Source organism: Podarcis gaigeae (assembly GCF_964106915.1).
Source record: "Podarcis gaigeae genome assembly, chromosome: 17".
In the NCBI taxonomy this organism is placed as follows: domain Eukaryota; kingdom Metazoa; phylum Chordata; class Lepidosauria; order Squamata; family Lacertidae; genus Podarcis; species Podarcis gaigeae.
Window position 1 is genome coordinate 15,279,563 of NC_139694.1, and position 245,464 is coordinate 15,525,026.

At 43.7% G+C, this 245,464-nt stretch overlaps 2 protein-coding genes across 18 annotated transcripts; both read left to right on the forward strand.

Moving 5' to 3' along the window:
- Window positions 1–723: 723 nt before the first annotated feature.
- On the forward strand, window positions 724–221,272 carry PALM2AKAP2 (PALM2 and AKAP2 fusion). Of its 17 annotated transcripts, XM_083718419.1 has the most exons (12): window positions 724–1,174; window positions 37,927–38,007; window positions 53,488–53,609; window positions 91,063–91,177; window positions 93,639–93,660; window positions 95,796–95,897; window positions 102,723–103,403; window positions 127,174–127,241; window positions 198,707–201,095; window positions 208,999–209,177; window positions 210,987–211,025; window positions 217,190–221,272. In XM_083718419.1, the coding sequence occupies exons 1-12, from the start codon at window positions 1,130–1,132 to the stop codon at window positions 217,280–217,282; spliced, it is 3,936 nt and encodes a 1,311-aa protein (XP_083574545.1). In that variant the 5' UTR covers window positions 724–1,129; the 3' UTR covers window positions 217,283–221,272. The 17 variants fall into 17 exon arrangements, with proteins under 17 accessions (XP_083574545.1, XP_083574554.1, XP_083574556.1 ...); XM_083718428.1 differs by lacking the exon at window positions 210,987–211,025; XM_083718430.1 differs by lacking the exon at window positions 102,723–103,403.
- Window positions 221,273–228,134: 6,862 nt separating this feature from the next.
- On the forward strand, window positions 228,135–238,637 carry SLC46A2 (solute carrier family 46 member 2). Its single transcript, XM_083719372.1, has 4 exons — window positions 228,135–229,395; window positions 233,195–233,278; window positions 234,596–234,752; window positions 237,756–238,637. Exons 1-4 carry the CDS (start codon window positions 228,354–228,356, stop codon window positions 237,811–237,813), a joined length of 1,341 nt encoding a protein of 446 aa, XP_083575498.1. The 5' UTR covers window positions 228,135–228,353; the 3' UTR covers window positions 237,814–238,637.
- The last annotated feature ends 6,827 nt before the right edge of the window (window positions 238,638–245,464 follow it).

Genomic DNA, 245,464 nt, shown 5'->3' on the forward strand with positions numbered 1-245,464 from the left:
GGGCAGCAGGAGGTTGTTTAACCCTTTCCCCTCTGATCGTTTTTCAACTCAAAGTTGCTCTCTCCAAGTTGATTTAAAAAAACAAAAAACCTGTAGCAGGAAAGAGATGAGTTCCCCATATTTCTCCCTGGATCCACAGGTAAGGGGGGAAATCAGCAAGTGGAGAGAGCAATTTTGAGCTGGGAAGGGGGGGGGACAGAAGAAGAAGGGGTTAAGCTGCCCAGATATATAGCCTACTGCAGGCTGTTTTGGTTTAAAAAATGAACAGAGGAAAGAATCACAGAACTCCACTTAAGCGTCAGTACATAGCAAGCAGCAGTTAGACACGGCATTCCTGCCTTTTTTCTCTCTTCCTTTCCAAATTCACCCATATTGTAACAGTTTAGAGAGATTCCAAATGGCTCAATAGCTCTTGAGTGGCAGAATGCCACGTTCTACTATTACTATTATTATTATTATTATAACTCCACCTTTCCCTCCACCTCCTCCCTGAATCTCCCTTGCAAAGCTGTGCTGTGTGCCATAGCTGGGCTGGCTTCCTCTCTCTCTCTCTCTCTCTCTCTCTCTCTCTCTCTCTCTCTCTCTCTCCCCTCCCTTGCCGTTTCATGCAGGTTCTGATTACTATGTACGCTGCTGATGTCAAGCCTCCTTGGGTTGACCCAGCACTCCAGAGGAGGAGCGAAGGCGCTGCGAAACGGCAAGAGCTCCCCCCCACCCCAGACACCAACAAAAAATTACAGCCATGCGAGCCATCCCCTTGGACTCAGCTGCTTTCAGAGCACATACATACATACTTGTGTGACAGCAACAGTGCATAGAAGCAGCAGCGACAGCAGCAATGAAATGCAGCTAGCAGCAGCCTTACAGCTGGGAGGCAAGAGGCAGGCAGGCACCAGTCTGGTCCCCGTGGTTGGAATTATCTTCCCCTGAGCCTGTCTGCAGTGTCTCTCCAGCTGTGCCTGCTTTTTTATATTATTATTATCATTGTTATTACGGCTAGGATCCTGCTCGGCGTTTCTTTCCAAATACTCTTGTGGCTTAACTCGGGCGTGCGACTCCCTGGGTGACTGCAGTGTCTTCTCCCCTCCTCCTCCCTCTCTCCTCTTCTGCTGCATCCTTCTCTCCCAGGATGGCGGAGGCTGAATTGCACAGGGAAAGGCTACAAGCTATTGCAGTAAGTCTGCTTCATTTTCCTTGGCTCTTTTGTCTGTGGATGGGGGAAAGAGAGAGAGAGATTGTGTGATGAGAGAGCAGAAGAAGAAGAAAAGGGTGCTCAGGATTCCAGCACATGCGTCGGACGCAAATGGCAAGCTTTAGATATGCAGGCTCTGGTGAAGTTGTGCTGAGTTCATCTTTCTTTCATTTGTTTACTCCATTGGTTTGTAGCAAACAGATGCCTTGACTTGTAGAGCATGATAGATCAGGTTCTGATAGATTTGTACGTCCCAGACACCGGCTTTCTTATCATGTATCATGGCATGCTTGAAACACCCGTGGAACAGCAGAGGAAAAGCAGGAGGGGGAAATACTATTCACTTCCAACACAAAAATATCAGTGCACTGTGGAAATGGTTGGCAGATGGCTTGGAATCGGAACAGTGGTCATTCAGGGGGGACTGGCTTATTTTATGTTCAAGACAGGTGCAGGGTGTTGTTGTTTTTTCTGGATCAAAGCCTGCAGCATTTTGGCTCAAACAAAAACTGTACCACTGCTGTAGTCATGGTCAGAATTTTTCAGCAAAGTCAAATATAAATCGTATTAATGGTCAGTTTTCAGTGCAACCATAGGCACGCCTCCCCAGAAGTAAGTCCCACTGAGTTCAGCTCCCTAGTGAGCATGTGTAGGATTGCAGACTAAATAGCTGGTCTTCTTGACTGTGAATTGTAGTCTCATCTGTTCAGCTTAATAGTTTTCATCAGATGTCTTAGGTCAAGTCAAGACATGCGCTTACGGGAGTTCCGATGGTTTGTTGCTTTTCGGTAGCAAAGACGCCTTTCACAACAGTCCTCACAACTATTTTTCAACATCCCAAAGGTCCCATAAGTGGGAACCCGACATGCCCACATGAGCTGTAAATGCTTCAGCACATTTCAAGATTCTGGAAAGCACATGCCCAGCACATGTCCTCCTGGCCAGAGGGAACCACAATATGGTGTGAACCAGGAAGTGATGGGTCACAATCTTAACATGTATTGGAACATTCCCAGGTCCATTTCCCATGATGAAAAAACAATTCTAATAGAAAATGCAGCCTTGTATATCTTCTCCACAAAAGCACCACTACGTGACTCACTTTTCATTCAGCCTCAAGTGCAAGTTTCTTCACTGACGTTAATGTGAATGGCCCTGTTTGTTTTCTACAAGCGATCATCTCTTGGGGAGGGGAAGAGTAATCAAAGGCGGAGAGTTTGGGCTTCCCTCTTCATTAAGGACCACAGTCCCTTTTTATGTGCCCCAAGAAACATCAGGCAAGAGCGGCGAAGGTCACTGAAAGGAGATGTGAGCCCACAGTGTGGTGAAATAGCCCCTGAAAGCATTGTTTTCTGCTTAGGCATTTAAAGTCTAAGTTGCACTGCATCACAGTGATTCCGATCTATTTCTGCAGAATCCCAGACAGTGAAATTAATAATCTGACTCTCAGTACAGTATTTTGAAACTGGACCGGCATTTTCATTTTTTTTTTAATGTCTTTGTCTTAAAATTATTCCTAGGGGAAAACTTTAACTTGAATCAAAATAATTGCAATACTCCCAGAGAGCCACACTGTTGTGCTTTCTGCTCATCGGCTATCCCTTCCTGACCTTGTGCTTGAGGTAGCCCATGAGCTTCATCCAACTAACAGTAGGGAGGCTTTCCTCTGCACTTTGTGGAGCTGATATGCTAAACGGAGCAAAGCTTCAGGCTCAGAAGGGCTTGGCTCCATACATGCAGACGTCTGTGTGTCTCAGGTCTGAAGTGAGAAGGCAGAAAATGACTCAGGCCCCTTGATTTTCAGGAACTCTGCCAGAGTGTTGCCAATGATCAACAGATGTTGTGTTTTACTTAGAGCTGCCCCCAGATGGATTCTATATTTCCTTTGTAGACATAGGAATGGCTTCTGCTCTCGTTACTCTGAGAAGCTGTTTTTCTTAGGTCAGTCAGTTAATCCACTAATGCATGCCTTTTAAATTTAAAAATCTGCAGGTCTACTATGCATTAAATCCTTTGAAATTCTTCCCGGAAAACATCAAAAAGGTTCCACTGGTTGGGGAACAACAACAAAAAAATGTCTGGTGATTTAAAGTGTTTAATATTTTAGCTTTTAAGAAGTAGGCAAGTGTGTGTGCTTTTTCCTTCTAAAACTCGACACCAAGTCTCCAAGCCTTATGCATAGGGAACTCACTGTGCTTTGAATTAACTTGTTCAATGTACTTTAATAAGGCACTAACAGGTCAGTCTTAAGGTTTGCTGTGAACAGATAAGCAAAGACCGAGGGCTCCTCCAGACAATCTGTTTATTGAACGTTCATCCTGATTTGCTTGCGCAAAGCTTATGCTTAGAGTCTATCTGGTCTTTATTGTGCATTTCTTCTGATTCATTTGTACAATGAGCATTCGTACATTTCCTTGCAAGGTGTTTACACATCTTCCTGCTAACCATTAATTCATTCCACCCTTTTGAGTGCATTTCCCCATTGCCCTTAAGAGCAAAAACTGTGCTTCCTTTTAAAAATTCATTTGATTTGCTAGAGTGGCAGAGCACTGTAGTCCATTTAATTGCACAAACCCAAATTTCTCAGTACACATTTGAATCCCTCCCACAAAATGCTCATAGGCTGGAGATGCCTCAGATGTCACAAGACAGAACCCTACTGGTTGGTGGTAGTTGTGGGTGGTTATTAGTGGGAATCAGTAGATGGGAAGCTGTCCTTTTGACTCTCCCTCCCCCCGGCACAATTCAGATCACGTTGCTCACGCTGAACTTATCTTGAAATGAATGGGATCCGAGGCCTAGTTCTGCCTGTAGTCCAGTTCAAATAGCTGTGAGCAGTGTCTTCTTAGAGAGGTGGTATGCAGTCATGTGACTGCCCCTTTTCTCATACACATAATATGGTCATTTCCCCATTCACAAATTGTGGGTGCTAAAGTTCAAGGGAAGGATCAACCATTCATGTATGTCACTTTTCCATAAGACAGTATCCAAGACAGGTCACATCATAGCAAGGGAATTAAGCATTAAAAATCATAGTACGAACAATTACACATAAATATGATATCAGTAAGGAAATACAAGAATATCAGCCACGCAACCAAACAATCCATTCAACTAGGTATGAAACCTTACAAATAAACTAACTTATTCCAAGCTTAAAGCCAAACAGAACAGAGTATAAAGCCAGATATGAAAATGCCCTAGACAGAGGGCCAACTAGCTCCACAAAAGCAGCATAAAACCATCCACGGTTAACCTACAAGTATTTGTTGGGAATCACCCCTCTCATTTGCTGCATCCTTACCTGCAATTCTCACCTGGGTCTGCTCTCTCAGTCCCTTCCTCATTTCTCACCTACGGAGATACTGTTCCTCTTCCATGCCCCATATTCACTCACATTTTCAACATCTGACTTTCAATGTCTCCCATGCACCCTTTCCAAAACCGTCTTCCAGGCAACAGGCTTCATGAAGCTTCAGGGCAGTGGGGAAGGGCAAGGCAGAGGCATGAGAGCCTGCAGAAGGTGGAGCTGTCCCTCATAGTCTCAAATCATCCAAGGCCTGATTGGGTTGGCGTTCTTTGACAAAGGCCATTGATGATCCATATTTAATTTATCTACCCTTCATTTCTATGCCTATTTATGCTGGCCCACAGTATGCAATTCGATTCTAATACAGTACAGTAGCTATGCACTTTCTTTCTAGCTTCCCCAGAAGCTCAGTGGTAGAGGATCTTGCCCAGGGTCAATTCTTAGTGTCTCCAGGTAGAGCTGGAAAAATCTCCAGCCTAAAACCCTAGAGCAGCCCTTCTCAACCTGTGGGTCCCAGATGTTGTTGAACTTCAACTCCCATCACCCCCAGCTAGCAAGGCCAGAGCTCAGGGATGATGGGAGTTGTAGTCCAACAACACCTGGGCACCCACAGGTTGAGAACCGCTGCCCTAGAGAGTCAGTATGGACAATATTGAGCTAATGGGACTAATGGCCTGACACAATACAGTATGAGGCAATTTATGAAGTTCCTAACAAGATTAGGAAAACCTCTATGGATTTTGCTGATGCCTTCTCAGTTCAATTACTGTGCATGCTGGTGTCCTTTCAAAGCAGGGGGGGGCAAAACAAGGGGTTTTTTCTCAGCCTGAACTCACCAGAACTCAGTTCCAGCACCTCTCAGGTGGGATCCAGCACTTCTCAGGTGGGCACCATAGTCATTCTAAGAGAATGAGGGAGGCATTCATGGTGAGTTCCGGCACTTCTTTGTCCTGGACCTCAGTGTCCGGGCTGAACAATGGAGGTGGAGACGCTCCAGTATACCTGAAGGAGCTTCTCTACCCCCATCATTCAGCCCAGACACTGAGGTCCAGCTCCAAGGGCCTTCTGGCAGTTCCCTCATTGCGAGAAGTGAGGTTACAGGGAACCAGGCAGAGGGCCTTCTCGGTAGTGGTGCCTGCCCTGTGGAATGCCATCACATCAGATGTCAAGGAAATAAACAACTATCAGACTTTTAGAAGACATCTAAAGGAAGCCCTGTTTAGGGAAGTTTTTAATGTTTTATGCTTTATTGTGTTTTTAATATTCTGTTGGGAGCCACCCAGAGCAGGGTATAAAATTATTATTATTATTATTATTGAAAAATGAGGTTAAACAAAAACACAACCATGAATGATGCAGTCTTATAGCCACTTATCTGGGTGTTAGCCCCATTAACCACATTTCCTAGTCTACTCAAAAACTTATATAGGCTTGTACTGGAAAACTTTACTGCCATCTTTGAAGCAGTAACTGCAACGGGGGGGGGGTGACATTCCCCTAGTTTTCAGGACACTCACAATGTATTCTCCAAATCTATTTCATCAAAAGTTAGGAAAGGGGGAAGGAAATCGCCCTGTAAATCGACTGAGCATCTTCATGCCCTCTGCCATTGCTTCTTTTGAGCAATGGGCATGGGCATTGTTTGGTCATTTCTCTTGTAGGGACCAAACTATATTTTGTGGTTGCCTGAGTGGAAGGAAGAATAATTCCTATGGCCTTTTAAACCCAAAGCAATATGGCTTCAGTCTGCTCAGAGGTTTGGAATGTTAGAAATCATCCCCCCAGGAGGTGGATTTCGTGTGCAGATGGCAAACTGATGGCAGGGTGGACAGGTTCAGCCCCATGGCTTTGCAATTTATGGATGGCTTGGTGACCCCGTGAGTAATGTGTATCAGCAGTCATATAAGGATATTCTGCACTGGGTCCTTTTTTGAAGGATTCTCACAGGAATCAGGGTAGAAGCTGGTGCAGCTCCTCCTCTGATCTTTCTCTGGTTTGCGTTCCACTTCCTTGGGTCCCGTCCCCCCCCCCCACAAACACACCTGGAATTATTAAAGAGGTATAAAGGTAAAGGGACCCCTGACCATTAGGTCCAGTTGCGGATGACTCTGGGGTTGTGGCACTCATCTCGCTTTATTGGCCGAGGGAGCCAGCGTACAGCTTCCGGGTCATGTGGCCAGCATGACTAAGCCGCTTCTGGCAAACCAGAGCAGCACACGGAAATGCCGTTTACCTTCCTGCCGGAGCAGTACCTATTTATCTACTTGCACTTTGATGTGCTTTTGAACTGCTAGGTTGGCAGGAGCAGGGACCGAGGAACGGGAGCTCACCCCATCGTGGGGATTCGAACCACCGTCCTTCTAATAGGCAAGCCCTAGGCTCTGTGGTTTAACCCACAGCGCCACCCGTGTCCCTTATTATAGAGGTATACACAGTGCTCTTTTTCGAGAAAAAGAGGTGCCAGAACTCACCATGAACCATGCACACTGCCTTACCCCTGTGATTGAGGGGGCCTGGGGCTGTGCGACGTCAGCATGCCATGCTTGCATGCTCCACGGTGTGCACACATGATGTTAGCACACCCTGCAGCATGTGTGCATGGCATAAGCTTGCCCCACAATGTACTCGGGGCATTGCACATGCCCCGCAACGTGCTGACATCACTCGCACACACTTTGGGGCATGCTGACATGTCATTTGGATTCCCCATGGCTTGCGCACATGACATGAGCATGCCTCACGGCATGCGCACATGGCTGCTGTGGAACTTTGGGTGGGGGGCGCAGCCCATTCATCAGTAATTGGGAGCCCTGCCACTCAGCTCTCTTGAAGTGGCATTGGTGCCCACCTGAGAGGTCCAGCTGGGGGGGAAGCCCTAAGTATGCATTTAGTGCAATGAGACTGGACAAACTTTTATTTTTCTACACTTGTGTCCAGCTCTTTTTGCAGAGCTTGCCTATGGTTCTCAGGTAGACCCCAGGCGATGCTCAAAACCAGACCCACTTAGCTTCAGACGTAGAACTCTTGTCACATGCCTTCAGACCAATCTTTGGGCTCTTTAAATTGTGTGTATTATGGTATTATGAATTAAATCGTTATAACAAAAGGGGGGAACCACTATGTAAAACCGCATAGAAAAGTTTTGTGCTCTACAGCGCCATCAGGTGTTGAATGTTTATAACACATTCAAAATGTTTTTTGACTAATGTAGCTGAGTCCCCAGAATGCTACTTTACCTGGCATACCTGCAAACCAAGGAATTATAAAGAGAGAGTAAGTTCCAAGGAGTTTTGGAGAACATATTTCTTATAAGCAGTAGAACTCCATCACCTAATGGCTTTTATTCTGTCGCTCAGTAGCTCCCATTGCACTGTGCTTGTAGTTGCTCCTATTCTATGTGTGCTGCAAACTCAGTTGCCTATAAGCTGCATACCTCAATTGCACAACACCTGAGTGAATTAATGCCTGGTGATGCGAGAGCGATCTTTGTGAATGAAAAGAGGGCCTGGCCCCGTGGGCCTCAAATCCAGATACCTCTTGGTATCCTTTACCAGGGTGGAGCCTTTCTGATGTGAAGCCACCAGTCTGACTATGGTGCCTTTACCCAATTGATCAGTTTTGGAGGAGCGAATAACTACTTCAGAGGTTGTTGTTGTTTAGTCATTTAGTGGTGACTGACTCTTCATGACCCCATGAACCAGAGCACGCCAGGTACTCCTGTCTTCCACTGCCTCCCACAGTTTGGTCAAACCCATGCTGGTAGCTTCGAGAACACTCTCCAACCATCTGGTCCTCTGTCGTCCCCTTCTCCTTGTGCCCTCCATCTTTCCCAACATCAGGGTCTTTTCCAGGGAGTCTTCTCTTCTCATGAGGTGTCCTTCCAGTGAGCACTCAGGGCTGATTTCCTTCAGAATGGATAGGTTTGATCTTCTTGCAGTCCATGGGACTCTCAAGAGTCTCCTCCAGCACCATAATTCAAAAGCATCAATTCTTTAGCGATCAGCCTTCTTTATGGTCCAACTCTCACTTCCATACATCACTACTGCAGCAAGATGCCTATATAATTAAGATCTTGGAGCGGAGAGTAAAAGCAAAATGTCCATATAATTTGCAGCTGAAATCAGCATTTTTGCAGCATTACTGCCACACACACCTTTTTTTTTTAAAGGACATTCAGATGATATAAACAAGAATGATTTCTGAACAGAAATAAGCCTGGACATGGGCAGAACATGGACTCCCAATACTGGAATCGCACTAACAGATTGATCATTAGAGGCTGTTGGTCAAAGGATGAGCTGCCTTTATTAAATCATCTGTCATGTTGCCGCGGTCAACAGAGACAGATGTTTAATATATGCAAGAGGTACCTTGCAAGACTGCCATGAATGTTTCAGCAGTAGTAGAGAGCATGCTCCGGATCAAGAGCTGTTAACTTATGTAGATTTATAGCCAGCCTCGCCACTGAAGACTTGGCAGAGGTAACAACAGATTAAAGATCTGTATAACATAAACTGGCCTTAAATTATTTAACAGACAAAGCACCACAATCCCCAACCCTCTGCTATCTCAGGGTCACATCATACATCAGCCTTTTTTGAGCAAGTTATTCTTAAAACATCTCCCTGAAAATGTAATGGGAATGAGACAAACACTGGAAGAAACTAACTTACAGGGACACTCAATACTACAGGTCAGGCATCAGATGACACATACAAAGACCATAGAAACCTAGAATTGTTGAGCTGGAAAGGACCCCAAGGGTCATCTAGTCCAACCCCCTGCAATGCAGGAATCTCAGCTAAAGGATCCAGGACAGATGGCCATCCAACCTCTGGTTGAAAACCGCCAATCAGGAGAGTCCACCACCTCTTGTGTGAGTCTGTTTCACAGTTGAACAGCAATTACTGACAAAAAGGTCTTCCTGATATTGAGTCGGAATCTCCTTTCTTGTAAGTTGAAGCCATTACAGTGGTACCTCAGGTTAAGAACTTAATTCGTTCTGGTGTTCCATTTTTAACCTGAAACTGTTTCTAACCTGAGGTAGCACTTTAGCTAATGAGGCCTCCCACTGCCACAGAGCCGCCGCTGCATGATTTCTGTTCTCATCCTGAAGTAAAGTTCATAACCCAAAGTACTATTTCTGGGTTAACGGAGTCTGTAACCTGAAGCGTCTGTAACTGGAAGCGTCTGTAACCCGAGGTACCACTGTAGTTCAGGTCCTAGCCAAGGCTTCCTCAACCTCGGCCCTCCAGATGTTTTTGGCCTACAACTCCCATGATCCCTAGTTAGCAGAACCAGTGGTCAGGGATGATGGGAATTGTAGTCTCAAAACATCTGGAGGGCCGAGCTTGAGGAAGGCTAGCCTGGAGACTGGGGAGCATATAACAAAGGTAAACAAACCAATCCTAACATTTCCTTAAAAGTATTTACTGCTGACACTAGACAATACATTTACCATATGATCATCTCTCTCTCTCTCTCTCTCTCTCTCTCTCTCTCTATATATATATATATATATGCATTAAATTACAGGAAAGTGCTTTACAAAAATGGGCACACCAGTCAAAACTATGTGCGAGAATGTGTTTATTCTGACATTAAAATTATGACATTTTTTGTCAGGATTTTCAAAAATATAGCAAATTGTGCAGAAATGCAATTGAATATGGGGGAAAATAGGAAGCTGGAGCATCAAAACTGAGTGGTTTGCCCATCCCTACCTCCAACTGTGAATAAATTGAAGCTAAGGTTCTTTTCATCCAGCAAAATCTTCTAGAATGACAAAACAATGTATTAAAGCCTGCCTCTTATTGCAGATCAGCTGCAGATCGCTCACCAATGTGTTTCCTATCACGAGTGCTTTGTTGCTGGAGTCTTAGCTATGTTTAAATCTATTGCTCTGCATAGTGAATTGCTGGAATACCAGCCTTTCCATTGCCAAGCCAAAAATATTTCGCCAGCTGACAATAAGACTTCCCTTGTCTTCTAGGAAAGGATAGCAGGTTCAATAACTGCACTGTTGCCTTTTGAGGAATCCTGTTCCACGGCAGTGCAGATCTTGTGTGTGACCTTGGGCAATCCACTGAGTTGCTTTGCAGTTTTAAAGTCCTCCTCTGTAAACCTTTGAAAATGAGTTCTTAACATCGCAGGGTAAAATGTCTTTGAGTATGGAAAGATGCTCAAATCTTATAGTAACACGAGCCATTAAGTAGCCATCTCCTCAGAGTCACAAAGCATCCATTGCTGCAGAACGAATAGCAATGTTTACTCCAGTATTTTCCAAATTCAGTTAAGCTGCCGGAGATTCTAAAAATTCAAAAACCAAATTATTTTAATAGTCATGATTTCAACAGCATTTGTAGGGTGCTCTACTGCCTTTGCAAAGTTCATAATTTCAAAGTAAGTAAGTATAAAGTAACTGTGCTTATCCCATGTCACAGTAGAAGGCTGTGGCAAAGGTGGCACATGAATTCAAGCCCAACCAAATATTAGCTGGAACTAGCACTATAACTGTACACCTTTAGAATAGTTCTGGGATGCCAGCATAGGCTGGATCTACACACAGAAAAAAATTAAGTCATAAATTAAATTGCTATAACCAAAAGGGGGGAAAACTCTACGTAAAATTGCATAGACAAAGTTTTGTACTCTATAGCACCATCTGTGACATGTTTATAATGCAGTTATAATTATATAATCGACTGAGTGTAGCTGAGTCCATCATCTAGATCAGGCATAGGCAAACTTGGCCCTCCAGATGTTCTGGGACTACAACTCCCATCATCCCTAGCTAACAGGACCAGTGGTCAGGGATGATAGGAGTTGTAGTCCCAAAACATCTGGAGGGCTGAGTTTGCCTATGCCTGGTTTACATCCTGTCAGTTCTACCCATGAGGACCACCTGCTTCTGCTGCCCTGGTCTGTTCCTTACCTGTAGGACTTGCACCAGAGATCAGCCAGGTCAGGCACTGGCCAAGGGTCTTGATGGCTCAGAAGGGGCCCCTCACCAGTGTGGCTGAGAAATTCATAGATCCTTGCGCTATGGCACTGAATTGTGAGTAAATTAAAGTAGCAGTTGGCAGCTGTAGATAAAAAGTGTGTTTGACTTCCATTCAAAAGCAGTATTGCCACTCACCCAACATAAAAATACAATGGGAGGGCAGTGAGGAGGAAAATTATAGCTGCCAACATGGCAGCAGTGTCAAAAGAAAAAGAAAAGTATAGCCACAGTGTGTGTGTGTGTGTGTGTGTGTGTGTGTGTGTGTGTTGTGTGTTGGAGGAGTGGCGATGCATTGACAACACTGTGTCGTAGGCCACCTGAAATGTAGTACCAGCCCATATATCTGCATCAGGCCTTCTGGGTTTTTCCTAGCCCATTCTAGCGCATCAAACTTGATCATCCCTTATCTGCCTGATTTTCCCATGACTCTTACCCTGGACTTTCCATGTTCTGCCTTCGTCCAATCAGATTCTGCTATGACTCTGCTTAATCTTGCTTTGGCCTGTCCTTGTCCAGTGTAGACCAGTGTTTTTTTAAAAAATAGTTAGCCATTCTAGCTAGCTAATGGCCTCTCTTTTCTTGTTGTAAATCTAGAAGTGTGAGATCCATTACTCCGAACAATTTCCTGCTTCTCATGTTTAATTTCTGACCCTATGTCATGGGCGAGTTTATTTTTGCTGTGTGATAATTTAGAATTTCCTTGTCTAAAACAAATAAAGGGCCTTTTGTGTTTGTGCTTTGAAGGAGTAGCTAATGTAATCTGTAAAAGCCTTCCTTTGAGGTCGACTGAGATTGGAACGCTAATATCCTTTCCGTTTTTGGCAAATGCCTTCACATGCTTTTAGATATATTTCTTTTAAATAGCTGATCAGATTGTGCAATGCCACTATGGCCCCAGATACTACAGTTCCATTTGCTGTGTGTGGCTTTTGTTAAGGGTCTGGCATTGATTTCTTCTCTTAGGGTTCCAGAATGTCATAGCAAAATGCACCCCAGTGTTCCGATTTGCAAAAAAGAAAACAAGCACACATGTATTCATGAAGACCTCACTCCTGTTTCAGGCAGGCAGGTGATACCAAACCAATTAAATCCTACCATGCCGGACACTTAGGTGGCGATGGGCAAAAAAGAAGAGAGAAAATGCAACACACACACAAAAAAGTCTAAAAGAGGGGACCTACCAGGTAAGAGCCACTGTGGCTCATCAGGCCTAACACTCCACCAAGTCTGTGCCATACGCATATGGCATATACAGTAGTACCTCGGGTTACATACGCTTCAGGTTACATACACTTCAGGTTACAGATTCCACTAACCCAGAAATAGTGCTTCAGGTTAAGAACTTTGCTTCAGGATAAGAACAGAAATCGTGCTCTGGCAGCGCGGCGGCAGCAGGAGGCCCCATTAGCTAAAGTGGTGCTTCAGGTTAAGAACAGTTTCAGGTTAAGAACGGACCTCCGGAACAAATTAAGTACTTAACCCAAGGTACCACTGTAGATACAAATTTAGAAATAATTGCTGTAATTTAAATAAAAATAGAAGACATCATACTGATAGGGAACAAAAATGCGACTAGGTGTTCTCTGCTGCCTGCTCGTTTTACTGTCCAGTGCTAACTGTTGACCAAAGCCCCAAGTGTGCCTTTTTATGGGTTTTTGTCTTTAAACAGGACTTGATCAGGTACCCCTTCAAATCGATGGCACCTTAAAACAGAGGAATGTCCTCTGACAGCTGCAGAGAAACATCCTCTGTGAAGTAGGACACACGGTCCTCCTACTTGACACTGAGGCAACAATTGTCAGGAGCGAGCTGCCAGTAAAACACATTGTGCAAGTTGGAGTTGACTTTTTTTTAGCAAAAACACAATCTGCACAGACTTGGTGGAGCGTCAGGCCTGATGAGCCACAGCAGCTCATACCTGGTAGGTATGGATCAGTTATTGAGACTGAAAGTCCTCACAGCCATCTCCTCTCCTGGGTTTTCCCCAAGCAATCAGAGCCTGAGCCTGTGTGAAGTTAACCACTCTTTTCATGCCTCTTCTGGTTCTGGGAGGGGAGCTTGTGCCACTTCACCAGCCTGACTCATCTCTGCCTCGGCCTCTTTCCTCCCCTGTTTTAGCTTCTGCTTCTAACTGTGGACTTCTCTCTGCCACAGACTCCCATCTCCCCAAGTCCTGTTACCTCTTCAGCTTCTGACACTTCCTCATCCCAGTCTTTTCCCTCTGACCCCTCATTGTTGTCCCACCACCAATTCAGGGGCTCTGACCCTTCATTCATTGGGGCTTCCTAAACTAGTTTCCAGGGGCATTTTCAGGGAGAAGCAGCGGACAGGGTGCAGTGTTTAATACCTTTTCCAACACTTGGCTTGTGCCTTCCATTTGGAGTTGGGGTTGTGAACTGGTGGACCTCCAGATATTGCTGGACTACAATTCCCATCCTTGACCATTTGACCATGCTGGCTGGGGTCCAACTTATTCTGGAGGGTCACAGGTTCTCTGATTGCAAGAGGATGACATTGCTCTTTTTAAAAAAAAAAAAACATTTCTGGTCTTGCCAAATCTTGTTAGGAGAGCTTTCCCAGCACAAATTGATTTTTGCTTGAAAGCTCATGCTGCAGCTCCTGGTGGCATTATAATAGTCAGTGTTCTGCAATCAAAATCAAATCAGAGCACATTTAAAGAATTTGGTGTAAGCTCTTAAGAACCATTGTGAGTCTGGGCTTTGCATACTTGGTATTCTTTGGGTACAATACTCTAGTAATCAGGTAATTTCTCCCTTCAGGGAAAAATGAGCACATGTACTTAGTCAGAGTGGGTGGTTATTTCAAGAGGCAATTCTGGCCACATTAAAAACCATTTCTGCAGTTAAAAGCTATAGAAAAATTTCAGAGCAGCTTGCATAACAGAGCGTACAAGGTAGTAATTCTCCCTTCTTCTCTGTAGATTTGTGTCTTCACTCCATGTCAATTTAGTTAGATATTAGATCAGTTGTTTTTATTACCTGTGCGAAACAATCAGACGAAAACTCTAATGGGGTTTAAAGATAGAGAATGCCACAACACATTTTACCATGTGGGTATCTATTGCTGAAAATGTAACTCAGGGCTGAGGAACTTTTCACCCTCCAGAAGTTGTTTGACTCTCCAATGCATGAGTGTTTTACATGTGAAGAAACAGAATGCTGGAATATGGATGTGATTTGCCAACACCGTAAGAGAAGAGGGGAAGGAGTGATCATAAACACAAGGCTCTTTCACACAAAGCTAAACCATAGTTTAGTGTTAATGTACAAATACAGCCATGATGTATGTTTGTATAGACTTGGCAAAACAACTTGGTTATTGGTAGCTAACATAGGGACCTCCAGATGTTGCTGGAACACAACTCCCATCATCCTCGACCATTGATTTTGCTGCCTGGGGCTGATGAGACCACCTAGGTTGGATTACTGCAATGTGTTATTCATAGGGCTGCCTCTGAAGACAGTTCGGAAGCTTTAGCTGGTGCATAATTTGGTGGCCAGGTTGCTCAACTGGGAAAAGACAGTATGACTATATCACACCGATCCTGGCCTGACTGCCAGTTCATTTCCAGACCCAATTCAAAGTGCTGGTTTTGACCTATTAAGCTTTCAATGGGGTGAAGGAAGGCGTTGTGACACCTGGGGCGGGTGTCATGACGTAGAGCGTATATGCAGCGTCGCTACATACAACGCATGCGCCACACGTAGTGACGCTGCACATGCGCTGTATAGCGGTTTGCCACCAGCACCACTCCAGCACTGTCTGGACAGTGCTGGGATCCCTCCATTGCCACTGCAGCTTCAAACGGAGGATGCTCCAAAGGCAGTGGCGGCACAATGGCTGCTTGCGCCGCCACGAGCCTCCGCGGGGTGACTTCTTGTCACCCCCGCAGGCATGGAATGCCCCCCGATTGCAACACCACTGTTCAGGACCGCAATACATCAAGGACTGACTCTCCCCATATATAAACTGTCCTGGACTCTGCATTCATCATCTGAGGCCCTTCTCCGTGTTATTCCTCTACGTGAGGTCTGGAGGCTGGCAGCACAAGAATGGGCCTTTTCTGTTAGTGGTTGTCCATTTGTGGAATGCTCTGACACCTTCATTATATATATATGGAGGGCCGTCTTAACCATAGGCGCCTGGGGTGTGGGGCACCTGGGCACCAGGTTCTCAGGGCCGTCACGCCTAGAGTCCGGGGCTCGAGAGTTGAAGTCCAGGGAAGATCCCATCCATAGATTGGGGCGCCACAGTGGGCTGCAGGTGGCTCTGCGCTGCGAGTTCGAGGGTGAGTGAGCCAGCGAGGCTCTGATGCTGCTGGCTGGCTCTGCCCTCCTGCGTGCCTGGGATTGGTGTAGGGCCATGGAGAGGCTCGCCCAGCGCACACTGCTTACACCACGAGGCACCCGGCTTCGCTCAATCACCAATGCTAACGTCTCGGGCTGGTTTCTTGCGCTGGGCTCTTTAAGTTTCCTGTTTTCTTTTCCTGAGCAGAGATGAGTGTGGTGTCAGCTCCCTAAAAATAGGTTGACAACTCTGGGCACCCTGGCACCGCATATGCCTAAGACAGCCCTGTATATATGTTTAAGCACCAGGCGAAAACATTCCTCTTCAACCAGGCCTTTGGCTGATTAATATCCAACAGCCTTTTAAATGTATATCTGGGAAGGGATCATTATTGTTTTGTTATTTTGGTTTAATTATTTACTTGTTTTTTATCTAGTATTTTATGCTGTGAACTGCCCTCTTTATGGTAATAAATAAATAAATGTAGATAGGTAGAGGTAAAGGACCCCTGCACGGTGAAGTCCAAAGGTGACTATGGGGTTGCACACTCATCTTGCTTTCAGCTTGAAGGAGCCGGTGTTTGTCCACAGACAGCTTTCCGGGTCATGTGGCCAGCATGACTAAACCACTTCTGGTGCAACAGAACACTGTGACAGAAACCAGAGTGCACTGAAACACCGTTTACCTTCCCACAGCAGCGATACCTGTTTATCTACTCGCACTGGCATGCTTTCGAACTGCTAGGTTGGCAGGAGCTGGGACAGAGCAACGGGAGCTTACCCCGTCGTGGGAATTCAAACCGCCAACCTTCTGATTGGCAAGCCCAAGAGGTTCAGTGCTTTAGACTACAGCGCCACCCTCATCCCTTAAATAGCTAGCGTCCAGCAATATTTGCGTGACACCACAAAAGCTATCCCTATATTACATGTTAGAGACACTATATGGATTACAACCAGACAGATACAAACAGGTGTCCGTATGCAAGGTGGAGCTATAGAGTCATAAAATACCTGCGTCATGCAGATCAGGTGTGTCTTAGCAAATTTGCTTCTCTTTTCCTCCTTGAGTAAGCTGACCTATTTCATCTCGAGGGCTTTTTATGAAACCTCTGGTGTAGGAAACCGGACACTTTAAAGGTTTCTATGAGCTGTGAAACTTCTGGAATCCAAATTCTTTACTCCTAGAAGGCTGTCTGTGCTTGGGCTTGACATTCTTGAAGTGTCAGGGCCCAAACAGCTTTATTCATTGGTCGCAGGAGATCCCAGCAGTCCACTTGGAATTGCATTGCCTCATAGTGGGTAGCGGTGACTTCCACTCTGTCTGGTGTTTTGACTTCTGGAGCCGAATGGCACAGCTGTAAAGCAGCTGTGTTTCATTTATGTTTGAGAACAAGGCCCTATTGTCTGTCTCAAATAGAATTTACCCCCCTCCCTTTCTCCCACGCTCCTCATTCATTCTTATCCACCCTGCTTTCCTATACATTTTTGGCTGCTCTCGGGAAAAGTAGCAACGGAGAGAGACGTTCGCACTACGAAGCCTGACATTCACATATTGTCAACATCTATCAGGAAGAAACTGCAGTCATGTCTGCATTTCTTTTGGCACAAGCCAGAAATACAATGAATTGGCTCAGAAACTGACATAATTGAGAGTGGAGTCCTTTCCGTATGTTTTCTGTACATAGAATGCATATGTGATTGGGGGGTGTAGTGGCAGGATCTGCCCCACACCCAGTTACTTATCATCAATGTGGAAGCAAATACATGTGCACTTGGATGCATGTATTATTGCATCAGTCACTGAAGTGCGCATGATCAGGGTTTGAAACTGTGCTCGGCCTGTGTGCATACAGCAAGACAGTGTGTTGACTGTGGTGAGGCCAAGCTATCAGGGATATGACTGAGGGGCCTGGAGCCAGCAAGCATGGTCCCAATCTACCCATCACATGAGGGCTATCAGGTGAGAGGGATCAAGTACCCAAATAAGGCTATTGTGCTATACAGTGGTACCTCGGGTTGCATACTATCAGGGGCTCAGGAGCAGAGGCACAGGAGAGGGAGGAAATGGAGAGCGAGGGGGAGGAATCCGAGGGGAGCGTAGGCGGTGACAGTGGTCAGAGGGATTCCATGAGCCTCTCCAGCGAATCGGAAGATTCACAGAAGGGAGCGTCGATGGCCAGGGCAAGGGGGGTGCCAAGGGGGAAACCCCAGAAGGAAGGGGCCAGCGGGGACTCCCAGAGCAGCAGTTGGAAATCAGGACCAGCTTCCCCACCAGAGCGCAGTGGGGGGGAGGAGTCCCAGGCATCGGGACCAGTGTTCTCACCACCAGCGAGAGGAGATGAGTCAGGATTGACCACGCCTCCATCGGAGAGCGGGGAAACGGTCAAGAGGAAAGTTACCGGCTGGGCGCGCGCGCCAAGTTCAAATGTACAGGCGAGCGGCACAGCAGGTAGCCCGGATAGGGAGCCAGGTCCTAAAGCCCGCCGGAAGGAGGGGCAAGACTCAGGGGGGTCAGCGTCAGAAGAGTCCAGAAAGGAGGAAACCCCAGGGGGCAGAAGGACCCAGAGGAGGAAAGAACAACGGAAGAGGTGGAGTAAGGCTAGAGTCTTAAACTGGTGTCTAGGAGGCGGAGACTCAGATGGAGCTTCGCCGGTCTAGGTTCTAAGACATAGAGTTGCACGCTGCGGTTTGGAAATGGAAACTAATCTTCAATAAAGACTTTTATACGTTATTACTGACTAGCGTTGGTCCTCTGTGAGCTGGGACCTAGAGGCAACTCTGACACATACGCTTCAGGTTGCATACGCTTCAGGTTACAGACTCTGTTAACGCAGAAATAGTACCTCAGGTTAAGAACTTTGTTTCAGGATGAGAACAGAAATCATGCTCTGGCGGCACGGCAGCAGCAGGAAGCCCCATTAGCTAAAGTGGTGCTTCAGGTTAAGAACAGTTTCAGGTTACGAAAGGAACTCCGGAATGAATTAAGTACTTAACCCGAGGTACCACTGTACTGTGAATGAAGTTCCTACTGCCTCACAGTGGCGGAGCTAGCTGCTTGGGCACCCGGAGCGGCGCACGTGCCGGGCACCCAGAGGGCGGGGTGACCTGCCCAGGGAGAGCAATCGGCGCAGCGTTTGGTATCCAGGGGGGCAATTGGCGCAGTGATCAGCGCCCAGGGGGGATTTTGTCAACCCCCTCAGAGATGACACTCAGGATGGGCCACCCCCACTCGCCCCCTTCCTACGCCCCTGCCGCCTCGCATCCCTGCCTTCAGCCATCATCTCACTAACTGACTTTAGGCAAGCCAATATCTCTCAGCGTCATATCTGCAATACACAGATGATAACACAGGGCTTTTCTGTACGTTGGTGAGATACTCTGATGGATAGCTGAGACAAATACTAAACAAGGCTTTGCAATGCATGTGTTATCAGAAGGGAGGCCCATTGAGTTCAGTGGAATTTACTTTCAGGAAAGTGAATTCAGCAGGCGTGGACTTGGTCTTTCAAATTTCAGCAGTGCCCTGTAGAAGGCCAAAATGAATGCAGTCATACCTTGGTTTTTGAACAACTGAGATCCCAAACATTTTGGCTCCTGAACACCGCAAACCCAGAAGTGACTGTTCCAGTTTGAGAACTACTTTTGGAAGCCAAACATCCGACAGGGCTTCCATGGCTTCCAATTGGCTGCAGGAGCTTCCTGCAGCCAATCGGAAGCCGCGCTTTGGTTTTCGAATGTTTTGGAAGTCGAACAGACTTCTAGAATGGATTCCATTAGACTTTCAAGGTACAGCTGTAACTTTGTTTTGTTTTTATAAGGTATTAAAAATGATCCCTAATTAATGCTTTTTCTCAATATACTGTTCTGGGGCTATGCGTTTGTGTGTGTTTTAAAATAATCTTGAATGGGCCTTGACCCTTGCAGTGTGCCTTCCTGCTGTGAGTCTTCACCTCCAAACTGTTGAAATGTGGTCCACTTCACACCTCCAGGTTCAGAAAGCCACTGGGCTGTGTTCTATTTTCTGCTGCCTCTGGTTGTCATAGGCACCTAACTTGCTTGCTTCCCCCTCCTGTCCATTTCTTTTTCCTTTTATTTTATCCTTGCCTCACTGAAAGATGAGCCAGCAATATAAATACAAGAGTAACAAACCACAAGGCTCTTTTAAAGGTAAAGGGACCCCTGACCATTAGGTCCAGTCGCGGCCGACTCTGGGATTGCGGAGCTCATCTCGCTTTATTGGCCAAGGGAGCCGTCGTACAGCTTCCGGGTCATGTGGCCAGAATGACTCTGGCAAACCAGAGCAGCACACGGAAATGCTGTTTACCTTCCCACCAGAGCGGTACCTATTTATCTACTTGCACTTTGACGTGCTTTTGAACTGCTAGGTTAGCAGGAACTGGGACAGAGCGACAGGAGCTCACCCCGTCACGGGGATGTGAACTGCCGACCTTCTGATTGGCAAGTCCTAGGCTCTGTGGTTCGACCTTAATTCATGGATTTAAAAAAAAAATATGCAGGTGGTTGGTCACCAGAGCGATATACCTCAGAAGTCCTCGATTCAGGAATAACCGATGTGATGATCTCCAGATTTTATTGAACTTTAACTCCCATCTCCCCCAGCTAGCATGGTCAGTGATCATGGATGGGGATGACTGAAAAAAATAATTTATGCAAATTCTCCTGGGTTAAGGTGTGGATTATTTGTCTCCAAGTATTGTTGTAAAAAGAGCCAGCTAGTTTAGGCCAATGGCCTGTCTAGTCTAACATCCTGTTCTTACAGTGGCACACACCCCCAATACAAAAAAATGTATCAAAATACATTAAAATGCATATCTTATAGTAAAATATATTTAGAAATGCATACATGGATATAAAGAGTACATTTAAATATAAGTTTGTGATAAAGCAGACACTAAATATTTAAATACAGTCATGCCTTGGATCTCGAACACCTTGGCTCCTGAACAAATCAGCTCCCGAACAATTGAAACCCAGAAATGAATGTTCCAGTTTTTGAACGATTTTCGGAAGCTGAACGTCTGGTGTGACTTCTGCAGCTTCCGATTAGCTGCAGGATGCTCCTGCAACCAACTGGAAGCTGCCCTTTGGTTTTCGAACAGTTCCTGAAGTCAAATGGACTCCCGGAACACATTCTGTTCGAGAACCAAGGTACCACTGTTCCTCTCTCAATATGAATTTTGTGCAGGTTTTTGTTTGTTTTTTGTTTTAAATCACAGATTGATGCAGAACTATGACAGATTAAAGAGCAGACATGCTCAAAGCATTTCCCATGTCTTTTGTATTGCCTCTCACACATATTTAATTGCAGGAGGGATAGCTTGGGTGTGGCGTATGAAGTGATACAACAGGAGATCCTCCCAGATGCTGAGCAGCATGATTTTTACTGCAGATAAAGTGTTTTATTATTTCTAAGCACGCGGCGATTTATCAGAGATGTCTTTATTATCTAGTTCTAGACTGTAGGTTCCTCAGAGCAGCCACCTGTTGCTTTTCTTTATGGTACTCTGTAAAGCACCTTTTAGAATAGGACATAAGAACAATGACAGATCCTCCAAGTGTCCCCTTTTTCCAGGGACACTCCTGGATTTACAGAAGCTGTCCCGGTTTCTGAATTGATCCTGGAATGTCCCGCTTTTCCTTAGAACATCCCTATTTTCATCAGAGAAATGTGGGAGGGTATGGAGTTATGCAATCCCTGAGCCAAGGACATAAGTAACTATACATTCTTCAGAAGACATCGGAAGGCAGCCCTGGATAGGGAAGCTTTCTAGTGTAACATTTTATTATGTTTTTATATATGTTGGAAGCTGTCCAGAGTGGCTGAAGCAACACAGTCAGATGGGTGGGGAGTAATAATAGTAATCATAATTTATTTCTTTATAGCCCGCCCATCTGGCTGGGTTTCCCCAGCCACTTTGGGTGGCTCCCAACAGAATATTAAAAACACGATAAAACATCAAACATTAAAAATTTTCCCTAAACAGGGCTGCCTTCAGATGCCTTCTAAAAGTCAGGTAGTTGTTTATTTCCTTGACATCTGATGGGAGGGCGTTCCACAGGGCAGGCGCCACTGTCTGGTTCCCTGTAACCTCACTTCTCGCAGTGAGGGAACCGCCTGAAGGCCCTTGGAGCTGGACCTCAGTATCCGGGCAGAACAACGGCAGTGGAGACACTCCTTCAGGTACACCGGGCCGAGTCTGTTTAGGGCTTTAAAGGTCAGCACCAACACTTTAAATTGTGCTTGTATTATGGACGTCCCTATTTTCATCAGAGAAATGTTGGAGGGTATGCAATAATTAAGTATTGACGTGAGAGATGGTTTTCTACTCTCTTTGTTGGGTGGCAAATAAGGCCTAGATAGCAGAAGCCGCACATGTGTGGATGGAGATAGGTGTCTACCTGGCTGCACCCCCCTTTTGCCACATCCACCATTGGTGTGTAAGTTCTGGAAAGTTGCCCCTGAGGGAACATGACCCTCAGGCTAAGGAAGGTTCCCCACACCTGACACAGCATGTCACCGGCTACACATGGCAAGAGTCCATAACTTTGTGCTGGTGCTCACAATGTCTCCCTTTACGTATGGTGTGAGTGAATCACTGTGGTAATGCTTGTAATAGCTGAGAGTCAAGAAAAATGGGTCACCGAAAGGCTCATTTATTTTTACTACATTCATTTCCACAACACTTTTCGTCTTAAGCAGATGTGTCAAGAGTTACTTCAAGGAAATGCAGCAGCGCTTCTGAGGCGGCAGTTGTTTACTGTTCAAGCTGCATGATGATGGCACTTCTTTTTTTCAGGTAATGACAGAGCCATCAGATTTTTAATTGGAATTGTATGGGAGAAGAGGTTTTCTTTTCTTTTAAAGAAAGAATTCTCTGCTAACCAGTTCTCTGTGTCCCCACCCCCGCCCCTTGAAAATGTGACAAGATGAAAATCTATTCAGTGGCTTTAAGCCATGTAAGCTTTAGTCACAGAGAACAAAGAGGCGTGTAATGCCTTTTTTATGTGGCACACTGGAATGTGACGCTGCAAACCCCCACATGGGCTTTATTATCAACTGCTTCCAGCCTAAGCACTGCAGAAGCGTCAGGTGGGGAAGGATGTAAGTTGGGGCCACAGCTTCTAAGGTGGAGTGGAAGCCCTGATGGGGCAGATGTAGGACCTGCTCTTTCCCAGTGAGTTCTGGGAATCCCAAAGTGGATGTAGTCTAGGGTGTGTCCTCCAATGTCCCTTGAAAGCCATGGAGTTTCCACTCCATCAGCACCCTGGATATTTCAGATCACATGAGGATAGGAAAACTAGTGTGGCTTGTGGGTTGTGACCTTTGCAAATTTCTTGAGGCCTCTCTTCCTACCCTATGACACCTCTGGTGTACTGCACCGGCAGCAGAGAAGCTCACACCTGTCAATTTCAGTTTCTCTCAGTTTCTCATTTCTCTAATCTTAGTTCAGTTCTGCACAGTTCGGTTCTCAGGAGATCTTAAAGTTCAGTTCCCTGCAGTTCTATTTCACTTCCTGAATTTTTGTAGGTCTTCATGAAAATTCACCGCAGATTTCCTACAAATTTCTCCAAATAAATAATTTTGTATTTTCAGTTTTGCCAAACATACACATTTTTCAAGCAAATTTTCCCTAATGCGTATTTTTGTTTTGAATAGTGGATGGATTTTATTTTTTTTCACACACTTCACCTTGTATATTCATACTTCTGCACAATACTTGGCTGGAGAACGGCATTACAAAATAAGGAGAAGTGCCAACTTCGATGGATGGCATGCTGGTGGCCTTATAACAAATAAGGTGAGGTCTGGTGTACCCTGCCGGGCAATACCAGCATGCAGGAGGCCTGAAGGAATGTCTAGAGCAGCCAGGAGGACAGAACTACCACCACCACCAGCTCACTTTGTCTGCTACAAAACTTCTTCGGCCAAAACAGAGGCTTCACAACACCTGCGAAGAGGTATGGGCATGGCAGACCTCTTGTGCACGCTTAAAGCAGATTGAGGAACCTCTTCTGTGTACCACATTCTGCTTTCGAATTTTGGCATGGTGGGATGGATTCATTTCCTGTTCGACCAAAACTTTTTGGAAGGTAGCCTAGCAAGTTCTTTCAGTTTACCAGATAAGCCCATTCATGAGGACGCATCTTACGTTCGCTTCAGGATATGAACGGGGCTCCGGAACGGATCCCGTTTGCATCCAGTGGTACCACTGTACGTTAAACATGGTGTGAATGTGGCCTGTGACAAAAGCTTGTAGGCAAACATGAAAGGGGTCTGGGGAAGGGGAAGAAAGTTAAGTAGCATCTGCAATACCCAATCTTGTACTTTGGCGTCATTTCTGTTTGTTTGCCTCCTCTTGCTGCTCACTCAATCCCTACCACTTGGGGAATTCTCTCATTAATGTGGTAATATCACAACAGAATGAGTGATAAGTGTCCCAACAGCTCAAAATCTGTTCCCAGTTTACTCAAACAGTCCATAAGACTTAGTTGAATGGATGGAATATAAATATATTAGTATCAGTGGGATTACTATGTCATATATATAGTTTCCCAAAGCATAGCAGAATCTTCCTTTTGTAAGTGTTAAATGAGCCCAGCCAGTCAAGCCCACTCAGCACTAAAATTGCTCTATCGTATATATCCATCAGAAAAGATTCACAACTTCTCTTTGACTCATAAAATCAGAGAGAGTTGTAGAGTTTTAAAGAACCACAAGTGTCATCTTAGTCCAGTCCTCTGCAATGCAGAAATCTTTTGCCCAATGTGGGGCTCGAACCCAGATTAAGAGTCTCATGCTGTCACATAATACAATTTTTAAAAAACCACAACTATCCAAAGACACATGTGTCCTTCATCTCTTTCTGTTCTCTAGTCTTAGGTCTCCTGTGTGCCTGTAATTTCTTATGACATGGTCTGGAAAGTCTCTAGGGATAATGTGGCAATGTGACATAAACAGGAAGGCTAGGGGGAGGCAGAAATCCAAAATGCCATCTAAGTTTCTAAGGTGATGCTGGTGCATTTAGGAACACAGGAAGCTGCCTTTATACGGAGTCCATCTAGTTCAGTGATGGCAGCAACACACCAGTTTTTCAGGACGAGGTCTCCCTTAGGCCTAGATGAAGAAGCTGGAGATTGAACGTGGGGCAATTTATATCCAGAGCATGTTGCCATTCTCTGCCTGCCTCCCCCCAAAAAGTATCTGCACAGAACAAGTGTATAAACACCCAGTACTGATTCCTGAACATTTTATTTCTGGTAAAAAGCATTCCAGCCTTCAACATAAACCTTCCCAAGCATTCTGCAGCTGCTGGAACCATTTCTTAAACAAACCTTTGTGACTGTCTTCTCTTTTGGCAGCTTGGGTGTTACTACTAGTCTGTGTAGGTGTTACTACTAGTCTGCAAGGCTGCTACTACAAGTCCGCCTACTTTTCTTCTGTGATACACTGAGACTCAAGAAACTGCACCTGCACAACCGTTTCCCTGCTTTCCTTCCTTCCCAGCCATTTGTTTCTCTGTGTCTCAATAGCTGCTATCCATTAAAACACAAGGAGCTGTAGCTTCATCCATTTAAAATTGTTGTAGCGTGAATTAAGCGAAATGTTGTTTAAAATGCTGTTGGTCGTACTGGTGACCCCCTGTGATATATATTTATGGAATGCCATCCCAGCTGATGTCAGACAGATAAACAGCTAGGTGATTTTTAAAAGATACCTGAAGGCAGCCCTGTTCAGGGAAGGTTTTAGTGTTTGATGTTGTACAGTGGTACCTCGGGTTACAGATGCTTCAGGTTACAGACTCTGCTAACCCAGAAATAGTACTTCGGGTTAAGAACTTTGCTTCAGGATGAGAACAGAAATCATGCTCTGGTGACGCAGCGGCAGCAGGAGGTCCCATTAGCTAAAGTGGTGCTTCAGGTTAAGAGCAGTTTCAGGTTAAGAACGGACCTCCGGAACAAATTAAGTACTTAACCAGAGGTACCACTGCCTTGTGTTTTTACTGTTTTTCATTGGAAGCCGCCCAGAGTGGCTGAGGCAACCCAGTCAGATGGGTGGCATATAAATAACTACTATTACTATTCTGTTTTAATAATAGTTACTGTTTTGTACTATTTGTTTGTTAATACAGTGGTGCCCCGCAAGACGAATGCCTCGCAAGACGAAAAACCCGCTAGACGAAAGGGTTTTCCGTTTTTTGAGGCGCTTCGCAAGACGAATTTCCCTATGGGCTTGCTTCGCAAGAAGAAAGCCTATAGGGAAATCTCCGGGGACCTCTTTTAAATGCTGGCGGTGGGGAGCAAAGCCTTCCCCCCCCCCTTCGGCCTTCAGAAGAGGTCCAGGAAGGCCGGCGGGGGGCCGAAAGGCTTTGCTCCCCACCGCCAGCATTTTAAAAGCAGTCCGGAATAGCAGGGAAGCGCTTCCCGCTATCCCGGACGGCTTTTGAAGGCAGGCGGCGGGGGGGGAGCAAAGACTTTCGCCCCCCACCGGCCTTCAGAAGAGGTCCAGGACCTCTTCTGAAGGCCGGCGGGGGGCAAAAGTCTTTGCTCCCCCCTGCCTGCCTTCCCGGGAGAGCGGAGAAATGCAGCGCCTTTCTCCGCTTTCCCGGACGGCTTTGCTCCCCACCGCCAGCATTTTAAAAGCAGTCCGGAATAGCAGGGAAGCGCTTCCCGCTATCCCGGACGGCTTTTGAAGGCAGGCGGCGGGGGGGGAGCAAAGACTTTCGCCCCCCACCGGCCTTCAGAAGAGGTCCTGGACCTCTTCTGAAGGCTGGTGGGGGGCGAAAGTCTTTGCTCCCCCCCCCCGCCTGCCTTCCCGGGGGCTTTAAAATCGCCCCGGGACAGCGGAGAAGTCCGCTGTCCGGGGCGATCTTAAAATGCTGGTGGGCGGCAGCGCTGCCGCTCGCCAGCATTTTAAAAAACCCCAGGACAGCGGAGAAGTCCTCTGCTGTCCCGGGGTTTTTTAAAATGCTGGGGGTGGGAAGAAAAGCCCTTGTCCCCCCCCCCAGCCTTCAGAAGAGGTCGGGGGACAGATTGTCCCCGGACCTGGACTGAAGGCGGTTTCCTTAGGAACGCATTGATTGATTTTCAATGCATTCCTATGGGAAACCGTGCTTCGCAAGACGAAAAACTCGCAAGACGAAAGAACTTGCGGAACGAATTAATTTCGTCTTGCGAGGCACCACTGTAGTTGCAAAAGCCTTTTTCTCTGAAGAAAAAACACACACACACACACACCAGCAATTCAGTAGGGGCAAATCCAGCCAAAGTTGTGCACATTTAGGTTGCAATACTATATACATTTACATTCATGGAATTTGATTCGGATTTTAATGAGAACCTTTTTGAAACAGCACGCGAACTGAAAATTCGTACTTCTCCAAGTTTTTGTGATCCATAGACTCTTAGAGTTGGAAGGGACCCAAAGTTCATCTAGTCCAACCAAATGATGTGTACAAAATGCAGATATTAGGGGAAGACTTGCCTGTTTGGATACAGATATGTGTATATTAGATGGTAAAAGGGAAAGGACCCCTGGACGGTTAAGTCCAGTCAAAGGCGACTATGGGGTTGCGGCGCTCATCTCGCTTTCAGGCCAAGGGAGCCAGCGTTTGTCCACAGACAGTTTTCCAGGAGAGATCTGCCCCCAAATGCTGATGAATTTTTGTCAGGATCAGGTAGCAGGGGATGGGGAAAGACTCATCTCCAAGACCCTGTGGAGCTATTGGCAATTACGGTAGAAGATATTGAGCTAAATGGATAAATAGTCTTACCTTGTGTAATGCAGATTTCTATGATCTTATGCTTCAAAAAGGTAGTTCAGTTGTTTTTCCAAACATATCACATAGTTATGAGATGAAACATTTTTTGGTACCTTTTTTAAAAGCAGTAACTTATATGCAGACGTGGGTTGTTGTTTTTTTAATGACTTAGAGAAGAGGAGGAGTGGCTTAATGATTAAGACAGTGACTTGTCAATCGATATTAAGCAAAGCCCTGCTCCATAGAGTGGAGAGTTAGCATGTGGGGCAGCCAATCAGTGCTGTGCAAATCTGTTATCCACTGCAAATCACAGGCTGTACCTCTGCCCAATTTGGGGTGAGTGGATTTCCACAGGGCTAACGCCGCATTCCTTTGCATTTCCTTTGAAATGATGGTGGCTAATTTTAAGCAGTGATTCAAGTTTGTTTTCTTTAATCTGTGTGAGACTTTCAAACGTTTGTCGTTGTTCGCCAAGAATCCACAGAAGCTCCCACATGGATTTCTTAGGAGACCTTTACTGATTTTGTTCTCTAAAAGAGCCAGTGAAACAAGGTTTTGGAAGGAAAATGTCATCCTGCAGCAATGCAGGTTCATTAAGTTTCATTGTTTTGGGAGCAAAGCCATGTTGTCTGTTTGTTTTTAAATGCAGGAGTGAGCTTTAATTAAGCAGCTCACATTTGGGTGTGCCAAGACATTTCACCAAGAATTTGCAATTAAGCATGTTGAGTGTTATTGGATCTTATGTTTCCAAGATGTAAGATAATGATCCAAAGGGCAAGAGTGGATTTAGCTTTCTTGCTCTGTATGGATGCCTCTGGTGTTATAGAAAAATGGGTGCCGTAATGGGAACTTTGTGGACAATATTACACATCATATGGAAGCAATCCCAGGCAGGAAACTGAAACCAATCTTGGCTGTCTGGTTTGTTTTACCCACCTGTATAATGCACATGTTTCAAAAGCCATTCTTGTCTCATTCTTTCATAATATTATTAGGTATACACCTAAAACATATATTAAATTTTTTCACTGGAGTGATTTTAGTAGCATAGATCAAAGTGTCTGAATGGTGTCTCACAGCTATCTGTCAGATTAAATGGTTGGTATGTATGTGAGAAAACATACCAAACATTGGTAAAAACTAGACTTCATGACACTTAAGCTGAAGTGGAATCAACTTCACTCAAGGATCTTTTTTGAAAGACCAGTCAGCAGAATCTCTTGATTTGCATAATATGGTCAAATTACTTCTCATTAAGAGAGACTGTCTTGGCACTTATGTTACATTTTTTTAATTCTGCTGGTCGTTTCAATGATTGCACTGTACCCATTGCTTGTCCTACTCAGAGGAGACATATTGAAATTAATGGCTTATTAATTTCAGTGGGTCTCCTCTGAGTAGGACTAACCCAATGATTTCTAGGAAGAATGGAAGCCCTTTTGAGACTATGTAAAGAGAATTATAATATAATGAATTTGTGAGCAGGATTTGAACTAGGAGCATCAGAAATAATACTGTATTGTGGATATTGTCTGAAAGAGTGAAGATAGGTTTCAGCAATAAGGTAGTATAAGAAAAACACCACAGAGAAAGGGATGGGAAGTCGATAAAGCAAAAGAAAAAATCATTATGTATTGGAATTTTATGTGAAATTTCTGGAAATATAATAATGCTTTTAAAAAAAAGATATAACCCAATGATTTTGGTTAGATTTGGCTGCATTTTTAGGGTTTTTTTGTTCTTACAAACAAAACACAAAAAGCAAAAGAATGGCTGGAGTGTGCTTACTGTAAAAATCAGTAAACCCAAGCCTCTTGGATTTGCCAATCAGAAGGTCAGTGGTTCAAATCCCCATGATGGGGTGAGCTCCCGTTGCTCTGTTCCAGCTCCTGCCAATCTAGCAGTTCAAAAGCACACCAGTGCAAGTAGATAAATAGGTATTGCTGTGGCAGGAAGGGAAATTGTGGTTTCATTCACTCGGGTTTCCATCATGGTGTTCCGTTATGCCAAAAGCAGTTTAGTCCTGCTGGCCACATGACCTCAAAAGCTGCCTGTGGACAAACACTGGCTCCCTCAGCCTGAAAGCGAGATGAGCACTGCAACCCCAGAGTCGCCTTTGACTGGACTTAACTGCCAAGGGGTCCTTTACCTTTTTATTATTGTTGTTGTAAAAATCCACATCCATTGTTTGGTCCACTTTTGCCTCTGAAAGGTTGTCCACAAGGGAGCAAGCCTCTCTTGCTGAAAAAGGTTTCCAACTCTATTGTAAGGACTGCTGAGAAAAGTATGTGTAATAACTTGGACATCTGAGACCTATTATATAAAAACAATCCTATACGAAGCTGCTCGGAAGCAAGCTCCATTAAACCCAATGGTGCTTACTTCCATGTAACCTTGTACCAGATTGCCCTGTTAATTACATTGGCATGAACTGCCTTGGGTCTTTCGTGATGGGAGAAATCTAAAAGCCATGGTAGCATAATACCCAGCTAAGATATTGCAAAATAGCAAGTAAGTTTTCAGATTCTCTTGAACTCGTCTTCAGGGTGGATGTCAAGCAAAATTATACAGGAAACTGAAAAAAAGCAAGGGCATGATGTTGGAAATCAAAAGTCTGCAGTTTGTAGCATTGCTAAGAGAGCGTGGGAGAGGCGCTGGGCAAAATTTAATTAGATCTAATCTCTGCTAGGTGCAAAACAGATTTCAGTTTGAAATAAGAGCTGTCGGGAGACAGTAGCAATAGATGCTGTTCTTGAAAACATAGAATTTAGCAGATACTTAGATCTGTCTCCTGGATATGTTAGTCTTACCTGTAAGGCAGGTAGCAGCAATAAAGTGCTCGCCTTTATATTATATTAACAAAGCTGGGGATTCATTCTTTTTTACGGTTTGGAAGATGAAAATCAGCATTAAAAGAAAGTAAAAACACTATTTTCTTTAAGTGGAAAATTCGAGGTGATGGCATTGTGAAGTAGAAGAGTTCTAATTCATTTGACTCTGTGGCAGAAAAATAAATTTTCATATTTACAGTCAATAGAATAAGCACAGCCTGCAGAAATAAAGATAGGAAGCGGCCACAGATATCTTGCAACCAGAGGAGGAGTGTCAAAGTTTCCCCCACCACTGCGCCCGCCTCCTGTGCTACGAAAGCCTCATCGTCTTCTCATTTTGACTCCCTCTGCCAGCATTGCAGCATCTATTGTGCTCTGTTTACAACTGTAGACGATGCTCAGAGGAGTCGCATTCTATAAGGAGCTCCCAGTACCAGGCTTCATTGTTGGCAAAGAGTGGCAGTCCTTCTTTTCCATCACAGTCGCTTACTCTATTACGAAACTAACAGGAAAGGCTCGAATGTACAGGAATGAAGTAGATGTAGTGAATAAGCGAAGCAATCATTTATTTATTTTTTTAAAAAAGCACAACCCCACAAACAGTGCAATTCTACGAATGCTTACTCAGAAGTAAGAGCCATTGATTTAATGGAGACTCCAGTCAGAGACTGGGACGCAGGTGGTGCTGTGGGTTAAACCACAGAGCCTAGGACTTGCCAATCAGAAGGTCGGTGGTTTGAATCCCTGCGACGGGTTGAGCTCCTGTTGCTCGGTCCCTGCTCCTGCCAACCTAGCAGTTCGAAAGCACGTCAAAGTGCAAGTAGATAAATAGGTATTGCTCCAGCGGGAAGGTAAATGGCGTTTCCGTGCGCTGCTCTGGTTCGCCAGAAGTGGCTTAGTCATGCTGGCCACATGACCCGGAAGCTGCACACTGGCTCCCTCAGCCAATAAAGTGAGATGAGCGCCGCAACCCCAGAGTCGGTCACGACTGGACTTAATGGTCAGGGGTCCCTTTACCTTTTACCAGTCAGAGACATGTTGTTGTTACTGGAATTCTGTGAGCTCCAAGAAAGTATCTATGGAATAAATATAGACTGTAGGACAACTGAGGCTCCATGATGGAGCATCTGCTTTGAATGCAGAAGGTTACAGGTTCAACCTTTGGCATCTCCAGTCAGGGCTGGGAGAGAACCAAGTCTGAAAACTCGGGGAGCTACTGGACCAGTGGTTTCACTCATTATAAGGCAGCGTCCTGGGCTTTCTATGTGTTGCACTCTTCAGGGATACACTTTTATGTTTAACTAAATGCATGGGGGGGGGGCTGCAAGGGACAAGCCTGCTAGCTCCAAATCCTGTTGCCATTCTCACATACCTTCTGACATCCCTCAGATGAAAATAGGGACATTTCTCACTCCCCATCTGTCAGGCTTGAGGAATTCTCCCCCCCCCATGGTTTCAAGAAGCAGGGAGGAAACAAGAAAGCTCTTATGATTTATTCAGTCATTACGGCAGAAGACAAAGAATCCAGTCCAATGTGGTGTAGTGGTTAAGAGCAGTGGACTCGTAATCTGGACTTGTAATCTGGTGAACCAGGTTTGATTCCCTCCTCCTCCACATGCAACTGCTGGGTGACCTTGGGCTAGTCACACTTCTTTGAAGTATCTCAGCCTCGCTCACCTCATAGAGTGTTTGTTGTGGGGGAGGAAGGGAAAAGGAGATTGTTAGCTGCTTTGAGACTCCTTGGGGTAGTGATAAAGTGGGATATCAGATCCAAACACTTCTTCTTCCTCCTCCTCCATGATGGAGTTGCTCACTGTGGCTTCTCTCCCTTCCCTCTCTCCCAACAGCATCTGACCCTACAGTGGCCCCCTGTGGTCAAATGCCTCTGTGTCCGCTGTTCTTGCACCCTTAACAAGCGTTGCATTCTAGGGGACAGTGGATCATCTATGCTGTCTAATGAAGTGTCCACTGGCTGCTGTGTCTCCCCCCACTGTTTCTTCTAACACCTCATAACTTGGCTGCTCGCCTGTCTCTGACTTGTTATCTCCCTCATAATTTGGCTGTAATTCAACACGGCCTGCCTCTTCCCTGTCAGCTACAGTAGAAGGGGGGGGAATCTCCTCCATTCCTCTTCATTCCAGTCCCCGACACCACCCAACTGATCTTTCTCAACACTCCCCTTTTCTTTTGGTCTCCTCCGCAGAGCATTTCCTATCAGAAGAAGGGCATGTGCCATCACCACCACATCAAGCGGACACCACACACACACACACACTCCACCATCCTGACAAAACACCGTTAATCCAAATTTTATGTTATCTTACTGTTTGGTAAATTAACAAAAATACACCAATAAATGGTTTTTAGAAAGGGGCAAGATTAGATGAAGGCAGGGGCATACGAAGTGGGGGGCGGAGGGGGCAGTCCGCCCAAGTGTCACTCTGGAGGGGGTGACAAGATGGCCCCTGCCTCCCCACACCTGTAGAGCGGCTGAAGGCGTATGGGCACTGCATCCGTATGGGCTGCCACACATGCGCAGTCCGTACAAGACACTACGCGCAAGCAGCAGCCCATATGGAGTGTGCATGTGCGTTACCTCGTACAGTTGCCACACATGGGCAGTCTGTACAGGATGCCGCACATGAGCACTCTGTACGGGATGCCCCGCTCTGGGTGCAAGATAGGGTTCCTCTACCACTGGATGCAGGTGCACAAAGCATTTTTTAAAAAAATCAATGCTCCTACTCCTTGTGCTCCCCTCAGCAACCCCTTTCTTCCCACGCAGTGGCCCTGCCCTCTGCCTGCCCCTCAGAGCCGATGCATCAGTTGGGGCTTGGTCTCTGCAGCAGCAGCCTCTCTTTCTCCTCGCCTGCTCTCCAGCAGCCACTATGAGCTGCCCAAGGGAGAAGCCCAGCAGTAGTGGCCATGGAGAGGCAATGGGATGCTCCCTCACAGCCCCAGCCATTGCTCAGGACAAGCGCCAGCTCATCTCCTCCCCAAGCTCAGCAGCGACAACACTGGTGGGGGGGGGGGGGAGGGACATTCTGGGATCAAATCAGAAGCTGGGGTGGCTTTTTGTAATTCTGGGACTGCCCCTGGGAAATCAGAACACTTGTAGGTTATGTTTCCATTGCCTTCCAGTTCATGGAGGATGACTGACTGAGCAGGGAGTCTTCTGTCCTTGTGGAGACTCACCACTTCAGGCAGCTGCCCTCCATGAATTGGAGGAGGATGTAGTCGCAGAGTTGGCACAGTCATCCCCCTCATATGATTAGTTAACCCTAAATACACATGTCTGAAGATGCTTAGGTGCTACTGTTTTTAAATAAAACATGGGTTGCTGCTTGTGCCTTTGATGAACGAACCACAATATGAACACAGGAAAATAAAATAAAATGGTGATTTCAAAAATGATGCTGATTATTATGATGAGACTTGAATAAGATGACTGAATGAGAAGTAGTTTCTCTGCGATTGTGTTATGGGTAGGGTCGATTTCTTCATAGCAATGGATGCTGGCATGTTCCTGATGTGGGGTTGTTGTTTTTCCAAAGCCAAAACCTGAGTCAGCAAGAAATTAAGAGAAAACCATTTGAATCTCCTGCTCTTAACCTGCATCTTTCCAATATACAAATAATAGCACGTTGTAAATATTTGTATTCGTGACACATTTGAGGAAATGTGTGTTTAAAAGGTAGAAGCTTTACTGAGCACACTTGACTGCAGTTATTGTTTGCACTTGTCAGCAAAATACCACATGCTGTAATTTTCCTTTGTTTGGGCTGTGTTCTGGTATTTATTTCATATTAGCACCAAACATAAATTCTTCCCTGTAGCCTGAGTATAAACTGTAATGTTGTGAAGCTTTCTTAAAAGGAAAGGATCTACAGTATTGTATATGCTTTGGAAAGGCCCAGTGTATGCTACAGATACTGAGAAGACCACAGCAGTGTAATAAATGTCCCTGGCTAAGGGATTCAGATGGCTATTTGCTGAGTGAGAGAACCTACATACATAGCCTCACCATCCAGCAAATGAATGAATAACTTTCTGTCCCTAGTATTCAGCCACATCACAGAACTGTTGCTGATATTGCTGCTGCTCTAGCCCAAGTCCCAGTATAATTCCCCTCCTGATCAAATCGGGCATCTCTGCATTCTACCAACAGCATAGACACAGCTGGAAGAAACACCAACACATAATTAAGTAGGAAGGGCTGAGCTGTGCACTCTGCATTTTCTGTTCCATTTGTCTATGTGTGTGTTTTTTCAGAAGCTTTCACTGCTTCCTATCATACCACTGGGTGCTAAGTGTTGAGATTTTTTACACTGTAGAACCCTACGAAATAATCCACATATAGCCAAGCCTTTTGGATCTTGCCTTCCTTTTCAAGGAGGGCTCCACTATGCTGAATGAAATCACTTCTGGAGAACGTCAGATGTGAGTCTGTTTGATGATGATTTAGTAAACTTGTTTATTATTGCATCTCCATAAACATATTTATTAATACCTATGCTTCATCTATACAGATACCATTTTCCACTTAGATAACACATTCATTTATATGCTTTCCGTCATTTTAATCCAAAAAAATGTGGATAGAAGAAAAATGACAACCGCATGCTGTTCTTTAAATGTTGTCCAAGAGTTTGAACAGTCAGTAAGTAAATTCATGTTGTATGGTTTCACTTACTCAGAGGTAGCTGGCCAAAAGGTTGTTTAAGACCAACCCTAGTATGTTGCATTCTTAAACAGAGTCACATGCTAAAGCGTAAGCCTCATTGAACTCACTGGGACTTTCTTCCCAGTGAGTTTTCTAGCACTCACTAGAAATATGTAATAGAATCTTAACCTCACATTTAACCCAACATTCAAGACACTATTTTTGTGGTGGTGTTGCTTAGTCTCTGTAAGTCACCTTGATTTTATTTTATTTTTGATGATGATGATGATGATTTCATCTATACTGCATTATATTGTTAAGAAAAAACCCTCAAAGCGGTTTATAACACATTAAACATAAAATAAAACAACCCAGAATAAAATATTACTGAAGAAAGTCAAATACAAATTGTACATTCAAAACAACAAAATTAACAGGGAGCTAAAATATTCTCTTAAAGATTTTTTTAAAATACATTATAAAGCAACTACAGAACACATTTAGCACAGCAATACATATTTATTAAACATTTCAAAAGAAACTGTTACTAAAGGAAGTTGAATATAAAATGCACATTTACAACAGCATGATTAACAAGAGAATAAAATATTATCCAACACAGAACTTATCTGCTGCTGTTGCTGCCCGTCTTGCCAATGGTGGTTCATAGTGAGTAGCATCTCAGACTCACAGACCTGGGTCTGCACTAAGACAGCCAGGATGGTCTCTGGCCTCTTAAGCAGCCTCAGCTTTTGTAGCTGGAGTCAGTCAGGACCTCACCCTCCCAGCCCAGTTGGAAGAAGGCCTGCAAGGCAGGGTGCAAGTCTTCCAGGAATCACAGCCAAAATTAATCCTAAAGTCCAGCCCAAAGCATGATCCTTTTGTTTATTCCATGTCAAATCTCAACAAGGGATGGCAAAATTCTGTTTTCCTTGCAGGCACTGGGGTGGGGGGCTTCAAACATGAACTTGAGTGCAAAGCACTCAAAAGTAGGGAGTCTTCATAATAAAGTTGATGCCATCTTTCAGTAAATATATTTCTGCCATGGAGCACAAACACAGCACCTAGGGCTGGGCAAAATTCCCCCCAGGTGATGCCCCCAGGTTTTAGTGGTTGGGGGGTGTTACATTTTTGCATGGAACTGGGCACACATTCTTTTCTTTTTGCAACTGTAAGGACTGCCAGCTTCCAAGGACAGATCTTGGTGTCTCAAATTTCAGCGGTGCCCTATGTGGGACGCTAAAATTTGGCACCCCTCTGCCTCTTGTGCTCCAGTTGGTGCATCCCTGGCGGTACAGTGGTACCTCTGGTTAAGAACTTAATTCGTTCTGGAGGTCCGTTCTTAACGTGAAACTGTTCTTAACCTGAGGTACCACTTTAGCTAATGGGGACGCCCTCTGCCGCTGCCATGCGATTTCTGTTCTCATCCTGAAGCAAAGTTCTTAACCTGAGGTACTATTTCTGGGTTAGCAGAGTCTGTAACCTGAAGCGTCTGTAACCCGAGGTACCACTGTATCCCCAAGAGTCCGCACCCAGTGCAACCGAACCAATCTCGCTACCCTAAGAAGAAGAAGAGGAGTTTGGATTTGATATCCCGCCTTTCACTCCCTTTAAGGAGTCTCAAAGCGGCTAACATTCTCCTTTCCCTTCCTCCCCCACAACAAACACTCTGTGAGGTGAGTGGGGCTGAGAGGCTTCAATGAAGTGTGACTAGCCCAAGGTCACCCAGCAGCTGCATGTGGAGGAGCGGAGACGCGAACCCGGTTCCCCAGATTACGAGACTTAACCACTACACCACACTGGCTCCCTCTGTAAATCTGCCTCTGTAGCTTTCTGACACCCGTTATTTCATTTTCCTCACAGCAATCTGGTTAAAGGCGTTGTGAGAAAAACAAAATGGCAGCCACCATGAAAACGGGACGTGGGGAAGGCTCCCCACACTGTAGCCCTTTTGAGGGAGGTTGCAGCCTTTTCCCCCCACAGAGCTACAATTCTCAGAGTGGTCTACCAGTCAAAAGGGAATTGTAGTTTGGGGTGTGGGTATATATATGAAAGAGTAGGGGCCTTCTAGCAACTTCCATTACCCTGAATAATCTACAGTTCCCATGATACTTTGGGTAGCCATGACTGCTCAAAGTGGCATGACACTTAAACGTATTGTGCGGATTGGGCCTAAATAAATAAACAAAATAAACCCTGTGAAAACTCGGGCCACCTGAATTCTGCAGGTTGTTTGCCAATTGGCCACACAGGACCATACTTGTAATCAAGGCTTGCCATCCCCCCTGTTTTGTTTGCTTTTTAATCTCTTACGTAAGCCTATACTTTGGCTGGCAGCTTCCTGGACACTTGTTTGCTCTCCTGGGGGGGTATCCTTTGCAGTGTTCAAGGTATATAAGGACACGCACGCATGCACATGCACACGCAACAGGGCTTGTGTCCCTTTAACTCGGTTGTTAGGTTGTGTACCCGCCGTTTCCCCCGGGGGACTCTGCTCTCGGTTGCTGCTCCCCTAGCTGAGTCTGAGAGACAGAGAGACGGAGACAGAGAGACAGAGAGGGGAGACAAATATCTTCTCTTCCTCAGCGAACAAGTAGCTAGTCCTTAGCTGACATGTTATTTCCCTGGAAGCCTGGCTGTTTTGTGAGGCAGGTGGAGACAGTGGCACAGATGTATCTGGTGGCTTCTGTTCTACAAAGGCTCTGCTTCTGTCTCTCTTTCTAAAAATATACATATAAATTTGTATCTGAAATTCCTTGCTGCTTCCAGCCTCTCTACCTCACTCTGACAGGCAATTTCTCTTCTGTTTTCCCCCCACCCACCCACCCTCTTTTGCCAAGGAAAAAAGGAAAAGGCAGACGGAAATAGAAAGGAAGAGGCAACAGCTCGAAGACCAAATACTTCAGCTGCAGCATTTCAAGGTAAGGGGCTGAGTTGTGGGGGGAGCCGCTGGGTTGACCAGAGCTGTTTTGTTATTAGGCATGCAGATCACACGTTGGAGAGCTGCAAAGAGCCTGTTCCGACATGAAGCAGCCTGCTCTGCCAGAGCTGTGTCTGTTCCAGCTAATCAGATCCTCCCCAGGTCTCTTTCTCAGTTACACAGCCCCATGTTTCTGAAAAGGATGGGGCAGAGCAGAGATTGGAAAGGTGTGGAATCTGGGGGGTGGGGGTGGGGGTGGGGAGCGGTGAGAGGAAGACATATGCTGCACGCAGCTTTATTGCCGCAAATTCTTTCTTCGTTTTATACCTCTGAAATGCAATGGATGTGGATTTGGGTGTGTTCGCTGCATTGCTTAAATGGTTTGCTTTACGGCTCCACAGATGCTCAGGGTTGTTTTTTTCTATCTCTTGATTACTATAGTATTTAGTCGTTACATTTTGTGCGTCTGTGTGTTTTCTTCTGTGTATCAAATTGTCTGATCTATTGATCTGAAATGGCACCATGCCATATAGACATAGAAGTCTAATCTGTGTCGACACCCAGAAATTAAGGGATTATGGATTGGAAACTTTGGGAGGTATATCCTGAAACGTGGATCAATTTCCCCACCTCACTTACCTGGGTCTCACCAGTCCAGATTTTTCCAAACATCAGATATACCTTGTGAAGGGATCATAGCTCAGGACAGAGCCCCTGCTTCCCTTGCAGAAGGACTAGGCATTCCCAAAGGATCGTTTTGGAGAAAGATCTCTGCTCAGAATACTGGAGAGTTGCTGCTGGAGTGTCTAACCTCATGCATGAGATCTCCCTGCCTTTACACACTCCAGTATGCTGAACACCTTTCTGTTGAAAGCAAACAGTGAGCTGGGAGTCTGGTGCTGTAAGGATGTTAAAAGCTTAGCAGGGTTGAGCTTGGTCAGTGACTGGATGGGATTTCCTGGGAATCTCCACACAAGTGGCTCTGAATTTCCCAAAGGGAGAATAGGATATGATTGTAAATAAATAAACAAATAGATGAATACACACAGAGAGAAAGAGACTTGTCCAAAGCTTACATGTGATGTGTCCTAATGTCCACTCAAATAGCTGGCAGCTGCAGGCATTCAGCACCTGCTAAGATTGAGACTAGCAATGCATTTTCCCCTCCAAGCAGTGATGTATTTTTATGCCGTAAATTCCACACATGTGTGTTTGTTGGGGAGCAGGAAGAAAGTTTCCATCCAGGGCACTGCTAAAGGAAGGAGGTTCCTACGTTGTGGATCAGGTCTATTTCATGGATAATTTTATTTGTAGGTCTGGAAATGAATGTGATTTCAATTCAGGCCCGTGTGGCACCTTTAAGACTAAGCAATTCAGGGTGCAATCCTGTACATAACAGTGAGCAAGACCTACGGAATTCGGTGGTGCTTACTTCTGAATAATATACAGTTTCTTTGGCATGAAGCCACACTAGAAATTGGGATAGCAGAGACCCCTCTGAACCAAGGTGAGACACTTAGATGCAGTGTTTAAGTGTCTGCTGTTTCTTTGAAAAGAAAGGTGATAGGAGGAGAACCAGAACAGGTGGGGGGCACACAACTTTTCTTCCAGCAGAGAAGCAATCGTGATGGCAGGGACTCCTTCTGAACCAAAGTACAGTGGTACCTTGGGTTACAGACGCTTCAGGTTACAGACGCTTCAGGTTACAGACTCTGCTAACCTAGAAACAGTACCTTGGGTTAAGAACTTTGCTTCAGGATAAGAACAGAAATCGTGCAGCGGCAGGCCCCATTAGCTAAAGTGGTACCTCAGGTTAAGAACATTTTCAGGTTAAGAACAGACCTCCAGAACGAATTAAGTTCTTAACCTGAGATACCACTGTAAGACACTTTTCTGTTTGGTTAAGCGCTAACTAATAAGTGTTTGCAAGGGAGGAGGACGGGAAGAAAATCACAACAACTTGGCGATGCCCCGTGAACTCCTAGCAGCCCCAACAGGTCTAGTGGGCGCCAGCCACTACTACCTATAAGGCAGGTCAGTATTGTTTTCATATTTCAGATTAGGGGCTCTGCCCTGCTTGCCCTGTTCACCAAGCCAACCTTCTCTCCTTGCCAACTCCCCACCCTTTGCAACTCATGCTGTGACAGTATCATGGCCAATGAGCTTAATATGAAGCATGATTATTGCTTCTTCCACCCCCTCATGACTTTTTCAACACCCCCTCATGACTTTTCCCCCCAATCACCTACAGCTTTTTCCTTCACAGAGCAGCTTGCTAAATTGCTCTGTGAAGCTCCTCTCCTCTCTCCCAGTGTGGTGTAGTGGTTAAGAGCGGTAGACTCGTAATCTGGTGAACCAGGTTTGTGTCTCCGTTCCTCCACATGCAGCTGCTGGGTGGCCTTGGGCCAGTCACACTTCTCTGAAGTCTCTCAGCCCCACTCACCTCACAGAGTGTTTGTTGTGGAGGAGGAAGGGAAAGGAGAATGTGAGCCACTTTGAGACTCCCTCTGGTAGTGATAAAGCAGGATATCAAATCCAAACTCCTCCTCCTCCTCCTCCTCTTCTTCTTCTTCTCCCCACCCTTGCAGGCACATTTAAGGGAGGGGTAGGCACTGCATCCAGTAGCTTGCTAAACTTCTGGGTGAAGGGCCCCCACCCCATTAAACAGTTCCTCATGCTACAGTTGGCATAGACACCTATTGGTGGCCACAGGAACTGCAGAGCGTGGCAACAGTCTACATAGTTATTTATATAGGAAGATATGGGCAAGGCAAGGGCTAACTTGACTGAAGCCACTTACCAGGTTCCCAGTAGATGCAATAATCAAACAAAAGGCTTCCTGAGCTATGGTTTAGTCTCTGCACTACAGTAAACCTAAGTCAAATTTCATGGCATAAACAAAACCTGGAATCTGTTGCAGTGCCAGAGTTTGGGTAATGCTGCACACTAACTTGTTTCCATACATTTGATGTGTCTGCAGGTCCCACTGAACTCTATGGGACTCTAAGCCTCACTGAACGCTATGGGACTTACTTCTGTGTAATACTGCATTGCAAATCTCCATCGGGCCATTCTGTATTTTACTGGATGCCTTTGTTGTTGCTCTCCCCCAACCCCACTTTTTTTTTTTAACTAAGCATAATGAATTTGTCTGGGTAATTGATTATAGCCTGAGCAAATACTCCATCAGTGTCACTACAGCCCTCCTGGTGGCATATATTGGCTGCTGTGCTATCAGGAAATAACATGATTGCATTTGCATGGTGCTACAGAGTTGCCATTTCACTCAGACCACTACGAGATCCAGGAAATATTTTTCTCCTCTTTCTTTTGAGCTTTTGTTTCATAAGGCAAAGGACAGTTTCCCACTATTTCTGCAGTCAAGGGTGACATTTCAGCAAATTTCAGAGGAGGAGGCAAAACCAGTAGCAAATGTGGTGCCCCCACTTATGGTGCTCATCAGAATTTGGACAACTAATGGCTGCCATTTTGCCCTCCCAGGATTCCTTAGGGTGAAAGCAGGAAGGATTTCCCTCACTCTGATTGGCTTCACAGTGATGCTCTGTGACAAAGTCTTACTGTGAAGCCAAACTGCAGGAAAAGCTATCTGCTCTCAGTCAGGGGAATTCTGGGAAATGGGAAAGTGGGAAACTGCCACCTGCCAAGACCCTGAAACAGGCAGCAGAAGTTATAATGAAAGTAAGCCAGATTCAGGAAACTATTTGCCCCACCTAAATACCCCAAGTTTTGAGTAAAAGTTCTTTCAACAGAATCTTTGCCTGGGAATAGATGAGAAATCCGTTCACAATCCAATGTGAAGTTGCCCAATTACTGATTTCCAAACCAATACATGCCCCAAAACACAGCTAGCTTTTGAAATCTGCACTTCTCCAAACAGTATAATGTCATTCTCCAACCCCCCAAAAAATACATACAAAGAAAGTTTATATTCGAATCAGTGTTCGAAATTCCCCATTTTGCTACTGGCATGGGTCCAATTGTGACCATACGGAGATTTCTGGGCTCCAGGTTGGCAACTGATATCTCCATCGAACCAGCTGAAAGGTGTTCATATTATGGTCCTCCACTACCACATGAATCATGGACCCCTTGCTGGGCATCTTAGTCCTCCATCATCACTTCAAAGAAAATAAGTGCAGGGATTACAGATCTATTTGACTGTGCTGCACCCTTTCCACAGGTCACCCAAATAGAACTCAGTTGAAAAACCTCTGCCTTAGTCCATTGTTAATACCATTTCCATTTCTACTGTGTGTTTCCTTCTCGCATGCTGGGACAAGTGAATTGTTGTAAGAGCAAGCTACAGTCAAGCAATGTAGTTGAGATCATAGGACTGTAGTGTTGGAAGCGACCTGAAGGCTCACCTAATCCAACCCCCATTTTGTTGTTGCGAGTGCAACCTAGGTTTAAGGTACTATTTGGTGCTTAGCTTATATATCTGTTCAGAAGTAAACCATACTGAGCTTAATAGGGCATACTTCCAGGTAAGTGTGCATTGCAATCTTCCACTCCTGAGTTGCCCATCACCCCTGCAACACATCATCCCTGATAATTGGCCATGCTGGCTGAAGTTGACATTCATAACATCTGTATGTATAGGATTGCACCAAGGGGACGCGGGTGGCGTTGTGGTCTAAACTGAGGTCCGCGGTTCGAATCCCTGTGACAGGGTGAGCTCCCATTGCTCTGTCCCAGCTCCTGCCAACCTAGCAGTTAGAAACGACGTCAAAGTACAAGTAGATGAATAGGTACTGCTGCGGTGGGAAGGTAAATGGTGTTTCCATGCGGTCTGGTTTCCATCATGGTGTTCCGTTGCGCCAGAAGCGGTTTAGTCAGGCTGGCCACATGACCCAGACTCAGCCTGAAAGCAAGATGAGCATCACAACCCCATAGTCGCCTTTGACTGGACTTAACCATCCAGGGGTCCTTTACCTTTTTACCTTTATAGGATTGCCCCAGTCTGAGTGCAGTGAACATTTTGAAAACATCATTTCCCCCTTTTTTTTAGTATTTCTCCATATAGATGTAGTTTTGTAATTGACGCTGTAGGGCAAACTCTGCTCCGGAGGGTCCTATGGCTATAATTTCTGGGTTGAATGAGGAGTGTTTATCCCTAAATTGTAGCAGTATTTCAGCAGCAGTTAATTTTGCACTGGGATGCTATTGCATATTTTTCATAGGTTTGATTAAATAAATCTGATACATTAATGAGGGTTTTGAATACTTGAGCGAGTGTTTGAGGGCAGATAGACAGCAGCAACTCAAAGCTTCTGTGCTGGGTTACCTGGAGTTCTGAACAGTTCACACTCACCTTCAATTGGATACATAGCAATTATCTTTTTATTGTTGTTCGGTTAGTTTTACTCCTCTTTACTCCTCTTAATTACCTACAAAAGGCTATGGTGTAAAGGAGCATCTCCAAGGTGATTTTGGTTATTTGAAGAGGATCCTAATAACACTGTGTTGGAAAATTTCTTATTGCTGTAGAGCGTTCTTAAATTAATGAGAAAAGAAATTGCATTTGAAAATTATCAAAAGCAAGAGGGGTTTTTAGAAAAATTGGCATGGGTGAAGCATACGGCACTTACCTTACTTTCTAAGCGGTTGAAGGATTTTGTGAGTGTTCGTTATTTCGTTCCACAAATAATTTATCTTATTTTTTGTATTCTGCAGCCTTTCTGGGTGCCCACACTTCCTGAAACCTTCTTATATCCTCAGCCGAGCTTTCCATTTAGCCCAGTAAGGCAATGTCATGGCCTGGATAGACTCAGAGGGGAACCGGCTGGGGAACCCCCAAGAAAAGAAGGTTCAGGGTTCAGGGATTGGTGGTGGGAAAACGATGAGAGGTCAGAAGGAGAAGAGGGAGAAGACTGGAAGGAGGAGGTGCTGGGAGCTGAAGAGATAACAGGGTTTAGTGAGCCAGGAGCGTCTGTGGCAGAGAGAAATCTAGAGGCAGAAGCTGAAGCAGAAGAGGAGGGAGGCCAAGAAGCAGAGATGAGTCCAACTGGTGAAGAGGCACAGGCATCTCCCACTCCTGCTGTGACAAACTCCCCTCCCTGCTTTTCTTCCAGAACCAGGAGAGGCGTGAAAAGGGCAGAGGAGAGGTTAGCGTCATAAAGGCACAGTCTCAGGTTGCTTGGAGGGAAACCCTGAAGTGGAAGGGACTTAGGCAACTGTGATGTGGCAGGGGCCTTCAGTCTCAGCAAGTGCTTCATGTGGGCAAGACCTGCCAGAGATGAATTGCTGAGCTTATTAGGACTGGCACTCCTATGCAGATCCTATTTTGCTTACAAAGAGTGAACTCCACTTGATCAGTGTGATTTACTGCTGGCTTACTCCTCTTATTGTGAAGTATTTTTCTTTTAAACAAGTCATTGTGGAATTATTTTTAATAGGTAAAAAGAAGGGCCTTTCTTAAAAACAAAACCATTGCACATATCAATTTCATAACCTCCACAGCTCCCTGCGTGACAGGTAAAGGCCAAAGAAAGACCTCATTGACTTTCTTAGATCAGGAAACACGGGCAGTCAGAGATGCTGCAAAGCACAGGAGAAATATTTAATAGAAAGAAAAAGGCACCCGCCTCACTCAACCACTTTGCAATGAACTCACTGGGCACTTGGTGAAATTATATATTCAGAAGTGCCCTGTGAATGAGGCTAAAAAATGGACCCCCTTATGTGGGGGAATAAAGCTTTCTAGAAATTAGAGGACAGGTTTTGTCATAGCACTATTTGCTAGAAAGGCTTAGAATTTTACTAGAAGTAGGATTAAATACTGTAAAGACATGGGCATTTACTGCACTTAATAATGCAGTTGCGAAAATACTTTATTGAGTAATGGATGCAATGAAAGGGAACAAACGTTTTAAGGGTTTTGTGTGTGACTGTTCTCAGCTATCTTATGAGTGGATGGAGGAGGAATCTCTCCTTTTTGGATTTCACAGAGGAGTCACCTAATTCGATAAGGACTGATTGCGCATTACCTAGATTGGATCAATGGTCTACTTCAGAATCCACAGCCGGACAGATTCCATTACGAAGTGATCAGGGGGTTTTGTGCTGCTTCCATTCAGGTGGTGGGTGGATATATTGTTTCTGAAGTTTTGAAAGGGAAAAATTGAGAGGGGGAACTAAGGCAGTGTGCCATCCTCACACCACCTCTTAACTTGTAATTACTTTTAAGTATGTGTATCTGGGCAGATTTTAAAAGATTTTTTCCCCATCTGCCTGGAAACTAAATGGGGAGGACTGAGTCATGTCACCTCTGAGAACTCAGGCGGACCAGATTTTAATGGGCCAGCCCCTCCCTAGTTGTGGCCACCATAAATGCTTCATCTTCATCTCACTAAGCTATAAATCAGATAAAGGAACTTGAGTAGGGTTATTAAAGATATTTGTACACAAACATAGGAGTAAAGGAAGTTGCAGGATGATTTGGATGCTGTTTTTTGCCATTTGACAAAAATGTGTGGTATTATTGTGTGTGTGTTTTATAGTTTTGGGTTTTTAAACTGTGAATGGTTCCCCTCCCCCTCCCCTTTCATCATTTTGCAATCTCATGGAGCTGCCTTGAATGACTTTTGGATGAGGAAAGCTGGATATAAGGGGCAGCAGTCACCAGGGGAGTCTTTAGCATACGCGCCGCTGGGGTGCAAAGATCCAGCCAGCACCCCCAAATCACTGAGTCTGACAAGCGCCGCCATTGTGAATGACAGGCACTGTCGCTGGCGCAGCACCTCTTTCATAAATGAGTATACAAAGTCAAAAGTCCTTTAGTGAAACAGTAGGTATACACTTGGGTAATACCTAGGTATATATGTATTTTGTTTTTCTAGCTTGATCAAAATTATTTATTATTTCATAACAGATAGATAGTTAAGAGCTTAGGCAGCTTCAGCAGCGGGTGCCGGGCGCCCCCCAGAATTCGGCGCCCAGGTGCCCTGCACCCCTTGCACCCTGGGTAAAGACAGCCTTGGCAGTCACCAAATGATTGGAAGTCACCAAATGACTCCATCATTGGAAGTCCTGTATATTCTATTTATCGTTACATTTATATCCCAGCATATCTCCAAAGAGCTTGGATGTTTACATGATCCTCCCCCTCAGCCGCTTCATCCAAAAGAGGTAGGTTAGGCTGAGAGCCAATAACTGGCCCCAGACCACCCACTGAGCTTTGTGGCTGAGCAGCGATTTGAACCTTGGCCTCCTGGGTCCCTGTCCAACACTCTAATCACTATACCACCCTGAGGGAAATGAATACATTATCTTTCTGTATCCCATCTCTCTCTTGTGCATAAAGTGGCACAGGTTGGAATACTTTACAGTACGTAGTGGAGATGGAAGCATCTGAATACAGGATTTACTGAATCTTGATTAATCTAAATAACATGAAAGTGAAGGTGTTCAAAATGAGCTAAGGGGAACAGGTTGTGTGTGTGTGTTGAGGTATTTATATAATTGGCCCCCCAAACGGCCCTGGAAATATCAGAAGCAGAGCTGAATCCGTCTCCTTGATGAGCTAAACTGTTTATCTGGTGCTTCTAATCTGTGCCTTTTGATTTCACCGGAGCATCATCCGTCTGTATCTGCTCATTACAGGGCACTCCAGTTCCCGTCAGTGATTCATTACTGACGCTTCCTGTCCTAGCACTAGCCGTGATAAGAAGCCTAGAATAAACTAGTGGCAAGAGACATCCACATCCCCAAAAATAGCTTGAGGTGCTCAGCCATCTCCTCCTCCCTGTTGACCTATTATGTGCTTTAAAAAGAATAGGAATGGCCCAGATGAGAGAGAGAGAGAGAGAGAGAGAGAGAGAGAGAGAGAGAGAGAGTTGTTAAGCAGTATAATTAGTAGAAGAGAATGGACAGTTGATTACCCAAGTTAGAAAAAGAATGCCAATGTGTGTATCAGGATTAGCCCACCCATGAGGCAAAGTGAGGCAGCTGCCTCAGGTGGCTGAATCCACAGGGGCAGGAGATTCCGGTGTAGGTCTTTAGTCTTCCCTTTTCCCTGATGTAGTTATTTACATACTCCTCCTTCCCTAGCAGGGAGGGAAGCAGTATTTTGTGGTTCACCTCAGGTGCAAAAATGTCTTGGGTTAGCCCTGGCGTGTGTATATAGCAGAATAGAACAGAAACTGGACATCTGCCTTGGCTGGCCTGACTTATCTCTCTGACTGCAGAAGAAGTAGTAGTAGTAGTAGTACTCTGTCCATCTGACTGGGTTGCCTCAGCCCCTCTGAGTGGCTTTCAGCATATCCAATAACATAATAAGACATTAAACTTTAAAAACCTCTCCATATAGGGCTGCCTTCAGATGTCTTCTAAAGGTAATACAGGCATCCCCCAACTCAGCCCTCCAGCTGTTTTGGGATTACAACTCCCATCATCCCTAGCTAACAGGACCAGTGGTCAGGCATGATGGGAACTGTAGCCCCAAAACAGCTGGAGGGCCGAGTTTGGGGATGCCTGCTGTAGTTACCTATCTCCTTGACATATAATGACAGGGTGTTCCACAGGGAGGGTGCCACTGTAATCTCACTTTTCACAGTGAGGGAACCACCAGAAGGTCCTCGGAGCTGGTCCTCAGTGCCCGGGCTGAATGATGAGGGTGGTGGCGCTCTTTCAGGTATACAGAGCTGAGGCCGTTTAGGGCTTTAAATGTCAGCACCAACACCTTAAATGGTGCTCAAAAACATACTGAGAGCCAATAAGACCTCAGCAGAGTGACTTCTAGTGATGGGCTGTAGGCTTGGTCTACAGTTGCTAATCTCCCTAGAGAAGTGAAGCAGCAACTGCTAATTGAATGAAAATTCACTGCAGTCGTTTAAAAGTGCCATTGGCCAATGCCTGAACAATCTTAATGCTCTGGTAGCAATAACTAACGATATGCCTATATATTGAATGAAGGTGATTTGAAAGCTCATCAGAGAGCAACAAGGCTGCATCTGTGCAAATACAGGCCAGACTACATTACCTTTAAATACAAACTCCTGATACATTGAAATAGATACCTTCTAATAAGCTGTCCAGGTCTGTGTTACAACATTTGTAACACAGTATGAAATCTGGTAGGTAGCTAACTTGCAATCTGCAATTTATGCAAGAGATGTGGATCAGGTTGTTTATGCAGGAATTTGCAAACAATGGGTTTTTATTACTTATTATTATTTATTAAATTTGAACACTGCCCTTCATCTGTAGATCTAAGGGCAGTTTAAATTTTCCAAGCATCTTTGGTTTCCTTTGCAGTCTCTGTAGAAATGAGTGATGTTTGCACCTAAGCAGCCTTTTTCCCCATTGTACTTTGAAATTTAGCTGGAAAGAAACCTGGGGTGATAGTATATGAGTTTATATGATATGTCTTTGTAAGATATCCCATTAGATGAGTGGTTCCCAAACTCCACCCCCCGGCAGCATAGACTACTTGCTGAGCTTCTTAATGGTTTTTCTGCCTATTGTAGCAATTTAACATGCTGTGCTAAATGTTGTCTGATTTTTAGTTGCATTTTTTACGGCTTCTTTTATATATTGTATTTTCCTGTCTTTGAATTCCATAGAGTTCATTGTACACCTCAGGGTTTCCTTGGCCTCAGTGTACAGAGAATGTAATGGTCCGATACATAGTCTTAAATAATTCCCACTCTTTTTGTAAACCAGTTAAAGGTAAAGGGTAAAGGGACCCCTGACCATTAGGTCCAGTCGTGGCCAATTCTGGGGTTGCGGCACTCATCTTGCTTTATTGGCCGAGGGAGCCAGCATGTGGCCAGCATGACTAAGCCGCTTCTGGCGAACCAGAGCAGCACACGGAAACGCCGTTTACTTTCCCGCCGGAGCGGTACCTATTTATCTACTTGCACTTCGATGTGCTTTTCAACTGCTAGGTTGGCAGGAGCAGGGACCGAGCAACGAGAGCTCACCCCATCACGGGGATTCAACCAGTAAACCAGTTAGAGATGGGTTTTAAAAAAATCAGTATATAAGTTTTTTGAAACTGTTTTTTGAAACTGTTACACAGTTTTAGAAATAATTTTAGAGGACAAATATATATATATGAATACCTTGCCTTAAGCATTTTGTTCACTGTTCCAAAAGAAAATAGTTTATAATTCAATGTTTTCAAGTTTTCCAGAAAGAAACAAAACAAAGCTTCACAAGGTAGAAAATGGGGGGGACCCAATTTTTTCCTGAATTTTTTGTAGTTCCCCCCCCCCCCCCTGAAACTTCATTTCTCTAGCTTGGGACCAGCACTGCTATTTAGTTTATTTAAATATTTCTAAACTACCCTCTCACGTAAAATATCTCAAGGTGGTAAGCAGACAAAAAACAGAGGATTACAATAGAAACACATCAAATTTTGTAAGATGGCTGAAAATGAGCAAGGATGGCTGAACCTCTATTGCCAAGGAGTTCCACAGCGAAGGCCTGCCACACTGTGTCAACCCTCAAGGGGATGTGGGACCATCGAAAATTGTTGCATCAGAAGGCCTTGCCGATTGAGGCAGTGCATGTAAAGAATCAGGAGGTCCTTAAAGTATGGTGGGGGCCAAGTTGTTTAGAGTTTTGTGAATTAACACAATAATTTTGAACCTGGCCCAGTCACATGTTGGTAACCAGAGCAGCTCTGGCAGAAGATACTGAGCAATCTTTTATTTATTAAGCCGATTGCTTGCTAACCGTCAGATAGAATTAGTTGGTATTGCATCACTGGGTAGTCTGGGCAGAACTAAAGGAATGTTCCTTGATGGCTGGGTATTCTCTGTCATGCCTCTGGAAAGGAACACCTTTAGCTAGAGCTCATGGAAAGGGCAGATAATTCTTTGGGATCCATTTTGCAATTTGAGCCGGGAACACAGAGAGCACCTTGAAGTTCAAGAGCCCCCTTTGCAAATTTGATTCAGGAACAATGGGTTTTACCTGCCTGTTGACAAGAACCGCTTGCTTCCATTATGCTCTCCTTATATCTTTGAAAATAAAACTAATATTGTTGGTCTCCACTGCTCCTCTCCAAAAGACACTACCCACAAAATTATCAGCATTAGAACTGGGGAGTGCACAGCTGTATTAATTAATTTTTGGCTAAGGTTTAGCAGCTTCAGAAATCAACGCCCAGCTTTCAGAAACTTTGCTCCATATTGGCTTATCTGCAACCACTTAACTGTACTTTTCCATGAACAAATACTGTATCTTTGAACATCTGGATTTGATAATCAACCTGTCATAAACCAGAATGATAGCATAAGCTGGTGCATTGAGATCTCCTTGAAAAAATACCTTTTTAAGGGAAAAAATACATTGTTGGTGGGGGAAATGAATTCTTAGAAAAGTTCAGGATAGAAATAGTTGAGTAGAAATCTATTTTTTTAAAGTTGTTTGTGTTGGAAGAGGAACCAAACAACTGCCATCATACCCTTTCCCCCCCAATCTTCACTTTTAAAATAAAAAGATGAGCCAAAACTATGGCTTTTTTTTTCAGGACTATAATAGCAAAATTCATTGACACCTGTGTCTCGGTCTGCATCCAGATCAGCTAGCCATTGTTTTCCCTAGAGAGTCAGGCCCATACAGTCGGTTGCTGATGCCCGGGAGATTATCACTGATAGAGCAGCTCATCACTTTATTGCTCTGCCAGGAGCTACTAACAGCCAATTTAGCTTCTCAGCAATGGTTCTGTTAGATACTCTGTAAACAACAGCAGCTGGTGGGTGGACCTGGCTGGAGACCAGTCCACAAGACACAACTTAACATCTCTTTGTCAACTGTGGAGGAAGGATGAACAAGAACCCTTCAGCATGACTTCATTCTTGTGCTGATTTGATCTTGTTTGAAAGGCTTCTCTAAGCAGGTAGATTCCTTCCGTCTATCTGCACAAGCTAGTTCTGCTCTTTCAGCATGGTCTGCTTTGGAAACTCTTGTTAGTGCCTTTTCAGATAATGGCTTGCCTTTAATACAAAGATGACCTGCCGTGAGCAGATAGCATCTTGCCCTTACTTAGGGATGGGGAAGAAAACCAGTTGAGTTTCATATTAATGCAAACCTTCAAAGTTGGCACTTTCCAGAACGATACACAAACAGAAACAAAGCTATCCTTCAACACTTGTGTTGCCAAATTTTGTGATACAGTTCTCCCATTTTAAAAATGCATATATTAGGGACATATGTGCTTCAAAGTAAGTGTGTGTGTGTGTGTGTGTGTGTGTGTGTTAAAATAACATAAATGCAATAAATTAGGGGGAATTGCTTGCAAAACGTGTACAGTGGTACCTCGGGTTAAGAACTTAATTCGTTCTGGAGGTCCGTTCATAACCTGAAACTGTTCTTAACCTGAAGCACCACTTTAGCTAATGGGGCCACCGCTGCACGATTTCTGTTCTCATCCTGAAGCAAAGTTCTTAACCCGAGGTAATATTTCTGGGTCAGCAGAGTCTGTAACCTAAAGCGTATGTAACCTGAAGCGTATGTAACCCAAGGTACCACTGTATATTGGGAGAAATACACACTAATATGCTGGCAAACAGTTGCAGAAATGTGGTGAACTGAATTTAGGACTGGAAGAATTAGAAGCCAGAATTGCCAATTTATTCATCCGTCTCCTCATTGAAGGACATGTGTTGCAGAAGAACAAAGTCATATTCACACATGACACATCTGTCCTGTTCATGTATAAAGAGAAGCTAACTTTGACAGTGAAACTCTACATGAATGAGGAGAGCTAGACATTGAACCTCTCCCTATTTTGCTTGGTCCTGCTCTCTCACATTAGGTTTCTTTCTCAGGTGCCATCCTGGGGGGGGGGGACACCGAGGGCCCCTCCAAAATTTTCAAGGAGGGGACTAGGCCTCCTCAGAATCCCACAGTGACGTGCACAAGCCATGTGGCATGTGTGTGACACGTCAGCCTGTCATGCGGCTCACTTTGGATACCTGATCCCATCCAGGCTGTGAGAAAAATATCTGCAGCAATGGCATATGGTGGGAGAGAAAGGGGAAAGTTTGTGTATCCTGACAGATGCACCTTTTGTTATTAAGAAACAAAATAGTGCAGAAGCCAAAACTATTCCCACTATGTAGCCAAACCGCAGCTTCCCTACCTCTCTTTGTCTATAATAATAATTTATTATTTATACTCTGCCTATCTGGCTGGATTTCCCCAGCCACTCTGGGCGGCTCCCAACAGAATATTAATACAGTGGAACCTTGGTTCTTGAACGGCTTAATTGACAAACAAATTGGTTCCCAAACGCCAAAAACACAGAAGTAAGTATTCCAGTTTTCGAACGTTTTTCAGAAGCTGACCGTCCGATGTGGTTGCCAACTATTGTTTCAAAGGCGCCTGCGCCTGCGCCAATCATAGCAGCGCCTTGATTTTCAAGAGCTGAACGGACTTCCAGAATGCATTAAGTTTGAGAACGAAGGTTCCACTGTAATAATAAAAAAGCGATAAAGCATCAAACATTAAAAACTTCCCTAAACAGGGCAGCCTTCAGATGTCTTCTAAAAATCATATAGTTGTTTATTTCCTTGACATCTGATGAGAGGGCGTTCCACAGGGAGGGTGCCACTACCGAGAAGGCCCTCTGCCTGGTTCCCTGTAGCTTCACTTCTCGCAATGAGGGAAACACCAGAAGGCCCTCAGAGCTGGTCCTCAGTGAACGGGCTGAATGATGGGGGTGGAGACGCTGTTTCAGGTATACTGCATCTACATTCCCACTCACCCCCAATCATTTGTGGAGGTCAGGAGAAGCCTCAGAACATCACACGACAAGGACCAAATGAACTATTTAAAAAGTAGTACAACATTGAATTCCACCCCAACGTAGAATTTAAATCCTTGTCCGATTTATTGCCACTTACAGCAGCAAATCAAAATTACTGCTAGTTAATAATTCAGTTGACCTGGGACGCGGGTGGTGCTGTGGGTTAAACCACAAAGCCTAGGACTTGCCAAGCAGAAGGTCGGCAGTTTGAATCCCCATGACAGGGTGAGCTCCTGTTGCTCGGTCCCTGCTCCTGCCAACCTAGCAGTTCGAAAGCATGTCAAAGTGCAAGTAGATAAAAAGGTACCACTCCGGCAGGAATTTAAAAGGCGTTTCCATGCGCTGCTCTGGTTCGCCAGAAGCGGCTTAGTCATGCTGGCCACATGACCCAGAAGCTATACGCCGGCTCCCTCAGCCAATAAAGCGAGATGAGCGCCACAACCCTAGAGTCAGTCATGGCTGGACCTAATGGTCTGGGTCCATTTACCCTTTAACAATTCAGTTACCTATTTACTACATAGAGTACATGTGACACCCAGGTTGAGATATGAACCAGTCCTTGAGGATGGATCCAGAATGTTCTGTGTGTGTAGTACTGAAAGTGCTAATCCGTGTTTTCAAGAGAGCTATCAAATATTTAAGAGGAGAAGTCTCTTAATATCTCACCGTGTGTGCTTTCCCCCCCATCATCTTCCACCCTAGTCAAAAGCACTCCGTGAAAAATGGTTGCTGCAAGGAATTCCTGCAGAAGAAGAAGAAGCCAGGAAGAGGCAGTCAGAAGAGGATGAGCTGAAGGTGAAAAACCTTGAAGGAAACATCCATAGGTAGGGGTCTTTTTTTTACATCTTTAGGTCCAAATCCTGCTTTCAAGCCATCAGGTTTTGTCTGCATGTAATGAAATACAGGGGCACAAAATTTATATTGCTGCTGATTCAATTACTTAAGCAATCAATCAAGGATTTAGCTGATTATTCAGAAGAGGGCAGTTTGAGGTGATGAATTTAATCAGCTATCTTGCAGGTTAAAGGTACTACTAGATATCTGACGCTACCTAGCTCTGGTGTGTTTGTTAACTGTAACAGGGGGCCCAAAAACAAAAGGTTGCATTTAATTGGGTTTTACTCAGTTGAAATTAATGAATGCAAGTTAGTCATGCCTATTAATTTCAGTGGGTCTACTCTGAATAGATCTTGCACTAGATAGCTAGGGGGTGTTGAGGTGGGCCCCCACCAGGGGCACAGGCTAAAAAATATGTCCATAAATATAAATATTGATTATTGCCTCATAAGAAATGGTTTCAAATAGAGGGTGAATTGAATGGGTGGAGTGGGACGGGGTTGGAAGAGAGGCAGAAAGAATAGCTAATTTATTCATGGCTGGGGGCACTATCTGGACCAGCTACAGCTCTGCTCTAGATACAAGGCAGAATATTTAAGATCTCCTAACCCTGTGTGTTCTAAGATTGTCAGATGACAGCTGGCAACAATATGGCAGGGCCTTTTTGGAGTTGGCACCCTAACTGTGGGATTCAGTTCCCAAGGTTTGCTCTTTGGTCATGAAAACTTTTTTGGTTGGACAGGTTTCTGTATGCCTTGTCTAATTTGGTGATTGTTAATACTGCTTTGTTGTTGTTGTTGTTCATCTTCCTTGGTGCTTTAAAGTTCTGGTGGTTTGTGTTCAGGGAAGTTTTTATTTCACTTCATGTGCATTTGTTGTTGCTGCTTTTCAAAATTTTGTTGCTGCTCATTTTTTAAAAAAGAAATGTTGATGTATAATAATCTAAATCAATTTGTATGTGGTACGAGGGAGAGGATGGCAGAAAAGTCAGGCCATGTAACTAGAAGTGTACTTTCAAACTGATTCAAGAGGTCAGCAATATTCAGATTAAAGGTAAAGGGAACCCTGACCATTAGGTCCAGTCATGACCAACTCTGGGGTTGCTGCGCTCTTCTCGCTTTATTGACCGAGGGAGCCGGCATACAGCTTCCGGGGCATGTGGCCAGCATGACTAAGCCGCTTCTGGTGAACCAGAGCAGCGCACGGAAACGCCGTTTACCTTCCCACTGGAGCAGTACCTATTTATCTACTTGCACTTTGACGTGCTTTCGAACTGCTAGGTTGGCAGGAGCAGGGACCAAGCAATGGGAGCTCACCCCGTCGTAGGGATTCGAACCGCCGACCTTCTGATCGGCAAGTCCTAGGCTCTGTGGTTTAACCCACAGCGCCACTTGCGTCCCAATATTCAGATTAAACCAACCTAAACAGGCCTTCCATCATTTGCGATCTGGAATCATGAAGCTTTAAATCAAGGCCAACAATCTCTGATCTACACATAGTAGAGGTTAGGAATGAGTGCCAATGTAAGTCAGAGCAAGCTCAAAAGGGGCTTTGCTGGCGTTGAGTAGGATCTGCCATATTTGACGGGTAGGAGATTGTCTTTTAAGCGCCCTCCCATCTCACCATTTAATAGTGGGAAGTTTCACAAGTGGTGTTAAGAATGCTCTTTGCATGTCAGGAAAGTAGGTGAGAAAGCAAAAGAGACCCATTTTCATATGTTCATTATTTCATTTTTAATCCATATATTTATATGATTTTATACAATGCCCAACTTCATATTATATAGGATCTTGATAAAAAAATACATAAAACTTATATCACTTTGCAATTGCACTGTTGTAGAAAACATTTTGATCTAATCTAAAGCAGCATGTCAAATGAGTGTTATGATCATGTGATGAATGTATATACTGTCCTAATAATGGATGAATAAACTCCAAGGTTGTGTAAATCTATCAAGTTTCTCCCTTCTTTCTTTTACTGTTTCTCTTTACTCTTGTAAGCTTGGTCATTTCTGTGGAGTGCTCATATATGTTTGCTTCTCGTACTATTAATACTGGGAACTGAATCTTTTCACAGTACCTTGGGTAGCATATTATTGTGGCTACAGTTATATGAAATATTGATTCTCTTTGCTGTATATATTGTTGTGTTAGTCAATGAAAAACAAAGCAAGTTCTAAATCTAGTTGCACTTTTATTATTTTCTCTACTATGCTCTCAATCTGATACTTTGTTATTTGCTTTGTCGCACAATTAATGTCCCCTGTTTTGTCTACCACCTCAAAAAGAAGCACAGGGTGTGGTGATTAAAGAATAGCGCCTGTCTTTGGAATGCTGTCCTTAGGGAGGCATGCCTGGTGCCAACTTGACTGTCATTTTGGTGCCAGGTAAAGTTTTTCTGCTCCCCTGGGCATGCAGGCAGCTTTAATGACATTGTTGTTACACTAAAACCTGGATTGAGTAACTGTGGGGGGGGGGGCTGTTTGTTTTGTTTTACAGTTGCTGCTATTGCGTATTGGATTAATGTGTTTTTGCCATGTTTTGCTGTATTTAGGGTTGCCATATTTCAAAAAGTGATCATCTGGATACAAAAGTTGTTGAGATTTTCTTTTGGCCAAGCTGTTGAGATTTGGGGGCGGGGAGGGGAGGGGGCATAGTTGTTGAGCTTTCTTCTTCTTCTTCTTCTTCTTCTTCTTCTTCTTCTTCTTCTTCTTCTTCTTCTTCTGTTTTGCAAAATCTCCATGAATTTTTTTTAGGTTGCCATACACCTGGCTTTTCCAAGAAATTCTACCAAGACAAATTCCAATGGAAATCCAAGACATATGGTAGCCCTATATTTCGAAAATTGATTTGCGGCTTTTATCATAATATATGCAATTAGATCAAATAAATCACAGATATGGAAGTAGCTTCTGACGTTTGACAATCATTTTCGTATTTGTTATGCATTTGGATTGCAGACATGTGGGATGAGAAAAGCCACTGCTAATACAAGCAGCACTTGTGAAATAGCCAATGTGCTGTGCTTAAGAATTTATCAGTCTTCGTTCTCTCATTTTCCCATTCCACATTATTCTGCCCTATTTGTTCCCAGCCTCATCTCTTTCACCGAGAAAATAAATACTTCACGGTTTTCAAACATTTCAAACCAAGACTGAAAACACCAGGGCTCCCTCTTCTTCTTCTTCTTCTTCTTCTTCTTCTTCTTCTTCTTCTTCTTCTTCTTCTCATTTCATGTTTCAATTGACATTTTCAAGGACAGCCTTCCCCTATACCAAGGATTGTCATTGTAATGATCACTCGTAGCCAACTAAGATTGTCTTCCATAAACACGGTTTTAACAATGAGTCCGTAAGTGACTGTGGAGGCCAATTCTGGATCCACACGTCCTTCCACAGTGGGGACATTGGTTTCTGAGCAGGAGTTGATCATGGTGTAGATTTGCCAAGCGTACCTTCCTCTTAGCATGTTTCTCCCTTGCATCCTGAGTTTGAGTGTCTTCAAAGCCCATGACATCTTTGGTAAAGGCTGTTCTCCAACTGGAGTGCTCGCAGGCCAGTGTTTCCCAGTTGTCAGCGTTTATACTACTTTTTTTTAGATTTGCCTTGAGACAGTCCTTAAACCTCTTTTGTTGACCACCAGCATTACGTTTCCCATTTTTAAGTTTGGAATAGACTGGTTGCTTTGGAAGACGATCATCAGGCATCCACACAACATGACCAGTCCAACGAAGTTGATGTTGAAGAATCATTGCTTCAACACTGGTGATCTTTGCTTCTTCCAGTACACTGATATTAGTTCGCCTGTCTTCCCAAGTGATGTGTAAAATTTTCAGTGACACCGTTGATGGAATCTTTTGAGGAGTTGGAGATGGCGTTTATAAGTGATCCATGTTTCACAAGCATATAGTAAGGTTGGTAGTATAATACAGTGGTACCTCAGGTTAAGTACTTAATTCGTTCCGGAGGTCCATTCTTAACCTGAAACTGTTCTTAACCTGAAGCACCACTTTAGCTAATGGGGCCTCATGCTGCTGCTGCGCCGCTGGAACACGATTTCTGTTCTCATCCTGAAGCAAAGTTCTTAACCCGAGGTAATATTTCTGGGTTAGTGGAGTCTGTAACCTGAAGCATATGTAACCCGAGGTACCACTGTAGTTTTGTAAACAAGCATTTTGGTTTCCCTGCGAATGTCCCAGTCCTCAAACACTCTGCACTTCAATTGGGAGACAGCCGAACTCGCAGAGCTCAGGCGATGCTGGATTTCGGCATCAGTGTTGGCCCTTGTGGAAAGATAAGTGCCTAGGTAGGAGAAGTGATTGACATTTTCCAACATTACAGCATTGAGTTAGATTTGTGGTGCTGCAGAGGGGCTATTTTGTACATGCTGATGCAGCACTTTGGTTTTTGGGATGTTGAGTGGGTTCTTCGCTGGTGCCTACAAGGCTCCTCCTCCCTCCCCAAATTAGGCATGAAAGGAGAAATTCTATTGTAGCCAGTAAAATTCAGTGTGTGGTGAGTTGCAGCAGCCACTAGCACCATACCCTTCTGTAATTTGTGGAAAGGTTCTCTGTTGCTCTGTCTGCAGTCATAAACACACACACACCTCCCAAAAAAAATTACTTTCAGGTAAATATAGAGGATAATTTATTCCAAATTACTTCATTGTCCTGTTAATTATTCCAATAGCATGTTTTAGTGTATACAGATGACCGGTGTGTTTGTTTGTCCTGCTTCCTGATAGATAGTTTAGAGAGTGAGTGACCTGCCTAGGCCAACCAGGTGAACTTTGGATTCTTAAAATTTGGAGTACAGAAGTCTAAGAAATACATGCCTGGATCATGGGGTTATTGCTGAACTCGGGATCCTAACAAGGCATCAGGTTGGCCGTAGCATTCCACCGTGGGGGTGAATGAGCCCTTATTTGGTACTTTTCACAAACTAGCCTGACCCCATGCTATGAAAAGCAGGGGCAGGGGCTCATTCTCCCTGAGTGTGCATAGTGCAAAAAAATAAAAAAGGAAACCAAAAAAACCCATCCGGGGTGGGCAGGCAGAGAGGACCTACAGAATACAATCAGCCTCATTCATAGCCAAGCAAGGGAAATCCACACTCTCTCTGTGATCTCATTGTTTCCATTATTCAATTGCTGCCACTTCTTATGGTGGTGAATTTGTTTCACTGCTGCTGCGTTCAACAGAACAGTAGGCCAAATGCAACTGGCTTTGTCACTGGAAATATTTGTTAAGTGAAGTACTTGGACATGTGTCCATTTGAACGTATTTCTTATCCAAAGTGGTCAAATCCCAGTGGGTTGACATTGCAGCCTGGGACCATGTCTAGTTAAGCAGCTGGAAGTTAAAATTGTGGGGAAACAGAGACCTGCTGTGGTGGGAACTTTGGGGATAAAATCACTCATCCCCATATGCTGAGTTGAATGTGATGATGATGAAGGAGGAGGAGGAGGAGGAGGAGGAGGGTCTGGAAACCAAGCCTTATGAGGAACGGTTCAAGGAGCTGTTTAGCCTTGAAAAGACAAGACAGAGATCAGATTAAAGAAGTCTTTAAAAATGATAAAAAGTTAGGATTCCAGGTGGAGAAATCGAAGTTGGAAACAGAATTGTTAGAACCAAAGACTAAGGTATTATCAAGAATGTATAACCCGCTGTTAAAATGGAATACACAAGACGAAATGGTTAAATCGGCTATGATAAAGTGGGCTCAGGACATTGGGCATAACATTATGTTTGAGGACTGGGAAAGGTTGTGGACCACTGGGCTGAACTTCACTGCATGTAATGCTCTGAAGGAAAATGTAATGAAAATGATATATAGATGGTACATGACCCCAGTTAAACTTGCCAAAATATACCATTTGTCTGATAATAAATGTTGGAAATGTAAAGAAAATGAAGGAACATTCTTTCACCTCTGGTGGACCTGCCCTAAAGTGAAGGCCTTCTGGGAAATGATATATAATGAGTTGAAAAAGGTATTTAAGTATACCTTCACTAAGAAACCAGAGGCCTTCCTTCTGGGTATTGTCGGCCAGAAGGTGCTAAAGAAGGACCGAACATTCTTTATGTATGCAACAACGGCAGCAAGGATACTCATCGCTAAGAGTTGGAAAACTCAAGATCTACCCACACTGGAAGAGTGGCAGATGCAGCTGATGGACTATATGCAACTGGCCGAGATGACTGGCAAAATCCGAGACCTGGGAGAAGAGAGGGTTGAAGAAGACTGGAAGAAATTTAAGATTTATTTACAAAAATATTGTAATTTGGTTGAATGTTAAGAAGGATGCTAGATCACAAATAATTGTCCACCACTGAATTAGATCTGAATTCGACGATAAGTGAGATTAAGGAAAATATAAATCTTTTGGAGAACTGCTAGATCCTATTTAAATGAGCGGATATAAGATTGTAAACAAGATGGTAATTTGCTTGGAAAAAAATTTTTTTAACGATGTAAGTGGGAGCGGGAGACGTGAGGGAGTCCAAAGAAGTGACGAAATTATGTTATGATATAAGTAATGTTGTTTATTATTTATGCATTTGTATTCAAAAATTTTAATAAATATTTATTTAAAAAAAAGAAAAGACAAGACAGAGAGGAGATATGATAACCATCTTCAAATATCTCAAGCATTGTCACATGGAAGAGGGAGGGAGGTTGTTTTCCCCTGCTCTGGGGCGTAGGACTTGAACCAATGTTACGAGAAAGGAGATTAAACATTAAGAAGAACTTTCTGACAGTAATAATCCCTTTTAATATCTTCCAGTCCTGCTGAGAAATCCTAGTGTGCATTGGATTGTTAGGTAAAGTTCCAAATATACATCTACACAGGAGTAACCCCCATTGTACTCCATGGAATTAATATCTGAGTAAACATGGTTAAAGACTGTACTGTTAAGGAAAAGGAAAATGTGGAAAGAAGCAATCAGGCTTAGAGAGACTTCTCTATGATTTTGGTCTTGGTCTTGTTTTTAGACAAAGAGAAACTTATGTGCCACCTAGTGGCTCAACAATGCCATAAATTTCACAGTCGGTATGTGCTTATTTAAACAAAGTAACATTGGTATATAGGGACGCGTGTGACGCTATGGGTTAATCCACAGAGCCTAGGATTTGCCGATCAGAAGGTTGGCGGTTCGAATCCCCGCGACGGGGTGAGCTCCCGTTGCTCGGTCCCTGCTCCTGCCAACCTAGCAGTTCAAAAGCACATCAAAGTGCAAGTAGATAAATAGGTACCGCTCCGGCGGGAAAGTAAACAGCGTTTCTGTGCGCTGCTCTGGTTCACCAGAAGCGGCTTAGTCATGCTGGCCACATGAACCGGAAGCTGTACGCCGGCTCCCTCGGTCAATAAAGCAAGTTGAGCGCCACAACCCCAGAGTCGGCCATGACTGGACCTAATGGTCAGGGGTCCCTTTACCTTTACCTAACATTGGTATATATAGTTACAAACAGTGGAGCAAAAAGAGGTGTAGCCTAAATGCAGCATCCAGAATGGGATGGGAGAAAGCCACTTGCTGCCACAGAAAACCACAGAAAAAGACATCAGTTTACATCCATAATCTCAGGAAATGTGTGGATGGCAGGGTTGGAAAAGGAGTAACAGCCCCTTGCATTGCCCGTTCACATGTGACAGCACATGAAGGGCACTTCTGTGTTCTAGTGAGGCTTACTCCTTTGCAATCTTAACATACTGTCCATGAAGCAAATACAACTGAATTATGTGGGACTAAGTCTAGTTCAGCCCATGTTTACGGGAGAAGGAAGCACAAAATTGAAGGTTAAGCCACCTTCTTACATAGCTTATGGCCTTCACCCCAATTTCAGCCTTTAAACACAACCACACAACCACAACTACCACTGTTTTTCCTCCAGTACACCCCCAAGGATTTTCTTTCAGTATGAAGAATGGAAAGGAAATGGAGAAGAATTTGCAAAAGCTTAAATGTAGAGAAGCAGCTTATTGCCAAAAAGGTGGCTTTTCTTGCAGCCTTTGCTAACTCAATGTTCTCCAGAGGTTGTGGACTACAGCTCCAATCAACCCCACCTATTAGGGCCCATGGTCAGAGATAATGGAAGATGGAATCCATATTAACTAGAGGACATCAAGTTAGTGAATGCTGCCTTTTATGGAGTAGTTTGGTGTTCCCTCAAACTCTTTGGTTTAGTTCTCACCAAAGGATAGCTGAAGCAGAGGAAATTTCCTCACAGTGCAGTTTGGAAACACAAGGGTTTTTGTTTTTTTGTTTACCCTGCTGTCTAAACTAGGTCCAAACTGATATTTGGGGCATCTCAAAAGTCTGAAATTTGGGCATCTGATTTAGCCATTGGCACTGAAATAACCCAGGCTCTTTCCAGTCCTGATTAGATGCATTTCTGACATTCGACTAATCCACCCAGATGACTGAAATGATTCTTACCAGACACAGAAAGTGCAATTGAAAATCTGTATATATCTGGAGTTTGTTGAGATCTCTCTTATCATCTTCCATTAATTATGCTTGAAACAGTGCTTTCAAAACAACCTCATTCTCTCATATTTAGCCATTATTTCCCCCTGTCAGGCTACACCAGGAGTTTCATACCTCCTTGGTGCAGTTAAATTATTGATTTGCTTTGATCGAGATGTACCGTATAGATGAAATGCCAACAATGTTACCTTGTAAAAATAAAAAATAAACTTTTACATATGCTAATTGAGGATTCAAACGCCGAAATTCATCTCCACCTTCAAATGATTCTGGAGATTGAAACAAGCAGTGCTTTTCTTGTTGATAAATGAGATGCCAGCTGGTTAACATTGGTTACCAAAAACTTTCTTTGGAGTTGAGCAGCATTAATGGGGTCTTGTTATTGTTCTTCTTGTTAAAATGCAATGTTATGCATACTGTGGAATTCAATGTGAGCAGCATATGTTTGTATATAGGAAAATGAGGTGCTCATATGGGTACTCATGTCTTGAAAAAGTGCCATGAGTGCCAGCACAAAATGGCTTCCATGGGTGGAAGAGGGAAAGGTGTGTCAGTTTGCATTTCTTAGTACAGAAAGTATTGATCTTTCCTATTCTAATTAGTTTGAGAGGGTTCTGGAAGGTTTCTTCTCTTTGTGAAATAAGGCTTTCTTTCTATGTGAAAGAAACAGGCAGAAGGTTCTTGTTTGGGTTATTTATTCTGGGAAGCTGAGTGCAGCTGGTTTAAACTGGCTCTGTTACCTTTCTGACAAAGTAATACTGACTATAATACAGTGGTACCTCGGGTTACATACGCTTCAGGTTACATATGCTTCAGGTTACAGACGCCGCTAACCCAGAAATAGTACCTCAGGTTAAGAACTTTGCTTCAGCATGAGAACAGAAATTGTGCTCCAGCAGCAGGGCAGCAGCAGGAAACCCTATTAGCTAAAGTTTCAGGTTAAGAACAGACCTCCAGAACGAATTAAGTACTTATCCTGAGGTACCACTGTAGTAAAACCAGGAGGAGCCTGGGTCTCCCTAACTCACTTTCTCTTTCTCTCTCTTTGTTCTAGTGTTCTGTTCTGTATGCTTATGGGTAAGGTTTAGACTTATGATAAGTTTGTAAGTTTTATTGTAAGTGCTGCAACTGGATTTTTTTATGGACTGTGCCAATCCTGATTGTATTGGATTTGTGACCAATATGCTCATTTGCCTTCAGTACCAGTAAAGCTCTGCTGGATTATGTACAATTGCCTTTCGTCTAATTTTTGGAAACTCTGCTATCGTGTTTAAGTTTTTTCCTCCTCCGGCGCTGGTGCGACAAGGGGACGGTACCCTCAGACCCTCCAAGTGTCCCTATTTTCCAGGGACAGTCCTGGATTTACAGAAGCTGCACCAGTTTCTGATTTTTCCCCGGGATGTCCTGCTTTCACTTAGGATGTTATTATTTTCACTGGAGAAATGTTGGAGGGTATTGAATAGGATGTTCCTATTTTCATCGGAGAAACGTATGTACTCTCTACCGGTGAGTACCATCACAAAAAAGCCCTGGAATTCATTGCCCTCACTGCTTACCAGGGACAACAGTGAGAATATTGTGAGAATCTGTATTTGTGGTGCCGTGGATGTGAAAACTTGTCACACACATGCTCTTGTGTTCTCTTCCAAAATTAGAAGGCTATTTTACTGGTTTTGTGCTGAGACCTCTTGGCTCAAAGTAAATTGGAAGCGGAGCTGGAATCTGAGTGTAACAGATACGAGCTGACACTCTCTGAAGCTGTGAATGGTATCTGATATGCTACTAAAAGCTTGCCAGTGTCTCTAGCAGTACGTGAGGCGGGGATTGGAGTATGTTGTGAATAGCTGGTTTAACTGCCCTCTTACCATAAGATCAATGATGGGCAGGCTGCCACAGAGTGGTTTTGGAATGGCATGTAAATGGGTAAACTGAGTTCTCTGGCTTCTCGCCCCGGAGCCCGTCAGCTCAGCAAAGCTTTAGGAGGCTCAGTGGGACAACTCTGGTATTGGCTTGTTGCAGCTGCTTTGCAAAATATTCTTCTAAAATTAGAGTGGACATTGCATTCCAGGTGTGGCAGCTTGTAAAGATGTGCTTGTGGATTATCACGCAGATCAACATACCAACTACTCCAGCCACCCAAATAGCATTGTTAGACCTAGGAATTAAATATGTGACAATTGCATGTTTTCATAACCTCCTTTTATGCTTTGACGGCTGTGTAGCAGGCTGTGTGTATGCTGTAACTTTATGCAGAATTCTGGGAACTGTAGTATATCATGGATGCTGAGAATTATGGTTCTGTAAGGGTAAACTACAGTTTCCAGGATTCTTGGGAGACGAGAGGTGTTTTAAATGTGTTACAAATGTTAATCATTCCTAACTATTGTTGTATTGTATAAAGGTAAAGGTAAAGGGACCCCTGACCATTAGGTCCAGTCGTGGCTGACTCTGGGGTTGCGGCACTCATCTCGCTTTATTGGCCGAGGAAGCTGGCGTACAGCTTCCGGGTCATGTGGCCAGCATGACTAAGCCGCTTCTAGCAAAACCAGAGCAGCGCATGGAAATGCCATTTACCTTCCCGCCGGAGCAGTACCTATTTATCTATTTGCACTTTGATGTGCTTTTGAACTGCTAAGTTGGCAGGAGCAGGGACCGAGCAACAGGAGCTCACCCCGTCACGGGGATTCAAACTGCTGACCTTCTGATCAGCAAGCCCTAGGATTTGTGGTTTAACCCACAGCGCCACCCGCGTCCCTCGTTTTAGCATATATCAATAAACAAGGATGTGATTAATACTGAATTTTCACTTTATCTGCTTGGGAATGTTACAGGATTTAGTTCTGTAATTAAGCAGGTCTTTCTTTAAGCACATTTTTAGTTCTTCCAAGTATGGCTTAACCAGCATTACATATGGCCTGCTATATATCAAAGCAAGAGAAATTAGGAGTAGAGATAACAGTGCTCCCCTCGTAGTTTGTTGCTTGCCTTAATGCTGTTGTAAGCACTCAAAAGCAAAGCCTATTGGCTTTCGTTGCTTAGCTTGTATTAGCAAAATGATACCTTCGCCATTAGGTAGCATGAACCTCATCATCCTTAAACAGGGTAAAGGATTGAATTATTGAGGCAGTGCAAAAATCCAAAGCCAGGAAATATACACAGACAGAAGGCATGTCCATCTCTGGTGTAAAATTAAAAGACTGCTGTATATCTGTTTCTCCCCTATGGAAAGAGCACATCCTCCGTAATGGATCAGTTTCTATGGCTACACAGTGGAGATCATTCCTGCCCAGCTGTGATACGCTGGACTTTGCTCGCTTCCCCCCCCCCCTCTCGTCCTGTTTCTGTATTTTGCAGTTTCTGTAAAATTCTTCAGGCGACACCTGTTAATCTGTGAGATTTCATATTAAAGATGGGCCAGAGTCCTGCCCTAAGTGGAATTCAAGCTCTCCCTGCCATGTGTATGCTCCTAGCCCATATTTAGAGACCTCCAAGTAGCCAAGAAGAACACTCTTTGCAGAGACATCAATGCATAGGAGAAGACTTTGCCAGGGTTGTTCTAGGCTATACTCCCAGAAGGCTAAACAGGTGGTGTTTGTTACTACCCATGCTTCAGCATGATAAATGCCCCTGGGCATGAGCAGGTGTCTGCAGGTCCCTGGAATCCATACTGAATGATGCAATCCACTCCAGACTTTCTGGAGCAGAGTGCATTGTTTCTGCTCATCTCTACAAGAACAGGATGGTAGACTACAGTAGATAAGCCACTGCACAGCAGAGCCGGTGTGGTGTAGTGGTTAAGAGTGGTGGACTCGTAATCTGGTGAACCGGGTTTGCTTCCCCGCTTCTCCACATGCAGCTACTGGGTGACCTTGGGCTAGTCACACTTCTCTGAAGTCTCTCAGCCCCACTCACCTCACAGAGTGTTTGTTGTGGGGGAGGAAGGGAAAGGAGAATGTTAGCCGCTTTGAGACTCCTTAGGGTAGTGATAAAGCAGGATATCAAATCCAAACTCCTCCTCCTCCTCCTCTTCTTATTACCTGTGTCTGGCACCTTCATTATGCACCTTTAGGTGACAGACAAAAACATTCCTCTTCAACTAGGCCTTTGGCTTATTAACATCTGATACCTTTTTAAATGTGTTAGGGGGTGTTATTAGTTTTTTTGTTTTTACTGTGTATTATGTGTTTTCTATCTTCTATTTATGTATTGTGAACCTCCCTGGGATCTACGGATGAAGGGCAGTACAGTGGAACCTCAGGTTACAGACGCTTCAGGTTACAGACTCCGCTAACACAGAAATAGTACCTCAGGTTAAGAACTTTGCTTCAGGATGAGAACAGAAATCGCGTGGCAGCAGCAGGAGGCCCCATTAGCTAAAGTGGTCCCTCAGGTTAAGAACAGTTTCAGGTTAAGAACGGACCTCCGGAACGAATTACGTTCTTAACCCGAAGTACCACTGTATACAAATTTTAATAATAATAATAATAATAATCTAAAATTCAAGCTTCAGTTCCCAGGATTCTGTTAAGGTGGTATAAGAGTACTTTAAATGTATGGTGTGGCTGTGACTAGGGCTGGACGATATATTGATATATCATCCAAAACTGGTTTGAAGTCCATATTGTGATATCAGTTTCATAATTTTTGACCTGTCAATATATTGTGAATCATGTGTGTTAGGACTGGGCAATATATTTGTCCAAAACTGGTGTGAAGTCCATATCATGGTATCAGTTTCATAATTTTTCATCTGGCAATATACTGAAAATCATGGTGGGTGGGTGGGTGTTATGCAAAAATCATAATGCGGGGGAAACCATGAAGCCAGCCAATGTCTCTACATAGCTACCATTAAGGGGCCAGGCACCCACAAATTTCGGTGCTGGGGCCATGCATGCTGCATGGCGGGGCCAAGTTGGCATTCCTCTATATTGCACGTTTAGCTGGTGATATATCATGATATTGAAAACCAGATCTCGCCCATAACTAGATGTGAGCAAAGATCTAAGTGGAAGAAGCATTCAGGATGGTCTGCAAACATTACTGCCTGAGGTGGCAAGGGGGTAGAGAGGTTATCTGACCAAGGCACACCTGACCAAGGCACACATGAACAAAGCATCATCTGCAGTTTTGGGACAGAGAAGGAGGAACAGGGGTATCCAACAAGATTGTGGTCAGGGGAGGCTCACTGGCTGCTGGTTGCATAGTGACACAGCATCGCCCGCCACTTGTTCCATCCCCTTGTTTTTCTGTTCCTTTTCTCCCGAGTATGAAACTCTTTCCCAGCACACCCTGAAGGTCATTCAGAAGGCACTAATTAACTCTGTCTGCCAGGCTGCATGTTCGCTGTTGCACATAAAACATTGGCGGTTGTTTTTTGCATGCAGCCTCCTCTGCTGCTGAAGCACAGGAATCAGCTTGACAGGCGCACAGCCATCAGTACACAGTCTATATCTTACACCCAGCAGACCAACTTGTTCCCATCATAGCTGCACCCCATCATAGCTTGATCCCATCATAGCTGTTGCGAATATTCACTTGTATTTATATTTATGCTTTGAATCCATTGCAAACTGACATACAAGAGATGCAGTGTGTTGTATATTAGCTGTGTGTATATATGTGTACTAGCTAGCTGCATGTATCTCACAAACTGGGTTCTGGTCTACAAAAGCTCACCTTTGGGAACTCGGCTAGTCTTTACAGCGCCCCAAGATTTCTTGTAGAATGTCTATAAAGACTAACAAATTATTATGGCATAAACTTTGGTTGATTAGAGTCTCAGTTACAGGACTGGGCAATATATTGATATATCATCCAAAACTGGTTTGAAGTCCATATCTTGATACCAGTTTCATAATTTTTGTCCTGGCAATATGTCACGAATCATGGTGGGTGGGTGGGTGGGTGGGTGCGCATGTGCAAAATGCAAAAATCACAATGCTTCTACATAACCCCATCCTTATTTCAAACATCGTGATATAGCGATACATAGCAATGTTTAGCTGGTGATATATCACAATGTTGAAACCAGATATTGTCCAGCCCTGCTTAGAGATAACCTCCTTATGAAATGGCAAGTCCTTGTACCTTGCAGTGCAATCCTGTGCATATCTACTCAGAAGCAAATCCCGTTGAGTTCAGTGGGCTTTACTCCAATGTAAAACCTAATAATTGCAGCCAGCTCTGTCTCCTACCATGGTTGGATTACCAGATCCTCCAGTGTCCGAATGTGCTCTCAGTGCCTGCAGTCCTCCAGTTAGATGCCCACTGCAGAAATGAGAATGCCTCACTGTATTGAAGGAGCTGTTGACATTCAGTTTTTAGGATGAAGTAATCTGTAAAATATGCCCAGATGAGCAATTGGATCAGATTTGGCTGGCAAGCTGTAAATTAAATGCCAACAGTTTGTCACAGAATCTCAGAGTGATTTAACAGTCAACCTCTCTTCTCAGAGAACTCTGGAGACCGTAGCTCTATGGGGAAAACAGGAGTCTGCTAACAGTTCTCAGCACCCTTTGTTGTTGTTGTTTAGTCGTTTAGTCATGTCCGACTCTTCGTGACCCCATGGACCAGGGCACTCCAGGCACTTCTGTCTTCCACTGCCTCCTGCAGTTTGGTCAATCTCATGCTGGTAGCTTTGAGAACACTCTCCAACCATCTCGTCCTTTGTCGTCCCCTTCTCCTTGTGCCCTCCATCTTTCCCAACCTCAGGGTCTTTTCCAGGGAGTCTTCTCTTCTCATGAGGTAGCCAAAGTATTGGAGCCTCAGCTTCACGATCTGTCCTTCCAGTGAACACTCAGGACTGATTGCCTTATGAATGGATAGGTTTGATCTTCTTGCAGTCCATGGGACTCTCAAGAGTCTCCTCCAGCACCATAGTTCAAAAGCATCAATTCTTTGGCGATCAGCCTTCTTTATGGTCCAGCTCTCACTTGCATACATCACTACTGGGAAAATATAAGCTAGATGCCAAATGGCTCCTTAAACCAGGGTTACATTTGCCAAAACGGAATGTCTAGTTTTGGGGCCAGACAGCTCGAAAGTCGTATTTTTCAATGTGACTTTTTGGTTCCTGAAATTCAATCTGATCGTGCAGATAAAATAACATGGATAGAATTCTTAAGGATGTGTTGTTAGTGTGTGAAAACAGGCAAGATCCAAGGATCCCCAGGCATGCACCTGCAGATGGTGGAGATGTCGGGCACAGTCCTGGTGTCTACATCTTCGCTTAGTTGCAAGTGGCCAATGTTGTTGTTGTTTAGTCATTTAGTTGTGTCTGACTCTTCGTGACCCAATGGACCAGAGCACATCAGGCACTCCTGTCTTCCACTGCCTCCCGCAGTTTGGTCAAACTCATGTTCGTAGCTTCGAGAACACAGTCCAACCATCTCATCCTCTGTCGTCCCCTTCTCCTTGTGCCCTCCATCTTTCCCAACATCAGGGTCTTTTCCAGGGAGTCTTCTCTTCTCATGAGGTGGCCAAAGTATTGGAGCCTCAGCTTCACGATCTGTCCTCCCAGTGAGCACTCAGGGCTGATTTCCTTAAGAATGGAGAGGTTGCAAGTGCTCAATAGCCAGGTATAAAATGCGGCTGGTGGATTTTGAATGCTGCACTGAAATTTTGAACTGTCATCCACTGGCAGCCAGCTTTCTCCAAATGCTAAACTACCATATCCCACAAATAGCCTCCTTAAGCTCCTTTTTCCTTTCAGTTTGATTGTGTTTGTTTCTTCCAAACACTGGAGACCAAACACCATGGAGGCTAAATCTGATGTGAAAGTCAGCCTGGCAAAATTGAGAATATGTATCTCTCTCTATGCCCCCTCCCCCCCAATTCTTCAGTTTCTCCACCCCCTTAGATCCCTGATTCAGCACACATTCCAGTTTTCCTTTGCAACAGCCAATTTGGCCACTGTCACCAGATCAAATATTGAAGTAGCTGAAATGCTAGTCTTGCATTTCCTGTGATGTTTAGCCATACGTATGCAGTGGTTTTAAACATGGCTCAGTTCCAAGTAATGATTATTATAAAAGCATTCTGGAATTTCTTTTTAATTTCTGAGTGTGCGTGTGTATGTGCACACATGTGCATATTCTCACAGATGTGCTGTTTAAAAAACAAAATACCGGCATTACATTTCTTTGGATCAACTTATTTTGGACCATTAATTTTAAATGCCTTTGATCTATATTCAAATTGTTTGTGCAATGGTGTTTCCTTCTGAGACATGTACTTGGCTTAAGGAAAGTCACTTTAGTAACTATTTTACTGTCCTGGCTTCATTGTAAATTACGCTGGCATTTAAACAGCTGTATAAATACATCTATAAATGGGAGAAGTACATATGACTTTTAAGGTCTCTCGTGGAAACTGTAAAACTCTCCAAATGAAAACCAACTGTGGGCAGATTTAAAGGCATTTCTGTTGTACTCCCTACCCTCACAACTGCATGCACACAATTTGGTATTGTAAGGAGCATATATTGAGACCTTGGGGAGGGGCAGGGCATTATATAAAATGATCAACAGTGAAGTGGAAGTGGAGAGTAGGGACGGAAGCAGTGGTGTAGCATGGGGGGACCAGGGGGGCCATGGCCCCAGGCACAAAATTCTGAGGGAGTGCAACACAGGCGCTAGCTTTCACAGGGATCCCTGCCCCGCCCTGGTGAAGGCAGCAGAGCTGCTCAGGCCCATGGTGAGTGGGCGCACACAGAGGAAGGCAGGCAAGGGGTGACCCCAGTGTGGCCCGGCCAAAGGCTGCGTTTGCTGGCCGGGCTTCCCCTTACACAGACAGGTAGGTGAAGCAGCATGGCCCTGCCTGTATGCGGCTTGCCTGCCCCGGGCACTGGCATCCTGCGCTACGCCACTGGATGGAAGGATCTGCCAATTTCAGTTCTCTGGTTCACATTTTCCCAATATTAAATGCAGCTTTCCACATTTCCGCAGCTATTTGTGGTTTTTGTTTAGTTAAAAAAATCATCCCAGAAATTCTTCACGATGAGTTTTCTTTTAAAAAAGAAAAGAAAAGAGCACAAACCTTTGCAGAAATATGGAGAACTATCCTTGAGACTGGACAAATGAGAATCTGAGAGAAACCAAAATGGAGAGATTCATTGATTCCTAGATGGAGCAAAGCTGAGCAGAATCAGCCCCCGTTTCACCCCCAGTGCAATTGGAGGAGTTTAAATTTGCCATCCCATCCAGTTTCCCACCTTAATATATATATTAGTAATTGCAGTACTGTATTGCTATTGTTTGATTTCTTGTTTAAGGGATTTCTCACCTGCCCTTAACCACAAGGTCCCAGGGTGCGTTACAACAATATAATCATACAATATTAAAATCCACAAAGCCAGTTTAAAATAAACCATGGTATGTACACCAGTCTCGCCAAAATCACTAATTATTAGCCTATTCTCCGTAATATTATTTGCTGCTTTTCACTTCCGTTCCTCTGTTATTGTATCATAGTCCAGCATTTTCCTTATATTCTTCTTTCCAATGTTTTAATTTTAATGAAACGATCTAAATTCATATTCTGTAATCATCTCTAGGGTGTGAGCCATATGACGCACACAAACAAAGGCCTTAGGAAGAGTACAGACAAAATGTATGGTGTTTTAGATGCGAAGGAAATTAATTTGCCAGACACATCGTCTGTCACGCAATAGTAGGTCAAAATTCATGCTTTGTTGGCTACTGTGCATGCAGTTGACTGCTTCGTATTGATAGTTAAACTAGGGGCTCTGCTGCCACAAGTTTTAGGGATGGCCACCAGCTTGGATAGCTTTAAAATAGGTAGATTTGTGGTCCATCAGGTTATCAGTGGTTGTCAGGCACAATAGCTATGTTCTGCTTTAACTGCCAGGTGCAAGGTACCTCTGAATGGCAATTGCTGGGAACCACAGATAGGGAGAGCACTGTTGCACTCGTGTCTTTGTTTGTGTGCCTGCCACAGGCATCTGGTTACAGGGAACCAGGGAGAGGGCCTTCTCAGTAGTGGCACCCGCCCTGTGGAATGCCCTCCCACCAGATGTCAAAGAGAAGAACAACTACCAGACTTTTAGAAGACATCTGAAGGCATCCCTGTTTAGGGAAGCTTTTAATGTTTAACAGACCACTGTATTTTAATACTTTGTTGGAAGCTGCCCAGAGTGGCTAGGGAAACCCAGCCAGATGGGCAGGGTATAAAATTATTATCGTTGTTGTTGTTGTTATTGCTGTGAGAAAAGGATGCTGGATTAGACAGACATTTGACCTGATCCCATACAGCTCTTCTTATATTCTCAGACCCTCCAAGTGTCCCTGTTTTCCAGGGACAGTCCCAGATTTACAGAAGCTGTCCCAGTTTCAGTTTTGATCCCAGAATGTCCCGCTTTTCCTTAGAATGTCCCTATTTTCATCAGAGAAATGTTGGAGGGTATGGAGTTATGCAACCCCTGGGCCAACGAGATAAGTGACTATACAACCTTTGGAAGACATCTGAAGGCAGCCCTGTATAGGGAAGCTTTTTTAATGTTTAATGTTTTATTATGTTTTCATATATGTTGGAAGCCACCCAGAGTGGCTGGGGCAACCCAGTCAGGTGGGTGGGGTATAAATAATAAAATTGTTGTTGTTAGAAAAATGTTGGCGGGTATGTTGAAAGGTATGTTTCTTCAATATCACCAGAACATAAGGAGAACTGGGAGGTGCAGCTGTTCCTGGAAGCCCCCAAACAAAGCATAAAGGCAACTGCTCTCCCTTGTTGCTTTTATGCCCCCCACTGGTATTTAAAGTTACATCTGCCTTCAAACATTTTACATGTCTTGGCTAACAGATCTAAGCCTCCCTATCTAGTCCAGCAAATATCACTGCAGCCTATGGCAGTGAACACCAAAACCAAATAAACACCATATGAGCATGTATGTTCTTGTGTTTGTTCTGAAGCTTGTGCCAATAAATTTCATGGGTAAGCCCCAAGATCTACTATTACAAGACCAAAATAAAAATCCACTTTAACTGCACAACTTGAATTTGTCAGCATGACATTGAATTCTGCCCCCCAAAATACCAATACCTAGAAGTGCCCATGTTCTGCCAACAAGCTGCAGCCTTTCAGAGCAGCCTAGACATTATTGAATATAAAAACCAGCCTGAATCCAGCTAAAATTAATTGAGACCCTAAAATTAATTAAGTCCCTTTGAAACCACAACCAACTTAATTCACCATTAACTTAAGTCCCATCACTTTCCATAGGACATAGTTGTGACAAACTGGACTTGGGTGATTTGCTTGAGTTACAGAACTATGCCCCCCCACCCCCCGAAATATAAAACTGTGCTTTCCATCTATTAGATATAGTCTCCTAATTTGGGAGAGGGCGAAGGACCTCCTTCATTTTTTATAGTACTTGCTATAATATTGGTGTCCACTAGATGCCCCCCTGCATTGTAGTAAAAATAAGCTTTTGCTTCAGAAATTAAAACTGAACTTATTTTCTGATCTTTTGTGACCTAATGCCATTTTCAACCAGTGTGCCATGGCACCCAGGCATAGCTGTCAACTTACAGATTTGAAAATAAGGGACCAGCAGCCTTGAAAATAAGGGACCAGCAGCCAAAATAAGGGACCTGCAGCCTCCCCTGTTCCAGGCACTCCAGTCTTCCTGTCCTCCTGCAGTCTGGTCAAACTCATGCTGGTAGCTTCGAAAACACTGTCCAACCAACTTTGTAACCAGAGGTTCAACTGAATAGAATCTGAATCACATGCACCACAAGGCCTATGCAGCCTCAACTTAAGATGGCTCCCCGGCCTGGCTTTGCACTGCAAAGTTTGCAGCAGCACGTGCAACAAAATGGCGTCCAGCATTCAAAAACCGCCTCAGCTTGCATTAACTAGCCACACACAAGGCATGCAAGCTCCACCCCCCAGTCGTTCTTAGACTTCTTATTGGGTGAGCAACACAGCCAAGCAACACAGTTGGAGCCTCCCTCCTCCCTGGCCGGCAGGGAGGGAGGGAGAGGAGCTGCTTCCTTTGAAATTTAAGGGACATCATTTAAGGGACATTTAAGAGACATCTATCAATAAGGGACAGCAGCGGGACATGGCGCTGGAATAAGGGACTGTCCCTTCAAATAAGGAACACTTGACAGCTATGCACCCAGGGGTGCCTTGAATGATGGTCAGGGGTGCTGCGGGCAACAACAACCCTTTCCTTCCCTCCCTCCTCTGATGCCCTCTTGTGTGTCTGCCTCCCCAAGACTTGCAGAGCTGTTTGTTGCAGCAGCCCTGACTACAAGCTCTGAAGGCAAATGGTGTCTCTGGGGCTGGCCAGGGGGTGCTTCCTAGGCCCCTGTGGGGCAGTGTGAGGAGGCACCTCTCTTTGGGGCTCAGAGACCAGGGACGGAAGCTGCAGCTGCCCAAAGGAGTCCCAAAGAGGGGAGAAGAGAGGAGGCTGAGGGAACACTCCACAAGTGAGGGTGTTTGAAAAAGGGCGAGAGGCTGCCAGCTCTGCAGGCAAGGGGTGACATAGCTGGGCTCCTGAGCCCCACAGGGGTGCTGCAGAAATAATGTAGCTAGTCAAAGGAGCCATGGACCCAAAAAGGCTGAAAACCTCTGGCCTAATGCATTGCCACAATTTTTGCAAGAACTGTTTCTTGTAGATATAGTTCAAGTATGTAAACAAGTCATCCATAGAGTACAAGATTTATATAATGAATGATGTAACAGACCTTTGTCTGATACCCCAAAGGGCTCATGCCAGGTTGGTACTGAGCTCCATGGACAAATATCTGACCTAATATGAGGCAGATGCCTAATTAATTTCCCCACTTGAACACAAATTTGGGGCGGGGGGTGGCAGGAAAACACCCAAATATCCATTACCAGCTTGTATATATGCAAATAGATGCCACAAAGCATTGTTGTTGTTGTTATCCCTTCATGTGCACCCCATGCCCTCCCTAAATATTCATTGGAGGGTTGGGGAAAACAGAACAGATTTTGGAGTCAGGGTTTTTTTTTAAAAAAAAATGTTTGTATAAGTGGTGTGTCTTTGTTTCTCAACTTGATCCTTTTACAGTGGTACCTCAGGTTAAGTACTTAATTCGTTCCGGAGGTCCGTACTTAACCTGAAACTGTTCTTAACCTGAAGCACCACTTTAGCTAATGGGGCCTCCTGCTGCCGCCACGCCGCCAGAGCCCGATTTCTGTTCTTATCCTGAAGCAAAGTTCTTAACCTGAAGCACTATTTCTGGGTTAGTGGAGTCTGTAACCTGAAGCGTATGTAACCCGAGGTACCACTGTACATGGTTTTGTATGGTGGTATTTTATGCATTTTATGCATTGTGGCTTGCGGTTGTTTTTATTGATCATAGTTTAGTATTGAATTATTGTAATTGTTGAGAGTGAATTTCTGTTTACAGTATGTAGCTGGTAGTGGACTGAATTGAGCATGGTGGGTCAGAAGCAAGACTCTCTTTTTTCGCAGCGGGAACTCACCAAAACTCAGTTCCAGCACCTCTCAGGTGGGCACCATTGTCAATAATAATAATAATAATAATAATAATAATAATAATAATAATAAATTTTATTTATACCCCGCCCTTCCCGGCCAGAGCTGGACTCAGGGCGGCTAACACCAGTAAAATTACAGTAGAAACATAATGGGGGGGGCAATTTAAAATACAGGTTAAAATGCAGCCTCATTTTAAAAGTAGCCCATAGATCAAAACCGTAAGGGGAGGGAAGACATAAGGGTCAGACTGAGTCCAAACCAAAGGACAGGCGGAACAGCTCTTTCTTGCAGGCCCTGCGGAAGGATGTCAAGTCCTGCAGGGCCCTGGTCTCTTGTGACAGAGCGTTCCATCAAGTTGAGGCCAGTACTGAAAAGGCCCTGTCCCTAGTTGAGACCAATCTAACTACCTTGAGACCTGGGACCTCCAAGGTGTTGTCATTTGTGGACCTTAAGGTCCTCCGTGGGGCATACCAGGTGAGGCGCTCCCGTAGGTACGTGGGTCCTAGGCAGCATAGGGCTTAGAGAACAAGGAAGGTGTTCATGGTGAGTTCTGGCACCTCTTTCTCTAGAAAAACAGCACCGGTCAGACCTGACCTGATACAGGCCTGACTTGGATGGTGTAAACATGAAAGGGGAGGGAATTAGTTTGCTTTTTGCCTTTTCTGCAAAGGCTCGGGGAAATCAAAATACTTTTGTGAGTTCAGTGCTGGGTTAGCAGCAGTGACGATGGTTGCTTGGAAATCTTTGGTGTTCCTTAAATTTACAGATCAATCTTTCTGATATCTGGAAATGACCGGTCAGGAGTTCTACACATGATCCAGCCGTAAACTATTTCATGCAAAATCCCTTTCAGGTCTCTGCCAAATGTCTGGGTTGCAGGTGTTGCTCTCGCCTTGATTTTTACCCCTCAGATTGAAACAGTCCAGATGGCTGGGATTTCCTTTTTCTTTTTCTTCTCCTACTCTTGGAACTTCCACACTGTTCTGAAGGCCCCTCAGGGTGAAGCAGTTCACCCGACTTGACTGAGACCCAACCCGTCCAGGCCGGAAGTCGTCAGCTGACTCTTACTGGAAATTCTGGGAAAGAAACCAGTGTGAAATCTCTTTGCTTCCCACAGCTCAGTCCTCTTGATTCCAGCATCCCATGAGGCAACAGGGGATTTTCTGCCGTTATCTGTGCGGTTGCTGTTTTGTTTTCCTAAATTGACGCTATGATGCTCTTAAGCATGCTGTCCCTACTTCTGGCTTGAAAGCCATTTGGAAATGAGACAGTTATGACTCAGCTTGAGTTAGCTTCATTTGATGTGAGCAAAGGATCAGAAAAGCTCCTCCAAAACCCTTATTTCCTGTCTTTGCAATCATTGATATGTACAGCTTCTGACTTGGATGGCTTTGGTAGTTAAGTACACTTTTCCTGGGCTGATACCCATTGGTCTAAGTCTGGCCCCCAGTGGCGTAGTGTGGTGGGCACAGAGGCGGTTGCCCTGGGTGCAAAATTGTTAGGTGCTGGCTCAATACAGTTGAACATTTCGGTTGCTGGGCTCTGTTAAAAACAGCTTCTTCATGCGAACCAGGAAGTGACCTCTCCAGACAAGGGAACGACTCTTCTTTTCTTATCTCTGTGGCTGCAATCTCCTGGGTGATGCGGACTCTGTTAGGCAGTTTGAAGTATACTCAGAGTCCTGTAGTGATTTCATGCTCTTTATTGCAGTTTGTAACACAGTGATTGAATTGCCCCCCAAACCTCAGGATTTTATATACATTATTTACACAATGAGTCCCGTCTGATTGGCTGATTCTGCTTCCCTCCTGGAGCCTGATTGGTCTTTTCCTGCAGGCCAACCAGTTGTTGCATTCTACGATGCTACCAGCCTAATAGGCTGATTAACTTCCTCCTGGAGCCTGATTGGTCTTTTTCTGCAAGCCAATCAGTTGTTGCATTCTAGGATCTTACTTGCCCATTGTTCTAGGATCCAAGCTTAGTACATAACACCGTTGAATGCGCATGCATATTCTGTCCGTTTCCCTTCCTCCCACCCAACCCCTCCATGCTGCCTCGGACACTGGCAACCCACGCTACGCCATTGCCTGACCCAGTGCAGACACGGCTTAATGTTGCCTGATTGTCCAGCTGTCATTAGCAGACCAGGCAACCTTTATGTATTTATGGTTACACCACCCTACAGCACCATAGTCACAGGGTGGTGTACCATAAAATAAAAAAGCAACACATAATAAAACCATTAAAACAAATTCCCATAAAATACCTATGTCATTAATACAGTGGCAGTGTCGTATTTAGAAATGACTTCACCCATCACACCTCGCCACCTCTAAAAGCCTGACAAAAAAGTGTGTCTTCACTTATCACAGAAATGAATACACTGTAGAAGCAAGGCATACAGCACAATGCCTTTTTTAAAAATCAGTATTTTATTATTGAAATCACCATCATGGAGAGTAAGGTCTAAAAGCAGGTTTTTGGCAAGGATTCATTTCCAGGAAGCCCCCAGCTTTATAATTAGCAAAATGTTTCATGTTTTACTGTTTTGTTGGAAGCTGCCCAGAGTGACTGGGGTAACCCAGACAGATGGGTGGCATATTATTGGTGGTGGTGGTTGTGGTGGTTTTATGTCAAGCATTGGTTAGCCTACACTTTCCAGTGTCTTTCCTCATACCTGAAGGAGCGTCTCCACCCCCATCATTCTGCCCTGACACTGAGGTCCAGCGCCGAGGGCCTTCTGGTGGTTCCCTCATTGCGAGAAGTGAGGTTACAAGGAACCAGGCAGAGGGCCTTCTTGGTAGTGGCACCCGCCCTGTGGAACGTCTTCCAACCAGATGTCAAAGAGAAAAACAACTACCTGACATTTAGAATACATCTGAAGGCAGCCCTGTTTAGGGAGGCTTTTAATGTATATTAATGTTTTGTTGGAAGCTGCCCAGAGTGGCTGGGGAAACCCAGCCAGATGGGCGGGGTATAAATTTATTATTATTATTATTATTATTATTATTATTATTATTATTATTATCTCTTTATTGCAAAAAAGTCCTGGCATATGATTGAATCCCATCCAGATTAAAGTAAACAGTCTGGAAGCACTCAGAAAGATAGAGCAGCTCATATTAAAATTCTGAACTTGGAGCTGCCTGCTTCTGCCCTTCAGCACTTTCTACTGATAAGGAGGCAAATTCCATTCATCTCTTGACAGCCAGCTTTCATTCTCATCTGTCTGAGAATAGGCAGGAGAAGGAACAAGTGTTGGCTGGCTGGCTTCTTCCATTCATTAATCACTGCCAGCCTCTCTTCCCAGAATCTGCCTCTTGTCCTGGGAAATGGCAGCCTAAAGCCACATGGAAAGAGAAGCCAAGAGCTTTTCAGTTTCACTTCCTCTGAAATAGCCCCTCAAATTCCCCTAACCGAAGGTAAGGGCGGCAACTCAAGAGGACTGACACATCACACTCATTTCAGAGGCATTTGTAAGAACAATGGCAGGAAACACTAAAGGGTGGAAACAGTAAATGGAGCACAGAGTCTGCGAATCGTGGAGCTTCCTGATTGGCTTGATTTACAAGGGACAAGAGCACTTGGAATAACCTTGGAATTGTTGTCCCACTGGAATGAAACAGCTTTTAATGAAAGCAGAAATTTTTACCACGTGAGAAATTGCGTTAGGAAAAGGTCGATGTCCAGAAACTCTAAGGAAAAATCAAGTTAGTGGAAGGGAAGCAGGATGCTGTTGTTGATTCTCTGGGCTGTTCTTTGGAAGGGATGGCTCCACAGAGATGCAAGAGGGAGAAAGACCCACCCTTGTCTTGAGTTCAACTTGGGTGGCTTCGAAAGAGGATTAGACAAATTTTGTGTGTGGATAAGCCTTTCAGTAGTTGCTAGCTAAGTGTTGTACCTCCACTGTTGGGTGCCAGTTTTTGGGAATCGCAGGTAAAAAGGGTGCTGATGTGCTCATATCCTGCTCTCAGGCTTCACATAGGCATCTGATTAGTCAATATGAGAACAGGATGCTAGTCTAGATGGGGCATTGGCCTGATCAGCAGATTCTTCTTGTGTTCTCATTTTTTTTAAAATCCAGCTGTGTGTTTTTGCTTCATATTGCAAGGTAAAGGTACCCCTGACCGTTAAGTCCAGTCGTGAACAACTCTGGGGTTGCGGTGCTCATCTCGCTTTATTGGCCGAGGGAGCCGGCGTACAGCTTCTGGGTCATGTGGCCAGCATGACTAAGCTGCTTCTGGCGAACCAGAGCAGTGCACAAAAACGCCGTTTACCTTCCCACCGGAGTGGTACCTATTTATCTACTTGCACCTGACGTGATTTTGAACTGCTAGGTTGGCAGGAGCAGGGACCGAGCAATGGGAGCTCACCCCACCGCGGGAATTCGAACCGCCGACCTTCCGATCGGCAAGCCCTGGGCTCTGTGGTTTAGACCACAGCACCACCCACGTCCTTTCGTGTTACTAGCTGGCCATTATTTTACTGGTCTGAGCGGTATAACTGCAGGGTATTGATCCTACCTTGGTTGTTCTCATGGGCCACCAGACTTCCAGCCCCTCCAAGCTTTCCGATTTTCCAGGGAGAATCCCAGATTTACAGAAGCCATTCTGGTTTCTGATTTGATCCTGGAATGTCCCACTTTTCCTTAGGTTGGAGGGTGTGGGCTTAATTCTTTTCAATGAGGCATCTTGAGCAATGGCCCCTGAAGTACAAATCAACAGGCAATGCTATGCTCGCAGGTACAGCGCACCATTGTCTGTATTCAGCTATTCCAAACAATGGATGTATTTTAGAAAGAATAATATTTACATCCCAACTATTTACTTCCTTAAAATAGGAAATGAACCTGCTCTTGGGGATAGGGTTGTCTTGGAGGACAGAAAAACCACTCATTACACTGAGAGGCAGGTTACAAAAAAAAACCACAAATGAGTACTTTGGAAATGCCATTGGGTAGAAAAGAGGCTTCCGGATTTTGTTAGGTGAATTGTTCCATCTGCATTTTTAAATGAACAGGCTTGAATCTCACTCCATAGAAAAGAATGGGAAAAGAATCCAGCTACCCTCTCTTAATTTTGTGATACACTGCAGTTGTTAGCTAGAAAAAAAGTACCAGAAATGTACAAAATGTGTTTTGTGATAAAATGCTTACAAAAAACCAAATGTTTGCATGCTTTTAAAATAAAAATGCAGAACAATGCAGAAACGGAAGTGAACCGACTTACAAATGCACACATCTAAATGGGCATTGACCGAAAACAGACTCAATCCTTCATCCTCAGAAGTTAGATTATCACATGTGGCTGAGACATGGGATGGCAGGAGGCTTTTCTTTCTTTTTTCCCCTGGACAGAAAAGGCATTTGCACATACAAATGAACTGAAATGGATGGATTTGATCTGGAAGAGGTTTGAGGTGTAAGAAAATGGCAGAATACAGTGGTACCTCTGGTTGCGAACGGGATCCGTTCCGGAGGCCTGTTTGCAACTTGAAAAGAACGCAACCCATGTCTGCGCATGCACGGGTCGCAATTCGCCGCTTCTGTTAATGCGCATGACGTCATTTTGCGCATCTGCGCATGCATGAGTGGCGAAACCCAGAAGTAACCCTTTCCGGTACTTCCGGGTCGCCGCAGGATGCAATCTGAAAACGCACAACCTGAAGCAAACGTAACATGAGGTATGACTGTATGTTAAGAAGCATGTTAGAGAGGATGGAATTACAGTGGTACCTCTAGTTGCGTTCACCTCTGGTTACGTATCCTTCGGGATATGTACACGGCAAACCCGGAAGTATTTTCCCGGGTTTCACCGCACATGCAGAAGCACTAAACCACGCCGCGCGCATGCGCAGAAGCAGCACCTCCCGTTGCGAATTCCTCAGGATGCAGCCGAACCTCCGGAACGGATCCCATTCGCAACCGGAAGCACCACTGTAGATAAGATGGAACCTCAATAATGCAATTGTATGCAATTTGGGTTATAAACATTGATGTTGGGGGAGCAAGAAGTCACTAGTTTTGTTGATTTGGAGTATAATTGTGGAGTAACAAATATAACTTTCAATATGGAAAAAGAATAAAATATTACTTTTATAAAAATAGAAGGCATTAATGCAAAGCACCATTTTTGTTTTGTTTTTGAAAAAAGAAACATTTATATTTATACCCCACCATTGTTCCGTCAAGGGAGTCTCCCATACAAGCACTGGTCAGCTCCTGACTTGCTTAGCTGCATCATGTCCCCTCAGGCCAGTATAACTGTTTATACAGTTTATCCTCAGGAACAGTTGGCCCTACTGAACTTTCTCCTCTACATAATGCAATATGGTCCCCTACTGATATTTTCCCCTTGGGACTTGAGAGTGCATTTTTAAGTGGTGGCTGATGCATTACTTCCTGGTGACTGTGCTTGTGTGACTATAACTATGCAACAAAAGTCAGCTAGGTTTCTATCACAGATGAATTGAACTTAAAAGTCATTCACCATGGGAAAGTGCTGAGAAAACCCTTCAACACTTTGAGGGTGCTGTTAACAAGATACATTTTAAACTCGAGAATGCAATGTTTTCGTGGGAGATACACAGATGTCGATAAGTTTGGTCACATGTGTTGATGTTCTTCTCAAGAGACTGAATAGTTATCAAAGGAATGACTATCAAGGCATGAGTTCGCATGGACTAAAGCCATCTTAAACAAGGAGCAGGGCCTGTTTGCACCATTCTTTCTCTCAAGATAAGATTGCTGAATTAATGGGTCTTCGTTCTGGAGACTTTCCAGGCTGCCTTTCTGATTGTCAACATTTACTAATAAATGATGCAATCGGAATTGAATTTCAGTCATTTGAATTGTGACTAAATCAAAGCAGAATGCTGTTCCCGATGGCCTAGGAAAATAACACCATTCTGAGCAACATAATATTGAGTGATGCACATCCCCAATATTGCCACCATGGATTGAGAATTTCCAGCACATGTGGAAGCCATCAATTATATTGTTGAAGTAAGCAGTGGTTCGTTCCCCCCATTCCTGCCAGACCCTCGACCTTATGCTATTATTTCCTTCATCCACCAGTTTAAACTAGCAATATAGTTTTGTTTGGGATTAACTGGGCCTAAATTTCTCTGGATGGAATTATTTCTGATAATGGAGGATATTTGGTGAAAATGTTGCATCCCAATTTTTTTGCTCACAATAGGATGGAGCATTCAGCTCTAAGAGAGAGAAAAGGAGACAGAAAGGATATTGAAAGCATCTTGGAGTGTGAAGGATCAGAAGCAGAGGTATCAGCAGAGGAGTGCCTGCTTGCTCATTCTACACTCTGCTTCTTTATTGCTGACCTAAAAATTAGTTAGTAGCGCTGACTCAAATTTTGCAGGGTAGACAGAGGAAGGAGGACTGAAATCCCCCAGAACAGTTTTGGTTGTAGGGGTGTGAAATTCACAGGAGCTGAAACTTACCCCCACTCCTGGAACATATCATAAGGTCCCCACCGTATTATACCTACAAGCCTTAGTCAAAGTGATGCTGTATCACCATGGAGCTTCACTCCCAGTGCTTTGGGAAAGTTTAGCACTCTTGGTTAGAGTCTTCTGCCAGTTCATCAAAAAAAGAGACCACTGATGGGCATCTTTCTAAATCATCTTCTGGCAAAAGGAAGCTGGCCAGAGGTGAGAAGAGATGGAAGCAAAGACCAGCTCTTTTCTTTTTATTGTGCATGTGCATTGTACAGCATGCAACTACCCACAAGGGCCCTGCTTCTGCTCTTGCAGAAAGGAATACCCCTTCCCCCATGCTTTTGGAATCAAATCAGTGCAATGTAAAAGCAGCAGCGACACAGCTGGGTGCATCTAAAGGATCGGCAGTGAGAGGCAATCTGTCAAGAGTGAGCTTTTCATACATTTTCTCTTGGAAAGAAAGAAAGAAAGAAAGAAAGAAAGAAAGAAAGAAAGAAAGAAAGAAAGAGGACCTCTTTTTCTTAGGATCACCTAATCTGGTGCAATGCTCATTTAAAGTAACATCTGGAGTTTTCTTTCAGCATGAACTGCAACGAAGAGCTGGTACATTTTTAATATTCTTCCAAGCACTGCAATTTTTTGCACAACATTTTTTTTCCTATCCAGTGTTATTTTGCTTTGTTACTTTGGAGTTCATTGGTTGGCTTCTGCAATTTAATATGAAGTGTATGATTTGGGATTGCCACCCCATCAAAAGAGAGAGAGAGAGAGAGAGAGAGAGAGAGAGAGAGGGAGGGAGGGAGGGAGGGAGAATAAATTGAAAGACAGTAACTGAAATTGATAGAACTTGACTTTCAGGTAAAAAACAGAGAATCGCAATGAAGGTGTTAGAATCAAAGGCAAACTAAATTGTGAAAACTGGGTGTGTGTTTTTTTAAAAATCACATTCCATTTCAAAACCTACATTTAGCAAATACATTAGGATCTTTCTGGTTTAAATATTTGTTAAGGGAAAATGAAAATGAAATAATAGGCAGGTATATATTGCAGATGTGTATCTGATTTAATAGTCATTTCCTCTCACAGGGAAATCCTGGGAAATGCAGTTCCTGGACAGGAGCTAATGGGAAATTCTCAGCAACTTCACCCGACGATGATCCCCAAGGTTCTCTGGGGGAAACCATTGCAGGAAAAGTTTAATACAGTGGATATAACTGTTGTACAAGTAAACTAGTCAGAAGATTAATTTATAACACCAGAGAACGAAGAATTCAGTTTTTTTCTGAGCTCACTGGCTTATTCACAATGCTTCAAGGAATCCTTTGATGGTCAGCGTGATGAGTTCCTTTGTTATTTTTTATTTTCCAAACTTTTTTTTTTAATGCTTACAGGTCTCTGTTCCTTTCGTGCTACAGGTCATCTTGGTTCACTGAAGGCAGTCATCCTGCTCTAATGAGCTATTGCTTATGTCCGGAAGCAACGCTAAAGGCTTTGCATCTTGCGTTCTCTCCATGTCAAAGGGCACCCAGCTTTTGCTAGTGTTTCTTTGTGAAGTATGGAAGGCGCTGACTCTTTTTACTTATTTCTTCCCTGCTGTACTTCCAAGATAACAGCAGTAGAGACTGAGGGAGTGAAAAGGAAAAGAATATAACCTTACAGATGCCTTCAAAGTTGTAGCCATTCAGTTTCCATATGAATTTGACTTCAAACTTTCTCCAGGATTTCTTCTTTAACGTGATTTCAGTGTAGGATCCCAACAATATTGGAACTATTCCCCCGCCCGACTCCTTATAGTTCATGTATTGCATCTGAAATATGTACCTGAGGGACACACTAAATGTGAAGTTTTGAGATTCATTATTAAACTCCTGGGCTTGTACCAACAAAGTCATTGTGCAAGCTGAATGACTTCTGCTTATGGCGCAGAACCTCCATTGTCCCATCCCCCACCCCCCACAATCTGCTCTGGAAGTTTCCCCTGTGAAAGATTTTGCAGTCAAATCTAGCAGTGCATATTCTCGCTAGTTAGCATGAGAAGGGGTTAAGACCATAGAGCTGTATTGCTGATAGACAGACTCAGATCATAGAAATGTAATTGATAGAGAAGGCTCTGTGTGATGTCATTTCCCCTCGTCTCCTGGGAGGGAAGCAGCAAAGAAATAGTTCCTGCTTCTCTCTCTCTCTCTCTCTCTCTCTCTCTCTCTCTCTCTCTCTCTTTGGGTACATGCCTGAGACTGTTTTTGCTGTAAATGCAGGATTTTACCTGCATATATTTTTACCACTGTTGCCGCTAAGGATGAATGCTTGACTGTTTTAAACTTACTTTTCAGCCTGTAGCCTGTTTCTTTGATAAACGGGGTATCAAAAAAAGAGAATTCAACCAGTGACTAATTCCTATGCTTTCAATTAAACTGCTTAAGATGGGATTTAAACTCTGCTCAGCCACAAGCTCTTAAATGTAAGCTGATCCATTTGTCTCAACCCACACATGTGGGTCTGCAGATGGATAAAATATAGTTAAGTAAGCGTAATAAAAACCCATCACCCTCAACCTTCTAGAATAGATTTGAGGCACATGAGGAGAGGAGCAGAAGGGCAAATTTCAATGGTCAAGCAGAAGTCATCCTGCTCATACATGGACTTTGTTGGCTTCACACACCCTCTTCTTTTATAAAAAGGGAAAGGCAGGCTTGAAGGCTATACATTTGATGGCAGCTATGGCACAGGAGAGGGATGCGGGTGGCGCTGTGGTCTAAACCACAGAGCCTAGGGCTTGCCAATCAGAAGGTCAGCATTTCGAATCCCCGCAACAGGGTGAGCTCCTGTTGCTCAGTCCCTGCTCCTGCCAACCTAGCAGTTCAAAAGCACGTCAAAGTGCAAGTAGATAAATAGGTACCACTCCGGCGGGAAGGTAAACAGCGTTTCCGTGCGCTGCTCTGGTTCGCCAGAAGCAGCTTAGTCATGCTGGCCACATGACCCGGAAGCTGTACGCCGGCTCCCCCAGTCAATAAAGCGAGATGAGCGCCGCAACCCCAGAGTCGGCCACGACTGGACCTAATGGTCAGGAGTCTCTTTACCTTTATGGCACAGGAGGTGGAGGAGGTACCCTTTTCCCCGTGGTCTCTCTGTGATCAGAACTGAACCTGTTCTAAAAAATTGAGAGGAAATGGTTAAGCCCCCTCTACGTCCAGTGTTATTATTCAAATATGTGGTCCATGCATGCCTGCATTGTCCATTAAAAAACAAACAAACTCCAGGAGAATGGTCATAGATTTCCCAGCATCACTTGCAATTTTGTGCTAAGATGTTGTCAGGGCCATATCTATAGTGTGTGTGCATAGAATGCATGTATCGGGTCCCGATATTGTGCTTCCCATAAGCATCTGGTTGGCCACTGTGTGAACATGATGCTGGATTAGATGGGTCACTGGTCTGATCCAGGAGACTCTCCTTACGTTCCTGCCCCCTGCCCCTTGTTGTGGAACTGGAGTTGGCTGCTTCTCTCTGTTGATGGCAAACCTGGTTTTGCTGCTACAGATAATGGTGCAAGTCTAAATTTGTGTCCAGCAAAGCGGTGCTAGTCCAGGAAGCAGAACGTGATGCATTGCGCCAGCCACTCAATACGTTTCCTTAGCACAGCATGCTATTAGCCACTGTGGCTATGCTCCCTTTCCACTACATTGCGCAGTATTCTGGATGTCAGTTGCTGAAAATTGCAGGCGGGGAAAGTGATGTTGCGCTCAGCTTGTGAGCTTGCCATAGGCATCTGGTTGGCCACTGTCAGAACAGAACATTAGACCAGAGGAGCCTTTCGCCTGACCCAGCAGGGCTCTTCCTATGTTCTGTGCCTTCTGTCCTAATTTCAAACGCTTTAACTCAATAGACACCTACCTAATCCTGCTGATGAGGGCTGCCCCTGTTGTCGTGCATTAGAAACGAGCTCCATAATTCTGACTATGTTTTGTTGCAAATGCAGAATTCCTATTTTTGAAAAGGCTGCCTTCTATTACGCATTCCTGGCATATACTGAAGGCGGGTGATGCAAATTCTTTAAAATTATTTCCATGTCCTGCTGCTACTTGCTCTATTTATAGTGCACGAAATGCCAGGTCTACAACATATTAAAAGAAAAATCAGGGTCCCCCACCTCCTACACTGTAAAAGTACAGCAGATGCAAGTTAGTACCGGAAATGGGTAATTTAGTTAGTTATAACCAGTGCTTTTTTCTGGAGGTACACAAAGGTGCACAGTACCAGCACCTCACACACACACCCAATGTTAAAAGTGTGGCACTTACTGTAACAACTTAAAGGTGAGTACTGCTAGCTTTTTTTTTCTTTAAAAAAATCACTGGTTATAACTGTCCATAGATATATGCATTCATATTTACTTTCAAAAATATTAATGATTTTAACACAGGGTGAATATAAGCCAGCAATGGTTCGTGATGGTCTCCAGCTCTCAGAACTACTAATATCACCACCAAGAACAGATAGCAGTTCAAGTGCAATGTGGCTGCAAACCTTGGTTTAGCAATTACAATTCCGTTTTAATGAGGGTAGCAAAAAAACAATCTGTGTTAATAAGATTAATGAAATTTGAAAGCCAGCGATAGCCCTAAGGCTCATCAATTCCCAGAGTTGTCCTCCACACTGAACAGGCCTCCCACTTCTTTATCAAAACTAATTTCCCTAAATGGTATTAAAAAGGAGGATGGTCTGGAGCCCATTTTTTTTAAAGATTGCATCCGTTTACTAAGAGAAAAGGGAAGAACTCCCAGGCTTTGGGATCGTAGAATGCAGTTTTGTTATGCTGAGATAGGTTAGGGGCTAAGAGACCAAGTTTCTGAGGGGAAGGTCCTGAACCTTATCTTTGCCAGTGGCAACAAATTTCTGACATACCTAAACTGGTCCTGTGGAAATGGAAAAGACAGGGAAAGTTCCGAGTTATATTTTCTCTCAGACAACTACAAAAGTAGATAACAAAGCAATCCTGGCTTTGAAGACAAAAGCAGGAGCCTTAAGCCAGAGAGGCTAAGCTGGATGACATGAGAAAGCAAAGCATGGAAGCCACAGTTGCTTAAAGGGTCTTGGGGAGATAGAATCCATCTAAGAGGATTTATGTCAATTCCAAACCAAGGAATATTCTAAGAAGGGTTACTCCATGGACAAATGCTGTCCAGTATATATAAAGTCCTTACATTCTTCATCTGCCAAAGGGATAAGGCTAGAGTCCTGGTTCTTCGACTAAGTGCTAATTCAACAGTATTACGAGCCATCAAAAACACTTTTGTGCGATGGTACTCTTCACAGGAGCCATCACTTTTGAAAGAACTGTGGTGTGAATGATACAGAAGAAAAAGGTTGCAGACTCAGAGGAGGAGGAGGTATCAGAAGCTGAAGAGGTAACAGGGTTTGGTGAGCAGGAAGGGGCTGTGGCAAAGAGCAGTCCAGAATCGGAGGCAGAAGAAGAGGCTGGGCCAGAGAGAGAGAGATGAGGCAGGCTGCTGAAGAAGCCAGGGGGATTCCCCCTCCTGCTGTGACCTGCTCCTCTCCCCACTGGTCTCCCAGAACCTGGAGAGGTATGAAGAGGGTGGAGCAAAGACAGACAAGGCATCAGTGTCTCAGATTGCTTGGGAAGGACCCGGGGGGAGGAGGAGACTTAGGGAGTTGTGGGGAGGCAAAGACCTTCATTCCTTGCAACAGCCTCCTTGGGCCAAGATCTGCTGGGAAGAGTCGCTGTGCTCGCCAGGCCTGGCCTCCTGTGCTGTTTGTTTCTTTGAATAACACTGTGTGAGTTGTTGCTGGTCCACTCCTGACACCTGTACTGATATCAGGGTAGCTGGAAATTGTAATCTAGCAACATATGGAGTTGCCAGAGTTTCCTTATCCTTGCTTTAAAGCTCCCTGGAGCTTGGGAGCTGGGTACTTGAAAGACCACCTGTTCCCATACCAACCTGTCTATGTGCTGAGATCATCAGTGAAGGCTCTTCTCTGTGTGGCATGATCAACTGAAGTATGGTGGGAGGTGATCAGGGGAGGAATCTTTTCAGCGGTGACACCTTGCATATGGAGTTTGCCTCCCAGAAAGGCTTTTCAACACCGGGCAAAAGTTTTCTTCTCCTCCCAGTATGGTTGAGCTTTAAACTGTTTTAATGGCTGCTTTCCAGTGTAATTTGATTTTGCAATATGGGTTTTGTTGTCTTGTATCTGATCCCGGACCACCCTGGAAACTGTTTGGCTGAAGGATAGCAAAGGTATAAATCTATTTCACATGCTGCCCATTGCTCTGTTCCTCACTCGGGTACTCTCCAAGTCTTAATCAGTCTCTGAGCTCAGTCTTGGGTTGTTTGGCCTGATTGCTACTCATGTTTGAGATTTGGGCTTGCAATGCACTCAAGAGACAAGAACAAGGAAATGGCTTCCTTGTCAGGTGTCATGGGCATGGTGGACCAGAGAGTGCTTAAGAAGGACAGAACTTTTTTTATGTACGCTACTACAGCAGCAAGGATCCTGATTGCAAAACATTGGAAGACACAAGATTTACCCACACTGGAGGAATGGCACACGCAGTTGATGGACTACATGGAACTGGCCGAAATGACTGGCAGAATCCGAGACTTGGGAGAAGAAACAATTGAGGAGGACTGGAAAAAATTTAAAGACTATTTGGAAAAATATTATAAGTTGTATGAATGTTAAAAAACGCACCTTTTAGGAAATTCTAGCTTCAGTAATGTTAAATTAAAGAAATGGAAATTAAGGTACAAGAAGTCAGAGATAGAATAATGAAACAACTTTATTGTGTTAAAATGAAAACGTACATGATTTGGGTCATAATATATTTGAAATTGGGTAACATGATAAAATGGAAGATACAATAAGTATTGAAACAAGTTAACAAATTGCAGATGTTATGTATCACAGAGAATGCAGGGTCGGGAGGACGCGGGGAAGTCCAGTAGATTTGGAAAAAAGAACAAGAAAATTTGTAACTTTCTTTTTCTACCTTTATAATATGCTCTTTATTCTTTTTTCTGTATTTCATAAAACTAATAAAAAATATTATTAAAAAAAAGGAAATGGCTTCCTTGTCAGGTGTCTGGTGACAATTACAAGACAGGAGAGGAGGAAGGAAGGATCTGTACAGTACAATGTTTTTAAAGGCTGTATTCCAAGTACAAACAAAAGGTATGTCTACTGTGCAAGGGCCAATTACTGCTGAGGTTGTTTATGGTAGTGCATTGCAAGGTTGTGCTTATTTTACAAGTTAAGTTAGGTTTCTAAGACATTCATTGTACATAGCACAAGGAAATTGCTGTTGATTACTGTTTCCTCCGCAGAAGTTCACAAAAGAAGATAACAAACATCAATTTTATCAATCGTGGGTAGTGGGTTATACTGCATTTCATCACTTTTCCTGACACTTCTACAAGAAACCTTTTAACCTGGCACCTCTTGGGGTAAAGAAAGAACTCAACAGTTATGATATTGCTCCAAAACCTGCATTCAGATCCTCACTCAGCCAATGAAGCTCACAGGGTGACCTAATTTATGTTGCAGGGTTGTTTGGGGAATGAAATGAGGAGCAGGAGAGACCTCCTCAAAAGAAAGTAGAATAGACATGCAATAATCAATCAATCAATCAATTGTTAACTATAATATCGAATGCTGGCTTGCATGTCTGTGACCCGTGTTGCGTTAATCAGGTGCCAGTCATTATATTTAGGAATTGGTCATTAAGAAACCAAATGATGTACAAGACTGTGTAAATTAACATTTTTTCAGGAGGCAAGCTGACCCCTGACTGATTCATCTAACCCTTTTTTTAAATTAGCCTTGATGGAGAACTTTTCACAAAAGGTTGTAAGATGTATGTGGGCAAAAGGGAACATCCAAAGAAACTGTTTTTCAGCTAGGAAGCCAAACAAAGAGCATAAGATGAGATGTTTTCCCCAGACAACTAAAACGTTATTTGATATATTTTCCAGGTTAGAACAAGAAATAGGAAAACTAGAAAGTGAAGAATCCCAAATATCTGCCAAAGAGAAAATCATCTTAGAGAAACTAAAGGAAACGGAGAGATCCTTTGAGGACTTGCAAAAGGTAAAAGCATTTTTTTAAAATTAAAAAACAACAACCTGATCATCTACAAATAAAGTATGAGATGTTGAAGCGAGAGGTTTTTCTTTTGAAAAAATTATGGGCCTTTCCACGCTTGCCACTTATAGTAGTTTGTGGGTTTTATTTGGATTTTTTGCATGCTGCTATTTGATGTTGGAATCATTCAGCTAGTATTCTGGAATAGGGTACTCAAAAACCTGCTTTTCCTTCTACAAAAATTGATTTATGTGAAAGATCCGGATTCTCAAATATTTCATGTGTGTGGAATGCGTACAAGCATCATCCTGCTTTCTGTGTGGAGGGAAGTAGGTGGGCGTGATTTGGAAGACATTGGTTTCATGGCACTTTCTTCTGACCTGTGCATGCTGCCAGCCTGTTTGCAAGCTCGGCTCAGATGAGAGATGCAACTTATAGAGACGTTGGCATTGAGGCAAAGTACTCCCTGTGACAGGAGTAACTGCAAACAAAATGTCACCGCAATAACCAGGTTGTGAGTCAAGTTCCCGCTCGCCGCTTTGTGATGAAATAAGACACATAGACACAAGCATTTTAGGTTAACGGGCTAAAAAAAGCCACAACTTTATTGGTTACAGAATGTGAGTGGTATTAGCTTAGGCACTGGATCCAAACAGACTATACAGTGGTACCTCAGGTTAAGTACTTAATTCGTTCCGGAGGTCCGTACTTAACCTGAAACTGTTCTTAACCTAAAGCACCACTTAAGCTAATGGGGCCTCCAGCTGCCGCCGTGATGCCGGTGCATGATTTCTGTTCTCAGCCTGAAGCAAAGTTCTTAACACAAGGTAATATTTCTGGGTTAGCGGAGTCTGTAACCTGAAGCATATGTAACCTGAAGCGTATGTAACCTGAGGTACCACTGTACTTGACTCCTGCCTGCTCTGCAGGGAGTCATGCAAGGGTTAACAACCTGTAGGGGGAGCCTATTGATGCAAATCAACTGGAAGCTTTCCCTTAGAGTATGGTTACCATATTTTTTTCAATGAATCCAGGGACACCTTTTTGTTGTTGTTGTTTTTGAAACTGGGTAGCAACAGGGAGTCAGTAGTGGGGATGGTGAGGCAAAAGACCCTGGGCCCAAGCACACATGCATATTGTATAAAGGTGCAAAGCCCTTCTTTCGCACCCTGTGAAACATAAATATGCAGAGTTTTTTAAAAAACTAGGCAACGGCGCACCGTGCTCCTGTGGCTCCCAAGCCTTCCCCAATCCCCTTCCCCCTTTGTTTTCACAGATCAGGGGAGGCTCGGGAGTCACAGGCAGGCAGTCGTTGCCCAGGAGGGGCCAGCCTGGTAGTGCAGTTGGCTCTGGCTGGTTTCAGGAACTGCTCACTGCCGTGGTGCAGGAAAAATGGCGGGCGGCACAGCAGTGAGCAACGAGCACCTTCTGAAGCCAGCCAGAGCCAACTGCACTAACAGGCTGGCTCCGGGCTGCTGGGGCTGCCGCTGCCACATTTCCCGGGGACAGATTTGCAAATCTGGGGACGTCTGATAACCCTACCCTAGAGTCATCCGAGGGTCGTGCCATGGCCCTAGCCACCACCTGGGCATCGGACAAGAACCACGACCACCGGATTCCTTTAACAGAATACCCTTCAACCTCCCCTCTGACACACAACGCATTTTCCAATGCCTAACCTCCAAACCTTACAAAGTTGTGACGATTTGCTACAAGGTAAGCGAAAAACCAAGTGGCTGGTGCCAATCTGCCAAGTGGAAAAAATTCCTACCAGGCCTCTTGGACAACCAAGGCAACCAATTAAGGTCCATAGTAAGATCGGGTACAGAAGCAAAACCTAGAGGGAGGGAGGGTGATCCGAGGAAGCCGGAACAACAAGACAGCGCTCATCTGCCAGCAGCCATTTTTAAACAGCTAAACCATGCCCCACCCCCTGCCAGTCGGATTGGCTAGCTAGGGTGTGTGACGCAGGCACAGGACTCCAGTGACGCAGGGGCCTGGCCACACCCCCCCCCCCCCGCGCGAGCGTGGGGAGCGATTCCTGCTCACAACACCTCCCCTCGGGGAAGAGGAGAGGCTTTCAATAACCATATATCAGGTGGACACAGAGTTCCTCTTCTAATCACTTATACTCTCACAAGATCAGTATTCCAGAATACTAGGTGTTAAATACCCCGCCCGCCCGCGCCCCCCCCCAAAAAAAAAGTTGTGGAAGGGCTTTTCCAATGCACATGCTATGAATGCTTATATTTACTGGCTGGATGAACATGAGTATAGATTATGGGTATGACTAATAACTGCAGAAAGCTCTGTCAAATAGCAAAAATGATGCTGCCCTACTTTATAGGACTGTTGTAAGCATTATTGATGTAATGTATACCAAGCATTCTTGAACATGTAAGAGTTTTATATAAATGCATATAACGTGAAGAAAAAATGACTAATTCCAATATTTTTCATTTTTCAGAGCTTCTCACGCCAAGATGGAGGTAAATGTTTGTCGGTACTTATAACAAGTTACACTGTTTTTGCTCTGCATCCGATAATGTTCTGCGTAGTTGTTCTGGTGTAGAAGTGATTGGCAAAGCAATCTCAAGCCTCTGAATCTGTAATGACTAGCATTCTGTAATAGATCACCTACAAAATGTTTGCTTTAAAAAGCCTTGCAAGAGTAGCTTCTGAATCATGACTGCCTTATTTTCTAGGTCTTAGTGGGTTTCCAGTGCTTATGTGATACACATTAAAGTAAAGGTAAAGGTACCCCTGCCCGTAGGGGCCAGTCTTGCCAGACTCTGGGGTTGTGCGCCCATCTCACTCAAGAGGCCAGGGGCCAGCGCTGTCCGAAGACACTTCCGGGTCACGTGGCCAGTGTGACATCGCTGCTCTGGCGAGCCAGAGCTGCACACGGAAACGCCGTTTACCTTCCCGCTAGAAAGCGGTCCCTATTTATCTACTTGCACCCGAGGGTGCTTTCGAACTGCTAGGTTGGCAGGCGCTGGGACTGAGCAACGGGAGCGCACCCCGCCGCGGGGATTCGAACCGCCGACCTTTCGATCGGCAAGCCCTAGGCGCTGAGGCATTTACCCACAGCGCCACCCGCGTCCCAATGTGATACACATTACCCTGTAGTAAAGTGTAAGATCACAGACTTTGGGTTTCCAAAGAGATTCTGGAACTCAGCCGTGAGTCATGACTTGAACATTTATTGGCGAGGTTCCCTCAGAATTAACTGCAAAAAAGGGGGCATTTTCCTGCCAAAGTAATCTTGTAAAACACACAACAGCTTGTTCCACACATTTGCTCAGTGATGGCAGACAATGGTGTTGCCATAAATAATGGCTTTGTGTCTGTTTGTGGGAGCAGTTTGTAAGGCACAACACACAAAGGTCTGCTTCTTAGGTCTTTTAGATTAGTATGTGGAAGCATGATTTTAAAACAGAAACATAAACCAGCCAGGTACAGTTTAGTTTATGCTCATCATTAGTTTATGCTAAAAGCCAGGCTGACTGGCTTATAAATCAACTTAAAGAAACTGGGGTTTTTTTGGGGGGGGGGCTATACAGAGCTGCAGAAAAGATCTAGGACACCACATGGCCCATTACACAAAATAAAGACTTTAAATGGTGTGCTGTATTATTATATTTTAGCTTCCTGTTTATTAGTGAGGTGTGTGTTTTGTGACTGGCCTCCTTAGAATAAGATGAAAGTCAACCAAAAGGTTTCCAGGTTACCACTTCAGAGAGAGAGAGAGAGAGAGAGAGAGAGAGAGAGAGTTAGAGTTGAGGGATGTATCTCGAGCCCTTCAGTAGCCATCATGGGATGGTTTACAACATTTCAAAACATGACCAAACAATTTTTGCAATGAGCATATAAATTCAAGTTGGATGGAGGGAATCAGAATGCAAAGAGCCTTCATCTGAAATCAGGCTAGATTTAAGCTTGTTGGTGTCTCTGGTATCTGCTCTCTATTTCATCATGGATGTTGGCTTATTTTTTGATGTATGTTCTGTATTATTTTATTAATGCTATTGTTACAAGTTTGTCATAGCTAGAACAATAAACTTATGAACTTGTTAAATTAAAACTTTAGTTACAGAATGGTTGCAGTAAATACTTTGCAATACCACCCACCCACACACGCACACACATTTTAGCTGTAGAAACAAATTAAACACCCACTAGCTTATGAACACAAAACCATAACTAAACAATGTGTTTAATTACATTGGGAAAGATACGAACTCACACTAGCAATAAAAGCTGACAGTTGTAAAATTGATTACCCCTGTTGTGTAATGGTGATTGCTTTTTTAAAATTTTATTTCATGTTCAGGGGTCACTGACCTGCTAAAATCGAGAACCTCCTGACACATGATTATGTGCACGTACAACTAGAAAAGTTTTAGTCATCTGGTCTTTCTCTCTCCAACATCAGCTAGTCTATTGAATGGCAGTCAAAGCAGGGTGACTCTGCATTTTGCTTGCTTTGATGCAATTATCTGTCACAAAGCTTCTGATGTCTATTGTTTGGGGCGATAAGTTAGGAACTCTGCTGCCTAAGCGGTGAAGCCTCTGGGGTCCATATGGCTGTACCTAACTGTATTTCCTGTTCCCTGACAACCAGATGCAGTAAATTACATTTACTCCCAGCTCCCCGAACTCACAACCCTCTATTCACGAACAACAGAGCTGGTTCCCGGGAAAGACGGAACAAGCAGGGTAACTGGTAAGTCTCAGCAGAGCATGGTTTATTCTTTCAGCCAATGTGGCAGACATTATCTTTTCAAAAACATAGTCGATTCCCTGGGACTAATGCCCAGCTATACTTGAAACAGGAGGAAACAGCTCATGACTTAGCAAGTAACCAGTAAGCAAGCTAAATATGTGTTTTTCTATGTTATATCTATTTTTTAAAAAAAAAAATCAAGGGTGATTAAACGTTAACCGAGATATTGTAAGAAGCGAGTTATTTCTCAAATGTAAATATGCAGTCGGAGGGGGATATATTTGAGGGTCTGGCCTTTTAAAAACTTACACAGCAAGGACATTTATGTTTGTGAGCAAAAAAATGAATAAATAGCATCAACCCAATTCTGGAAGTAATTGGTGGTAGACTGCAAATGCAACGCAGCAAACATGAGATATGGTTAGAATTCATGGACCATTTACACAAGTCAGTGCTTAAAGACACAAGTCAGGGCACATTTGCACCATAACTTTAAAACACATTTAAAGTGCATGGCTTCACCCAAAGAGTACTGGGAACTGTGGTTTGTTGAGCATGCTGGGAACTGTATTTTTTAGTTAGGTGTGAGCTGCAGAGGAAGGCAACACTCCTTAAATGAAGGGTGTAGATGTAACCCAAGTACAGAATGCAGCCTATCCTCTGTTTCACTGAAACTCTGTGTCTTGCATGTAAAAAGAAGCACCAGCATTACATAGAGCCTCTCTTTAAAAACACATCTGGACTGGAGAGGATGGTTTTCTGATTTCTAAACAGACAGCATTCTAGCTTCTCCTATTTTCCACACGTAGACAAAAATACAGCCTCGTGAGGGAAACTGACACTTGTTTTCTGATTAGGATTCTAAGCAAGATGTTGAGTCCAAATGTTTGGGGTTGTTTTTTGTTTTTAGTTCACTATACATTGCAAATGTGCGTGTGGGAAATTGCTTGAAAAAATTAAGAAACCTATAAACACCTATTTTAAGAGATGGAATCCAGGTGGGACTTCATTCTCATGAAGCACTTAAGCCGATCATTATTCTTTCACTGCTCATCTGTCTACTAAAGCCCCATTCTCTGGGACTTCTACGACACCAACGGGAGAGATTAGTAATATTCCAAAACGATGCAGTGTAACTGAAGGGGTCCAGGGGAAAGATATTAATAGAGGTGGTCTTCAAATGTAGCTGTCACATCAACACAATGCAGATTAATGGATGGAGTCAAATAAATGGACCTGATTCTTTACAAGTATGCATTCTTCCATATAAAAGCAACACAGCGAGTCTCTATTGGAGTTTCTTCATGCAACCTTTTTGTTTTCAGGTAGGTGGTAGGGGCAGTGGACGAAAGGGCCTGAGTGCTGCTTATGGGCATGGTGTCTCTATTTGAAATTATCTGAAATGTGAGGTGAATTGGGTTTAAAAAGGAGACCCAACACCTCTTGCTTATAACCCTTCCTCCACACAACCCGCTTAGATCATCTGTTTACAAAGAATATAGTAGGAAATAGGAGAAAACTCTGAAATGGCTGAATATGAGTGAAACACAAGTCATTTTAAAAAGGACGAGAGCAGAGCTCAGAGCTGATTAGGGTTGGGGGGAGGATGCAACATTCTAAAGCAAAGGGATCACATCTGTATATAATTTTACTTTTGCATGATCAAATCCCAGAGCTGCATACGGACCCCGCAAGCTTCAGATAACACAATGTATGTATGTATGTATGTATGTAAAACAATGTTGCTATTGTTCGAGTGTGCTGCAATCTTACAAAATCACATTGACTCAAGTCCACATTTAATGGCATGAGGAGGATTTTTTATTTAAAAAATGTTTGAAGATATTTAATCTGAGAGTGAGAGGAAATTTCATCACATGAAAGACCTTTGGAATATTTAAATTGCAGCTGTAAGAATTGTACACTAGGAAGTAAGTTCAGTTGAGCTCAGTGGGTCTTGTTCCTTTCTGCAGTAAGCATGTCTGCGATGGGATGCAAGGTTTGCACCATTTTGTTGTGTTGACGGAATCAGCAAAATGTTGCCCCTAGTAGTGTTCTGTGCTCTGGGGCAGAGAAGCAATGAGTGAAAAACCAGCCTTCTCTTCTGAGAACCAGATGTTGGCGTTGAACAACAAGGGAGCATCTGTCTTCATTATACACAACTTCTCAGATTTCCTGGGTCGTCTGACTTCCCACAGTTGGAGTCAGTGTACTAGATTCAGTGCAGACCTATTACCTGAACCAGCAAAAGAGTTTCTATGCATAGGTACAAACTGCAATACAGGGATGGACAGTTGCTGGCCTGCAAGCTGGATCTAGTTCTTGAAACAGCCTCATCTACACCCTTGTGCAAATTAATTGAAACAAAGCATGTTTTCTATCTTACTCGTAATCCTGTACCCAAAACAAACACAAAAAGTCCGTTGATCATTATGGTATCGGAAGCCTGCAGCCAATAGCAGGAATGATGCGATCGCCACAATATATTGAGGTTCTACGAAAGAGAGTTATTCCAGAGCTGGAAAAGAGGTGTCCTGATGGTACTGGGATATTGCAGCAGGACCTAGCCCCCTGTCACACATCAAAAGTGGTGAAGAAATTCATGACAGAGCAGCAAATACAGGTACTTGATTGGCCAGGGAATTCCCCAGATGTAAATCCCATTGAGGATTTGTGGGCTATATGCAAAAGTCGCCTCCATGCTGTAGACTGTACGACTATGGAGAAGCTCATTCAGGCACTGATTCAAGTGTGGTCCAGGGATCAGAAAATCAACTGTGACTGTTTGAAACTAGTAGACCCCATGCCAAACAGTTTTCAAATGCTGCTTAAAAATAGCGGAGGTCATATCCATTACTAATGTGAGTTTTGTACATGTATATGTGAGTTTTGTACTACTAAATTCAATCTTTGTTTCAATTAATTTGCACAAGGGTGTGTCCTAGAGGTTATCCTAGCAATTTCCAGCCAATCAAAAACAACCCAGAGTTACTCACAGTTTCAACTGAAAGGAAAAGCAGCAATGAGGCTCCACTTGGGATTTTATCTAAATGCTGTCTTGTTGCTACTTTGCGAACATTCTGAAATTGCAAAGAATCGTGGCTAACCCTTAAGGGATGTTTCAGGGATGGTCTTTCCTCAGCTCGACAGTCAATGAGCATATGCCATCTAAACCCATGTGCCTGTGAAGGCCTTATTGCTAGGTAGGGATGGACAGAACTATATATTTCTGGTCTCTGCCACTTTCACATGTGGTCCACATTAATCTGCAATTAAAAAAATTTCTGCACCCAAAAAAAATACACATCTAAATAACTTTTTTGGAAAGTATTTTCTCTTAAAATTCCCATTTGCTGCATAATCTATCTCAAAATATGCATTGTTAAATGCATGCCAATACAGTCATACCTCTTGTTATGTTTGCTTCAGGTTAAATCTTTTCAGGTTGTGTACCGGAAAGGGTTACTTCTGGGTTTCGCCACTCGCACATGTGCAGACACTCAAAATGACATCACGCGCATGCAGAGAAGTGGCGAATCGCGACCCGTGCATGCACAGATGCAGGTTGCGTTCTGCTCATGTTGAAAACAGGGCTCCAGAACGGATCCTGTTCGCAACCAGAGGTACCACTGTACTTTGGTACTTAAACAGCTTGACTCTCGAACAAATCGGCTCCCAAATGCTGCAAACCCGAAAGTGTGTGTTCTGGTTTGTGAACGTTTTTCAGAATCCGAATGTCTGACGTGGCTTCCGCAGCTTCCGATTGAGTGCAGGAAGCTCCTGCAGCCAATCAGAAGCTGCGCCTGGGTTTTTGAATGGTTTACGGAGTCAACTAAATTTGAGAACCAAGATACCACTGTACTTTTTTTGAACCAAGAACTGTGTTGCAACATTTGAAAAAGTGTGGGAATGTGATGGATGGCTGTGTTCTGATCCACAAATCAGTGTAGGAGGTGAGGAACAGGTCAGCTCATGCTGAAATATAAACAAAATTCTTCAAGCACCCCCTATTGCTAGTTGGTTTTTATTGTAGAGTTTTGGAACCTATAGTATCCCATGAGAATACAGAATTTGGCCAAACCCCCAGTTTGGAATATGTAGCTGCTGGTGGGTCAAAAAACCACAATTAAAACTAATGATGTGATTTATGTTCAGTATTCTTTTTAAAAAGTGCAGCGGAACTAATAGACTCAGCCGAGGTATATGCTAGCTACATCAACAATGTTTTGTTCCGATTCATTGTGGCCAATTTCATTGGAATTTTCATTTTAAAACTGTGCTCAGTTAAACTGTTGCCAATACCAGAGTAGTCATTATGGTTGTTTGCTAGAAAACAAGGGAGAGGGGTGGTGAAATCTGTTGAGGAGCCAAGATGTTTGAATCAACATATATACAGTATAACAAACCCTTAATCAGTCTGTTACTTGTAGTAATGCCATAAGTTTTTGGTTTTTTTACAAGTTCTCTTTGGGATATCATGGTACATTCCAAATCAGACCTCTTTCATAATAATAGACTGTGAAGACTGCCTCTCTCTAAACTTTTATTACATTGCCAATATATTCTTTGTTCTTAGAAAATGGTTTGCAGCCTGATCTTATGCCTGTTTGCTCAGACGTATATGGAGTTCAGTGATACTTACTTCCAAATAAGTAGATAAGATTTCAGCTTGTACCTGGTCCTTGAGCGAGAGCTTATACAACAAACGTTTACTTTTTTCTAAGTATATATAGATATAGATGGAAGGAAGGCCTTGAGGAAGTCAAACCAGAAGCATAAATGTTAATTTACCCAGAGTGCCAAAACTGCATCCAAATTCCCTAACACTAGTATTTAAGGTTTTGAAATGGGTTGCATTTAGATCCTAACCTGCCATGGGTCAGGGACCAGAAGCCAAATTCAGAAAATTAAATTTAAATAAACAATATATTGAAGCGTCAGTAGATGATCAGAGCTGGATGGGTTTGTGGAAGCAATGCTCAAAGTTTATGCCACCTACTGCTGCCTTCTTCCTATGTGTACCAATTGATTCTGTTCTGTTTATCCAGGTCCCAATTTTCTAAAATCCTATGAAGGTCTCCCTTTAATGGCAGTATTTCATGAATGAGGAGTTGGGTTAAGATCAATCCTTGTATTGTAAAAGGCATTCATTGGCTAAGTTATCATCTGTCAGCTGGAGAGGAAACTTGTACTGGAGCTGAGGCCTAGCCTGAACTGGCAGTACGGATCCTGCAAAATACCAATGTGTGTTTTGCTCATCAGAAACAGTTGTATGATATGGCTGTTTACAGTGTGAAGTACATGCACATTCCTGCCGCATGCATCCCAACCTAGCTGTCATGTGCATCTTAGGGACAGTTTATACATACATGCATGCTTGCCATTCGATAACTTCATCTCAAGAGGTGACTTCTGCACATGGACTGCCACAGATCTGCTGTCATAGAAAGAACTTTAATACTTTCTCGTAGCAAAATGCAGTACTTTCAGTGGAGTCAACATGTGTGTAGTAATCCTGTGTACACTGAGTGCAAATGAATCAACTGTTGTTGTGTGCATGTGTGAGCCAGGCCTTGGATGGATCAGGAAGTGGAAGCTGCATTGACTATGGATTCCGCATCTTCTAGCTGTATTGACTGATGATGCTGTGAAGCTGGAGGCCAATTCCTTGCTACTCCCTTGTGGACCTTTATATTTCAGGCATACTAAGCCTCCTTCTTCTGTTTCCTTTTTATCTTTCCCTGTTTTCACTGCTGGGTTAAGAGTGATAAGTGAAGCCAAACTTGCCCATCTTTATTAGTTTTTGTAAACCTTATGGAAGACTGTTCAAGCTTCCCCCCAGATTTTGGTAGGCTAAGCAGGAAAAGTATTTAAATCCTTAGTGGGAATATTTGTACATGGAAGCATAGAAGCTCATAATTTATATTTCAGTACTCTCAGGAAGGCCTATCTATGCTGAAATTTGCAGCATGCATAAGTTATGTGGCTCAATCAGATTTGCGTTCTTTGTTTTTATTCTCAAAATGTGTGTACATGGCTCCGAAGCCCCAGCTAATGGAAATCTCATTGAGCAACTTGCTGAGCATTGGCTTCTGAGATTGTATCACCCACACCCATATCTTTGCAGGACTAGAGAATTGCTTTGTTAGCTGAAGCTGAGATTCTCAGGGAGCTGAATTTTGTACCCCTATTACCACATTCTGTAGCTTTTCTGCAGTCTTGCAGAATCACGGCATATACCCTAATCTACACATCTTTATGTATCCCATGCTCCCTGACACTTCCTCATGGTGATATGATATGCTCTGGATGTCTTCTCCTGATAAAGTGGAGGTTCTCCTGTACACACAAAAAAAACACCCAAGGGAATGTCTGACAGTGGTGAAGAAACTCCATATCTGTTGAAATTCTTGACTGACTTTCAGTGCTGTATATAATATTCTCATTATCTAGATCAGTCAGGTGAGCATGTACACTGGTCCTAAGAGTTTGAAGTCATTTGGCCATGGAGACATGGTGGTAGACCTGCTTGTTTGTCACCTCCCTGATTTAACAGAATCCCTTGAACACAGGTAATATTAGGAAGCTCCCTGCTCAGGTTGATAGAGGATATGGCTCGCACCAGTGTCATTGAGCGCTGTAGGTTAACAACTGCTTTTCTTCACAGTATGCACCACACCTCTAACATAGATCGCTTGGCGCTTTAGGTGACACCTTATTGGGGGGCAGGGCAGGGCGCAGTTGTCTGCTTGTCTGTTTGGCAATTAACCATTCACATGCTTCTTGTTGTTGTAACATGCACTTCCTCTCTTGTTTCCATTCAAGCTTTGTACAGCATGGAAATTAATGTGGAGAAAGACAAACAGACAGGAGAGACCAAGATTCTCTCTACATCCCCCATTGGCCCAGAGGCTGCCCTTCAAAGAGGAATCAAAGTCTATGACGATGGTACCAAAGTAGTCTATGAGATGCACTCTGGGGGCACGGTGGTAGAAAACGGAGTGCACAAGTTGAGCTCAAAGGATGTAGATGAACTCATTCAGAAGGCTGGACAATCAAGCGTAAAAGGAGGGACTGTGTCGATAGCAGACGGAAACCTCAGTCATATGAAGGAACAGATGCTTTTCAAGGAGGCCAAACTAGAGATGGTGCACAAATCCAGCAAAAGGCATTCCGAGAACCCACGACACCAAGCGAAACTTTCTGGGGATGAAGTCCCAGAAGCCACCGCAGATCACCCTGTAACAATGATATTTATGGGTTACCAAAACATTGATGATGAAGATGAGACAAAAAAGGTGTTGGGCTATGATGAGACAATCAAAGCCGAACTGGTCCTCATCGACGAAGACGATGAAAAGTCGCTACGTGAGAAGACTGTGACGGATGTCTCAACCATGGATGGAAACGCCGCGGAGTTGGTTTCTGGGAGGCCCTTATCGGACACAACTGAGCCCTCCTCACCAGAGGGGAAGGAGGAAAGTCTACCAATGGAAAAACTCCCAGGTACAGAAAAGAAAAAGCGCTGTCAATGCTGTATTGTCATGTGACCACCTCTTCCTTTCTTCCTCTTCTTCCGAGCAGCTCGTGCTCCATCACTCCCTTAGACCTCACTGTATTTTTCTAACTGCAATACTGTGAACTGGAAGTGACTGCCTCCATTGCCTTGCAGTTGGGTTTCTCTGGTTTTTTCTAGTTCTTCAAGGGAGATGAATCGTGAAATTGTGATTTCTCACCAAATGCACTGTTTTAGGATTATTTTTTAAAAAGGGTGAGACAGAAACGGAAAGTGAACACACACAAAATCACTTTCGTATTTGAAACAGATCTTATCTATATCTATATATCTATATAAATATATAATATATGAATATGCATCGATGGCTGTGTGTGAATATGCATATTTATATATTGCATATATTTATGAAACTTATAAATGTATATTAAGAATTTTACTTTATATATCTAGCAGGTATGATCAGCCTCCAAGGATGTTGCAGGACTCTTTTAAGTTTCACATACATGTGAGCCTTAAACTGCATTTTAATGTGAGTGTGTGTTTTCTTAAAAAAACAAACAAAAAAACCCACCAAAAATAGGTTTTATTTTTTACTGGGGCAAGGGGAGAGCACATGATCACGCTAGTATTTTGATATTACAGCATTTGGGCTCTTCCTTCCCCAAAAAGCTTCACAACCTTTGTTTTGTTCTAGTAGTTTTTCAGCAAGACTTGCCCCCATAAAACCTCCAACATAACTGTTGGGGCTTGTGCTTAGCGGGTGGGTCACAAACAAGTGAGTTTGACTCAGCAAAGCACTGCTCCTGTGCAACCTCCATTCATTTTCATGGGGTTGTGTGCCAGCTTCACTGCTATGAATTAATGTTCCACAGTAGCTACAGAGCTGTAGCTACTCCTTGGGCTCCTCAGAAGAGAGTTCAATGTAGGTGGTATCATTGGCTTCAATGGGACTTGTGTGTGTGCAGCTGTGTGTTGGCCAAAGCAGTGTTCAACGACCTTGTGCCATCCAGATGTTTTGGACCACAACTCCCATCAGCCTCAACCAGGACCATTGCTGATGGGGCTTGTAGTCCAAACCATCTTGAAGGACACAGGGTTGGCAAAAGCTGTCTTACAGACCTGGAGTATATTTTACGACAACAGAAACACAACATGGTTCACGCCAACAAACGCAGCTGACAGTGAAATGGAATTCTTTTTCTGCCTAGAGAATTGAGAGTGATGGTTTTGGACTTGGGTTCTGGCCTTCCCTAAATCTTCCAGGTTACAGTGTTGTGTACCTGCTCCAGCTCCGTACCTTAAGACGGAAGTAGGCATGTTGGGGGGAACAGATCCACGATTGAAGCACAGGCACTGATTTTAATGACTTGCCTTTTGGTAACAGTGCCTCCATATTTTTTATTTATTTTATTTTTTTGTGGCCTGCTGTAACCCTGGTATGTGAAAGATTCGTTTGCAGTTGACTTAAGGATATGATAACGATTGCATGGTTTGATCACTGTTCCTATCAAAAGTGGTTAGGAAAGCTGCAGTTTTCCCTAAGGAGAGAAAAGGCCCAGTTCTCAAGTTATTAGATAAGTTTCATCTAGAGTACGTTATCAAGTTTGTCCCAGAGGACAAAGTGGGGAGCAAAGTGAGGAAGCTGATGCCTTCAGATTGGAGCAAGCTCTGCTTTTGCGTTCATGTAGCCTCAGAGCATTCTCATAGAGTATTTCTTCAGGAAGAAATGAGAGCAAGCCATAAGGGTAGACCAAATTGAGGTGCTGGTTTTTTGTATCACTGGAACGGTTTTCAAGAACATTGTGCTTCAATGGCTGGTGACCAAGAGGAGGCAATTAGGGACCCATTCACCCAAGGTGACTCATAGTCCTCCTTGTTTTCCAAAAGCTCAGCAAAATAGCCTTTCGCTCTCTCATTTCGTCGTGAAGGAATGCTCTGTGAGTCATAAAGGTCGCAGAATAACAGAGGGTCCTTCCCTACTTTGTCTCATTGGGCATAGTCAGACATTATTTTCCCTCAGAATAGCAGCTGAGGGGAGAGGACAAGACTGGTTCTTGAGTTCACATGATCCTTTTATGTTACTTTCTCACTGCAAGGAAAAGTGAAGAAAAAACAGAAAATCCCATGATTGTTTGACTGTGAGTTCTCTTCTGACCTTAAAAGATGCTACCCTCTAAATCCAGAGGATTTGATCTCTTAAGCTTATAAGACACCCCACATTCAAGCAACAGTGGGATCTCCTGTTTGGTCATTCATGTTTCCCGCAGCGAATTAAATGGCGGAGCTGTGGAGATTGTGTGAGCCAGAGGCCTTCTGCCACTCCCTCCTTGAAGGCATTTGAGCTGGCCCATTGTTTCAAACAAGTATCTCACGATCAATTATGATGATGACGATGATTAACAATGAACCTGTGGTGAACTTACACATGTACCGATACAGCTTTTTTCTATCTGCACTCTTGTAAAACTCCCTTTCGGAGTCCATTGGGGTTCTGCGGTGGTAAGAATTTCAGAATTACTCATTTAAGCCCATGACACCCAGTGGCAATTTCTGACTAATGCAGGTGATAGGTGTCCTCTTCAAGGCACCCTTATGTGAAAAGACAGCCTGTTGATGAAGTCTCAAACTGGAAGGAGGCACAAATTAAGCCACTATAGTAATTTGAGACGGATGGAAAACATCTGTACCCTTGCTTAGGCTCTGTATCCCACTAGCTATTTTTTCAGTGGAGATATTTCTGGTTGATAGCTACATGTGTGACATTCAAATTAGAAACAATATTTTCTAGAGGCATTAAAATGATTTCAACCAAGGAGGAATTTCATTTTTTAGAACGATGGCAAAGCCAGCATCTGAGGTTGTTTCTCACAATGTACCTGTTCTCTCTCTCTCTCTCTCTCTCTCTCTCTCTCTCTCTCTCTCTCGTGGTGCTTTCACTGTATTAACTATTAGCTTTAAACATTGTGTTGAATGATGTTTCCGCTCTTAACTCTTTTCTTTCTGTGCCATGAATGGTGACTTTCATGTCGGGAATACCAAACGACCACAGCAGGATTTGCAGGATTATATCATATCCTGGTCTTAAACACATTTACCTGGTAGTATGTTGCCCTTGATATCAATGGAACATGCTCCCACATAAGTGTGCATTGGATCACAGCCTTAAAAAGATCTCTTCGAAGGATGGTCTCTCTCATGCAGCTATTTTATTTTCTGCTAAGAGGGGTATGATAATTTCAAAACCAATGCTGAATATCCAAACTCTACATTATAAACAATACAATAAAATAAACTTGCAGAAGTGCAAAGAGATTAAGCAAGTTTTCCAGCTGATCCCTGCATTTCTAATGGATAACAGCTTCCATCTACTTAAAAAACTAATTATTCATATTCATATTCTTCCATCTATTTTTGGTTTGTTAGGTTAAGTGTGGCATAGCCCATAATTTCCCACACAGCATCCATCTGGCGTCTTCTACACCCCTGCAATTCCATTTTTTGCCAGTTCCAAACAAATCCAATGCCCTTTTTAGCTTCAGTGTCCTTGACATAGCCCAGTTAGAGAACTAAAGAATTCCGTTGTATGTTATGTCTCACATGGCAAAAGGGAGATAAAAAGGGTAACCATTTGCAGCTCTGACTTGCATAGGTAGCATTGGGAAATATTATTAGGTTTAGGTATTTGTTTTCAAGTTGCATAGGTATGGAAAAGGTTTAGGAATTCATTCATTTAGCATCAAGATGCTTCAGATGACATTATTATAAGATATAAGGGCACAGAAAATTTAATCCTTAATGGTTAGAAAGAGAGCACAAAAGCAGACTCCCCCCCCCCCCCGCCGCCCCGATACAGAAAACTGAGTTTCATTCATTGCAGTTTAAGCCCTGAAAAGTCATCTTCCTGGGCTTCTTCTTGTATGCCGTCAATGTTAAACCAGGGGGGGAAATGATCAATTTAATGGAGGTATCTACAATGGCACCTTTAAAATATATGAGAGACTAGTTTCCTACCAAGCACAACCTACAGTAAACATGATTCAGCTAAGCACACCTGAACTGCATTCAAGTCAACAGATGGGTCTTGAGCTATATGGGTTTACCCCTGCTGGCTTCTCAAAAAGTATTAGAGCATCCCCTCGGATCCAAGCAAAGTTAGTTGAACTTGGGTCCCATTATTCAAAGGGAAATCAGTTCGAATAACTTGGTCTTGCTTCCAAGCCATAATATCTGATCAACTCTGCAGCCCAAAATAGTCGTGTTTACATGAGTGAATATATTGGCTGCACCCCAAATTTTTAACAGGGTCCAATGTACGCATGAACCAGAGGTGATCAGAGGCCATCCCATTCAGTTGTACATCAGGCAATGCTCTCTGCATACATTTGGAGAATCTACCCACATGAAAATGAATGAAGCATAGCAAAAATGTAAGTCGCTTTGGGCTGGAATGAACAAATTTAGTAAATATAATAACAATAACAATAATAATAACTGAATCGTCTAGATTTGGGCATGCATATTGTTCTAGAATAACTGAGTTTCGAGGTGGAGGGGGGAGTGTTTTTAAGGGAGGGACCATATAGCTCAATAGCTCAGTCATAGATCACCTGGTTGGCATGGCAAAGGTCCTGGCATTTTCAGGTAAGGACAGGGAAGAAACGAAGGAGAGGTGTGGCCAGTCAGAACAGACAATACCAGGCTAGAAATAGACCAATGGTCTGATGTGGTATAAGACATATTCCTATGTTGCTAAACTAATTTTATTTCAGTTTTTTTTCTTCTATGCTGGAAACAGGATAGGCCTGGAAAGTAAAGGTTTAAAAAAACAAAGAGCCCAGGCAGTGTAAGAACCAGAGAGATAGTCCCTCCTGAGTTTTCCTAGTGGTCGTTATCACTTAGATTACACATTTGTGTCATTTTTACAACTTCAGTGACTTCCCTCAAAGTATCCTGGGAACTGCAGACTGGGGAGGGGACTGACAATTCCTTTACAATCTCTCGTGCCCCTCACAGAACTGCAGTTCCCAGCTGCAAGTCTGTAACGTAGATACACCCTCAGAGCACCTAGATGTTCTTTCAATGATTGCTTGTTTGCAATTCCAGCACAGAAAAACACTTTTCTTTAAGTAAATGTAGGCAGAAAGGATTAGCTTCATGACTGGGTGGCACAATTAATGTTTTCGCCTTAACTTTTGTAAATAATTTTTTAAAATACACAAGGGAGAAAAATCTTCTCAGCATGTTTTCATAGAATTAAAAAAAAAAGGTAACCTGTACATTTTTTTTATATTTTGTATTTTCAAAGTTTCTACAAGTTCACCTAAGTTTTCTTGAGGATTCCCCTGTCCCCATCCTGGCAAAAATCATACATCCTTATCTGATTATTATTATTTTTTAAAGAAAGAGATGTAGAACAGAACCACCATACTGACCAAGCATCCCCTTACAGTTAAAGGAGTATCAATACAGAAAGAAAAGAATTACAGGGTTGTTTTTCTCTTTTGGTTTCCTGTGGCTGATGTACTGTATAGTATATGTTTACATTACTCCTCCAGTTTGCCTTTGTGATATTATCTAAATGAATGACAAAATCTAGGTAAGATGTGCCATTGGACAAAATGCCTTAGCACTCTCTTCTTTCTCATTCTCTCCCGGAGACCTCCAGCAATGCAGGCTGCGCCCCAAAGCTGTATGAACACAACATTCGCTTTTAGTCTCCTATTCGATCCAAAACACGGCATGATGTATCTCATAACTAATATGGCACGGTCTGCAAATCTGGGGCCCCTATGTACCTGTGTTTCTCATAGTGCTGTTCTGACTTTAACTGCATCCTATATGGTCTCACAAGTCGATCCTCCCAGCTGCATGTTGCGGCATTGCAGACTTCTGATATAACAACTGGGGGGGAAAGCTAGGCTGTACAACAGATTGATCCTTATTCCAGTCAAGAGGGAAAATGTGGGCAGCACTCAAGCATAGAAGCGCTTTTGCATGATCATTGATCAAATATTATTTATTTTTTAAAGGCCTTTTCATTTATAGACGGTTAACAGAAAACAAGACAGTGACCCATTGGGGCCTTGAATAGTGCATCTGGCAATTCTGGATGCAGAGGGAATTGCATGGTTGTTTTTACTTTCTGTCCCCTTCACAACAGAGGTTTAGGATTACCTGCTAGCAGTGGTGTAGTGTTAGGAACTCATCATGACACACGCACCCCATCAGCATCCCAGGAGAGTTCACAGCCATGCCCTCAAGGAAAGTCTAAAAATGCAGGCAGCAGCTGAGGTGATCATGCAATATATATATATATACAGTGGTACGTCGGTTTATGAACTTAATCCATTCTGGAAGTCCATTTTTCAACCGAAACTGTTCTTAAACCAAGGCGTGCTTTCCCTAATGAGACTTCCTGCCGCCAGTGTCCTTCTACCGTTCGGATTCCGTTCTTAGACCAAGGGAAAGTTCTCAAACCAAGACACCACTTCCGGTTTTGCAGAGTTTGTAAACCAAATCGTTCTTTAACCGGACTGTTCTTTCAACTTGTTAGACAGGTTTAACAAAACATCTTCAGCTAGCTGAATAGCAACAGTCAGCTTTTAATTAGAAAGGCAAGCAACCTTTCAAAGAAGGGTTACCATTTAAACTACTAGTATGAAGCAGGAATCCCATCAAAGAAAAGTGATGACATACCCACCCTCTTCTTCACTGTTTTCCTCATTCTCTTCCTTCCTCTATGCTAATCTGCAACAAACTTGGAAGTTTCATTATCTGTCTGTTAATTATTCTGGCAAATTGTTTCTGCTCTGAAAAAAACGTACTGGAACTACATTCCTCCGTGTTCCCCTTTCCACTGCACTTCTTCCTGTTAAGAAAATAGTAAAATGATGCAAAGTTTAAAGTTAGTGGAGGTTCAAGCAGTGAAGACATTACTTACTACTAAATGCTGAATGTTGCTGTTTTTAGATGGAAGCTCATTGCTTTCAGATGTTTGCTTTTCATTGCTACTGGATGTGATTTTGAATCAACTGACAAAAATCTCATGCAATTCCTCTCTTCTACATTGTTTCAGGGTTCCTTTACAGTCTGTGCCCAAAATAGTACAGTCAGGATTCTGCCATCTTTAACTACAATTATCTGCCCACCTGACAGCAGGCTCTGCCAAAGTCAGTAAGACATTACATGTAGGAGTAAACACATATAGGATTCCAATGTTCCATCTACCATCTCTCGGTTATGAAAAAAAATGCTTGAAAAAAGATGTACATTAGTCAAAATTGCATGCAAAAATGTGTACATTAGGAGAAATTTGCACTTAAACGCTGGTGAATTTTCATGCAGATTTTCTTTTTTAAAAAAACCAAACCACAAATGGCTTCAAAATGTGGAAAAGTTAAAGTTAAAGCTGGAAATAAGAGAAACTGAGATAACCAAAATTGACATAAACTTCCATCCCTAATACACACATCTTAATTCATAAATATTATTGAGCATGTAACAAAATATCTCACTGCTGTAAATAACCAATCTTATTTAAGAATAATATCCACCTGCTTTTATAAGAAGACTTTTCCAAGTCCACTGAGAGAGAACTCCTGCATGCCAATTGGGATCCATTTAAATTATACTCTGAAAAGAAAATCTTCTGCAAATCGAGCTTTCCAGATTAACTGCATTCCAAATGAGGCTTTTCAAACAGCAATTTGTTAAGCCTTTCCAGGTCAGCAAAATATGCTGATCTAAAGTATCTTGACTTTAAAATGCTACGGCCCAATCCTGCCAAGGTTCAGCACTTCAAAAACCCATTGATGATGGCAAAATTGGTGCGATTTTAAAGTTGGGTTGGATTGAACTCACTATTCATTTAAAATACAGGAACTTTTGTTCAGATGCCCTTCAGTCAACTTAACATCCTGACCTTATAACATTCATTTTGTAAGATAGCATACTTAGAGTGCAGCAATAGCTGGTTAACTGATGTAACTTTAAGCACATGAGCTATCCCTGGTGATAGGCAAATAACATACAGCACAATCCTAAACATGTTTGCTCACAAGTCCTGTTTGTGGGAATATTCAGGGAGGCAAGAGAAGATATATTGTTTATTAATATCCTTAGCAGAGTTTCACATTCCCCTTATAAACACACAGCAGATAGTATTGAATTGTATGTTCCTGGTAAATTCCCTTTTAGTCCATCTTAAAAAGAATAAACATGCCACAATCTTGTTTAAAGTACCGTATTTTTTGCTCTATAAGACTCACTTTTTCCTTCCTAAAAAGTAAGGGGAAATGTGTGTGCGTCTTATGGCGCGAATGCAGGCTGCGCAGCTATCCCAGAAGCCAGAACAGCAAGAGGGATTGCTGCTTTCACTGCGCAGTGATCCCTCTTGCTGTTCTGGCTTCTGAGATTCAGAATATTTTTTTTCTTGTTTTCCTCCTCCAAAAACTAGGTGCGTCTTGTGGTCTGGTGCGTCTTATAGAGCGAAAAATACGGTATATAAAAGAAGTTTACTCACATCATCAGTTCACAGTTGGATTCCTGAAGGCAGACTTGATTATAAATTATATACATTTGGATCTACCCCATATGGGGGGATAATCCCAGTGACTACAGACTGGCAGTCACTGCAGTTCACACGACGAAAGGAAGATGGAAAAAGAGTCGAAAAGAGGGAAGTGTGCTGTGTGCCTTGCCCTTTTGTTACCTAGGCAGGTAAGGTCACGCCCACCTCTAGTCACATGCAAGAGGAAGGATGCTCCAAGCCAGGAGGAAACAGGAAGTTTTCGACTGGCTGGACCAAACATTCCCCCCGCATGTCTTCTCTAGGAAAACAAGGAATGTTGTACTTGACTGCTACTTATGTATCACATCCCAAACTGTTGAGTTCAGTGAGGCATACTCCCAAGCAAGTACACATGGGAATGTAGTCTTCAGCACATAGCTAGGCATTTATCCCAGTGACTACAGACTGGCAGTCACTGCAGTTCACACGACGAAAGGAAGATGGAAAAAGAGTCGAAAAGAGGGAAGTGTGCTGTGTGCCTTGCCCTTTTGTTACCTAGGCAGGTAAGGTCACGCCCACCTCTAGTCACATGCAAGAGGAAGGATGCTCCAAGCCAGGAGGAAACAGGAAGTTTTCGACTGGCTGGACCAAACATTCCCCCCGCATGTCTTCTCTAGGAAAACAAGGAATGTTGTACTTGACTGCTACTTATGTATCACATCCCAAACTGTTGAGTTCAGTGAGGCATACTCCCAAGCAAGTACACATGGGAATGTAGTCTTCAGCACATAGCTAGGCATTTATGGGATCGAAACTACAACAGGATCAAGCATTATATTCAGTTTGCATGTCTTCTTTCCCCCCCTTAAAAACGTATCAGTTTGCAATGGCCTGACTGACAGCTTGATTCACAATCCAGTTAAGCCACGCCATCTTTGGAAAAGTCCCCTGTGCATAAACAAACACAAGACTGCAACTTCTGCCCTCCCCAACTGATAGGGCAGCAAGTTACATACCCTCCAACACCAGAGTGAGGCAAATTGGGACACAACCTCAATGGAGGCCACACACACACCTCCTTGCTCCACCCCCATCCCTGTCACTCATGCCCCGCTCCCCTCTCTGGGCTCCCACCCTCGCACCTTCGCCTGCCACTGCCGCAACCTCCCCTGCCGCTGCTGCCGTACTTTTGGAAGCGGAGACCGGCTTCTAGAAGTAAATTGGCTGGAAGGCTGCGGTGGAAGGAGGAATAAAAGTGGGCAGCACAGAAGGGGCAAGGTAAGTTGGTGTGACTTTGGGTTCCATTTTTATTTTATTTTTATTTTTTTGGTCCTGTGCTCTGATGTGAGCCAACTAACACACATGACAGTGCAGGACCAAAAAAAAAAAGGCATGTCTTTTGGTCCCATGCTCTAGTGCAGCCAGAGCAAGGGAGCCAAAATGGGATATCCAGGATTGGAATTGGAAGCCAACGCAGCTTCTGTAAATTCTGTAAGTGTCCCACTTAAAATGGGATAGTTGCATGGTATGTAGTTATGCATCGCTGGAAAAGTGGGCAAAGGTTCGGTATAAAATTTTGCATCTGCTAATTTATATGTGTATATATGCAAATTTAGATATAACTACTGCAATGTAAACAAAAACATAACATTGCTTCCCAGAGCAGACTCCCAAGTAAGTATGCATAGACTTTCTGCCGACCACTACATTTTTATTCGTAAGTCAGTCCCACTGAATTCAAGTGTTTAGCTTGGGAATCTCTGGTTCTCCAGATGTTGTTGGACTCCAATTCTCATCAGCCCCAGTCAGTATAGCCAGTGTTCAAGGATAATGGGAATTGTAGTTCAGACACATCTGAAGATGTGTCTGAACTACAGTGGAATTCCAGTGGAATTTGCTGCCAAGGAGTGTGGTGGAGTCTCCTTCTTTGGAGGTCTTTAAGCAGAGGCTTGACAACCATATGTCAGGAGTGCTCTGATAGTGTTTCCTGCTTGGCAGGGGGTTGGACTCGATGGCCCTTGTGGTCTCTTCCAACTCTATGATTCTATGATTCTATGTTTCCCTTCCCGGGTTTAACCAAGTCCTGCAGTTTGGTTTCCCAGATGTTTTGGATTATAATTCTCATTAGCACCAGCCAGCACAACTGAGGTTGTACACACTGTATAGGCCAAGGCAAGAGACAAATCCATTTAAAAATTGTTTTTCCTTTTCATCAGCAAGTACAAAGCCAGGTCAGAAGAAGGGCAAACACCTAACTTTTAAAAGATTTTCTGTGTGCCATAAAGATTTGAATTTATTTTTATTTTTACAAAGAGGGGCTCAAGAAAATGTTGTGTGAGATACAGTTTTCTGGTGAACGTAGAGTATGGGTGAGATTTTTCTTTTTTAAACACACCCACTTTCTATGTGAGCAAAGGTTTAAAAAATCCCATTTTGCAGAGGAGAGAAAGAACGACAATAAACTGCTGTGCTAACTACTGGATTAGAATTGCTGAAAATAGCTGCTGTCCTTTGTAACCTGAAGTGTACTTTTTGAGACTGTATATGCTTTTTTTGTTTTGTTTTCTTCAGATAAAAAAAAAAATCAAAGACAGACAGACAAAAAAAATAAAAAAAAGATTTCAGAACACTGCCAGCAACAGCCATGCTGTATCTGTGGCTACTTTCTGGGTTTGGGTTTGTTGTTTTTTTTCTTCTCTCTGTATAGTATTACAAGTAAATAAAACTGCCTTTTCACTGCACCTATTTCTGTGTCTTTGTCCTCTTTTTACTCTGTAATTCTCACTCCTCCAGATGCTCTATAATCTCCCGACAGTTTTGCATCCAAACATTTCTCCACCCCACTCACTAAAATATCAAAGTACTAACTTGCATTTCTCCCACCCAACTTGCATTTCTGCTGCTGCTTTATTTCTACTCATCTGGAGCCCGGCTCAATGCTCTCACGCCTAATTAACCCTTCACCGGATTTGGTACTCTTGCAATCTTTTCCCTCTCCCCAATCCCTTCCCCAGGGGTGCTCTGCATAACACACTATGCAGCTCCTCTTGCCACAGTGATGATGTGCTGGAAGTGGGATGGAGAGCAAAGGAAGAGTGAACAGGAGCAGTCAGAACAGTGAAAGACAGGAGTGCGTCAGCAACCACCCCCGCCCCTCCCCCCAATTTATTTTACTTTTTGGTATGCACCTAAGATTTGTTCAGTGCAAAGCAAAAAAGACAACGTTACAAACAGGAATTTGAAGACTTGTATATCACAGAGGTGTACTTGCCAAATTTGGAAGAGGGCTGTAGTTTCCATTGAGGATACACCCAACAGCAAACTTGAATCTGTTGTTGTGTATAAAGTGTGGACTGCCCCACAAATATCAAATAAGACTACATGAGGTGCTTCCAGATGGGGCCTTAATTTGCAGGTGGATTCCTGAGACATTGGAGATGGGTCATTGGCAACAGAATTGGGTTGGGGTTTTTTTACAGAATTTTCATTGGAAAGCATAAATTTGGATTAAATGTGGGGGGTATCGACTGGCGTTTTTATGCCAATGAGGTATTGCAAATGCCAGGAGGCGCGGGTGGCACTGTGGTCTAAACCACTGAGTCTCTTGGGCTCACTGACCAGAAGTTTGACAGTTTGAATCCCCGTGACGGGGTGAACTCCCGTTGCTGTGTCCCAACTCCTACCACCCTAGCAGTTCGAAAACACGCCAGTGCAAGTAGATAAATAGGTACCGCTGCGGCGGGAAGGTAAATGGTGTTTCTGTGCGCTCTGGCTTCCGTCACGGTGTTCCATTGCGCCAGAAGCGGTTTAGTCATGCTGGCCACATGACCCAGAAAGCTGTCTGTGGACAAACGCCGGCTCCCTTGGCCTGAAAGTGAGATGAGCTCCACAACCCCATAGTTGCCTTTGATTGGACTTAACTGTCCTTTACCTTTACCTTATTGCAGATGCTACAAAATGCTGGCATGTGTGAGGAGCACCCATCTGGAAGCACCCTTAGTCCAAAAATGAAGAGATGGTTACGAACATAAGAATTGCCCTGCTGCATGAGGTCTTTCAAGCACAACGTTCTCATTCAAAGAGTCACCAGCTTAGATATCTCTTGGGGGGGCCAGTCAAGAGGCTGGTTGTAATCCTGATCTGGTTTAACTCTTTCCCCTCACCCCTTTCTTGTCGCATACCATCCTTGAAGCTATTTGCTGCAAAGAAGATTTACAGGTGCAAATAGCCCCTTCTTGGGACTACATATACACTGTGCCTTTAAAGCACATTCGAATAACATTTTCCCTCAAAGAATTCTGGGCACTAGTTAAGGGTTTCTGGGAATGTGCTTCAAATGTGCTTTAAAGGTATCTGTGTACGCACATGTGTGTGTGTGTGTGTGTGTGTGTGTGTGTCTGTGTGTGTCATTTTTGGTGGTGCAAGAGAGAAAGGGTTAACCCCATCTTCCCACTCCCATCAGAGTGAATCAAAAACAGCTGCAGAAAAAGTTAGGAACAGCAACAACAAAAAGACAGCTGCACAAATAGAATTGGTTCCAAATGTGTTTGGAGAAAACTTTTTAATAAAAAAAAAATTAATGCTTCATGTCAAAAACTGCCTGGGATGCATTTTCCCCTCGAGCTCACCTAAGTGAGCCAACTCTCATCTGTGCAGCCATCATTTTTGGTTCCTGGCATCTCCCCTTTGCACCCACCCCCACATTCAATCAGCCCCTCTCCAGCTCCTTTTTCACACTTAACATAACACATAGTTGGGCTTAAGATTTTTGATATACACTAGGAATAGCTTAAGGGACACGGGTGGTGCTGTGGGTTAAACCACAGAGCCTAGGACTTGCCGATCAGAAGGTCGGCGGTTCGAATCCCCACGACAGGGTGAGTTCCTGTTGCTCGGTCCCTGCTCCTGCCAACCTAGCAGTTCGAAAGCACGTGAAAGTGCAAGTAGATAAATAGGTACCGCTCTGGCGGGAAGGTAAACGGCGTTTCCATGCACTGCTCTGGTTCGCCAGAAGCAGCTTAGTCATGCTGGCCACATGACCCGGAAGCTGTACGCTGGCTCCCTCAGCCAATAAAGCGAGATGAGAGCCGCAACCCCAGAGTCGACCATGACTGGACCTAATGGTCAGGGGTCCCTTTACCTTTACCTTAGGAATAGCTTGTTGAAACCTTACATCTGGTTGAGGAAGAGCCCATGATCCCCAAAACCAGCACATGCACACACACACCCCGTCAGCTACTTTCTCCAGATCTGGCTTGGTGGGTCACAAGCTATAAAGCAGAAGTAGCCAACATCATGCCTTCCAGATGTTGGACTCCAGTTCCCATCAGTCACCATGGTGATGGGAGTTGTGCTCCAGCAACAACTGGAAGGTGTTATATTAGCCATCCCTGCTCTAAACCCAAATGCATTAAGAGTGCAAATAGAGATTTTTCTTCTTATTAGTTTTGTTTAAATTTACACCTTCCTCCAAAGGAACCCAGATTAGCAAACATGTTAGTGCTAAAACAATACACTTCAAACTTCTATAAAGAAGTTTAAAAACTCCTAAAACTCCTAAAAATAATCACCTACTGTCAAATCTAATAATATCAGGGTTACCGGGGACAGGTCTTTCTGTCATCAAATGCCTGGATAGATTAAAAAAAAGTTTTTAAATTCCATCTTAAAGTTAATACTGAGGGAGACTGATGCACCTTGCTAGGGAGACTGATGCAGCCAGCTATTTTGCAAAATATATTTCAAAGGAGAAAACTTAAAAAGGAAGTTGATAACAGCTGGATGTTTTAAAAAATGCACTCACTACCTGAAGTTATGCATCCCACCCGTAATTCTAATTCCCACAACAAACAAATTTAACAGTACAGCACATGTAATTCTAAGTTTATAATCTACTTGATCCAGCTCAAGGGGACCTGACTCAATGGAGGGTACACACTTCAAAATGACACCAAAGTAAGGAGGAGCAGTCATGTTCTTTGCATATATGTGCAGAAATATAGTTTAGATTGATCTTCAGACCAAGGTCATGTTCCCATTGCTCATGCTGCTTGCAATAACTGAGATGCCACCAGTATGTTCAGTGGCTCCTTAGAGGACAATATGTGTGGCCTGCCCACAGAAGACAACGGAAGGTAAGATGGAAGAGAAACAAATGCCACATGCAGACTCCTTGTTGAAAAAGAGGAATACCGTATTTTCCCATGTATAAGACAATGCTTTTTTGGGGGGGAGTCAAAAATTGGGGTCATCTTAGACATGAATGGTGAATGCACAGGGGTAAAAAATAAAAATAAAAACCCACTACAGTGGTACCTCTAGTTACAAACTTAATTTGTTCTGGAGGTCCATTCTTAACCTTAAACTGTTCTTAACTAGAGGCATGCTTTTGCTAATGGGGCCTCTTGCTGCCGCTGCGCCACCAGCACACAATTTCCGTTCTCATCCTGGGGAAAAAGTTCTCAAATCGAGGTAACTCTTCCAGGTTAGTGGAGTTTGTAACCTGAAGCATTTGTAACCTGAGGCATTTGTAACTCGAGGTACCACTGTACTTAGCTTCCTGCGGCTGCCATGAAGAAGCTGCTGGAACCAGTTCTGCCAGCCATTTAAAAGCGGGTCGCTGGGGGGATTTTCTCATTTATTTATTTATTTTTGCAAATACAGTGGTACCTCGGGTTACAGACGCTTCAGGTTACAGAGTCTGCTAACCTAGAAATAGTACCTCGGGTTAAGAACTTTGCTTCAGGATGAGAAGAGAAATCGTGCGGCCACAGCAGCAGTTGGAGGCCCCATTAGCTAAAGGTTAAGAACAGTTTCAGGTTAAGAACGGACCTCCAGAACGAATTAAGTTCTTAACCCAAGGTATGACTCGGGTTTGGGGATTGGGGCTTGCATTATGCCCACTCGTCCATTTGCCCCCAAAAAGCTCAACAACTCTCCACCTCTGCTGCCGCCCTTCTGGATTTCCACTTCTAGAGATATGGCAACCCTAAAATATTGATTTCTTAATTCTAGGTTAAAGGGGGGGGGGGGAGGTTCCATCTTATACACAGAAAAATATGGTATATCAACCAAACTGAGGACGAATTTATACATTCAGCCAACTCAAGTGGTCAAGCTTTGGCCGGACTCTTCCACACAATTTGGCCAGACTGATCCATGAAGGCTACACTATGGGGCCCAAGTTCAGGGCTGTATGCTGCACAGCTCAGCCTCTCCCCAATCACCACCCCCCAAAAGCCCCCTGCGACAGGAAACAGCAGGGATGTTCTAGGAAGGAAACTGCTGGGTTGCCGCCAAGGCACCAGCTGCCCATGGTCTTAATTTAAACCATTCCCCTAAGAGCAAGAGTGGCAGCAAGCTCAGCCAATCAGCTAATTAAGTTAACATGGTGGGAAACATGGAGGGGTGTTGACTATCTCAGCGCTTCCCCTTGCATGGTGTGGTAGCAAATAGGCTTGCTGGCCCTGGAGAGAGATCAGTGTGGCCAAGATGGCAAGCAAAAGGTAAGGGGGGAAAGCCGGTAAGTAGCAGCAGAGAAAAGAGTGGGGCAGTCAAGGCAGGAGGGCACATGGCAGCACCTCTGCAGATAGCAATATAATTTTAAGGGCTTTTCTTGCAGATGGTAGTGAATTCACCAACGACATTGAGAACACAGCATGGAGATAATGAATTTCTAAGTTTGATGACTGAGGCGAGAGTCGTAAAAATGGGTGTCAGCAGACACAAGCCTATAAAAAGTTCATATATATATTATTGCAACATGTTTTAATGCTGTTGGTGATTTTGAAGAGGGAGAGCATTGTTTCTGTAATAGATATAATGTAGCCAGGTGTCACTTATCAAAATACAGCCCTTGACAATGAAGGACAGCTTACATAAGTGCTCAAAGAGGGAAAAGTAGAATTGATCTCTAACTGAGGGAGGCAGAAGAATGCTCCAAAGTATTCAATATGAAAGGTTTGCTCTGAGACCAAGGGGGTTTCTGTTACTCATTTCACAATGTTTCCAAGAGAATAGCAACAGAGGCAGCATAATTTCATTTATAAACATAGTCCTTTCAATCCGAGTTGATCCAGAGTCTAAACTACCATGCAGAGTAACCCTAGGCATGTTGACTCCAAAGTAAACCCCACTCTGCACCTTGGGGCTTACACCTAGGAAAATGGACATAGGATTGCAGCCTCAGGAAATGAGCCTCAGAGCATTCTGTATGGTGTTTTTATCATTATGCTGCATAAATTATGTTCTTAATGTTGTATCCATAGCTGTCAAGCGTCCCTTATTTGGCGGGATAGTCCCTTATCCCAGCGCCATGTCCCGCTGCTGTCCCTTATTGATGATGTCCCTTAAATTTCCCAGGTTTCAAAGGAAGCAGCTCCTCTCCCTCCCTCCCTGCTGGCCAGGGAGGAGGGAGGCTCCAACTGTGTTGCTTGGCTGTGTTGCTCACCCAATAAGGAGTCTAAGAACGACTGGGGGGTGGAGCTTGTATGCCTTGTGCCGAACAAATTGGCCGCATTGCCTGGGGACTCGCCGTTGCTCAGCGCTTCCCAGCGGAGAGGTGACGGTGGTTTTCCTTGCTGTATCCCCTTTGCCGGGTTGCTGCGCTGTGGGAACCACCACTTGAGGCTTCATTTGGCTGCTGGTTGACTAAAATCCCTTATTTTGGCTGCTGATCCCTTATTTTCGAGGCTGCTGGTCCCTTATTTTCAAATCTGTAAGTTGACAGCTATGCTGGGATCTTTGGACAAAAGGTGGTATATAAATCGAAATAATCCATGCTATTTTTCTAGACAAGGAGTTGCTGGACTTCTCCCTTGTGGGGAAATTTAAATGGCTGCTGTGTCAGTGAGTCTGTTTTCACCAACTTGGCAGTCCTTTCAGTACTGTTGCTGCTTTCGGGCAGATGGTCCTATCCTGACAGGAGCCTGGGCTTTCATGGCAGCACATCATTGTGGGGAAGGTAGGATTTTGGCTGTGTTGGGGGCTGCAGTGCTCATATCAGTGTTGCAGGCCTTCAAAAAATAAAGGAGTTTGGAGGCCCAATGTCACTAGTGTTGGGCCCCATCAAGGTCTGTGGAAGGGGTAGCAAGGCCAGAGGGGGATCCAAGGGGAGCAGGGAGCAATTTGTGGGGTTTTGTGCCTCCCTCGGAGTCCGAGCTGGACAGCAGCACCTGGCGGGTTCCAGAGCTGCAACACTTGCTCAGGTATGCTGCCTGCTAGTGCCAAATCTGATTCCCCATTTTAATTCAACATCTGAGGCTGTGCCCATGTTGCCCTTAAAAAAAGAAAGAAAGAAAGCTGAACATTGTTGGGGTATACATGCAAAAATTGTCCCCACTGCCAGCAGTCCCTGCAATGTATAGGCCCATCATTGGTGAAGACCATAGCTCTAGCACGGTAAGGTATTTCCAAGTAGACCTGGGATGAAACCCTGAAAAGTGACTTCTAATCATTGTCAACGACACCGAGTTAGATGGCGCAATGGTCGGACTCAGTCTAAATCGCTTCCTGTGTCTTTATGACACATACATGCAACTCTCATCCTCACACGGCAGTCATTTTGCTAGTCACCTAATCCACTTGGTCTGTTCTGTAGTTGCTGAAAGAAGAAAAATAGATCTTCTGTGCACGAGATCTCATTGCTAAAACACGCTAACACATAATGGCTTTGAAATAAAAGGAAGCAACCGTTATCGTGGCCCTTTATGGCCACTTGATGAACTGAAGAGGCAGGTTTTCAAAAGATAGTGCCATGAATGCAGGGATCCTTTCAGAGGGTATTTTCAAGCCACAGAAATACTTCAAAAGGGTTTCCCTGGCAACTTCTCTTTCTTTTCTTTTCCTCTGCTTGCAACGCCTTCGGAAAGAATAAGCAACTCTATAGTGTGCAGATTATCTCAATTGCTGTTGTCAGTAGCTCTCACTGGAGCAACAGCTGCAATCAATATCTCTGCCCAATAAATATAGCACGTAATGCTGTTGTATTATCAATGGAGTAGAAGCACATTTCATTTTACAGTCACAGAATATTTGATGGTGTGATGTCATTAGGTGTCTGGTTAGACCCCAAAGCATTTAAAAAATAATAATCTTATTATTAGTCACATAGTGCTTCTGAGTGTTCAAAGCATTTCACACTTGTTTTCTCAGTGAACCTTGCAGCAACTCTGTGTGAGGGTTCAGAGACTGAATCAAGGGGAGGCAATTGGACAGAGAGGCTTGCCTAAGTCATCTTCATGAGCGCATGGCACCAGTGGCATTTCATGTGTTAAGTAATAGTAATTAAGAATAGTTTTATTATTTATATTCCGCCCAATGGACACTCCCATGACAAATAATTCCAGCCAGCTGAGAGACAACCAGTAAGAAAGCCATGCCCCATGGAGCAACTTGCTGTATCTCAACCGTGGTAGGAAACTTTGAAGATCTAAGCATGTATGTGGGGTCTTAAGGGAAGAGATAAACATTGGACTATCAAAATGCACTCTACGTTGGGCTATCTTTGAAAGTGACTCGGAAACTACAACTAATCCAGAATGCGGCAGCTGGACTGGTGGCTGGGAGTGGCTGCCGGGACCATGTAACACCAGTCCTAAAGGATCATCACTGGCTCCCAGTACGTTTCCGAGCACAATTCAAAGTGTTGGTGCTGACTATTGAAGCCCTAAACGGCCTCGATCCAGTATACCTGAAGAAGCATCTCCACCCCCATCATTCAGCCCGGACACTGAGGTCCACTTCCAAGGGTCTTCTGGCAGTTCCCTCACTGTGAGAAATGAGGTTACAGGGAACCAGGCAGAGGGTCTTCTTGGCATTTGCGCCCTCCTTGTGGAATACCCTCCCATCAGCTACCTGACATTCAGAAGACATCTTAAGGCAGCCCTGTTCAGGGAATTTTTAATATGTACTGTTTTTAACACTTGATTGGGAGCCGCCCAGAGTGGCTGGGGAAACTCAGCCAGATGGGCAGAGTATAAATAATAAATTATTATTATTATTATTATTATTATTATTATTATTATTATTATTTATTATCAGATGTCAAGGAGAGAAAGAACTACGCTACTTTTAGGAGACATCTGAAGACAGCCCTGTTTAGGGAAGTTTTTAATGTTTGATGTTTTTATATTTTGCTGGAAGGTGCCCAGTGTGGCTGTGGAAACCCAGCCAGATGGGCAAGGTATAAATAATGAAGTTAGCAGCAGTAGTATATTCAGGTTGCAGGTTACTTAGGGCAAGGATGGGGAACCTGTAGCCCTCCATTGTTGGATTATCACCTCTGGCTATTGGCTGTGCTTGCTGGAGTCCAACATCTCCAGGGTATTAAAAGTAAATTCCAGTACTTGGCTCTGAAGTGAGTTGCGGGTCAATGCAGACGCTATCATAATGGTGTCTGTAGTGTTAAAAAAGGAAGCCCTTGTGACCATGATGTGAAGCAGGAAGTAGAGAGTTACCTTCAACCTAGATGTTCCTCCATTGCTAGGTGCTTTCTGCAGTAGACTAGGGATGTGGGTGGCACTGTGGTCTAAATCACTGAGCCTCTTGGGCTTGCCAATCGGAAGGTTGGCGGTTCGAATCCCTGTGATGGGGTGAGCTCCTGTTGCTCTGTCCCAGCTCCTGCCAGCCTAGCAGTACGAAAACACACCAGTGCAAGTAGATAAATAGGTACCGCTGCGGTGGGAAGGTAAACAGTGTTTACGTGCACTCTGGTTTTCTGTCACGGTGTTCCGTTGCACCAGAAACGGTTTAGTCATGCCGGCCACATGACCCAGAAAGCTGTCTGTAGACAAACACTGGCTCCCTTGGCCTGAAAAGTGAGATGAGCGCCACAACCCCATAGTTGCCTTTGACTGGACTTAACCATCCAGGGGTCCTTTACCTTTACCTAGACTAGGCATGGTAAAGGGCTTGCACTCTCTGATCACTCCACATCGCTTGGTTTAGCTTATAAACCAATATCTAAAGTGACAAAGCTGCTGGATTTCTTTTTAATAAGTTAACTCCTTACACAAAAATCTTCTGATGAATTCTTTGATGTCATAAAGGTGACTGCTGATTGAGCCTTTGGGAAGATCTCATCAGACCCTCCAAGTGTCCCTATTTTCCAGGGACAGTCCTGGATTTACAGAAACTGTTCCGGTTTCTGATTTGATCCCAGAATGTCCCACTTTTCCTTAGGACGCCCCTATTTTTATCGGAGAAATGTTAGAGGGTATGGCACCATGCAACCCCCAAGCCAAGGAGATAAATAACTTTTTGAAGACATCTAAAGACATCCCTGCATAGGGGAGTTTTTTATGTTTATAACGTTTTATGATGTTTTCATATATGTCGGAAGCTGGCCAGAGTGTCTAGGGCAGCCCAGTCAGATGGGTGGGGAACAAATAATAAAATTGTTGTTGTTGTTGTTGAATAGGACCCTCCCTATTTTCATCAGAGAAATGTTGGAGGGTATGATTCTTCTTAAGTGTGTCCTGTGGAGTGTCTGGAGTACATATGATGAGAACAACATGATTGCATTCCAGTCCAGCTGAAATATCTGAATACTCATCAGCAAACACACCTTTTCAACATTTATTGGTATAAGTGGTGTTGTCCACACATACATAAAAATCATAGGGTCTGATGTGTCACAGGCTTGTGTCCATTTGCTCTTAGGATAAATTATGTTTGGTGTTACTCAGTGGCGAGGGAAATACACTCTGCACCTGCTCAGAGGCATCTCAATCTACTCTTAGTTCCTATGTGGTATTGTTGAGCTTTGGCACTGAAATAGATGCCAGGTCTTAAAAGCTCACATCTTAGGATCAAAGCTCTTGTACCTATTTGGCTTTGCTCTCCCATCCCTTGGATGTCACACTTGACCCCAAAGGAGTATAAATAAAACTTTCCCACTGTACTTCACCAGCAGTATAGAATCCTACCCAGTAAAGGATTGTTTGATGGCGTTTGAAGACAAACACACTTTCAACGTTTGATTAAAATGACCTTGGAGACAATTAGGACCCAATTAAGGTGAACGAGGAGGTGAAAATCAACTTGCCCAAGGTATTTGGGTAGTGAATGATCCCCACATGTTTAAAATTGCCCTTCAGTGACACAGTTGCTGCCTTATATTGATGTGGAGAAGGTGTTGTCCTTTGTCTTTTTAAATAATAAAAATCATCCCTCCCAAGTGATTTGAGGGATGTGCTTCAGGAAAATATCAGCCCCCCCCCAAATACCACCCTTGTATTATCAACAATAGTGTTACAAATTCCATATTTTAAAAAAATAAAAATAAATCTAATGTTGACCCTCATATATGATTAATAAAGGGAAGGGGTTGTAAGCATGGGAGTCAGATCTGGCCAGTCCTCAGTCTTAACTAGCAGGGTCCTTGCCCTCTTATTGGGAGTCTGCTTTGCATTTGAGGAGATAGAATCACAGAATGGTAGAGTTGGAAGGGACCACCAGAGCCATCTAGTCCAACCCCCTGCGATGCAGGAATCTTTTTGCCCAACATGGGGCTTGAACCCACAACCCTGAGATCAACAGTCTCCCGCTCTGCCAACTGAGCTGCTACTACCTCAACTCTGTTTCTATTCTGTTGTCCCTTCTCTCTGATTGTTGCTGCCCCATCAGCCGTCCAAAACACTATTCAGGGCTGAAATCAACAGTGAAGCAAATGAAACAAGTAAGTCAGCAGTGTGCTCAACGCAAGGGAAGCTAGCGAGTATCAAAAGCTGCCCAGCTAGCTAGTGCTGATTGAGCTGCCCTACAGGAGCTACGCCTCATTTAATTTCCCTGCAATGTGGCCGGATGAAAAGAGAGCTGAAATTGACATCAGTAACATGCGCTGGTGCTCATTCAGCCTGCAATTTTTGAAATTAATCTGTTTAGATTTCTGATTCTATGGTCCATAGTACAGGTGTTTGTTTGTTTGTTTGTTTGTTTGTTTGTTTGTGTGCTTCTACCAACTTTACATTTTATATGCTTCCTTATTTTCCCTTAAAACGTTTGTTACAAATTATAAAAAGCTTACAAAGGTTTTTGTAAACCTTTTAATGCCAGACCCTCCAAACCGCAATTGAAAATAGGACAAATAAGAGTTGTGATGAATGAAATAAAGGCCATATGTTAGGCTGTTTTATTTCATTTTCTGGAATAAGTCCCATTAGAGTTTATAAAGAGAAATGCAAAACTTAATACCAAATATATGTTTTTATCCAATGTTAAATATAATAAAAACATGGAGGAAAAGAGGAAAAGAAAAGAGAAGGAGGAGAAAAGAATTTAAAAGAGAGACTAGAAAAGAAAAAATACAGAAATGAAAGAACTTCCCATTCTTCATGTGTCTGCTATATATAAACAATAGTCACTTCATCTGCCCCAATATAACACCCAACAAAACCATTTACTATAAACCACATTATCTTCAGTCCCCAAATCCATATGTTAGGGTTGCCATCTTTCAAACAGTGCAGTCTGTGCATTTTAACAACCATGCTTCCATTGTTGGTAATTGTGAGTCTCTCCATCTTTCTGCATACAATAGTCTCACTGCCATAAACATATTGAAAGAAAGTTCCATAGTCCTTTTCTAATTATCTATCCATAAGAACGAGCAGGAAGAGCTCTGGTTTGGGCATACCCTGTGCAGTTTTCATCCTTTTTCTTTTGCACAGCTGTGTCCCATGCATACCACATGACTAACCTGGTTTTGAAACTCCCCTCCCTTTAAAAAAAAAAAAAGAGCTTCATGTAGATTTGCAACTGCTGCAATTTGAGAAACTGTAAGTCTACAGCTATCATGGCTGTATAAAACTAGTACAGTGGTACCTCAGGTTAAGTACTTAATTCGTTCCGGAGGTCCGTTCTTAACCTGAAACTGTTCTTAACCTGAAGCACCACTTTAGCTAATGGGGCCTCCAGCTGCTGCTGCGCTGCTGGAGCCTGATTTCTGTTCTCATCCTGAAGCAAAGTTCTTAACCTGAAGCACTATTTCTGGGTTAGCAGAGTGTGTAACCTGAAGTGTATGTAACCTGAAGCGTATGTAACCCGAGGTACCACTGTATTGTGCTTTGGATAAAGGCAGGCCATCATAATTTTTGGGTCAGCCCAACATATCTGCTAATATTACTCATTCTGCTTGTTTTTAATATGTACTACTGATTTCTGTTGTTGCACTGCTGATTTCTGTTTGGTTTTTTAATGGCCTATGAATAGAACAATTTTTATCTTTAAAAATATATATTTCTTCACAGAAACTAAGGGATTTAATGTATGGCCTGAAGAAATAACTGAAAGCACTGAGGTGGAAGTGGAAGCCACGGTGAGTTGATATGAACCTTCTTGTAAGTCTATGAATGTATGTTTTCCTAAATGCCCAATGGCAACCAGTATTGAGTAAGGGGCATGTTTTTGCCTTGTAGCTTCTATAATATTACAATCTGGATGTTGAATAAAGAGTTAATTTCACTGTCAACAGAGATCTGCTGACCTGCGTGTGACTCCAGCCCTGACAGGGTTCCTATTTCGGTTTTAGTTGTGTTTTATATATATTTGCTGTTTTTGTTTCGAGCTGCTTTTAATGATCTGTAGTGTACATCGCTTTGAGCAGGTTATTTAGAAGGTGATTAATAAATCAATGATGATGATGATGATGATGATGATGATAGGGCTTCTGGCACTCATGGCTTTGATAAGACATATATCTCCTCTCTCTCTCTGTAGACGTGGCCCAGAAGTTTTAAGAGGGAAGCACAATTGCTCTCTCGCCTTTCCTGCAGAACAGCCAAAGCCACACTCTCACAAACATCCATTTGCAGGGCACACAGTGCTGTCAGTTCTCAAACTGCTGATTGCTACCTGAGATATTTTAAGTGCCCCACTTTTTCTCTGAAGGGAAACAACTTGGGAATATTGCCAGCTACTGGTTTAAGCCTCAACTATGAATATCAATGGGAGTTAGATGCCCTTCAAGGGCGTGATGTGAACTGTCAAATGTGCTAACGTTTCCCAATTAGTTGAGGGGGGAGGAGTAAGTTTTTCAAAGCCAGCTGTGAATCGCAAATTAGTCAAAAGTATTTCAGTTATACCTCCCATACTCCCATAAAAAGGCAGCTGAAAAAGAAGGAGGGGAACATCAGCACATTCACATGCCGGGATCTTTTGCTGGAAGGATTTTCCCTGTTTGTTTGTTTTCCAAAAGTGTCGCTTTTTAATAAAGAGCCTTTATTGAATAAGGAGGTTTAATTACATTGGCAACACTTTCCAATAGGGAAGCTGACTCAGTGTTATTCATGTGATGTGAGCAAAATCAGCAAAACACTTTTGTAGAGAAAACAAACAGAATAGTGGAGCAACTTCAGAGGACTGCTAGCAAACCAAACCCTCATTTTAATAATAATAATAATAATAATAATAATAATAATAATAATAATACTACTACAGTGGTACCTCTGGTTATGAACTTAATTAGTTCCAGGGGTCCGTTCTTAACCTGAAACTGTTCTTAACCTGAGGTACCACTTTAGCTAATGGGGCCTCCCGCTGCCACTGCCGTGCGATTTATGTTCTCATCCTGAGGTAAAATTCTTAACCCAATGTACTACTTACGGGTTAGCAGAGCCTGTAACCCGAAGTGTTTGTAACCCGAGGTACCACTGTAAAGTTACTCAGATCAACCCCCGAATTTGCATGCCAACAGAGTGATTTTTCATCTACTATATTACAGTCTAATTAACTGTGCACACGTTATGTTGAAGAGGTTAGACCACATCATCCAGCAGATCACGCCTATTTAACATGCTGTTGTCATTGTTGTTTGGCTTATCAAACAACTAAATTGATGGGCTTTGTTTTTATGGAGAAACATTGATGCCCTTGACATGGATGCATGTGAAATGCTGGATACAGCAATAATTTTAGCAGCTAGATGACACTTGCATGTGGATGGAACTGTTTTCTTTTTTTCCTCCGTGTGCCACAAGACATCCATTATGCCAGGGGTGTCCAAACTTTTTTCAAAGAGGGCCAGATTTGATGAAGTGAACATGCGTGAGGGCCGCCCAAAGGGCCGCTCAAAGTTGTTGACATTTCTTTAGGATTGAAATTGTTGAGCTTTTTTTAGGATTTTACCATTCCTCTGCCGGTGCCACTGCAATGTTCAGAGATGGCCCTGCCATTGGGTATAGTTAAGTAAGGGGACTATGGCCCTTGGTTGTTCCTCCTAAGGCCCCTTGGTCAGTCCCCTCTATTGCTCCCCAGAGTTGGTAGCTGGGGTGGGGCTCGGCTGCAGCAAATGCCTTCTGGCGGTAGCATCACTGCATACCCTCCAAATGTCCCGATTTTCCAGGAACAATCCCAGAATTACAAAAGCCATTCTGGCTTCTGATTTGATCCCAGAATTTCCCTTTTCCCCTGCCAGTGCAGCCACTGCTAAGGAAGCACTCTCAGGGGTAGAGGAACCCCCTCCGGCACCCGGGGCAGTGCAGCCCATACGGACTGCGCATGTGCGGCATCCCGCGTGTGCGCAGTCCATACGGGATGCCGCTTGCACGTGGCGGCCATACAGGCTGCCACGTGAGCAGCATCCTGTACGGACGCCTGTATGGATGGCGCGCAAGAGCGGCAGCCTGTATGGACTGCGTGTGCCCTCGGTCACTCTACAGCTGGGGAGAGGCAGGGACCATCTTGTCACCCCTCCCAGAGTGGCACCTGCCCCCCCTTCCCAAATTTCCCAATTTTCATCTGAGGAATGTTGGAAGGTATGTTACTTATGTTTACTAGGAGGGGGAAGCGGGCAAGTTTGGGGTTGTGCAGCGCACCAGCAAAGCCAGTCCGATTGTTCCATGCTTGAACGCATGTGCCCCACAATGGTGACACTGATTCAGCTTTATTGAAGACCACCTGTTAAAGCAAGGAGGGGAGCCAACGACCTTGCAGATGTTCTTGGACTCTACTTCCCACCAGCCTCAGCGAGGATGGTTCATGGTCAGGGATGATGGGAGTTGTACTCCAGCCACATCTGAAAGCGCACAGGTTCCCTTTCCTTGTGGGTAGCAAACTGTACTGCTGGTCTGTGGAACACTGTCTGCAGAATATTGATACACCCAAAGACAGGGAAATTCACATTCCCTAGTTAAATTCAGGGATACTGTTTTAGGCGCTGTGATGGCAGTTGAGTGATGGAGTGGTATTGACTGAAGACTGGCTGTTCAGGGCAGAAGATTGTATTTATTTCCCCTCCTTATACTTCTTCCCCTGCTGATCAGCTGGTTGGCAGCGTTCAGAGCATCTAACCCAGGAGATTTGCTTGTGTAGGTTTGGATTTGAGCTGTCGTATTAGCAATTCATCTTTCATTTCTTGAAGACTGCAAAAGCTACAGTTCAGAAACAAGGAAGGAAACTTGTAGGCGATGCATCGCATCTGTTTCGGTTATTTCATCCCTTCTTACCTACTCAATTGGGAAAGAGTGAGTTAACACACGCCTCTGCCATAGTGTCTTAGGAATCCTCAGTTTATGAGACACTAAGCTAATTTCATTGTGTGCAGCCTGCTATTTCGGTTGCAGAACGGAAATCTAATCTGTGTCTGCCTGAGATCAGAAGAGAGAGGAGCACACAAGAAAAAGCCTCTCACTCAGAGATCATATGATGACCAGTAGATTTACTGCATTCCAACAGACTGCGCATGCATAAACCACATGCTTCATCCCATCACTCTTTCTAGGTCCCACAGTTATGATTATAGTGGATGCCTTTGACGTAAATGGCCCTCCCTTGTCTCTTTCTGGTTGCTGATTTTTGGATTTTGATTTTTCAGTTGCAGTTTCAGGGCACTGAAGAAGTTACTTTAAGTCTAATCTATCTAAACAGCAATGCACAAGCATCGTTTTCGTTGTCATTAGATGTAAGCTGTGAACAGGGTGGTACTTCCTACCATGTCCGTCCCCCAATTGTGCTAACAATTATTATGAGAAATTCTCTTCTCGGTATTCATTTTGGAGGTGGTGACATCTGCATTGGATGAGATGGATTCATCTAATGCAGTGATGGCCAAACTTGGCCCTCCAGCTGTTTTGGGACTACAACTCCCATCATCCCTATCTAACAGGACCAGTGGTCAGGGATGATGGGAATTGTAGTCCCAAAACAGCTGGAGGGCCAAGTTTGGCCATCACTGATCTAATGGGCTTCCTCTTTTTTCCCCCAAAGGCTTTAGCAGACTGGAGAAAGAAGGAAGAGCTTGCTATGTGAATGATAGGTTATTTTCTTTCATTTACAAAGCCTACCTCTTCATTGTTATGGGAGAACGTGAGGAGGTAGCAAGGGATGGGAGACTTTATTCGACATTACCAGACAATTAGGTAAAGGGACCCCTGACCATTAGGTCCAGTCGTGGCCGACTCTGGGGTTGCGGCGCTCATCTCGCTTTATTGGCTGAGGGAGCCGGCGTACAGCTTCCGGGTCATGTGGCCAGCATGACTAAGCCGCTTCTCGCGAACCAGAGCAGCACACGGAAACGCCATTTACCTTCCCGCCAGAGCGGTACCTATTTATCTGCTTGCACTTTGACGTGCTTTCGAACTGCTAGGTTGGCAGGAGCAGGGACTGAGCAACGGGAGCTCACCCCGTTGCAAGGATTCGAACCGCTGACCTTCTGATCGGCAAGTCCTAGGCTCTGTGGTTTAACCCACAGTGCCACCCGCAACCAGACAATTAGCCAGCATTTATTGTTGGGGTGGGGGTGGTTTGTCATTGCAATTGCTCTGGGTCAGGTCAGGTGGCTGTCAAGGCATCCAGTGAGACTGAAGTGGGACTCTCCCCTCACAACCTGCTCAGCCCCTCCTTGGCATCTAGATCAGTAGCCCCCCCCCCCCCAGGATCCAGTTTGGCACACTTGCTCTGTTACTCCACTGACCAGACCCTGCCAAGTTGCCTCCACAGGGCTCACGACATTGGGCAGCAAAATGGCGAATGGAAGTTAGTTCAAATGGATGCACTCTGGGGTGAAAGATCCCAAAGATCAAATACCTCAAGGGTTGTTACATGGAAGAGAGCACAAGCTTGTTTTCTCCTGCTCTGGGGGGTAGGACTCGAACCAATGGCTTCAAGTTACAAGAAAGGAGATTCTGACTAAGCATCAGGAAGAACTTTCTGACAGTAAGAGCTGTTCAAGAGTGGAACAGTCTCCCTCTGGTTGTGGACTCTCCTTCTCTGGAGGTTTTTCAGCAGACGTTGGATGGCCATCTGTCATGGCTGCGTTAGCTGAGATTCCTGCATTGCCAGAGGTTAGACTAGATGAGCCCTGTGGTCCCTTCCAACCCTACAATTCCAACATTCTATTATTCTGACTAGTCACTTTGCCCTGAATTCCTACAAAGACTTCCTACAAAGCAAAGTTATAAGCAAATGAAAGAGATTGGAAGGGAGCACCTAAACTCTCCACAGCGCCACCTGTTACAGTGCAGCTGTTCTTTCGCCTACAGCGGCTTTTATAGGGACCAGCTGTCCAAGGGAGGTTTGCCTTCAGCCACATGTCAAATAAAGGCGTGAAAAGATGCCAGCTGCTTGTCCATTTCGAAGAGCCCTGTTTTCTTCCTTTCTTTTATGTTCTCAAATTTGGGGTACGTGAATTCTTAGTAAGCGAAATTACCCTTGCCACTTTCTTTCCCTGACTTAGGGGGAAGGCTGTTGCCTTGTGATCAGATGCCCCATGGCATATGTTGGTTGCTGCATTGCATCACTTTTGGAACATGCAGAGATGATTAAAAAAACAATACCATTATAGACCATTCAAACTTCTAGGCTGCAATCCTTTACCTACTTAACTAGGGTGAAGCCCCACTCACTCAGTGTGAGTAGATATGTTGTATGCAGTGCTTTTTTTAAGAAATGTACCTGAGTGCAGTTCCGGCACTTCTCAGGTGGGCGCCATTGCAGGCCAACATTACCCCACTGGCTTCTTGACTTTCCGTACTTCTGGGAAGCCCAAAAAGAACATTTCAAGCCAAAATGGAATCTGGCCAGCATATGTGAGTCTATACTTTGTTTTTAGATCTATAACCTAGCTCCTAGCCATTCCTAGTCGCGATTAGTCAGGCAGGGACAATTCATATTTCTTTTTCTTCAATTCGTCTCCCATGCAGCAGTAGCAGGCTTTAAGCATTCCAGCCAAGCTTCTACTGTTGCACATGTGCATGTCTCCACAAGGGCCCTTCTGAGCTGCCCTAGCCATCTACCTGAATCTAAGAGAACGAGGGAGACGGGGGCGCACCAGAACCAGGGGTCACCTCCAAACCAGCTAGAGAAACAGATTGCTGTAGTTCTAAGCACCTTTGTGGTCAGTGAACGCGGCTGTTGTAAAACCAGCAGTTGTTCAGGACTGCCCTGAGTCCCCTGCGACTTACTGGAACGTCATGGTGAGTTCCAGTACCTATTTTTCTTGGTGGTGGTGGGAAGCCACACCACCAGTTCTGTGTATAGAATTTCCCTTGTAGTTGCTCACCTGCAGTCCGGAGAATTGGTACAACCAGCAACAGAGGCTGCATTTTGCCTCTGGGGTTCCTATGCTAAGCATACGCTGCCTTGTAAGTTCTGCTGACTATAGCAAGACTTCCACATAATTATATATTTAGGGCTGGGTTGTAAAAGTCACAGCTGGGAAGTGGCCCCTAGAGAGAATCCTCACATCTTTACAGAATTTATTAATGAATATGTGGTGTCCTTCCAGAGTCTCCTGCCTCCCATACTGCTTCTCTCTTACCAGGCTACCCTGCGTGCTTGTGATATTAGATATTCCTATGTTGCAATGTAAAGTGAGTATGAAGGTGACCTCCACATTTCCCACAGCTCTGCTGTGTGACTGATGGATTGCCTAGGTTCATTAGACTTTCATGAAACACACAAAGAATGCCTCCGAGTTCTGTTTCCTTCAAACATAAACATTTCCGCAAATCCTTGTATTCCCTTTTCCACATAATTGTATCCGGAGAAGAGCCTAAAAAGGAGACCTCTAAATTTCCATTTATTTTTGGAACCAAAATATGTCCCTCATCCCCAATGAAGATGAAAACAATTGTTCAGATATGTGTGTTAAGATATATGAGTTGCTTTGCAGGATCAGACCATGGTCTGCCTTAGGACTATGATGACTATAGTCCACCCCACAGCTTGTACTAGCATCTGACACTCACAGGTATACTGTTCTGCACATGGAGGTTGTGCTAAGCTACTATGATGCTGATGTAGCATTGTAGTTTGCTGATGTTGCTCAGGATTCGATAAAGGCGGTGGGGGGGGCAATTCTGAAGAACCCCACATGGAATGAACTGAGTGGATGGGCAGTAAAATGGCAAAGTGTAAAGTTATACATGTTTGGGCAAAGATACCTTAATTTCACATATACAGTTATTGGGTCTGAACTGGTGGTGACTGACCAGAAATGAGATAGAAGATAGCTCTATGAAGATGTCAAGCTGGTGTGTGGCAGCTGTGAAAAAGACAATTCCATGCTAGGGATCGTTAGGAAAGGAACTGAAAACAACACTGCTGATATCATAATGCCGTTATACAGATTTATAGTGCTGCCACATTTGGAATACTGCATATAGTTCTCATTGCCTTGCCTCAAAAAGGATATTGTAGAAATGGAAAAAGTTCTGAAAACAGCAACCAAAATGATCAAGGGGCAACTCTCCTGTGGGGAAAGGCCAAAGCATTTAGGGATTTATAGTTTAGAGCAGAGGTTTTCCACCTTTTTGAGTCCACAGCTCCCTTGACCAACTACATTCTTTCTGTGGCACCCCTGTGGGGCTCAGGAGCCCAGTTATGTCACCCCTTGACTGCAGAGCTGGCAGTCTCTCACCCTTTTTCAAATACCCTCCCTTGTGGAGTGTTCCCCCAGCCCTCCTCTCCTCTGTCCTCTCCTTGGGAGTCCTCCAGACAGCCACCGCAGCTGCCCCTGGTCTTTGAGCTGCCTCTGCTCCTGGCAACCAGCACCCTTTAGCCAGCCCCAGAGGCACCATTTGCCTGGGGAGCTTGTAGCCAGGGCTGCTGCTGCAACAAACAGATGTGCAAGCCTTTGGGAGGCAGAGATGCAGGAGGGCATCAGAGGAGGGAGGGAAGGAAGGAAAGGGAGACAGAGGCCAGTTGTCTGCAGCACCCCTGACCATCATTCAAGGCATCCCCAGGTGCCACGGCACACTGGTTGAAAAGCATGGGTTTAGTGAAAAGGCAAGTGGGAGTGGACGTGTCATTTTATGCCATATATAAAATTATGTATGGCATTGAGAATGAGGGTAGCAGTGGGGAGGGGTGTTATCCCTCTCTTGTAGAACTCATGGACTTGTCATGAACTTTGAAGACACTCAAACTCAGGACGAAAGGGAGAAATGTGCTAAGTGGCCAGTACCACATAGACCTGGAAGAACTAAAGCCTTTGAGTTTTATGCAGGAAATCAGCTGATTGCTGCACCCTGCTACGTGCTTCAGATATCTCTACATGCTGATTTGTGTCACCTATGAGGGGGACATGTATTTTGCAGATCTGAATCCTTAATAAGCAATAACAACTGTCAATCATCCGTTTTCCATAACTTACCTAATTTTGCATCTGCATTCCTGCCAGATTCCAGAATGCTTGGTTCTTAAAACGATCCAGGAATTGTTCCATGTCTCTGCTTATTTTTCAATGCATATCCAAAAGCAAGACGTGAACATTAAGAAATGTAACTTTATTAAAAGCATTTAAGACAAATTTTTTTTAAGACAAATTTTGTTCCGCTGCTGCAAGTGTTTTGAAATGCAAATCACAGGCAATGAGCAAGACTTACTAAAATATGCATGATAAAAGAGCACTTGATTTCCTCTGTGTCTTATTAATAGCTTCCTGCCTAATTAGTATTAATTAAACACACCCTCACATAGGAAATAGGAAAACTGGAACATGGGAGATAGCTTGCTATATTGTGTGGGCCAAGAAAGAAGCACCACCAACATTAAGTTCTGATAAACTGGGGAAGTGGGTCATAAATCCGGCCTGCTGGTTGTTTTAATCAGGCCCCTTTGGCAGTTTATTTGCTTGGGGTAAAATCCTAAAACAACTTCAATCCTAAAAAAAGGTTAACGACTTTGGTTGGCCCTTTGATCGACCCTCACAGCCTTTCACTTAATCAAATCTGGCCCTCTTTATAAAAAGTTTGGACACCACTGCTCTAACTGAGCTATCCAGTGATCAAATAGTTGAAGTTTATTAATTAGGTGATCTCCCTGCCATTGAAGACAGGGCCGTAGCGTAGGGAGGACTTCTGGAGCAATTGCCAAGCCAGCCCTGTCCCAGTCTTGCAAAGCCACTCAGCATGAGAAGGTTGCAATCAAAGGTGCATGGCTGTTGCATCCTCCTCATTCACCAATGGAGCCTGCTGCGCCAGGCCAGCCCTCACTGCCGAAGTGAAACCAGCCCCAAGTGGCACCATCTGTCTCTGGCAACAAATTTTGAATGGGAGGTAGAGTTGACCCATAGCACACAATTCACTAGGAAGTTGTCTTGTGCATTCCCTATTGGAAATGAACAGGAGCTGCCTAGTGCACAGCAGTGCTGTAGCAGAGCTCTCCTTCCTTTTATCCTTTATATCCTTTGACTTGCCCTTTAAGGACGGGCGTCACATGGCCCCATTGCGTTGACCCACTCTGCAACATAACAGCCCCCTCCTTCGCTAGCTGCAGCCTCTGGACGGTCATCAAGGGCAGCTCCAGACAGGCTGCATTCCAGTAGCCCAGGGGAGAGGTCACAAGAAGCAGGGCAATTGAGGCCAGGCTTTCCCAGTCCGTAACAAGCTAGGCATAAAGCACCCTTAGCCATAAAAATCACTTGAGACGGCAAGGGCAACAGGAGTACCAATAAAATATTGGAGGGTGTGTGTGATAATTCCCGCCCCACAAAATCAATCACAAAGATGCAGCACATGCACACCATTTGAATGGCAATGGCCATCAATTGGGGGAGGTCCCCTCAATTATTTTATTGGGGGGCTAGTTCTTCTTCTCTGGCGATCACTCGTAGCCGAGTAAGCATCCTGTAGTCTCAGTGACCAACCAGATGTCGTCTTCATCTTCTTTGGTGATCACTCGTAGCTGAGTAAGATTGTCTTCCATGAACACGGTTTTAAAAGTGAGTCCATAAGTGACTGTGGAGGCCAATTCTAGATCCACACATCCTTCCCCAGTGGGGACCTGGGTTTCCGGGCGGGAGTTGATCATGGTGAGGGTTTGCCAAGTGTGCCTTCCTCTTAGCTCATTTCTCCCTTTCGCCCTGAGTTCGAGCATCTTCAAAACCCATGACACCTTTGGTAAAGGCTGTTCTCCAATTGGGGGTGGCTAGTAGTTGGCTCCCAACAAGGGTGTGAGGGGACCCCAGCTTCTGGGAGTTGGATCCTTTGAGTGGCAGGTTGGAACCCACAAATAAGCCTTCTATTGGCCTATGCAAGATATTGCTCCATGATGGATTTTATTGGGGGTACCAACTTAAATAAAATATTGGGCGGCTGGAAACCACGTAAGCCCTCAGCCCCACAAAATCGACCACAAGGTGTAGCACATGCACATCATTTGAATGGCAACTCCCACCAACATTGAGGGGGCCTGGCCCTCTCAATTATTTTATGGGGGGGCTAATATTTGGCTCCCAAGGGTGAGGCAAGGGGACCCCAGCCTCTAGGAGTTGGAACCTAGGAGCCTATGAAAGATATTTCCCTAAGATGGATTTTATTTCATGTCATTTTTTCCCCTGGTGGCCCACCGCGACTGCCTTGAAGGCTGGCCGCGGAGCTTTTTCGTTGGCCTTATCCCCTCCATGGCGGGAGGGCGGAGAGCAGCAGCAGCTCTTTCTGCAGGCGCGGGTAACCTGAGAGGAGGCGGAGGCGGCGGCGGCTGCTGCTGCTCGCCGTCCCCCACCCCCACCCCGCCCCGGCTACACGGAGCGAACGAGGCCGAAAGCAGCGAGCTCCGGTTCGCTTATTTATTTATTATTCAGCAGCAGAGGCGCGAGCCTGAGGAGAGGAGGAGGCGGCGGCGGCGGCAGCGTGGCGAGCTGGCAAAAGAGAGAGCGCGCGTTCGCAGCCGGCTTCCATGTCCTGCGGTGAAGCTGCCTCACAACACGCCCACCTCCCTGCCTCACAGACCGGAGAGTGTGTGCTGTGTTACTGCTGCCGCTGCTGCCACACTTCCTAAACTTGGAAGCGGCAGCCGGCCACGGAGGCAAGCCGGAGAAAGGGGAGGAGGCGGAAAGCGACGGCTGCTCGCGCGCGTTATCCTGCTTCCCTCCGCGCGCGCCTTGGCGCAGCTAGCAAGAGAGGAGAGATACCCCGCCGCCGGGCTGAGAGACTTGGCTCGCTTGCTGGAGAAGCCGGCGAGAGGAAGAACTGAGGTAGCTCCTGCTCCTTTCTCCTCCTCCTTTCCCTCCGCCTGGGCGCCCAACGCTGCCGCCTCGTGCTCTTCGCTTCGGGGCTTGTTGTGGGGACGCGGTGGAGGGGAGCAACTGTTGGCAACGGGAGGGCGAAACGGGGACGGGAGGGAAAGGGAAGAATTGCCCCGCGTCCATCTTTTTCCTCCGCGTGGGGGAGCGGAGGGGTCTGTGCGCGCGCAAGGGAGCAGTTGCTGCCTGCAAAGCTCTCGCATACATTGGGAGAAGGAGGGTCGGGGTTGGTTTGGTGTGGCCACAGCTACAGAGCTTGTGTGTGTGTGTGTGTGATAAGGGTCGTGGTCCCTTCGCCCCCCCTAAAAATATTTGAGACAGCCAGCCCCCCCCCCCAAGTTGATGGGCATTGCTATTCAAATTTTGTGTGTGTGTGTGTGCACTGCATCATGTGATCGATTATGTGGGAAGGGGCTTACCTGTCCCCCCCAATATTTTATTCAAGTTGGCACCCCACTGTGTGTGTGTGTGTGTGTGTGTGTGTGTGTGAGGAGGGGGGGCGATTACCGGGTTCCTGATGGGAAGCTGTGCTGGAGAAGCAGAGGGTGCCATTTCTGTGCAGTTCCACCCCTCTCTGCCATCACCCCAAAGGCTCTGGATCTGTGGCTGCCTCACACTTCTCACACACTGAGATTGACTCGCAAGGATGTGCATGCAGGGCCTTGGAAGCCTGTCTGCTCGGAAGAAAGCTGCATTGAGCTCAGTTCGACTTGCTCCGTGGTAAGAATTGCAGCATTAACTGATAGGCACGTATCAGGTATGCATGCCAAAGGCACGAAACCTTTTACTTTTCTTTTCTTTTTTTAAGAGAGAGAGATGTGTGCATGCTCAGGCATCAGATAAACTCTGTCCTATGTGGATGACCTTGCCATAGTTATCATGAGGGGTAAAATAATTGTGATCACATCCGCCGTGAAAAAGGACGCACACACCCCTTTTAACCTTGAGTGCGCCCAAGAATAAGTCGTTCGACGCGGCTGCTTTCCTCTCGGCCACCCACATGCAAATATGTGGGGGGGGGGTATGAACACTTAGGGGTCCAAATGTAATAGGTTGGATGGTGGAGGGAACTGTGTACGTAGTAACTGCAACTGCTTATGGGGACTGTGGGGACACGCAAGGCTTGAGTGGGCTGGTGGAAACATGACTTGATCCTTCGCAAGTCAACATGCATGGAGCGGTGGCTTCATGGGCTGTGAACATTACCATGGTTCATTTAGACTTTGCAACTGCATTGGCCTCTTCCCCATCAGATATGAGGGGAATTGTGAGAAAACCGCATCCCCCTACAGTTCAGAGAAAGCACAGGTAACTAGAGAAGTAAGGTGAGATAACTTGGGTGCTGAGGAGGCAGCTGGGATTCTGGAAGGGCATCTGATGCTTGGGAGTATCAGAGTCAACTTAGCAGTGTATATATGTATGTGTGTGTGTGTGGTCACTGAGGATCACAGTTTGAAGGCTTTGGTTGTGGTTTGCAGGGTTCAGGAGGTACGGGAGATCTCAACTTCCATTCTCAAAACGGGGAACGTATATTTAAGGTAGGGGCAGTGCTTTTTGGGGAACCTTGCATTTTATTTTTTCTTTAGAGGGGAGAAAGAACAGCAAACGGTTCAGAAGTGCTCAGTATAAAAAGGACCAGGACATTGCCTCATCTCTCCGCATGAAGCGAACAGGGAAATGAAGGACAGAATGGAATGCAAAGCACTTCCTCTCTGTATAGAATGCCATGTCCACAGATACTAGCGTATTTGGGTGCCGTTTTCCCAAATCCTTAACCAGTTGGTTTGAAATAAGAAGCATTTAAAAAGCGAAGGTTGTATCTGGAGGTTTTCTGACCGTTGCAAATTCCAGGCAACACCTGCAGTTACACAGCTTGTCCCTTCTGAATGTCACCACTAGATCCCACTTGCTCCCTGTGTTGCTGGCGTGAAGTGACAATTAATTATTTTTTGTTTCAATTAGATATTCCTGCCTCTTTAAATTATTGAGCAAGCAAGTCGCCTTTCCTTTCTTTGCCTCTCAGAAAGGTGTTAGAATGTGAGCCAAAGGGCAGGTTACATACAGCTAAGTCATTGCAGCCCCTAAGGGCCTTTCTAAAAGAGGCAGCAGGTGAAGGATGTGTAATCTTTTCTTCCCTTATCTCTTCCTTTCCTTGCTCAGGTTCTTCCTCCCAGTAGCTAACACCTTCCCCCGCCCATGGGCAAGGGTGGTCTTAGGAATTTCTCAGGGTGGGAGCAAACTGAAACACTGAAAGTGGAAGCAGGCTGAGAGAATCACACACAGAAAAAGTGAGAGGAATTGTGCCTTTACTTTTTTCCTCCTGTCTCAGGTTCTACAAATGCTAGAAACTTGCTATTTATTTATTTGTAATGATACCTGGTATCTGGAGATTATGGTTCATCTGCTGAGGTGGGGGTGCAGTTGCCCCACCCTACCCTTGGAACTCCATGCCCATGGAATTTGCAAGCATGTGTGAACCCTGAAGAGGGAGCTTCTGAGCTCATGGGTTGCAAAGAAGTGGCATGAAAAGGATTATGTGCACCATCAAATAGCAAATTAATTAGCAAGCGAGTAGGAAAACTTACTAGAATATTTGGAAACTCTGAACAGTTTGAAGAATAATGTTTCTCTCATTTCCATTTATTGATGAACTTGCTTCTATCCCATGGTAATTTGCTTTACCTATATCCCAAGTTCATTGCCTTTTTAGAATTTCTGTTCAACAAGCTATGTTTTATTTCCAAGTCTGACTTGCCTTTAAAACCTTTTAGGTTTGATAAATTAGCATCAGGAACCTGAAAATAATATAGACTTCACTTTTATTTCTGCGTGTACTTTTACACTGCAATCTCATACATGTCTATAAGAATTACCGTAAGTCTTATTGAGTCCAGTGAGGCTTACTCACAGGTAAGTAGGAATAGGATTGTACCCTTAGAAAGGTTATTTAATTCAGCCAAAGCTGTCAGCATTTTAGTGGTCAAGATTTAAGCAGGTGCTTGACTTTGGGTGGCTGCACCTTAAAAATCTGATGTTGTGATTTAAAGACCTAAAACCAGGGTAGTTTTTCTTCAGTGGGATTGCTTTGGAGTTCACAAAAGGAAAGATAAGGGATTGTATTGCATCCCTAACTATGTGAAACCACATTCCTGTTGATAAATATTGCAGATCTGAGGTTCACCGTGAGATACAGCAGCTACCCTACAGCCACAGGAATGAGTTCATGGCATGAGGCAATGTTTAACCTGGCGATTTCCTAGCTCAGAGCTCAGTCTGTTGACCAGACCACTTTATTTAGTCTATTAAAATTTTCTAGCACGCCCTTGAACCAAACAGTTCCCAGGATGCTGTTCAGTAATAACAACAATCAGAAAATGCACAAAAAACATATACAAAAAAGAAAGATCAAGCCAAAGTTAAGTACAATTAATTCCAACTAGAGATATTTAAGCATGTGCTTAACTCCTCTTTCAAATTAATGCCAAACGAGTAACAAATTCCAAGACCGGTGGATCTCTAGTACCTGTGTTCTCTGCAGATATTGAAATTGAAATATTGAAATACTTTATTGTCACTTGCATAACTTGTATACAGTGAGATTACACGAGCACAAATATTAAGGTTGTATGGGCTGTGTTTAACTGAACACACTGTTTACCAAAAGGCTTGAAGGATTCCTTAGAAGCAGACCATCTCTCTGAAGTCTTAAGATCTTCCAAGGAAACCCTGCTGTTAATTCTTTGGTGGGGACATGGAAACAGTGACACTATGGAAGCAGACTTCCTTAATGGTGTCACCCACCCTTTGAAATACCCTTCTCTAGATAGTTCAAGAGGTAGAAACAGGAACCAGCTTTAAATGCCACTTAAAAGACAAACATGTTTACCCAAGCTTACCTGGATTCTGATTCCTAATTCTTAAAACTAATTCTTTTTCTTTTTGTGCATTGCTCATTGTTATCTATGGTACTGCATATGATGTCATTCGGATTTTATTTAGCTTTTGAAAAGTGTCATTTGATGTTCTGCTTTATTTGACTTTACTTTTCCTGTTACATTTTACGTAAGCAATGTAGTGGTTTCCTGTTACATTTTACGTAAGCAATGTAGTGGTTTGTTTTTTATATTAAGTGGTTTTTATAAATTTAAATTAAAAGGAGAGTTGCACATTAGTGTTAAAATCCTTGTCCGGAATGGGCACTGATGATGTGAATTGTTTATTGTGGTCACACTTTAACTAAATCACTTTAGCTCTGCAACTTGGGGTGTGGGGAGAGATTGAATACCTCTGTGTATATAAAACGACTGTTCAACAGAATGGAGATAGGAGATTGTTGTCTTCTGTATTGGAAAACCTGATTAACATTTCAGCATTGTGATGGAGCCCATTTGAGATTCCAGCACTATCTCAGCGCTTGGGCATGTGAATTGGTATTCATCCCTGGTGAATGTTTTGCAGAGGCTTCTCATATCTGTTAGGGATTTATTTCATTCTCACAGCTGTATTTTGTATTGACTCGACAGCCAAAGGAATAATGCCCATTCTACGAAAGTATTTATTCTGTTGCTTAGCCACTCCTAACCCAACCACCCCATTTGGGTGGGGGGTGTGTGTGCAATACATATATTCCTAGTTCACAATGCATTTTAAGTCAATGCATGTAGAAGTAGCTGAAATACTGGTGACGTATGCATTTAAGGTGTTTAGTATTCGGTGTACATATTCCAAAAAGTCAATGCATGGACTGCTTTCTACATGTTTTTAAAAAAAACAAAAATACTTTTATCTGAACTTAAACATACAGCAGCCAATGATTTATTAAATAAATAAATAAATTTATTACAGTGGTAGCTTGGTTTAAGAACAACCCTGTTTAAAAACTATTCAGTTTACAAATTCCGCAAAACCGGAAGTAGTGTCCCGGTTTGCAAACTTTACCTTGGTCTAAGAACAGAATCCAAACAGTGGAAGGGCACTGGCAGCGGGAGGCCTCATTAGGGAAAGCACGCCTCGGTTTAAGAACAGTTTTGGTGTAAGAATGGACTTCCAGAACGGATTAAGTTCTTAAACTGAGGTACCACTGTATTCAGTTAATTAGTTTCCTAAAATATATTTCTATACCATGTAATCATGGTGCTGCACCTTTAGATATATATTTTAGAGAAACCACAAGCTTCTACAAAGTCTGGGAAACGGTCCTCATATTGTTAAAAATGTGGGGGGGTGAGGAGGGGGCATGCAGAAGAAATTGCCATATTTTAAGTTGACGTGCTACCATCTTTACAGCAAATGTCCCAAATTTATTCATACCCCTCACCGACTGTAAGAAACCCTTTTTTTAAAAAAAAAAAAGCTGAAGTTATTTTTGTAGCCACGAGAAATAACGCAATCAGTTATTTAAGCAATAGATCTATTGGAGTAGCTATGCAAGTTATATTGAGGATTGAAAGAACTATATAGACTCACAGATAGTGCTTATTAAACTTACTTGGGACAGGTATGGGGAATCTGCAGTCCTCCACACTCTGGGCTCCAACTCATATCATCTCTCCCTTTTATACCTGACTTAAGGTGTTGAGTTCCTGCTTTCAGACCAATATGTTCCAGATCAACGAACAGTGTTTAAACTAACAGGGTCATGACAACAGCAAAATACAAAAGCACAGTAAAAACAGAAACAGAATGACAATGTTAGTGCTGACCTTTAAAGCCCTAAACGGCCTCGGCCTGAAGGAGTGTCTCCACCCCCATTATTCAGCCCGGACACTGAGGTCCATCTCCAAGGGCCTTCTGGTGGTTCTCTCACTGCAAGAAGTGAAGCTACAAGGAACCAGGCAGAGGGCCTTCTCAGTAGTTGCACCCACCCATCAGATGTCAAGGAAATAAACAACTATCTGACTTTTAGAAGACATCTGAGGCAACTTTAGGGAAGTTTTTAATGTTTGATGTTTTATCGTGTTTTTGATGTTCTGTTGGGAGCCGCCCAGAGTGGCTGGGGAAACCCAGCCAGATGGGTAGGGTATAAATAGTATATTGTTGTTGTTGTTGTTGTTGTTGTTGTTACAGTGTCCAAGCAGAATTTAATACCCAAGTGAAAGCATAAAGATGTAAAATGTGAATGAAAAGGTACCCAAAATGAATGATTTTACCTGATACCTGATACCTGGTACCTGATACCCAAAAAAGGTTTGGACTTAGGGCCACAACTGAGAAGATCCTGTTCTGGGCTGCCTTTGAGGAAGTAATGGCCTGGTTCATGTAGGAAAAGGTGATGTTATCCTGGTCCTAGCCATCTAGGGCTTTAAAGTTATGAACCAACACATTGAACTAAACCTAGAAATGCGCTGGTAACCAGTACAAATATGTTGAGACTGGTGGTATGTGCCCAGTGCTGTTCAGTAATTTAGCAGCCATATTTTGTTCCAAATTTATAAAGCAGCTTCACAGGCAGCCCCAGATACAATATACAAAAGGATGTTGGCAGAGCAGTAATAATTCTGGCCTAGGTGACCTTAGTTGGCATTCGTGGAAAGACTTTTGTGACACTGAGGTTACTTAGGCTTCTAAAGTAGTCCGTCCCCAACACATGCACAGAAATTGCAAATCTGATCCTTAGGGGGAAGCAAAATCATTTTTACCTTCCCCCCAACCTTTGAGCATATAACCCTACATATCACAAACTGCATTTGGAGTGCCCTCTATTTCAAAAGCTGGGCAAAATTTGTTGCTTTTATTACCATGTTCCTCCTACTGAGAAAAGTTTAAATGTCTGCCAGAACTTCAGATAATATACAATTGGTTAGCCGTGGTCTATATCCCAAGTTATAGTCAATCACATCCAGGTGTCCAGTTATATGCAGTTGAAGGGGAACTACCTTTTTTCTTGTTCCTGGACGGTTGCAAATTTGTTCAGTGATCTTCCAGTAGAAACCACATTTACTTCTTTTCCAACTCCTGGGCTGGATCTAGACACATCAAAGAAGCGTTTCAGTTTTAAAGTGTTGTAAATTTAAACAGGGGAAACCGGTAGAGAAAAACGGGACTCCACGTCGCCATCTGGTGGCACAATGTTATATCGCATATACAATGCATATAGTGTAAATTGCTTTTTCTTTACCGGTCTAGCTGAGTCCCTAGACTATGGGGCTTCATTGATTTTAGACAATTGTGGAGATCAAGTGATGTAACTGGTGGTGATGCTTCATTGTAAGCTTTTGCGAACCATTTGGGGGATATGGGGCTTAGCAGAGGATGCTTTTGCCCTTAATGTTGTTGCTCTGTAATTGGAAGACTAGACCAGTTACACCTTTCTTCCTTTTTAAGATAACAGTTGTGTTTCCTGTTGGGTTTTAAAGCACCTGTCTTGATTGCTGTTTTAGATCATCCAGGTGAGCTGCTAAGTAAATTAACCATATTTACACATTCCTTTAAATAGCACAGATAAGCTGTACAAGTTCATAGGTTCAGCATGTACAGACTTTTTTTCTCCTTCAAACGTGTGTAATTTCAATTGCAGGTTTGAGTTTGCTTGTATGATAGGAAGGGGCACTGATGGGATCAGTCGAGTACTAGAAGAGTATGTGACTATGGCAAGATGGAAGAGATAAAAATCAAGAGACTTGTTCAAGTGTATCTAGAAAGCATTAGGTGGGGTGTCAACGTTTATTATGCTGGATAGAAATATGAGGAACTGCCAAGGGTCCTGAACATCTCAAGAGCTTATTCACGTGTAGCAGTAAAAATACTGCTAGTAAAAATTCTAGTAAAAATACTGAGCATCTATTTATATAATGCTTACATAGTATTTAGTTTTCTTCATATACATTACTTTAGTATTCCTTACAGGAACCCTGTAAGGCAGGTCACAGTCATTATCCCGTACTGCATATGAGAAGACGGGAGGGAGAGAAAGAGAGAAAAGCTGAGATGAACATTGCCTATGGTCACCCACTGAATGGCAAACTGAGGTTTTCTGCCATGTCATGTGTGAGATTAGAACCCAGGACATTCTGCCTCAGCACTCCAGTCCCGTAATTAGAAGAAGAAGAAGAGGAGGAGGAGTTTGGATTTGATATCCCGCCTTTCACTCCCTTTAAGGAGTCGCAAATCGGCTAACATTCTCCTTTCCCCTCCTCCCCCACAACAAACACTCTGCGAGGTAAGTGGGGCTGAGAGACTTCAAAGAACTGTGACTGGCCCAAGGTCACCCAGCAGCTGCATGTGGAGGAGCGGAGATGTGAACCCGGTTCCCCAGATTACGAGACTACCGCTCTTAACCACTAAACCACACTGGCTCTCAATTATCATGCTATAGCAGCTCTTCGGCCCTGGCAATAGTTTTCTCTTCAGGTGACTTACTCCTTGTGGCAGTGGTTTTCAACCAGTGTGTCATGCGCTCCTGGGGTGCCTTGAATGGTGGTCAGGGGTACCGCGGGCAACAATGGCCTCTGTCCCCTCTGATGCCCTCTCACATCTCTGCCTCCCAAAGGCCTGTGCAGCTGTTTGTTGCAGCAGCCCTGTCTGCAAGCTCCGCAGGCAAATGGTGCCTCTGGGGCTGGCCAGGGGGTGCTGGTTGCCAGGAGCTGAGGTGGCCTCGGAGCAAGCAAGCAAGCGGGTGAGTGAGCCCAGCCAGCTGTTGGGAATGGACAGACAAGTCCCAGGCCCCTGTGGAGCAGTGTGAGGAGGCACCTCTCTTTGGGATTGGGAGGGCAGCTCAAAGACCAGCAGCGGCAGCCCAGCTTGACTCCCAAAGAGAGGGGAGAGGAGAGGAGGCTGAGGGAACACTCCACAAGGGAGGATGTTTGAAAAAGGGTGAGAGGCTGCCAGCTCTGCAGGCAAGGGGTGACATAACTCGGCTCCTGAGCCCCACAGGGGGTGCCACAAAAAGAATGTAGTTGGTCAAGGGAGCTGTGGACTTTACCCGTGGGATAAATCAAGGAAGTTGTTATAATACATAAGTTCACGTGTAACGTCAAACCATGGTTAGGCAATGCATGACTGAACCTTGAACCCATGCTATCCCCCTCATCTCTTCCCTTGTACTGGCCTTAAATAGCTACAGTACTTCCTTGTTTGTCAATACACCTGCATTGGTGAATTGTGGTTGGTGCTTGCCCTGCAAGCTGTGATTGCAAACCAGAAAATGGAAACCCTGGTTTGCTGTTTTGGATGCAACGGCAAACTGTGGTTTGCCACAAACTAGAAAGTACTTAATTAAGTGGGTTATAAGAAAATGGTCAAAAGTGATAACTGAATTCTGGGCCATCGACACATTGGGCAGGTTCTTGCTCTGTAACTGATCAAGCCTGTTGGGATTCCTCAGCCAGTCAGTGTGAAATTTTAAGCAGGGAAAGGGGTCGTTAATTTAAGTCTTACTTATTCAAAGCTGTCTCAGCATTGGGAGTCAGTACGTAAGTCGAATACACAGCTTTGTATTAGTAGGCTGTGCGTACACTTTATTTATGGCAAGCTTCACTGGAAAATGACATGCCTTTGTAACATGCAAAGTGCAATACCCACAATTATCTCTTCTATTGCCACTTTCACTGTGATTTTTCCTTTTCAACATTCCCTTGGAAATACCGATTTGAAGATAGACAATTCAGGCACACCAGCAATTAACTCATTTTCAGTCACAAAATGAGCAGTTTTGTTCAGGCGTCTCGTAACTATTGCAAGCTTCTGTTTATTTTCTTTGAGATGTTGCCTACCATAGCTTCCAGTTTATTTAACTTCCTCACATATGCTAATGTAAATAAAAAACAGTACAGGTCCTATCTACAAACACCCAACAAAGCAACAGTAACAAAATTGTTTTGCTTTATGTGAACTTAGTAATACATTTAATCCCATGTAAAAAAGAGAAAAGGAAGGCGAATGTGTTTGAAGTTGCTGGCTATGGAAATGTCTAGAACAATTACTTTTAAATAACTTAGAATAGCTCAGTTGGTAGAGCATGAGACTCATAATCTCAGGGTTGTGGGTTTGAGTCCCATGATGGGTGAAATATTCCTGCATTGTAGAGGGGTGGACTAGAAGACCCTCGTTGTCTCTTCCAACTCTACAATTCCATGAGTCTATGAACATGTTTTTTAAAAAACAACAACAACAAATACTACCTACAAATTTCAGTAGGATGCAAACCTCGTTCCTAAACCTGATTGAAATCTCACCTAAGAGTGCAGTCCTAAACCCACTTACCTTGGAGTAAGCCTCACAGTTGGATTTACTTCTGAGTAGACATGTTTAGGATTGTGCAGGGAATTCCTTTTTACCTGCAACTTTCCTTTTATGCTTCAGTGTAGTCAGAAAAATTGTAACACCCCTACCATATAATGAGAATTCAGCTAGATCGGTAAAGAAAAAGCAATTTACAGTGGTACCTCGGGTTACATACGCTTCAGGTTACAGACTCGACTAACCCAGAAATAGTACCTCGGGTTAAGAACTTTGCTTCAGGATGAGAACAGAAATTGTGCTCCGGCGGCGCAGCGGCAGCGGGAGGCCCCATTAGCTAAAGTGGTGCTTCAGGTTAAGAACAGTTTCAGGTAAAGAACGGACCTCCAGAACGAATTAAGTACTTAACCCGAGGTATCACTGTATATGCACATGCGTGGCACTGTGGTCTAAACTGCTGAGCCTCTTGGCTTGCCAATCGGAAGTTTGACAGTTCAAATCCCCGCAATGGAGTGAGCTCCCGTTGCTCTGTCCCAGCTCCTGCCAACCTAGCAGTTCGAAAGCACGCCAGTAAAAGTAGATAAATAGGTACTGCTGTGGCGGGAAGGTAAACAGTGTTTCCGTGCGCTCTGGTTTCCGTCACGGTGTTCCATTGCGCCAGAAACAGTTTAGTCATGCCGGCCACATGAGCCAGAAAGCTGTCTATGGACAAACACTGGCTCCCTTGGCCTGAAAGCGAGATGAGCGCTGCCATCCCATAGTCGCCTTTGACTTTACTTAACTGTCCAGGGGTCCTTTACCTTTATATTTTATAACATCGTGCCACCAGATGGCGATGTGGAGTGCCGTTTTTCTCCCCTTTTTAAATTTACAATGTGTTTAACTGAAACACATCATTGATGTGTCCAGATCCAGCCCCCGTTTCCAGGCTATGATTTTCTTATACTTGGATATATTCAGGAGTAGGAAGAAGCAATTCATGGAGATAACTTCTTTCAGTGGCTATTGACCATGATGGCTGTGCTCTGCCTCCATAGGCAGTATCCTTCTGAATGCCAGTTGCTGGAAACCCCTGGAGAGGGTTGTGCTCTTGCACACTGGTCCTGATTTTGGGCTTTACAGAGGCATCTGGTTGGCCACTGTGAAACTAGCGTGCTGGACTAGAAGGGCCATTGTGGTGTAGTGGTTAAGAGCGGTGGACTCGTAATCTGGTGAACGGGGTTCGCGTCTCCGCTCCTCCACATGCAGCTGCTGGGTGACCTTGGGCTAGTCACACTTCTTTGAAGTCTCTCAGCCCCACTCACCTCACAGAGTGTTTGTTGTGGGGGAGGAAGGGAAAGGAGATTATTAGCCGCTTTGAGACTCCTGAAGGGGAGAGAAAGGCGGGATATCAAATCCAAACTCTTCTTCTTATTTACCAGGCTCCTCTTACGAAAGATCTGTACAATTTATGTGTGGTATGGAGAAAGTGGGGAGTGAAACATTTCTCCTGCTTTCTCACAATACCAAGAACTCATGGTCATCCAGGGAAGCCAAATACAGTCATACCTCATGTCATGTTTGCTTCATGTTACGTTCTTTCAGGTTACGTCCCGCAGTGACCCAGAAATACAGGAAAGGGTTACTTCTGGGTTTCGCCGCTCGCACATGTGCAGACGCACCAAATGATGTCACGCACATGCACAGAAGCAGCGAATTGCAACCCGCGCGTGTGCAGACGTGCCGCTGCGGGTTGCGCTCTTTTCATGTTGCAAACAGGCCTCCGGAAAGAATCCCGTTCGCAACCAGAGGTACCACTGTATTGGTAGATTCCGGACACACAAAAGGAAGTACTTTTTCACACAGAGCCTACAGACATCACTGCTAGAAGGTGCAGTGATGGCCCCCAACTTGGATGGATTTTAAAGGGGTTACGACAAAGTCTGCCAGTGGCTACTAGTCATGATGGCTGTGTACTGCATCTAGTATCAAAGATGCTATACTTCTGAATGCCAGTTGCTTGAGGACACAAATGGTTGCCAGGGTTTGAAACTAGCCAGGCACCAGACATGTTGTGCACCTTCCTTTCGATCACTTGCAGCCAAGTGAAGATGCCAGGGTGGCATCTGACATCTCCACCACCTTGGAGGTGCATGCCTGGGGATCATTGGATCTGGACTATTTTCACACACTAATACCCCACCCTGTAGAATTCTATCAGTTATGTCTTATCTGCACAGTCAGAATGAATTTCTGGAACTAAAATGCTTTTTCTGTGCTGCCTGAGCAGGAGCAGCCACCATTAAGAAAAAGAGGTTGGAATAGGCCAATATATGTGAACTGTCCCTGAACCAAGTGATTTTTCTTCTTTTAAATTCTCAAAGCACTTAACCTAGCTCAGGGTTGTCATCTGAACTAGCCAGATGTTTAACTGAGAATCAATCACAGCTGTCATTTGAAAAATAAGACTTTAGAGCAGCCTTTCTCAACCTGTGGGTCCCCAGATGTTGTTGAACTACAACTCCCATCGCCCCTAGCTAGCAAGGCCAGAGCTCAGGGATGATGGGAGTTGTAGCCCAACAACATCTGGGGACCCACAGGTTGAGAACCGCTGCTTTAGAGCCATCTTGCCCCCCAGTGGCAACTAAGCATTCCATTTTGGTGGCTATAATCATGGTTTAAGGAGCCATTTGGCCCCTAGCTTATATATCTGAGTTTCTAACACTGCATTGGTGGAACTCACATGCTACTTGTGGTCTTCCCGTTTGCATCTGATTGGCTACTGTGAAAACAGGATGCACACCTGTAGTACACCAATGCTGCCAGCCTGGGAGCTCCTCTGGTGTTGCCACCACCCCACCCTGTCCCAGTGAGTTTCAGCATTTCCATTCCATCCATCTCACACATTACTGCTGTTTGCCCCAATTTTCCTGTTAAATTTAGAAAAAGGGCACAGTGGAGACTGAGAGCGACCTGAAAAATAACCGCTCTCCCTGGTGCATTTCAGGATTCTTCCATCTCATTCTGCTGCATGTGTAGTCAAGGCTCTGGTTCTATACTGAAGTGAAACTAAGGATACCCTCTAATGCCAGGCAAGACTAGTGGGGAAGTTCAAGGACCAGGTTTGCACTGAAGTAAATTAGACAGCCAGTTAATTGGTCCCAAAGCCAACGTAGCTGTCATGTTCACCAGAACCTCGCAAAGAAAATACAGTGGTACCTCAGGTTACATACGCTTCAGGTTACATACTCCGCTAACCCAGAAATAGTGCTTCACGTTAAGAACTTTGCTTCAGGATGAGAACAGAAATCGTGCTCTGGCGGCGCGGCAGCAGCAGGAGGCCCCATTAGCTAATGTCAATCACTTCTCCTACCTAGGCACTTATCTTTCCACAAGGGCCAACACTGATACTGAAATCCAGCATCGCCTGAGCTCTGCGAGTCCAGCTTTCTCCCGATTGAAGTGCAGAGTGTTTGAGGACTGGGACATTCACAGGGAAACCAAAATGCTTGTTTACAAAGCTACAGTGGTACCTCGGGTTACATACGCTTCAGGTTACATACGCTTCAGGTTACAGACTCCGCTAACCCAGAAATATTACCTCGGGTTAAGAACTTTGCTTCAGGATGAGAACAGAAATCGTGCTCTGGCGGCGCAGCAGCAGCAGGAGGCCCCATTAGCTAAAGTGGTCCTTCAGGTTAAGAACAGTTTCAGGTTAAGTATGGACCTCCGGAACAAATCAAGTACTTAACCCAAGGTACCACCGTACACACATTTCCTGGCCACCAGATAGATAACTCCTTGTGCAACTGGCATCTCCATACAGAAGCTCAGTTGTGCAGAGGTTCTGTTTGTACAATTTAAACAGAAAGGAAGAATTGCACAGATGTGGCATAGCAAGGTACAGAGACTGTTCCTCTTACTCAGCATTCTGATTTTCTGCTCATCCCTGCTGGATATATGAAGCAGGCCTATCTGAAGCCATTTTTGTATTTTCACATCCTAATGGATGTTTCGGATCTTTTCAGAGCAGAACCCTGATAGCAGGGGTGGATAACCTTTTGGTGCTCCAGATGTTGTTTGACTCTAGCTCTCTCATCAGCCCCAGATAGCATGGCCAAATGAGTATGTAGTCCAGCAGCATTATGTAGGGCTACAGGTTCGCCACTCCTGATTTATGATGCCCTTCGATATTGGGAGTAATGGATCTTCGAACAAAGCTCTTAATATTTCATTTCAGTCCAGAGGTGCATGTGCACCGCAAGGCATGCAGAGTTCCTCCATGCACAGGCCTTCCATATTCATTTCAGTGCGAAAAAGCTGAAAACAAAGGCATACATGTATAAAAGTGAATTAGAAACAAGATGCCCTTGGGGACTTCGCTCTGCGTTGCATCTTCAGCCTGTTGCTAATCACAGGGTTGTTTAGAAGCACAGAATGAGAAAAAGGCTATATAGCTATCTTTTGTTTGATCAAAATATCTGCTCACTGTTCATTAATTCTGAATTCCTAGTTTAATTTCCTGTTCCTCGAGTATTTGCCTTAGACTCATCTCTTCTAATCCAAGCTATAACTGCTCTAAAAACTCAAACTCATAACTTGGAAGTGTGGGGAGGGACAGTTGCTATCATTTAAAGAAACAATAGTAAATATATGCATTATATTAAAAAAGTCATTTTTGGAAGGTGAGAATAAAGGATTTTCCTCCTCCACCCTCGCCGTTGCTAAGCTGTAATCTAATATTGTTGAAAAGGCATAGGAGGGAGGAAGGAATAGAGAGGTCTCACTTATCCTCAGGATATCGCTTTGTGTTTTCAGTCTGAAGCTCCTAAGGTTACAATTCTTGCCAAAAGCATTTAAAAAAACAAAGCAAAAGCAAAACATGGTTATAGCTGAATGGTTGGGGATTTATTTTTTTTACCAAGAAGCCACTTGAATTGGATGGACACATGCTACTGTTAATTTTAGAGTGTTTGGTTACTTATTTCATGCTCCAGTGCCAATTAAATATTATATTTGTGCTTTTTATGTCCAGAATTTCATAAAATCACATTTCGATAGAAATAATTAGCATTATGCATTTATTTATTTTTTAAGATGTTTGACAGGGGTATCCCAATTACAGTTCAATTCCATGTCCTCATCTTAATGCCAAATTACACAGGATCCTGTTGCAGAGAGTTCACCAGGGCCCAGGGTTTGAAATTAGCAGTGTGCCAGGCTCATTTGCGCCTGAAGATTCTCCATTTGCATGCACCTCAAAAAGTCTGGTTGCCATTTTTTGTGTGTGCCTGGCTGGCACTCAAGGATTACTGAAATGTATGTGCTTTGAAGCCTTGAAGTATATGTTTAGGATAGACAATATGTTAAGGAGTTTAACAATAAAGAGTAGAGTGTTTTGAAAACTGAAGTACGGTACAAATATTTTTATTGTAAGCACCGAATTAAACAAGTATTGAAAATTTCTGCTAAAAATGTGATATTAACAATGTGTCACTTATGTGAATTGTGTATTAGTTCACACTTATCAAAATACAGTGGTATCTCTGGTTACGAACTTACCGTAATTTGTTCTGGAGGTCTGTTCTTAACCTGAAACTGTTCTTAACCTGAAGCACCACTTTAGCTAATGGACCTCCTGCTGCCGCGGTGCCACCGGAGCACAATTTCTGTTCTCATCCTGAAGCAAAGTTCTTAACCCAAGGTACTATTTCTGGGTTAGCGGAGTCTATAACCTTAAGCGTCTGTAACCTGAAGCGTATGTAACCCGAGGTAAAGGTAAAGGGACCCCTGACCATTAGGTCCAGTCGTGGCCGACTCGGGGGTGGTTGCGGCGCTCATCTCGCTCTATAGGCCGAGCGAGCCGGCGTTTGCCCGCAGACAGCTTCCGGGTCATGGTTGAACCGCCAACCTTCTGATCAGCAAGTCCTAGACTCTGTGGTTTAACCCACAACGCCACCCGCGTCCCCTCGTAACCCGAGGTACCACTGTATAAAATGACAAAAAGGGGAAAGATGTAATTTAGGCAGAGCCATTCCAAAACATTTTGCTGCCTGAGGCAGACAAGATTCCCACCCTTGTACAGAAGCTGCCTAAATTGCCACCGAGTCTTTACGTCAACAATGACATTGGCAAAGTGTATCTGAGGGCAGCAAGCTCACTTAGAGGGTGCAGGAGGTGCTCTAAGACCTTGCTGCTGCTCCTTCTCCCCACCACCCCACATCTGCTCCTGGAGATGACTGCCTCGCTCTCCTGCCATTTGGTACCCAGTGAGGAACCACATAGCGCAGAGGTTTCCACAGCTCCCTGGACCAACTACATTCTTTCTGTGGCACCCCTGTGGGGCTCAGGAGCCCTGTTATGTCACCCTTTACCTGCAGAGCTGGCAGCCCCTCACCCTTTCTCTCCCCCCGCCCCTTGTGGAGTTTTCCTTCAGCCTCCTCTCCTTTCTCCTTGGGCCCTTCGGAGTCCTTTTCACATAGCCCCACAGGGGCCTGGGACTTGTATGTTCATTCCCGACAGCAAGGACTGGCTGGCTGGGCTTCCTTCCTTGCTTGCTTGCTTACTCCGAAGCTGCCTCTGCTCCTGGCAACCAGCACCCTTTAGCCAGTCCCAGAGGCACCATTTGCCTGGGGAGCTTGTAGCCAGGGCTGCTGCTGCAACAAATAGTCACACAAGCCTTTGGGAGGCAGAGACATGAGAGGGCATCAGAGGAAGGAGGGAAGGAAAGAGGGACAGACGCCAGTGTTGCCCGCATCACCTCTGACCATCATTCAAGGCACCCCAGGGAGCCACGGCACACTGGTTGAAACCACAGACATAGTGTGTTTTTACAGTTGTGACTAGGTATGACATGTTGCTTGCACTCTGAAGCTGACTGACATGGCATCAGAGTGGCAACTTCTAACGATAGAAGTTTGTGGTTAAATATATGTCTCTGAAGTTTGTTGTCTATTGCTTATCTTGGGATAAAATCTGCACATTGCATTAGTGTAATTGTAATTTTATATGCTAATAGGTATACCTTTCCTTCTGCCATGCCTGATTTCAATTCTTCCATGCCTTGCTTCTCTTTTAGTTAACCTTCCTGTATCTCCCTTTTTCCTGATACTTTACCAATCCATTAGAATTTGTTCACTTTTGTCCTACTGGGAAGTTCATCAGATCTTCACTCGGGAACCTTGCTTCTGATCTCAGTCCAATAAAACATGATTTATTAGACTGAGAACGCACAATTTGCCTTCTTCACCTTCTCACCTGAGGAACTGTGGTTCAACTCCCAACACCAAACCAGGCTACCCAATCCACTGGTTGATTCTGATATTCAGACTTGTAAGAAGAAATTAAACTACCGTATAAATTCCTGCCTTTGATGAAACACGAAACTATGGTTTAATAAACCTCTTAAAATATTTCGTGTTGTTCACCTGCTAAACTGTGGCAGGTGAAATTTGATAACTGTTTTGCAAAATTGAGCTGCCATGTGAGAAACATGGTTGTTTGTGTTTGTGTGTGTGTGTGTGTGTGTGTGTGTTTGTGTGTGTGTGTGTCAGTTCTCAGATTGCAAAATCCAATAGGAAAGCACCATTGCATGCCAACTTCTAGCATACTGCCAGCATCAAATGGTAAGAGTTCTGAAACTTTCATGTAAAAGTTGCTTTATTCAAGAAGAGGAAAGTAACCCTTCGGCCTCTCCCACCGCATTAAGACAGGATTTCTGTTATCCTTTCAGCCCTGAATAGTGGTCCCCCAAGTCATCTTTAATGAGGGTGGGAAAATCACTTTGCTACAATTAATTACCCACAGCCTCTGGATATATAGAAAAGCCAACTCACAACCACTAGAAATTATGTTTAAAATTTGCCTTTTGTACTGCTTGAAATAAATAGTATAGCATAGTATAGCATGGTTTTTTGTCCAGGGGTGTGTCTGTTGTGACCCAAACAAATAAAACGCTTCCTCCGTTTTGGGTGGGGTACCAAAGAAAGGCCTTCTGCAGATGCAGAATTAATGAGATGTTGTTGATTTTGGGTGGTGGAGGGGAGGAACCGAATTAGAGGAAATATGAGTGTTTCCTTGCACAGTCTTGGATGATGACGACAGGAAGCAACTGTTTTGGTGACCAGATTGGATCATGTAACTCTATGTACAAGGAATCCGGTAGGAGAGGCTGAGAACATTCCATATCACAACAGCACGGGATCATGAGACCAACTACATCCCAACCTTTAGTCCCACTGGCTGGATAATTGAGTTATATAAATAAATGGTTAAGTTATCAATGCCTCTGATGCAAATGTTTAAAATGTACAGTGGTACCTCGGGTTACATATGCTTCAGGTTACATATGCTTCAGGTTACACACTCCACTAACCCAGAAATAATGCTTCAGGTTAAGAACTTTGCTTTAGGATAAGAACAGAAATCAGTCTTTGGCGGCGCAGCAGCAGCAGGAGGCCCCATTAGCTAAAGTGGTGCTTCAGGTTAAGAACAGTTTCAGGTTAAGAACGCACCTCCGGAGCGAATTAAGTACTTAACCCGAGGTACCACTGTATTTTTAAACCCTTTATTTTGTGCTAACTTTTGCTAAGTTTGGATTTCTCCCTTTTTAGAAAAGCTATCCATCTTAAAATAGCTCTCTATACATGCAGGGATTTTGTATTGTTTTGTTTCAAGAGGCATATGTTATTAAATGATAATGTTGCTGCCATTTATCAGGCTGGGTTTTTGTTTTTGTTTGAGCTTTCTGTACGCATTGTATTTTCATGACCTTGTGAGCTCCCTTGAGTCTGCTGTGCCCTAAAAGGCAGCCTATAAATGATTTTATAAATTATAGCCCCGCCACAGTTACGCTGAGAGACAGCAGCAATTGGAGGAATTTCAAGACTTGGACAGCCAAGGGCTCTGTAATTGGACATATTCAGACTTACGCGTGCAGAGAAAAGGAAAATAATTAGAGCACCTCACTTAAAATCCTATGGAAAGATAGATAAGGCATTAACATGAAGAATAATCACTAAAAATGCAACTTTTATCTTAATGATTAATATACCAACTGAAATGTAATTAGATGTTAATAAAAAATATGAACCACAGCAATATAAGAACTGGACAGAAAACATTGATCAAGGAGCATGGGAAACCACTTTGATTAAATTGTATACATTTGGGATTAAAAGGAATTGTTTTGATATTAATTGGGATCTGTATAATTGGCAAAACTGTGGTATTATTGAGTAAATATTGGGAAATTAATTAAAAAAATTAAAAAAATAGAAACATCTTTCAAGTATGAACCTCAGCTTGACCTTCATCAGTGTTGCTGTTCCAGGGTGAAAATCCTTTGCACTGGCAAATTTTATACTGTATATGCATCATGAAATTTTCTAGGTAATGCTAAAGGAATAATCTAAATTAGCATATATATTTTACTTGTATTTAGTAAACAAAGCTAAAACTTTTACACTCCCAAGCTTACCTAATATCATACTTGCAGTTGGCATTCGTTGATTGTTACTAAGGAACTTAAAAAGCTGAATTTTTTCCACAGAAAGATAAAGCACGGGGGCGGGGGAATCCCCCCCCCCATATTGTTCACCCTCATATTCAGAAGAGAGAAAACTACGACATGGATTGCATATGTGAAACAAGTCCTCTTGAACACTTCTGCTTTGTTTAATACAATGCTATTTCTTTCGCTGATTTTAAATATAGTGAATGAACTTAACTAGCTTAAGTCCCAAATTCTGTCAAAAGATTCTTTATTGAATTAGATTTGGTGACTTTGAGAATATGCTAATTAAAAATTTGCATAGGAATTGAAAGAGCAAATAATTCGGCTGGCAGCATTAAATGTGAAAGGCTGATTCAAAATTATGCTTGCCCTATAGAGATTTAAGCAGCCCACTCTTTGGTGAGGAGGAGGTCGCCTACCAAAGACATAAGCTCAAAGGCAGTGGAAGAGGTTTAGAGTGCAGTTAATTTTGTCTACAGATATGGCACCAATTCTTTTGTTAGGGTAGAATTGGCCGGCTGTTAAGTAACCAATTTGTGACTTAATTTGCGGCACATTATTTATTTTCATAATTTATATCCCATCCTTTCAACAAACATTTCATGCTAACATGTAGAGGCAGAACAAAAGATAACAGTGTTCAAAAGAACTAAAAGCTTTTTTTTAAAAAAAAAAAAATCATCATCATCATGGCATGGGTAGCTCAGTTGGTTACAGCATGTTGCTGATAATGTCAAGGTTGCAAGATTGATCCCCACATGGGACAGTTGCATATTCCGGCACTGCAGGGAGTTGGGTTAGATCAGGGTTATCCCAAACTTGGGTCTCCAGCTGTTTTTTGGACTACAGTTCCCATTATCCTTTACTACTGGTCCTGATAACTAGGGATGATGGGAGTTGTAGTTCAACAACAGCTGGAGACCCAAGTTTGGGAAACTGTGGACTAGATGATTCTCAGGATCCATTGCAACGCTACAGTTCTTTGATTCTATGAATCTAATTTAGAACAGAATCACAAAGCTGTTTAAAAGTTCAGAAATTAGTTCTTCAAAAGCTTAAGAAATATGCCTAAAATAGCACTAGTTACAGATAGGTAGCCGTGTTGGTCTGCCATAGTCAAAACAAAAAAAAATCCTTCCAGTAGCACCTTAAAGACCAACTAAGTTAGTTCTTGGTATGAGCTTTCGTGTGCATGCACACTTCTTCAGATATGTGTATCTGAAGAAGTGTGCATGCACACGAAAGCTCATACCAAGAACTAACTTAGTTGGTCTGAAGAAGTGTGCATGCACACGAAAGCTCATACCAAGAACTAACTTAGTTGGTCTTTAAGGTGCTACTGGAAGGAATTTTTTTTGTTTTGACTAAAATAGCACTGTTAAGGCAATTGGTTCATCTTCTCACCCACTGCTGTCTGCTCTGGCTGACAATGATTTTCCAGGGTCTCAGTCAAGGGCAGGGGTCAGCAAACTTTTTCAGCAGGGGGCTGGACCACTGTCCCTCAGACCTTGTGGGGGGCCGGACTATATTTTGAAGAAAAATAATAATGAACGAATTCCTATGCCCCACAAATAACCCAGAGATGCATTTTAAATAAAAGGACACATTCTACTCATGTAAAAACACACTGATTCCCGGACCGTCCATGGACTGGATTTAGAAGACAATTGGGCCAGATCTGGCTCCCGGGCCTTAGTTTGCCTATGGTCAAGGGCATTCCCAGCCATGCCACATGAGTTGCTTTTAAATCAGATGCTAGGGAATGAACATGGAACCTTCTCTGTGCAAGTTATGCGCTGTGCCACTGACCTGTGATCCCTGTAGTGGCCTTCCATTGCTTGGAGAGGGGGGAATTTTTCTGTAAATGTAATTAATACCTTGGCAGAAATACATTGTGATATCATGAGACAGAGATTATTCAAACAATTTTTATTGCAAGTAATCAAACCTTAGCATACAGAAATGTTGCTGAGATCCATGGATTTTTAACAGAGAACTACTGGGTTTTTCTTGGGATTCAGCTACATGGGCAAAGAAAAAATGCTTTATATGTGTTGTTTATGCATTCTAACACTGCGACACCAGATGGCGTTGTGGAGTTCCCATTTTGCTAACCCGATTTCTCATACAAAAGTTTGGCAACGTGTTTAACTGAAACGCTTCTTTGATGTGTCTAGAGATCCAGCCTTGGTGCGGTGTGGAGAACAACTGTAATTGTAGGCATGGTCTTAGTTCTTCCCTCCTTTGACGTGTGGCCTTCCGATCTTTCTAACACTACCATATAACCATTTCTTGTTAATATAGCTCCTGGCATTTACCTTTTAAACTTAAATTTTCAGTGTGACATTTTGCTTTTGTTCAGCTCTAATCTTTAGCTCCTGCTGCTTCACCTGGAAATTCCTATGTTCACTTGTCTGTAGCTCTGCCTCCAACTTATGCTGCAGAAAATGTCAAGAGAGCAGGTGGAACTAGCAAATACCATTTCCTTTCTATGCAGAGGAGAATAAAATGCTAAATGCTTCTATACATGAAATGTTTGCTTTGCAACTGTCTCCCACCCTCTGGCATCAGGTGTGAGAAACAGTTCTTGCTTCAGACTAAGCGAGAAATGACATTCCAAATGAACCCATATGTGTATGGCTCCCATGCTCTCCTACATGAGCACCAGCGTGTATGGCCAATAGTCAGGGATGATGGGAGTTGTAGTCTAGCATCTTATGGTAAACAAAGGTAAAGGACCCCTGGATGGTTAAGTCTGGTTAAAGGCGACTATGGGGTTGCAGCACTCATCTCACTTTCAGGCTGAGGGAGCCAGCGTTTATCCACAGACAGCTTTCCGGGTCATGTGGCCAGCATGACTAAACCGCTTCTGGCTCAATGGAACACCATGACGGAAACCAGTGCACACGGAAACACCGTTTACCTTCCCGACACAGCGATACCTATTTATCTGCTTCCACTGGCGTGCTTTCGAGCTGCTAGGTTGGCAGGAGCTGAGACAGAGCAACAGGAGCTCACCCCATTGTGAGGATTCAAACCGCCAACCTTCTAATCGGCAAGCCCAAGAGGCTCAGTGGTTTAGACCACAGCGCCACCCGCATCTTATGGAGAGCCACAGCTTCCTCACACTTGCTCTACAAGAGGCTTTTAATGCACCCTTTGGAAAGTACTGATGTACTCAGTACTTGCATTTTGTCAAACTTTCAAAGGAATGGATTGAGGATTGCAAACCTATAGTGATCTTAAATTAGAATCAGAACCACAGCTAAGGTGCAGCTGATATAGAGAATCGGCATCTAGATCAAAACACTAATATATAAATTACTGAGTTACTGTCAAAACATGGGGTGTTTGTAATGTTGTTGTTTCTCCCCAGGTTTACACAACTTTTATACCGGTCATAATCTTTGCAAAATTCTTATTGACGTTAAAGGTGGGACCATCATGATCTTGCAGGAGAGGCAGCAGGATTATTTCAAAAGAAAATAATCTCTGAATGATGACAATAGCCAAAATAAATTTAAGTGGAAAAAAGATATCTTAATGTGTTTATATGACCTTAAGGTGTTTATTTGACTCTTACATGAGTTGTACAGCCCACCCCCTTTCTTGACTGGAAATGCATAATGATACTGTGGTAAAGCTCTCCTGTAATGAATATAGGTTAGAGGTCAGTTTCTAACCATCAGAAGAGTGAAACTCTGAAACACTTTCAAGTAATGGAGCATGTGTTTTAATTTGATGGCACAGTGTTGGTTTTGTAGGCCATAACTGTTAAGTTGTGGGTGAACATATCAGATGACACAGCGATTCTTCAACAGCTCTTGTTTATTCACAGGCTAGAATAGAACTGAACTGAAGAGCTCAGTCAGCCTACTTATATAGAGCTCCAGAACAATGTAATTGTTGCAACTTTCTAAAACTATCCAATCACTGAATGTCACTTTCGATCCTTCATTTGCATACAAACTATCCAATCACTGAACATCACTTTCCATCCTTCATTTGCATAACTATCTACAGTATCCCCCTGCTGGCCCAGGGTGAGAACTTCAGTACGTAACAATAACTTCTTAGAGAAGGACATGTCTCAAGGGGTGGATAAGTGATGGAGTAGAGCTGAGAACAGTTAATACAGTATTCCTTTTTGTATGTGTGTAAATGCTTGGGTCAGAATTCTTTTCTGCCAGGATGTTAGCCCTTTTCAGGCATTCAGCTAGATTACTTAAGGGTAAATATACCCTTATAGAGGGTTGGGAGCACTCAAGTCATCCCTGTTCCAATGGCACTGGACATGTTCCCTCCACTCTCTTTCCCCCCAAATATAATTTTTATTGAATTTCTATTTCAATTTCTCATCTGTTCCCACTCCCTCCAATACAATTCCTTTATCATTTTTCTTCTACTACACCTATCTCAAACCCTGCCCACGATTTTATTTGTTTTAAGTTCTATTCCAAGTACAGTGGTACCTCGGGTTAAGTACTTAATTCATTCTGGAGGTTTGTTCTTAAGCTGAAACTGTTCTTAACCTGAAGCACCACTTTAGCTAATGGGGCCTCCTGCTGCTGCAGCGCCACCGGAGCACAATTTCTGTTCTCATCCTGAAGCAAAGTTCTTAACCCGAGGTACTATTTCTGGGTTGGTGTAGTCTGTAACCTGAAGCATATGTAACCTGAAGCATATGTAACCTGAGGTACCACTGTAGTCCAAAAAGAGCCTCCACTCTTCCACAAACAGTTCATCCTTTTTATCACTTTATATTGCTGTCAGCATCGCTGTTTCTGCATAGTCTGTAACTTTTAAAACATTTCCCTTCCCTTGCGACCTTCATGTGTTAAGCAGAGAAGTCTGAAGGGGGTTTGTAAGCTGGTTTCCTGACATTGTAAGGGTGATTTTAAGCACATTTAGGCAAACACCCTTACAAAACCTCATCAGGCCTTTGTGCTAAACATGAGAAGATTGAGGGTGGAGGAGGCACTAATGAAGAGTTTGGAGTTATTGCTGACAGGCCTACCCCCATCCCTCTCCAAACTTTTGCCCTTGTATGTCTAAGCTGAATGTCTGAAGTGAATTACTGAGAATCCTTGATCTGTAATAGTAGTCTCAGGTTTCTGCCAGAAATTATACAAGTGCCTTTCTCAGAACATTTCTTTTGTGTGTGTATATCCTCCAACATTTCTCCAATGATGTTGATTATGGTGGTTTTACTATTTATACTTCACTCATCTGACTCGGTTGCCCCACTCTGGGTAGCTTCCAACATATATAAAAACATAATAAAACATTAAACTTTTAGAAAAAGAAAACCTTCCCTATACAGGGTTGCCTTCAGGTAGCTCGGGGGTCGGACAGCTCCATACCCTCCCAACATTTCTCCCATGAAAATAGGAAAAGTGGGACATTCTGGGATTAGATGACAAATCAGGACTGCTTCTGTAAATCCGGGACTGTCGCTGGAAAACAGGGACACTTGGAGGGTCTGTGTTTGTGGCTATACTGTGAGGCAGAGTGCCAGCCAATGGCACCTGTGGGTAAACTATCCTAATGTAGGATAGCTGAAGAGGGTTTTCATCATGGCTATCTTGGCAGCAGGTAAGCCCCATGTAAGTGTGTCCATGATTGTAGTCTTGTGCACAGTAACATGTACTCAAGTATTCCTTGAGGTCTGTGAGATAATATTTCAGCATATGTAGATGGGTTTAGGATTGCAAGCCTACCAGGCAGGGATGATGGGAGTGTACTTAAGTTTAGAGAGTTTGAGAAGGACCTTTTTTTTTTAAGGGGAGAAGAAATCCCTAGTTGGGATTACGTGCTGAGAAATGTGTTCATACTGCAAGGTTTATCTTGTTTTGATGGTATTTCACTTGAATCTCTCCTTAGAAACCAACAGAGCACTTCCTCTCTGGCTCAGCAGAGCTATTCTTAAACAATGCTAATCAACAAGTGGCAGGATTTTCCTCATAAACACATCTTCTAGGAGGTAAAGTCAGGGCACTTAGGCTACACAGCACAAATTCCAGCTGCAAAGTCAATAATTGTTGTGATCCTTTCCCTCCTCACAGGTTTGCTTTCAAAATATACATTTGGAATTGAGTATTCGGCCTAAATGATCAAAGTGCAACATGTTTTAATTGTGCACTTCTTTTTTAAAAAGTCAAGTGTGTATGTGTCAACCATGAGCATCACATAGTTCATCTGCTCAATTTTGGCTTCCTGCTGTGTCTTCCTGTCGGCTGGCTTTGCTTCCACATAATGTGTGAAATGGCCCTCGAAAATATGTGATTGGTTAGTCGCTTTGGGAAATGAAGAAGCAAGAGCTCACATCTGGCATTTTCCTTTCAAGACTCATAGCATAGATGCTTTTGGAATCTTAAGTCTCCAATAAACTGAATGCCCACCAATGTGCGACCTGGGCTGGGCCACTAGGGTGGGGTAAGCAAAGTCCTGGTGCAACCGCCACATGGCCTGAATGATTGTGGCAGATCCGCCTGTTGCCCTAATGTCTGACTGGCGAGTGCAAGAAAACAAGCGCACATAATAAATGATGTAACGAATGCCAGCCCTAGCTATGGAGCTGTTAAGGGAATTATTCCATTACTGGATCCCCAGGCTGCTGTTAATGCCACTAATACTCCCATCCATGAAAATAGCCCTTATCTTAAGTCACAATCTTTGGCTGTAGCAGCAGCAGCTGTTGTCAATCCTAATTGAAGTTGCTGGCGAAGCAGAAGCAATGGAGAGTTGAATGGTTACAATGCCTGGAGCCATGATTTAAATACACAGTTCTCTGGTGGCTGGGGGGATGCTGTGAGCCTGCTCAAACTGAACCCTTTAGTTGCTCCTTAAAACATGAAATCTGGCACAAGGGAACACCCGCACTCGATAGCAAATTGATTCTGAACATGCATCTGTTATTGTACTCCTAGTCTGGACACAGTGCATGGAACTAAGTGTCATGAATGCAGTTCTCCTTTCTTCATAGCAGCCCCAGTCAATAAGGAACTGTGCAGCTCATTCTGAATTTCAAGCAGGGTTTTTATACCTGTTTGTATGTTAACCCGTCTCCCTGACATGCTACTATTTTGCTTTAAGGAAATGTCGCCTCTCCCTGGTCCCTTTTGCTTTCAAATGTGCAACACTCTGCCCACACAACTTGAAAAGGTGTAGTCCAGGAAAAGCAATGCCACTTTATTCTAGTGAATGTATAGACTGGCTCTGAATGCATGTAATAAAAGCTTGCTGTAAAACATTGCCAAAAAGCAAGGCAGGGAGAGGGAGTCTGTGGCCCTTCAGATGTTGTTGGACTACAGCTCACATCATCTCTAACCATTGGCCATGCTGGCTGGGACTGATGCGCATTAGACTTCATCTGCCAGACTACTGGTTCCCCACCATTGATTTAGGGGATGGGGGGTTGTTGTTTAGTGCCTAGATTGATTATTTTATTTACACTGTACCTTGAACCATCCAGGCAACTTCATCATGTGTACTGTATGTTCTTTGTTGTTGTACACTATATATTTTATATATGGAGTGTGTTAGTGTTCAGAGGGGTAATCGGTAACGGATTATCTTCTTAAAGTGCAGGACATACAGAAGTATATGACCAGGGGCCAGCAAACTTTTTCAGTAGGGGGCCGGTCCACTGTCCCTCAGACCTTGTGGGGAGCCAGACTATATTTTGAAAGAAAAAAAAATGAATGCCCCACAAATACCCCAGAGATGCATTTTAAATAAAAGGACACATTCTACTCATGTAAAAATGCAGTGATTCTCGGACCATCCACGGGCCGGATTTAGAAGGCGATTGGGCCGGATCCGGCCCCCAGGCCTTAGTTTGCCTACCCAATGTATATGACCGTAATGTTCCCAATATTCCTATGATCTTAAGCATTGTATTTTTTTATTTATTTTGATGTTCTGGCTCCCAATCAAATAGGAGCCTGGATATGAAAATATGTGCATCTTTGAATTTCAGTGCTCATAGAAAGATTGGCGAATGTGCTTACTTGTATTAACCCATCTGTGTGCTGTTTATTTCAGGTTTTAGATTATTTGAGATTTGCCCTGGAGAAGACAAACTGGTGTGTGTGTGTGTGTGTGTGTGTGTGTGTTTATTTCTTTGCGCTGACATTTAGTGCCAAGGAAATGAGCTCCAGGAATTTGGCTCAGGCAAAAGCTCTGGTATCTGTATCCAGGGCAAACGGTAGCACAAGCTGGTGCTTAATCATTCATTCATTAGTGCTGAGTACTTTGTGCCTGAAAGACAGATAGAGGGTAAGAAATGGTGTCAGTCTGTCTCAGAGGAGCACGCAGAAGACGAATTGGACAAGGGGAATGTCACTTTCTTGCATTTATCTTGTGCTGCTTCCTTAGCGTACAGCTGCTGCTCCCATCAGCTTGGGAGAAAATAGTAGCATTCTGACTTGCCTTTCTGAAAGCTCTCGATTGTCTTAAAAAAAAAAGTTAATATGGTGTTTTAAGAATTTGCAATAAATAATAATAATGAACAGGAACCGACACAGTTCCACCTCAGCTAGAGCACTAATATTGTTCTCTGCCATGTGTTCAGATGATGATCACAGGGCCCTGGTCTGTTCATATGGGGAGAAGCGCTGATTCGAGGTATTGCAGCCTTAAATGGCTAAGGGACTGCAATACCTCGAATCAGCGCTTCTCCCCATATGAACAGACCAGGGCCCTGTGATCATCATCTGAAGCCCTTCTTTCTCCATGAGAGGTCTGGAGGGCGGCAACATGAAAATGGGCCTTTTTGTGGTGGCTCCTCCCCACTTGTAGAAGCTCTCCCAAGCGAGGCTTCCCTGGCGCCTTCATTACATGTCTTTAGGCATCCAGGGAAATAACATGTCTCTTCTCCCAGGTCTCTGGCTCATTAAATAATTTATGACCTTTAAGGGGGGGAGGGGAGTATTGTTTTTTTGTTTGTTATTGGGATATGTATTTTTCTATCATAAACTTTGGATGAAGGGTGGTTTAGAAATTTAATAAATAATAACAATGCTTTAGAGCAGTGTTTCCCAAACTTGGGTCTCCAGCTGGTTTTGGACTACAACTCCCATCATCCCTAGCTAGCAGGACCAGTGGTCAGGGATGATAGGAGCTGTAGTCCAAAAACAGCTGGAGATGCTGCTTTAGAGGAAGGGCTGCAGCTCAGGGGTGGAGCATCTTCTGTGCATCTAAGAAGGTTCCAGGTTCAATTCCTGTCATCTCCAGGTAGGGCTTGGAATGTACCTGTATGTAATGGTGGTAAGTTGTTGTCGGCCGCTATAGACAATACTGACCCACATTGATCAATGTTCTGACTTAAAACTTGTCAACTATAAGCATATGATTTTTTTCCTCTTGTCTTTGACTTGCCAGTGGATTGTCCTTTCAACACTGTCAGTATTTCCCTGGGCTCATATCTGCTTAATACAAAATTATTTTGGTGCCCCAAAAGAACTCCAGCACCCACCCATAGCATAAATTTCATTTGGAAGGCATACCATGGTGGACTCTTGAGTCACTAGGTTTCATAGGTTTAGCAGGGTCAAGATGGGAAACCACCCAAGGAAAACTTTGGGGTGCAAGGAAGGTTACTGGTGATTTAGAGTCCAGCAACTCTCTATTCTTCACAAAAATTACAGGTAGTGTGTTGGGGAGAACAATCTCAAAGTAACAGTAGGGGAATACCTTTCTAACAGCTGGTCTAATTAAGTTGCACTAAGGGCTGCTGGGGAAAAAGAAGTTATTTATAGGCAATATTGGACTAAGTACCGTACATAGATAAAAAGCTGCTGTTCAGTATGGTACGTGTTTCTCATTTATAGGCACACACACACACACACACACACACACACAGAGAGAGAGAGAGAGAGAGAGAGAGAGAGTTTGATGAAATGTTATTTGTAGAGATGTGATATTTCTTTAACCTAGTATTCTTTCACGTAGTATTTTTGGTTAGCAGGTGGTGAAAGCAGTAAGAGTCTCTCTGACCAATATTTAATCTCCCCTCCATCCAAAAACAAAAAAGCAGTGGAATCTAACTTCATCCATGGCTCTGTGTGTGTGTGTTTGTGTTACAGTTCTCCGCAAGTGCAGAATGTAATTCTGAACATAGTATTTACTTTCCTTATCTAAGTTTTCATTTATTTATTTATTTTAAAAAGTTTATAACACAAATTTAAAAACAAGCCCTCCTCATTGCAGAGTACATAGCGACTGATTTCTTCTCACAAGCCACACCGTTTCCCAAATAAGATTATAAGTGGTAGTGTATCAGGGCCCCTCTTAGCTCCTTGTCCTTCCCAAAGAAATTGTGTTAAGTTTACCAATACAGGTAATGGAATTCAGCTTGGTGCAGTATTTAGGTTTCTTTGGCACAGATTTTATATGCACATCTCTCGCTTCATTTCTCAGTCTGTTTGCAGTTCTGTTATGGTAACTACTGCTTGTAATCTGCCCTTCATTTCATACTGTGACCCAGCTTAATACACACATGGCACGGATGCTACATGGAATAATAATGCTTCCCAAATCAGGTTGGGCAACATACAGACATCTGCTGTTGTGTAACCAAATGAGCTGAATTTTGCTTCAGCCATACTCACATGTATGGCTAGGGCAGTGTGGTGACTGCTGTTCCTATTTTTATTGTAATTTGTTATTGCTCTGTTTTTCGTGATGATGTGCTAAGTATAAAAATATTACAGCACCAGAACAAATTGTATGGTTCATTGCTACTTTATCACAGGAGCGCCATATGTTGGTTGCATTCCAAATTCTGTCACTGTGATGGAACTTCTGAATCTTGGAATTGCCTGCACTTGTTCCTGTTTTAATTCTGGTTTCCCTGGGATATCTGGAACTGTTGCTGGATTGTCCAGCTGTAGTGAAATATGATCCAATGCTGAATAAAAAGATGGAAAATACAAACTCGACCGACAGTTCTAGTGATAAGCTCACAGCAGTAAACTTGGTAGCCAAGTGAAAATGTGTGAGAAGAGTTCTAAACATTGGTTTTGGGAACCCTGAAGCAAAAAAACACATTTTGTGTGTGTCTTTCTCTCATTATCTTTTGTAGTTCGGTAATAAGTTACATTTAGGACCTACCTATCTGCGTGGCATCTGCATGGCATCTGCTTTCCTTTGGCAGAGAATGCTATATTTGGTAAAAGTGGGAAAATACCATACAGAAAAGCCATACAGTTGCTTGTCTTAGCAAGGACTCAGGTACTTTCACCCGCCCTACTTAAATTAGTTTTACAGTACTTTCATTTATGCAGATTTTAAGTAACAAGTGTGGTAGGGTTTGATAACAATGTTGCTTAAGATTTCCAGTTTTGAAAAAGCTGGGGAAGACACTTCCTTAAATAATCAATCAGTTACCCAAATGAGTGGTTTTGGCATAATTGACTTTTAGGATCAAGTCTTAAAGTCACCACTGTGTTTACGTGCTGCTTTCTAATTGAAGGTTTTCTTTAGAGATACGCTAGTCGTTATTTAGGAAGGGTTGTAGCTGAAATGGCTTATTATGTGAAGCATAAATAATAAAAGTGTGTGCTCTCTTTTCAGCATCAGTTGTTTGTAGTCCAAGGCAGGAAGTGGAAAAGGAAAGGCTCTGCCTAAGTAAAATATCCAGTTGTTGATAAGGTCTTGTTCTTTATGACTTCATACATTCATAGAAATGCTGTTGAAAGAGCTACACTTGTACACAGCTGTTGTGATGGGCGTTTGGCAAGCTTCCCTCCCCTCTCCTTTTTGGGTTTTGTTCTTGAAGCTAGGCTGAAAACTCATGTGCCCCAGACATTATAAGTAGTGTTTGTAGAGTAGTGTTCTTTTTATATATGTGAAGCTGGTTTCATTTTCCATGTTGTTTGTTCTCTTTTGGAGTATATCAACTGCTATGTTTCTTTCTCAACCATCTTGAACATTTGGGAAAGGAAGGGCATAAATGTTTTAAATAAGTGAAGTTTATGATTGGATGTTTTTGATGGTTTTTTATAAGAAATCTATCAACGTTTTTAAATATGGGAGGGTTGGGTTTTGTTTTTGTTTTTTAAAGGGCATATTAATGGGTGGGGCTTATTTTCCAGATGGCTTATATCCCCTTACAGTGGTACCTCGGGTTACAGACGCTTCAGGTTACAGACTCCGCTAACCCAGAAATAGTACCTCAGGTTAAGAACTTTGCTTCAGGATGAGAACAGAAATTGTGTGGTGGCGGCGGCAGCAGGAAGGCCCCATTAGCTAAAGCGGTACGTCAGGTTAAGAACAGTTTCAGGTTAAGAACGGACCTCCAGAATGATTTAAGTTCTTAACCCAAGGTACCACTGTATAAGGGAGGGTGCAGCCCAAATGGATGGGTATACCAACCAGCATGCTAAATGCTTATAATTCATAGAATCATAGATTTGGAAGGGACCCTGAGGATAATCTAGTCCAACCCACTGCGATGCAGGAATATACAGTTGTCCCATTTGGGGATCAAACCTGCAACCTTGGCATTATCAGCACCATGCTCTAACCAACTGAGCTATTGCTTGTCAAAACCTAGGCCATTTAGAGCAAATCTTCCCTCCTTAAAGTTAAAGAACAAAGTGTCTCATCCTAAAGACCAACAGATTTATTGTGGCATAAACTTTTGTGGGCTGGCACCCTTGTCTTAAATGTTATTTGCTAAAGAGTGTCACAATATGGTTTGCATTTCCAGGGACAACAAACATGTGTTCCTTCAGCAGTTAGAGGAGTGTGAATACAGAGAAGAACACTGCACTAAAAATGCCTTTACAGTCCCAGCATGGTTTTTTTTAATCGTTCACTGGCAAAACATTCAGCTAGTATAAACTGACACATATTGAGGCTTCCTTACAGCTGTCCATGCATACCTAATTACTTGGCTTGTAAACATGGAGTTCAAGACTGGCAAATCCGCAGAATGGAGAAAAATGGCAAGTGTTCCATGAAGCCTCACTGAATAAACAGATATGATATGGGGTTTACTCATTCTCCTCTGCGTACATTCATATGTATCTGTAGAGGCTATCATATTGAGAGGCACAAAGGCGGCCACCGGTTCCTCTATGCCATTAATCCCAAGTTTACAAATTTCATAGGAAGAACGATGAACCGTTTTCCAGTCATCTATCTGCACAGAGAATCAGTGCACATTATGTTTCTCCACAACTGTTGTCTTGGCATCTGTAGCTTTGCATTCTGGTAAAGGAGGGTCACCATGTTTTGAGCTGTTTGGGCAATGGACGTTAAGCAGTGTGCATCCCAGATAACAAAGCATGTTTCGGCTGAAACCCTAATCCAGGGGTCAGCAAACTTTTTCAGCAGGGGGCCGGTTCACTGTTCCTCAGGCCTTGTGGGGGGCTGGACTATATTTTGAAGGAAAGAAAGTGAACGAATTCCTATGCCCCACAAATAACCCAGAAATGCATTTTAAATAAAAGGACACGTTCTACTCATGTAAAAACACGCTGATTCCTGGACCATCCGCAGGCCAGATTTAGAAGGCAATTTGGCTGAATCCAGCCCCCAGGTCTTAGTTTGCCTTAAAAAGGGGGGTTGAGGTAAAAGACCCCTGGCCATTAAGTCCAGTCGCAAGCTCATCTCGCTTTACTGGCCTTGGAGGGCCAATGTTTGTCCACAGACATTTTTTCCAGGTCATGTGGCCAGTAGTTTGCCTACCCATGCCCTAATCTTATAAATTAACTCAGTGGAATACTTGGTCTTGTTCCACCAGCATAGTACAGTGCCTATGTCTGCTGTTGGCATTTCAGAATCCAAATAATTGAACTGGTCACCAGTAAAAGGCGAAGCTAATGCAGGCAGCTAAGTGCTGTTGTTAGGAAGCCTTGATCTGTATAGTAAATGGATCACCAAGAGAATGGTTGCTGCTGCCCCTCTAGGCAACACTGAATCTTCCAGCATTTCAAAGTCTCAAACCACATCAGGATATAGTAGGCAGATTTGCCAAAAGGATGAAATACATTGCAATTATCAGTTAAGTGTGTTCATCCCCGTGGTCTGATAGGGAATAACTACTAAACTTGTGACTGTTACCCTAAATAAATAGCCAAGCTCAGTAGTTATGGGTTGACTGGAAGAAGAAAGCAGATGCCAGGTACCACTGCAGAATGCTAGCATTGATATGCCCCTTAAAAGTTAAGATTTCCCTTCAGGCATTTTGCATAACTGCACCACAATAATCTAAATTTGCAGAACCACAAGATATGCATGTGCTTTCTTTCTGGGTGTGTGCTAAATGCAGTTTTGAGTGCTGATTGTGATGAATCCCCTCTGTTGTTCTAAGCTTATACACAGACTTTTGCCTAGTTCTGCTCAGAATGATCATCTTGTACTGTTCATGATTTTTTGTTGAGAGGAGAAAAATGCAATATTTCAAACAGCATTTAATACTGTGCATTTGGGGTTTAATTCTCTTCAAATAGGATAGGAATCTGTTGGGCAGCCCATTGTTGATTTGGAGTGTAACCAATGTTGGACACAACTGTAACATGTACAGTAAAATTGCTCTAACCATTGAGGCCCAGTGCAGAGAGAATTGGTTTGGCTGTAACTATCCAAAGTACTCAAGATTAGAAACCATGCTTTTAATATTGCTTTGCTTAGACAAACCACAGTTTGTCCCAGTTTGACCAGAACCCTGGAGGTACTCCCAACCTTTTTGCCCTGGTTGAGAGTGTTGCATACATTTCCATCTTCATGGGAACCTGTACATAAGTATAACATATATATAACACAAGCAGCCCTATTTGTTGGTACTTGTACAGTCAAACCTCGGTTGTTGAGTGGCTCCATTTTCAAACATTTCAGCTCCTGAACGCTGAAAACCTGGAAGTAAATGCTCCGGTTTTCTAACGTTTTTTGGAAGCCGAACCTCCGACGCGACTTCCACTTGAGTGCAGGAAGCTCTTGCAACCAGTCGGAAGCCGTGCCTCAGTTGTCGAATATTTCAGAAGCCAAATGGGCTTCCAGAAAGGATTACATTCGACAACCAACGTTTGACTGTATAATGTTATAAGATTTGCCTGCTGAATCTGGGAGTTCCCTTGTGTTTTCACAATTTTAAACTTCATAATCCATAAAAGCACATTCTTTTTGTGTGTGTTAGTTATTGCTGAGCTTTTAGTTCAATAGTTAATCTGGCAAGCAACATGAAGTGCTTGGCTTATTCCAGTTTAGCATCTAGTCCCTTAGTATTTACTTTAGTGTGTGGCTTGTCCAGAGGAAGACACTATCTGCCCTTTCCCTTAAAAGGATGGAGATGAGTCAAGAGGTCATAACAGCTGCATGTTCCTGTGGGTAAACAGAGAGATGGGAACTGCTTCGGACTCTCCCCTCCATTCCTTGCATAGCAGATGCTTGAATATCTGCCGATGAAAATAGCCAGAGAACATTTAACAACTTGACCCCCAAGACCGTGGCTAATTTCTCCCACCATCAGTGCTATCTTAAGCATCCATTTTACATAAACAAAAGCATGACTTGACCATCCATAATCTGCAGATACAATGTTTTGGCTGGTTATTGTTACAGGAAAAATCCAAGGGCTCCCTTGGACAAAACAAAGACACCAACCAGGATAACTTGGAGCAAAACAGCAGCCTGTAGGCTTGGCCTTTATTGAACTGTTGCAACAGGGTATTCCCCTCACTTGCAGGAGAGAGGAAAGACCCAGAAGAATAGTGTGCAAGGTCTTATAAAAACTTTTGAAATTCCCCTCCTCTAGATCAAGCCCACCCCCAGAAACATCATGCATACATTACAGAAAGGAGGGGTTGAGGGAGGAGTTGTGGTGGTAACATCATGCATACATTACAGAAAGGAGGGGTTGAGGGAGGAGTTGGTGGTAACCTGAGTGTCTTGTCACCTGGCTGGTTCCTCCCTTCCCCCCTCCCCATGAGTCACTTCCAGGAGACAAAGGGGAGTTTGCAGTTTCCTGCCCCCAGAGGGAAGATCTGATCATTGTCCTTTGTTTCAGTCCATGCTGAATCCACTCCCATATGCAAGTTCTTTGTGCTCTTCATTGTCTTCTGTCTGGGATCATCAGGGTTGGCATGGGCAGGGCTCCTGTGGATGTGCTGAGACGGTGAAGGGATTATGGCTGACCAGGACTAAGCCACCCCCCTTTGTTAGTTCTTGTCATATGGAGTAAAATAAAAATGGAACAGTGCAAATCCGATGTATGGTTGATTTTCTATGAATTTATAACAGAAATGTGGCGCATGTAGTGTGTGAGTGTGTGTGGGTGTGAAGTTTATACAAACAGAATGATTGGGGGGGGGTTCCTGCTACATTATAAAATCACAAGAAGACACCTGTATTTTTTATTTATTTATTTTGCTGTAATCAACACTCCATTGCCTAATGATCACTTTGATTTTTGCAGTCATATACACTTGGAGAACCTTACTTTAAAAATACTATGAATACAAACAATTCTTTACTTATTTTTGATGCAACTGTGAGGGCTACTGATTTTCTTTTTAAGTAAAGGAAAGCTTGGAATGCTGATGCAGAAGTGCTCCGTGAAGACGCATTGCTCGCATCTGTCTTCAATAATGAATAGGCTGGCATGGAATGTTGTCTCTGTAGTGCTAAGAATGTCTAAACTCTTAACCACCTGCTGCTGCTAGATTAGGGTGTTTATTACCGAGCTATTTCTAAAAAGGAAAAGAGAGAGAGGGGTAGTCGTCTTTTAACAACAACCCCAAACTCAAAACTTTTTTCTAGTTCTGTTTCAGATGAATCTGAATTAAGTGAGAGAGGAGGCAGGCACTGCATAAACTGCCATAACGCCTTTCAAACTCACAGTTATCCAGACTTTGCAGTGCAGTTCTCTAACCAACCAGTGTTTACAAAAATGCATATGTTAGGTAGAAGTGAATATATAAATGAATATATTAGCGAAGATAATATATGAAAATGCATTATATCAGGAAAAATCGCTTAGGGGAAAAACATCTGTGCGTTACTCAAAACTGCGTACCCAAAAATGCATTTAATAGGAGGCATATGCACTAAAATGCTGAAGAATTTCCTTGAAGATTTTATTTAAAAAGACAATTTGCAAATTACTGTAGAAATGTGGAGAACCAAATTGAAGACTGGGAAAATGAGAAACCGAGAGAACCAAAATTGACAGATTTTTTCATCCTTACTCTGTAGAGACCTCTTCCCTGTTGCATTGCAAATGAACCTTGTTGAACCCCAACAGAATGTTCCCTTTACTGAAAACAGCCACTGGTGGCATTCTGGGGAAATGCTTTGAAACAGGAACTGAAGAGAGGGGAAATGTTATTTGCTCCCATTGCTGCTAGAGATGGAAGGAAGTGTATCTATACTGGGATCCATGGGGCAGTAGGGGGCAAGGATTTTATGCCATGCAATTCAGGATATTGTTTCCTGCATTCATAATGGATAGGATTGTCTTGACTTCTTTTCCCCCCTACCCCCGCCTAAAAAAAAAAAGATATCTTAACACAGTTGTCACTTCGGGAGAAATACTATTTTTCATTCTTGGTAAACCCCACCCCCTCACTAACCAGCTGTCTTGACCAGTCCCACTTCAATACTACCTCCAAAACTAAGGTGAATTCTAGCCCAGTAAGATCTTAGGACCATGGGCCAGACCCAAAACTTACTCATACTGTTAAGTTGTGGGTGAACATATCAGACGACACAGTGATTCTTCAAACAGCTCTTGTTTATTCACAGGCCAGAACAGAACTGAACTGAAGGGTTCAGCCAGCCTGCTTATATAGAGCTCCACTAGAACGCAACAGTAACCATTTTCTGTAACTACCCAATCACTGAACGTCACTTTCAATCCCTTATTTGCATATGTGGACCTGAACTATCTGCAGTATCCGCCTGCTGGCCCAGGGTGAGAACTTCAGTACATAACACATACTCTGGCCTTTCTCTGTACCAGAAAATGTACATGAAGTTGTATAGCAGGTATTGCCATAGTGCCCGAAAAAAGTCTCTGTAAATATCCCTCACAATTGGATTGGATATCAGGCTTGGAGGAGAGGTGCCAAGAGTTAGTTTCTCTTGAGTGTGTGCAGCAATGGCTTTCCCCATTGACGGGGTGGCTTGTTCAAATGGTTTGTTCAAATAAGTCAGCTTCATAACCCAGAGTTTGGACTTGGCTTGTTTGAAGCAAACCATAATTTAATATTAACTACAGTTTGGACCATGGTGGAAAAGGAGTGGGAAGATTGCCTGAGCTCGAGACTTGGCCACAGCTTATCCCCATCAAAAGGAATTATGCTTTATCATGATATCCAAACTGGCCCATGCAGTCTATTGTCAAACTACAGCTAGGAGAAGTGGGAGCTTCAGAGGTTATCATCCTATTTTTGCTAATTGAGTTTGAGCTAAGCTCTTCCCAGGAAAAAAAAGCCTCTTAGTGAATTACTTATTCAGTTCCTCTGGGTGCAAGTGTGATGGTTGTTACTGCAGCTTATAATTCAAGCACAAGAGACCTTTGAGAAATATAACTTCAGCTCTTCATCAGTTCCCAATGAAAACCAAACCAAGTAGCTGAGAAATTCAGTGTGCCTTTTGCCATTTCTTTGGCGAAGTTGCCAAAGATGTTTAGGTACACAGCGCCATGGCAGGTACTCTGCCTTTCGATGGAACAAGATTTGAGGGTAAGAAAATAATTTGCTTTGTGCTGTCTGAAATCACAATATTTTCTGAATTATGAGAAACATTTGTTGGCCTGTGTTGTTGTTGTTGTTGTTGTTGTTGTTGTTGTTGTTGTTGTTGTTTAAGAATGTGATGTATGATAACCAGTTTTCTTTCTGGTTTTCATTTTGCAATAATTATATGTTTATATAATATCACTGATTATGCACATACAAGCAAATACATCTACTGACAAAACTGTGATCCCTATCTGAAATGTAAATGAGGAACAGTGTTATTAAAGGGGAAGAAGTTTTAATCTAATACTTTAATTTTATAATTCATTGTGCCAAGGATTTAAACAAAATGTTTCAGATTCCAGAACAGCATTGCACCCCCCACCAGCTCTGATTATTGCAAGTTTTTATTATGTTCTGTTGGTTTCAACAGAGAAATCTCTATCATTTTGACAAGTAGGATCTGTGTCAAGTTTTCATGTGTTAAAGGGATGCTGTGGAGGGTGGGCTGTTGTGCACAGGGACTCATGGAACATTGCACCCCTTGTTACTGAAAGCCAGGCCATCCTGTGTCTGTGGAAATAACATATTTTGTCATTGCCCATGCTATCACCCCCAAGTGCTTTACGCACACCCATAGGAATAACCAGCAAGTATTCACTTACGTAAGAGAAAGTTAAGGGGTGCCCTTGTGGACAATGAGACTTATACTAGCTACCTGACCCTGGTGGCATTGGCCATTTAAGAATCAATAGCCTGCTGATTTGTGTGTAGCATCACCTTTTCATCTGCATTGACCCATGCAAGGTTCTGTTTCTTGGTCAGTTTGCAGTGTGACAAAATGTCAAGAACTATCATTGGTTGGCTGGTTGTTCCCTGCAGCTCAAGAGAGGTAAAAGGTGAGATAAGCCAATGGCTGTTCGTGCCTAGGAGTTTTGTGCAGGAGTGTACTGGTGATATTCCAGAGCATCCTTCCCCCAACTTGGTGCCTCCTGATGTTTTGTACAACTCACATCATCCCCAGCTGAGGCCGATGATGGCGGTACAATATTCCAAATCATCTTAAGGGCGCCAGGTTGGGTAAGGCTTCACGGTGCCAGTTGCCAAGAGTTGGGTTGCCTGGGTTGTGGCAGTTTCTGCAATTCCGAATGGAAGACTAGGGAATAGCAAGATCAGCATTGTACTTCTGAAAGAGCACTTGTTGCACAACACGCGCACACTCCAGTGCTCATTGGATTCTTCTTCCTCCTTCTCCTCTTCCTCTTCTTCTTCCTCACTTGCTTTCTCTTGCATAGTTTACTGCTCCAGTGCTCCAGACAGGGGAGATGGGTGGAGCAGCAGTCTGGAAAAAACTCCCGAGGCACTGCAAAGTCTCCCATTCCAGTTCACACAGCATGGCAGTGTCTGAGAAGGGAACACTTCTCAGTTCCTTAAATTGTTTAATACTCCATCCGCCTTCTAAATCAGATTACCTTGAGGCCACGTGGATGAAAGATATATATTGCAACAGTAGTGCTGATATATATATATAGAATAGTGGGAGAGCAGGAAAGTTTGGAAAAGTCTTGATGTTCAATGTGGTGAGTGACTGGGAGATCATGTGGTTAACTGTGCAGTCCTATGCTAGTCTGCTCAGAAGCAAGTTTTACTCCCAAGTAAAAAGATAGTGCTACTGTGTTTTTATAATTTGTTGGAAGCCATTCAGAATGGCTGGGGCAACCTGGTCAGATGGGTGGCAAACACCATATTTTTTGCTCTATAAGACTCACTTTTTCCCTCCTAAAAAGTAAGGGGAAATGTATGTGCGTCTTATGGAGCGAATGCAGGCTGTGCAGCTATCCCAGAAGGCAGAACAGCAAGAGGGATTGCTGCTCTCACTGCGCAGCGATCCCTCTTGCTGTTCTGGCTTCTGAAATTCAGGGGGGGCGGGGGAATTCTTGGTTTTCTCCTCCAAAAACTAGGTGCGTCTTGTGGTCTGGTGCGTCTTATAGAGCGAAAAATACGGTAATTCATTGTTGTTGTTGCTACTGCTGCTGCTGCATAAATATGATCTGGGAGATCTGCAGTTCACTTTTTCAGCCTAGCTTAGAAATCACTAGATAAGTAAGTGGCATACTTCCTTTGGGAAGTTCTTGGCCACGCTTTCTGAGTCTCCCATCTGTAATACAGGCCAACCTTATAGGGTTGTTGTAAGGAATACAGTGAGGATGCCCTGGCCCAGCTGTTGATAGGGGTTGACCGGGAAACAGCTTGGATCAAAAGCCGTCTCAGTCCCCCTTACACCCACAAACAAGGGAGAGATTTAGACCAGCTTAATGGAAGTTCATTGATTTAACTGGGTCTGTTCTGAGTAAGACTAATATTGGGTACCACCCAATATATTTTACTTAATTTGTTTCAAGCATGGTTCTAGTGACCTTCATCATATCAGATATCAGGGTGGTGGTGTACGACATAAAACTTGCTTTTAGTTCTTTTCATCTGTTTAGATCCTACCTTGTTTGTGTATGCTTCATTCATGTTTTTAATTAAAGGACAATGCAATTAATTGATGGGGCATATGGGGGAGGGTGTGGAAAGAATAGCTGACATTAGCCTGCTGCTATGATTAGGCAAAAGGGACGCGGGTGGCGCTGTGGGTTAAACCACAGAGCCTAGGACTTGCCGATCAGAAGGTCGTGGTTCGAATCCCTGCAACGGGGTGATGGCCGAGTTTGGGGATGCCTGGTGTAGACAATACTGAGTGAGATGGTCTGACTCCATATAAGTCAGCTTCATCTGTTCTTGATCTCTGCTGCTCATAACCTGTTCAATGAACAAATGAGAGGGTTCGGCGGTTCAAATCCCCACGATGGGGTGAGCTCCCGTTCCTCGGTCCCTGCTCCTGCCAATCTAGCAGTTCAAAAGCACGTCAAAGTGCAAGTAGATAAATAGGTACCACTCCGGCGGGAAGGTAAACGGCGTTTCCGTGTGCTGCTCTGGTTCGCCAGAAGTGGCTTAGTCATGCTAGCCACATGACCCAGAAGCTGTACGCCGGCTCCCTCAACCAATAAAGCAAGATGAGCGCCACAACCCCAGAGTTGGTCACGACTGGACCTAATGGTCAAGGGTCCCTTTACCTTTGCTATGATTAGGCAAGGAGAACATGTCCTATGTAATTCTTTAGATATTACATGTGCAATAAGAAGTAGCTCTTTTTATTTACTTTTAAAGTTGGCTTAGTGTTTTTAATTGACTTTGAAAAGTCTTGGAAAATGCAGTTGGTAACAGAAGTGCAGGACTGCAAAGATTATTTTATTTATTTGTCTTCACAATGGAGAAGAAGTTATATTTCTGAATGTACAATAGCAGTGTAAATCAGGTGCAATCTTTTTCACTTTCTGAGAGAAAGTGGGCACTACATGCCACATACCAATTTGTTTCCAGAGAGTTATAGGAGAAAATTATTTCCCCCCCAGAGAAGACGAAGAAGGAAATGGGCAGGCAGGGAGGAAGGAACCATGATGGGATACAAGAATGGAAGAGGCTTTTTGGAAACATCAAAAGCCACATAAAATGAAGCTAGGACTACTTGTGGTTGCTGAGGCACAGGTTGCCAATCTGTGGTGTAAATAAAGGGATGACTTCTTTCTCTGTAATCCGTTTTTTTTTTTTTGGTTGCATTCATTCTTTATGGTGATCTCTGCCGTGTAACTAAACAATGCATTAGTCAATCTTAACACATTCAAAGTACTTGGAAAAGAATTGCACTGGAAGCGTCAATGAGTGCAAAAAGGAACTTGGATGCTATCTTTAAGTTTCTGTTCAAAGAAGCTCTCTGGGGAACTTCTGCTGCTGACTGAAAACATGATATCACGTGCCATAAATGTTTTCTTATCTTGCAAAACAGTTTACTTTGATAGATATTTAGTTTCTCTTCAGGCTAGATGAGTGCCAAGACCCATGAGTGGTACTGTGTGGAGGACTAAACCTCTAACGAAGTAGGCTGAAGGAAAGGAAAGTAAAATTGTGTTGTGAATCAGGGTGGGTTGGAGGGGGTGTCCCTTACTGGACTGCTCCTTTTTCTGTAAATGGGTTTCCCCAAAGCAAAACAAAATTCCAGTAGCTTGCCACCAGACAGGACAAACCTCCTGCCATACCCATGTCCATTCAGCCATATGGGGGAGTTTTTGAGTCCTTTCCCCCAGGTCCTTGCCTTCCAAAACCAGCTCTAACATAAATAAACAATGAGAGGAGCTTTGGACTTAAGTTCCCATCCCAAAACCATCACCAAAACTTGTGAAGTGTCTTTAGGACACAAGACGTAGACTAGTCATGCCATTTTAGCACACGGGGTGGGGGTGGGGGATTGATGAGAATTTCCAGATATTTGCCTTTTAAAATCACTATAGCCAGATGTCTAAATATAAATTACATTGGGAGGGGTTAACAGTAGAAGTTTAATAGAAGGCAACAATTAGGCTTGTAAATAAAATTACTAAAGCCAATCTAACTTAGCTGGCCAAGTTCCTTGCAGAGACAAATTTCTGAGAGGAACCATCTTGGGACTTCTGATCACATGCTTCCCAAGAATGCAAAAGTTTGAGGGTAAAACTTCACATATTTATGGGAATCTGAAGGCCATAGGAGCCAGTCTACTTCCTAAAACTGATTGGCGTTTGACCCGATGGCAAAATGAGACCCATGTCTGATGGCAGTTGTCTCTTTGGCCAATACAAAAATTACCATGAGCCTAGTTGCACTTTCCTAGTGACTCTAAACTTACACTAAAGAAGGCCTGGCAGTGTCAGCTCTGTCAAGCCACTGGGTGGGTGGGGATTCAAAGGCACAGGACAGGATATGCTTATTCATTCCTCATGGCTGTATCAGAATATAGGGGCTGTCTCAGAAGTTTGGTTCTCTGGAATGGTGCAAGTTTCACACCAAAATTCTATGCAGCAGTAAATATCCATAAAGTGCTTGCTGATTTCCTAGACATGTAGAACTAAAAGCAACTACATTTCCCCACCCACCCATAAAACCAGAAATATTTTTTTCCCCTTGAATGTACTGTTGACCTGGGAAGAAGAAATTCCTGTTAGAGTGAATGTAGCATGCTGCTATCTTATTGCATAATCAGAATATTAGTTTGCACTGATAAAATAAACACACGAGACATATGGGACGGGAAACGTTTGTTTTAGTTGAATGGATCACTTTAATAGCATATTGTTTTACAATGCTTATTGTGGCTCTTTGTACTTTCGGTTAAGACAAGCAAACAAAAGCTAGAGCTTGCCAAAATATAACTCACATTATAAGAAAATTTCTGCTTGGCAGTCATTTGCCTTTCCTTCTTCTTCATTGTACAAGTGTGTTGGTGAAAGGTGCTCTTCATAGCCTGAGTAAAAAATGTAATAGTCCTGTTTATGCTATAAATGATATTATATTTTCCGATAGAAAGAAGTAGGTTCAAAAGCTGGAACCGAAGATGTGCTTGCATTGTAGATGGTGATGGAAAATCCAATGTGGAAGGTTCTTTTCTTGTATTTCCAGTCCAGATAACTGACTCTAAAGATGTGCTGCTATGTTTTTGTATTTTTAGGATTTTAACATTTCTTATTGCACTATATTTGCACCACATTTTCGTTTCTCAGTTTCATCATTATCAATACAGTATTTATTATTTTGTAAAACGCTTAAGGTACTAGGTAAAAGGTAAGGGGACCCCTGACCATTAGGTCCAGTCGTGGCCAACTCTGGGGTTGCTCATCTCGCTTTATTGGCCAAGGGAGCTGGCATACAGCTTCCGGGTCATGTGGCCAGCATGACTAAGCCGCTTCTGGAGAACCAGAGCAGTGCACGGAAACGCCATTTATCTTCCCGCCAGAGCGGTACCTATTTATGTACTTGCATTTTGATGTGCTTTCGAACTGCTAGGTTGGCAAGAGCAGAGACCAAGCAACGGAAGCTCACCCCGTCGCGGGGATTCAAACCACCGACCTTCTGATCGGCAAGTCCTAGGCTCTGTGGTTTAACCCACAGTGCCACCCGCGTCCCTCCTTTAAGGTACTAATCAATGTATATTTTAAAAATGCAAATTTATATTTTAAAAATAAATATACAAGTGATGCTAATTCAAGCTTTCAGTTGGTTTTAGCACCACCACCACTAATAGTAGCTGACTTCATAAAGTCATGATCTGTTGCCAATCCCATTTTAAGGCACATCTTGCCTTCAAAATGAATAAAAGCTGCAAGATGTCAGTAGCAGCAAAAAAAAAAAAAAAAAGTTTGGGAACCACTGCATTAACAACTTGGAACTGGTTCATCAATATTGACTGGTATTCAATTCACCTTAAGTTTTACACAGAAGTAGACATCTTGAAATTATATATCCCGAGTTAGTCATGTTCATTAATTTCAGTGGGTCTACTGTGAATAAACCCAATTGAATACTACCAAATAATAATATTATTTTCCCCTAAGTAGCAGTACAAAGATTTTTTAGTGGAAATTAACCTGGATGCTCTACTATCCTATCCTGTCCTGCCCTGTCTATCTTATAGTTACTGTAGGTTTATATAACTGAAGCATTATCCCTGATACCCTAGTTTTCTATGTGCAGGGAGGTTTTCCCCCCAGCCCATAGCCAAGTATTCAGCCTTGAACCTGAAGTAGGTCATTTCAAGAGAGACTTTAACATTCAGTCCTGCTGAGTGTTCAAACTAACATACAACTTTAGAATGTAGAAGAGAAGGCAAGTGTTGGCCAGAAGACCAATAAATACTTGCTCACACAGCAACAAGTCCCATTGAATTATGTGCGGGTTATGCCTAAGTAACTGTGCATAGAATCTCAGCCTAAACATTCTATAGCTCAGAATAACAAGCAACACTGATTGATACCTGATTATAAAATGAAACATTTTTTAAAAAATCTAAAAATCACTCTTGGTTAATGTGTGATATGTCTCCATCTTGCTTTTTCAGTCCTGAGATTAGATTTGATGTCCATGTTAAGAGAAAGACCATATAGGATGCTGCAAAATATGTCTATTTATAGGGAAATCCATTCAGTTAATGGTTCCAGTGGTGTTTTTGCACAATGTATGCCACATTTCATTCTGAAGACGCTAGCTCTCCATACATGTGCTTTTTTACTTGTATGAATGCCATTTCATATTCAGTGCAAATAGACTGATTTGCAGGAAAGAATATACTGGGACAATCTCTCTTTCTCCTCTCCCCATCCCTCAAAAATAATGTAGCATCTACAGCTATTCTCTAGAGGCTTGTGTTCTCCAGTCTACCCCATAATTGCATTAGCATGTAAATGTCTTGATGGCCTGGTTTCCTGTGCCATTAAACTGACTTCAGGCACCTTAGGATGCTTGAAATCGAGGGCAGTTCCTTTTTAGAAAGCCCCCTTGCATTGGATTGTTTTGCCTGCCACCCCAGACCGAGGTGAGGAGTTAAAACATTGTGCATTTCTTATGCCTGAAAACTTAAACTAGTACAGTGGTACCTCAGGTTACAGTCGCTTCAGGTTTACGGCAGCAGCAGGAGGTCCCATTAGCTAAAGTGGTGCTTCAGGTTAAGAACAGTTTCAGGTTAAGAACAGACCTCCAGGCTGTAGAATTAAGTTCTTAACCCGAGGTACCACTGTATGTAGATATGCCCTCATACTGTGATTTGTATACACCTGTTTTACTGTGTTTTTAATATTCTGTTCGGAGCTACCCAGAGTGGCTGGGGAAACCCAGCCAGATGGATGGGATATAAATAATAAATTATTATTATTATTATATCATATGAAGTTAGGTGCCCTGATAACCATAAACTGAGAAGGGTTCAGATGTATAAGTTGGGGCTTTCACCTTTTAAAAACACATAAAAGCTGTGACCTCATTTTTTCTCAGTAACATGGACCAGTAGGAAGAACCAGCATTATTATTTTTTTGCCAATCTCCACTCTGCACAGTTGCTCTGAATTTTGAACAGCAATTACAGTTTTGTGTGTGGATCTCTATCATGATACAAAAGTAGCGTGAGGAGTTACATTTAAGTGGCAATTCTAAACATGCTTACTAGGAGTAAGCTGTATTTGAACAGGGTTTTACTCATCTCTGAGTAAATATTATTGTATTATGATTTATATACCGTCCATTATCAAAATATCTCAGGGCAGTTCACAAGACAAAAAACTAGATAAAAGCACAAATACTGTTGTACCTTGGAAATTGAATGGAATCCATTCCAGAAGTCAGTTCGACTTCCAAAACGTTCAAAAACCAAAGCACGGCGGAAGCTCCAGTAGCCAATCGGAATCCCCGTCAGACGTTCCGCTTCCAAAAATAGTTCACAAACCAGAACAGTCACTTCTGGGTTTGCGACATTTGGGAACTTTGCTGTATGACTTCCAAGGAAGTTAAAACAGAAGCAACAAAATAATGCCACCCCAAGCACATTTAAAAGGCTGTAGAATATTAATCAGCTTAAGGCCTGGTTCAAGAGGAACATTTTTGCCTGGCACCTAAAAATATATAATGATGGTGCCAGGTGAAACTCCCTGGGGAGAGCATACCACAAATGGGGAGCCAATACAGAAAAGGCGTGTTCTTGTGTTGCCGCCCTCCGGACCTCTCATGGAGAAGGCACATGAAGAAAGGCCTCAGATGATGAACACAAAGTCCAGGTTGGTTTATATGGGGAGAGGCGGTCCTCTTACATGCCTTGTAAGAAAGCGTCCCTCAGTGTGTTAAAATTAACATTAACATTTCTTTGCCTCATATACTGCCACCACTTCAGGGTTCCTTTTTTTTATTTTATTTTTGCATTCGGCCTGCATCTTTTCTTTCCTTTTTACATCTTTCAGTACTGCATACTTTTAGGATCCTCATACAATCTTGTGAATCAGGGCTGCAACAGGATAGCGTATTTTTCGCCCTATAGGACGCACTTTTTCCCCTCCAAAAATGAAGGGTGCGCACCGACCCCTCTCGCTCTCCAGGCTTCAAGAAGCTCTCCGCAAGCCTTGGGAGCCCGCGGGAGTTCCCGTCGGGCTCCCTAGGCTTGCGGATAGCGGTCTGTATCTCAAAGCCAGGGGCGCGCACAGTGCACCCCAGGCTACGGTTCCCCGACCTGGTTTGGAGGCTGGCGGCGGGGAGAAGCGCGCTTCTCCCCGCCGCCAGCCCCACAAGCTTGGGGAACAGCGGGGAGGTGCAGCGCCACCATCCCGCTGTTCCCCGACCTGGTTTGGGCTTCAGGCAGATATCCGCAAGGCGTGGGAGCCCGGCGCGAAGTCACGCTGGTCTCCCAAGGCTTTTGGAGAGCTGCCTGTTCTGGGGGCTGGGGAAGCTCGGGCTTCCCCCAGCCCCACACCTGGGGGGGGGGGGGAATTAAAAAAATATTCTTTAATTCCCCCCCCCCCAAAAAAAAAACCTAGGTGCGTCCTATGGGCCGGTGTGCCCTATGGGGCGAAAAATACGATAACTCTGCAGTTGCACCCCCATGTCGTTTTCTAAATTTAACATAACAAAATGATGTGATTTTTGTGGCTGCAGTCCATTTATACATGGTAAAATCATGCTTTCTGACAAAAAAATAGAGAGACTTGGGCTTCCAGTGGCACCACAAATACTAATTGTTGGGCTAAGCAGGTTGGTTGGTTGATTTCTAGACCATTTAACACATAGCCTTCCAAACTGTGTGTCACGACAGGTTAGTATGTTGGCTGCAGTGTGTAGGTGTGTCATGCAAACACTCCCTGCGCTCCTCCAGAGGCTGGAAGGCAGTCAGTTTAACCTCTGGTTTGCTAGCAAAACTTAATTACTGTGTCGTGAAACGACGCACGTCTAAAAAGTGTGTCACCGACATGAAAAGTTTAGAAAGCTCTGGTTTAACATATTAAAAGCATTTCTAAGTCGTGTCAGTGCAGAATGTATTTGTATTCAATAGTGGACATAGTTGTTTTGTTTTATAACATTATAATGTTTCATAAAGGTGGCAAAACCAGTGGTAGGTCACTGTGAGCAGATACAATCTCCTGTAACTACAATTCCCATCAGCCTCAGCATGATCAGGGATTATGGGAGTTGTAGTCCAACATCTGGAGGATGCCATGCTGGCTGCTCTTGCTGGACAGTTTGCATCACTTACCATCCTGAAAACTGAAGTTGTTATGTTCAAACCTTGAAATATTATGGTTTGGGATTTATTTCAATTGTGTTTGGTTACAAATGGAGCTGAAATGACTGCCTTTGTGGGAGGTGGAAAGTGATGTCAGCGGCAGAATGAGCCTTGCTAGAAGTTCCTATATTGCTGTACAGTACTGCAGAGACTCAGCCTGACATTTACTTTCTAACATTTCTTTGTATGAATGGATTGAAGGGGGGGGGGAGTTTGTGCGTGCTCTCTCCCCCTCTCTTTCCCTTTCTATAAACCAGCCCTCAGCCTTCTGACATCACAGTCCCATAAGGAGGCAGAGAAGGAATTTGATTTCAATGAGCTAAAAAAAGGAGTCTTTGTAGGGGGTGGGGGGTGGGAGAGGCATGCGTCTGCTTCAAAGATCCTAGGCATCAAATGAGGTAAGCTCCTGTTTCTTATTCTTTCCTTACTCTAGACAGCACAGGTTGTCCTGTCATTAAGTGTTTTGTTCTGAAGAGTGCTTTTTGTCATAAAGGTTGCAGGCAGCGTGGTTGAGGTTTAAAAGAATATGTGGCTCCCGTCTGCTGCAAACTATGCGGTAACGGTTGCAAATGTATGTTTCCTTTTCCTGCCTTAATACTTCTTGCTTGTCCCAACCAAAATTAATCAGTTAGATGAAGTTAGCACGAGTGGAGGAAATACTCTGTGCCTTTGCAACATGCAATTTTCAGAAGTAGCCTGTAATATTTTAGGAGAAATGGGTCTCTAAATGATTGCAGACCCGTTTCTGAGCTACTCAGAACAGCCACCTTCTCCTGCTGCTGCAGTGCAGTGTAATGTACTTGGGGTTATCAGCGGGATCATGCAGCTTTCTATTCCTTTTCAAAGGGCTATTTTAAAACACAGCTTATACTTTTCTGCTACATGAGACCTTCTTGAGTACAGCAAATGGACACTGGAGAAACACAATAGGGGTAGCTAGCCTCTTGGGTTTGTACAGCACTTGTGAGGTCTGTTTCTCCTTTGACTTCTCTCTCGCTCTCTCCCATTCTAATAATGCACCCATTGATATAGAGAGTGTGTTTAATTGTGTCTGAAAAAGCAAGCGTAGAATGGTGCCTTTATATCACCATTCTCCAAGCTGCCTCACACTTCTTCGCTATTTCTTTTCGTTCACTTAATTTAGTAGTTAAAACACTATTTAGGATTGTTATCCCAAGTTCTACTTGTTACCACTTAACTTGTTCACTGATGAGTTATCAGTTTGTCTGGAAAAATTATTTATATCTCCTCTTTCCTCCCGCACCCCCAGTTGTTTTTAGTTCTCCCCCTCCTCACTTTCTTTAAATAGCATCTGTCTTGAGTTGTTTCTTGTTGTATAATATTCTGGAAACTAGAGTTACAGTCTACAGTTTAAAAAAAGTGTGCATCTGTCTTAACACAATTGCCTTCGGAAGATTAGACCATTTATTTTCATATAACCATTTTGGTGTGATAATATATACTTCAAACAATTTATCATTCTGCTGCCTTGGTGTGGGGGCATCTTGCTTTCAACTTACACTCACCCCTCCAAATTTTCATACATTACCCTACCAGACATTTAGGAGGTTCTTGTTCTGAATAGTTACTTTGCAACATGCTTGTTGAGTTTGTGCCTTCCTTTCATCATCCACCTTTTCTGCCTAATGCAACATTGATGAAAATGTGTTAATCAAATAAGTACCTTAACATAAGCCAGATGTGCTGCTTCTGACTTCATTGGTGGCTTTTCATCAGGAAATGGAGAATCGGTGGCTGCCGGGAGGGAGCAGCAGGAGGAGTGGGTTGGAGAAGGGAATGTCTTATTCATTAGGATTCCTTTGGTTCCTTTTGTCCATACAAGGAGGAGGAGGAGAGCAGTTTCTAAATCAGGCTTCCAGTGAAATGAGCTGGCCTGGGGAATGGTTAGGCGAATGGTTAAGAAAACATAGGGAAATTACTGAGCTTATACTGCTAGTTAGTCGTCACATGGTAGGTCATATGTTATAGCCCAAATACACCAATGGCATGTAAAGAATTTGACGGCATCCTGTTATACTTCCTTCTTGAAAGCAGTGTTGTAAGCCATTCTTTATTAACCTTTCCACACCCCAAAAGAAATAGTTGGTTTTGTGCTTCAGATATGAGTTTCTCACTACCCCTCAAAAATGACAAAATGCTTTGGAAACCACCGTGAGATCCCAAAGGACTTCGTGACACAGGATGTGGTCTGCTTTTCTCTCTCTTATTTACCCTCTCAAGAAAGAAATGATAGCTCTTTAGCATGCCCAAAGTAGCTGTTTATGCCAATTTGCTGAGTTCAGCGTCCAGCAGCTCTACTTTGCTTGTTTGGCCAAGACTCTGGGCTCATCTACACTTCCATTTGTACCATGATATCTTCAGCTTGTCTTGTGATTTTATAGGCATAGGTCTGAACAGTTTTCAAAATTAGCCAGGCGCATTTTGCACCTGGCTATTGGTCACTTGCGACCAAGTGAAGATTCCTGGGTGCCAGGATAGCACCTGAGATCTCCGCCATCTGGAGGTGGCATGCATGGCGATCATTGGATCTTGACTGTTTTGATCTTGACTAGCAACACATCCTGTAGAATTCTATCACTTATGTTTTGTCTGCACAATCAGAATGAATTTCTGGAACCAAATTGCTTTTTCTGTGCAGCCTGAGCAGTGAACAACGTTATAGTCAATTATTGTAGTTTGTCTTCAGTTACCCAACCTCACTGCCCTGCTCATAGTTGTAAAGAATATTCTTACGTTATGATGGTTCGTGCCACCAATTAAAAAAGAGAGGTTGGAATAGGCCAATATATAATGTGGACTGTCCCTGGATCAAGTGACTTTTCTTTTTTAAGTTTTCAAAGCTCTTAACCTAGCTCAAGGTTGTCACCCGAGCTAGCCAGATGCTTAACTGAGAACCAATCACAGTCAATCCATCATTTTAAAAGTAAGACTTTAGAGCTGTCTTCCCCAAAATGGCAACTAGACATTCTGTTTTGGCGACTGCAGCCTTGGTTTAAGGAGCCATTTGGCCCCTAGCTTACATATCTGAGTTTCTAACCCTGGGCCTGATAGGTTTTCCTTTTGTCTCACCAACTTTCCCTTGGGGAAACCCACTGAAAACCTGATTGGCATTTGTTACAATTCAACAGTAAATAACAGGTTTTCCCAGGGAAAGTGACAGGGCAAACGAAAAACCTCTTGGACCATTTTCCCCATGCTGGGACTCCCAATACCAGAAGTGACTGAAGACAAAGGGGCTTGGGAAGAGATGCTGAATGGAGACAAGTCATGAGAGGGGAAGAGTTTAGCTTCCTTCACCCATGTATCCATTTTGCTTTGAAGGCTAGATGTCCCTCATCCTATTACTTCCTGGCTGGGTCTATTCTGGAAAGCGCAACAGTTTGGCCTTAAGGTCCCAAATGTCCAAGCAGCGGATTTTTTCTTCCATCCTGATCACTGGAAGTTCCTTCCAAAAATGTGGCCCTATTGAAACAGTTGGATGCAGTCACAAGACCCAGGTTACACAGGTTCCTGCATGACAAGAGGTTGCAAGTAATTCAAAGTTGTTGGCTGTTTTGCTTTTTGATCCCTGTACTGCCTCTGTTCTGATTTCCATACATGCTCTGCTTCTCAGACACTTAACATTTTGTGGAATAGGAATTCCAAGAAGTGGGGGGTGGGGGGAATGTGCTAATAGTTTTCAAAAGCCACAAATAGTTGCAGTTTTACTACAGTACATTGCATAAATGTCACTGCTACATAGCAGCTGGAATCAAAAGGCAAAACAAGGCATGTGAGTGTGGAATATGCTACACTTACTAAAAATAACTCCTACGGAGTTTTAATTCTGATTACTTCAAGATGGCATCAGTAGAACTTTTGAGCACTGAAGCTATATGCTAATGTGGTGAAACTAGTCTGTTTGCATGATCTGTTCAGAGGGGAAGGTGGATTTCCATTTCAGGAATGGGCTCCCGTAAGGACAAAAAAATAAGTCTGATTAATTTTTTGTTTGTTTTACTATCACTGGCATCACTTTTTAACTGATGGAAAGGAAGTGTGAACGCTCAAAAGGGACTTTCGCCCCCATTGACCTAATTAGTAATTACAAGCATGTTTAAGCATGGGTTTCTGATACATTATTCAAGCCTCATCCTGTGTATTCTCAAAAGTTTATATTATCCCTCCTTATTCCTATGGCAAGAGCACCCATGCTCTAGAAAGGCTGCTACCTTTCTAGATACTCATGGTCCTACTCTAGAGTCTATGTGACAGTGTGAAAGAGAAACTCTAGCTGTTGAATGAGTGTCTCCACTCCCATCATTCTGCTCAGACACTGAGATCCAGCTCCGAGGGTGTCAGGGAACTGACATCGGAGCCAGAGGTGGAGGCAAGGCTCCCAAGCGATGCTGGAGAAGGGCCCAGCAGGGAAGAGAGGGAGCTCATCGGCTGGGGAAGGAAATCAGCGTAACACCAGGGATAAAGGGGGGCAGATGGGGGAATCGGCGAGGGGGCTCCAGGACTCCTCGCCGGAGACCAGCGGGGAGAGCACGGGTCCTCCGCTACCCACACCCACCCTGCGCAGAAGTCTTCCACGCAGGGAAAGTAGGCGTAGACTTGGCGTCAAAGAACTTCTTTGCTGGAAGAAGTTCAAGAAATGCCCACTGACGGATTCTGCTAGCGACTGAACAGCCACAAAGTGAAGGGCTGTCCAGCCAGAAAAGGTTTAACCATGCTACCTAGCCAGGAGTGGCGGCAACTTACGCACGAGCAACCCCATAGAACCATTACAGAGGGCCTTCTGGCGGTTCCCTCACTGCGAGAAGTGAGGTTACAGAGAACCAGGCAGAGAGCCTTCTCGGTAGTGGCTCCTGCCCTGTGGAATGCCCTCCCATCAGATGTCAAGGAAATAAACAACTACCTGACTTTTAGAAGACATCTGAAAGCAGCTGTTTAGGAAAGTTTTTAATGTTTGGTGTTTTATCGTATTTTTAATATTTGCAAGTAGATAAATAGGTACCGCTCTGGTGGGAAGGTAAAGGGCGTTTCCGTGCACTGCTCTGGTTTCACCAGAAGTGGCTTAGTCATGCTAGCCACATGACCCGAAAAACTGTCTGCAGAAAAACTTCAGCTCCCTCGGCCAATAAAGCGAGATGAGCGCCGCAACCCCCAGAGTCGTTCATGACTGGGCTTAACTGTCAAGGGTCCTTTACCTAGCTGCTTTAATAGTGCTATAGCTGAGTTCTGATGTACTATGCAGAAGGAATTCTCATTTATTTTACTGGGTTCTAATGGCTAATATGAGGACCTATTTTTCTCACTTTACCTGGGTATTTATTTTGACCCAATATGTCACATTTATATGGGGCATGGTCGAGTCAGACTTAAATCTTTCCCATAGAAATCTATGAGACATCACAATGGCTGAGCAAGCCCTAAACACTCCCATTGAAATAAATAACATAGAAAACTCTGGTTGCATCATGTTTGCTTTTTAAATACCAATGTTTTATTTATTCGTTCAACCTCTGTATCTGCTGTATCTTGTGTTGGTTAGAGGCATCTGGGCAACTACCTGTATTTTCATTAGCCACTTGTAAATCTGGATTTGTAAACATATGTTTTAATTAAAAGGATGGTCACAATGGCATGACCTTCAGGAACTGTGTAATGCCATAATTGCATGTCCTAATTTTAGGGTCTAAAATTTAGGTAGTCAGATGTGTATGAGAAAATTATGTAATGGGAATATTATCAGTATGAGGTTTCTTCTCTAATTATTTCACTAACTAGTAGTCAAACTCTTTTACCTTTTTGCTTTGTGTGCTAAACACAGAAGAAGTTGTGAAATGACCGCAAAGCATCATATTTTAGTAAGGCAACAAGAGCAATCAGGGAAATGGAACAAGCTTGCAAAGCAACATCTGTTTTATTTTAATAGTTCATATTGCACCAAGACTTCAGTAACAGGGCAGATGACCTTTTCTCTGTGAACAGAGTGGCCTTGTCTTCCCATTTTTAGGATGAAACCACGTATTACATGGTTGTTTTTCTTAGAGAAAACATATTTCAGAAAGAGGCAATTTTGAGTGGAATGGTGATCAGGGGAGGTTCCTCCTCTCCCCCCTCCCTCCCTCTCTATCTCTCTCTCTCTCTCTCACCATGTATGTGACTTGTAATTCTGTCAATGTAATTATTGAGTGTAGTCACACCGATAGAGAAGAACAGCATTCGGCAGTGGTAGGCGACTTGATACCCTCCAATTGTTCTGGATTATAATTCTCATCCTCCCTGTTCATTGGCCATACTCGCTATGGCTGATGGGTGCTGGAGATGAGAACATCTAGAGGGTGCTTATGGGAAAAAAGACTTAACATTCGAGATCACCCCCACGGATAAGAGATTGGGAGTGGGGTGCAAGCTCCCTCTCTCTCCCTCCCTCCTCCCCTTTCTGGTGTAAATTCTCTTTCTGTTTCTTTCATCACCTTCACCATGATTTATCGTTATGTGTGCATGTGCTCATTCTGAGCAGAGTTCTTTCTCCTTACTGTACCTAACATCTGCTTCAGCTGCTTCTCCTGTTATAAGGCGTGCATCCACAAGTCCTTTGCCACTGCCTACACATGCTGTGTCTTGTCTACTGTCCATGCTACGTATAAACCACCAGTTGGGTTCCGCTTGTCCATAGGTCTCTTGCAGGCAGAGTCCATTGATATGTCTATATAAGCAAACCCCGAAGTCCTTCATAAAAATCATCCAGTGTTTTTTTTTGCGGGGAGGAAAGGAACCTTGAGAAGCATCTCATCTAGTGTCAGTAGGCAGCAGAGGGAATAGCATTCATCACTTCTTTTGCTCAGAGAAGTAATGTGTTACAGCCCAGTGCACATTCGCCTTTGCTGCAGTGTGTTCAAGCGCTAAGGAAGCATATATTTTTTCCAGCTTGCAGTGTGCCTGTTCTTGATCACAGTTCTAAACTGATGAGAGTTTTAGTTCTATATAAACAATGGTCTGATAGCTTTATTGGCTAGAGGCTAAGGTAATGTTTGATGCGTCACTGGGAGCTCTGCGAACATGTCAAAACTGTGAATGTTTATACGGAAGCAGGTTTGTCTGTAATGCAACATGTCCAGGAGAGGATACAGGGAAATTACCCCTTATGGTCCTTTGTGGTCGTAGTATCTGTAGAAGCGTCAGAGCTCTCAGATCTTGCAAGACTATATATTCGTTATTATAGAAATCACAGAACACTAGAGTTGGAAAGGACCACAAAGTTAATCTCTTTTCAACCTCTCTCTCACTCATAAGGTAAAGGTAAAGCTACCCCTGCCCTTATGGGCCAGTCTTGACAGACTCTGGGGTTGTGCGCCCATCTCACTCAAGAGGCCAGGAGCCAGCGCTGTCCGGAGACACTTCCGGGTCACGTGGCCAGCGTGACATCGCTGCTCTGGCGAGCCAGAGCCGCACACGGAAACGCCGTTTACCTTCCCGCTGGTAAGCGGTCCCTATTTATCTACTTGCACCCGGAGGTGCTTTCGAACTGCTAGGTTGGCAGGCGCTGGGACCGAGCAGTGGGAGCGCACCCCGCTGCAGGGATTCGAACCGCCGACCTTTCGATCGGCAAGTCCTAGGCGCTGAGGCTTTAACCCACAGTGCCACCTGCGTCCCCCTCTCACTCATAGTGGGGCTCAAACCCACAACCCTGAGATTAAGAGTCTCGTGCTCTACCAGCTGAGCTATATGAGCAGCGTTCAAACTGATAAAAATTGCTCTGTTGCAATAAAGCGTGTTCTCCAATAAATGAGAGCACGTGTTGCGGTGTGGGCCACCGGGCCAGACCTCTTGTTGCCAGGCAGGTTAATAGTTGTTGCCTGGCATTGTGATTGGATAACCGGGTTGCTGGGGCAAATTGTATGTTGCAAATTGGGTGGGTGGGACCATGGTCTTTAAATATTGGTGCACTCTGGTTTCTCTTTCTCTTTGCAGAGTGCAATAAGTGGTGGCAGGCGGAACCTCCCTTAAAAGCTACCATTTGCACTAAATGCAGCTTTTTTCTTATGTTCATTGCAGAGGGGGGATTTTTGTCAGGAACATGCCTTGGAAGGTTAACGCCCCCCTCTCCAACACCTCTCCAATCTTCCCTCAGCACTACAAATAAAATTAAATCCCAGACATGGTTGCTAAACATGAAATAAAAGTAATGTCCGTTTTAACTGTTAGTTTGCTAACTGTCGCTAGATCATAGCCATATTTGGCATCCAGTATCTAAACTGGGGGGAAACCAAAGAATGTGACAACTGCAAATTGAATATTTTAAATGCAAACAAATTCTGCAATTGCAGGTTTTTTCCTTGATTTGTTTCGGTTCTAATTTCAAGACGCATTTTTAGTTTTGTTATTTTGTTTGTAATAAAACTTTTCAAAAGAGCAATGTTTAATTTATGTCCTGATTTCTGCAAGTTACTGCACACTTTCAACATATAGGTCTTTCATTCATTGCCTTAAAAAAAAACACCAGCCACCCCTTCCTTTCTATTTAGTAGGGGCATAATAAATCAAGGAGAGAGTGTGTGTTTTTCAGACCTTGTGCCATATTTATTAATAGTTACAGAAGTTGCAGTTCATAATAAAGAAGCTATTGTGAATCAGCAGTGTGGTTTACAGTCCTAACTTGTCATTTTAATTTTGAAACCTTTTAATTCCTTAGCCATGCCAAATTCCCTCAGGATGTAAATAAATCTGTAGTGGGTTCTAAACCTTTACACTAAAAGATTAATTCTTTTTCAGCATGTGCTATTTTTCAGTTATATTTGAGTGCTTATCCTGATAATCTCGTATTTCTTCCCCGAACATCAAAATGCAGCATTTTCAATACCAGTCTTCCAAATAAGTAAACAGATGTTATCAGCCCATTAAAAAGTTTCATTAAACCAACTGCCTACCTATACTTAATTTAATCATTTGTAGCCTTAAAGAAGGAGATAAGTGAATAAATAGAATTTTCCTGCTTGGTCACCTGGAGACTTTGTTTTTCACCACAGGTGACCAGATAGGTGAGTGCTTGCAATGCATTCTAATTGTGCCCTTATGTGAAAGGAAAAAGTCTTTCCATAAAGAGAAAAACTTTTGATTTAATAAATGCCTCTGTTAACTGAAAGGGGAAATGATCTTTGCTGACTTCCTCTGCAGACTTTTACACCACCTTCCACAATCCCGTGAAATTGGTTTTCAGGGTCTGGAGGAGGATACAAGGGGAAGGTGAATGTGAAAATTACCTCTCTTTTGCACAATGCCCTTCCATTCACAGAATGGAACAATCAGATCCCACCCTTTAGCCCGTATTCTGGAATAATTTCCTCATTTGTGAAGTGTAAATTAAGGTTCTAGTTCTGAGGAATCTTCTAAATCAGGGTTTCCCAAACTTGGGTCTCCAGATGGTTTTGGACTACAACTCCCATCATCCTTGACCACTGATCCACTTGCCCAGAGGAGCTTTGGGCTTACCTTCCTTGAACAGCAGCCCAGCAAACCACATTTGAAATTTGCATGAGTGCTCAAAAGTGATTGTGATGGAGTTTGAGGTGGGAGGGAGAGAGAAAGATAGAGGCCTGTTGCTTAAAGAAAGTGTTCAAGAATTTGGGTGTGCCTAAAGTAGCACTGTGGATTTTGGCCTATTGTATTTATCCATGCTATAATGCAAAAGTTCAGAAACCCAAGTTGTAATTTCTCAAAGTGACAATACCTGAAAGGCTGCCCCATAGCCCTGTAAGATCTCACATATCATCTGGGGAAATTCTCTTTGTGGCACTGCACCCTACAAAATATTAAAGCACACCCTTCAAGCGTCCCTATTTTCTAGGGATGTTGCTGGATTTACAGAAGCTGTCCTGGTTTCTGATTAGATCCCGGAATTTCCCACTTTCCCTTATGACATCCCTATTTTCATTGGAGAAATGTTGGCGGGTTTCGGAGTTGTGTGACTCCTGACCCAAGGGGATAGGTTACTATGCAACCTTTAGAATTTATCTGAAGGCAGCCCTGTATAGGGAAGGTTTTTTTAAATGTTTAATGTTTTATTCCGTTTTTATAAAAGAAGCCGCCCAGAGTGACTGGGGCAACCCAGTCTGGTGGATGGGGTCTTCTTCTTTCTTCTTCTTCTTCGGTCTTCTTCTTCTTCTTCTTCTTCTTCTTCTTCTTCTTCTTCTTCTTCTTGAATGGGGCATTCCCATTTTTATTGGAGAAATGTTGGAGGGTACTGTAGTTTTCCGTGTATAAGATGAGGGGGGGGTTTACCCTAAAAGATTGTTAAAAATGGGGGGAGGGTGTTATGTCTTATACATGGATAGTGCAGAGTTGGGACAGGCAATTGGTTGCAGCCCTGAGAAGGATTTTTTTTTGTGGCGATTGGCTGGATGAATGGTGTATGTGGCCAGGGCTGCTTTGGATTGGCTGTTGCTGTGGCAATTGGGTGGGTTATTGTTGGCTGTGTCAAGGGCTGCTGTGGATTGGCTTCCGTTGCGGCCGGTGGGCGTGCAATTGGCGGCGGCTGCCTGCGATCTTGCAGATGGTGGTGTGTTTTGCAGCATTCTCCATTTGTGTCAGTGATTATCTGCACACACACACACCCCAAAAAATTCAACAACTCTGGGCCATCTCCCCCAACTTTCTTAAAATTGTAGTCCCCCAAAACGGGGCATGTTATACATGGGAGCATGTTATACATGGGAAAATATGGTATGTTGTAGGTGGTGATTTGAAAACTGGCATTTCCTGTTGTTGTCCCTGTATTATGGGATGCGTTTCCCTCTACCATACCTGAAGCATCAGGTGCTTCAGGTCTCATTTGGAGGCATATTATTTTGCCCAGGCTTTCCCTGATCTATAAGAACAGGTTTTTCTGTTTTTATATGTTTTTTATACTGCTGTTTTAACAATTTTGTGCTATATTTCTGTTTTAATCTTTTTTATTGGTTTAATGTTGTATACTGCTTAGAGGTGTGTTGTTGTTGTTTTTTTAAAAAATGAGCAGTTTATAAATGCCTTTAAATGAAATGAATAAGAAAAAAAACGTTGCCTTGCATCTCACTGTCACTTTAAAACAATGAACTGTGTGCATTTCCTCTTCTTCAGCTGTGGAACACATTTTAATTCATTGCTTCTCAAAAATGCTATGAAATATTGAAATGCAAAAGTCAACTGTTGTTGTACAGTTCTTTGTTTTTAAGTTGGTCAACACCCTCATATCGGCGCTCAGTGACAAAACAAGCTGTTGCACCTAGCAATTAGTAAGTAGCAACAATAATGAGCGCAGGTGGGAGATAATGAAGGTGGATATTTTACTGGATTTCAAGTGTGGCTATATAATTATTATAACGTTTTCATGTACAGTGGTATCTCTGGTTATGAATGCTTCAGGTTACAAACTCCGCTAACCCGGAAGTAGCTGCTCCTGGTTGCGAACTTTGCCCCAGGATGCAAACGGAAATCACACACCAGAGGTATGCGCGCAGCGGAAGGCCCCATTAGCGAAAGCGTGCCTCAGGTTAAGAACGGTTTCAGCTTAAGAACAACCTCCGGAATGAATTAAGTTTGTAACCAGAGGTACCACTGTATCATGTGAAAAGCATAATATTCTCTTTCTTTTCTAGAATAATTTGTTTCCCATTCTCATATAATGATTTATAGGGGGGGGGTTGCTGGGGGTGATGGTTGCTTTAGGCATTTTTTTGCATTACAAGGAATCTTATTTTTCCACAGAACTTCATAGTTGATTCCCCCTCCCTTTCTATTTCCTCTTTAGAAATCATCTAGATTCTCTGAGGATGACATCAAGTTGAGAAAAGAGACAGACCGATATCGTGCCAATTTCCTGGACCCTGCTGGTGTGCATGCAGCAAAGGGAGAGAGGATGGAAATAGAAGCCCTGGCCTCCGAACGTAGAAGCATCACAGTGGGGACTTCAGCGCGCGCAGCGGACAACCAAACTCACTTCACTTCCCCTGCTGCAAGCCACAATGGACTTAAAGACAGGCACGAATCATTGGACAGTGAGGTTGCTAAAGAGATCAGGTACCTTGATGAAGTGCTAGAAGCAAACTGTTGCGATTCGGCTTCTGATAACCCCTTTAATGGGATGACTTCCTCCTCCCCTGAGCCAAGCCCATCCATTGTTGTGGATGGCTCTGGTCCATCTGTTCACCTTGCTAATGATTCCAGAGCACCCAACGAAAGCAGCACCATTGTAGTTCGCGGGCAAGCGGCTCCAGTTGTGGAGCACAGTGTAATAAACGTTGCACCTGGGAAGCTTAAGCCAAATGGCCACTCCATGGGCACCCTGCAAGAGGAACACTGTGACAGCCTGAAAATGCCAGTGAGTCCATGCTCTTCCACAAGCTCGAGGTCTTCCAAGGATGGAGAAGCGACGTTGGCCACCATTAAGAAAGAGGCTAAGTTTGAACTTAGAGCGTTTCATGAAGACAAGAAGCCATCGAAGCTCTTTGAGGAGGAGGATCCAAGGGAGAATTACAGAGTGCGTAAAGTGAGGCCCTCCGAGGAAATGATGGAGCTGGAGAAAGAGCGGCGGGAGCTCATTCGAAGCCAGGCTGTCAAGAAGAACCCGGGTATAGCAGCAAAGTGGTGGAACCCACCCCAGGAGAAGACGCTGGAGGAGCAGCTAGATGAGGAACACTTGGAGTCTCACAAAAAATACAAGGAACGCAAAGAGAAGCAGCAGCAGCAACCACCAATGCCCGTGAAACATGTCTCACATTTGTCTGCAGCACCTGATCCAGCTAGTAGTAAAAAGGTTGATGTTGTCACAGAGCAAATAGATTTTTCAGCTGCACGGAAGCAGTTCCAGTTAATGGAAAATTCAGGCCCGCCAAATAACACAACAGCAGCACCCAAGAGATCAGGGACCCCCAAAATGTTCACCATACAACCCTTCTACAAACCAATAGGTCCATCTCAAATGGACCGGCGAACAGCCTCAGTTACAAAGCCTGTCTCTCCGTGTGGGCAGACTTTGCTAGTTGGTAACAACGATATTACTGTTGTAAAAGCTGAGAAGGTGTCTTGCATCTTAGATGACAATAGTGTTCAGAACATCTCTGGTGACTCAGTGAGAGTCTCTCCATACAGTGATGCCACGAAACATGGCCATTCTACAAAGGGATGGTCAGATGATGGCGAGTTCATGAGTGCAAAGGCAGTCTTTACAGTGGTGAGAGATGATGAGCAGGGCACCTTAGATCAGTTCTCGAGGTCAGTCAATGTGTCTTCCCCTCCAGAGGAACTGGACTCTGGGCTGGATGAATTGTCAGTGAGATCTCAGGATACAACTGTTTTGGAAACACTTTCCAATGACTTCAGCATGGACAATATAAGTGACAGTGGTGCCTCCAACGAGACAATGAATGCCCTTCAAGAAAATTCGCTCACCGATTTCTCCTTGCCCCAGACCCCTCAGGCTAACACTCCTTCCGACTGTCGAGGAGACGGTATTTTCAAGTCACTTAGCGACCACGGCTTTTATTCTCCATCTTCACCGTTACTTGACTCCATGCTCATTGATGAGCAGTTGGAATACCAGGCTGGCCTACTGGTCCAAAACGCCATTCAGCAAGCCATAGCTGAGCAGGCTGACAAAGCAAGTTTTAAGCAATCTGCTGCAGAGCAAAAGAACCTCCAGGTCAAGGAACAGGAGGAGGAGGTGGTCAAGGCACCATGCTCTGAGAAACAGCACAATCCAACATTTCAGCCACCTCAGGTGTCCTCTCCTGTGCAAGAAAAGCGAGATTCAGCACCAAAGACTTCTGCAGCTCAAGACTCTGTACTCAGGGAAAGGCAAGTTCCACAGCCAACTCCTGTTGCTCACACCACCAGACCAGTCACTGTGGAGGAAACCAAGCCAGAAGTCAGCTATTTCAGCAAGTATTCAGAAGCCGCTGAGCTAAGGAGCACGGCTTCCATTCTGGCTATGCAAGAAGCGGAGGTGACAGTAGGGCCTTTCAAACTAAGGTCAAAAAAGCAGAGGACTTTGTCTATGATAGAAGAAGAAATCCGAGCAGCCCAAGAAAGAGAGGAAGAACTGAAAAGACAAAGGCAGGGTATGCAGCTGGCACGCAGCCCTGTTGCAAAGAGTGCGCCTCCTCTACCCACCAGAACTGTGTCTTACAGAACTGCACCAGGTAAGAGCCTAACTTTTTCCTTAATCAGCAAAATAGATGCAGACCCGTGACAGCCAGTGTGGTACCCTTGATGTGTTTGTTACTGGACTCCAGTTCCCGTCAGCTCCAGCCAGAATGGTCATGTATGATGGGGATTGTAGTCCTCCAACTTCTGGGTTGGGGCAGCAAATTGGCCATCGCTGGTGGAGACTAGGTTGCTCTCAGACTACAGCCTTTCTGTTTGGTTGCAAACTTTCACCCTGACGAAGAACTCCTCTAGCATGGCAAGCTTTGCTGGATCAGACCAAGGGTCCCACCTCTTCCCTGCATCCTGTTAGCAAAAATGGCATCCAGGTGCCTCCAGGGTGCACATGACAGAACATGACGTTATTTCCCCCTCCTTATTTGTTTGTCTTCATCATCTGGCCCTGATCCTGCCATTCTGTTGAGTGACCATGGCCAGTTGCCATTGATAGATCACTGCATTTGCTTTTGTTTTTTGAAGTCTCTCACTGCATCTTATGGCAGGGGGTAGGCTAATTATGCAGCGGGGTGGGGGAATCTCTCTGCATTCCCCAGGAATGGGAATTCTAGAGAGTCTGTTGCGTACTGCTGTATATCTTGCCTATATGAATTATGGAACTACAAGAAGAGCCTCAACTGAATATATTATGGCATGGGAAGGTGCATATGGGAAAGGCACTTTATATCATTGCCATCTGCTTTTGAAATGTAAATAAGTGGTGGTCCACCATCCCAATAATTTTGGGTACTTTTGTTTCCTTTGATTTCAGTAGGGGATGGAAAGCATGGGTGTAACTTTCCTATTGATATCAGTAGATCTAATAACTATCTGTGCTACTTCCTAGAAAAGATAAATGATGTAGATGTAGAACAATAGTGTACAATGTAGATCAAATGATAGAGGGGAGGGAAATAGGCTACAAAGGAGTGGGTGTGTCTTCAAAGTTATTTTTTCCATGTGGCATTCACTCCTGACCTTAATGTCATCTGTTGTAAGATGTCAACTTTAAGGAACCTCCAGAAATTGGAACTGCGAGCTCTTGCTTTGAGAACAAACCTGATTAAAAGTGGGCAAGCTGGCTGGCTGCATTTCAGTGTCAGCAACTTTGGGAAGACTGCTAGAGCCATCTTCAATAGCATTTCCAAACATGTGCTTGAATCCGTGCCGGATTTACGTATAAGCTAAACAAGCTATAGTTTAGGACCCCACTCTCTTGGGGGGCCCCCCAAAATTTAAAAGGAACAAAAACTGGATGTACATTTCCAAAATATAAGTTAAGTTCAACAATTACTTCAATAAAATACATATTTCATTATGCACAAATAGCTTTAGATACCTATTAGGTCCATAAATTACCATATAGCATATATTCAACACAAAAAAACCAGTGACAATTTATTGTTGACAAAAGGCAGCTGGACATATAAAGGGCCCCATTACCTTCAGTAGCTTAGGGCCTCATCAGACCTAAATCCGGCCCTGGCTTGCATTATTCCTTTAAGCTAATAAATATTCTCACTCTATTTCACAACTTTGCAAGAAACAAAGAAGGTGAATAAATCATCTCTTTTTTTACCCTGGCAAATGGCTAACTATAAAGCCTCATACATCTCTTTGCTAGTTGGGAATGGAATTTGCTGCTCAGTCATATTTTCAGGTTTCAAGAAAGTGGTGAACTGCACAGATTATGTAGGTCAGGGAAGGGATGTTTTGTTTTGTTTTGCAATTTGCAGGAAACCTAGATGCTAGTAAAATGCTGGTGAAATGTGAGATATGGTTGAAAGGGAGGTAAACCTGGATTCATCTTTATTTAGAGAACAGTGAAGGTTCTGGGGAAATATACAGGTTGGTTAGAAAGACAAACCCAAATAGGATGAATGCAAGAGTGAAGTGAACAGAAAAGTAATGTATATATTGGTGGTTATACTTCTGTATGTAGTGCTTTTATCCTCCCTCTGTAGCATTCCATAGAAGTTCTGTGTGACACAGGGAAAAAACGCTATAAATAAGTCAAAAATTAGATTGTTATAATCAAAGAAAAAATCCCTATGGGAAATCACGTATAAAATTTCCTGCTCTCTGTCACCATCTGGTGTTGCATGTTTATAGTGCATTCAAATTGTTGGGGATTTTTTTACTATTGTAGCTGAGTCCGTAGTCGTTCACAGGCCTGATTTAAATGTCATGCTGGCCATGTTTTAAAAAAACTTGCTGGAAGCAGAGAGGTAACCCAACACTGAGAAACTGGATACTAATAATTTTGGATGTAGCATATATTCTAAAATTTACTGATATTGTTAAACACCAAGAAGAGACACAAAGTAATAGAAGTTTTGATGTAAATTTGCCTTTGTTATGCACTGGGACAATAAGGTACAAGCTTATTAGAAATCTTGTGAATCACTAGAAATTATTGTTCTTTTTGTGTGCGTCTATTATTGCTTTCGGAATGGGATTTATAATTATTTTAGAATAGTTAATGTCTAGAAGATGTTATCAAGTGCATTGCACTGTAATAATAACCAAGCTTTTGTACTGTTTTACTGTTGTTAGCCGCGCTGAGCCCGGCTAAGGCTGGGGAGGGCGGGATATAAATAAAATTTATTATTATTATTATTATTATTAAGCGCCTTTTGGCATCTAAAGGCTGGCAAATGTATTGAAAGATGTTTTCATGGACTCTCGTGACACTTCTTCAGGTGCAGCTTGAACTACTACAACTTCCAGCTCAAACACGTTGACTATTTTAGTATAATTTTCTAGAGAAAACCAGATAAGCCTTTATTTCATTTTCAGTTCCTTGCCGCTTTTAGTGCCTTGCTCTTATTGGACTACATTTTACAGTGTCTATAGAGTTCGCACCCTCCAGCTAACCGCATAACACGCCTTTGCTGCTTTCTCTGATCTTGGTATTATTTTCTTCACAGATATAACTGAGCTTAGGAAGAATTTGCTACCCTGTATTCTTTTGTTACACTCAGGGCATTGTGCAGCTTTCAGTGAGAGACGAAACCATCCGTGTGTACCAGATGTCTCATCTGTGAACACCAGGAAATTCCTAACAGGAAATGACTGATGCCTCATGGCAGCTGTAGCTTTCCCCAAGCCTCCATTTATGACCCCTATTAGTGTTCATGAATAAACAGTTGCTTCACAAAGACAGAAAGCAGGTTGCCGTTTTCGCTTCGGCTTCAGTTCACCCCCCACGTGTACATACATCTAAGGCTGCAAATCCTATATACCCATTTTACCTGGGATAAAGCCCCACTGAACTCAAGCATGCATACTTCCCAGTAGACATCTGTTGTACTATAAATTAATTAATTGACTGGGGAGAGTCTGGAGGCCCCTGGGATTGCCATTCTCCATCCCAATAGATCAGAGATCAAAGGATGCAAGTGGAAGGTAAATTCCCAGAAGGGTCTTGAAGGGACAGGGAAAAGATTCTCCTTATTTTGCCAGGTAACTTAGGTGTGCGTTGAACAAACCAGCTCATTCGGCCATAGCTCAACATTATTTTTCTGCAGCTGAAATTCCATTCTTGCTAGGTTATTTTGGTATGCAAAGTGATGGGAACGAGTTCACTTCTCCCTTGCATGCATCTTTCTTTGCCACAGAGGTGAGCGCAAGGTAGATTTCAGGCCGTTAGTAAACCATGCACAGCCCTCTGTTTGCTGGGATTCTTGCAGAGAATATTGGTCTAAGCAGACCCTGGTCTGATCCACTGCAGTGTTTCTTAATACCTTCAGCAAGAGTTGCATACTGTGGACCACTTAAATGCAGATTTGTTTCTGCCTAGACTGTCAAGACATTCTAATTACGTATTCTTGCTTTTTAAGGATAATGCCTATCAGTGGATCATGATAAAGGTAAAGGTAAAGGTACCCCTGCCCGTACGGGCCAGTCTTGACAGACTCTGGGGTTGTGCGCCCATCTCACTCAAGAGGCCAGGGGCCAGCGCTGTCCGGAGACACTTCCGGGTCACGTGGCCAGCGTGACATCGCTGCTCTGGTGAGCCAGAGCCGCACACGGAAACGCCGTTTACCTTCCCACTAGAAAGCGGTCCCTATTTATCTACTTGCACCCGGAGGTGCTTTCGAACTGCTAGGTTGGCAGGTGCTGGGACCGAGCAGCGGGAGCGCACCCCGCCGCAGGGATTCGAACCGCCGACCTTTCGATCGGCAAGTCCTAGGCGCTGAGGCTTTAACCCACAGCGCCACCTGCGTCCCAAGAGTGGATCATGATAGTACTGTGCAAAAGTACGGCACAGATGGGCCCTTCCAGTGGTTGTAGGAGTCTTAGAAATCCTAGACGGTATGGTTGATGGTCAGAGCTTATGGGAGCTGTACCCCAGAAACATCTGGGGCCACAGGTTCCCCTCACCATGCAACACCAAAGCTAGACTTCTTCTGTTCTCCAAGAATCCCAGCAATTAGCAAGAACTAGGTGGTCCTCCAGTGGTTGATCTCTGCATATTTTTGCCAATGTGATATACACCTTTATTGCTATTTTTATCCTAGTCCCAATGGAGACAATCCACTTCAAAATTTGGTTAATTTCAGTTGGAAGGGGAAACAAAGCATGAACTTAACCCATTGAAATCTGTGGCACTTAAACATTCTTAACCTTGGCTAGATTCTGCAAAAACACAGATATAATACTGGCAGAGTATAACAGACAATTTTAATGACCCGAGATCTCTGTAAAATCAGATTTTCTTTTGTGTCAATCAAATTTAATTTAATTCCCAGGCAAATCTTCTAAAGATATTGTACAAGTTTCCTCCCAGGATGAGTACCATAGTAGAAATGCTTGCTTTGTTTGTTTTGGTGGGGGGAGGGAGGAGATGACATTTGCAGTTTTTCTGGTAGCAAAATTTCAAAAATCTGTAGCAGGGGTGGGGAATCTTTGTCCCTCCAGATGTTGCAAAACTACAACTCCCATCATCCCTGGCTGTTGGTCACGCTTGCCAGGGGTGATGGGAGTTCATCAACAGATCTGTAGGCTCTCTGTATCCGATCTACAAACTCAAAAATAAGTACGCTTGGTCTCCTATGTAATTCAAGGCTGCATTTCGTTAAAACCATGGTGTTTGCTAGTTCCATCCAGATTATCTGAAACCTTATATCAATGTAGCTGAGCTCTTCCCACTGTGGTAAATAAAAGCAATGAACCTCAGCTGTAAGTCATGTTGATGTTCACTTCTTTCTTAAACTGATTGTTCATTCTAAGCAGATATTCCTCTGTTTCTGCTCAGTCCCTGACCTCTAGTGGCCATAGTCATTCTGGCTCATTGGATGAGCTTCTCTTAAGATTTTTGTGTACGTTGGGTGCATAGAGATGAGGAAAATGTAGCCTGGATAATTTGTTAACCTATTCAGGTAGATAGATGATAGATTGATATAGATAGATAGATAGATAGATAGATAGATAGATAGATAGATAGATAGATGATGATAGATGATGATAGATAGATAGATGATAGATGATAGATAGATAGATAGATAGATAGATAGATAGATAGATAGATAGATAGATGATAGATAGATTAGATGATAGATTAGATAGATAGATAGATAGATGATAGATAGATAGATAGATAGATAGATAGATAGATAGATAGATAGATATAGATATAGAAAGATATAGATAGATGATAGAGATAGATGATAGATAGATTAGATAGATAGATAGATGATAGATAGATAGATAGATAGATAGATAGATAGATAGATAGATATAGATAGATATAGATAGATAGATAGATAGATGATAGATAGATAGATATAGATAGATAGATAGATAGATAGATAGATAGATAGATAGATAGATAGATAGAGATAGATGATAGATAGATAGATAGATAGATAGATAGATAGATAGATAGATAGATAGATAGATAGATAGATGATAGATGATAGATAGATGATAGATAGATAGATAGATAGATAGATAGATAGAGAGATAGATAGATAGATAGATAGATGATAGATAGATAGATAGATAGATAGATAGATAGATAGAGATAGATAGATAGATAGATAGATAGATAGATGATAGATAGATGTCTGTTGTTAACTTCAGGGAAATGTAATGGAAGCTTGAGCCAGTGTGGTGTGGTGTAGTGGTTAAGAGCGGTAGTTCGCGTCTCCGCTCCTCCACATGCAGCTGCTGGGTGACCTTGGGCCAGTCACACTTCTCTGAAGTCTCTCAGCCCCACTCACCTCACAGAGTGTTTGTTGTGAGGGAGGAAGGGAAAGGAGAATGTTAGCCGCTTTGAGACTCCTTAAAGGGAGTGAAAGGCGGGATATCAAATCCAAACTCTTTTATCCCTTTTTGACCATGTGAACTACTAATCATGTTGGACTCTAAACTCGTTTATCAGCTGCAGACACCATGGCCAGTGGTGATAGGAGCTGGAGTACAATAAGATCTAGAAGGTCACAGGTTTCCCACCACTGATGCAAAAGCTGATGACCAAGGCAATAGGGGCACCATATTGGGAAGAGGGAAGAGTCGTTCCCTTCCTCTTCTTTCAGACTCCACTCCTCAGATATACCCGCATCTCAAATTAATATTTAAAGAGTAGTAGCATGTTGTTTTAAATACATTGTATTTTTTTGCAATTTAGCCTTGCATATAAACAACATAAGGCAAATAAACCTTGCTAGCAAACCTGGCCTCCCCTACACTGAAGCCAATGAACCTAGCAAGCAGTTATTATACGCTCAAATGCAAAAACATAAAAAAGCACATTCAGTGTCCTTTCCAGGAAGCATAAATCCACAGCAATCCATCATTTTTAGAGTAGTGAAAATACTGTAGTGGCGTTTCCCCTGCTGTGATACGATCAGCAAATTTTGTTGTGGCATTTAAATTTGTTCAACCACGCTGGCGGAACTTCACTTCTATCCATTTGTGGCTGTGTACATTAGACTTTACTGTGACTGGTATTTCCTAGGTTATAGCAGTGGTAGCCGACTTTCCAGGCAGACATGCCAAATCCATTGATTGAGAGGGCAACATCTAGTTCAGAGTCCAGTGCACTCTGGTATACAGTGGAACCTTGGTTCTCAAACTTAATCCATTCCAGAAGTCTGTTTGACTCCTGAACCATTCAAAAATGAAGGCGCAGCTTCCGATTGGTGCAGGCATCCTGGAAACAATAGCCAACAGCCACATGGAAGGTTCAGCTTCCAAAAAACGTTCGAAAACCAGAACACTTACTTCCATGTTTTTGGTGTTCAGGACCCAATTTGTTCATCAACTAAGCCGTTCGAGAACCAAGGTTCCATTGTACAGTCAAACCTCAGTTGTCGAGTTTCTTGGAAGCCGAACAATTCAGAACCCAAGCACCTAAAACTCAGAAATAATTACTTCCGTTTCCAAACGTGCTTCAGAAGTCTAACAGCTTCCAAGGCGCATTTTTCCCATTGACTTTGCAGCCTGCTCCTTCATCCTCGGTTTTCGGATGTCAAACAGTCTTCCAGAACAGATAAAGTTCAAAAACCGAGGTTCCACTGTATATGAAAGTGCATTGGAACAGTAGCATAGTACTTGAGAGGAAGGCAGGAGTGAAGGCCTATATACCATAACCAACTCCAAAGGCAGCCCTACCTCTGATCTAAACTACCATAAGCGTCTGTCAAGATTCACAGAAACTTTTCTTAAATAAAAAAAAAAGCTTGAGAATCTGAATGCAAAAATTCTGTCCTGGCCCTTCTTTCTTAATGAGAGCAAACTACCTTGACTCAGTAATTATCTCTTCAGCCCATGCTTAATTTCAGCTCTCTTTCCTTTTGGAAGTATGGTGGCGTTGTTTGTGGGACTTTTTTTTTTCCAGAATCTTGCTTGCGAGTCTTTTACCTAGAGAAGGAAATTCTGATTGGGTCTTTGCAGGTAAAATAGAGAAGATCAAGCCACCTCCATCCCCAACCGCTGAAGGCCCCCCCTCGCATTCCGACTCAGCATCAGACGAATCGGGAGGATCCCAAAGACCCAAGAACCTGATGCAGACTCTTATGGAAGATTATGAAAGTCACAAAACCAAGAGGCGGGAGAGGATGGATGAGAGCAGCGTAAGCATATTCTGTTTCCTCTGCCCCCAATGCCCCCCTTTTTTTGCACCCAGTAGGGTTTTTAAAAAAATAAAAATTAACAAGTTTCTAAAACTTTTCTAGATCACCTTTCCAGAATTCAGCACAAGAAGGCAATGTGCAGGGCCAGTTTCAGGCACACTTATTAAGGGTTCCATTCTGAAAAGGGTCTTTTTAAACGGTGCCCTTTTGTTGGGAGCTTTTATAAAGAAAAAGCAGTGATAGCACTGATACCTGAAAAACTTGCCAAGGTTATTGGACGTTGCTCTTAATCAAATCCATCTCCTACGGCTATAGGATCAAGTATGAATTTATGTGGTCCTTTAACCATACCTTGCAGCATGTCCACAAGGAACCCTTTTCCTTTCTCTCCCTCTCAGAGATGAGGAGTGCACATTGAATATGGCTGACCCCCCACCCCCCACGATCGTGTACTTTTGTGCAGGGCAGAAGGGGGTCCTAGCAGTAACACTGTGTTCTCCACTGCCCTCGTGACCCCACTGTGGAGCTAAAATGCCATACTTAGATGCAGATGGATCCTCTCGCTTAGATGTTCCTGTGAAATCAGTGGGGCGCTTGGGGCCGAGGCACAAAGCTACGAGACCCTGCCGTGAGCAACATAACTACAGCACAAATATTGTCTGTTTACCTCCTCCCAAACAACCCTCCTGTTTTATCATCACAGCTTGTACCACACCCAGTGTTAAGTTCAAGGCAAAATTCCATAGAGATGGCATTTTGCTTGAAAGCTCGAGTCGAAAACTGCAGCAGAGCCATTGTTGACCTTAAAATTTTCCTGCACGCAATCCGTGCTTCTGTTCTTTATACTTGAGCAGCAGTTAAACACTGTGGAGGGTTTTGCTGCATGTTCCTTGCCTTGTGCAGGCACTGGTGATTTTTTACTTGTAGGAAGTTGGCTTTTTATGTTGGCAGAATGACAGCGAATTTCCTGAACAGTGCCAACTGAAGTCTAGTGAGTACAAAATCAATAGCTGCCCTGGCACAGGGAGCTTCACAAATGTGCTCCTCGTGGAGGTTAGTGGAACTGGTGAATCTAAATGCTTCATGAGAAGCAGATTTTGAGACGCACCTGAGAGCTGGGAGCTCATGTGCCGATGCATGTGTCTTTCCTGGGCCATGTCCATCCCCCAGACCTCCTGTTTATATGTGCTGCTCAGTTAGAAATAACAGCTGTGGCACAATTAGCAAGACCAAGAATATGTTTAGCACCAACTGGATGCAAAGCACTTACTGGACATTTGAAACACTTCCATAGCTAAAGGGAAGAGAACTCTTCCTTTCTCTGCCTGCCTACCAGATAAAATGGTACAAGGCATATTACTACTACTACTACTACTACTACTACTACTACTACTACTACTGTTATTATTATTTCAGATAATGAATAGACTAAAATAATAAATTTAATTGTACTAGAATTCATCATTTAGATTGCCAAAACGGTTAAAGCAGTGGTGACTGACAAACAGCTTCCTTGTTTTGTTTTTATTCTTAAATTGGCTACTATTTTGTTTGTCTAAGCAGGATTTTTTTTTAGGTTGGGGTTTGGGGAGGGGGGTTGGTAACAATCCAGGCTGCAATCCTATCCTTACTTACCAGGGTGTAAGCACCACTTAACTCAGTTGGATTTACATCTGAGTAGACATGAATAGGATTGCACTGTAAAGCTAATTTAGCTGAACTGTGAGATAGATGCCATTTCTCAGTTTAATATGAACTCTCTCTGTCTTTTCTTTATGAACTAATGATGGTCTTTTCCTTTTCTGGCAGTACACCTGTAAATTACTGTCTAACAAGGTTACCTCTGAGGTACTTTTCAAGCACTTGCCTTTGCTTAACATCTTTTTTTATTTTTGCATGAAGATTTCAAATGCATGCTGCTGCAGTTTGCTTTCCATTGCTGTTTGCATAACCACTGAAGTGATGGCTTGAAAGATGAAGGCCTTTGTTTTGTCCAAAATACCGTTCCACCACACCAATAATTTTCACCCAACTGGGCCTTAAATTTATTTTCTTTTTCCCTCCTTTTTTGGGGACTAGGCAATGAATTTGAACAAAATGTGTGATGGGAGGTGCAGCTGGTTCCCAGGTATAACTGCCCCTAAACCAGGCATTAGGGACCTCCAGATACTTGGACTCGGACTTCCATCAATCCCAGCCAGCATGGCCAGTGGTCAGGAATGATGGGAGTTTTAGTCTTAACAACCTCTGCAGGGCCACAGGTTTCCCATGTCTGCTGTAAACGATGATGGCAACTAGTACCTAGGCTCAGTTTTGGGATTCTGTTTACAGTGGGGCAAGAAGAACATAGGACCACTTTCAAGATTCAGATCACAATATTTGAATTATGACTATGACTGCAGTCGTGTGGTGTTCATCCTCATGACAATGTGGGGAGTGGTCAAGAGTGATGCCCTCCTTATGCTCTGAACTACAATTACTGTCATTCCTGGCTATTTGGTTGTCATACTGGCTGGCGCTGTTGGAAGCTGTAGACCACAGCAGCTGGAGGGCACTGCCTTGATTTCCCCAATTTAAAGTGAGGGGGTGTCTGTAAACTGTGCACTAGATTTACAACCCCATGTGTACCATCCAGAGAAGTAATTAAAGTGTTTTCGGCTCCAGTGCTGTCATTGTGATAGTGCTTGAACTTAATCGTATTCCTACCGCAGTGTCGTAGCAATCACTGATGCTGCCATGCTAATGGTAGCCACCCAGAGTGGCTAAGCAGCCTTTCTCAACCTGTGGGTCCCCAGATGTTGTTGAACTACAACTCCCATCACCCCTAGCTAGCAAGGCGAGAGCTCAGGGATGATGGGAGTTGTAGTCCAACATCATCTGGGGACCCACAGGTTGAGAACCACTGGGCTAAGGAAACCCAGCCAGATGGGCAGGGTGTAAATAATTATTATTATTATTATTATTATTATTATTATTATTATTATTATTAAAATTACTAATGGCTGCCCAGCCCTTATTGCAACATAGCTGTCCTTAAAGGGCAAGCAGTGTGGCTCAAGCAGAAGATTTTTGCACTTCACTTACATAGCATCCTGGCAACCCATAGAAATGAAGGAAGTAGAGCTGAGCACCACTTTTGGACAAAGCTCAGCATCACCAGGTCTGGTACCTCTCTACTCTCAAAAGTTCTCAGCAGGAGTAGCAACTCTTCAGTTCTGAAACGGAAATGTTGCATTGCTAACTCATGAGTTTTTAAGATTGTGTAGGTCCATTTCTTCTCTGTGATTTACTACAAGAACTCTTGTAGACTTCACGTATATGTGGGCAATGGAAGGGCAGAGGTCTGGGGGGGGGGGCCTGAACTTTCCAGTGGAGTTTGGTGGAAAAGCCTATTAGCCTTTGCCCCAACCTAAATTAGATGGATTAAGTTTGCAGCATTTCTTCAAATCAGAATCCCCTAAACCTCAGAAAAGGTATAATGACAAACGACTTTTTAATCGGGCCTCAAATGTCAAATTCCATATTTTTATTTTCCATAACCTGTTGGACTGCTTTGCTTGGGTGGTGGGGGTGTAAGTTTTGTTTTTTTCCACCACCAGGGTTCATCTGCATTGTCTCCATACTGCCGCCAGGCAACAGACTTGAAAAAAAAACCTTTTGCAGTTTGTTTGAGCAATATTCTTCTGCTATCTCGTTCATTCCTTTGCGGAAGCAAACTGCAGGGCACGGCACAAATATGAATTTATGGCCAGTAAAAATGGTAAAGGGTAAAGGGACCCCTGACCTTTAGGTCCAGTCGCGAATGACTCTGGTGTTGCGGCTTTATTTTGCTTTATTGGCTGAGGGAGCCGGCGTACAGCTTCCGGGTCATGTGGCCAGCATGACTAAGCCACTTCTGGCGAACCAGAGCAGCGTACAGAAACGCCATTTACCTTCCCACCGAAGCGGTACCTATTTATCTACTTGCACTCTGATGTGCTTTCAAACTGCTAGGTTGGCAGGAGCAGGGACCAAGCAATGGGAGCTCACCCCGTTGCGGGGATTCGAACCGCCGAACCTTCTCATTTGTTCATTGGACAGGTTATGAGCAGCAGGGATCAAGAACAGAGGAAGCTGACTTATATGGAGTCAGACCATCTCACTCAGTATTGTCTAGATGTTTTGGGACTACAAATCCCATCATCCCTAGCTAACAGGACCAGTGGTCAGGGATGATGGGAATTGTAGTCCCAAAACATATGGAGGACCGAGTTTGGGGATATCAGTGGCTCTTTCAGGGTTTCCAACAGAGGTCTCTCACAGCCCTGCCTGGAGATGACAGGGCTCGAACCTGTTCTTTCTGCATGCAAAGCAGATAATTATGCAACAGAGTTATGGCCCTCCCTCTCAGAAACATTTCTGCTTGCTGTTGAATTTTTAATTGTACCTTATAGTTATTTGCATTAGTTTTAGAGCTTATCGCATATAGTAAACAGTAGTATTCTTTTGCTAAATGCAGCATTTTGAAAATGTAAAAAAACCAACAACACATAAGCACAATTCAGCCAGATGTAAGCACCATTGATTGTAATGGAAGATATTAAATGCATGCATCTACTTCTGAAATGAATGGGACTTCATTCATTGCTTAACTGTGGCTGGACTGCATTGCAACATACGTAGAAGATAGCTCAGTTGGTAGAGCATGAGACTCTTAATCTCAGGGTTGTGGGTTTGAGCCCCATGTTGAGCAAAAGATTTGTGCATTGCTGGGTGAGGGTTGGACTAGGTGACCATTCCATTGCATCCCGTTATAATGTTACTAAATGTTATAAATGCTATAAATGTTACTAAAAGGATGCATCTGAGTCTTCTTCAAAGGGCAGAACAATCTATTCAACAGGCGACAAAACTTCCATTACTCAAGTGTAATTAGTTAGACCAAATGGTTTTATTTTGACAGCTTCATGTATTATGCTCAAGGTTCACAACCTAGATGCTTTTAAGCATGCCATGAAATATCTAATGTGTGACAGCAACATGTCTACAAGCACACCTATTATGCAGGTCCCTTTGACTGGAAGCTGTGTTTGGCCGCAACTTCCGCTACATGACACACTCAATGAGAAACCCAAAGTTCACTTAGGTACAATGAGCCCAAAAAAAGTTTGTTTTCCAAATCGTATGATTTCATAGCTTTCCCAACTTAGCATTGCAAATTGTTTTTAGGGGGGGAAAGGGGGGAAATGCATTCCTCCACTTAAAAATTTTATTCTCCCACATACACACACACACACACTGGGGGCAACACATCCCATTTCGCTGCATGAGGCAAATGGAAATTGGGCTCAGCACCAGCGCCAATTCTGGATGAGGTCACACCAGTTTCTGGCAAGGTCGCACATGCTCGTGCGATTTCAGCGAGATTTCGCCAGATTTATTGCTTGACCAGAGATGATCACACCACACGGGCAACCACCTTTTAAGATACTAACAGTGCAATCCTGCAAACGTTCGCCCAGATTAAGTTCCGTTTTTAAGAACTGCAATCTTGAAAAGCATTGTCGGTCTCCTGTTTTTAAAAAGCTGTTCTCAATACAATAAGCTGCCCTAGAGAACTTCCCTCGCAGGAAATTCCCAAGAAAATGCCAGGGTGTTGTGTTTCAGGGGTGTGTAACATTTATAACAAAGCTATTACAGGCAACATCCCTCGTTCTCGTTTTTACCTGTTTTCATATCTTGGGATCCCGTGGGCTCCAGCCCTCATCCCAACTCTTTTCTGTTTTGTTGCTGGCTAAAGCGAATGGCCTGATAATAGGAATGAGAGACTACCGGAGTTTAAAATGAAATTTCCAGAGACAAAAAGGCAAATGCCTGTTTCCATCCAGCCAAGTGTTTAGACCACGATAGTGCTTAACAACTTATATGGTACTCTGAACTGTTTAAAGGACTTTAGGTACTGACTCAGTAACCTTCACAACTACTCTGTGAAATAAGTCAGTGAGTTCCCCCTGCCCCCGTATTACAAATGGAGCCAGGGCTGAGACTGAGGAAATAGTAGCTTACCTAAGGCCTCCAAGTGATTTTGTGGGTCAAAATAGCTTTTAAGCCAGAACTTTCCAACTTCTTAGCACTCCTCATTGTTGTTGTTGTTTAGTCATTTAGTCGTGTCCGACTCTTCGTGACCCCATGGACCAGAGCACGCCAGGCATTCCTGTCTTCCACTGCGTCCCGCAGTTTGGTCAGACTCATGTTTGTAGCTTCGACAACACTATCCAACCATCTCGTCCTCTGTCGTCCCCTTCTCCTTGTGCCCTCAATCTTTTCCAACATCAGGGTCTTTTCCAGGGAGTCTTCTCTTCTCATGAGGTGGCCAAGTATTGGAGCCTCAGCTTCAGGATCTGTCCTTCCAGTGAGCACTCAGGGCTGATTTCCTTAAGAATGCAGAGGTTTGATCTTCTTGCAGTCCATGGGATTCTCAAGAGTCTCCTCCAGCACCATAATTCAAAAGTATAAATTCTTCAGCGATCAGCCTTCTTTATGGTCCAGCTCTCACTTCCATACATCACTACTGGGAAATAGCACACCTCCCACACTAGCATAGCATTGCCATGCCCCTTACCCCCTCACTTCCCATGGGAAATCCCCATGATGCCATCATTCATTTGTACCCACTGGGTGCCAGGAGGCTGTGCCCCTGAAAATGGCAAACGGGGTTAAAGACTCACAAACCAGCGAGGACCTTTGGTACAAGCAGTTCCTGGCTGGATGGTGAGTTTTGGTCCCACCAACCATCATTTTTAGAGATACAACCTTTTCCTTTCCCATATAAACAAATGGAGACGTGTCAAGAGCTCCCACACACCCCTGCAAGTAAACATTGCCAGTCTCACCATCACGTTTCAGTAAAGTAGTATTTGGGCAGTACAGTAGTTAATTTTTTTATAAAAAAATAAAAGTCTCTTGCAGTATTCTTTTTTAATGGCCACTCAAGTGAATTGGGCCTCCCACTTTCCAGCCACAGCCGATATTGCACACCCATTGGCATGGATGGAACATAGTTGTACACAGAGAAAAAGTACAGCATCCCCCAAATAGCATGGAAGGTCAATTGCAAGTCAGCTTTAGCTTGCAGCAGAAGAACAATAATTAGTTATGCTAGTAGGTGCCCATCTGCAAACAGCTCAGCTCTCCTCTAAAGTGTGTAGACGCAATGCTTGCTTGCTTTTTTGTCCCAGCCTCAGAAGTTCGTTTCATGGTTTAAAAACAAAAGTAACTGTGATCATCAAAAAAAATGAGCATGATTAAGACCTGATCGAGTATTTCCAAAAGGCTTTGTAAAGTCACAGGTGGAACAGGGGAGAGAAAAGCCTTCTGCGGTTCTTAGTCTTGGGCTTTGATCATCTGCGGATGAAGTGCATTCATTGTATATTAAGGCCACAGCAACTCTGGGTTCCTCTTTGAGCCTGACGCTGCCACAGCCCTATCATTAGGCAAAATGAGCTGCAGACCTCAGGCAGCTTTTTTTCGAGTGTCAGGAAAGGGGAGCCAATTGTTAAGTTACTTAAATATATTATTATTGCCTTTTACAGCCGGGGAAGAAGAGAGGCATTTGTTAGCTGTTCTGTCTCAGGTGCCAAAATAACTTGATACGGGATCGGTGGTGGGCGAGGGTGACATTTGCTGTTCCACCTCAGGCAGCAAAATGCCTTGTGCCCGCCACTGCTTGTGTTGTTTCACAATTAAATTGCAGTTCATCCCAATATGCTGTGCTCTTCCTTGCATGTTGGCTTTTCCATTGACGTGCTTAAATTCAAACGTTTTAGCCTGTAGCTGTGCTGACATGCTTTTTTCATCCCAGGGAGTAAGAAATGCAGAATGCTGCAAGGTGGATATGTCTTTCAAGTTAACCAGGCTCTACTGATGCAAACTTTTTAAGTGCACAGAACTGTTCAGTGGCTGCCCTTTTCAGGAGAATTTGAGATTGGTAACTGAATAAACTATTCTCTCGCTCTCTTTCCCCCCCTCCTCAGGTCCTTGAGGCTACGAGAGTCAACCGCAGGAAGAGTGCCCTGGCTCTGCGGTGGGAAGCAGGCATTTATGCTAACCGAGAAGAAAATGAATAGTTCTCTTGGCAAAATAAGAGAGCAGTTAAAAACAAAACAACAATGCAGAGACGAAGAAACCAAATAGAAGAACAAAGTTTTAATTTTTTTAAAAGGAAAGCTTCAGCATTTTAATCCAGTATTTATTACAAGTGTATCGATCTCTGCAACCCATGTTTAAACAGAAGCAGTTCATATATGCATAGATATACGCACAAAACACGCAGAAAAGTTATACTAAGGAAAAACATCTGCTACTCCACCCCCCGCCCCGCGCACACACACCAAAAAGAAAAAGAAGAAGCAGCAGCAACAACCCAAGAGGACACATTTCAGAGCAAGCAGAACGAACACATGTTCCTTTCTGAATATTGTCTTCTTCCCAGCCTTGTATGTGGAACAGGAAGAGTTTGGCCTAGACAGTATTTCACCACAAGATGGCACCTCACATGGAAACAAACAATTGTTCAAGCTATTTGTTTGAGCTTGATAGCAGCTCTTCATCACCCCACGTGTAGTGCTGAGAAGAGGGCTATTACTCTGATATATCCTAGACAGCCATAATATAGCAAGGTTTATTTTTATTTTTGCTGTTAATAAATGGGGGGGGATTCGGAAGGCTTTCTGTTAATTTAAAAGTTTTTGTTGTTTTTTTAGAAAGCAACAAAACAGAGGCTGTTAACTTGCAAATGTGAATGTACAATCCCATACATTTAGCCATAAAATGCGATGGTTTGGGGGGTTTTTTGGGGTTTTTTTGCTGTTTATTTTTGAAAGGTTTTTTGGGGGAGATGGCAGATTGTCCGCTTTTCTCTTAACTTATAATGGGGTGGTTTTTGTTGAAGATTTGCCATCCCATTTATTCCTCCTCACATAATCAGTATGCTTAATAATGTTTCCTTTTAACAGTGCTGCACAATCCATAGGTAGCATAGAAGAGAGAAATGCCAAATAAGGTTATCTTAGTTTTAGTGGGTCTATATGCTTGAAGTGAGCAGTTTGGCCTCCTCTTTGTTTCTCAGCGCTTACTGGCATTATCATCTGTGTTTAACATGAAAAGGACCATTGGAAGAAGAGTTGGGCTGAGTTGGAAAGATATGAGGAGCATCTGAACCATTGAAAATATTTTTACTTGAGGCAATAACTGACACATTGAGTCAGAATGTTACAGAGAAGGAATGAAAGAAAAATAATGGTATCTTTAACTATATTTATGCTATGTAAAGGTCTTAGTTAATAGAGCGGGAAGGGCAGAAATGTTTTGCGTGACCAGGAAAATGAAAAGTTGGAGAAGGTAACGGAGGGAGTTGGGAAAAGGGGAGCCAGGGCCAAAGGACTATTTTTGCTGTTCAAACAGTGTTTTCAGAGCTAAAAGATAATATTGCAGCTTTAGTTCAAGTGTAAGGTGGGAATCAGTGACAAAGGAATATGGAGTGGTTGTGAGTGTGTTTGCTTGTGTGATTGTGAAGTAGAATGGTGAAGACAAAGAAATGTGGGTGTAGAGATTATTTTCTCCAAAGCTGTTTGCCAGCTCTAGGGGTATAAACGTGTGTGTGTGTTTTTTTTCTTTTATGAAAAGGGATATAAAAAAGGCACTAAAACTGATGCAGTATTTGTTAATAACTAAGCTGAACTGACATGGTATTTGCATGAGTTAACATTTCCAAAAGTATTGAACGGTTTTGTAATCTTGACATTTAGAAAAGAAATGCGGTATTTATTCTTATGCTTTGCTGTCTGGCGTAGTGTTAGAAGCTGCTAGTTTTCTCTTGTTGTGTCAAGAAATGCAGTAGAATGTGTTTAGTGATGGAATCCCAAAAAAAATTCTGGACTAGAGCTTGTCACATTTTAGGCAACTCAAGAATGGTACATGCATCTTAACTAAAAATTACTCTTCGTTGATTTGTAAGAGGAGGCAAAACAAAAAGCTAGCCCTCCACAAGTTTCTCTTCTGTTTCCATTTTATTTTATGTTTCATGTTATGAACAGGATCTTTGTATTCTGCTGTTTAGATGAACAAGGAGATTTCATGTTGAAATACATTAATTTCCTCCTGGTAAATGTCTAAATATAAACAGAGTAGTATGAACACAACAGCCTTGGCAAGGATTCTGTACTGTGTGCAGAAACTAAAGTAGAAATATTTGGCTATCACACAGACCAGCTGCTTGGATAACATCTGTACCGAATTCTGATGCAAACCTCCAAACCAAGCTCCTCACGTATATGGAGGAGCCAGTCATAAAAAACTGAAGATAAGAGTTTTGCGTATACAACGGGAGCTTTCCCTGCCAATAGGAGAATCCACATTCTGTGCATCGGCAACACTCCTGGGTTTGCTTATCCTCTGCTTACCTCATTAGAAAACATGGTGGATCCTATTCCCTTTGCAGATTTTGTAATCAGAAAATCCAATCAGAAAATATTTTACATAAATGATCTTTATATTAGTGGTTTGCACACTTTTCTGATTACTTTTTTTAAAAAAATGAGAATTTGGGGCACAAACCAGCCAAAGTTAGTTGCTGTTGTCCTATAGATTTCCATAGGACTACGCATTTAGCTGTTGCTTATTTAAATCAGCGGAGGGTTTTGCTTTGTGTTTAATTTTGGCTGGGTTGTGCAATAGGTGTTTTCCGAGGCTTAAATGCTGCACAGGAAAGAGGAATCCAGCTAATGGGATGAAAGGAAAAATAGGTATGTTGAAAGAGAGAGGGAGAGAGATGCAACACAGTGGATTCTAAACCAGAAAAGGCCAGAGGCCAGAATTTAGAAAAAAAATTCTTTCTTTCTTTCTTGCCTGCAAGGGCCACCCAACATTTTTCACTGTTTTCTGAACCTTTTAGCAGAAACTGCCTGTACAATCAAGTTGAGATTTATTTATTTTTTTACTCCAAAAGACTGTGTCTTTCAAAAGTGAGGTTACAAAAAAAAAAAAAAAACAATCTCAGGATTATGACGAAGCAGGTGGATTCTGTGCTGAAGATGTTTTTAAGCCAGCAGTAGGCAAAATGCTCTGAAAGATGGAGCGTGGAGAAGGTGGGTGATCAGCTTAGATTACACACAACCCTTGCTGAGAAATGGTGGTTTTCTTACAGGGGAGGTAAAGCCAAAGATATAATACATTTGCTTGGAATGAGATGCTTTCTCCTCCTTTATAAGGTTGTAATCAACTCAAGGTGAAAGAGCAAGGAGTTGTTATGGGGAAATCCCCTTTTTTTTCCGAGAAGCAAAAATAAAAAAGCCACTTCAAAACATACATTTCGTTTGTCTCTAGGTTATCTTGTTCCTCCCCCCCCCCCCCCGCCCCCGGTGTTTTCACCCCAGCAGCAAAAATCTGAGATGGGTATTGTGGCATCATGGGATAACTTTGCTAAAAGGAAAGAGAGGCTTGATTCATTATGCTATTCCCACAACACAGTTTTTGATGGTTATTATTGTAAACTACTGACAAAGGACAGTTTCTTTTTCAGGAATTACAGAACCTTAGCTACCATTTTCAGCAAGTGCTTTGATAATGGAGCAATGGACTCGTCTCTTCATTATTCCCACCACCACTGCTTAATGTCTTTAAATATATGCCAGTACATGCGAATATATTCAACAACAACAACAAATTAATGCAGAATAAGCTTTGCTTCCAGGCACATACAAAGAGTTAAGAATTATTACTTTTTTGAAGCAAATACTGATAAAATTGAACTGTGCATTGACTAATAGTTAAGGATTGCAATTTTGTGAGAATGTCCAGGATTCTATCCCGAAAATCTTAGCTGCAGAGCAGTTTCCTCAGACCAGTTCTGACCATTTCACTCCCAGTCCAGAAGGATCCATTGCAGAATACTGTGGCAACTCCGTCGTTGCAAATGACCAACCACTCTCGCTGCAAAATAACGTGGCTTCTTGTATATGTTTAACCACTTCATTGCTGTACCCTGCTTCTGTTTTATAGTGACTGTGAGGCATACAATGCAAGTATACACTTATTTTCTCATTAAAACTTAAACTTGTCTTGTGTTTCTTATCTGAAAGCAAAGGGGGTTGTGGGGTTGTGCCCTTCGGATCGAGTGTTTGCCATGACTTTGGCTCAGAGTGGACTGCTGGCAAGCAGCCCATAGGCCAGATTAGGCCTGCAGAACTTGTCTTCTCAGCTACCTCCCCTATGACCCTGTCATGCTTCCATTGAGATGCGGTAAAGATTTCGCCCGCATTTTCAGCTGGAAAGGAAATTGGCTTGTTTAGAAAAGCTGGGAGGGAGGAATTCCTCACTTTATATACACAACATATGCTCGATATATATGGAGACTCCATTTTCTCAGGGTCTGGCGAAAGAACAATGTTAAACAACAATTGATTATCTCCTACCAGTTCAAAATAGAAAGTGTCCTCTCATATTGTATCACAGTGTGGTACATTGGCTTGACAGCCACGGACAGAAAGTCTTTACAGAGGGTGGTGAACACAGCACATGATATCATGGGCTGTACCCTGAACCCACTAGATGGCATCGCAAGGGATTGTTGCCTTAGGAGAGCGAGAAAAATTCTAAGGGACGATTTACGCCCCAGCCAGCACCTCTTTAATCTTCTACCCTCGGGCAAGAGATATAGAAGTATAATCAATCATACCAACAGGCTAAAAAACAGTTTATATCCGTGTGCTGTTAGGCTGCTGAATGGAAAATAATTTGTGCAGCTGACTTTCAAGGTTGGTGTGTTGTGTGACAAGCACACAGAGTGCAATGAGATTGAGTGTTGGGGGGGGAGGCTCGGTTAATTTCATTGTACACAGGTTGTACATTGACAACAAAGGTATTACTATTACTACTACTACTACTACTACTATGAAGCCATACCCATAAAATGGGGCCTAAAGCAGCCTCCAAGAATATAGACGTTGGCTGCCCATGGGCTACTTGTGAATCAGCGTGAAAAGGCAGTGCCATTAAATCCTTGCGAGCAAACTGCTGTTTAGTCTTTCTCCATCTACCCCTTGAAATAACCTGGAATTCTGGCATGCACAGCCAATTTTGTAAGTGTAATTAAGCCTTCAAATAACCACACAGACATGGGCATATTTTTCCCCATTGTAGAAGGTGGGTGAAAAGATGAGCACTAGACTTTCAGTCCATACCTGAGGCAGGCTAGAGGCAGCTTCGTATTATGGGAAAGCAACAGAACCAATGTGCTTCCTCTTTGCTCATTGTCCTGTCCGTGGTTGAGCAGTGGAAAACCCTGCACCTCTCATGTAGGGAGGTGTGTGCTGCTTGTTTTTTGTGCCAATGCATTCACCCACAGAGGAAGGCCTCATGCCAGCGGGTGGTGCTGTGGTCTAAACACTGAGCCTTTGGGGCTTGTCCATGGGTAGGCAAACTAAGGCTTGGGGGCTGAATCCAGCCCACTCGCCTTCTAAATCTGGCTCGCAGATGGTCCGAGAATCAGCGTGTTTTTACTTGAATAGAATGTGTCCTTTTATTTAAAATGCATCTCTGGGTTATTTGTGGTGCATAGGAATTCGTTCATTATTTTTTCCCCAAAATATAGTCCGGCCCCCCACAAGGTCTAAGGAACAGTGGACAGGCCCCCTGCTGAAAAAGTTTGCTGACCCCTGGGCTTGCTGATCAGAAGGTCAGCAGTTTGAATACGTGTGACAGGGTGAACTCCCATTGTTCTGGCCCAACTTCTGCCAACCTAGCAGTTTGAAAGCACGCCAGTGCAAGTAGATAAAAAGGTACCACTGCAGCGGAAAGGTAAATGGTGTTTCAGTGCACTCTGGTTTCCATCACGGTGTTCCATTGTGTCAGAAGCGGTTTACTCATGCTGGCCACATGACCTGGAAAGCTGTCTGGACAAATGCCAGCTCCCTCAGCCTGAAAAGTGAGATGTGCGCCGCAACCCCATAGTCTGCTTTGACTGGACATAACCGTCCAGAAGTCCTTTACCTTTTTACCTTTACTATGCCAGCAAAGGTAAATCATGCTACTGTTCCATGAAAAGCTCTGGGATATAAATTAGTTGTGACTAACCTATTTCCTTGGCGTTAGGCTGCAGTCCAGATGTACTTACTCTGGAGTAAGCTCCATTATGTCACATTGGACTTCTTTGGTTCCTGTTTTTCACTTAAGATTTAGGAGCATGGAAAAAGAAGGCCTCGCTTTCCCTTCCTCTCTCACATACTGTGAGGCCAAGCCAAAAAGCTTTCATTTCTCGTTTCTAAGTGTCCATAACATCCCTGCGAGGGCAGCTTCTTTTGATGACCCATATACTGATGCAACAATAGGTCAAAGAAAATACAATTTTCCAACTGGAACGTTTAAGAGGGGAACTGCTCTTGTAGGATACACAAGTTTGAATCAGGGATTTCAGATGGATGCATGTGCTGCAATGCCACCTAGGGCACAATTTAAGCAATTCCTCAATTATACAATTGGTCTCATAGCATCAAGTCCTGACTGAAGCAGCAGCTCCCCTCCCAAATTGTGGCGGGAAAACCGCTAATGTGCTAGATGACAATTTGTTTTCTCATATATCGCCAATTCTCTTTTTTTGCGTTTCATAGGTGGTTAGCAGACAGTTTTTGAAAAACTAAAGCAATTTAGTGGTCAGTGCCCACTAAAGCAATTAGTGACCACTAAAGCAATTTAGTGGTCAGTGTGAGCCCAGTGTCCTCAACCCACAGAGGAGCTGCCCATTGAGTATCTGCATGAGTCACTGCTCTTACCAGCCCTGTGTCTTCTCAAAGTCTGCTGGGCAATAATAATGCTAACCTGTCTGCTTTGACTGAAGTTGGAGCATTTATACAGGGACACAGCAGAATTGGTAACCCCCTGCACCCCTGCTTGTCTCTGCATGAGTCACTGTTCTAGATTTGCCTCCTTCCAACTAGGAGTGACACACAGAGGAAAAAATGGGAGACTCCTCTGACGTTAGGCCATTCTTCTGCCACACCCTCTGCAAGTCAACCTCTTTAAGCACAAAGCATGCCTGTGATTCAGAGTAACCCTATCAGAAGTTTGGGAAATACTGGCGCCTGCCCAGTTTCCCTCTCAGCCAGTAAAGGTGCTTGTTCTCTGCATCAGTTTAAGAGCTTCTGCTTACAGAAAAGAGCCTTTTTGCTGGCTTGAGTGATTACAGCTAGTAGTGTGCTCATGGGCCTCAGCCTCAGCTTGGCTGATAAGAACAAACCCAGCCTATTGCAAATGGGATGATGCCCTGCCGCCACTATGGAGAATCACGAGTGCAAGGGAAGCCCCACTAGCCAGGTGAGAAACAGGCCTGTGACCCAAACCTAGAGTGATAACCCGGGGGGGGGGTGTCTATTCTTCCTTAATTTAGCATCACCAGTCCTATTTTTTCTGCTGTATGTGGCTTTATTGTGTGATGGTTCCAAATTGGAGTCCAACAATGGTGGTACACAAACTCCCTATCCCTGAAGAAGGTGAGGAACTCAAGCAGCAACCCTAAGTGTGAGAAGGGCTCAGCAGTAGAGTATATTATCAGGCATAGGCAAACTTGACCCTCCAGGCGTTTTGAGACTACAATTCCCATTGTTAAGTTGTGGGTGAACATATCAGACGACACAGCAATTCTTCAATCAGCTCTTGTTTATTTACAGGCCAGAACAGAACTGAACTGAAGGGTTCAGCCAGCCTACTTATATAGAGCTCCAGTACAACGTAACTGTAACAACTTTCTGTAACTATCCAATCACTGAACGTCACTTTTGATCCCTTATTTGCATATGAGTACCTGAACTATCTACAGTATCCCCCTGCTGGCTCAGGGTGAAAACTTCAGTACATAACACCCACCATCCTGGCCTGTTAGCTAGGGATGATGGGAGTTGTAGTCCCAAAACATCTGGAGGGCCGAGTTTGCCTATGCCTGATATATATCTTGCAGGGGGAAAGGTCCTCCCAGATTCCTGGAATTTCCAAGTTGCCCTGGGGAAAATCCCTGCTTGAGACCTTGAAGTGCTTCTGCCAGTCGGAGCAGGCAGGATTGGGCTCAGGTGCTCAGTTAGTCTGACCTTTTGAAAGCCACCTTTCTATGTCCCTAGCAGCGGTGTTTACAACTGCACAAGGAAACCCCTTCTATTCGCCTGTAATACCTTGACCACAGACCTGCTTCCCAGCGCCTCCTTGCTATTCTTGGAATCACCCCTCCCAGATGATAAAGCACCAGTCATCTCTGTTTGCTTTTAATCATCCTTCAGGTATGTTACAGCTCATTGCGATCCTTATCTCTGGACACAGTTTGGGAATTGCTGGTCTCCCAAGTATATATGCCAGGGCCTCTCTCTCTAGTCCCACGCCTTTGCCCTGTTTGCAAAACCGAATAAGGTTGATTGGTAAAGGTGCTTCTCCATTGTGCAATTCACTCACCCCAGCATTACTCAAGAGGTTCTTTCCCGTGTTTATGGAGCCAGGTTGCAGGGGGTGCTTCTAGGACAGACAAGATAAATGGGCTGAGAGCAGCAATTGGTCATCAGACAGTGCAGCAAAGACAGCTATTGATCCAGAAAAGAAGAGAGGGAAAATAAGGGTCAGTGTTTCCTTCTTCTTCTTTTTAATGAGACAACTGATGTGCATGGAGGATGCTTGAGGGCTATTTTGCTACACAGTAGGTATGGAAACAGAGTTAGCTCTTTGCTATGGAAAGCCCAAGGGATTGGGCTGAGCGGTCCCTGCCAAGTAGTTATGTAAGGATCTTAGAGGAGAGAGGCTATTTTGGAAGATGCACCCCTGTGCTCTGTCTAAATATTATTTTCCACTCCACAAGACTGTAGCAGAAACCAAATGCCCTGTAAGGCTGATGGACAGGTGTCACCAAGAAAGGTCCCTGATACCTGGTGCGATTTGCACTTTTTAAAAAATGTCATTTTTATTATAAATAAGACAACAAGCAATTTATTTATTTAATGACCGAAATGGTTAAGCGTCAGCATGGGAAGGCTGAGAGAACATTTAGGGTTTTTTTCTGGAATGCAAGCCTGCCACTTCTATTACAAAACCGAACTCTCTCTTTTTAATACAGTTTTATTTATTCTGCTAAAGAGACACACACACAAAATAACAGAACATATCCAATCAGAAATTCTGACAAATCAATAGACGTAAAAAAAACACCAGTCAATACAAGATGATCAAACTGTAGATACAATATCATCATTTTATTTGTATGCCGCCTTTCCATAGTTAAAACAATGCTCAAGGCAGCTTACAACATGACAAGGTTTACATCAGGGGGAGGCAAGGTTTACCTCGCCTGGGCTGTTGTTGTTTAATCATTTAGTCGTGTCCAACTCTTTGTGACCCCGTGGACCAGAGCACGCCAGGCACTCCTGTCTTCCACTGCCTCCTGCAGTTTAGTCAAACTCATGCTGGTAGCTTCAAGAACACTGTCCAACCATCTCGTCCTCTGTCGTCCCCTTCTCCTTGTGCCCTCCATCTTTCCCAACATCAAGGTCTTTTCCAGGGAGTCTTCTCTTCTCATGAGCTGGCCAAAGTATTGGAGCCTCAGCTTCAGGATCTGTCCTTCTAGTGAGCACTCAGGGCTGATTTCCTTAAGAATCGACAGGTTTGATCTTCTTGCAGTCCAGGGCTGATTTCCTTCAGAATGGAGAGGTTTGATCTTCTTGCAGTCCATGGGACTCTGAAGAGTCTCCTCCAGCACCATAATTCAAAAGCAGTGAACTCGCCTGGGCTAGTTCACTCCAGCAGAGATCCCTCCATGGGCCAGATGATGTGTGCGCATGTGAGTGGCACAGCCAAGATTTCCGGTGTCTGCGCAGACATGATTTCTGGCGTCTGCACAGATGCGATTTTCAGTGTCTAAGTATGCGCAGTCGCAATTTCCAACACCGCGGAAGTGAGTCCCCACGCCGCGCTGTGCCTGTTTAGCACAGTGCATGGGGACTCGCTGAGTGGGCAGCTCGGTTTGGGGGCAACTCGTGGGCTGGTTAAATGACCCATATGGGCCGCTTGTGGCCCATGGGCCTTAGGTTGCCGACCCCTGGTTCACATAGTTACCAACATAATAAAAGTCATAAACAATAAATTGTAAAACATCAAAAGGTACACATCCAAATGGAAAACAATCTCCACATAAATAATAAAATCTAAAACTAAAAATACAACATTAATATCAATAACAATTTAATATGACATAGATAAAAAATAAAAGCATTTTTTTAAAAAAAAATCATCAATTTGAAAAAAAAAAACACCCAATGTGTGTGAAATATACATTTGGGTAGGCTTGCCTAAGCAAAACAAAAAACTTTTCAGTAGATGTTGAAAACAACACAACAAAGGAACCTGCCTAATATTAATGGATGTCTTCATGCTAAAGACTTGACAAATGACAATATTCACTCCACCTGCTTCTCTCCCTCTGTCTAATTGTCGCTTTCACTTGCCTCTCAACTATGCTGGTACAAGCCTGCTTTGGGAACTATTAGAGAAAAGTATCTGCTGCTGTCATTATCTATTTTTTCATCCGTGTGTGTGTGTGTTTCCAAAGAGCCTTGTGATCCTACCCTATCACCCAGTGCCCTCAAACATACACAGAAAGTGCCATGGTTGTAACCAGGATTTCGGGGGGGGGGCAGGACTGGGGGGGGGGAGAACCAATGTGGTTGGTCAGTTAAGTATTTATATTGTTTTACTTGATCTAGGGAGATGGAAGCTGGCCCCTGCCTGCCCCCCCTCGGCTAAACCCATGGAAAGTGCCCTGATTATTTGGCTGAAAAGAAACTGACCAAACTGCTTTCACTTCCTAAAATGAGAAGGAGAAATTCCCCAGGCAGGGCCATGTGACCTCACATGGGAAGAGTAAGAGAGTGTAGCCACACCAGGAAGACTAAGAGAGTGTGGGCGGACTCCAAACAGAGAGAGAGAGGTGAATGTTTGTCTGTGTGGAATGAGATATCGTAGAAGCAGTCTCTGCCCTGACTCCTGAACAGCCCTCTGCCTCTGAAGCTAATATAAGGAGTCTTGCTTTTATAACCAAAATCAGAAACCTTGAACTGGCTCCCAGCCTCTTTTTCTGCCCTAAGCAAAGGAATCAACAAGCAGCAGCTTCTTGTGACCATGCTTGGTGGGATGGAGATGAGGACCTGGATTGAGCCTGTTGTTGCCGGGGCTCAGCTTGCGAGCTCTTTCTACGACACCGGGCTGCTTCTAGTGGTGAAGAACTACTACAACCAGACCAACTCCTCAGCTCACTCCGAGAATTCTCAGCAGAAAGCCATCTCCAACTTCTTCATCATCTACAAGCTTCTTGACGGCTTGACGCCGCTGCTGTCGGCTTACGGCCTGGCTAAGCTGGGCGACCTGAAGAGCAGGAAGATCTCCATCTGCGTGCCTCTCCTGGGCTATTTGCTCTCCCGGATCCTGCTGCTGCTCCTCATCCTGCAGATGTGGCCCATCGAGGTGATGTATGGGGCTGCTGTGTTGCACGGGCTGTCTGGAGGCTTCACCACATACTGGGCCAGCGTCATGGCTCTGGTGTCTAAGGGCTCTTCCGAGAGCAGGCGGTCGCTTCGCCTCATCGTCGTCGAGCTCATCTACGGCATAGCCGGCTTCGTGGGGAGCATCGCTTCTGGGCATCTCTTTGTCAGCTTCCACCTCAGCTACCGCCACGGCGCAGTCCTGGTTTCTTGCAGCGTTGCCTTATATGCTTTCTGTCTCCTCTACAGCCTCTTTGTCCTCAGGGTCCCCAAGACTGCAAGGTCTTGTCCTCTTGCGTCCACAGAGCCAAACCATCCGGACATCAAGCTGGATGAGGATGATGGCAGAGAGCCTCACTTCCACAAGAATTGCTCCTCTATGGTACCTTCCAAGCTCATCATTGCCATGCTTTTTGTGGCTGCCATAATGTATGACTCAACTGTGGTGGGAGCCATGGATGTGCTGCCATTTTTTCTCCTGAAGGAGCCCCTGAGCTGGGGGCCAGTATATATTGGCTATGCCAACGCTGCTGGCTATCTGATCTTTATCACCAGCTTCCTGGGAGTTTTTATGTTCTCCAGGGTTTTCAGAGACACCACCATGATTATGATGGGGATTGTGTCTTTCTCCGCTGGCATCCTCATCATGGCCTTTGTGCGATGGACGTACCTGTTTTACGTTGGTGAGTAGAGCCATCCTAACTCAGTGGGTTTATTGTGCTTCTATTCTGATGTCCCTTGTGAATTCTTAGTATGGCTTACATGAGCCACGCAGGATCCTCTTTAGGCACTGACCAGGCAAGTCAAATTCTGCATCGATAAAACCTCAAGTTCTGAGGTTTAGAGATTCACACAATAGTATATTGCACACTTCTTCTAGGTTTGACGAAGGAGCTGTGCAGGCCCTCAGAGCATCACCACCAGCTATTGGCAGTCTTGCCCACCCATCCCTCTTGCTTTCGAGATTCCATCAGGCATTAACCATACACTCCCAAGCATGTCTTGAGTAATCACGAGGGCTAGTAACTCTAAAGCTAAGGTTGTCATGATGCCAGATTCTGCCTCCAATTCTGTCCTGTTGTTAGGAGATAGAGCATTAATTCCCGTATGCAGCAGAATAAGGCGATAAAATATATATTCATATTATTTATTAAATTTGTATACCGCCCTATACCCGTAGATCTCAGGACAGTTCACAACACGGAAGTGTTTCCCAGTTCAGATTGCAGGTTGGGGAGCAAACTCCGGCTTTTTGCCGACATTGAGCAAAAAGTAATAATAATAATATACAAGAATATAAAGGGAAAGGGAAAAGAGAAAGAGTACATGTTGCATTCATTTGATGCATGCAGAAAGTTGTGATGTAGCGTGTGTGACAGGCTGCACTGATAATGGGCATCGTCAGCCTTGGTGGCAGAAAATATCCTTGCTTGTTATGTCTCTCTGAAGATCTCAGAGCAAAACATGTGGGTGTAGCTGAGCCAAACCTGTTTCCAAAGGGTATTACATAGCAACCACAACCATGCACTCATTCTGGTATTCTGCACTACGTTGGCAGAAAGCTATTAATACCTTCCTCAGAAGCATTGCTCAATGCTAAAAGGCGCTTCCTTGTTCTCCCGTTCCAGTACAACCTGTATTGTTCCATTTTTGCACACCTGCTGGGACTGTGTGTAGAAAGTTAATGTTTGCAAGATTCCCAGAGCACTTACCTGACGGAAGAGATCTTACAGCACAATTTTCTGCATGTTAGTCCTGCTGAGTGGGGCTTACTCTCAGGAAAGTGTGTGCAGGATTGCAGCCACAATTAAATAGGCTTTAATAAATGAATGAGCTGGTGGCAGATGTATAAAAGTTCATACAATGTTTTCATAGAATCGCAGAGCTGGAAGGGGCCACAAGGGTCATCTAGTCCAACCCCCTGCAATGCAGGAATCTTTTGCCCAACGTGGGGCTCAAACCCCTGTCCCTGAGATCATGAGTCTCATGCTCTTCCAACTGAGCTATCCAGTGAGGAAAAGCAATGATACCTCCTTTTTAGATTATGCACATGTGCGCAGTGTTCAGGGATGATGGGAGCATAGTCCAGATTAACATCTGTAGGGCCACAGGTTCCCTGACCCTGCCTTAAGAAGAGGCAGTCCTTTGTATGAGAGAACAAAAAAAGTGACAAGGTGATGCTTGCCATCTTCAGCTTTTATTGCAGAGAATCCTTCCAACTCCAGAATTCTATTATTCTACGGGGTGGGGGAAGGGGTTATTGTTTTGTTTTGGCTTTGTTCCTGTTTTTATTATGTATTTTGTGTTTTCATCTTGTATTTTTATGTTGTAAAACCACCCTGAGATCTTCAGATGAAGGGCATCTACTATTACTACTACTACTACTACTAATAATAATAATAATAATAATGTACAAGGCAACTTTTTAGTTTAACTATAATGATAAAGGGGCGTGGGTGGCACTGTGGGTTAAACCACAGAGCCTAGGACTTGCCGATCAGAAGGTCGGCGGTTCGAATCCCCGCCACGGGGTGAGCTCCCATTGCTCGGTCCCTGCTTCTGCCAACCTAGCAGTTCGAAAGCACGTCAAAGTGCAAGTAGATAAATAGGTACCGCTCTGGCGGGAAGGTAAACGGTGTTTCTGTGCGCTGCTCTGCTTTGCCAGAAGCGGCTTAGTCATGCTGGCCACATGACCCGGAAGCTGTACGCTGGCTCCCTTGGCCAATAAAGCGAGATGAGCGCCGCAACCCCAGAGTCGGCCACGACTGGACCTAGTGGTCAGGGGTCCCTTTACCTTTACTTATGATGATAAAACATTGCAGGCCTTCCTAAAATAATTTAAAGAATACCATCTGACTAGGCGTGAGTGAATGAATGAATGAATTCACTCCTAAATTTCATTCATTTACCTGACTAGAGCTGCTCCTGCAAGAGCTTATTCGTGCAGGCATGCCTGTCATCTGATGACATTATCAGTTAAATGATCATTTGGCTATGTGGACCAACCCCCTCCCCACTGGTGAATCACACCTTAGAATCATAGAATGATACAGTTGAAGGGACCCTGAGGATCATCTAATCCAACCCCTTGCGATGCAGGAATATGTAGCTGTAAACAATCACAGCACTTAACTCCCAAATGGGCCCACCAGCTCCAAGTGGAGCTTGCCACCATGCAGGAGCGTGTTTTTTTTCTGGCAGCGGTCCCGGCGCTGAAATATCTGGGAAGCAAAAAAAATGAATGTGCCTGAATCAAATCCAAGCCCCACGTTGGGCAAAAGATGCCTGCATTGCAGGGGGTTGGACTAGATGACCCTCGTGGTCCCTTTCCACTTTACAATTCCAAAATTCGAAGTCCAGCTTCTTATGCATCAGAGGAGGAGGAGGGGCTTTGCAGGATAAGCCAGCACAATTCTCCCAGCATTTCACATGGGCCTTGGGGTAGGCTTGGCATGTTCTGCCTGAAGATCCCTTAATTCATCACCATGCTGGAATCTGAACCAGGGGTTATTTAGCTTCTAGCTTGTGCAGCCTAGGACCCACGTACCTACAGGACTGCCTCTCCTGGTATGCCCCGCGGAGGACCTTAAGATCCACAAATGACAACATTTTGGAGGTCCCAGGTCACAAGGTGGTTAGATTGGTTTCAACTAGGGCCAGGGCCTTTTCAGTACTAGCCCCGACTTGGTGGAACACTCTGTCACAAGAGACTAGGGCCTTGTGGGACTTGACATCTTTCTGCAGGGCCTGCAAGACAGAGCTGTTCCACCTGGCCTTTGGTTTGGACGCAGTCTGACCCTTATTTTTCCCTCCCCTTACGGTCTTGATTTATCGACTACTTTTAAAATGAGGCTGCATTTTAAATTGCATTTTAACCTGTATTTTAAATTGGTTTGTGTCCCACCCCTTATGTTTTTTACTGTGATTTCATTGGTGTTAGCCTCCCTGAGCCCAGCTCTGGCCGGGGTGGGCGGGGTATAAATAATTTTATTATTATTATTATTATTATTATTATTATTAGCTTGTGCTTTTTAAGCTTTAACACGTGCACTACTTCAACTGCAGGGGCGCGGGTGGCACTGTGGGTTAAAGCACAGAGCCTAGCACTTGCCGATCAGAAGGTCGGCGGTTCGAATCCCCACGATGGGGTGAGCTCCTGTTGCTCGGTCCCTGCTCCTGCCAACCTAGCAGTTCAAAAGCACGTCAAAGTGCAAGTAGATAAATAGGTACTGCTGTGGCGGGAAGGTAAACAGCGTTTCCGTGTGCTGCTCTGGTTCGCCAGAAGTGGCTTAGTCATGCTGGCCACATGACCCGGAAGCTGTATGCCAGCTCCCTCGGCTAATAAAGTGAGATGAGCGCCGCAACCCCAGAGTCGGCCACGACTGTACCTAATGGTCAGGGGTCCCTTTACCCCTGCTAGGCAGTGGAAGTTTGGTCTGATGATTACATGAACCCTCTCCTTTCCATTCTCTTCTGCTCCAGCCCGTGGTGTGATGTTGTTTGCCCTCATTCCCTTGCCGACCATCAGATCTTTGCTGTCGAAACACATAGAAGGAACTTCCTATGGTAAGTTGCTGCTTTGAACATCTTGGCATTGTTCATCTAAATGCAAAAAAATTTTTTTACTTATTTCGTTCAGAATAAGGCTATGAAGACAGTCACATTTCTATCATTTTGTGTAGTGGATCTAAGAAGGATAGATTCCCTCGCCTCCCTCTTTCAAATATAATCATCTCACATGACATAGGTGATCGACTGATTAATTTAATGGTGCAGGCATCTAACTTGGAGCAGACCGAATTAATGAAAGGTCTCTAAGCAAGCTGCCTGATGGTACTAGATGATAAAGCCAGGCTTGGTTCCTTTTTTTAAAAAAAAATGCTTTTATTAAAGATTTTCTTGGGTTACAAAATCCCTTGCCTGCTGACCAACAGAGAGTCTCTCCCCTCCCCTAATACGTAGCACTACGTACTAGCAGATGTATTTTTACAAAAGTTGGGTGCCATCCCCACTCTCCCAAACAATAGCAAGTTCCCAGGGGGTTCCAGGAACTCACCCCGGATCTGTGTTCCTTTGGAGAATTAAGACATGGTGGAGACTGTCGTAGCTTTTTTTTTTTTTAAATGCCTTGTTCACCTGTTTTCACCTTCAGTCTGAATGGATGGGTTTCAGGTCTTACAGCATGGTCATTTCAAGAGGGGCTTGTCCCCCACAGCAGTGCAGCCAGCCTTCAGCCAACCTGCCCAAGATGGATCCCAGTCTTTTCTCTCTTCTTCCTAGAACACCTTGTTCAAAAACTCTCTTTTCCTGTCACCTCAAACACACAACCTTGGCAACACCTGTCTCTCCAGGTCAAAGGATTACTCTCAGGTGGTCCATCGACTCCTTTTATCGTGATAAGAGATCTGCTGTTTGCAAGGCCAGCCAGGATGGTTTGCATAATCCAGCCCAGGAATTCCTTGTCTGGCACAGTTCTGAAGTTTGTACTTTCATCCATACCCCAATTAATTAAAATTAATACCATTTATCAATTTTTTAGGATTTATGCCCCCCACCCCCAAATCTATAACGGTACTGTGTCCGGGTTTCTTTTACAGTCACTTTTTGGGCTGCAATAAATTCTGAACTCCCATCTGCTGCCAGGTAGCAGAAATAAGCTGTTTATTATTTACCGGCTCACGTTTCAGAAGCCAAAAGAGATGCAATTTTTAAAAGCCCTTAATTACTCTGGGGCTCTTTAGCTCACTTTCAGCATGATATATCTCCACCTTGGCCATCTTTTAAAAATTTAGAAAGCTGGGAAAGTGATAAATAAAAAGCAAAGCTGTTTAAAGTGGTTGTTGAGTGTTATTTATTGTGTTCCACTTCCACTCTTGTTTCTAGGAAAGGTGTTTGTCTTGCTGCAGCTTTCCCTGGTGATCACAGGTGTTGTGACCTCAGCTGTCTATAACAAGATCTACCAAAACACCTTGGAGTGGTTCAGTGGGTTCTGCTTCCTGTTGTCATGTGGTGTAGGATGCCTGAGCCTCATCCCTATCAGGTAAGCAAGGCAAAAGGTAAACTGCTGTTCTGAAAGCCTGCCTTTTCAAGAGGATTGTTTTTGTATCTGTGTGTGGCTCTTAAAAACTGTTTTATTTGATCAGGAGTTTTATTGAACTTTAAGCTCTTGTTTATTATTCTAGGTCTGCTCTGTGTTTCTGTGTGTAACTGGTATCTTTCAGTAGGCTTGCTGTTTTCAAAACAATTACCGTATTTTTCGCTCTATAAGATGCACTAGACCACAAGACGCACCTAGTTTTTGGAGGAGGAAAAACAAGAAAAAAAATATTCTGAATCTCAGAAGCCAGAACAGCAAGAGGGATCGCTGTGCAGTGAAAGCAGCAATCCCTCTTGCTGTTCTGGCTTCTGTGATAGCTGCGCAGCCTGCATTCGCTCCATAAGATGTATACACATTTCCCCCTTACCTTTTAGAAGGGAAAAAGTGAGTCTTATAGAGCAAAAAATACGGTAGTTATGCCTGTTTTAGAAGTGATTTTTTTTCCATATAGAAAGTTACATTTGTTACTCAACAATTATATTCCAGTTCAACATAACTAATGACTTCCTGCTCGCCCAACATCAATGTTCATAACGCAAATTGCATACAATTGTGTTTTAAGGTTCTGTCTTATCGAATTCCATCCTCACCAACATGTTTCTATTTTTGGCTACATGTTTTGGCAACATGTTTGGCTATTTTCTTACATTTCAAACCCTGCTGTGGCCTCCATGTATGGCAAGTAATTTTTTATAAAGACTAGAAAAGGTTCCCAGTCTTCTTTGAAATATTCTTTTATCAGAAGTGATGAGATATTGAGAGGGGCACAGAGTGCTCCAGCAACTGCCCCAAACTTGGTGCCTTCCAGTTCCCAACATTCCCAGCCATTGGTCTCATACAAGTTGGGTTTGATGTGAGTTGTCATCAAGAAACATATTTAGGGGAGAGCTGCTTCAAATGCTGCTGAGGACTGGGGGGAGGGGCAGGTTCAAATCCTCACTCAGACATGAAGCTTACTAGCCAAATTTTGGCCAGTTGCTATCTCTCAGACTAACCTACTCTATAAGGCTGTTGTGATTGGATCCCAGTACGTTTCCGAGCACAATTCAAAGCATTGGTGCTGACCTTTAAAGCCCCAGCCTTGGCCCCTTATACCTGAAGGAGTGCCTCCACCCCCATCATTCAGCCGGAATCTGAAGTCCAGCTCCAAGGGCCTTCTGGCCATTCCCCCCCCCCCCCCGCAAGAAGTGAGCTTACAGGGAACCAGGCAGAGGGCCTTCTCGGTAGTGGCGCCCGCCCTGTGGAATGCCCTCCCATCAAATGTCAAGGAGTTAAGTAACTATACAGCCATTAGAAGACATGTGAAGGCAGCCCTATATGGGGAAGCTTTTAATATTTGATGTTTTATTATGTTTTATTATGTTTTTCTATTTGTTGGAAGCCACCCAGAGTGGCTGGGGTGACCCAGTCAGATGGATGTGGTATTATTATTATTATTATTATTGGCAGTAGCAGCAGCAGTATTTGCTTTGCCAAACACCTTTGTGAGTTTTACAAGGTGGCAATGGCTGGGCAAATTGCCAGATTGTAAGCATTTGCCCTATATAGCGGGCTACACTTGAAATTTGGCAGAGGCTCCATCAGCTTGTGTCCCAGACTAGCTCCCTAGTACAGTGGTACCTTGGTTCTCGAACTTAATCCATCCCAGAAGTGCATTTGACTTCTGAAACCGTTTGAAAACCAAGGCACAGCTTCCAATTGGCTGCAGGAGCTTCCTGCACTCAAGCAGAAGCCGCATCGGACGTTCAGTTTCCGAAAAACAGTACAGTTTTGCAAGGAAGTCCACAAAAGTGAACAGCTCTTTTTGAAGCATGGGTTGCATGGTTACCTAGAAGTCATGCTGTAGCAGTGGAGTTTCTGTACTGACAAAGGGTTGCACTAGAGGATCTATTAATCCCCCACACATTTATTTATTGCCAGCCGGCCTATGCGTGACCTCTTGGAGACGTTTCTCGCTCATGCATACAGCTAGGCTGCATACAAGGTGTTACTTCTCAATCTGCCAGCAGATGGAGACACCTGCTACCCTTTTCTCAGCCACCTTTAAAGGTAAAGGTAAAGGTACCCCTGCCCGTACGGGCCAGTCTTGCCAGACTCTGGGGTTGGTGCGCCCATCTCACTCAAGAGGCCGGGGGCCAGCGCTGTCCGGAGACACTTCCGGGTCACGTGGCCAGCGTGACATCGCTGCTCTGGCCAGAGCCAGAGCCAGAGCCGCACACGGAAACGCTGTTTACCTTCCCGCTAGTAAGCGGTCCCTATTTATCTACTTGCACCAGGGGTGCTTTCGAACTGCTAGGTTGGCAGGCGCTGGGGCCGAACGACGGGAGCGCACCCCGCCGCAGGGATTCGAACCGCCGACCTTGCCAATGTTAAACTCATCCTCCGCAGCAGATTCTTGTCAGCTGGAGAACACCATCCACGCATAAGGGAAAGGTTTGCAGAAGTACCAAAATAAAAAATGCTGAGGGCTGTTAGGTGGTCCAGTTCCCTTTGCAAAGCTACAGTCCCTGGGGAGAGGGATTGATTGGTGATTGATTGATTGATTGATTGATTGATTGATTGATTGATTGATAAACCACTCCGGGAACCGTAGCTCTGTGAGAATTGAGGTTGCCTAAAAAAACTCTCAGTGCCCTTAACAAACTACAGTGTGTCTGTTTAAAGTATCATCCTAGTGTTTTAAATGTGTTTTAAATGTATAATGTGAGTGTGACCTTGTTGCAGGTCCCACTCCTCCCTAATACTTTCTGTTTTATAAGCCATCTGGTCACTGATTATGCTACTTTGGTTTGGGGCAATATTTTTTTTAAAAAAAAGATATGACTTCCAAACAGAAAAATGGTACATTTCAATCCTATTCTTGGGATTAAGAACAGGCACACTTATCCCTTTGATTTTACACATCAATTCCTCCCTGTGTTTTGCTTCTTTCTCTCTCCCCTGCAGTATTATAGCATGGAAGCAAAAGGCACCATCTGGTTCACTTGAGATTTTGACGGACTGAGAGCAGAAGGAAGTGGCTGTACCTATTTCAGAAGCGGACGTACAGATCAAGAGCATGACTTGAGGGGCCCAGCAGTTGGGCTGCTTGGAAGCTGCCCTGCATCTTGCAATTACCTGCATGGAGAGAGATGTTCAGTATCTACTACTGACTGGTCTCCATAGCGTTTCAAGGAGATGGTACTGCAGGTTAAAATCAAGATGCAACAAGCAAGACAATTGGCAGCAACAGAGGAGGAGGTGGCATTGACACTGTAGCATGGTTCTCCTTCCACCCAAAACGGTTGCCATCGCTAATGCCAATTCCCTCGTCCACATCACTCCAGCTCTGAAAGCAAATGTCCTCCCCTCTGTAAGCAACAAGGGTCTTGCTACCCTCTTTCTAGAGCAGAACATGCCACACTAGAGGCCTTCAAACACAAGCGGGTCAGAAGCTCTCAATTGCCCACACTGAGCAATTGGATTAGACTATATGGCTTCCAATGACTGTTCCAGCTCTATTCGTCTATCTCACTGAAGTCGCAGTAGCATTTGAGGTCCAGCTCTGAGGGCTTTCTGGCGGTTCCCTCATGGCCAGAAGTGAAGTTACCAGGCAGAGGGGTTTCTCAGCAGTGGCGCCCTCCCTGTGGAACACCCTCTTGTCAGATGTCAAGGAGATAAAGAACTACACAACTTTTAGAAGAATCTGAAGGCAACCCAGTATAGGGAAGTTTTTTAAATGTTTGATGTTTTATTATGTTTTTATATTTTGCTGGAAAGAACCCTGAGTGGCTGGGGCAGCCCAGTCAGATGGGTGGGGTATAAATAATAAAATTGTTGTTGTTGTTAGCTTTCATAGTATGAGTTGGAATGTTTAAGGGACCACAGACTGCTGCTTCTTCATGTGCATGTCTTCAATGTGCGACTTCACATTCTTACAGATGTCCTTACAACAGGATCCAAGGAGGGAGGAGAGCAGTTGCTCACACTTCCTTGCTAGGGGAATAGAAGCAATGTTCTATAATCCTCTTAACAGTGACTGGACCAGCCAGTCAGCAATTCCACTCAGGAGTGAGTATATACACTTTGGCAAGATATATCTATCTATCTAATGGTCTCTTTCCCCCAACAGACTATCACATTGTGCTGCAACTCAGCAGGGCTTTGCTCCACTATACCCTTGTCTAAAGTCACCTGGGTACCATGATTCTGCCTCTCTTACACTACAGCTTGGATTATTGCCATTTATCTATTCAGGGGGCAGGGGTTGTAAACACTGTGCTGGAACTCACAACATGAAACGAAGACAAAGAGGTCACATCTACACCGTGCATTTAAAGCACAAAGCTTATGGTTGGAGGATGGATGGCGGCTAACAAATTGAGATTGAATCCTGACAAGACAGAAGTACTGTTTTTGGGGGACAGGGGGCGGGCTGGTGTGGAGGACTCCCTGATCCTGAATGGGGTAACTGTGCCCCTGAAGGACCAGGTGCGCAGCCTGGGAGTCATTTTGGACTCACAGCTGTCCATGGAGGTGCAGGTCAATTCTGTGTCCAGGGCAGCTGTCTACCAGCTCCACCTGGTACACAGGCTGAGACCCTACCTGCCCGCAGACTGTCTCGCCAGAGTGGTGCATGCTCTAGTTATCTCCCGCTTGGACTACTGCAATGCGCTATGTGGGCCTACCTTTGAAGGTGACCCAGAAACTGCAATTAATCCAGAATGCGGCAGCTAGACTGGTGACTGGGAGTGGCTGCCGGAACCACATAACGGTGGTCCTGAGAGATCTGCATTGGCTCCCAGTATGTTTCCAAGCACAATTCGAAGTGTTGGTGCTGACCGTTAAAGCCCTAAACGGCCTCAGCCCAGTATACCAGAAGGAACATCTCCACCCCCATCGTTCAGCCCGGACACTGAGATCCAGCACCAAGGGCCTTCTGGCGGTTCCCTCATTTCAGGAAGTGAGGTTACTAGGAACCAGACAGAGGGCCTTCTCAGTAGTGGCGCCCACCCTGTGGAACACCCTCCCTTTAGATGTGAAGGAAATAATCAGCTAGCCTATCTTTAAAAGACATCTGAAGGCTTTTTAATATTTAATGCTGTACTGTTTTTAACACTTGATTGGGAGCCGCCCAGAGTGGCTGGGGAAACTCAGCCAGATGGGCAGGGTATAAATAATAAATTTATTATTATTATTATTATTATTATTATTATTATTATTCCCTACCCCCTACTGAATCCTGGCAGCTGTAGTTTGTGAAGGGTGCTGGGAATTCTAGAGGTAAACTATAGTTCCCACAACTTCTCCTTTGGCCATCTAATCTATGTTGGTGCTGTAAGCAAGGTCCTAGGTGCAGGGTTCTTAGTTCACCTGTTCCATTCAGAAGTCAGTAGGATGTAAACATCATTCCACTTTGGCTGCAATGATGCCTGGTGTCAGAAAGGCAAAAGGGTTTGTGGGGGGGTGTCATCACAAGTATTCAAACCTTCAATTCTCAGGCATCTTATAAGCAAACACAACACACACCAAGAGCATCGTATTTACTGGTAAAGCAATTTAATCCGTTTATTGATCCAGTCCTCTTTTTTTGTCATAGAAACCATCCTTATACACACAAAGAGTTTATCAAGCATTATAAATTATTTTGCCTTAAAAAAACACACACCACTACAGAGTCAACACAGCACAGTACTTATTATTTTGTACATAGGCATATAAAAAAAGATAAAAGTGAGCAGACCACATGCTAGCACCTGGACAGACCTGGAGAACCCAATTCACAGGGAAGCTCCCTCAGAAAGCCCCACCATGCACAAACCCAGCTGACTTTAGCCTTGGTGGGGCATACAGAGAAGCACTTCCTGCTGGAAATATCCTGCCTGTCTCCCAGAACAAGAAGGGAAATGGGTTCATCATGTGCTTAGTTGATATGTAAACTGGAAGTGCTGGGAGAGGAGAGGAATAGAACCAAGAGGTCACCTGCAGCTTCCATTTTGGCGGTCAAATTTAGCTCACAATACATACACATTCATCCACACGTAGTCTATGTTTGGGATGGCTGGTGTGTTTTGCTGATGACTCATCGAAAGCTGCCACTTTGGGTTTGCAATCCTTTCCTTGGTTTGGCTGTGAATATTTATTTTCTTCCTTTTTACTACTGCTTTCACTTTAGCTTTTAAAAAGCACAGATGGGGATTGAAAGACTGCAAGGACATATCCCATGCTATTCATCATTGGCTTAACTTCTGCCAACAGTTACTAAAACACAGACGAAAACAGACTCCGGCAACACACTCCACGTGGGTCTCTAGCAGATGAACTGCAGAAAACACTTGACTGCAGAGACAGTCTTAGCTCCCATCCTCCCTTCCGTGCATCAAACCATTTCCCTAAATAGCAATCTTTGGAAGGGGGTGGGGAAATTGTGGCCCTCCAGATGCTGTGGACTACAGCTCCCATCAGCCCCAGCTAGCATGGCCAACAGTCAGGGGGGGAGAGTCCAGCAACACCTGGAGAGAACCTCAAGGCTCCCCGTTCCAGAGTTTTGCTCTTTCACCTTGAACTTGCATCTCTTTTCAGACACTGGCATGGCTCAAAACCCATTCAGAGAGATGCTGCTGGGTGCCATGATTGTGTCTGTTGCTATAGCAGGGGTGGGGAACACATGCCTCTAAGAGGTTGCTGGACTCCAAGGAATTCAACATCACACTAGGTTGAACATTCCAGGATGCCAGCTTAGCAGGCAGAAACATCTCCCCTCTCCTCTCCCTGTGCATCATGGATCTCCCAACCCCCTCAAGTGCAGGAAGAAGAAGCAGGCGAGGTAAGCCTTATTGCGCAAGCCTCTACCTGCCTGCTCACTGTCTCGCCAGGGTGGTACATGCCCTGGTGATCCATGACTTGGACTACTGCAACACGCTCTACGAGGGGCTAACTTTGAGGGTGACTCAGAAATGCTCAGCTGCGCCTAGAGAGTCTTTGAGAAAAGCTTAAAGAGATATGTGTTAAAATGGGAAGCCAGTGAACCCAACTTTTAAATTTTGGACATTAAATGCAAGTTTAAATAAGCAACTTTTGAATACAGTGGACGCTCAGGTTGCAAACGTGATCCATGTGGGATGCATGTTTGCAATCCACAGCATTCACAGCCCACAGCTGCTAATCTGCGCACGTGTGGGTTGCGATTCAGTGCATGTGCGACCGCTGAAACCCAGAAGCAACCCGTGCTAGTACTTCTGGGTTTTGGCGGTCCGTAATCTGAAAAAATGCAACCTGAAGCATCTGTAATCTGAGGTATGACTGTATACCTAAAAGTCTAGCTATGATAGGAAGATGGTAATCTAAAACACCTTTCTGTTTTGCTCCAAATTGCACTGTGTGCAAATTAGTGTTTGGAACGGGAGAGGCCACTATGTTAAGAATGCAACTATTTTTAACGCTGATCATAAAGTGTCTGCAAAATGTTTTGACATTTATATGTTTACTGATTCTATGAGGGTGGAGAATTGCTCTGATTCCACGTGTACAAAAATATTTGGGCAAGAGCAAACAGTTTGCCTTTAAAAAAAAGGAAGAAGAAGAAAGGGCAGTTATCTTTGTGAAAAGACCTTTAATTGTTCAGAGTAAGAAAAAAATTGTCAAAAAACAGCTAGTGGAACTAAAATGATTTATATTATGTGTGGGGCACTGAATATGTAAATCTAAAACTGACACCCCAGTATAGCTTTATACGATGTGAAGTGCTTACTATAATTACAAAAAACTAAGGCTTTTTACACTACCTGTCTCAACTTCGAAACAATCTAAGTCAAGACACCCTTTCAGAATGCATTGGAATCATAAGTGTGTATGGTTCATATACACACAGATGGATTCACTGTCCAGATCGTCAAATGCGACAATGGGCTACACACGGGCTACTGTGCCCACTAAACATGACCACCTTCCTCTCTTTTCAGAGGAGGGAGACCTGGACTCAGCAGTACAGATCACCTCTCCAGGTGGCAGTGGTGTAGTATGGATGGGGCTACAAAGATAGTTGCCCTGTATGCAAAATTCTTAGTGGTGCAAAATGTCAAAAGAAAACAAGAAGAAAGTAGTAATAATAAATAAAGAATAGTGTGCCCTTGCCCTCACAGAGAAAATCTCCCAGTGCCCACATGGGCAGACTGAGGAACAGATCTGGGTGGTGGCTGGTTGCTAGAACGTCTTCTGCATGGGTTTTAGAAAGATACCCGCTCCTGGCCAATCGCCTGTCCCACACTCCATGGGGTGCCGCAACTGCCACTAGGGTAGGTCGCTGAGGTATTGCCCCTTTGTTCCAGCCTATCGGGCAGTGTCAAGGATACTTGCCTTGCCCCGGGCACTAGCAACCCATGTTACACGACTGCACAGTAGTGAGAGTCGGAGGTATGTTAACTCTTCTCTCTCTCTCTCTCTCTCTCTCTCTCTCTCTCTCACACACACACACACACACACACACGCACACAAAACTCTCAAGCACGGATCAGTAGCCAGGCCTCCGTGCTACATGTACTTAAAATGGCCATGACCATATGGACTGTAGCAAGAGCACTTTTCAATACACAATGCAAACTGTACGATTGCCTCTGTTCAAAGCTTTGCCCCTTCAGCTTGATAAACAACAGCTTCTACTCCAACTGCAAAGAAAGGAGCTCCTAGTATCTTGCCAATTGTGCCCTGCTGCCTGCAACAGGCTTTTTTTAGAAAGAAAAAATAATAATACAGGAGGATATTGAAACCGAGAGAGCAAGCATTAAGGTGCTTGATTTCAGAAGTGAACACAGCCAACATTACAATCTAAGTTTCGTTTTCTCATCCACAATACAATCTATTGAAGTGCACGCATGTCCTCTTAACATCCAATTTCTGCATGGAGAAAATTGTAAGACATTCAATTTGTTACATGAGCCTTTATGATAGAATGGGAACTCAAAGCAAAACACCTTATCCATTCAATAAAAATTAGACTTGTTATGTCTGTGTTTCAGAAAACATTTTTCTTTCTTTCACCCACAGATTCCAGTTACTTGTGATCTTGGAAACAGACAATCTAGTGCACAATCTCTCATTTATTTTAGAGCTTGCAGATTCTCCATAGTGTCAAAATTGGAAGGCGATGTTTTGGGAGATCAAAAGAGATTGAGAGCTGGTAGACTGCCTTGGAAGGTGGCAAGTCACTGGAAGTGTCTAAGCAAAAGCTGGATAGCCATGTGTCGGGGATATTAGATTGCAGATCCTGGATTAAGTGGGGTTGGAATGGATGGCCTCTAGCATCCCTCCCAGTGATCATGTCTCTATCATAAACCCCATTAGACACAGTCCATGCTTCTTATTCCTTCCAAGGTATTAAGTTACATGCTGGCAATTTCCATGTTTCTATATATTCTTGATCCCACAAGTTGACACAAAATCAAAGTATTGCTTGATACTTTTGAACACCACCAGTTCTGGAACCTTTGCTAATCCAAATGAGAAATAACTCCAAACTATTGTACATGTATCTACAGAGAGGTAGCAATTCCTTTCCCCAAACTAGCTGCTGCTAATAAAAAGACTGTTTCTAAGTATTAATTGCTAACATCTATTTTCAAAACAGAGTCTCGGTTGCATCCATTGAGTGTTTATTGGAACAGATGGCAAGTGCCAGGGATTTAAAAAATAAAAAATAACACATGTAAAAAAATAAATGCAAAAAATTGCTCATTGTCACTCCCCAGCACAAATGGGTGGAAACTTGTAAAGCTGAGTAAAATCCCCTTAGTACTTTAAAAAAGGCAGTCTCCACTCTGTCAAATAATTAGCACTTATTTAGTGCCTTTTAGAGTCAACAGCTTCACATGCAATCTCAATATCCCTTCTAGTCCCTTTGCAAGGTAATTTAGTATTATCCACTTATTAAAAATGAGGGGTACAGTGGTTTACAAACACCTCAGGTTACAAACACTTCGGGTTACAGACTCCGCTAACCCAGAAGTAGTACCTCAGGTTATGAACTTTACCTCAGGATGAGAACAGAAATCGTGTGGCATTAGCTAAAGTAGTACCTCAGGTTAAGAATGGTTTCAGGTTAAGAACGGCCCCTGGAACGAATTAAGTTTGTAACCAGAGGTACCACTGTACTGAGAGATAGCAGCTAGAAAGTTCATGGCAGACATGAAATTTGAACCAAAGGTTTGTCAGTTCATAGCTCAATCTCCCAGCCACAATACTAGGTCTCCACACATAATGGTACATACACAGTCATCCTAATGAAAGGCAGGGGAAAGAAAACGGTCGCTTGTTGTAAGAGATCTCTCTTCAGCTACACTCCCCTCGGACACGTTTAAGAACAGTTTCACTGGCTGTTTTGTTTTTGTTTTTTAATGAAAGCCCAAGGTGAGAAGGATAAATTTGGTGAGACTTGGGGGTCACTATGAAACAACATCCATCACATGGCAAACACTAGCATTCAAAAAATGCAGAAAAGGTTCTATTATTATTATTATTATTATTATTATTATTATTATTATTATTTAAGAAAAGATGAAGAGTTTCATGTACAGACTTTGGGAGGCACACAACACACCCCACAACCTCCCCCATCCCTAGTAAATGGCTCAAAGGCTCTGGAACCTAACTGCCTACATGCCAAAGCCACAAGACCACCTCTG

Excerpts from the sequence above, each read along its gene's own strand:
- PALM2AKAP2 (XM_083718419.1), top strand. The coding sequence starts at position 1,130 with ATGGCGGAGGCTGAATTGCACAGGGAAAGGCTACAAGCTATTGCA. Across the intron at positions 53,610-91,062 it reads CTTGAAGGAAACATCCATAG|GTTAGAACAAGAAATAGGAA; the intron begins GTAGGGGTCTTT and ends TATATTTTCCAG. Across the intron at positions 211,026-217,189 it reads CTAACAAGGTTACCTCTGAG|GTCCTTGAGGCTACGAGAGT; the intron begins GTACTTTTCAAG and ends CCCCCTCCTCAG.
- SLC46A2 (XM_083719372.1), top strand. The coding sequence starts at position 228,354 with ATGCTTGGTGGGATGGAGATGAGGACCTGGATTGAGCCTGTTGTTGCC. Across the intron at positions 229,396-233,194 it reads GACGTACCTGTTTTACGTTG|CCCGTGGTGTGATGTTGTTT; the intron begins GTGAGTAGAGCC and ends CTTCTGCTCCAG. Across the intron at positions 233,279-234,595 it reads CATAGAAGGAACTTCCTATG|GAAAGGTGTTTGTCTTGCTG; the intron begins GTAAGTTGCTGC and ends TCTTGTTTCTAG.